Raw genomic sequence first — 288,358 nt, forward strand, 5'->3', positions numbered from 1 at the left:
TTGTTTTGTTGGTATTCTGGTTGGTTGGGTTTGGTTTTGATTTGGTTCAATGCTGCGTTCCTCTGGTGAGGTTCTTGCATGCTCACTCTACAAGTGAGGTGCATAGCTGGAGTGGGGACTTTGTCTTTGGGTCAGGTGGGGATTGGATAAGACTACCCATTTGGGTCCAGAAGAGAGGCACATTTCCAGTATATAAAAAAAAAACCAACAATGTGCTCATCTGCTTCACACATCATTCCTGTGATGACATCTAGTGCCTCATTTCTTCCCTGCTTTCCTTGTATAGGCAGATGGGCATTCCTACTGAGACAACCCCAAAACATGCAGTCTGCAACCAAAGTAAAGGAAATGATTGGGGTATCAGCATTTATCTATAAAAGGCAGAAAGAGCACTGCTGCAAAGCATTTGCCTGAGCTTTACATTGGCATCCTTAGTGTCCACCACTGGCTCAGCCGCAGCAAGTGCTACTGCAAAACTAGTGTGCTACATGGCTCTGTCAGGGCTGTGATTGTTGTTGCTAGGTCATGTTCCCACCGTGAGAGGCAGGATCAGGCACCTTTTCCCATTTCACCTTTGCCTGGACCACCTCCCAGTTGAAGACTCTCTCTAAAGGCTGACAGTGTCCAAGTGCCCTTTGCATAAGACCTGCCAAGAGACAAACAAATTTCTCTGGTTGTCAGTGCAATTGCTGAGGACCAGTCAAGAAGTGGCTGTGGATGCCAAGGTCCCAGTTCAAGTCTGCCCTCATGGGAGGGTTAGAGATTATGAATGCATTTTTTTTCCTCTTCTTACCCACCTCCCTCCCTCAGCTAAATCTGAAAAACAGGTTTGAGGGTCTGGTTAAGAAAGACCACTCAAATAAGGATATCACAATACATTAGAGGTTGGAAGGGACCTCTGGAGATCATCGAGTCCAACCCCCTTGCCAAAAGCAGGATCACCTAGGGTAGTCTGCACAGGAATGCATCCAGGCAGCTTTTGAAAGTCTCCAGATCAGGAGACTCCACAACCCCCCCAGGCAGCCTGTTTCAGTCCCTAATCACCCTCACTGTAAAGAAGTTTCTCCTCATGTTGAGGTGAAGTCTTCTATGTTCAAGTCTGAACCTGCGGTTTCCTGTCTTATTACTGCACACCACCAAAAAGAGCTTGGCCCCCTCCACTCGACACTCACGCCTCAGATATTTATAGACATTGATCAGATCCCCTCTCAGTCTTCTCTTCTCAAGACTGAACAGCCCCAGGTCTCTCAGTCTCTCTTCATAGGGGAGATGCTTGATTTCCCTAATCATCCTCATGGCTCTCTATTGGATTCTCTCCAGCAGGTCATCTTTCTTGCACTGGGGAGCCCAAAACTGGACAGAGTATTCCCAGTGTGGTCTCACCAGGACAGAGCAGAGGGGGAGAAAAACTTTTCTAGACCTGCTGGACACATTTCTCTTGATGCACCCCAGGATACCATTGTCTGTTTTGGCCAACAAGGGGACATTGCTGTCCCATGGAGAACTTGCTGTCCACCAGCACTTCAAGGTCTTTCTCTGTGGAGCTGCTTTCCAGCAGGGCAGCCCCTAACCTGCACTGGTGCCTGCTGTTATTCCTCCCCAGATGCAGGACCCTGCACTTGTCCTTATTGAACTTGATGAGGTTTGCCTGCACCCAGCTCTCCAGCCTGTCCAGATCTCATTGGATGGCTGCACAGCCTGACAGGGTGTCAGCCACCCCCCAGTTTGTATCATCAGTGAACTTGCTGAGGGTACTCTCAATCCCCTCATCCAGGTTGTTGATAAAGGTATTGAACAAAACTGGACTCAATAGCAATCCCTGAGGAACACCACTGGCCACAGGCCTCCAAGCTGATTCTGTGCCACTGATGACAACCCTCTGAACTGTTCTGTTGAGCCTGTTCTCAATCCACCTCACAGACCAGCTGTCTATGCCACATTTCCTGAGGATGTTATGGGAAACAGTATCCAAAGCCTTACTGAAATCAAGGTATATGACATCCACTGCTCTTCCCTCATCTACCCATTTGGTCATAGCTTCACAGAAGGCTATCAGATTGGTCAGGCAGGATCTCCCCTTGGTAAACCCATGTTGGCTACTCCTGATAACCTTCTGGTCTTCCATGTGGTTAGAGATGACCTCCAGGATGAGCTGCTCCATCATCGTTCCAGGGATGGAGGTGAGGCTGAGTGGTCTGTCCTTGCCTGGGTCCTCCTTCTCGCCTCCTTTTGAAGACTGGAGTGACATTTGCTTTCTTCCAGTCATCAGCACCTCTCCTGTTCTCCAAGACTTTTCAAAGATGATGGAGAGGCTCAACAACAGTATCAGCAGCACTCGTGGATGCACCCCATGGGGGCCCATGGATTTGTTTGTCTTTAGTTGGTATAAGAGATCTCTAACCTGGTCCTGACTGACCAGTGGAATGTCCTCATCTCTCTAGCTCTGAGAGATGAAGACTGAGGCAAAGGCGGCATTCAGCAACTCTGTCATCTCTGCATCATCAGTTACCATGTCTCCTATACATTCAGTAGAGGGCCCACCTTCTGCCTGCTTTTCCTTTTATCACTGATGTATTTGAAAAAATTCTTCTTGCTCTCTTTCATCCCCCGTCGAGGTTCAGTTCCAGGAGGGCCTTGGCCTTCCGTGCTGCATCTCTACATTCTCTGGCAATATTTCTATAATCCTCCCATCTGGCCAGACCCTTTTTCCACATATTGCAAACATCTTTTTATTTTTAATTTTTCCTAAGAGTTCCCTACTTATCCATGCAGGTCTCCTGCCTCCCTTACTTGGTTGTTTTTTTCAAGGCAATGCTTTTCTCTTGAGCTTGGAGGAAATAATGTTTGAAAATTAACCAGCTCTCTTGACTCCTCCTTCTTTCCATAGCCCTAGCCCACTGGATACTTGATTTTTTTTTCAAGGGAATACAATTTCTTGAGCATGTGTGGCAATGCATCCAAAACCCCTCCCCACCCATCATGTAGTCAGGATGGGGTGGAGATTAGAGAAGTAAGGAGGAAGGCATTGTCCCCCACTTTCAAGGCCATATCAGCTGACACCTGGGCCCTTCCCCAAGTCATCTGTCAGAGGCAGACCCCCAGGCCAGCACAAGCATGGACAATGCAGAAGCTGATGCAGATGTATGATGGGTCTGCTAGAGAGCCCTAGAGGCTCTTCCTGGGATTTTGTGCCTCGCACGTGTGGACAGCACATCGCACTCCAGAAGGATTCCTTGAGAAAGCAAGACACTAGGAGGACTACCCACAACCAGAACCAGGGCTGTGAGTGTATTTGGCACCTGCCTGAGTCTCCAGGCAATACTTTCTTTTGTTGGTAGGGAGCAATATACTGGTTTTGGGTCCTATCATTTTCTAAATACTGATCTTTAGCCATTTGTATTTGTTCCTGTGCTCTGGGACATATTGTGCAGTTGAGCAACAATCCTGTAAATGATATTTTTTTTCTACAGTTGTATATAAGTTACATGGGTGGCAGGATTTCTAAATCAATAAAATAATCTATATTTTTTTATTAATTCCTCACCTGCACCCCTTCATTGTTAACAGTTTGGAGGAGGTAATGTTTGAGTATTAACAAGCTCTCTTGGGCCCTCTTTCTCTCTAGAGCCCTAGCCCACTGGATATTTTTAAGTAGAGTTTTGAAAAAGGCAAAATTAGTCCAGGGTGGAAATCACCCTGCTTCTTTGTCTGTTGATATTAAACTCTGACAGGTCATGGTCACTACAGCCAAAACTGCCCCCAACTTTAACATCTACAAACAGTCCTTTGTTTGTTAATACAAGCTCCAGCATTGCACTTCTCCTTCTTGGTTCTTCAACTACTTGCAGGAGAAAGTTGTCATCAGTGCACTGCAGGACCCTTTTGGACTGTTTGTGCTTGGCTGTGTGATCTTTCCAATATATGAGTGGTTGAAATCGCCCAAGAGCACCAGGGCACTTGATCTTGAGCCTACTTCAAGTTGCCTGTAGGAGGCTTCATCAGTAGCTTCTCCCTGGTTTGGTGGCCTGTAGTAAACACCCACAACCATATCATTCATGTTTGCGTGTCTCTTCACACTTACCCTTACGCTTGCAATGCTTTCATCATCTCCACCTGGGTTAAGCTTAATGCATTCTAGTTACTTACTCACATAGAGAGCAACTCTACAACCTCACCTTGGCAGTCTGTCCTTCCTGAAGAGTACATAGTTGTCTATTACCACATTCCAGCCATGTGATCTGTCCCACCATGGCTTTGTAATCACAGTGAGACCACAACCCCACCACTCCACCCAGATCTCTAGTTCATTTTGCTTATTTCCCATACTTCTTGTGTTGGCATACAGACACTTCAGAGATTTAGTAGAGGAGCATCTGTTACCATTGTGGGTATCTGTGGTGGACTACACCCATCCTGAAAATGGGGGGAGGGCTTGTTAGAGTTTCTTGCCCTCCTTGGAGGGTGTTTTACCCCCGGGAAACTGACTTGGTCTGTCCACTCCGCCCCCCTCCTCCTCCCCCCCGGCCTTGTCTGGCAGGGGTATAAGAGGGAGGACATTGGAGCCCTTGCTCTCTTCCTTCTGCTTCACGGGGATGAAAGAGTTGCTGCTGGCTTGCTGCTCCCCTGCCACATGGCCCTCCCTGCTGCTTCCACACTTTGCAAAGGACTGGTTCTGTACCTCATATTTTTCTTTTCCTTTTCCCATCCATCCTTGTTCCTTACCCTTGTGAATGCTGCCTGTCATTGTTACATATGTGTGTGTGTATATATATATATATATATATATATATATATATATATATACACACATATTGTTTAAAGAAAAATTCTTTGCTTCTCTACTTCCAAGCCAAACCCAAATTATTTCTTGGTGGATTTGCTCCCCTACCTTTTTACCCCTCTCTCTAGTGGGGAAGAGGAGGGTGGGAAATGGGGAAGGGATTCTCAGCCTTGCCCCCATCTCAGCTTTTAAGCCCCAGGTAAGGCTCAAACCACCACAGTATCATATAATCCACCCTCCCCTACAGCCCCTGGGATAGCAGTGGAGCTGGTAGCCCGCTGCACAAATGCCCCAGGCTTGTCTTCAGCGATCCTGTTTTTTCCCCTCTTCCCCCTTTGATTAGTTTAATGACCTATCAACCAGCCCTGCTAGTTCTTGCCCAAGGATGACAAGCATTTCCTAGATTTCATAGCTGCTGTTGGTCGGTTTCCCTTGCAGAACATTGCTTTTGGTGAAAACAGGTTCACCAAGAATGGCAAGTCTATTCTTCAGGGGCACCTGGGACATTTAGTGGCTATTGGAGTGCCACACCTGCCACACATAGGAGGAATTTATCTCCACTAATCTCCAACTTCTGAGCCATCCTGTTTGGGAAGCTGTCAAGAGGGATGGAAGCCCTCAGTGTCCTGACTTTTGCATGGCTATTGGGACTGTGTGAGGGACATTAGAGTCTGACTCCACCAGCAGAACTCCTTTTTGCAATCCCTAGTAGTCTGCAGCCTTTCAACTTCCTCCTTTGGCTCAGCCACTAGGCTGAGCAGGTCATTCACCTCCTCACAGCGGACACAGATGTAGTCCCTGCAGTCTGCCATGAGAAGGGAGAGACTCTGGCACTCCCCAATGCCAAGAGTCTGGACACCTACATGTTTATGTTGGACCTCTCTCAGGGTTGACACAATTTTTTTGGAAACAGTTTTAGGCAGAGCTGCAATCATTGCTAATCCTGACAGTGTGACCTACCTGGGGAAAACTTCAGTGACAAACCCAGGTGACTCAGCACCTTCCTCTGTCAGCTCCACCTGCTGTGGAGACAGAGCAGCTCTAGAGGCTGAGATCACAGACACAGACCACCCTGGTTCAAATTGCAGATGTTTAAATCAGCTGCTGTGGCTCCGCCCACACTTCACCTGCCTGTCTAGCAAGAGATGCTGGCTCAAGGAAGGGCAAGGGAATGCTCTGCTGTCCATGTGCCACCCAGTTTCTGCTCTTTGGAAGCCACCAGTGAGAAGAGACTAACACACTGTAATGGTTTAACACAAGGGTTAATGCAGCCCCGCATAACCTGCCTGCTCCTCCAATGCAGAAGTGAGGGAAAAGTAATACACAAAGACTCAGGGTTGAGATAAAGATATAAGAGTTAACTGAACAGAAGAGATGATATAAATGAACTATTAACTTAGCTAATAATCTAATTAATCTAATTAATTACCTTAGCTTAGCCTATTAGCAGCAGAAACAAAAAATGGGGGAGGGGGGAACCAGCACAAAAGAAAACCAGCAGCTACCCCACTCTCACTCATCTTGCCACCATCCCTGTGGAAAACACAACACTCAAAAACCCAGAACCCAGAAGCAGCAACCAGAACAGGAAGACTCCTATGTTACAATCCAAACTTCAAGCCCTATAATACTTTGCTCCAGCTGGTACACTCATTTTTGAAGTTGGCATGACTGCAGCATGATATGAATAACAGCAGTAGATTCAACTCAACCTGTGACAACCCACCTTGCTCTAAGCCCACTTTAGGCAGCGAAAAGGTCTCTGAGGCTCTTTTTCTCCGTACTAAAACCCCACTGTTCCTTCAGCTGCTTTCCTGTTACATTGGAGTTTCTTGGCATAAGTGAGAGCAGACTATGGCCCATGGGATTGGTATGCAAGTGGCTGTAAGTCTCCTGAGACTTACAAACCCCAAAATCTGAAATAAATGCATTCACACCACTTTAGCTAACTAATCTGGAAATACGGCATTTAATATATGCATTATTAAAAGTGATTGTTAATATATTTTAAAAGGTCATTTTCATATACACTTACAAGGTCATATTCATATATATATATATATATATATATATATATATATATATATATATATATATATATATATATATACACACACACACACACATATATATGTGTCATTGTTATATGCTAATGTGCATATTCATTGCCAGTGTAACATGATTCTGCTGAATTAGGAATTACTTTTGATCCTGAAGTCTGTTTTCCTTTTCTGTGCTAGCTACATTACATTATCTTTCTCCACAGGCAAAATTGCTTTTACCTCAAACTTGATTTGATGCAATTATCTAGGAATAAATGATCTTGCTTTCCCTTGTTTCAACAAGTTGAGCCATTTGCACACAATTCCAGCAACGTCATTCTGTCTACAGAAATCTCTTGGCAGTTCTTCAATTCTGATCCAGAATTCAGTCTAAAAAGGAACATTATGTGTACTTAGTCTACAAAAACAATTGTTGGTGCCTTTTTTTTTTCCCCCTACAACATGTCAAAGTATTCTCTATGGGGGGAGGTACACAAAATATTGAAGAAAAGCATTTTGAGGGCACACAAAAATACACTGTCTCAAATGCTTTTTAAGAAAAAACTATGTCAGATCATACTTTGGATGCTTGTGAGAAACATACCTCTAGAAATCTATTGCAGATTTAGCTCCTAACTTCTTACAAGCTCTTACAGAGAAGTATTTCCAAGCCTTCAGTTGTGTGCTGTCATTCAGATCAACAGAGAACAATGCCACGCACCAAGTGCAAATGCAACAAGCAAACTTCCTCACTCATTAGCATCCTTATGAACAAATTCGATACACTTCTTTAGATAGTCTCATTTGTAACACTGCTAACGTTTGCCTATAATTTTCCTATGATAAATCAAGTTTTCTGGCCTTTTCTGACCAGTTGCACAGGTCTGTTTCAAACAGAAAATTCTATGCCAAGCTTATAAAAGTGAGTTTCATAAAAAAGGAAAAAAACAACAAAAAAAACCCCAACAAACCAACCAAGAATAAAAAAAACAAAACCAACAACAAAACCGACACAGACAAAACAACAAAAAGCCCACCAGCATCACTTTTGTGCCCTATTTTTTTATTAATATTCAATATCAGGTCATATTTGACTTTATTTACTGAGATGCAAGGGCTAGTTTCACAAACTGCAGTCTTAGAATTACACTGTCCTTGCAGTATATGTTTGCCTTCCCTTCTACAGTATCTCACATAAAAGTGATCACTTTTACAACATCTGCTGACTAAAATCACTGAGCATAATCATACTTACACAACACAAGAGGATTTACATTAGGTGCTAGAGCTTCCTGCTTGATGGCTTAGTTTTTCTGCATACTGTTCAGTAAAAAAAGTTGTTGTGTAAACATCAGGTTGTAAAATCCAAGACTAGATCTATGGATGTTCTAGGACACCAGACCTCTAAAGCTACAGACCTGTTCTTATTCTGGTCTATCAATGAAATAAAACTTTAAAAAACAGGGGTTATGCTTTTATCTGAGAAAACTGACTATGCATCTCAAAAAACACTACAGCTCGCAGAAGAAGACAATTTTTTTCTTCACTGTCAGGCAGTGGTTCAGGCATCTCAGTGAAAGAGCAAAAACATGGAGCTGGGCACCCTCCCCTTTAAGCAGGGAAGTGCTTTGTTGACTGAGATGTAGCTACATACTTTGTTGCCATCCTAGGTGGCTAGTGTTGACAAGAGGAGAGTTTTGGTTTTGACTGAACACTTTCAGGCACATCAAGAGCAGAGGCAGTTTGGCAGGTGTGACAGATACAGGCCTGTTCTTTGTCCTGGGACAGAGGTTGCTCCTTGAAGAAGCAAAGAAACCAATCAGGCCTTCTCATTTTTCTGGCTATGACCTGAAAGGCAACAGACTCCAACATAGCAGGTTTATGAGCCTGACTGGTGGCCAGGAAATTTTATAGCAGAGGATGCTCTAGCAACACATACATGTTATGGTCTAAGCACATACCAGACACAGGACATGTGAGTGGACAAACTTTTCTTCTGATCCCATATGGTTTCATGCTGATAGTCAGTATAACTTTCTTGCTTTCTAGACACTAACCTATTACATTTTCCTTCTAGTTCTTATCCTTCCACTTTTAGTGTACTTCTAGACAATGAAACATCTACTGAGGCTGAACATTCTTCTAGAGCAAACAAACAAACTGTTTGGCACCACAAAATACTGCTTCTTTCAGGCTGGGGAGATTGTAAAAGCCCTGTGCTGCTGCAGATGGGAGCCAGAGCAGCTCACACTTGTAACTACACCGAAGAGGACTACCATTACCCTGGGCACCAGGCACCAGAAACTGAGAGGCAGCTCATGAAAAGCAAGAGTGCAAGTGCTCATTTTACACTGTTTTACAGCTTGTAAAATGACTTGCGTTTGACTTAAGCAAGAAGAGCATCAGAACCGCATCAAAAGAGCTGACGCATGGTTTACACATTCTGCATTGCTTGATCAGTGCAAGCTGATGGAGGGCAGAGACTTGTGACAGCATGTGTGGCTACAACATATTTGAACTTTCCAAGGAGGACTGACTTAGTTCACCCTGCCTGCAAGTCTGGCAACACAGGCCTTATCACCAGTGGCCCAGAAGTATTGAGGTTGCTCAGCTGTGCTGCTGTCACTTTGCTGGTGACAGTACCAGGTTAGTGCTTCTCTGAGTCTAGTGCTTGGCCCCTTTTCATGGCTCAGTTTGACATTACACATCCCATAAAACCAGGAGGAAGGATGAGTGCAGGCAGAGACAATTTGTACGCGGGTATGAAACCAACTGAACAGACGGTCTTTCCTAGATAAGAACATTTTGTTTTCAAAAACAGAATTTTTGCATCACTTCACTGACCAATCCACACGGGACTATATTGTGGAATTAGGATAATTTATGGCATGATTTTTGTTATACAATTTTCTGATAAGTATATGTATGCAGTGGTTGGTAGAGGCCAGCTTTAAGTTCTTCAACAGCATAGATCTGCTCCTGGCAACGCTGGGAAAAAGCCATTGGTGTGATGTGCACAACAGTGAAAAGAGGAAATGGTATTAAGAAGACCAGCTACAACAACTCTCCTGAGTGTGCAGGTGCCTCACCATCTCACATTGTGCAATGCAAAAACCCCTTCCTTGACACTTCTTACCCAGGGCAAGAACCCCAACAGATGTAAATCAGCTTCCTGGTGCTGAGGTCACTGATCTCTAGCAGTAGACACTAGCTGAGAGTTTGGCTGTGGGTCCTTATTTTTGTGAAGGCACAGCAACACTCTCAGATTGCACCAGAAGATTTAAGCCCTGCTGCATTTCTTCTCCCATTCCTCCTGGCAGCAAAGTTATGTGCCAGAAATCTGTAAGAAAATGTGTGTCAGTTTCTAAAAGCACAACTGTAAAAAGGAAGGGAGAACTCCCTCATCTCATTCTGACACAGAGGCACCTTGCCGCCCGATGGAGGGAGAATGCTTGCTGAACCCAAGACACAGCCCCAGCTTGATGTTTCCACCCACCTAGCAAGTTGGAGCCGCCCCACTGGTGCTGCAGGGACAGAGTCAATGCACAATATTTTATGTAACTGGTTTTGTGGTGGGATCAAGTGGCTTTCTATGTGGGATATCTGCTGGAAGCAAGATACTCTTTGTGGGACTCTACACAACTCAGCTGGTGTCATGCTGCTGGTTGCTGGAGCCACAGCCTGGGAATGCTTTTCAGATTTCATTAAAGGCAGGAAAAAAAACCCTAGCTTGCTTCAAACTGCTATCAATCATGATTGACATTACCATGCTAGGTACACATCGTACAAAACCCAACAACCTGCAATATCCCCTCACATGCCTCCATAAATCCTGGTTTTGAATGAGGACCTAGAGGGAATTCATGGTTGTGGCAGGACCTCACCATCTGCAACTTCTAATTATAGGGGGTACTGGTCTGTATTAGCAGAAAAATACACCCCTCACACACACACACACACACACACACACACACACACACACATTCACACTCATTTTCTGTGAACACAACTGTTCAACCTCTAATTTCAGCCACTGGTTCCTTCGTGGCAACAAAATACAAATATGGGCCTTGGTGGCCACAAAGTTATTTGGGCTGTTTTTCTTGCCTAGTTGGTTTTTTCCTTCACTTTAACCCTTGTTTATTTCCATAGCTGATTCTTAAGGTCAGTTTTGTGGTATGAAATCCAATACTTAGGGCCATCTGCTGTCTTAAACTCAGGTACCTATACTGTTACACAAGTATCTTTCAGCATCAATGGGTGCTCCAGGCAGAAAGGTTAGGAAGCCAAGTAGTAGTTTTTTTAGACTGATCTACAGAATCTTTGCTGAGAGAAAAACCTTGTCACAGTCTAACTGATCTTCTGCTTGCAGGAAAGACACTTGTCACTTGTGCCTGCAGTGAGATAAAACACACAGAGGTTTTGTGCTCAGAAGTAATGCTGTTTGAGGCTACTAGAAGGTAGCATGAGGTCAAGATTTCTAAGTCCTCATAAGGCTTTCTTGGGTTTTGTGGCAAACATTCAAAATAAAGTCAGAGGACTACTTGAATAAAACCCACAGCACCCAGTCCTGGCTTGTGGGCTTACATACCTATGGGCATATTCCCACATACGCCTGCAAAACGTGGTGGGTTTTTATGTGTGTGTGTGTTTGCTTGTTGGGGGGTTTTGTGTTTGTGGTTTTTTGTATGTGGGTTTGTTTTCTTTTGTTGGTTTGTTTTTGTGGGTTTTGTTTGTTTGTTTGTTTGGGTTTTTTTGAGAACAAGCCTTACTTCATCACAGGGGAGCACAGGAGCACAGAGATCTCCTTGGCTTCCTGCCTCCACAGAAGCTTGGCTTCCTGGAACATGATTGATTGGCTGAGTGAAATATGTGGTTTACCTAACATGGAAAGAGGCAGTCTTCCATCTTTCCCCTTGCACATCTGCCAAGTGAAGATTTGCACAGCCTGAAAATCAGCCAGGGTGAGGTATGAAGGCCACCCCAGATGATCTCATGGTTAATACCCTCCCTATGATCCAGGTGATACACTTTGTGGCTGAGATGATGCCTCACTGGCTTTTGAATGGCCTTTGAGGACCTTAACCTCAAGCATACCATGTCTTTCACTGGCATGACAGTAGCATGAGATTGGGTTGTTCTTTGCCAAACTCCAAATCCAAAACTGCATCCTTTATTTCTGAACTACAGCTTACTGAAGCATGGTTTAACAAGGTCATATGCTATTTCAGATAAGTACCAATTAAAATATAGTTGGAAAATTGAAGAAAATTAAATCCAACTAACTACACTCAAATACTCAACAATTATATGTGACTCCTCCATAATACACACTTTAAAAAAATAGGAGAGGACTGGCAGTAACCTCAAGAATACATAAATCACAGGAAAATGAGAGGGGAGGATGGCAAGAATTTGCAAGAGACTTCAAGGGGCCATCTACTATTTTATTAGGGTAAAATCACTATCTCTGTCATTCCTTACAAATGCATGTCTTATCTTGGACACTGTGAGACAAACATCAAACACTAACAATAGGGATTCCAAAGCCTCTCCAGGGTATCTGTCCCAGCACTTCATTTTAAAAGCATTGTCCAAGTCTGTCTTTCTTTACTTAGTGTGGTGGGTTGAAAATCCACCCCTACCCCCCACCCCAACATTAAATTTGCCAGACCAGCTCAGCTGGAAGCAAATGAAAGCTGTATTTACAGGCAAAACTACAATCTACAATGGAATGCAATGAATATGTACAAAATACACAGTGTTTACAATAGTTACCAGTATTTACAATTAATGAACAGCACAAGGACCCGCCCTGGTCAAAGACCAGGGGAAGCTAATAGCTTCTCCCTCCCTGCCCCACCTTGCCTCCCTGTACATAAAAGAGACAAGAGAAAGGAGCAGAGAGATGTTAGCCAAAACAATGCAGCCAAGGTCAAGCAGAAGCCAGCTAGTATCTCCCAGCCTGAGGAAGCGAGGAGAGAAATTGCTTACATTACTAGCTTAAGTCCATTATCTTTCCAATGGCATTGTTTAGAACTATCATTATTTTCCTTTTTACACCCAGTAGTGATTTATTTACATTTTACTTCTTTCCCATTCAAGATCTGTGGAAAATTTTAAAGGCATAGCCTAAAACGAACACACTTAGACCCTGCTTCTTTGTGGTATATCCACCAGAGAAAAGAAAATAAGTAGGAATCAATTTAGAGAAATTGTACTGACTTGAAGAAGGGATGGCTACTTTTTTTTTCTTTTCCCCTCTTCTTTTTTTCCTTTACAAGTCCATCACAACTTTTTCTGGCTTACGACTATGTATTCTTTTTATTCTCTTTTTGTTATTTTACAGCCAAATTAATTTCCATGCACACAGTGATGGTAAAATGATCTGCAGCAGAAAAAACACCAGCAATGGTACTTCTCTGCAAAGATGTGGAGAGGAGCAGGAATACTGAAGTCTTTCCTGAACCTATTTAATAGTATCCCTCTTAGAGGTTAAACAAGGACCTGAAGAACTGACAGTCCTGACATCTAGAAAGGTAGGATTGGATTCCATAGTCTTACTTTTAAGAATATACGTTGCAGTTTTCAGATGTATCCTAGTTTGGCTAGATAGTTTCTCACAGGCAACAGGGATTTTACCACTGATGCCACTTGAGATCTTTCATTACCTGGCAAGAAACAGAGTCTTTCTGAGTGCAGGTTGCTGCATCATTATAATACATTTCCAGAAAGAAACCAGTTCCTATGCAGTATACAGCATGCAGAAAGCAATGTTTTTGAGGCTGGTATCCTATTCCTATAGAAGGACGTGGATGGCCACATCAGCCTGTCCCACATTACCCGCTCAAACACACCTTTGCAGAAGCCAAAGGGCAGATCAGCTGCAAGGAATGAGCTTCACTGACTTCTGTGATTACCACAAATTGCTTCTCTTTTGTGTTTACAGAAATACTCTTCACTGCCTGCATGGCCAAAGGAAGGTCAACCTTCTATATGCAAGCTGATTTTAGCTTCTTTTGGATTAATTCATGAACCTGTCAGGTTGTGAAAGTAGGCCTTCAGCTCAGATTATAAACATTTTAGCACTTGCTAGTAGGTACTAGCAGGTTTTTTTTAAAGTCAATGAAAAAACCTTGTTCTTTACCATCATTACAAGTGTTAGGGCGTGACATGAAAGTGGGTTTCATAACATAGCATGCAGGAGGTTTTCAGACTGCAATGTTAATACACACCCAACAAACAGTAGTAACGCCTATTATAAAGTTTGGCATTTGTCTTTTACTGAGATTCTACTCACAAGATTTAAACTACGGCATAGAGATAAGACTGCAGGCTGGTCTAATTATGCAGAAGACAAAATGTCATTTCCTAACATAAACTGATGGCAACAGCTTAAATTAAATAGGATCTCATAAACTGTTTTAAGCGTCTTCTGAAAAGACAAATAGCATCTCTCCAGGTATCTGTATTGACAGAGGAAACAACAATGCTTCTGTCATCAAGGGAATAACACACAGAATTTTAGCGTCAGAATTTCCAGATTTTGGTGAGAAAGAGCACGGGAAAGTACAAGCAGACATAGCCCATAAGCAAAACTGAACACTCCACATTTTGCAGATCAAAATTCTGGCTGTCACAAACATTCAGGCTGACGCTTCCAGACTCAGAGCAGCTGGGCACTCTACTTGCCAAAGCCTCCTGACAGAAACTGTCTCACACCACCTGACTCTACTAACAGCATAAGGGTTTAGTGGAGCAGGACGCAATCTGCTGCAAACTCCTGATCTATTAGAAACACCAAAGCTCATGTACAACTCCCCATTCATGATCAGATCATGTGCCGTGACAGGTTTGTTCTCTTACACAAGCTATCTTGATCTTGAGTTTTGCAAGAACTGACTTTTCATATTTTTCTAAACTTAGCACATCCACCACTTGCATTGCACAGTATTTTTCCTGGACTGAAAGTGGAGAGAACAGAGCTGTAATAGGCCACTTTTCAGAAGTTTGTGTCTTCCTTTCTCTTCTCCATAACTTAATGCTATTACTTTCCAGAAGAATAGGGGCACATATCCAACATCCCGCAGCCCTGAGTGACTTTGCTAACCAAACTGTTCTACTTTATTGTCCTTCAGCAGCTCTGCCTAGATGGAGCAGAACATGGCCTTGAATCTCTTAGTCATATTCCTTCTCTGTGTGTGATCACAGACGTTCCTCATCAGCATTGAAAGGTACTGTCAGCAGAGCTATGATTTCTTTTTCATTCATGGCCTCACATGATTACCATGGCAAAGGCTCTAGATGCAAGATGCATTTGATAAAAAAGTCACAATCACCAACATAGCCATAAGGAACTGCTTTACACAAAATGTTCCCTTTTTGTTTTAACAGAGGTCCTTTAGAAACCTGCACTAGCAAACTCTTTACAGTGTAGGTAAGAGGCCATCTTCATTTGTCCTTCCTTTCATTACAGGGCCCCTGTATGACTATTCAAGACATCTAGAAGCACATATACAGCCTCACAGTTATATGGAGAGTCACAGGGCCCTCTACACACCACCCTGCTCTGTCCCACAGTAGTGTGGAGTATTACACACCCAGAAGGCTCTGCCTCATCAGCCTGTGCTACCAGAACTCAGACCAGGTTTGGCAACTCAGGGGAAGAATGCAGCAAAAACTTCAGTGAAACTTTTCAGCACTGGCAAATTTTTGGAAAGCTCTGTCAGCCTCCCAGTTACTCTTAGCAATAAACTGTAGCAAGCCATATGTAATGGTGTATTTATTACACTAACATGCATGGTTTAATAAATGTGCTACATTCAGACAGCAGTCCCTAAGCTGTTCTAACCTTTGAGACAACTATCACAGCTCTGAGCATTAACAAAGATAAAGACTTCCTTTATATTGCCCATTTCCTTGGTGGTTTTATGTACCTGTACATACATCCCTAAGGACAATTTTTTAACTCCTGTAAGTGATTTTAACCCCAATAAGTGATTCAATCAGAATGGCAGCTATCTGCCTTACTAGTAAAATCCCATCTACCACCAGCTCAGCAGATTGCAGGAAAATGGACTTGAAATACATCTTCAGAAAGGGTAGGTGTAGGGGGGTGGTTGAAAGCAACATTAATTTTGTGTTCATGTAGGTCTATGTGCCTACTGTCTCTGACAAGAGCTATTTATTTATAAACCCACAGAGAGAACAAATAATGCAATCTTTAAACATAGGGCAAATACGTAATCTTTGAGAAATACTGTCTAAGGGAAGGTGATCTACAAACATAATTTGCCTAGTGAAAAATGTAGAACAACTGGTTAAGTTCTCTTTCATTGGGATATCCTCTTTTACTCCCTGAAATCACTAGGAACTCCTCCTTGGAGACCAGAACAAGGTGCTTTTTGGCTTTATGGATATTCTGTACTGCTCTCTTTCCCTAGGTCTTAGTCACTACCCTTACTTGAAAGTCAGCAAAATGTGCTGCTGCCATATGACTACAAACCTGAGTGGGTTTGTATCAAAATGCGCCTAATTTGCCATTGAGGTTGTCAGCTATTTTCCAGGTGTAATCAGGACTCTCTCCTGAAGTAATAAAATTAATCAGGTTCACCAATAACATGAGGAATTTTCTAAATGAGGAATTAGTATTTTATGATAATTAAATTGGAGATCTCTGACAAATGACATTAACTGCTGTGAGCTAGAGGAAAGCTAAATTTTGGGCCAGGGAATATTTCTTTCTGCTGAGCAGCAGGGGAAAGGGAAAGCCTTGCTTATAAGGAAGAGAGATCTGAAAAGAAGCCATCTAATATCTTCTCATTTGTCAGTATAAAAAACACACTAATATGCTGCTCCTCTGGATAGGTCAGAAATAAACAACAAAATTGCATGACCATTTAGGAAAAGCCAACTAATAGTGCCCTAGCACTGGATCCAGGTGGCTTGTGTCACCATGTCTCAATGACCATCAGGCTCAGGTGAACCATCACCTCTTTTTGATCCAGATGCTGTTTGGAAATCCTTAATTCAGATCTCTTCAAGGACAAGGAAAGACCCAGAATGGGGAGCACAGGCATACCCATGCTGGTAGGAAGCTGTTTTGAGATGTGAAGAAACTGCTAGCTCTATCGCTTGATGTGAAAGACCACAGTGGTTAAGAGACTAAAGACATCCAAATATGGCTGCTACACAGACGTTCCTGGTACATTTGCCATGCCAGTTTTGCCCAGGCATATGGATTCAGGCTAATACCCTCACATTTTGCATTACAGGAAAATATGATGTTACGTCTGTTCTCATTGGTCTTTGTATTCAGACAACTCTACTATGGGATATAGGACACCTTCCAAGACCCTTGCAGAAGACCTACATTACATTGTCTACATTAGACCCTATATGGGAAGCCCTGTAAGTAATACCAGACCCCAGCTAACAACTCTCCTTGAGTCATGTATGCTTGCATACAAGCACGGCCCAGCCTCAACACTACAACACCACCAAACTAAACTTGTCCAAGCTTAAAGTACCTCCAGCTTCTAAGAAAGGGCAGTTCCTGGAGCCTGTGCTCTAACAGCTGCGCAAATCTTCAGGTTAACATGAGAATGAAGGCAGGAAGTTTTTTTCCACCAAAGGTATTATCCAAAATTTTTCTCTGCCATGAGTCATTAATGCAGCAGCTGTAACCATAACTGTAGTATAAACTCATTTCTGAATTATTGTAAGAGCAAGTTTCCCTGTTACACCTTACCTGTCAGTTCAAAGTAAGCTAGCTTTTAAGAAATAATGTTAACACTCAGCTATAAAGAGAGGGACAAATATGCAAGCAAGTCATGGCAGTTTGTCCTGTAGTTGCATAAAAAGTGTTACTTGCCTAGGGAACAGCCTCAAAAAAACTGTGTAACATGTAAAGATGAAAAAAACTTTGTGTAAGATGCAGCTGTTCATTCAAACCCTTGCAGTTTCAATGATATTGCTTAGGGTGTGTCTGCTAATGCAAACTGTAAATAATTCATTTGAAGTAATTTATGGGGGAGCACCTTCCAAAGGTCTTTTTTGTTTTCCTCTCCTAGTCAGTCACACTAACCTAGAGCGGAACAGCTGTGCTTGAGGGTTATTGGGCTGAACAAGCTAAGCCCAGCAAAAGTAATACTCCTGAACTGAGCTAGTTAGTCTCAGGGGTTTTAAGGATGGGGTTATTGGTTCATTGCAATACATGAAACCTTTTTGTGTCCACAAGTCCTCTTGATATTAACTTTTTCATTTGCCCTTTTACTTTGTAGTAACAGTGCTGGAAGTCCAGACAGTTTTTGCCATATGTCAGCCAGCTGCCCCATACACGCACACATGCAGCACAGACATTCTCAATTCACCCACCTGTTTGCAGTGGCCTTAAAATCAAGCTCCAGTCCTCCCAGTACCTGGGATGGCCCTGGGTCCACACTCTGGTTGGTGTACAGTTGCTCTTGTTTAGAATTGCTCCTCCTTACTGTTATTTGCAAATACCTTTTTTACCTCCTCAATTCTTGCATTTATGGTTATACTTGCCCTTCCTCACCAACACAAGAAACAGTATGCTGGTTTTAGTACTCCTTCCTACTCTGGTATTTGTAACTGATGGCAATTAACACCTTTCTGGAACATGCTTTATTCTTATTCCTGTAACTGTAAATACCACCCAGCACAGGTGCAGGGCCACTCTCACCTCATCATTGCCTTTGGGATTATTAGGGTTTGCATTCTGTGGTAAAGAGAAGAAACAGAAGGTGGAATTATCTGTCAGTGCTATCATGGTTAGCCTAAACCTCCCTTGTGATGTCTATTAAAGCTCTATTCCTAAAACTGGAGGTTTCAACAGGAAAAAGTATGTTTCAAACAGATGTAGATATTTTAACTTCCTCTCTGCTTTTTCCCCCTCCCTTTTTAACCACCAGAAGTAAAATATAACCAAAATAAGCACACCTTTTTTATCTCCAACACTACCTTTTCATTATGGGAGATACCTCATTTTTTCTCAGTGCCTCAGTCTCCCCATAACAACTGTTCAGATTTCTCAAAGGCTCTCACAGAAAAGCACTCTCTGTGTGTTAAATGTTACAGTAGACTCTCCAGTTGTGTTCATTGGAGAGTGAGCTGAGCAGGCTCGTCTTGCAGACAGTGCTGTTGATGCACCTTGACCTTTGTCACTCTCCACCAGCTTCAGTTCTAAGCCTGGGCCCCTTTCCTTTCACTGAAGGCCTTGTTTCATATGCAGGCTTCATTTCTCAAGTGCTGTCATGACTAAATTCTCAAGCATCCCAATGGAAAAAATTACAATTAGAATGAAAAACACTGATTTCCACACACACCCCCTTCATGGTTTTAACACTCCTGCCTGCAAATAATGCACAGATTACTTTATTTTTTTTTTTTAAATATAGCACATGTGTATTTCACTACTTTTCAACATGGTGAAACTTCCCCCTCCCTAACCCAAAAGCCCAGATCTTCTCTGAAGGATCCCATCTGCCTCTTGAGATGACTTTTTTACAGTGTGCAAGTCTCTGCAGTGCGCTCCTTCCTTCTCTGCTACATCCTCCTGCTTCATTGGTCTCCCTCCCTGCCTCTGCCTGGAAAGTTGCTGCTCAGAGCCTGTGGGCTGGGAGCTCAGCTGGGACCCCATCTGCCCAGGCTGTGCAGCACCTCTGCAGTGGGAATGCAGGAGGCAGCTTGGGATTAACTTTATTTACTTGGTAAGTATGGCCACTTAGGAGCTGGAGACAGTGGATTGGGGCGGGGGGGGGAGGCAAAGGAGGGTAATTTAAAAAGTGTATGTCTAGTGTAAGAAAGAAAAGCATGAGCCCAGCTGAGCACTAGGTATGGAGAGGAAGGTTGTGAGCTGCCAGAAAGAAACAGAGGGAACCTCCATAGAGGCAGGAGTAAGGTCTTTTCCGTTTGCTGTTACAGGCATGCTCAATGTTTTTCTGTCTTTGTATGTCTTTATTTATAATGATAGAACTGTGGAAGAAATAACAATACACTCTGCCTGTCTGTTTACATGCAACTGTTTAAATTTTATCATTAATGTATGTAGGAGGTAAGTAAAAACAAAGTGGAATTCTGTGTACATAATCTCATATAATGAGACTCCAACCATCAATCTCATCTTCAAAATGTAAATACTTTTCAGTGTATCAACACTGCTGAGCTCTCTATGGACATATTTCCACAGGGAAAAATTAATCCTTTTAATAAGTTAGGGAGCACATCAAAAAAGCTTCAGCTATGGATTCCATGCATCTCAGCTTGTGTGAAATCTTTATGATGCCCAACCCCACAAAAAAACAGTCATAATTTGAACTGGTATTACCCTGCTATATTAGAATATTTGGACATACTGCATGTAGTACTAATACTACTGACAGAAAATAACTAGTGCAAGCTTGGTTGCAGAACTCCTTAACAGGCACCCTTCCTTTGCTTTTCAGCAGTTTTATAGCTATCACTCAGCTTACCTGAAGTGTTAATGAAGCTCAGTGCAAGAGACATTTTGAATAAAAATTACAAAGCATAATGTGAATTGCACTCAGAGAGGGACTACTGAACGCACAATGAGGAGAGGAATCAAAAATGAAGAGCTGGAGGAGGGTAGATGTGTACACCCTTCAAATGGTTTGCAAGGAGAAACAAATGCTCACCATATACCTGTCCATAAAGCTGCCAACAAGTGGTAAGAGGATGGGAAGACACAGCTGAATTCCAACAAGAGGTCTAGAACTAGACATCTTTCATAGTGTATGGCTCATTAACCACCATCAATAATGGCCTCACTAAGTTTATCTAATGCTGTTGTTCTGTTTCCTTCACAGAGGTCCCTGTTCCACGTTGCATTGGTATGGGGTTGCTTCTTTGCCACTATAGCTATCTCTCAAAACACAGGCACTCACTGGGCTGTGAGGGAGGATGGTTAAGGAACTGGAGCATGTGCCTTACAAGGAGGGGATGAGGGACCTGGGGATTTTCAGTCTGGAGAAGAGAAGACTGGGAGGGGATTTAATAAATGTTTATAAATACCTGAGGGCTGGGTGTCAAGAAGGAGGGGACAGGCTCTGCTCAGTTGTACACTGTGATAGGACAAGAGGCAATGGATATAAACTACAGCACAGGAAGTTCCACTTCAACAGAAGGAGGAACTTTACTGTGAGGGTCATGGAGAACAACCAAAGAGGTTGTGGAGTCTCCTTCTCTGGAGACTTTCAAGACCCATCTAGATGCATTCCTGTGCAACCTGTGCTAGATTCCATGGTCCTGCTCTAGCAGGGGGTTTGGACTCAATGATCTCTGGAGGTCCCTTCCAACCCCTAACATCCTGTGTAGTTCCGTATGTGTGATTGGGTCAGGAAGCTCAGTGAAGAATAGCAAAATCTAACTCTAGCACCCCACAGATCTGCAGAGACAGCAGAAATCAGAGCCCCAGCTGGGAGGTACAGCATTTATGAAGGAAAAAAACCCAACCAAACAACAGTGTACATCAAATGTAGACAAAGGACTAATTGCAAAGCTAAATAATTCAACATAAAAATTAATACTTAATTTATAACACTGGTGACAGTGATTAGCAACCTCTGTAAGACTAAATATTTAGAAACAGACTTTGATTCATATAGAGAAATATCTTTCTGCATAGGCAGCCCAATTAATTATTATCAATGAAACTGTCTCGGTAGCTTTCATGTGACTCCAATGGCCAAGGTCTAATTCGACTAACTGCTCTCTGGGATGGATATCAGTTGCAGACAGTCACCCACCAAACTGTTGTAATGAGCTCAAACCCTCAAGCATGCCCAGAATGAAGTAAAAAAAGAGAATGTTTTTTTTAACACAAATGCAGACATCTAACTTCCACCTCAGGAGGCCTATGAGACACCCTAGGAGGTATGGCCCTTACTGTGTGCTCCTGCACAGAGCCCATTGTGGCTGCATTGTCTGAAGGCCATGCAGTGAATCACAGAATCACAGTATCACTAAGGCTGGAAAAGACCTCAAAGATCATCAGGTCCAACCTGTCACCACAGACCTCATGAGTAAACCATGGCACCAAGTGCTATGTCCAATCCCCTCTTGACCACCTCCAGGGACAGTGACTCCACCACCTCCCTGGGCAGCCCATTACAATGGCGAACGACTCGCTCAGTGAAGAACTTTCTCCTCACCTCAAGCCTAAACTTCCCCTGGTCCAGTTTGAGACTGTGTCCCCTTGTTCTGGTGCTGGTTGCTTGATAGAAAAGACCAACTCCCTCCTGGCTACAACCTCCCTTCAGGTAGTTGTAGAGAGCAATAAGTTCTCCCCTGAGCTTCCTCTTCTCCAGGCTAAACAATCCCAGCTCCCTCAGCCTCTCCTCATAGGGCTTGTGCTCAAGGCCTCTCCCCAGCCTCATTGCCCTTCTCTGGACACGTTCAAGTGTCTCAACGTCCTTCTTAAACTGAGGGGCCCAGAACTGGACACAGGACTCAAGGTGTGGCCTAACCAGTGCAGAGTACAGGGGCACAATGACCTCCCTGCTCCTGCTGGCCACATTATTCCTAATACAGGCCAGGATGCCATTGGCCTTCTTGACCACCTGGGCACACTGCTGGCTCATGTTTAGGTGGCTGTCAATCAGCACCCCCAGGTCCCTCTCTGTTTGGCAGCTCTCCAGCCACTCTGACCCCAGCCTGTAGCACTGCATGGGGTTGTTGTGGCCAAAGTGCAGCACCCAGCACTTGGATTTGTTGAATGCCATCCTGTTGGACTCTGCCTATCTGTCCAGTCAGTGGAAGTCCCTCTGCAGAGCCCTTCTGCCCTCTAACAGATCAACATCTGCTCCCAACTTGGTGTCATCTGAAAATTTGCTGATGACTGACTGAATCCCCTCATCCAGATCATCAATGAAGATGTTAAAGAGGATGTGGCCCAGCACTGATCCCTGGGGGACGCCACTGGTGACTGGCTGCCAGCTGGATGTGGCACCATTCACCACCACTCTCTGGGCTCAGCCCTCCAGCCAGTTCCTAACCCAGCACAGAGTGTTGCTGTCCAAGCCACGAGCTGACAGCTTGGCCAGCAGTTTGAAGAAGCAACTGGATGTGAGGTTTGGGTAACTTCCTTCTTGGCCATAAACCTAACCCTTGTTATCAACAGACAAGCAAAACTCTTGGCTCTGTGAGCTGGCTTTGACTCTAGTACTGTTTTTTTCCCAATCAGGGGCAATACAGAAGCTACGAAGTGTGAACACAGTCCAGGGCTGTCTCTAGTCATAGCTTTGCATTGTCTTTTTTCTTGCACTTACTTAACCAGTAGTGGCACAGTGTAGAAACATAACTAAAGTGCACACCAAGACACTCACTGTCCCTAGTTTTGATTATCTGCATTGCTTAAAACACATATTGGTAAGATCCTTATTTTTCCAAGTACTGCTATTCAAACTAAATATTCATCTCCCTTAAAAAGCAATTACATTTTCCTGTCTAGTAATTTGCAAATCTAAACAGCAAATATAGAAAAATAATTAGCATAGTAAGAAATCAGTTATTTCTCTGATCAGCTCATAAACCCTTTTAATTAGAATGCTTTTAATTAGAACCCTTTTAATTAGAATCACCTCTTTATTTGCTAAAGGGAACGTTTTACTTATAAAAAGAAACATTTCTAAGTTTTAATTTAAGTTCCAGTCTAATATTGTGATAATTGAAAGATGGCCTCCAGAGGGCAACAGTATCCACCAAACTAAATAATGTGCATCTCAACACTACCAAAGGATTTTCTTACACGAAAATGCATGCCCTTGGGATACAGGAAGGGCAAAGTAGACTTTACAAACACTGACAAGCCTCCTGTAAGCACACACAGAGGGAAACAATGGTAATTCATCTTAAAACATGCTTATTTTAAAGGTTATTATTAATGGAGATAGAAAAGTATATTTCCAGTAACTGTAGGCATGCAAACTAGAATATGATCTCTAACCAAATGTATAAATATATGTGATTTGCCTTTTAATCTTTCAGACATGCAATTTTGAAAACATCTGAAATACCTTGGAACTTCCCCACTGTGTCACTTTTCCTGTCAACAACAACTTAATGACATGTGAAGCATTTACAAAAGTTAGAAGTTGACAGTCATGATGGCCTGATAGAAGTCAGGCTGCCACCACATCGTGTTCCCCACTCAAGCCAGTAGAGAGGCTGAGCAGAGGTACATGCCCATGTGGCCAGCCACACACAGAAGCATGCTCAGATAATCGCACAAGCAGTGTCAACAGTCTTGCCACCTTTTCTTGCTGGCTGGTCAGGACAGCAGTCCCTCAGTGGGAAATATGTATGCATATATGTACAATACAGATCCTTCCAGTTGCTGCCTCCTAGAGCAGCCCAGGGAAGGTGAAACAGGGACTTGCATCTCTCATGGGGTTGTTAGGGCTCTCCACTCTTCCAGTGGCATATTAGGCTCATACATTAGACACATACACTCACATAATTAATCACATAACCTAACAAGAAGCACATCCAAGCCATACACAACGGATGATAAAAAGCACGTGTCTTGGAGCTACACCATGAGCCTTCATCAACCTTAAAGATACCACTGAGTTTCTGCCTTTGGTACTTGTGAAACAGCCATCCCCAAGGTGTTACTGCCAGGCAGCTACTTACTGGTAGCTTACTGATGGCTGCCTAATAGTGATTTTGTGAAACATTGTTGTCCCTACTTCAAGTAGTTGTCAGCACTGAAATCTACCTTTGCTACCACAGAAAAATGAAACAAACAAAAAAAAAGCTATTCATTATTTATTGTGCCATAAAAAACCTAATCAAGACCTCATTGCCCAACTTCCTGGGAGAGGAATTATCTGTGAGAGCCTTTGGTCCACAAGTACAAGGACACACATAAGACTGAAGGAGAAGAAAGACAGAATCATAGAATTGTTAGGGTTGGAAGAGACCTCAAGGTCTAGTTCCAATCCCCCTGCCATGAGCAGGGACACCTCACACTAGATCACCTTGCTCAGAGCCACATCCAGCCTGGCCTTCAAAACCTCCAGGGATGAGGCTTCCACCAGCTCCCTGGGCAACCTGTTCCAGTGTCTCACCACCCTCATGGTGAAGAATTTCTTCCTAACATCCAATCTGAATCTACCCATTTCTATTTTTGTTCCATTCCCCCTAGTCCTATCATTACCTAACACCCTAAAAAGTCTCTCGCCAGCCTTCTTGTAGGCCCCCTTCAGATACTGGAATGCCACATTAGGTCACCTCAGAGCCTTCTCTTCTCCAGACTGAATAGTCCCAACTCTCTCAGTATGTCCTCATAAAAGAGGTGCTCCAGCCCTCTGATCATCCTCATGCCCCTTCTCTGGACACCTTCCATCACCTCTAGATCCCTCCTGTAATACGGGCTCCAGAACTGGGTGCTCCTGTTTCCTTTCTGAGGGGGCCCAAACTTTCCCTAATCTTCTTTTTACCACTGATACACCTACAGAAACTTTCACTGTTCCCCTTGACCTCCCTGGCTAGATTTAATTCTAACTGAGCTTTAGCTTTTCTAACCAGGTCTCTTGCTGCTCAGGCAGCTTCCTTATATGCCCCCCATTCCAGCTGTCCTTTCTTCCACTCCTTGTAGAGTTTCTTTTTGTGTGCCAGCATGTTCAGGAGCTCCTTGCTCATCCAGGCAGGTCTCCTAGCATTCTTTCCTGTTTTCCTCTTTGAGGGTATACTTTGCTCCTGGCCATGGAGAAGGTGATCCTTAAACACTGACCAGCTGTGTTCTTCCCTCTAGGGCTTTGTCCCATGATACTTTGGCCAGCAGATTCCTGAAGTGAACAAAGTCTGCATGCCTAAAATCCAGGGTTGCAAGCTTGGGATATGTCCTTGTAGTTGCCCTGAGGATCTTAAATTCAATTGCTTCATGTTCACTGCAGCCAGTGTTATCCCTGAGCCTCACATTGGTTGCCAGCCCTTCCCTATTGGTGAGAACAAGGTCCAGCACAGCACCTTTCTCTTTGGTTCCTCTACCATTTGGAGGAGGAACCTGTCATCTACAGCCAGATGAACATGAGCCAGCAGTGTGCCCAAGAGGGCCAATGGCATCCGGGCCTGCATTAGGAATAGTGTGGACAGCAGGAGCAGGGAGGTCATTGTGCCCCTGTACTCAGCACTGGCTAGGCTACAGCTTGAGTTCTGTGTCCAGTTCTGGGCCCCTCAGTTTAAGAAGGACATTGAGACACTTGGACACATCCAGAGAAGAGCAACAAGGCTGGGGAGAGGCCTTGAGCACAAGCCCTATGAGGAGAGGCTGAGGGAGCTGAGATTGTTTAGCCTGGAGAAGAGGAGGCTCAGGGGTGACCTCATTGCCCTCTACAACTACCTGAAAGGTAATTGTAGACAGGAGCGGGTTGGTCTCTTCTCCCAGGCAACCAGCACCAGAACAAGAGGACACAGTCTCAAGCTGCACCAGGGGAAGTTTAGGCTTGAGGCGAGGAGAAAGTTCTTCACTGAGCGAGTCGTTCGCCATTGGAATGGGCTGCCCAGGGAGGTGGTGGAGTCACTGTCCATGGAGGTGTTCAAAAACTTCTCCATTGGATGTGGCACTTGAAGCCATTGTTTAGTAGTCATGAGGTCTGTGGTGACAGGTTGGACCTGATGATCTTTGAGGTCTTTTCCAACCTTATTGATTCTATGAACTATGCCTTCCAGGAACATCCTGGAATGCTGGTACCTAGCTGTGCTGTCCCTTCAGCAGATGTTAGTGTGACTGAAATCCCCCATGCGGACCAGGGCTTTTGAATGTGAGGCCACTTCTATTTGCCTGTGGACTGCCTCATCTGCTTGGTTCTGCTGTTCAGGTGGCCTGTAGCAGACCCCTACAGTAACATCACCTTCCCCTGTCTTCCCTTTAATCTTCATCCATATGCTCTCAACAGCTCATCATCCTTCCCCAGGTGGAATTCCTCTGATTCCAGCTGGTGACTGATATAGAGAGCAATGCCTTCTCCCCTCCTACCCTGCTTGTCCTTCCTAAAGGTCTTGTACCCATCTATCCCTACATTCCAGTCATGGGAATCATCTCACCAAGTTTCAGTGACAGCCACTATGTCATAGCATTCCAGCAGCACAGTGGCCCTTAATTCATCCTGTTTGTTGCCCAAGCTGTGTGCATTTGCATAGAGGCTCTTCAGCTGGGCTGGCCGTGTCACTCTCTTAGGTGAATCCCCCTTGATTTCCTTCTCAGTGCTTCTCAGTGCTTTGTCCTTGGCTTGCCTCAGGGCAACAAGTGGAGAACCCTTGCAAGCATTCCATCCCTGTGCCTCTGGTGAGCTGCCCCAATGTTTGTCACAGGCAAGCAGGAGATTAATATCCTCTTCCCCCTTTGAATCTAGTTTGAAACCCTTATAGTGGATTATCTAAGTGTGGTCACTATAAACTGATCCCATTTCTACACACAAAGGAAGGTATTAATGAGATGCGAAGTTGTCAGCTGAAAAAAAACCCGAAAACATCTAAAGGAAGAAGAATACTGTCATATCTCTGGTGTCATTTCTTGAAAATTAAGGGAAAAGACAATTACATGAGCAGAAGACTGAAGATAGGAGGAAATCACACCAGTCAAGAACTCATCATTCAAGCCTACAGAACTCCCCTCCTCCTTCTGGACAGTTTCCCTGAACACCTGGAATGGAGCAGATAGGAAATCAAGTTAGTGCAGGAATGTGGTCAGACACTGTCATGTGTCTTTTGGTTTTCCAAGATGCTTGAGTACTGTTGATATCCAAAAGGCTCAGTTGCTGCTTAAGTGACACATTGTCCACTTGGTGATCACCTGGTTCCTTTACTTTTCTTCTCAATGTCTACATGGCACACAGTGTGTAACCTTAAAGTAAACTTTGCCATGTTTAACTCAGTATTTTCATCCTGGATTTGAGATCCCGGTGAAATATTTTCCTTTGTTTTGATTATATAGAGGGAACTATGTTTTGAAAGACATTTTACCTTCTATTCACTGTGTTGCTTTTGCAGTTTACCATGTCAAGGCTTGACTAAGCACTGATCAATCACCCATTGAGCAGATGACTCAGGGAACAGCACAATGAGAACACTGACTACCTGTGGGAAGAGGCTGTTTTTGGATGACTTTGGAAGGCTATAGGGAAGATTCGTCTTTGCTCGAATTAGAGAAAGCTATGTTTTGTCTTTGACTCTGAAGAGAATGTAAACACCTTGTAACTGAAGGAGAGAAATTAGGCAGAATTTGTTTGGATGTGTTCAAATATTGTGTTGTTATTTTAGCCTATTGTATGCCTTAATTACATGCATGCCAGTAGAAAATGATCCAATGGGATGTGACACATGTGCCTGCTGATAGACTGTATAACTTTGCTGTATAACGTAATAAACGTCTTTGCCTGCTTACATCTTGTCCTGGAAGCATTGCTTGAGATGAATCAACCATCTATATAAAATCTATATTATAATAATGACCAAAGATTTTAATAAAAGGAAACTGCTCTTTGAAGAATGTAATATTTTTCTCCCTACAATCAGATGGAGATCCTACCAACCTCAGAATAAAAAGAAGTCAAAATAAGTCACTTCCTACATGTGAACTAGTATTTCAGGGTTCATTCCAAGTGCTTCAAAATAAGTTGGATTAACTGTCAGTTAGCATGGTGTCAGTAAAGTGGTCCTCAAGCAAATAAACATTGTATGCAATTTTTTGGATGTTGTTCTAAGTTACAAAACCAATTTATTTTTTTTAAATTATTGGAGTAGGGAGACTCTATGCCATAGAACTATTTGAAATTAATTATGCATCATAAAAACATACTACTTACTTCTATATAAATCTACAAAGATACATAAAGGTATGATTGCATTAAGATGAACATGAAGAACAGAGTCATGATATCAAAATGTCTCTGTATAACTTAATCAAATTAAAACTAAAGTAACCATAGCTTGTTCCAGGATCAAAAATACACTGGCCATTTAATTTTGAGAAGTATTCCATGGCTTCCTACTCTGCTAAACTGTGCCAAGTGATCTGCATTTTGGTTAATTTACTTGTTTATAGATAACATTTCTTGTAGCAGGTTCTGATGAGTTGAAGATATCATACTAAGAAAAAAAACACAAAACCAACTTACTTGAGTATGAGCCATTAATTAACCAGTTTGTATCACTTCAGAGGTGATACAGCTCTCCTTGCGTCAAAGTAGACCATTACTGTGGGTTTTCCACCCGATGCTCATAAGTGCAACATGTACAGTCAGTTGTATAACTTCAGTGATTCTCCACCAGGACTATTAAAATGGAAGCTTTACTTGAAGTTCAGGCCCTGTGCAATGTTATTCCTCAGAAGAGCATCCCCGTTCATATTTATATTGATTATATTGTCTCCCAAAGCTCTTATTTCCTTATTATTTCATTATTTAGCAAACTGGTATAGTTGGCTAACAGAAGAATAGCTATCTGATTATTTCCTTTTGAAGATGATTAGTCTGGTTTTGCAGGTGTGACTTTTTTCTCATAAAATCTGGAAGCATCTGAAATTGTTTCTTAGCAACTCTTAACACTTTGCCATTTCCTTCTATTCAGCTCCCCGAAGAGTGCTTCCGAAGCTGTAGTAAGGTTGGCCATTTCAGAGAAGAGCTTTTTATTTTTCCTCTTGTAAGAATGGTGAGATCTTGCCAGATACCATAGCCTGATAGGAATACTCTCCAGTATATTAAAAACTGTCCTTGAAACAATGCAATAATTTTAAACTGAGATAACAGGTGAATTACTGGTGAGAACACTGATAACTGTATATATTGTACTTGGCAAGGGCACAAGAGGAAAAAGGACACTTACTTCCTTATTGTTCTGCGTAGAAGGTTAATTTTATGTAAACTAAACCTCAGATATTTATCTGAATCTACAAAGTTATTTCTCACCTGGCTTGTGTATATCTAGCACCTTGCCATACCTACCCATATGCAGAGGGCAGTTTAGTTACATACCACACTGCACAGTGGTGCTTAGAAAGATCCTCATGCTGGTAAATAATAAACTAATAGCATACAATTTACACACATGACCAAATGACTTGAGTATCAGCCCCTTTGGAAACTGTAAGTCCCACAAAATATACATCACTCTTACAAGAAGTACAAGTCCTTTCAAATAGCTCAAGGCCACTGTATTGGTTCCTGTTTCTGTACTTTCCAGTTCCACCCTTCATCATGCAAAGTAGAGTGACACCCTATTTCAAAAGTGCAGTTTTTCACAGCATACCCAGGCAGTGGTGAACCTGAGTATTTTAAGTTAATTTATAGTAAAACAGAGCAGGACAGAGAGCACTATAGTGGAAAGTTTGTGCCAGGGTAAGTTTGTTCAACTATTAACTCCTGTGGAAAGGCCCTGAGATATACAGTGGGCTACTGATTATACAGAGCATGTCTGCTGCTCACTCACTGTCCAGACTCCTTGCAATGTATGGTGCTCCCTTGTGTTCCCTGGCACTCTTCCAAGTTTAAAGGGTGCCATGTACCTCAGCACTGATCAGTTTCTTTACATACAAATACATTACAGTAAAAAATGCTACAATTCTGCATGCAGGTTTCAGCCTGTTTTGGACCTCAAACATTTCTGTCATCTCCAAGAAGTATATCACCAGACTCCTGCAATAAACCATCTCTTTGGCTAGGTTCTTGTCCTTGCCTCCTCTTCTGCTGCTTCACCAGCATAAAAGCCAAGGAGAGCATAATTTTCAATGAGAGGTAACTGGTTTGACACCTACCACAGTAAAAAATTTCCTGCATACTTTTTGTGTAGCTGCTTTATACATGGACTCTAGCAAAAGTGTGGAAAATCAGACAATGAAGTCCAGCATGACAAGGGGCAGTTATTATTGCATGCATCATAAATTTCAGTTTAGCATCAATTTTGCCCCAGCTTCCAGCACAAGGAACTGTGACTGGAGCTTTGGCATGCTCAGGCATTCATTGCTTGAATCATATGAATTTCAGCAAGTTACAAAACTAAAGACATACTAATAGAAATGTTCCTTCTTAAGTGACACTTGTGTTACGTACTGAAAATCTGAAGATCCATCAGAAGATTTTAATCTACAGGCAAGCTGGGATGAAACTGTCCTGGAAGACATCTGGCAATGTTCACCGTGTTTGTTGAAACTCTGCTGTTTATACATACACAAGTCTTGGCCTTTCCCACACTGCATTTATTGATAGACTTTGCACTGTGATCAACAGTAGCAGAAGGAGAGCCAGAATGAAGTTGCTAATTGTCAAATCTGTACTTGTATCACCTGTTAGGAAGCCTCATGACACATATCAGCCCTGCTAAAAAACATCAGGTATATTGTACCACCATCTGGCATAATGCATTACAGCCAAAGACAGTGCAGTGTCAATGTTGAGCAGCACTAGTCACAAAATGGAATGCATAGATGAACTTCATGGGTACCCAGGCTTATGTCTGTATTTCTGCCCCTACCAGAGACACATTGCCTTTATCAGATCTCTAGAGACTGCTGTTGTGCTTCAGTGTAACTCCGCCCACTGTAACACAATCTGCCATCTCCGTTACGGCCTTCTCCAAGTTACAAAACTGTTATGCAATGCTATGTTTCTCCTGCTTAAGACCTGGGCTTTGTTATACTGCAGGAAGACACTTGGTGGCACTCATTCAACATAGTTTTTTCTTCCTATTGCCCAGATTCTCTGGGTTAACTTAAACATGTGAAAAATTCCTCGTAATAAGATTATTACCCTATGAACTCTTGTCACTAAGACCAACTCCTGCAGTGACTAATCAGTTTTGACTTAACCACTAATGAAGTAAAAATAATTTGGTTTGTGTAAAGGAAAACTAAAGATCAGTATATAATAGTTAACCTATCATTACATTTGAGCTGAGATGTTTCTGCTTACCAAATGTGCAGATTCTTTGTCTCTGCACGTTACTGCTCACTACAGCTTGCATACAGCTGTTACAAAACAAATGAAAAATAAATTTAAAAAAAAAGAAAAAAAAAAAAAAGGAATAAAGCCTGACTGAACCATCTGGTAGTCGGGATAGCTACTGAGAAAGAGACAACTGCAAAGGAGGTAAGCAGTTGCACTTGGCTGTACACAGTAGTCCTAAACTGTAATTCTGGGTGACTGCCATCTGTAATCCAATATTCATACCGTGTTTTGAGAAAACACATGGGAAGCAGGAGCACCCTAACCTATAACCCCTCTACAAAATCCTTTCTTTCCAGGAATTACCCCTGTATCTCCAGGAGAGTACCCTCAAGTCCTGCCAAGAACCACAGCCTTATTGCTGACACTTGGCAGTTATTCCTATCAAAGCTGCTGGAAGTCAGTAGGAAATTTGTTTATTACCCATAACAGCAGGACTCTATTACATCAACTGAGTATAATCCAACACCATTAGATAGCCCAAAGCTTAACTGAAGGTGCCTCCTTTGAAGGAAGGGGAGGATCAAGCAGATGTCCCTGCAACTCTCAATCTACTGCACTCAAAACCTGTGTGAAACACAGGTTACAAATAGGTCAGTAGCCACGAGCAGCCAAGACACAGTGGGAAATGTCTTAGAACAATGGAGCACAGCCAGGCACACAAGACAGCCTGTTCTCTCAAAACATAGAAGCACCTGCCTTCCTCTGAAGCAGAAACAGGGCCCATGCCACTATTCTTCAACAACACAACAGCCAACAAAGTGAACCATGGCTGTTGCTCTCAGGTCACAGTGCCCACAGAGTTTCATTATACCATGGACACCCATTTGGCCCTGAACCTACAAAATTCATGTTGCTAGGAAACTGTTTTCCCAGTATTTTGCCTTTATTCCAGGTTTTACCAGAAGCTTTAACTTCCTTGGACATAGTGTCCATTTCATTATCTGCATGCACTTGCATATGCAGTAGTGTTTTACATACTTCAGAAAACGTTTTGCTGACAAGTTCTGTTCAGTTTTCCAACAAAACAAATAACCTTTATTACCAGTCTGCACTTTTCAAACCAGACAATATTGCTCTACTCTGAAGAGTGTGTACCCAAGCCAAATTTTCAATTTCCGACTGTTTGACTTCTGGCCTTTTTAGGAAGAGATTTGTGTTTTAAAATTGAGATTATCTTCTCCCTTTCCAAACTTTTTGTGCAATTAAAGCACTTTTCCTCTGAATTTCTTCTAAAATGATCCCACTACTTTAGCAGAAACATGGAAAGGCAAAGTGTGATACAAAAATTAGTTACAATTATCACCAAAAAGCATGCTGAGCACTCCGCAGTCTGCTACAAAACACCTTACATGTGTTCTTCACACGAAGCCACTATTCAGCGTATGCCCTGCCAGACGCCGCTTATCACAGTAATTGCACAGCCTTGCCTGGACAAAGCGCTGGAGCCTGAGACACAAAGGACACAGCCTTTTCAAATGGCTGCGGTGACCTGCCTGTCCCCGTGCAGGGCGGCGGGCGAGATGTGTTGTACAGCAGTGCCATGGACTGCTTTTCTGTGCACGCAGGGAATTTTGGTTAGTTCTTACTTTATGGTGGACCTGACTTGCTTTGTTAAAGATTAATTACTGGGAGACAATGACGGGGTCGGACATCATTCCCGGGAAGGTTAGGGCAATAACCAAACAAATACAAAGTGTGCTTCAGATCAAGGCGACTGGTACAGGGCTATAAACTCTCTCCCAGCAGACGATGCTGCGGAGATAGGCTGGGAACATGTTGGTTCACGGTCCAGCCTGAGCAGCCAGCGGGTTCCGTTCTCGCCTCTCCCCGCACCCTGCGCGGCCGCAACAGGGGCGTCCACCCCGTGGGACGAGCACTGGCTGCAGTTGCTGCCCCTCTCCAAAGGGTTAAAGGCTTTCGAGCCCCGTGGGTGGGGAGGAGTCCAGGCGGTGTGGGGGGAAATGCAGAAAAAGTAGGTCAGCTTCGCTCAGCCGCGCGGCGGAATGAGGCGGGGGGTTCTCCATGTCAGGGGGCTGCGGGCTCTCCGGCTCCGGCTCCCGGCGCCGGCTGCCAGCCGCCAGCCGATCGCAGGTACTCCGTCGTGTCAGATAGAACCCGATCGCGCTCCCGCCCGGGACACGTTTGCATTTTCGTAAACACACAGACACAGTCAAGGAACAGCGGAGGGGGAGGGGCGAGGGAAAGGCGCTTAAAATGAAAAGTGAAGCATAATTTGAAACCCTGCCTACACCACAGGTTTTGTAATCAGCTTGTGACATGCTTGGCACTAAGCACTGTTTATGTCCACAATTAATGCAGTTAATACTAGGTTAGTAACAGTGGCAGCCAGCCACGTGCATCGCCTGGCACATGGGTGCCAGCTTGTCACTGGGAAGGCACACATTCTTCCTTAGCACACACAGCAAGGCCAGTTCCAGCACAGCTGGAACCAGTTTAACTGGGGCCTCCCTCCAATACAACGCTTAGCATTGCCAGTGCATTCTTTCAATCAAAATGCTATAAAAAGGGGAGAAAGAATTAGGACCAAAACAGGAGTGGGAGAGGATTAAAAAAAAAAAAAAAAAGGAATACAAGGCTCATTCCAAAAGAAGCCATCCTGCTGCAGCAGGTTTCATAGCCTGCCTGATCAAGACCCAGCATAAAGGAGCCCCTAACTGGACCTCAGTTCTTGTTTCTCTTACCTCTACATGCAGTTGGACATTTCAGTGTGCATTACCCACCTGTGGCTGCTGCTCAGTGTCTGTTGTCCCCATCTGGTGAGGGACAATGGCAAAGCCGTTCTCAGTAGAAGGTGGTTCACCTAAGGGATACCCCATTGTACACCTACCAAGCATAAGCATGCAAGCCCAGATAACTCACTGGTGTCCTCCAAACAACAGTCTTTCTTAAGACAGAGGCACCATTTGCAATGGGAAGATGAGCTGTTTGTAAAACCTCATTTGTACTTTTGGGGCAGGAGGTGAATTTTGAGACTGCATTTTTACAAAGTTTAAAACCTGTAGAAAGACTTCCACAGACTTTCTTCTGTAGGAAATGCAGGATTTTCAAATATTGTGCCTCTGTCTATGCACATACCTGCATACCTGCTCACTAATGCACCAGGCATACAGGTGAAATAAAATGCTTTATTTTTCTTTTGTGGCTACTTAGAATTTCAGTAAGAGTGAATAAATATGCAAATCTTGCATTAAGTGACATCACTATCATCTGTCATGTGTTTGTTCTCTTATCCTGTCCTGCAGGAAAAGATCATTTTTTTGGGGATTTTACAGGACCCTAAACATTTATGCCAGAAATGTCAAGGTCAAAGAAAGGTGCTCTTCACTTGCAACAGGACTTGTGAAATCTGAGATAAGTTCCCTATTCCATGGTCATGGCTTGGCCTTCAAAAACAAATGCCTTCTGCACAGATATATGTCATCCTTCATCTGGAGGGCTACCTTGTGCCAGAAAAACATCCCTGTCAATTCTCATCCTTTAACCCGATTCTTCAGACAGTCTGAGATGATCTGTCATATCAATTCCTGCTTCCCTTGGCATGGTTACATTACAGGGAGACTCTGTATCTCATTCCTGTTCAAACCAGTCCACAAAGCACTGGAAGAGTAGCTGCTTCAATAATATTTTAATAAAAAATATTAGTATGCTCTTACTTTCTGATGACAAAATGAGAAAAATTGAGCCTGAGAGGGTTTTCTTGTTTGTTTTGGGATTTGTGTGTGTGTGTGTGTTTGGTGTTGTTGTTTTGTTTCATTTTAAAAATTTAATTATAAATTCATTAGAAGAAATTAACACTCCACAGGGAGTGTGTCTGCTGTCATTATTCTCCACATTTCCTTCTTAATTGCATTCTTGGTCACCCATTTTTCATGTTCTAAGGTATAAGAGGGTAGTAAATGCATAGCATCCTAAACCTGTTTCAAAGTTTTAGAAGTAACTTCAATCACAAGTCTCCAAAATGCATGAAACCAAAATAAGTGTGTGGTTTTTTTCATAAAAAATTATCTTCAGATAAGGCACATTTCATTTTGACATGCTTAAATACCACAAAATTAGCGCTGCATACAGATGACCAAAAACCCCCAACACATTCACCAAAAGTCACAGTATCACACAGTGTCACCAAGGTTGGAAGAGACCTCAAAGATCATCTAGCAATGGAGAAATACAAGTGGATGAAGAAGAACTGTCCAAAAGGATTATGAGGAAAGAAATTTCTACATCTTTAAAGGGAAAGGGTGCAGTCACTGGGTATATTAGGGAGATATTTTATCTCCTGAATAATGAAGAAAGGGGACTAAGTGGTGTTCCTGTTCAGTGACGAGTAATGATGCCCATCTTTTTTTTAATCATGGTGAACTCATATTTAGGAAGGCAGGATTGTATAAGACAGGTCCTTTCTCTTTTTGCTGTTGAGCTCTTCCCTGTATAAAATGATTTTCCTAACCATCTGTCCAAAAAGAATAATCAGAGTGCTTCTGCATGGTGCTCAGGCCACTGTTCCTGATTCCCTGGGACAAGGATGGGCTGACCAAAGCCAATGGAGGTACACATTATTTAGCAGGCTTATAAGCAGTATTCCTTGGACTCACCCCTATTGATTATACAGCATTTTACAACTTTAAAGATGAAAATGCACAAATATGAGAATGGGCATGGACTAGATATGATTTTATCATTCAAATAATCATGTGTCAATTATTGTCACTATAGTAATGTCAGTCAGCCACTCTCTTCTACATGTAGCTGGAGTGCACTGATTGCAGATGTAGTTCACATATATGAATCCTTGTAGGAAGAACTACATGGGAAGCCTTGATTTCAGTGCTGTGGTGAACATTATGGAAATCATTACAATCGACAGAGAGGTAATTTTAATTTATAATGAAACAAAAGTTTGGTGAAATATGTGTTCATGGGGAGCATTCCCCTCTGCTCAAATGGAAGCAGCATGCTTCATTTCTTAGCAGCATATTCAAGAAGAATCAGTGAATGGGAGAGTGAGCTGAAGGACATCTAGGTAATCATCAGTTGAGAATTGTAGAAAGTGAACAACACCAGCACTCACTGCCACATTAGCAGAGTTGTGACATGCCTCAGAGGAAGCAGTATCTGTGGTGGTCACCCAAGACCCAAACCATCTTGCCAGTTTCCTCAGATGAGCAGGACACATCAGCTGAGGATGATTATAAGATACTCTTTGACCCACAATACAGAATAATTGCCCTGATATCTACAGTTGTGCTAATTGGGTTCTGCTACACACAGTGTGGGGTAGAGCTGAATAAAATGCAGTCATTTGTTGACTAACACAGTCTTTGTGGCCAACTCATGCACGTTCCACTGCAAATGCTTTTGATAATGCTATTATAAACGCTTGTGAATGTCAGTGTAGGAGGGCAAAGTATTTTGGGCTGCTCAGCTTCATTTTATAAATATGTTTGGAAGCTACCAAAGTGAAATGCTTCATTCATATTCAGCACTGAAAAAAATAATGGCATCTTCTAAAACAAAGACACATCTGTCAGAGCAATAAAGTATATGAATTTACATGATCTGCAGCACAGAAAAAGTACTTTCTCAAAAAAAAAATTAAGCTGAAGCAGGTAAAGAACAGCATGAAGATCTCTATGCAATGTCAACAATAATTAACAGAGCACTCTATAGTCTGCCAGGACTTCCTGTGAGTAAGGTACCCTCAGACGTTTGGTATGAGGAGGCTGCCCTCCTGTTCCTCTGCTCTTGGAACCAAAGTGGTAAATGTTAGCTTTTAGCGGTTAGCCTATCATTAACTTTTTTAGTGTTGTGTGCTGCACATTTCCCCTTAGGAAAGAGGGCAGAGGGCAAGAAGAGACTGTTGCAACCACTGCAAGCATCCACAGGGTTTGCTTTGCCCTCTGTGTCATACTGGCAATTTTGGGGGATTTGCTTATTTCTCAGAAGCATCAAAATGAAATAAAAACCAAACAACAAACAGTTCCTTGCACCACACAGAGAGTGTAAATGTCTTTATTTCCAGGCTTCTCTGTTGAGTACTTAGGAGAAGGGAGCTGTCTTGTTTCCCTCACAGATGTGTTCTCCATTTGGAAGTTTTCTTCAACTCTACTGATTTTCCAGGGATGCAGGCTGCAGACATTTTGCCACATAGTCTCTTCTCTCAGGCTGCCTGTGTACAAAATGTATTACTGATGTAAGCCTACTTTTGCACACAGCATTGTATTGCTTCAGTAATTCTGATTTAGTCATGTTGCCTTTGTGTGTATTTATGGATTAAGTTTCTAGTATTGCCACAGATTGGGATATTCTGCCATCTTTCTCTCTTTACAGATAGTAAAACTGCAGCCTTGTCTCGAGCAAAGGGATATGCCTGCAAGTGTTTTCCTTCTAGATTGATTGTGACTAATTTCTTCCACATATAAGAGCACTCACACAGTTGTCAGGGAGACAATTGTTGGCACAGCTTTGCCCTGGTATTTGGAGGGCTTGGCCAGTTGATTGCTTTTCAGTGGATTGTGCATTCGTGCAGATGTAGCATACTGGCCGACTGACAGACTTGACTTCTGCATTTTCCAGTTTTAGCTCACGAGCAATACACTACCTCCAAACTAGAGCTGCAAAGAGGTAGCCAGAGTACCTCAGTTTGTGTTATTTGAACTAGTCTGAGCAGCAGCACAGTAAAAACCTGGTGACCAAAAGTCAAGGGCAGCCCATGTGAGACAAAGGGCTCATTTGGAAGGTTGGCTGGTGCTGTATATGTTGTGTTAATAGCTCAGATGGCTGTTTTAAAGTAATCCAGGCCAAGATAAAATGCTGTAATCATGCTTCTCTGATGCCCAAGTCCTTTGCATAGTAGAGCCCAGAGTCCAGAAACTCCCAGAAACTGTGACACTGCTTGCTTCTCTGCAGACCGCAGCACTTTCTTCCTTCCCCTTCTGCCAGCTGTGACCAGACCTAAATCAAAACCAGCCATCACATCCCCTGAACTGGTGTAAAGGTTGAAAACAGGGATAATAAACTTTGCACGGGCTGAGGCTAATTAGTGTGCTGGCAGTCATTTATGATTAAGCCATGCAAAATATTTGCTAGTAGCACATGAGCTGAATGCTATAGTACACAACAAAGGCCCAAGGCATGAAGAAGTGACTTATCCAGTCTGACACAGCAGTTCATTGACAGAGGTAGAAATAGGCTGTTCAGTTCTCTCTCTCAAAACAAGTGTAATCTCTAGATCATTCTTTAATCTCCCTTTAGCAGTAGAAAGTAAACCCCCCTCTGTTCATGCTATAAGTCATTACAGAAATTACTTTCAAGTTGCAGACTCACCATTATCACATCAGTGCAAGATCAAACAAAAAAGAGGGCAGTAGGAGAGGAAAAGAAGGGTTACTTTGTGTCATTTACTTCACAGTCTGCTCAACAAAGCCAAAGAGGAAAAACATTTTTCTTTTAGACAGATGCCTTATACAACACATCAAACACTTCTCATGGATGTATGTCAGAGATGTTTTACTACAAAAGCTTTGTCCTTTGCATTCACAGCAGCCCGGATGTTTATCAGGATTTTTCTATTCCCTAAATTCAAGATTAAATTGGGATCTGCATAAGATAGCAGCAGAAGTACATCAGCCAACTCCAGAATACAAAATCTTTAGTGAAAGAAAACATTAAGTCAACACTTTCCTGTGCTAAGAGTTTGATGAGAGAACCTCCAGCACCTTCAAAGGAATGTCTAGAGAAGGAAACAGCCTATTTACAGTGTGCTGGCTTTGGGGGAAGCCAATAAGAGGAAACAATTGTCTTTCCTAATGGATTTTACTGCTAGTAGATGTTTAAGTTCTCCATGCAAAGCATGGGTCCCTGGTATCACCGAGACAACATTATACTATTGACTATGTAACATCATGTGCCTATATTGTGCTCTCCTCATGCCTGCAGCAATGATCTGGTTTATTTATTCATAAATGCAGTTTGTAATTCTCTATATTACACACTGAGACAAGTTACATTTACCTTTGCTACTTACTCTTGCACTCTCAGACCAACACTCAACAGAATCTTCCATTTCCTCTCTCCTTTCCCTGCCCTCTGGAATGCACAGTCTCAGCCCCTGAAATACTATGAGGGCCTTCCCAAAGCTCTTGCATCCTTCCTTGGTGAGGCTTTCTACATTCTAGGAACAAATCAGGCCCACGGCTGTTGCGCTAAAACAATACTCCTGGCCTCTCTGTAGGCCAGAGGGGATGTTACAGGATGGTGTCTGCCCTCCCAGGAGGTTGATCTGCTCCATTCCCTGGGAATAACCAAGCCTGAGATTTTTCCAGTCTCCAAAACCCATCAGCAACAGTAGAGGCACCAAACAGCTGTCCTGAAACCCAACAGCTCCACTCTTTTCACTTAGAGTGACACTTGATCTCCCACAGGATATTCTGCCCCCTGGACTGCTGTGGATTTAGATGCTTCACTTGAGAAGAGATTTCATTGTGAGTCAGAATGCCAACATGCTCTTACATTTAGAGCAGAAAAAGAGGATACAAAGAAAAAGCAGAGATGTCTGAGGCTGTTTCTTTTGCTCGTCCCTATGCCAATTTTGTCACAGACTGGAGTAGCTGTTTTCCAGTTACAGTGGGTGATCCTGGTTTCTTAAGGTAAGTCACCAGGTAGTCCTACACTTACTGTTTGTCTCCTGCTCCCACTGCCATGGCTCCTACAGCTGCTGTTTATACTCATATAGCATTTTCCAAGCATCAGTACCTCAGGTTTGTGTGTTGTCCTTCCACCATGGAAGAAACAAACAGAACCATCAAGGCTCTGCCCAATGTGTGTAACTATTTCCATAAAGAACAGGACTCATGTTTGTCACTGGTAGCCACAAATTCTTCCCCAGTGAGTCTGAACAGTCTTTTCCTCTAGGTTAAATCAGAGGGCTCTGTCTCGCCCTCAAAAAGACAGTGGATGGATGTGCCACCCCAAAGCTCCCACTTCTCAGATCAGACACTGCTTACATGAAAATGGTGGGCAAGCTTTTGGCAGCTCTTCCAGTTCAACTCAGATCATATGCTGCTTACATGAAAATGGTGGGCAAGCTTTTGGCAGCTCTTCCAGTTCAACCCTGGGCTGGGAAAAAACCATGTAATTTTCTGACAACAACAGTGGAAATACAAAATTAATGAGTCTCTACAGCTATTCCCACCTGTTCTTAGAACAACATATGTAGTAGGTCTATATCCACCCATGAGTTTATCTGTGATGTTAACTCAAACTATAAAAAAAAACCCAAACAATCCAAACCAAACCCCAGCCTTTCCTGCAAAAGAAAAATAGTGTAAAAGAACAGCTGGGACTGTCATCTGTTTTCATCTGGTTTCACATCACAGTAAGTTAGGCCTAAACTCCTTCCATAGAAGGGAACTAAAACAGGACATATATATCAGCAGCAGCATCAACCCAAGGCTAATGCTAACCCAAGGTACTGTGATATATGAAGACAGAGCAAGTGAGTTAGCAGATATGTCTTCTATGGAGCGTCCTAAAATTTTGCAGTTAAAGGAAATCACACTAATATTGAATCACTGTACATATCATCATTCTGCAGAGACATTTTCCATGGTGAAGAAGCTGGTCTTACAATTTTACACTACACTTGTATTTTAAAACCTGTCCCAGAGCCATCCAGTTGACTCTGTGCGGAAAAGTATTTGAAGTACACAGGACTTCTATCCTTCCCAGTAAAAACTCTGCCCAAGGCACTCCATGGATACATGCAACAACCCTTCCATATTCCACCTGCAAAAGACACACAGTTGGCAACTATTCTCTAACAAAACATTACAGAAAAGGAGATAAAAAGTACTGGAAAGGATCAGTGGAACGCTCATTAAATGGAGATTTATGTCATGACAGATGCACCAAGATTGCCTGGAATTCTTCTGAGATATTTTTAATTTTTTTCCACATAATTTGTTGGTTACTGGACATATTTTCGGAAGGATTACTCTCATTTGGAAATGCTTACATTATGATTAGAATCCTAAGCCCGCTCTGCTCTGGAAACTTTAAAAAAAAGGTCCTGGCAAATTACTATTAAAAAGGTCTCCAGGATTTTAACGGCTGAGGGGGAGTTAATCCAAACTCATCTGTAGCAAAGCATGTTTAAAACTTATTTCTTTTAATGGCTATTAAATGTTGAAAATGCAGTAGAGGAGATATGCTGATAATAGAAAAATTCTCCCTTTTGCAAACAACAACAGTAATGAGGCATTATTGCACAAGAGGAAAAAGAAGATAAGCATTTCATCCTGGACAATGCGGCCTTTGGCAAACTGTGATGTTATCCAGGTCTTTAAATAGTGAAGTTTCCAAACAAAAGGTTGTGAAAAAAGATTTGAAGAGAATATGTTTATAATTAGCGATGGAGTTTGGAAGAAGCCCAACAATGAAAGCAATTCTTGTTTTCTAACTTGGAGAACAAGCTTTCTATAAACACTTAAAGTGAAGGAGATTACCACAGTAATGAAGCAATGCAATGAAGTGAAACAGGGTACACACACTATACTTGAAATGTTTCAGACTTTCAGCTATTCTCAGCCAAGACACAAGCTATCTAGCGCAGATAGATTTGAGGTGTAATGTCAGTGGAAGTCTGTGGAGACAGCCTCACTGTTACATCAATACACTCCCATGTTCCTGAAGCAATTCTGCCTCCTTCCATAGCTACTCCTGGGTGGAACCATTTCTATTATCTTTCTGGTATGCCATAATTCAGCACTGTGTAAAGTGAGGTAGCTGAATTGCTGTTGTTCTTTTTTAGTGTGCATTTGTTTTACACATTCACTGCAAGTTCTCTGATTACAGCTTTAGTGTAGCTATTAGGGAAAAAAAAAATTTTAAAAGTGATGGTTTGGGTTTTGTAAAAGCCAAACCGAGACTGTTTCAGTTCCAGGTCCCATTTTTTTGTGAACCCTGGAAGTTAAAGCCTGGGTGGTTTGGATAAGTGCTTCTAATTCTAGAATACCCCTATTTAAAATGAGAGGGAGGATTTGTTTTTAAAATTCTAAAACTCGGATGGTCTGGAATGAAGTCTCTGAAGACATTTAAGGGAGGATTCAGATAAACGGTTCCATTCCTCCCCCCCTTTCCTTACATATCTCATGAATTTTCATCCTATTCCTTCCTTGCTTTCTATATCTCAGATATTGGTTGCTTCCCTCCAATTTCCAGTGGAGCTTGAAATTGAATTTCTTTTACTTCCTTGTTCACAAAGTTCTGAACTACACACCTTGGCAGAAGTTAACTCCCATGCTGAGTCAATGAGTTACCTTCCACCTCCGTATCTGAACCTGCACCTGAAACTGTGTAATAGAAATCGCCATGTACGCCTTTTTTTTCACACCATCATTACTTGAGTTTTAGGAGGAAAAATCTGATCTTAGTAGAACCACCTAATTGTAATGGGTTTACTATCAATTTATGACAGCAGAAATTGGCCTACAGTGTGACTAAAGACAGAAACAGTATTCATTGTCACAATTTATAACTTCATCAAGAGTTAACTTGGAAACTGCAAGCTGACAGCAATAATTCATACATTTCTGCAAACTGTGTTTTCGTCATTTCTGTTGATACTGGCAAACCGCTTGTTTTGGCTTTCTGCATGTTGCAGTCATTAGTATAATACAGTATAGCCACTCAGATATATTTAGAGTAAGGTCATTTTTATTCAACTGAATATGACTGGGAAGTTAAATAAACAAGCAAATTAGAGACATCAGCAATCCCACTCCTTAACCTATGCCAAAGTGAATTCTAAAAAGCAGTTCAATTAGAGGAAAAGTTAAGCAGCGATTTGTCAGCGGGAGACAAGTGGACATTACATTTCCTTTTACTTGAAGATTACCGAGGATGCCACTCACCAATAATGGCTAAATCACAGAATCATAGAAGCAACACATCCATGAAGGTGGAGGTGCTCAAAGACAAGCTAGAACAGACTTGGTAACTATGACATTAAGAAGATTACTCATCCTGTTCATAACAACGACAATCTCCTATTGAGATTTCACTGAGCACAAAGTACAGAATCATGACTACTTATTTACAGCTGTTTGGAGTGGCTTTCCAAGGTATGAATGAAGGGATGACACCATCCCTGAAAATTACATGTGAGGGGAAGTAAATGTCCATGTTTTGCATTTTGCAAGTTTGTAACTGAAAGTTACAAAACAAGTCACTTTTGAGAAGTACTCATCTTTTATGCTCATTAGATTGCAATCCAGTGATGACTGAACATGGTATTTAAACAGTAGTGTTTTTGCCAATGAGTTACATGATCACCACGAACTGCTAATGTTTGCTATTCTAAACCTTCTCAAAATGTCAAGTGTTCTTGTCAGCTGAGTGGAAGTGGCAAAAAAGTAACTTTTGAAGTTGCTGTTGATGAGATACCCTTGGGGAACTTCGTTTATATACTGAAATCATAGTGACAATATGCTCTAAGATCTTCCGCTGCAAAAGGATTAGGCTCTTAACTCTCATTTCCATTAATGGCAATGCAGTACAGTCTGGGTCTTCCTTCAAAAAAAGACACTGGGTATTCTTAAATAACATCAGTCTTACTTCCTGAATTTTCTTGAGCTGTAGTAAAAAACCAAAACTTAACAACAACAACCACCTACATAAAAGTAACTAAGGAAATTGCTTTTGAAAAACTAGGCCAGGTAACTAATTGTGTTACAACCCTCATAAATACAGCGCTCTTAATTTCTGTTTGTTGTTGGGGGTTTTGTTGTTTTTTTCTTTTTCTTTTTTTTTTTATTATTATTTTTTATACAGCAAATCATCAAAACTGCAAAGACCTTCATAGTTGTTGGGCTGCAGGAGGCTCACTGTTTCCTCAGTGCCACTTTCCTCTGGGAGTTAAAACATCAGAAACAGCTAAGAAAGTCAGTGCATTACCGGAGGTCCTTTCCAAGGATGTGGAAGACGGTTTCATTCCCTGCTCACCATGGTCATCACTGACAAGTCATCTAGAGCTATTTCCAATAATGTACTCAGGGAAAAATTCAATGTGCAAGACCAGAGGTGTTGAAGTCTTGCTCAGATGCCTCCAGACCTCTGTTGGCACTCGCTGGACAGTTTGCCCTTGTTGATGCAGGCTTCCCAAAAGAATGCTGACGGTGGCTGTTACATGTGGCCCTTGTTGATATGGGCTTCCAGGGTTTTGCCCCAAAAGAATGCTGATGGTGGCTGTTACACTATTTGCAGAAAAAAAACCCATGAACTAGTTTTCCTCTAAAGTTTCAGCGAAGTAAGATCAACACCAACACTGTATTTCCAGTGACACAGGTCTTACTTGTTGACATGTCAAGGTACGGTATTTTTTTGAGTCTCTTTCTTGACTAAGAAGCATCGTTTTTTTAGTCAAAGTATTTTCAAAACATCTAGCTAGACAGGTGGGTCTTTATGGACTCCTAGGCATAGGGACAGAGCACTTGTGATCAGTGTTTGCTACTTTAGCAACATATACAAAATACCTTTTCCTCAGCACCAAAAATGCTGAGGAGTTTCTGTTCACTTGCTAAAAGGCAAAACTGTCCTTTCAAGCACAAATTTCTGATTGCAGAAGCAAATTGTAGTATTTTGGACAAGGAAAACTCAGCTTTCACTTTTAGCACTGTCAATCCAGAATTTCTACAGTGGCATGTAATTTGGCCCAAAGTGCAAATGTTTATGAAGATGAGCTTTCATGCAAGGCACTTCATACATAAAAGGCATAAGAATCAGAAGGCAGGGTACAATTCGGTATCTATTTTATTGTATCTGACTTTGTATCCTTTTTTCTTGCTTTGTCACTTGACCTGTAGCAAGCATTGGTTGGGATACTGGTTCCATTAAATCCATTAAATAAATATTTCAGAATTTCAGTGCTTTTAAATTGCTAACTCCTCATTTGTGATCATTTAGCAACATTCAGTGTTAACACCTCTAATAACAAGCAATCCCTGTCAAAACTGTTTTCCACACTAGTGAAAAGCAAAAGTTCAAAGATGCTGGAAGAACAAGTAGGCCTTGAAAAACATTTCAGGGTCATTCCACATGTTTGATTACATCTGCTCTTGTAACTATGCTAGATTTAGAAGCCTGTTTTCACACAGGTAGTATCATACTTTACAGCACTATAGCCTCATTTACATTACATTCACAAATATAGCAAGTGGGCTGAAAAACACACAGGGATATTCTGCAAGTAGGTTAACCCTCATCCAGAGATAGCCAGTATGTGGGTTAAGTACAGGTAGAAGAGCAGAGCTGCCACATCCAGGTCAATGAGATGCATCTGGGTTCCCAAGCCATCCTTGCTTCAGATGGCTTCCTCAGTAAACCAAGGAGCTGGGCCAGCTGGTGATGCTGCCTAGTAGCTCACCTTGCAGGCAGGGCACTTTCACTCCCACTATTCCTAACTACTTAATGAAGTCTTGACAGTAGTAAAGCCTGGTGTTTTGCATTAGTGACTCACTATTGTGAAGTATAACATTAATCTTTAGAATATCACATAAAGTAGGGGCTTCCTTCATTGGTGACAAGTATCACAAAACCCTTAATGAAGTACAGAGTCACAAATGCAGCAAAGCTCATCTCACCAGGATGCATTTTTAATCAAAACATCATAAACCAGAGGACTGACTGAAAGTGGTTTCTGATGATTGTACAAACCAATGATAACCATAATGCTCACAATTTTCAGGTGACTTGTTTAATCTTCACACATAGCCACAACAAAGGAAAGCAAAACAATACTGTGTGTGCTGCACAGGGACTACGAGGCAGCATGAATACAGAATCTGCCCAAGGCCAGCATAAGGAGTGTGGAATGCCTGGCTGCCAGCCTCATTCTCAAAATACATCACTCCATTCTAGAGACAGCAGCTGTTTGTTTGTTCTGTGACACATATAGAGCATCTAAGATTATTTCCATTGAAAATAATGATCTGTCCAGTCCAGTGGGAACAAAGTTGGGTCATAAATGTTTAAGTAGGTCCAGTTTCACTAAAGACTCCTGATAAGCACTTGGTTACACACGTGCTGTAATTATCAGGTCAAATTAGGGAGGCTAACTAGCACACCAGGAAGGCCAGGATGATAGCACAAGAGTTGTGGGTTCAGCATTTTGTGGATGATCACCCGGCTGGGGCAATTTCTGTAGCCTGAAATGCAGCTGCAGGTGGTACACACACTGCAAATCCTCCCAAGCCATTACTGGAAGTATGTACCTCATGCAAGGAAAAGGCAAACATTTCCTCAGACCATGACTGACTCATGCAGTGGAGGCATGTGAAAACGCAAGGTCTTGGTAATAAAGGCTTCCTCCAGGGTTTATGGGCATCCCTCTGTGTGATGGGCATATCTGTCCCATAAGAAAGGGGACATTATTTAGTCCTAGGGAAAGTGGCAAAGAAGGGAGTGCAGACAGAAGGAATTGTCCCAACACACAGGATCCATCTTTGATACCCCAGGTAAGATATCCTTATTAAGCTTTGGTATTTTTGTCAGACTTTGGGCAAAACATAAGCATTTAAAATTTTTCCAGAACAAAACTACTGAAATTATTATTTTTCAAAACTGGGATGTTCATCAAAATGTCCTAATTCAAAAGCAGTAGAACAGTGATGATGCTGGTGGACAGTATCTTGTGACTGCAAGAAAGACCCTCAGTGCTTTTGACTCTCAGCAAGTTCCTACATGAGACATGTGTCACTGACATTTTTATCTCAAGAATATTTAAAAGTTTATCCTCATTTTTGTTGAAGTAATTTGCTCTTATTATTGTTTTTCTGTTTGGTTTTAGCAGAGGTAGGCAGAGTGAAAATAGACATCAGTCTGACTGCTTGTTGAAAACATTTTCTTTCTCCTGCTTCTTTTATCAGATCTGTCCCTTTCAATATGCCTACAGGGCATAGTGAAATGCCTGTATTGCCTCAGTATAGACATTTCACTGAGGCAATCCTGAATTGCAGGCTATCCACTTTGGACACCCTTACTGTCACTGAAGAAATACAGATACAATGAAGGGATAATTAAGCCCACCTAAGTGTGTCAAACAGCCAACACTGGGTCTTGTGATAACCTGCAATAAGAATGTAAAGCACAAGGCATCTACATGTTGACAATATGTAATAATAAAGTAGGATACAATCATTATTATAACTATAATATTATTTTTAGCAGAAGTGAAACTATAGAAAAGAAGCTATACAAACATATTGATGTCAGCTGTGCCTCCCTGACATGCCTGCATGGATTTTGTTATTTATGGCCTATTTTTCCAAAAAGAGCCCAAGATTCAAGAATATAAAAATCTCTGGCCGGATGAAATGGGTGGATGTGCATCAAAATAGGGGATTTGCATGTTTAACTGTCCATATTTGTATCCTTCTACCCAGTTTGCATATGCAAAGATGGTTATATTTATCAGTGCATAAATGAAAGGAGCAGAGATAAATGACCTGGTTTGCAGAGGTGCTGAGTGCATGCAGTTCCTATTTATTTCAACTGGAGTGTGAAAAACAGGCCCTAAGTAACTGGCCCAAGCTCACACAATGCATGACTGTCAGTGCCAGGAAGAAAACCCAGCAATCCTTCCAGCCTAATCCTCCCAGTCCAAATCCTCCCCAGCCTAAACTCTCTCCCAGAGAAGAGAATGTTAAATTAAAAAAAAAAAAAAAAAGAAAAAAGGCTGCAGAACAGCCTGACCACTCTATTATTCCTATCTTAGGTTGCTAAGAAAATAACATAAAAATAGGGACATGAAAACCTCCTGCATAATCTTTAATGACTAGCAAATAACGCCAAGTAGGGCAAGTAAATATATGTGAGGCATTGCTCACACACCCAGCAACTTGCATGTGTGTCACAGATGGTTTAGTAAAAAGCCAAAAGGAGAAAGATAGAAAGGAAAAGGAAAACAAGTTACAGTCCAAATAAAGAATAAGACAGGGAGAGAAAGATATTCTCTAGTGTTTTTTAAAAAGAAATAAATTAGAAATCCTTAAAAATGCTACAAAAAACTAACGACCAAAAAAACCCAACCAACCAACAAAACCCCAACAAAAACACCCCATGCCTCCCCCCCAAAACCAAACAACCAAAACCAAACAGAAAACAAAACACCACGGAACCATTTCCTCTCCTTGATAACGTGTAGGCTAATCTCTACATAAATAGAAAAAACAGTCCTTTGAAATGGCAATGATTTGCTTGGAAAACATTCATTAAAAACGTCCTGCAATTATTGACTCTATCATTATTTCTTGGCAGCAGCTGAGTCTCACTACATCTTGTGTTGTTTTTCCAATGAAAAGCAAAGCATTGTTCAGAAAAAAAACCAACAACCAAACAACAAACCATCATCAAAAAACCCAAACAACAAACAAAAAAACCCACACAAGGACATTGTATTTGAAATATGTGCTTGGTGACATGGAGCTGATTGCTCAAAGGAATCAGGATACATATATTTGTATTATTGTACACGTGAGTAGCTTGAATCATGTACTGCTCGCTCTCTTTGTTTGGATTATGCAGCTTGGCTGGGCAGCCATCCAAAAGATTCACATTAAATTCTAGCTGTATTCAGCACAAAAGTCATCTAGCATCAGAGGATCAAAGTTACATCAACCAACAAGCACTAAAGAATTGATAAGCCACTAAAATTAGGTCATCTCCTAGCAGCTGCTTTTGATGGATGAAGTAGAATTTAGCCTCAGGTTTTCTATTTAAAGATCTGTTACAGAATCTTTTCCTGCAGCTACAATGAGAACACAACAAAGTATAATGCTACTGATTAAATGCTTAATCATTACTCTTTACTCTTCTGATTGTTTCTGCCCCGGCACAGATTTACTGTGCACACTATTTGAAGCTCTCCTGGTATTTTTTTAAGTAACATTAAAATAGTTAAGAATTTTAATTTCTAAATTGTAAAACCTAAGAGATTTTTTTTTTTTTAATGTGGTTAAAAATCTTGCTGTTTACTTATCATACTTAGAGAGACAGACTGTCACTTGCTGGAACTGAAAATGAATGCAGTTACCCCACTACTATGTCCACTGGAAGAATCACTGCATCGTTAGAATACAACAGTACACATTTGTGTAAGTACACATGGGGCTACAGAAATTTTTATGCATTTATGATATTATTTGTGGCTACTTTGGGGAAAACAATCTAATTCATGTAATTAACATACTTTTTAAAGTACTCTAGGCTATCTTAGTACACTAGGCTATCTTAGGTTATTAGCAACTGACATTATGATCACTAGACGGAGTACAATATCCACCTCACCAAGACACGCTTGTGGTATCAGAGTAACACAAATACACATCATTAGCAGCTTTAGAAGAGAGATCAAAAGGAAATACATTAAACACCCTGAACTAGTTTCACATGCACAGAACCTGCCCTTGACCTGCTCAGAATATGACCAATGTCTGCTAGCTGCAGGCTGTGCGCAACACAGTTGTGTCATCATCTATGTAAATGAAACTAATGCAGGGCTTTGTTGTCGGGGTTTTCAATATGACATTCCTCATGTCTGTTAAAACCACTAAAATCTAATTTAAATTATCGTGAGAAACATGGGAGAAGAAAAGGAAGATCATCTGCCCAGTGGAAAAGATTGTCAATAGTCTTCTACCTTTTTATGTCAAGAAATGACAGGGAAAAAAGACTGACAAATATAATACATGACAATGCCACATAGACAAATCTTTCTACTCATGATGGGCACGTGTATGCCACTCTATAGCAGTCATATTCTGTGCTCCCTTGTGCCTTAAGTGGGCTGTTGCTGGGTAAGGTTTGGAAGGCGTGGAAACTCCTTGTCCATTTCTGTTCCATAATTTGGTGTGCCCAGTCTTTATTACTTGAGAAAGCAGCACTATGTACTTCAAAGTCCAGATCTGTCTCTTTCCACTATGTACCTCTTTTTCAATTAAAAACCTACACTGAGGCAGCAGGGAGGGCAGACCACACATCTGAAAATTTTTCTTTTCAAGGAAAAATCTTTATGAGCAGAATGCAAATGAGTTTATCACTGGTCCTTAGTCCTACAGTCTGCTTGGATGTCAAACAAATCAGCTTTCTCTTTTGCTCAGGGCCTTGGAGAAAAAGCCAGCCAGGGAGCCAGCATGTAGGTGCCTATCTGGCTCATGGAGTAGGACATCTGGTGAAATGGGGAAGCTTTGATGCCACATAAATTTCTGACAACCTCAGCTGAAGGCTGTCTGTCATAACAGCTGCTGTCTTGCTGTGCTATGACCATGCTTTTTTCCTATGCATTGAGCATATCTAATATTACAACAGGTAAATCCTGGGATTTCAGTTTTCACTGGCCTGACAAGAAGTGGGACAAATGTTTCTTTTCTGCCCTCTACCCTCTTTCGCTCATCTTAGCACTAAAATCCTTTCTGTTCATTTATTTACTCTTATGTTACCTCATGACAGTGTGCTCAAGGCAAAATTAGCCAAAGACACCAGAACACAACAAGAGTTTGCTTACTTTGTGATGTTACATCTCTGCATCAGTCTAAAGAAACAAACACAAAACCCTTCAATGCTAACATCTGAACCCTTTTCAATGAGCAAGGCCACATATTTTCATTAGGGGCACAAAGTTCACTTAACTTCGAACAGAAAATAGGAATATTTGCAGGAGAAATTGTGTTATCCTAGCCTATTTTTCTCTCAGTGGCTCTGATTTAAAGTTGAAACTGTTACTGAATATTTCCTTCTTCACATCTATGCTTATTCTTTACATTGACAAACCCTCAGAAATGAGAGTGGGAGTTTAGTATACATACTATTCTGAGCCTGATATTAATCTCAGCACAACACAATATTCCTTAATCTCAATTGTGCAAGAGCTGATCTGAGGGACTTTTAAAAACAATCCAATTGGTCAATATATCTTTGATGATTGGACAATTTGAAGAATTACTTTCTTCCTCCTTTTTCTTATGCAATTTTTTTTTTTTCATTTCAGAAATCTGTTCTCCCCTCCTTCTTATGGTCATTTGATGCAACAAATTGTGAGATAATCAGAATTTGGGGACAATCTAATGACGGAAGAATATCCACCCTTCTCCTTCATGCTGCTATCAGCTGTATTAAATCCCTGAAAGGGGGAAAGAAGTAAAACACACACACACACACAGAAAGAAAAAAAATCACATAAGAAAGAGAATTCAGTGCAGTCATTTCTCATTTTATTCCATTTAGAGTTTAAAAGGGGAAGAGAAATAACCTCTCTACATATTTAGAACATTTTTTTAGAATATCTACAGTTTCTAGTTTTGCTAAGACACTGTGTTTGTCAATATGACAATTATCAGTTATTTGGAAAAAATAACACTTGGTACTAAAGTGAGGAATAATTTGAAACAGATCAAGTATTTTTTTATGTGCTCAAGTCCTGTTCACCAGGTGTGAAAGCACTGATACTTACATACTGCTTGCCCACACATGGTTGCTATGCATTATGTTCCATAACACAAATGCACAAACCTACTGGCAAGAGCTGGTAAGATGAGGAAAACTGTGGTTACTTGTCTTCTTAGATGAGAGTACCTACTTCTTTTAAGCCTCCTTGTCTATGTCAGAAGAGTTGTACCATCCTATCCCTGTCTTCTTGGAAGGGCAATGTGTCCTATTTCCACTTAAAGGTTGAGGGTTTGGCAAGGGCTGTTCTGATCTTCTAAGAGTGAACAAATGTGCAAGATCTCATTACAGAAATTCCTGCTTGCTTGCCTAAAATTCTTCACCAGGCAATCACTGTTTCTTGGGCATGCTTATGAAGCAAGAGGAGTTTGTTACTCATGCAGTATATAGTACACTGTCCAGATATAAAAATGAGTTCCAAGAGGGGAAAAGTGTTTATAGAAGAAAGGGTCATTATACACAGACACATTTTGTTGGGTCACTAATCTAAGAGAGCCATAGTGAAGATTAATGTAGGCTGACAGTATGAGGTTTGGTTTGTGGTCATGTGCTCTGAGGAATCAGTTGTGCCAGCTGTCTTTTAGAAAGTGCTGTCATCATTTTCCATACCCATGATCTGCACTGGAGAAGAAAACTGTGAAAAGAATAGTAAGACTCACAAAAATCAAGCCCTTGAACAAGGGCAAATTAAACAGCAGGATGAAGATTTTCCACTGCCTGTTAAGTGAGCCCCCCCCATGCTTCCCCAGCTCAAGTTCCTGTGGCTGTGCTCAGTTACACACCTCATACTCACAGATGGGTACATGATATAAAACATAGTCAGACATTATTCTTCATACTTGATCCTTATCTTCCTCCCACTCATTCAGCATGGGATCTCAGGTGTCCTTTGATGCATGCCTTTCAAACACTACAAGCAAAAGAGAATTTCCTTTTTCTGGAGCTTTTATCTTGCTTGTACAGTGTAGTATGTTCACATTGTTTTCTGTGTGGATCTTTTTTTTTTTTTTCTTTAAATAAACTTGACTATGTATATTGAAAGTGAGATGTCATTATTACCATTTCTAGATGCATAGGAAATTGTGTTTCAGTGAGAATAAAGTAAAATTTGTCTACACTGTGAGCTAATTTTGGGAGGGGGGCGCTGCAGTTTGAGAAGCCAGCTCCAATTCTCAGTACTTGATAGCACTCTATATTTGCTGAATATGGTTCTCACTACCACCAGTTTCTGCTGTGAGGGCTTAGCATTTCTGCAAATCAGATCAACACCTCTAAACATGGATATTCCTAAATCAAGAACCTACTGTGCTTCCCTGCCCATCCAGGATCCTTCTCTTCCCCTGCTATTTCTCACCATTTCAATGACTGCATCAGAGCAAAGATGACATCTTCCTCCTCCTGCTAGGGCAATAAGATTTTCATTGCAGGAAGGACAGCATCTCTATTTTTGGATCTAGTTTTCAGCTCCAGATATCTGCTGAGGGCAGCAATTTCAGGGCAAATTTGCAATAGAAAGGAGACTTAGTGTATGTGCATGAACATGTGAGACAGGTGAGTGGAGAACTGCAGTTTTCTCTTTTCTTTGCCTACTATCTTGTCTATAGTCCTCTGATCCTACCTTTTCTATCCTCCAGCCTATTGACAAAGATATAGAGGCCACCTTTGTGTGCTCTACCTTCTTTAACTTTTCTTTCACTGCTTCTGCAGAGATATGGGCTGAGCCCATATGGCCAAGATCCATAATTTTGACTGGTTTAGAAAGATACAGTGAGGCTAACATCAATGAAACCAAGAAAACACACAAACAAACAAACAAAACAAATTCCCTGAATAAAAAGGGGAAAAATTATCACTGTTAGGAATTAATTGAAAATCTGGACCAAATATTCAAGTACAGCAGTGGATGACCCACTTTTGAGATCCTTGAAAATCAAGTGGACAAAACATTGATTTTGCATGTCCTACTAGGGGATGATTTGAACACATTATACCAGACCATTTCCAGGTAAGATTTCAAGGATTAAAACTTACTCTTGCAATGCTGCCAGAAGCCTGTACATGCTTTGCCTGGGTGTACTGGTCAAGAAAAGTACATTCAAAATTACATTGAGATCCTTTCTGCTTACTTTCAATAGCAGTAATGAGGATATGAAATATTTTACATCTCTTCTCCTTGCCATATATAGCAATTATTCTGTCACTCATCAAATACACATTCCTTTTCATATGTAAATACACAGTTTGCTTCACAGCTCTAGCCAAACAGTTGTGCAGTTCTTTGTCAAGAAGATAGCACATTTAATCATGGAGTGCCTTGTTTCCATTGAATTGAACAGGTGTTGTTTAATGGCATAGCTATTGTAACATTATATTCATTTATTAATGTGAGTGTAGCGAACATACTGTAGAGACAAGGTAAGTGGTTTCTTATGATGTGGTATGTGTAGGACAGTGGGTTAGATTCAGACAGCAGAGAGGCAGGAGTTCATTACAGCAAGTCCCAGTGATGTGGCCAGTTTTGGCCCTTGTTCATTTCTGAAAACCAGAGAACACATGAAAGACTTCATTGAAAATGTGCAAGTTATTCATTGTGGTTAATTCTATGTTGGTTTCACTCCCATCTTCTTTTAAGACTGTGTATGTGACCATGCTTTCTGAAACAGCAAAACTAGTCTGCAATAGATTCATGTTGCTTTTGGATACATGCACAGTCCCTAGTATTCTATTTAATTTAGTGACCTATCTTCGATTATGACAGAGGAAGTCAGTAGGCGATCCACTAAATCTGTGAAACAGTACTTTCTTGGTTAGTGTAGCTACAGAAGCTCTGTGCCTTTGTTTTGCCATTGCTACAGCCACTGCCATATTTTTAAGAGTTGCTGTTCTGAGTGTTTCCTACCTAGAAGTGCAGCTCATCCAGCTGGCAAGGTAGCTACAGTTGCACAGGCAAATTGGTGGAATTTAAGTAACTGGAATAATTCAGGTACCCATTTTTCTTGCTACATGAAATCTTGACGCAGAATGATGCAGAATTCACAGATGCAAGTAAATGCCTGCAGTGCCCATTTGATTTAGAGAACTCAAATACTTGCTTCAGTTTAGACAGATCTTTTTTGAAGTTTCATATGCTAACTGTGATGCCCTATATAGTCATTATGCAGTGGATTAGAAATTTGGGGTTTTTTTTCCCTGTCTTTTAGAAACACTGCCTTTAAATTTCATGGTATGTTCTTAATGACTTACATTAGTGAAAAGATTAATAAATATAAAACTAAATCTTCACCTTTATACTGGACCTTGTTATTCTATTTTAGCTTTTGTGCTGTCCAGCAACTAAAGAATCTTAATCTTTTCAATCTCTATTTCACTTTCACCCATAATGCTAACTGATTGTTTCATAGCACTTTCTATTAGTCAGCCACAAACCCTTTCCTAGTAAAGCAAATGACAGCATCCCATGAGTGATTTTCAATGTTACTTTCTGGACCACATCAGTTCCCAGTATTTTACTTTCAGTGGAGGGCCAAGAATAGAAGAAAGTAGCTAGGAAATTGTAAAAAAAAAATAAATAAAAAAAATAGTTAATATTATTTTCTGCATGCTTCTCTCGATTCTTCTTCACATTTTTACAAGAGATTGAGCAAATGCCCTCATTAAGCTGGTCAGCTTACCAACATATTGGCCTCATTTTCTTCTAACACCAGCTTTGCAATCTTCCAACTCCAGTTTCAGCTGACTGACTTCACAGTTACAATTCAGAAAAGGAGTGAGTATCACAGTCTGGGTTGGAGGGGACCTTAAAGATCATCTAGTTTCAAGCCCTGTGCCATGGATAGGGATACCTTTCACTAGACCAGGTTGCTCAAAGGCTCATCCAGCCCAGTTTTAAAACGCTTCCAGGGATGAGGCGCCCACAACCTCTCTGGGCAACCTGTTCAGTGTCTCAACACTAATTCATTATCTGCTTTCCAATCTTCTCCCCTGTTGGAACTGAAGGCAGGGAGCATTCAGTTCCAACAGGAGGGGAAGTAACTTCTCATGGTTGGTCACAACTTGGATGGGTCACAAGGGTCCCATGGACAATGGTCCCTCAAACCTTAGCCTGGATAATACTTTGGCTTGCCAATGCTACAGAGGACAGGTGAAAGATTTGGACCCTTACTTGAGCCACTTCACTGACTAGCTGTCTCCTATTAGCTGCAGTCATTGTGCCTTTGCCTTCCAATCAGGCTCTGTTCTATACCCCAGACCTCATACTCTGCTTTATCCTCTTAACTCCGGCAACAGCATCAGTATGTTTGTCCCTCTCAACTCACTCTCTCTTCCATGGAGATCCAATTTCTTCCATGAATACTGATTTTACTGAACTGCCTTCCAAACCTACTGCAGTTTAGAGAGAGTGCAGAGGATTCATCATCCTGGACAAGGTCTGTCTGGACACTGCAAGCACATCCTGAAATACAGCCTCTTCCCACATGCAATTTGTTTGTCTAACAAGCAGGACTGTGGATTTATTCTGAGTAAGGGAGAGGGCAACATAAGACTGAGAAAGAGAGCATCTTCTGGCTTCCCAACACAGTACTGTGTCTTCTCTTTGTTATTAGGATAGAATAGAATAAACCAGGTTGGAAAAGACCTTTGAGATCATTGAGTCCAGCCTATCATCCAACACTATCTAATCAACTAAACCATAGCACAAAGTGCCTCATCCAGCCTCATCCAGCGTCTTCCTAAACACCTCCAGTGATGGGGACTCCACCACCTTCCTGGGCAGCCCATTCCAGTGGCCAATCACTCTATGAAAAACTTCTTCCTAACAACCAGCCTAAACCTTACCTCTGCTTCATCACTCACTGCCAAAGACCTTGGGACAGGTTTTGAAGTATGCCTGTCACGTAAATCTGATTTTAAAAGTCATCCTCTCCAGGGTGAAATGACAAGCACAGCCAGGTTTATCTCCAGGATCAGTCTGCAACATGGACTTCAAAAGGAGAGACACCAGGGCTGTCTAAATCCATGCATGGTCTCGAGTGGACTTCATTCAGGTATCTTTGTTACAGAGATGTGAAGGCTAAAACTTAATGGCTTTATACCTGAACTGGAACTGGAGAAGCAGAGAGATGAGAGATGACATATTGATCCATGGTACAGATAGTTTTATAAAACTTTTGACAGAATCCTCTAAACTAGAAGTTCTGTGACATACACACATAAGGCATAGCAGGGGGTGCTTTTTAATACATGCTTGTTAGGAAGATATATTCATTTTTTACAGTTCCCATCCACCACATCAGGAGATGACACCATTAACTACAGCTAGAGCTTTTCTTACTTGATAGAAAAATATTCTGATGTTAACCATGAGAAACAGTGTTTCACTACATATGGAAATGAAAAGAATGTACTCTTAAATGAACAAAAAAAATTCCTGGTCAATAGAAAAAAAGGCAAACAAACTGTTCACAGCTCTGTGTCTGTCAGTAATATTAGCCAGCTTACCCTTAATTGTCAGTGATACAGCTGAGAATCAGGTTTGGCCAGTGACTATGGTGCATCTTATCTTGCCACAAACAGAATTGCTAACATGAAGGCTGATACCTAATCACAGCTGCATGAAAACAGCAGAACCACTAGGTAGAAAAGACAGGTGATAGGAGGGTTTCCAGAAATAATTGCCCTTAAACAATCTAAGTTCTCTCTGGAATAGCTTTCTAATGGCAAGATCAATATCTTTCAACTATTCTATCAATAACACTATTTTTCATTAATAGAACAAACCTATTAATATTGTCCTGCGTCACTTAAGTTATAATAATGGCAATACAACATTTTAAGAAGAAATCTGTTGTCTCCAAATTAACATTTTTCACCCTGGAATGAATGATGCTATTGAAAAACTTTTCCTTTAGCGAACTTTTAACTTGATCCCCCCCTCCCCCAGAGATCTATGAAGACTAAAGAAAGCTCGAGTATCTCTATAGTAAACTGGAGCCTAGGCACCTGAGGAAGGTGCAGTGATGTCTGACAGTACAAATCCTTCTTTCTGTAGATTTGACTGTGCCTAAAGTGATGGGATATGGGTACAATGCAGCTGTTGTATGGTCTTGGGCAAAGTGCAAGGGAAAGTCATATGGGTGCTAAAATGATGTCACTAAACATAGCTATCAGTAATTTATTTTTAAAGTTTCAACATGGAAACATGATCATACTAGCCAACAGTTACCAGACAGACCAACTGGAAGGATCTACTAGCAGCATAGCTCAGGACACAGACATTCAACACTTTGCATATGAACCTTAAAATAAGCGGAAAGAGGGGCAGGATTCCAGAATTATTTTTAAAAGCAATTTCATAACAACTTTCTCTACCATGCCAGCTACTCAGTGCTCCAGGATACTTCCTGGTAACTGCTGTGGTCTTGTTATTATGATCTCATTGTGAATTCTCATTATATAATGAGCTAAAGAAAAAAAATAATAATCAGAGTGGAAAAAAACTTGCATTTTAGACAGAGTGTTCACAATTTATACATTTTAACTACTGTGTTTTCCTCCATCAACTCCATAAAAAAATACTTGTTGAGAAAACTACGGGATTCTATCATTTACTCTTTCTGCTTATTTTGTTTGCTGGATGGCATACAAAGGGCCAGAATGGAGCAAACAGCACAGCAGTGTTTTCTACAGCAATACCGTATCTGGCACATTGAGCAAGGAAACTTGGAGCAAAGGGTGTGCTGTGCCAACACATAGGATTAGAGTTCATAATTGACAGGACTCCATAGCAGAAACGTTCTTTTGCAACATCTAGCATTACCTGGAGCTACTATGATGTTGTACTGCGGGAGGAGTACTTCAGAAATAAATCATTTTTTGGTGGTTGTTTTTTGGTTTAAGAAGTGGTTATTAATAAGGTTTTGTTTACCCATCCTCACTCTACAGACTTCACCAAATCATACATTGGTTTGCATTAGAAGGGACCTTAAATATCATCTAGTACTAAGCCCCCTGTCATGGGCAGAGACACCTCCCACTACATCAGACTGCTCAAAGCCCCATTCAATTTGGCCTTGACCACTTCTAGGGATGGGCATCGACAACCTCTCTGGGCAACCCATTTCAGTGTCTCACGTACATGTGGTACTGAGGGACATGGTTTAGTGGTGAACTTGCAGTGCTGGGTTGGTGGTTGGACTCAGTGATCTTGAAGGAAGGTCTCTTCCAGCCAAGGCAATTCTGTAACTCTATGTCACCTGTCCTTATTTTCCTTTTAATCCTGACCCATAACCTCTTTGTCAGCTTCTCATACCCCATGCAGTGCTACAGGCTGGGGTCAGAGTGGCTGGAGAGTGGCCAGGCAGAAAGGAACCTGGGGGTACTGGTTGATAGTAGGCTGAACATAAGCCCAGGTGGCCAAGAAGGCCAATGGCATCCTGGCCTGGATCAGGAATAGTGTGGCCAGCAAGAGCAGGGAGTCATTCTGCCCCTGTACTCAGCACTGGTTAGGCCACACCTTGAGTCTTGTGTCCAGTTCTGGGCCCCTCAGTTTAGGAAAGATGTTGAGTTGCTGGAATGTGTCCAGAAAAGGGCAACAAAGCTGGTGAGGGGTTTGGAGCACAAGCCCTCTGAGGAGAGGCTGATAGAGCTGGGGTTGCTTAGCCTGGAGAAGAGGAGGCTCAGAGCAGATCTTACTGTTCTCTACAACTACCTGAAGGGAGGTTGTAGCCAGGTGGCAGCTGGTCTCTTTTCCTAGAACAAGAGGACACAGTCTCAAGCTGCCCTGGGGAGGTTTAGGCTGGATGTTAGGAAGAAGTTCTTCATGGAAAGAGTGATTTGCCATTGGAATGGGCTGCCCAGGGAGGTGGTGGAGTCACCATCACTGGAGGTGTTTTAGGAAGAGACTGGATGAGGCACTTGGTGCCATGGTTCAATTGATTGGAGAGTGTTGGCTTATAGGTTGGACTTGATGGTCTCGAAGGTCTTTTCCAACCCGGTTAATTCTATTTCTATTTCTATTTCTATTTCTATTTCTATTTCTATTTCTATTTCTATTTCTATTTCTATTTCTATTTCTATTTCTATATTTCTATTTCTATCCTATCCTATCCTATCCTATCCTATCCTATCCTATCCTATCCTATCCTATCCTATCCCATCCCATCCTATCCTATTCATCTATTCCCAGGCACAGCTCCATGTACTTCAGCTGGTCACTGACTGTACTGGGTTGAACTGAGCTGCAGTTAATTCTCCTCACAGCATCTTTCTAGTGCTGTTTTGCAGCAGTAGTTGATAACACAGCAGTGTTTTGGCTACTGTTGAATAAGTATCCAGGCTGTGTCCTTTCAACATTTCCCTGCCCCAAGAGTACATTGAGGGGTGGGCAAGATCTTGGGAGGCGACATGGCTGAGCCAGCTGACCCAAACTGGCCAAATAGGTATCCTATACCACATGATGTCAGCTCAGATACAAGAATGAAGTGAAAGAAGGAAGTGTGGGGATTCATCCATGGCATTTATCCTCCCAAGGAACCACCAACCTTAGAGAGCCCTGCTTCCTGAGACCGACCACTGTCCTGCTGATGGGAAGTAGAGACTAACCTCTCTCTCCTTGCTTTTTTGCTTCTGCCCAGTCTATTGCTGTTTGCTTATTATTGTTATTAAAATTGCTCCTATCCTATTACTGGCTTTTGTAGTATTTTTTCCTCTCTCCCCCTATCCATTTAAGAGGGGAGAGATAGAGCAGCTTTGTTGGGCATCTGGTCTCCAGGCCAGGGCCAAACCACCACACTGACAAAGAGAATGACACCCTTTCCTCATAACCCCTACCTGTCCTTCCTGAAAAGCCTGTATTCTTCTGTGGTGGTTTTAGGCTATGCCTTTAAAATTTGGTTACAGATTTTGAGCAGCAAAGTAGAAAAATATAAATAAATTACTATTGGGTGTAAAAAGGAAGACAAAAGATTATTCTAAACAAATTCATTGGATAAATATCTAGAATAAGAAAGGCTGTACCATAACAATTATTTTCTTCTTTCCTGATCTCTGCTGTTTTGCTTAGCTCAGGAGAGATTAAACTGCTTCTCGGCTGGCCTTGGCTGAGCCGTTAAGTCTAACCCACTGCTTTCTCTCTGCTCCTTTCTCTCTTGGGACAGGAAAAGCGGGGGGCAGTGGAACGGCTTCCCTGGTCTCTGACCAGGGGGATTCTCATGTTGTTTGCCAATTGTAAATATCTGTATAATATTGTAAATACTGTGTATTTTGTACATATTCATTGCATTCCATTGTGAAGTGTAGTTCTTGCTTGTAAACACATCTTCACTTGCCTCCTGAGTTGATCTGGCAATGTTAATATGGGGGGGGTGGGTTAATAAGTTAAAAAGTTAAAACGGGCATGGGTTGGGAAATCAGTTCCTCTGCAGAGGAAAGAGTAGGGCACAAATTAGGGTCAACTGAGAAGTTGGGAGCTCAGCTGAAGTGCATGTACACCAATGCACGCAGCCTGGGCAATAATCAAGAGGAGCTGGAAGTCCTGTTCCACCAGGGTGACTATGATATAGTCGCCATCTCAGAAACTTGGTGGGACAACAGGCACGATTGGAGTGCTGCACTGGGGGGTTACAGGCTCTTTAGGAGAGACAGATGAGGGAGAAGAGGAGGAGGGGTGGCTCGGTATATTAGGGAGTCACTCTCTGCCACAGAACTTGTGGTGGAAAATTAAGGGATTGAGAGCCTGTGGGTTAAAATCAGAGGGCAGCCTGACAAATCTGACATCTTGGTTGAAGTCTGTTATAGACCACCCAACCAGGATGAGGAGGCTGACAAATTATTCTATAAGCAACTGGAGGCTGTCTCAAGATCATCAGATCTTGTCCTTGTGGGCAACTTCAACCTACCTGATATCTGCTGGGAACTTAATTCAGCAGAGAGAAGGCAGTCCAGAAGATTCCTGGAGCGAATGGAGAACTGCTTCCTGATACAGCTGTTAAGCGAGCCTACCAGGGGACAGGCTCTGCTTGACCTGCTGTTCTGCAATAGGGAAGGGCTGGTGAGAGAGGTGATCGTGGGAGGCTGCCTAGGGTGCAGTGACCACGAGATAGTGAAGTTTTCAATATGCAGGGAGATAGGGAGGAGTACCAACAGAACCTTCACCTTGGACTTCCGGAGGGCAAACTTCAGCCTCTTTAAGAAACTTATTTGCAAAGTTCCCTGGGTACCAACCCTCATGAACCGAGGGGTCCAGGAGGGTTGGACCTACTTCAAACAGGAGCTCTTGAAGGCACAGGAACTGGCGGTTCCCACGTGCCGAAAGATGAGCCGGCGGGGAAGGCGACCGGCCTGGATGAGCAAGCAGCTCCTGGAGGATTTAAGGGGAAAAAAGAGGCTGTATCACCTTTGGAAGGAGGGGAAGGCTTCTCGAGGTATGTTCAAGGAAGTTGTTAGATTATGTAGGAATAAAATTAGAGAGGCAAAGGCCCAGCTGGAACTGAAGCTGAACATCTCTGATCGACAATAAAAAGCATTTTTACAAATATATCAACGCTAAAAAGCAGGGCAAGAAGAACCTCCACTCCTTACTGGACCTGGAGGGGAACACTGTGACTGAAGACGAGGAAAAGGCTGAGGTCCTGAACACCTTCTTTGCCTCGATGTTTAACAGCAAGGCAGGAGGAGTTCAGGATGAGTGGCCTCCTGAGCTGGGCAATAGGGTCAGGGAGCAGTGTAATGCCCCAGAAATCCATGAGGAATTAGTTTGGGAGCTGCTGAGCCACTTGGACACTGCACATATGAGGGATGGCCAAGGGATCAGGCCCAGCCAACATGGATTTAGGAAGGGCAGGTCCTGCCTGACCAACCTGATCTGCTTCTATGATCAGGTGACCCACCTGGTGGATGTGGGGAAGGCTGTGGATGTAGTCTACCTGGACTTCAGCAAGGCCTTTGACACTGTCCCCCACAGCAAACTGCTAGCCAAGCTGTCAGCCCATGGCCCGGATGGGAGCACACTGCGAAGGGTTAGGAACTGGCTGGAGGGCCGAGCCCAGAGAGTGGTGGTGAATGGTGCCACATCCAGCTGGCAGCCAGTCACCAGTGGCGTCCCCCAGGGATCAGTGCTGGGCCACATCCTCTTTAACATCTTCATTGATGATCTGGATGAGGGGGTTGAGTCAGTCATCAGCAAATTTGCAGATGACACCAAGCCAGGAGCAGATGTTAGTCAGTTAGAGGGTAGAAAGGCTCTGCAGAGGGACCTCGACCGACTGGACAGATGGGCAGAGTCCAATGGGATGGCATTTAATAAGTCCAAGTGCCGGGTGCTGCACTTTGGCCACGGCAACCCCATGCAGAGCTACAGGCTGGGGTCAGAGTGGCTGGAGAGCTGCCAAACAGAGAGGGACCTGGGGGTGCTGATTGACACCCGCCTAAACATGAGCCAGCAGTGTGCCCAGCTGGCCAAGGCGGCCAATGGCATCCTGGCCTGTATTAGGAATAGTGTGGTCAGCAGGAACAGGGAGGTCATTGTGCCCCTGTACTCTGCATTGGTTAGGCCACACCTTGAGTCCTGTGTCCAGTTCTGGGCCCCACAGTTTAAGAAGGACATCGAGACATTTGGGAAGGGCAACAAGGCTGGGGAGAGGCCTTGAGCACAAGCCCTATGAGGAGAGGCTGAGGGAGCTGGGATTGTTTAGCCTGGAGAAGAGGAGGCTCAGGGGTGACGTCATTGCTCTCTACAACTGCCTGAAGGGTGGTTGTAGCCAGGAAGGGGTTGGTCTCTTCGCCCAGGCAACCAGCACCAGAACAAGAGGACACAGGCTCAAGCTGAGCCAGGGGAAGTTTAGGCTTGAGGTGAGGAGAAAGTTCTTCACTGAGCGAGTCATTCGTTGTTGGAATGGGCTGCCCAAGGAGGTGGTGGAATCGCCCTCCCTGGAGGTGGTCAAGAGGGGATTGGACGTGGCACTTGGTGCCATGGTCTAGTCGTGAGGTTTGTGGTGACAGGTTGGACTCGATGATCTTTGAGGTCTCTTCCAACCTTAGTGATACTGTGATAATGTTGGGGGGGAAACTTCAACCCACCACATATTCCATTCCAACAGTCCAGTAACAGGAGACACACCACCACATCTCTGTGATACCAGTAAGACTGTGAGCCTGCAGGAGTGGGCATGCATTGGGCATCTATTGTTGACACCAGCATCTAATTGGTAAGAGTGGGATGGATTGAGTTTCTCTTTCCCCAGAAACTTCAGTATAAAGCCCTCTTCATGAGCTTGGCAAGACTAGGAACACAGATTCACCTCCCCTTCTCTGACAGATGAAATCCATCAACCTCCAGTAGACCAGGTTTCACAAAGTAAGTCCCAAGGTCTAAGCATTTGAAACCCTGGCTGTGGCATCAGTCTCATAACCATTTATTGATTCACCAGATTCAACTGGCCCTTTCAAATCCCTTCCCTTTGACCAAGAGTACAGATGGAAGAACTACCTGCACTACAGAGTTCTTTACTGCCACTCCTAGGGGCTCTGTAATCCTTCCTAATCCTCCCCAGACTGTACCACTGGTGCCCATGTGAAACAACTACAGGGGATATGGATAATAGGGGACTGTACAAGGCTTGGTAGTTTCTCCGTAACATTCCTGATATGAACGCCCTGGTAACCAGCACACATCTGAAGGCACCTCTCAGGCCAGCAGATGAGTTCCTGTGTACTTCTCAGAAAGAGCTGCCTACTACTATCACCCACTGCCTTTGCTAGTGTGCTGGTTGTCACACAAGGAGCAAACTGGGCTGCCTTACTCAGCTCCAGCATCTCTCCTAATGTGACAGGTCTTTTCAGTCTGCAGAGCTAGACTTCCAGCTAATGAGCTATTATGTTCCTCAAGTTATGCAACACTCCCATAAGGTCTTTCAGATTACAAGTGGTTGTTTTTTTCAGACATCCTATCACCCATGTGGCCCCAAATTATGAACTGACCTGCATTAATTCAGACCTTCAGAAGAGTCATTATGCAACACAGCCACACAGCCACAGGAGCAGAAGTTAGTCATTACCATGCCCCTAACTGAAGTTACAGTACTAAAAATCACATTAAGGAAGAATTTCAAAAGGCTACACCTACTGTGTCTAAGTAAAGAATGTAGATGAAGTGTTAATTGAAAGTCAGAGAAGTAACAAGTTATGAAAATAAGATTAGAAGACTTACAGAGGAAAGAGAGACTCAGCTGATTAGAGAGAAAATATTCATAAGACCAACTGCTGTAATTTGGAAAAAACTCCAGAAGCAGCCAATTTGATACCACCATATTTATGTTAAATTCAACACTGTGAGAGACAACTGCTGAAGATGCTAAATCCATACACTGGGAACTCACCAGGGGATGCTGACCATACCTGACATGTAGCATAAAATTCCATGAGGTTGCACTGTTCCTTTTGCTTGCTGTCTGTTCTCCTCCAGAAGAAATCCTGAGCTGCCCTGAGCATTAATGAAGTGCCACTGTGTTGTAAGGGCATGCTGAACTTACATGTTCCAATGCTATGTTTTGGCAGCCATGTGATAAAACCCAAAGACTCTGTGTGTGTGTGTGCACAAGTACATTACATTCAAGTCGCATGACCAGCATGGCATAATCCTGCCCAGAAATAAATGTACTATCAAGGCTTAAGTTTTCTAAGTTTTTCCCCATCTGATGCTCCTTTAAGCACAGGGAAATCAGCTTGTCTTACTGGAAGATGCAGCAGCACTTTGCAGTAGTGCACCCATCCTCTGGGGTTGTTTAGCCTGCACAAGAGAAGGCTCAGGGGAGACCTTACTGCTCTCTACAACTACCTGAAAGGAGGTTGCAGTAAAATGGGGGGCCATCTCTTCTTGTAGGAAGCAAGTATAGGTCAAGAGAAAATGGCCTCAAGTTGCACCAGAAGAAGTTTAGACTGGCTATTAGGAAAAAATTCTTCACCAAAAGGATTATCAAACAATGGAACAGGCTGCCCAGGGAAGTGGTTCAGTCATCATCCCTGGAAGTATTTAAAAAGTGATGCTTAGGGAAATGGTGTAGACTTCACAGGGTTAGGCATACAGTTGTGCCTTATGATCTTAAGGGCCTTTTCTAAGCTACCTAAACATGTCTTGCAAGCTGTACTTCGTTGCTACTGAGTCACTGGGTGTCTTTGAGCAATTCAACTCTCTGTGAAGAAAGTGTCTCGCTTTCTTCCCTTTGAAGGACGAGTAATATTTACTTAGTTGAGTAAATACCAAAAACTTGCCCTGTGCTTTGAAGCTCACATGTATCATTTTACTACACAGTCATTCTGTTTTCTTGTGCGGCTGCTTTCCATATGAAAAAGAGATCATTCCATGAAATAAATAAATGAAATGAAACTTGATTATTTCCAATGTCACATGTTTGTCCCATCAGCTTGCTTTCCCTGGTTACCTCTGATCAGCTTGTGCTGTATCCCTGATGCATGCATGCTTTGTGTGCACAAAACAGTGTGTGCTGTGCTGAGGAACTCCATGCTGACCACTTATCTGGCACGTGCTCTACCTACTTTCCCCTTCACAGAGGCACTGCCTCTGTCTTTTTTCCTCTAAACAGAAGAAATTTTCACAAATCAAGTCAAAAATAATTATCTGTAATCCCCCTCCAAATACAGTTGAGACTGAACCAGTTCAGAAGATGCTTGTGAGGGGGACTAGGAGACAGACAGACTGATGGTGAAGAAAGGTTCCAGAAGCTTTGTTTTCTTATGAAACCAAGCTATAAGATGTTCTGCAAAGACTATAGTGCATCCACCTTACACAACTTATTGTAGAGCAACATTACTCATTTTCTACAGAATCACAAAATGTTACACAGGAAAAACAAGGACTGATCCCTCATTATGGTTGATCCAGGGGTCATGAACCTCCTTATTGGTCTTACAAGATAATAAACATTTTACAATTAGCATTGCAGAATTTTTTTAGAGTTAAAACCTACAGAAAGTTGAATAAACAGACTCAGGATTTGGATTTATAATTGAGTCACTATAAAGCTAAGCTACACTATTTTAATTAATTAAAATACCCATTATCACAGAAACCTACTTTTATGTTACAGGAATACTGGTCACCCTTCTGAATTTCAGTAGATAAACCACAGTCTTCTAACAAACATTAATGTCTGCAGACCCTGAGCTCCATTCTGTGGCTGTGCTGCACCGATGTGCAAGCTTTATATGCTGGTAGTACAGACACTGTAGTTTATACATGTGTAAGCTTTCTGTTTAATGTAAGTTGCTCATTCCACTTGTGGTTGCCATCCAAGTACTTAACCTTGTTTAAAAGCTCTGTTTTACATATAACTGAAGAGTTACCTCAACAATATTGAAACTTATGTCTTTCTGATGACCTGCATCCAGCCATTTTAAGTCAACAAACATGTCTTTTCCCTGACCCTTTTGAGCTTTTGTTCAAAAGTTTGAAGGCTGCTTTCTGACAAGTGATTTGTTTCCATTAGAACATGCCTCATTCCAGCCATCCGTGACCATTTTGTACTTAGGGCTTTATAACCAGCACGTCTCAACATTCCTAAAATCCCAAAGAGGATCTGAAAATAGAATAAGAAATGAGCATTTAAATTAAAAGCAACAGCCCTTGCATGAAGCTGCCAGGTTTTTATGGTAGATAGTGTCTTTTTGCCCACCCCCACTCTCTCTACTCCCCCTTCTTCACAGGGTTGTAAGCTGCATTTTCCATAATATTTTGCAATGCCACCTAGGGTTACATTCACTCTATTTATAGGAGCCTGTTTTAAAGTGAAACAGGTGTCAGATTGAATGAGGCTGTTGTCAGCATACATGTCCTCTTGGGGCGGGGATGGGAAGTTTACTACTTTCTGTACTTGGGGGATTTACCATTTGATCACTAATCTCCTTTTGCAGGGCTCAGTGAGAGGAGGGGGAAGAGCAGAACAGTGGAAAGAAAGGTTAGTGGTTAGCTTTCTGCTGAAGCTATACAACATTGCCTCTCCTGCAGCTCCATGCAACCAGAACTTTTTTTTCACCTGCTGAAACTCATTTGAGTGTTTGTTAAAGGGGCCAGACAGCCTGTCCTAAGGAAGAAACCCTTCCAAAGGCCCTGAAATAGGCAAAGAGCTCAGCTGAAGTGGGGAGAATTGAAGACTTCCATTCCATCCACATCCCACCCACCCCTTTCCATCCATCACACCAGAGACCACTTCTGGGGAACAAAGATCAGCATAACACCTCCACACCCCTCCATCTTATGCCTCCTTTGCTGTTACTATGTGGTAAATAGGAAAGTACCAACACTGCATTCAGGAACTCTGGGAGGAGGCAAGATATGAACCACTGTGCTAAGTGGTGTAGCAATAAAGACCAGCATAGAAAGTCCCTGATCCACTGAGCTCAGTCAGACCAAGAAGGCAATGAGTATGTGAACAGATGAAGGTTGCTGGGTGACACAGGAAGATGAGGTAACACTTACAGATAACTTAGTGTAAAACAGAAGTTACACCTCTTTGCTTGCCTTTACTTTGACTTGCAGATTAGCCATGTTTACTGCCTAGGTAGTGATTCATAAGAATAAAATAGAGGTCACTAAGATATGTGACACAGACTAGTAAGAGTTCATGAATTGTTGTGACTACTAATCACTACCTCTATCAAAATAAATTTCTTAATACACTGAACTAGCACTCTAGTACGTGCTAGACGTGGTACTGTGGCAAGAAAAATAGTTGCTGCTTGTCCAGGAACAAATTCAAACCACAGAAGTTCACCGGACAAACACAGGGAAGACAAAGGTAATGTGATAAAAGGCAGACAGCTGGCGAGAGGAAGGAGAATGGAACCAAAGAAATGGTGACTGAAGCTGGCTTTCCTTGCCTAGGTATTTAATGCAGAGATGAGTGCCTTTTTGGCAAAGTATAGAAAGCACTTATTTGGGAAGTGCTGGAAATAGAAACTTACAAATGGCATCATCCTGTAAGTTGAAAGTGCCACACAGAATCAATGTCAAGGACACGGTGCACACCAAGACTGGAAGCAGAGCTTCAGTGTGAATACATAGTTGTGGTGATAGACATAACAAATTGGTAAGTAAGATGTTCCTAGGAAGGAAAAACACTTTTAGAGGTGTCTTGGACCTGTCTGGCATCATCAGCATACCAGACTGCCTATATGACGTGTATTTCAATTCGTATTCCCAGGTATGCATCAGGGACTAAAACCTAACAACTTCTGCAACACCTGACAGTGGGACTTTTTTTTTTTTTGAGAAATAAATCAGAATTAAAGAACAATCTGGAAGAGAGGAATATTTATGGTGAATTAGGACACCATACTGATTTCCACTGGAAAAAAGTAATCTGTAGTTCTTGGAAACGCGTAAGCCAAATAAAACTGTCATATTTATCTAAGGAGCAAGGTGTTAATGCAAATGGATTTACACGTGCAAAAATCCCAGTTCAGAATGTGTTTATAGATCTACTCTGATTCATCAGACATTCATGTTAATGGACTACACAAATAACAACTTACATTTTAAATTCAGTATTTGTACTTGGAGTCATCACTGCTGTATAACTCATCATGATACTTGGGGGTTTGTGCACATCGTTACGAACACGTGGGGTTTAAATATCAAGAAACTCCCAAAAATATGAAAAAATAATCACAAACCCATGAAAATCTAACTGCACAGCGATGTAGTGGAACTCTTGCAGAGCTGTTTAGTTTTGTTTTATTAAGCAAGGAAACAAACTCTGAAAACAATGATGGAAAATGATCACAGAACTTCAAAGAAAATGGGGCTGGGAGAAGACACAAATACTCAAGTATAAAAGGTTATATTTTCAGAAGTGGTCACCAGCTCCCATTCCTGCAAATGAACATGAGACCCACTGGATGTTGAGTGCTGACAAAAATCTAACCATTTCACTGGAGAGCCTAACTGTGAGACGAACTGTCATTGTAATCTGATCCCATTTGGGAGATGTGGCATGCCAAATTCTATGCAAGGAACCAGAGCTGGTCCCGAATTAGTAAAACACAGTTGAAAGAGTGCTTTGTGCAATATAAATGAATTTGTTAACAAATTTACATGCTGCAGAAACAAACTAAGAAGACCCTTGAATATACAGAAGTTTTTTAGCAGGTTGCTCTTTCATTTGGTAGAGGACTTCAAAATAGGCAGCTGAGTAAAACCCCACCTACTGAGAAACCCTGGACACAACTTCATCGGACTTTGCCCATCTCTAACCTCTGAAGCTTCTTTTTTTCCCTTGCACAACAGCATAGAGACTGAGCTGGAGACTATTACAACAAACATGGCTCTTTTGCCTGCTGCACTGTCTTTAAAAGGATGGTGCAACTGTCTCTTCCATTTTGCCATCCTCGAAGCTATCGTCCCCAAGTTCTTCCTTGTGTTAGCATTCAGGTGTGTACAATATTTATAGAGAGATATAGATGCAGATATATATAGAGAAAGATACAAAAGTTCAGAGTTTGCAAGCAGGTTATCTGCAGGGGATTACAAAGTGGTTGCTTCCAATGGGGAAGCCTGCATTAGCCTGCTTTCTGCAAAATGTTAGGGTCTTGAATTCAGCTATAACTATGAAAATGCTTTCCAGGCAAGGTCTGCTACATTTTTCAGATCTTATGTCCCCAGGAAAATGCCCATATCTTGAATTACAAGAAATACAGACAACAATAGCTGCAGTCTTTCTTGCAATTTTTAGATCCCTACACCTAATATTCTTGGCCAGTGATCACCCACTCCAAAATGGTCCTATCTCTACCAATCTAATTAAATCTGCTACCTGCTAGCTATAGCTCTTTGTTTTGTTCTACGCTCCTACAGATTCAGTTATCTTTGCATCTTTTCTTGGATCACAGTTCTTATCAATTACTTCTGCAAAATGTCCCCCGTTTTAAGTGTCACACAAATCTGCATTATATTTTCAGTGTGTCTGGCAGGCCTTGGTTCTTGAGGGTCACCAAATTGCATCTGCAAAGTTCTTGCTGGCTACAGCATAAGTCTGTACTGTGCTCTGTGCTGTAAAAGTAATGAAATAATAAAAGCATCCACCCTTATGGAGTTAATTTACATTAACATAAATATTCCATTAGTAGAAATGTTTATAACATACTTCTCTCTCAGGAGGCATTTTGCAACATAATTCTTCAACCACTTATGTTTGACTAATGTGTATCACATTTGAATAATACAAAAAGACAACTGAGTTAAGTGATTGAATGCCTGGAGAAAACCAATGTTAATTTCCACTAAAAGCGAAGCACATTCCCTTAATTTTGAAGCTTAATTACTGCAGTATTTGGCTGACAAATAAAAAATGGTTCAAGAAAAAGTTTCCAATAATAGGTTGATGAAGCTTATTTCCCCTCTTTCACATACTTCTGAAATGGATTTTTCATATGCATTATTTCAAGCCTATTCCTATGACCAAGGCTGGCAATGTTGAATAGTTGCTTCCCAAGAAATTTTTAGTGTAAACCGATACTCTTGCAGGAGCTGTGCATGGAGTAGCTTCTACATCCCAGGCTGATACCCATGATATCTGTTCTGATACTAAGCTAATTTGTTTGCCATCTTTTATTAATAGCTATGACTTGCTGAGGCAACTTGGTTAAGGTGAAGTATATGCTGTGTTTCATATAAATTTCAGCTCACTGATATCCAAAACATATAAAGTTATTTTTCCTGCCACACAGAAGGCAATCTTTTAAAATATTCCACTAAAATGAACTGGAGGCAATGGCAAGCCAGGAACAATATATAAAAATACAAAGCTTAACAAGCCTTCTAGTTTATGCATATCACTGACAGAGTTCTGACAAGCTCAGAACAAACTTGTAGCCATGGGCAGGATCACTCCTTTGACTTCAGTAGGAAGAGGTCAATTTACTTTATCTGCAATACAGCAGTGTCCTGATGCCTTACGTTATTGCTCAGTGGAGTAGTGACCCAGATTTCTACTCCAGGCAGCTGGAAATGTCTCATAAGGGTCACTTAGAGTGTAATTATCCCTGCTTTATCATGGTTATAGAAAGTTAACTTGCTTTGTGCTGAACTCCTATGAAATTTCTAAAACCCAGTTGCCAAAAATTTAGCTCTAGTGAGTAGTGCTCAAGCACTCAGATGAGGATGCAATAGAAAAACAGAGGAAGATTAATTTGAGCCTTGCAAGGCTTTTGTTCTTTCCTTTGATGCCCTGCCTGTTAATTACTTCTTTCTGTAAGTAATAAAACCTCTGATTGTGCACTGAACTACATGAAAACCAAAAAATCTGCAAAATAGCAATAGCAGGAAGAGAAACTTTCATTTCATCTCAAGCTTCAATGACTTTTAACAACGGAGGGTATATTTCTCTGACTAAACCATATGATCTTCTTTGTACTCAGTCCATTCCATTTCCCTAGACTCTTATCTCTGTGTCTGGTGTGCACACAAATGTACCATTACAGGGCCATTGCTTTATGCAAGTGGACATTCACCTCCTAGTGAGACTTCTAATATCGCTGATAGACGTACACTATGTGGTACACTGGCTTGTATTACTGATTTCTACAGACATTATATACAATAGTTGTCTGCAGCATGGGCATAAATGCTGGTTAGGGACAGAGAAATGATTAGAAGCAGGACTTCAAGGCCTCCCTTGAGGATCAGCAAATTTAAGTCATCATCTCTGAAGCATAAGAATGAATGTTAAAGTATCTGTTGTGTGATTCTATTGTTAAGAAGCTCCCATTTCTCACATCCCACATTCAAGGTGTAGGTAACTTAGTTATCTGCTCACACAGATACTACAGCATTGTCATATACTGTTGCATTGTCATGTAGCAATGGGACATTTAATACTCTTCAAGGGGATTAAATTTGAAGAGTTATTTTCATTTTAATTTGTAGGGGGTTTTGTGTATAAGAAATTTTATTTTATTCAGAGTTCCAGCAAGTTCAGAGATCATTCTTATCTTCAGATGCCATACCAGTTCATAACCTGCTGGGTGAAGGAGGTAACTTATTGTTAACAGCTGCTAGAGGAAACAGTTGCATCTATCTGACTTCTACTCAGCATTTTTATCTCTGAGTATGTTAATTGCATTTAGAGACCAAACCACTGGAACTGCTCTTCTGAGTATTGACCCAGCAAGGAACCTATGTGCATGACTCATTTTACACATGCAAGTACATTGATGACAATCGATCATAGTTTTGAAGCTAGACTAGTACTGCCATTCCTTATGAGAATCTAGTGTCCTAATGGTGAAGACTTACTCTCACTTCTAATATCCACTTGGAGTACACTACCACAGACAACTAAAAACAGCACCTGAGTGTTTCATGGCACTTCTCAAGACTCCCCAAACTGCTAATCAGGCAGTAGAATAACACTGCCTTATCTTGCAACTGCAAACATTGCTCCACATCAGACAGAAAACACAGTATCTCTGGTTTAGTAATAACCACTCTCTTATTATATTCCAAAAGTCATGGCAGTCCAGGGCAGTCCCCACTGACTGGAAAAGGGGAAACATAACCCCAAATTTCAAACAGGGAAAGAAGGATGATGCAGGGAACTAAGGGCCAGTCAGTCTCACCTCTGTGTCTGGTAAGATCATGGAGCAGATCCTCTTGGAGGGACTGCTGAGGCTGAAGAATAACAAAGAGGTGATTTGGTACAATCAACATGACTTCACCAAGGGCCAATCCTGCCTGACAAACCTGGTGGCCTTCTATGACAAAGTCACAACATTAACAGATGAAGACTGAGCAACTGACATAATTTACCTGGACCTGAGCAAAGCCTTTGACACTGTCCTGCACCACATCCTGGTCTCCAAGCTGGTGCAGTGTGGGTCTGATGGATGGACCATTCAGTGGGTAAAGAACTGGCTTGAGAGCCACACCCAAAGATTGGCTGTCAATGAGTCCATGTCCAAGTGGAGGCCAGTGACAAGTGGAGTTCCTCAGGGATCAGTACCAGTCCTGTTTAATATCTTTGTTGGTGACATGGACAGTGGCATTGAATGCACTCTCAGCAAGTTTGCTGACAACACTAAGCTCCAGCAGACATGCTGGAGAGAAGGGATGGCATCCAGAGGAACCTTGACAGGCTGGAGAGGTGAGCCATGACAACCTCATGAGGTTCAACAAGAACAAATGCAAGGTCCTGCATCTGGGTTGGGGCAATTCCAGGCACTGATATAAGCCAGGCAGTGAGTGGCTTGAGAGCAGCCCTGAAGAAAAGGACTTGGGGGTGCTGGTGGATGAGAAGCTCAAGATGAGTCATCAGCATGCACGTGCAGCCTAGAAAGCCAATCACATCCTGGGCTGCATTAAAAGAACTGTGGTCAGCAGGTCAAGAGAGGTCATTCTCCCCCTCTACACCACTCCCCCTCTACATGTGGAGTATTGTGTGCAGTTCTGCAACCCCTGCTACACAAAAGATATGGATGTGCTGGAACATGCCTCTAGAAGGGTCAAGAGGATGATTAGAGAGCTGGAGCACCTCTCCTATAAGAACAGGCTGAAAGGTTGTTCAGTTTGGAGAAGAGAAGGCTCCAAAGAGAACTTATTGTGGCCTTCCAATATCTGAAGGGGGTCTTCAAGAAAAATGATGAGGACTTTTTAGGGTGTTGGGTAGTGATAGGACTAGGGGAAATGGATCCAAGCTAGAGATGGGGAGATTTAGATTGAACATTAGGAAGAAGTTCTTCACTATCAAGAAGTGTGAGGGTGGTGAGACACCAGAACAGGATGACCAGGAAGGTGGTGGAAGCCCCATCCCTGGAAGATTTTAAGGCCAGGCTGGATGTGTCTCTGGGCCACCTGATCTAGTGGAAAGTGGCCCATGGCAGTGGGGTTGGAACCAGATGATCCTTGAGGTCCTTTCTAACCTTGACAATTCTGAGATTCTATAATTACATTAATACCAACTATCAGTTGTCAAGGAAAACACGTCTGAAGCATATAAATGTGAAATAAAACATCAATTTAGATCCTGAATTGTATTGACACTTAATAACTGTAACTGCATTCAAAACAATTAATTCCTCACAGCCAAACATTCATGGTACATGTGATCACACAGAGTTAAACAGTAGTGTCACAAGATATGTGGCCTTCCAAGCAACTTCTTTGTAGGTGTGCCAGATGGAGGATGCCTGCCACCTGTGCCTGACAGCTAGGTGAGGGATTTAAGCCCCAAATTTCTTCCAAAAATGCCTAGAAATACACTCCTTTCAAAGCTGTACCCTTCCCTAGATGCTCAGAAGCTACAGTATGCTGGAAGGACTACACACATTTGAGGCCTCGGTATGTACATAATTATCATGAGAAGCTACCTGTATCTCTGCCCACAATGGGAAAAGGATAATGGTGAAGAATTTCTTCCTAGCACCCAATCTGAATCCATCCATTTCTAGGTTTTCTTTTTCTCATTCCCCCTAGTCCTGTCATTACCTGACACCCTAAAATGTCCCTCACTGGCTTTCTTGTAGGCCCCCTTAAGATACTGGAAGGCCACAATAAAGTCTCGTTGGAGTCCTCTCTTCTGCAGACTGAACAGCCCCAAGTCCCTCAGTCTGTCCTCATAGCAGAGGTGCTCCAGTCCTCTAACCATCCTTGTGGCCCTTCTCTGGACATACTCCAGCATGTCCAGATCCTTCCTGTAACTGGGGCTCCAGAACTGGATGCAATATACCAGGTAGGGTCTCACCAGAGTGGAGTAGAGGGGGTGATTCTACCCACCTGCTGGATATGCTTCTCTATTTGACCGTACTGTTACTATGTCTTCAAATCAAAAGCTGGTCTTCATTCTCTTTCATCAGTGTCTGAGCTGGTCTGGAGAAGAGGAGGCTCAGGGGAGAACTTCACTGTTGTCTACAACTACCAGAAGGGAGGTTGTAGCTAGGTGGGGGTTGGTCTCTTCCAGGCAAACAGCACCAGAACAAGAGGACACAGTCTCAAGCTGCACCAGGGAAGGTTTAGGTTCGAGGTGAGAAGAATGTCCTTCACAGAGAGAGTAGTTAACCATTGGAATGGGCTGCCCAGGGTGGTGGTGGAGTCACTATCACTGGAGGTGTTTAGGAAGAGACTGGATGGGGTGCTTGGTGCCATGGTTTAGTTGATTAAATAATTTTGGATGATAGGTTGGACTCAATGATCTTGAAGGTCTCCTCCAACCTGGTTAATGCTATTCTATTCTATTTTATTATGTTACCTGGCCATCCCCTTACACCTTCACATACCAGCCTAAAGTTTGCCACAGAGAACCAGAGCCTCAAGAAGAATCACCAAAATGCCTTACTGGAGAAAAGCAGCTATGAGGAGACTTCACCAAGAAGCAGATATCTGCCTGATAGGCACAATTCTTTTTCATTTTTACAGGGAAAACATATTCCTAGCATTCACAGTAGCTCTTTTCAACAAAAGGTTATATAAAGTGATACAGCACACACAGAGACACACACTAAAAAGAAATGTGAATGACTCACTGCACTTATGCAAACTAAGTTGCGTAAGCCTGTTTTTCTCAGCTCTTAAAAAAACCCACAAAAGAGCATATACAAACCCCTAAAAAAACCCAAGTTTAAATTCTCAGTTATGAAAGATAAAATTGTTCAATAAAAGCGGAACTCCCTCAGCTTCTCAGAATCCTTCATGCCCACATCTGGTGTAGTGTTTACCAATGGATAAAAATAGAAAGTTGAAAATTAGTAAACCCTAATATTTATCACAGTATTTAAGAATCAAAACAGAAAACATCAGAGAAGTGGAATTCACTTCAGACAAAATAACCCTGAAAGCACAGAGGTCATCAGCTACATTTTGAAGGGAATTTAGTTAATCCTTACTGAAATACTACACTCTGGGTACTTAGCACGGGCAGGCTAGAAAGAAAATAACCAACTGTGTTTCTTCAGTTCAACAGGTAGGTAACCATAAAAAAGCAACCTGAAAATAATTTAATCCTTTTTAGAAATCCTGCAGAATTTCCTCTAAGCAATTATGTTCATGACATATTTTGTTGGCAGGTTACATCATAACAGTTGGTTTAGTTAGACATGCACAAAATCCATCTTTCTTGCTAAAGAGCAGGGGTATTTTCTATCTGCCATAGCCAGCATTTGACTGCTGTGGGACACAAGCATATGGGGAACTCCATACATCACCATTTAGAAGGTCAAGAACCATTATCTATCCGAGACACAAGGCATCACCAATCAGTCAGTCCATCAGCAGTATCTGTTCAAATCTGGATTTGGAAAAGACATCAACAGTTTGGCACACCAATCTTGGCAGCTGCCAAACCATTCATTTGAATGCATAGGCCACAAAATTTAGATAAATTAAGCCCCAAATTAAGGAAGGTGTACCATGAAATGAGCCTTCTAATGTTTTCTCAGAAGTGCGATCTACAATAATTTAGGAGAGCATTTCCAAATAATCCTTTTCTTAATTGCAACAGTGGCATTACTTTGGTGAGTTATTCATACCTAGCACTGATAACATCAGGCCAGAAAATTATACGAGTCAACTAACCTACTATCAGAGGATCTGGTTCTTCTCTCTCATCTACAGCACACAAGCAGCATGCAACTGATTCGCAATTGGATCCTGTGAGAACCAAAATGTCATGTCCAGGAGACTGCTCACAGGCCAAAGAACTACTCAGTGACAGCAAATGTGGTACACCTGCCCATGACTACCACTCTGATGTCAAGAAGAGTGGTAATACCAGGGCAGCCAGGAAGACCCAGGCATGGAGGGTTAGAGAAGAATATCAGAGAAAGAGTCGCTAGTAAAGGACAGTGAAGTGGGGAACAAACAAAGGAGGCTAGGAGATGGCTCAGAAAGAGCCTGAGGCAGGGCAACAAGACATTTGAAAGATGGTGTTTTACAGAGCACACCAAGTAAGCACTAGAATAGTACATATTAGTATATATTAGATGTAAAAACAAAACCCTGAGCATATTTCGAGTTGGAGGCTGCAACTTCATCTTGGAATTTTGGCTGCTCCGTTTCAGCTTTTTGACTGAAGGAGCACCTGATGGCATTCTAGCCTCACAAGTCTGTTTTGTTTTACATGATACATGGGACATGAGTCCTGGTCCTGTGCTGTTGCCTATTACTTATTCAATAGACAGGCACAGAGGAAACAGAACAGGGTCTATTCAGAGGAAATAAAAGCCAAGACTTTGGGGCCACAGCTCAATGGTTCTCTGAGATGTCTTCAGAAATACATAATTTTCTGTGTTGTTGCAAATTAGTATTTTCTAATTGAATAAAATACTGATTTTTGAGCTACAGTATTGGTGCTACAAATGCTAAATAATAAATTCTTGCTCCCTGTCACAGGAACAATTGAAGTGGCACTCATTTTTTGATAAGCCTTCAGTTTTTTAAACTGTTTCCACTATATTGCCTTGTAAGTATAGGTTTCAAGCACACTGATAACCCAAAAATCTGCCTGCAGTCCTGCTCACATACAGACAGACAGCATTCAGGAACCAGTTGTCCTCTGGCAGACAGTCCATGGCAGAATCAGCAGTCCCATCACCTCCACGTTAATCTCAGTTAACACTAATGATTGTAAGAAAACCAACATTCATAGAATCCAAGCAACAGTCTTCATTTTTCCTAAGGTGCTTCTGGTATTAAGGTGAAAAGTCTTTCAAACCTGAAAACCAGTCTAGGTTTGGTGTCAGAAAATACTCCAGGTATCATACACAGTCAGCTGCTGCATGACTGTCTCCTCCACTTTAGGATACTTTGGGTCAGTACAGGAGACAGATAGGAGCTGAGACCAAATATAAACTGGACAGCAGCAACATCATGGTAGTAGTATCAGTCAGCATTGGAAGGGACCACAAGGATCATCTAGTTCCAAACCCCTGCCATGGGCAGGGACACCCCACACTAGATCAGGCTGGCCAGAGCCTCATCCAGCCTGGGCTGAAACACTTCCAGTGACGGGGCCTCAACCACCTCCCTGGACAACCCATTCCAGGGCTTCACCACTCTCATGGTGAAGAACCTCCTTCTCACATCCAGCCTTAGTCTCAAAACATAAAGACAGTGTCTTTGCTAAGGTCTATCAGTAAAACATTGATGAAACAATAATTTCAGTAACAAAACCACAGCAGTGTCTTCATGGGAAACATTAAGAACAGATCGTACTGTTAGCTGCTTTAGAAACAAGTTGCCGTGGGTAGCAGTAACACCACACACCACAACACAGAGCTTTGTGGGGGTCATTTGTGCTTCACTGTGCGTGACCCTTTGAGGCTGTGCCTTTAAGAAAGGGACAGTGTTAGAACACTCTGGCTGAATGTTTTGGTTCCAGAATGAAAACACTCAGATATTCTAAATGAATTTCATTGGTAGATGGGCAGAATGCAACTTTAAGTTTTAGGGCAGTTGGAATTTTTCTGAGTTCCAGCCTGTTCTGCCTTTCCAGCCTGTCTGCTTCTCAGCAAACTAGCTGGAGCTGACCTTAAGATAAGCAAAACTAATTCCTGCATGTGCTTTTTGAAGCCTAATAACATCTCTTTTCCTTAATAACTGCCTTTCTTTCTCTCTCTAACCCCTTTTTGGGAACAAAGGGAGGTAGGGGGGAGAGAGGGGGTTACAGGGAGGGAAACCCTCCTCTTCTCGAGGAGGGAATTTTGTTATTTTTTTCTTTGCTGTATATTTCTGTATATATTTTGTAAATACTGTATATACTGTGTTATATATAACCTGCATTTCATATATGCTTGTAAATATAGCTTTGCTTCTCCGACTGAGTTTAGCTGTGGTTTCTTTCTCTGTGGGGGAGGGAGAGCTAGGCCCTCTCTCAATCCACCACACTGCGCAACACAGACTGGGTCCACAAATTATATAACCTTTTCATCTTAAAATCTCTGCATTAATGAAACTTAAGTGCATAATCACAGATACACTCAGGTTATTTGTACGAACAATACTATGGTTGAGAAATACACAAGAGGATGTGAAGGAAACTATGTGACACAAACCTAAGATCTACCCTTGAATCTGAACTCCATCAACTTCAAGATGTGAAGATTTTTTTTTTTTTTTCATTCTGAAGACTAAAATAACAAATAAAGTCCCAGACCTACTGAGTTTTATATAGGTAGTTAACTTTGTTTCCACGGTTAGTCACGTCACATAAAGTCAAAAAATGTGCAAGTCTTCAGATAATGTGAACTTTTGACGTTGGGCTTTTCAAAGAAGGAATAATTTTGAATCACTAATACAAGCCATTATTATGCAAGTACAATACATACTTTTTCACCGTATTTGGATGTCCATTTGACTTTTGCTAATTAATAATGCCACAATCAAGCAGTTTATTATATATGCAGTTTATTATATAATGCAATTTATTTCCTGCGTTATGTCCTAACAGCCTAACAGAGGACAAAGACAAAAAGCCCTGTGAGGATAACATTCAGTTTTACCACAATCTATTTTACTGAAAGCTGCCAAAATTATCTGCCTCATCCTGACCAACAACAAGGAGCTCTGAATTCCACTGAAGATGAAGAGGATTATAGGCTGGTACTTCATAGTGCTTACACTGATAAATCAACTTTATTTTTAGGAAGTACAGACTCTACTTTCAGAAAGTACCACTACCACACCCAGCTTCTATTTTAAGGACAGGCAAGAACCTACATATTCAAGCTGGATTAGTTACAATGCTTCCTCATCCTCCTTCCTTTTGAGCAGAAGAATAAAGAGTCGGAGAATCACTTATTAAACTTGTGCTGGGTTAACACAGCTTGCTCTCACAAGCCCCCTTCTTTTCTACACACAGATGGGAGGGAAAGTAACACCAAAAAAAATCCACCAACCCTCTGGGTTGAGATAATGAGAGATTAATGAGATGATAAGATTCACAATTACTTTGGCGTATTTGCAGAGAAGTACAGCAAAATGCAGAAGCAGCAGCAGAAGCCAGGGACCTCCCCCACGCCCAGACTCAGCACGCCCAGCGGAAAAGACCAACACCCCAAACCCAGGAACCAAAAGCAGCTACCAGGGTAGGAAGCCACTCATGTGATAACCTGAACTTCAAACCCCATAATGCTTTGCTCCATTCAACATTTTCATTTTGAAGCTGGCATGACAGCAGCACGGTACTGATTATCAGCAGCAGATTCAAATCAAACTTATTACAATATTATTGTAGTAAGTATCATTTATGTTCTTATACATTACTACTCACAAACCTATGGGGCTGGATGGGATTCACCTAAGAGTGCTGAGGGAGCTTGCCAGGCTGCTCTCCAACATCTAACAGCAATCATGGTTTAACAGGGTGGGTGTCAGACAATCGGAAGCTTGCCAACATGACACTAATCTACAAAAAGGCCTGAAAGGAGGATCCAGAGAACTACCAGCCTGACTTTGGCACCAGGGAACATTATGGAGTGGTTCATTTTGGGTGTGCTCACACAACAAATGCAGGGTAATGGTAGGATCGGGCCCAGCCAGCATGGGTTCATGAAAGGAAGGTCCTGTGTGACCAACCTGATCTTCTATGACCATGGGACCCACCTAGGGGATGAGGGAAATGCTGTGGATGCTGTAGTGACGCTGGTGTTGGTCTCTTCTTCCAGGTAACCTGGGACAGGATGACAGGAAATAGTCTTAAGTTGTGCCAGGGAATTAGATTAGACATTAGGAAACATTTCTTTACTGAAAGAGTGGTGAGGCATTGGAAGAGGCTGCCCAGGGAGGTGGTGGAGTCATCATCCCTCTAGGTGTTCAATAATTGTGCAGATGTGGTGCTTCAGAATATAGTTTCGTAGTCATGGTAGATGGGTTATGGTTAGACTCAATGATCCCGAAGATCTTTTCCAACCTTAATGATTCTACGATTCTATGACTTTACTTACTGTGAGACTATCTCAGTGCAAAGAAACGATGACTGATAAAGGAGACTGACTGGAACTCTTAAATTTTGTGTTGCAGATTTACAGTGGACAGAAGCATGCTTTCTCTGAAAATGACAGTCCAATTATCAGATTACATACTGGGATTTTACTGAGGCCATAATCTATAGACTGGCATCACTGTTAGAAGTGCTAAATGTTGGCTAGTTGGCCAAAGTCAGAAGATGAAATACCCTAGCCCTGCAAAATGCCAGTGTGACTGAGTGAAGGTGAACAGCTGCAATTTTGCAAGACACACACAAGATGTCTGAGGAAGAACCTGTGAGCTCACTATATGAAACACACATCTGTTCTAATCCTGTCAGATCAGGTAAGTCAATGCCTGACCAAAAGGCATCACTGATGGGCACTGTTCTCCAGCAGACAAGCCTGAGAGGATAATAATGGGAATTAAACTGTTTTTTCATCCCCAAAGGCAGCACTGTGCCACACTGGTAGAGCTGCTCAGGAAAGCCAGAATGACTGCTGCACTGCCAGCCTTGGCATTGACAGAAGATACTAGACTCTGTAATTATACTAGAGCAGTCACATGCGACATTCAAATTTACCTTTTGTTTTTGTCCTGAGAAGGTGGTTAAAAACCCTGAGACTGTTTTCTTTCCATAAAAATTGTTTGAAATCAGCTTCATGTATGATGGCACAATGAGCATGTATGTGACTACATTAATTGCATACTAATGAATATATTAGTGCCTACATTTAATAGAGACATGTTACAGATACATAAATACATGAAGTACATTAATAGGTATTTTACAGAATTGCATATTCCTTCCTGTAATCATCACTCCAGCTATGCAGACAGTTAATGCTCATCTGAAGAGCACTTGTGCTAGTTCTTCCAAATGTACTTCAAAAATAAGACTGGTAGATTTAAGTTATGTATTTAATGTTACTAATGCCATTCCAGACACTAAAGCCAGCAATAAAACTGCCTGTGTCACACACAATATTTTCTGTTCAATCACACCTTTTAACTAACAGGGTGTGAGGTGTAAACAAAGCTCAAACACTCTGTATAGGGTACTCTTCTTCAGAGTGTTGCTAACAGCTCAAGCAATGCTATGTCATCCAGAGTTGCTTCTGGTGGGGAGAAGCTGCATGCTGACTGATGATAACAGAGAACTGATCTGTAGTTTAATAAACTTTTCCATGGAACAGTGTTCTCATTTGTTTGGACTCTCAAGAATGAGCATTCATTAATTTCAGCATACAACATGGGCACAGAAGGTTCTACTTTTTGCTGTGTTAGCCTAAACCAGTAACAGAAATCTGGTAGCACACAGACACAAACTAGCACGTGAACAACTTGATCCATTTCGGCATCTTTGGATTTCATTTCAGCTGTGAGTTCCTTTAATAATTCCAGTATAAAATGACTTGAGGAATAAGAGGATGACCACAGTCTGTATAATTTTCTACTTTCAATACTTACTAAATAGACAAGGACATACATGTATTGATTCTGCAGATAGCTGGTGTATGCAGCTGTGGGACACATTTTAGTATATACAACTCTTTTATTGTCATTTTCAAGGATGAAAACTCTGATAATATAAATAGTAGCAGAAAATGTCATCTATTTGACTACTGAAATAATTGACAAATGCAACCCCAAAAGTGAGTTCAAAGAATACTCTAAGAGAAGCCTACTCAGAAAAAGGTTAAGGAAGGGGGATGTGCTGGCACATCACATGTGTGGTAAACGCAAGACCTTCCTTCAGATGCGGCGTCTCTAACTCCCTTTAGTCACTCACAAATTAAGTCCAGATGACTGTCAGCTGCAATTACAAGCCAGTTCTTCATAAAAGCTTCTCTATTAGTAGCTGTGGGTAACCTGACCAACCTTGGAGCTCGGCCTTCTTTCCTACATGCAGAGGTATGCTTGTGTTTAGGGGAAGAGGAGTCAGACACACAGACATACAGAAATAAATAAATGAAACAAAACCAACCAACCAACCAACAATCCCCCAAACCACAAAACAACAACAAAACCCCAACCAACCAAATACACAACCAACCAAACAAAAAAACCCAAAACCAAACAAGCACAAAACCAAACCAAAAACATGCTACACCAGGCCTGAAAAACAAACAGCTCAGGTATGATATACCAAGTTAACGCTTTGATCCACCACACAAAAATATGTCCTGCATGGTCAGACACCTAGAAGTAGTCAGACACCTTCTGAGTAGTCAGTCATATATTGTCTTATAGATAGCTGAGATATGGAGGTGCCTGGAAGGTACTGCAGGAATATGGGAGTGGGGACTCACAACCTGCAATGGTTGCACGATATAGATTAGAAACATGGAAAATGTTTGGATGGTGTTAGCTGCCACACAAATGAATGGGGACATTTCAGTTATGCACTTCTATAATAATGTATCTTCTGAAATATTTCACAAGAAGACTGTATTATATGGACACAGGTGAATGAGCACATATTTCTCAGAACTGGCCTACAAAAGCAGTGTTGCATTAGAAAGCCTCAAGATAATGTACAGGAATTAAACCCTATCATTCCCCTGGGTTAAGTATTAGCCTTCTTTACATATGCAACACAACAGTAAGATCAGAATCATCTTGTATAGCCTGATTGCAAGTGTCACTCACTAAGCTCCAGGCCACCTCTATGTATCATAAGGACTACATTCTCTACAGACATAGTTCAGCTAGAGGAGAAAGATGGCAGGAGAGCACAAATTCGCTGTCAAGCCCCGTTATTCTATCTGCCTAAGAAGGGAGTGGATTTCCTTCAACTAATGCCAAAGTTTCCACTCCACCAACCTAATACCTCCATTCCAACTCAGTGGGCCATAATTTAGGACAGCAAAACCATGAAACCATGGGAAACACATTACTGACAGTCTCCTCTCATCCATCGCCCAGACCGTTCTTTGTCTTCTGAGAACACTCACTCCTGGTGCTGCTGCACAAGTGCTGTGGTGCCATATACTGCTTGTAGGGATATTTTTTCATTTGTTTCAATGCATTAATCTAGAATTCCAAGAGATGAACAAAAAGCTTTGAAAAACTGTATTTCACACCAGAAGCACATTTCAACTTCAAAGTCTGGAGGGTCTATTGCCACAATATACAGTTTCCTACTGTTACACTAGACATCATCATCAATTCTAGCAGAGCTCCATGCACTTCGCAGACAGCCTTTCATATCTTGTATTTCATCACCCATTAGGATACTGACAAATAAACCTAATTCTATAAAAGAAGTAGGCCTAAGTACATACCAAACCCTTTTTCAGGCCCAAGCCCCAGTTATGCTTTTTAACCTTCATGTGGGACAATCAGAAGCCACCACCTCTTTTCCTGAAGAAATGCAACTCCCTGTTTCACAGGAAAGCATCCTGGGTGCCTCAGGCAACTTCAAAACTGCTAGAATTGCACTACTGATGTTGACAGGGGAATGCATCAATGCATGCAAAAAAGCATGAGCCTCCACAGGCAGAAAACTGGGGCACACATCTGAGGGTCAGGGGACCTTCATTTTGGTCACAAGATGAAGTACAGAAGCAAGTGTATGAACAGAAACAAGAACACAGGTCTTTTTCTTGCCAGTCATGAAAAACAAAACAAAACTTTACAGACTAACAGATACCTCTAACCCAGAAGAGTGCAGGCAGTTGCCCAGCAATTGTACTATTGCCTTGAAGCAAGAAACAAATGTGGATTAGTACAGAGAAGACAGGTAACTGAATTAATTTGTCTCAGAAGTCAGCAATTCACTTGCTGTCTAGAGAATGCAGAAATTTAATGTCAGTGTCTGGATTACACTGGGAGACTCAAACATCTGCTGTCTACAAAAGCCATCCTCTGGATGTGACCTGTCCTCTGATCAGGCCTACAACAGCCATTCACACAGCTGCTCCCCCTTCAAAAGAGATGTTTTTCCCCTCAAGTGGTCCACATCACCCCAATAAACTCATTATAATCAACCATGTTAGCATTTTCTGCTTAGCTTCTGACATTCTTGTCTGTTGAAACTCCTCTGACCTTGGGGCTGTATCCCACGGATTCTGCTTTAATCCACCCTTACATTTTTCCATAATGAGGCTCATATACCCCTATACACCATACACAAGCACACAGAGACAGTGTTCTAAATAATTAGTAATTTTCCCTTAAGGCTAAAAATGTTCTGTAATACTATTCTTTTTGTTATGAAATAATGTAAACAATCCTGGTGTGGTAATATTTTGTAATATGGCTGTGTTATGCAATTAAGGCTGTAGGGTTCAGATGGCTTACAGGCACCTGGAGATACTGACACATACTGGAGACAGGGTGCTGCTGAAAAACACTTACATGTCCCTATGCATCTACATATATATATATATAAAAATGCTCAAAAATGCACAAACAAAATTACATACATGCCAGTAGCCTACACCCTTTTACAAAAAAATACTAGGTATAGTAAAACTTGTTTAGTGTAACTTCTGCTAATATCCTGTTCTCTTCAAGTGACAATTTCCTTGTAAACCTTAAAAAAGAAAATTTGTGCATCTTTTCAGGGAGGTGGATCTGACCTCTTGCCTTCTAGTCTGCTAAGACATGTGAGCCCTGTTGAATTCAGCTAGTGTCTGTTTGGGTCAGTGTGACTCAATATCCTCAACTTTCATTTCAATTCTTTTCCCCAGTGCTCAATTAAGGATGAGCAAAATATGGAAACCTGCCAAAAGTTCGTGTTTGCAAAGCAAGATCTACTGCCAAAAACATAAGAATTTATTTGTTTAGTGACTTTTTTCCATCTCCTTTAAGGTGATCATTGGGTTAAAGTGATGTGAATGGAAAACAGTTTCTCAGTTCATATTCCTTTTTTAATTCCAGTAAAGACAGTGGCTGACTTTGCATAACCAAAAGTTTATCTCAAACCCACTGTGGACCATGTGCTTGTGCCTAGAGAAGCTAAACATCAGTGGCGTTGAGCATCCTATCCCTGTCCTGGCAGAAGCAGCCTTTTTTCCCACACTTTCCATTGTCTCACTGTTTTTTTAAACCTCAAGACTGTGGGATAGCAAAACTATTTAGCAAAGGCAGGTTTTTAATACCAAAAAGTTGGTGTGAGAAGGGAAGTAACCTGTTATTGCTGGAAAATAACAACAGAAAGACTGATGCTTGGGAGGTAATGAAAATTACTAGATAGTTCAGGACCAGTTTTACTTAGAAGACAATGCTAAGATAATGGGAATTGTGCTCAAAAAAAGTCAAGCTGTGCAAGGCTAAAAGTCAGAGAAGGGCAAGAGTTTTCCTGAGACAAAATTTTACTAGTTCACAAGTTATAAAATCTTTAAATTGTTTCAAAAATCAGACTGTTTCCATGTGGCTTCCCTTCCTCCCCTCCAACTCAGTCTGCCCTATCCAGTCCTGTGGTGCTGTACAGTGCTAGACCAGGGACAGGCCACAACGTGGTTCTGCTGCTTGAACAAACACACAGATGTTGCTTGCACTGATCAGTGCACATTTACACATTGGAAACAACAAAAGACAAACTGATGGCAAATACATGTATACCATACCAGATATGAGTCTGCAATCTACAGCACTTCCATGACCCTAGCACACTTTACCTATACCACACACATAGAATCTACCTGTCCTTGTAGTAAGCAACATGAGGGTCCTGTAGCAAACTTTGTACACTAGATTTGTTGTAGTCAGTGCTGGTCATCATGAGGTGGCTCTGACAGCTAGAGCTGCAGGCCTAGGCATTAAGTTTGGGGTCTTTAACACATGAGGTAAGCATACTCTTCAGAATACCACAACAGAATATATATCTCAGTTTAATCTCCCATGCTTCCTTCACATGACACCACCTTGTGTGCTCTAGAGCTCTTGACATACTTCAGTCAACTAGGTTTCAAACCCAACTGATACTACCTTGCAGAGTAATGGATGTCGCCATTACTGACAATGTATTTACAGAGAGACAGTTTTTCAAAGTGAACATTGCGTATGAAGTTCAGGGAATTTGAAGGTCTGCTCTGGAACATATGCTGAACTTTGTAACAAGTGTCACACTGCTTGTTCCAAGTGTGCAACTTACGGGTGAATTGAAAGACCAAACAGTGGAGCATAAGCTGCCTCTGCAGTCAGTGAAATAGGGTTGATGCAGCCAGCAGGCATGATTAGCACACTTAAATCTATCTGGGCACCTCCTGATAGGAAGTGAGTATTCATTCCACTAAATTGGTAAATCAAGGTCTTGATACAGGAAATTACTGATCTTGCCAATCTCTAACAAACAGCAAGGATTCTTAGTACTTCACAGGATTTAACTGTAAGGAGCTGTACTACAGATACACAGATGCTGCCAGATGAGATATTTTGTACCGAGATCAGTAAAACAAAATCCCTACCTTAGAGATCTGCTTTTGGTTCATTTTTCTGCATCTGTCCTTCTAGAACAGGTCTGTGTGCTATGGAGATAACAAATAACACTTTCTTTTACCTGAACTCTTTGATTTTATTATTTTGCCAACAGTTATGCCAAAATGAGCTGGTATGGAAAATACTGTACCATCGATCTGTTATCTTAATCACCTGCAGGTACACAGGGACTCCAAAAGACTTTTCCTTGCTCATTCAGTAACTCTCTCAAATCACACTTTTAATCCAAAATATTATTTTCAAGAAAACAAAAGAGCCCTATTTGACTAAGATGCATTACCAGTGCTTTTTTTTTTTTGCTTTTTTTTCTGCATGAATAACTCTAATTTTCATTTTCATAATTACAATGGGCTGGGTTTTAATGCCTATTTCAACAGTGAAGATGTTGATTTCAGACTCATACAGACTTCTGAGTCTAATTCGCGCAGTTGATCCACAACATTAACTGGAGTGCAGGTCTCATCAATTTGATTAAGTGTCTTTATAACAACAGATGATAATTTGTTGATACTTAAAGCTTTAAATGGACTCTGTTACAAAACCATTTAAAATGCTTTCTTTTAAAGAAAGCACAACAAAAACAATAAATCACACATGCACAAGTGTTCTTTTAACCCCAAGAAATTGCTGACAGATTTGTTTTCATCCCAGCAGAGTAAAGAGCTGACAATGTATTTTTGCTGGATATGGCAACTTGGGTCTATTTTTAGGATTTTATTTTTTTTAAAGCATACCAAAATAGCAGTGGGCTTAAAAATCACCATCTGCTCCTAGCAATGAAATAATTCTCTGAAGAATAGATAATATGCATTAAAAACCCACTCCCAACTTTTACATTCTCCACTGCAAGACTGACAGTCACAGTTACATGTTTCTTGTAAGCACTGTTTATTTCATAAAACAATACTGTAGGGTCTGAACTCCTCTAAGTATTCAATACACCTATTTATCAGCTATTAATTCAGCAGCATAAACTGTTCACATTTTAGTCAAGAATGACAGACTAGCAAGTGCTATTGCTGTCAAGACTTAGAAGCTGCATACATTTAGGACACAATGCAGTTTCTCCCTCTTCCTTACTTTAACTTGCATTCTGATTTGTAGGGTAAGAGTATTTCACAGCTATTCTGCAATTAGTATTTGCAAGTGCATGTAAAGAAACCTGATTTGGTTTGCATCCAGCTAGTTTGGATACTGGTAACAATGCATCACTGTGTCAGCTCCAGTCAGCCCAGGACCAGGATTCTTGCTTGTTGTCTGAAGCCTGTCACCACAGTTACTCAATCCTCAGCAGAGTCTGTGCTTCTGACAGATATAATGATTGACTGTGCAACAAGATAAAACCCAGCAGCACAGTTATCCCCTATGCCCTACCCATGCATCCATAGCCTTAGGAAACAAAGTAATGTTATTACTATCAGTCAGTCCTCACCCTTGTATCTTTCGAACCCTTACACGAGATAAACTGCCCTTGAAAGAGGTAGAGGAAGATGATCCATTAGTTTTCTGTGCTTGGCAGAAGACAAAGACTTAAGCTAGTGTCCCCTTCCCACCTGCATCCTGCAGAAAAACTCATATAACCTGGTCACCACATTTTCTCTTTGAGGGCTTCAGCCACAAAGAGCACATACACATACACCCTCCCCTCTACTCAGAGGGGGATGTCATGGGCAGTAGGATCATGGATTGCAGGGGAAAATGAGCAGAAGGTGGCAAAGGTCAAAGATGGGAAGAAAATAGATTTCACTAGTATGAGCATTGGTGGGACTGCATTTGCTGGTTCTGTGCATTCAGTAGAGATGATGAACTTTAAGGTGTAGTAATTTCAGTTAAAAACATGTCAGGGTTTTTAACCATAGAGCAGCATTACCTTTTTAGTATAATTTTCAAGAAAGGTGCTGTGGTTTTTTTTTTTTCCCCTGTGATACTCCATGAAAAAACAATGTTTTTTCAGACATTAAGATCAACTCTTCTAAAGACAGAAAATAAGATAAACCACAGGAAGATGCTTCAAACAATACATAAGACTTATAAATAACTGATTTTGCAAAACAAAGATGCTTTGAAAGTATCATTTCTAACAAATTAGTCATCATGGTATCTTAATTAAAATCAAAGCTCACAACTACAGCATTTTAAAAAAAGAGATTCCAGTAAATCATATCTATCCTTGGTGCATCAGAATTTTTGTGAAAATTAATTGTCTAACATTCAAAAGACTTCATGATGAATACTGCAGACACAGTACCTAGGATGGCTTTGAATGCTTTGACAAAAAGAGAACAGAAAAATCATAGGAGAAACAGCATTGTTGGTTTATCCTGTTTTGGCAAGGACAGGAATTCCCCATAGTGATGTGCAGGATTCATCTACCACTAGTAAACAATTATGAATTAATTTATTCATAAAGGGAAATTTTTATTTTTTCTGAGTCAGGAGTCAAGGAAGTCACTACCCTGAGAAAGGAAAAGAGAAAAGTGATTAATGCAAGTGGTAGCTTTGACAACTCTAGTGTCTTCTGGATCTTTTAAAAGGGACCCTCTTCACTGAAGCACACTTGCAGGGGGGGAAAGAAGAGATCAGACTATGAATAGGCAAGATCCCCAGTGATCTCACTGGGAATTACACATTTACTTGGAATGCATTTAAGTAACAAGGTTGCAGACGTAAGACCTGATCCAAATTCCATTATGCAAATGGAAAAAGAATATTTTGTTGTCTTAAAAGGAAATGGAATTTAGCTTTTAGTTCCCAGTTAATACCAATAAATGTGGAGGAAGTGATCAAGGAGAGATGCCAGTTTGGGTTGCTTGGGGTTTTTTTAACATTAAATACTTATCTAGGCTGCAACTTACTCAAATTTATTGTTTTAGGACTCGCTATCCTACCAACTGCATCCATCTCAACTGGCATGCCAATCCAGCAGAAAGGCAAGTTGTAACTGACTTAATGTCATCCTTAATAAATGAACAAAAATGGGTCATATCACAGATTCCAAAGTGTAATTAGTGTATAAGAATGATCAGAGCAAGCTATGTCACCTGGATGTGATCCGCTGGTTACGCCAGGCAATAAATTTCTTACCTTACAATAATATACAATTACTGCTGTTACTAAACATATTGATGATTTGAAACAAACACTTCGCAGATTCTTCTTTTGTTTAGAGTTTGGACACTTTTGTAAATTGTTTTATTGCACTAAAGTTGCACAGAATCACCTAAGTAGGTGCAAAATGATCCCACAAACAGGTTCTTCCAATGCTGCTAAGCAATACTTAGGGCAACTAGGCTTATACTGTGCACACATGTCCTAGCACCTGAACTAAACCCTAGGATAAAGGACTAACTTTTTATGCTGCAAGGTTCTGAGAACTTTCAGCTTTTCCTGGTCTCAGAATGAGTTCAAGGAACTCAACAACTGAGTTTGCAGATCAGGTTCTTTCTAGTAGCACAGCACAAACATGAGATTTTTGTTTCTTTCAAGTTATAGGTACACATAGGGGACTGACTATATATAATGTGAATTTCAAGAGAGGAGCAGATCCATTTTGATTAGCTAGTTTTATTTAAAAATAATGAATTCAGGCTGCATATAAACTATCCAGTCATATCCTGTAAAGGTTTAAACAGTGAAACCTCAAGGGTAAAGAAAACATCTCTTCTCTTTTTATCTTAAAAGTGTCTGAAATAAATTGGTTGCTAAAGAAATCCGATATAATTGTGACAGAGTGTTTTGAAACCCTTAGTGGAGTTCATCTGAAACCTCAACATAACAAGTGGCCTCTTATCTGCGTACTATTCCAGGAAGAAATGCATGGCATTTCGTCATCACAGCTGAAAGACTCACTGGCTCTGCACGTAGGCTAAGTGAGAATAAGAGCCCTCAGCTTCAATGAGGGCACACTGGCAGCTAATGCTTAGTCAGAGGCTGTTTCCTTTAGCTTTGCTACTGCTTGTAGGAGTTGGAATGCAGGAAAAGGCAAAAATTAGAGATCAGACTGAAGGTCAATGTTTACCTCCTCCAGTTGTTATCAATGAAACTTATTTCTGAAGAAATGGCACACCTGCCTGTCACGTGGTGACATCCTATACCATCTGCTCTGTTGAGAAGACTTTAAGTAACTTTGTTTAATGTGACTTTTTGTTACTTACAGGAGTGAGAAAAGCAGAAGTCATTTTTTTTTAGTCTGACATTTAAAGGCAAATTAGTAAGTTGAAGTTTAATATAGCTATTTCCTTGTGAAAACTGATCCAAACTACTTTCTCCTTAACAAAGCTATAGAAACATTGACAACAGGTAGCAATTGACATTACTTCAAAACCATGGCTTTTCGTATGTGAAGGAACATAGTGAGGAACATGGTGAAGGAACATTCTTTTTGTAGGATCTTCCCCTTTTGTACATCCTTAAGATGATAACATCCATGAAGCACTGTCAGTAGGCTTTCTAATATCAGAATCTGCAACATTCTAACATGGAACAGGAAAAAACTGTTAAGTGTTAATGTGTAGCAATGTTCAGAGTACTAGTTTGCAAGCCACTGCATTTGGGAACACAATTTGCTTTCCTACTCCATCTGCAGAAAAATCAGCAATTATTGGGAATTAACTACTATAACTACACTGATTTAAGTACACAGCTGTATGAACTATAATACTGAACACACTTAGCTGAGTCATTTTACACACATGCAATTGCTAGTCTAAATAAGGGCTAGATTTGACTTGTTCTGTTTAACTCACTGGCTGAAAACTGAAAATATTTGGCACAGATTTTTCTCAGGAAATTCAAACTTACAAAAGCAGAGGAAAAACACTGCAAATGAGATGCTGCTGTGTGCAAAAAATCATCTTGGGTAAAACTTTAAACACCAAAAATAAACCTTGTTTTCAGTTCTCATAAATAGGCTTTTCTGTTCAACTCTGAAGGTTTAAAGCAGTTGTTAATCATGAACTGTACGCAGTACTAAGCAGGAAAGTGTTATTTCTGAAACGCATTATTTTGAGGCTCTATTTGAACCTTCTGTATTTATGTGATGAGTTATGTCACAAAGTTAATCATTCCCAGGATGCTAGCATTCAGGGTAATGAAAAACTTGTGCAAGCAGTCATTAATCAGTGAGTATAAGATTGCATAATGCTTTCTGAAGCATGTGTTATGTGATCAGAGTACAAGGCTGCATAATACAGCAAAGTGTTTGTGCCATATGCTGACCTTTTCTAAAGCAGAAATGGAGCCATGTGATGCACTGCTCCTGCCAGCAGTTACTTATTGCCAATAATTAAGTTTGATGATATGAAGAAACACAAACTTGTATTACTTTAGAGTTCTAAAAGGAAGAAGCTTTGAAGTTTTTGGCATTGTAAAGCATGAAGATGGCCAACTTGGCTTGGATACACTACTGTTGTCCATTATAGGCACCACCCATCAAAACTAGAATCAAGTGCCCTGCTCAAGTGGTTACTGGCATTTGTGTAAAGGAAAACATGTGCATTGTTAGAGAACTGCTATATTATCCAAAAGAGCATAAAGGTCAAAGCAACAAAGCAGCCAAAAGCATGCTTGGTACCTCAAATCTCAGAACATCACAGTAACATTTGATGTTCTTGTGCAATAGTGCTAGTAAGCAGCTATTACTTAATCTTCTACCAGTATTACACAAAAGCCTACTTGCGAAATACTTCAGATAAATATGCTGTAATTATATGGAATATAAAAACATGTATAGGACAAAATGTTTTTATAACTCTAAACACACATACCTATGCAGATGTGGTTTTAATGAGCTATTTTAACAATGGAAACAATGCTTCAAAAGATTCTGTGATCAACCTTAAAACTATGTGCTGGAAGTAGAAGGGATAAATGGACATATATTTTAAATATTATGCATATACACATAAAAGTGTGAGCAAAAGTTCATGCTATATGCAGCTACTTTGTACTTCTCTGTTGGCAGAATGAAGCTGCAGAGCTGGAATAACCAGCTTCATACAACTGCTTTAGTACAGCCAACTATCCTGGCAGCAGAGCTATGCCACTGCCTCTCCTACACCACCTCCTGCCTTACTTGCTAGGGTTTCCTTCTGCCTCACTGATGACAGCCTGACTATTTTGGGAAGCTAGTACAGAAAGGGGTAGCCAGGCTTCATGAGTATCACTACCTACTAACAGCAACTTGGTTCCATCATGGGATCTACAATGTCATCAATGGCTAAAGTGATTTTTAATCTCCCTCCCTTATTTTAAGGAAGTATTTTCAAGCTTAACTAGTAATCCTAATGAGTAAAGCAGTCTATAAGGGCAATCACAAAATGCACACAATTCCGACTACATCTATACAGAGACTTAGGTGAGCAAGTCCAAAATTCAGATTCTCAGCATTGCTGCTGAGATTCAGGAAGCTACAGTCCTGATTATATTAGGCAATGGCAATTAAGCAGTGGTACATCTAAGGCCTTTCAGGATTTATGAATTACATCTTCTACACCTAAGGAGTCTGACTCACCAGGCATCTTCAGACCTGGCAGACAGGCCTTCACATAGTACAAAGGAGATACAGAATACAGAATTAACCAGGTTGGAAAAGACCTTCAAGATCATCAAGTTCAACCTATCACCCAACACCATCCAATCAACTAAACCATGGCACTAAGTGCCTCATCCAGTCTCTTCTTAAACACTTTAGCCTGCAGAAGAGGAGGCTCAGGGGTGACCTCATTGCCCTCTACAGCTACCTGAAAGGTGTTTGTAGCCAGGAGGGGGTTGGTCTCTTCTCCCAGGCAACCAGCACCAGAACAAGGGGACACAGTCTCAAGCTGCACCAGGGGAGGTTTAGAGTTGAGGTGAGGAGAAAGTTCTTCACCAAGCGAGTCGTTCGTCACTGTCCCTGGAGGTGTTCAAGAGGGGACTGGACGTGGCACTTGGTGCCATGGTCTAGTCATGAGGTCTGTGGAGACAGGTTGGACTCGATGATCCTCGAGGTCTCTTCCAACCTTGGTGATCCTGTGATACTTCCAGGGATAGTGACTCCACCACCTCCCTGGGCAGCACATTCCAATGACCAATCACTCTGGGAAGAACTTCTTCCTAACATCCAGCCTAAACCTCCCCTGGCGTAGCTTGAGACTGTGTCCTCTCATTCTGTCACAGGTGGCATGGGAGAAGAGACCCACCACCACTTGGCTACAACCACCCTTCAGGTAGTTGTAGACAGCAATAAGATCTCCTCTGAGCCTCCTCTTCTCCAGGCTAATCAACTCCAGCTCTCTCAGCCACTCCTCATAGGGCTTGTGCTCCAGACCCCTCACCAGTTTTGTTCCCCTTCTCTGGACACATTCCAGCAACTCAACATCTTTCCTAAACTGAGGGGCCTAGAACCGGACACAGGACTCAAGGTGTGGCCTAACCAGTACAGGGGCAGAATGACTTCCCTGCTCCTGCTGGCCACACTATTTCTGATGCAGGCCAGGATGCCATTGGCCTTCCTGGCCACCTGGGCACACTGCTGGCTCACACTGCTGGCCCATGTTCAGCCTACTATCAACCAGTACCCTCAGGTCCCTTTCTGCCTGGCTGCTCTCCAGCCACTCTGACCCCAGCCTGTAGAGCTGCATAGAGTTGTTGTGGCCAATGTGTGGAACCCAGCACTTGGATGTGTTAAACATCATGCCATTGGACTCTGCCCATTTGTCCAGCCTGTCAAGGTCCCTCTGCAGAGCCTTCCTGCCCTCTGACAGATCAACACCTGTCCCCAGCTTGGTGTCATCAGCAAATTTACTGATGATGAACTCAATCCCCTCATCCAGATCATCAATAAAGATACTGAACAGGATCAGATCCCTGGTGGACACCACTAGTGACTGGCTGATAACTGGGAGATGCTGCAGACATGAGGAAAGCAAGCAGGATTCTTAAAAATAAGATACACACTGCTCAAGGGACTGCAAGACAGGCCTTCCCTCTCTAAACTAATAGGTGAATGGTCCCTATCTCTACATCGCTACAAATTAACTTGTAGAATAAGTATCTGAAGTAGAGAAGTTCATGACTGAGAGCCTTCAGTGACCAGGTCACTCCTTTAGGAGGGTTTGGTTCAGGTCAATCAAGTGTAAAGACAGGGCAGAAACAGTTGGCTATGGTATTTCATGAGTCCTTCAACTACTGAGCAACTAGATTAGATTGAGGAGCAGCAGTATATTCTCTTCACATTTTCTAAAAGGTCTGATTTCAGCTAAGATTTGGAGAAAAGAGTAAAAAATCCAAAATGAAGAAAGGAATTTCATTCTACACAAAGTAGGAAAAAATCTTGTCTGTGTGGTCATTTACAAACTTGCAAATTAGACAGAACCCTTACCCTGCTATTTGTGTGGCTCCTACCTCCTTTTGTAGGTTATACAAACGCATAGGAATTCTGTTTGGATGTTATGATCTCTGCTAGTCACCGAAGTGTAGAGCTTGGGTACTGAAACCAATCTATATAGAAATATCCAGTTTGCAGAGCTGCCGCTGAAGATATTATAGATGACTGTGCTTAAGTGGACTGTGACTTAAACATGTAGCCTTAACACACTCCACAAACCATCTCTCCTACCCATGGTTCCCATATCCAATGTTTCTTAAATGTGTGCTTCCTGTGTCTCTCCTCCTTTCACCACTACTTGGAAGAAAAAGTTGTCTGAAACATGATAACTACAGGATAATATGACCCACAGACTGGACCTCAAGTGGTCACAAGCTGGGGCTATAAATATAGTATATACTTAGAAAAAAAGTTCAGCTACAGACCAGCTTTCAATACAATTGTCTCAGGACTGTCAGAAGTACAGACTGATTACACAAAAGATGTAGATTCAAATACCTTCTGCAGAAGCACACAGACTTATTACTAACATTCATGTACAATGAAAACACACCCTTCATAACTCTTACAATTAAAATTTTTAACTTTGTCTTTCTAGCTGCATAAAAGAGACATGTATTTTCAGTATGTGTACAACTGGCATAAGATTTTTTAACATGCTTGAAGAAATTGAGCCAAAGATGATATCACAAAGTCCCTTATGCTTGAGGGAAAATGTTAAATCAATTAGCAGTTGCTAGAATAAAGAAGCAACAATTTGATGTATAAGTTCCCTAAAAAAATAAACTTTTAATGTTCTTCTGAAAGTGATTATGCAACAAGAAAACTGCAACATATTCTTACGTCTTTAATGTTACAAAAGCTTTATTAGCATATGCTTCAGGAATTATAATCAGAGCAGCAGTCACTAGCCAGAACTTAAGAGTTTGTAAACATACATGTACAGTCTATGCCTTAGAGGGTTAATGCACTACTTTGAATTCAAGTATTGCAATAGGACTTGGCTTTGACACAGGATGTTCACACCCTCTGTAATAAATTCTTTTAACATACTTCATATTTCTTCCTGCATGAATGAGTGTCCTTGGAAGAATTATCTACTAGATAAAATTTGAAGATGAATTCTAAGTCTAGACTTATTTAAGGGGGGTGGGGACTGATCTTACAATCTACAACAGTTTTTGATTAATAAACCACTCATGATTGCTGCAGGCCTGTTCAAACTGCAGAAGCAAATGATACTATAGGACTGGGAGGTATGTGCTATCTGGATGCCACACCTTTGTTGAAACTTAGAACTCACTTCCATTTCTATTACATTTATTCTAGTCTTGAACCGCCAAACATGCACAATCAGATATATGGCAACATCCAGGTGTCCCCTCACTCCTTAAGCAGAAGAATTTGTGTTACAGAACATCCATGCTGTACAGACATTGATAACAGTCACAGTACATGACTTGTGAGATTCAAGGGTTTTGCTGTTTTTTAAATTCAAAACTTCCTGGAGTAGGATAGCACTATCATATCCTGGGGAGTTTGGCCTTGTCTGACAGCCTGAATAATTTTATTGTTATGTACACATACACATACATATGCATGCATATGACAATGCAGTATACACACTTAAATGTAATCAGGGGTAATAATGCATTCCATAACACACTGCTTTCTGTGCAAGGAAACTATAAAACAACAAGTGTGTTGAATAATCTTTGGTGACAACATGAACATTTCTGATTACATTTTTCAAAAATATTGTAGGAAAACTTTTTAAACTTTTGTAATTTTTCTTACAAAGCATACAAGTGAAAACAACCAAGAAAAATTCCTAGAAGTGTGTCCCTGAACCCTGGTGTCCAAGCTCAACTCAACAATCGACCAAAGAAAAGGCACAGTTTTTCTAATAACTCAAAAGATGTAAGTAATTTCATTACCTTAAGCTGAACACATCTCTCCGCTCAGTTTATCTGTTTGCAATTCTTCTCCTCATTTTTGGAGATAGTTGTCCTTCTAAAAGGCTGCAGAAAAAGAACATCTTAAAATAATGTCATCACAATCATTATTACACTTTGAGTACATTGACTGTATCAGCCTCACCAGACAAGGAAGATCTATGGCTTTTCAACAGAGTCATCAGGTGCAAGATCAAGGCTAACATCCTGCAAATGAGTCATGAAAGCACATCTCGTTCAGTGTAACCACACAAAGTACCAATGGTTTTCAATTACATTTAATTGTAAACAAATACTCTCTAATCTCAGTAGACACCTTTATCAGGGATTTGCTTGCATGGAAAATGATTGAAATAAAACTTAAGTTGGTGATTAAATTAATATGTTTCAATTACTCTTTTCACTTTGCATCTAGGATTATTGGTTTGGGTACGTAAAATGACACTAGGATCAATAGCCTTTCTCTACTCCCAAAGTCTCCCCCAAACAGACTCCCAATAACATTCTGCCCTCTCCTTTGGTGGACAGAACAGGGTTTGCCTGTTTTGAGTTTTTGTTTTTTTTTTGTTTGGTTGACTGTTTTGGGGTTTTTTTGTGATCAAATCTGGTTACAATTAAATGCATCAAAGAGCAGTAACTGAGGAAAATATAAAACAGCTGCAAATGATACATCCTGATGTTTACTATTCTGAATGTAGCGGGTTAAAAGTAGTTCTAGAAAAGCATTTGTATAAACTTTGATGTAGGACTATGAACTGCACATAGACTGACAGAATTTCAATAATTTGGCACAAATGGCTCTATAAATCTCACAGAACAATATTCTCCAAGTACACCTAACTGTATCATTACACAACTCTGGAATAAATAGAACACATTTCTTCATAGCAGGTAAGATACTCAAAAGCACTGAACTTACTTTAGCCATTCAGACAATTCTGAAAGCTTTGTCCAGAAATTGGTAAAACTAGTAAGCATGTGAATTACCTCAGAAATAATGAAAACCCAAATGCATTCATAGATTAAAAGCTAAAATGATATGTGTTATAGAAAGACACTATTTCTGCATGAAACACTTTCTAGGCATTTCAGTAAGCTGAACTTACTGTTGAGGGGTAATCAGCTAAAGGTAATGGACCTACCTGGTATTACAACTTTTCCATATCCAGCTCAGTGGAGAAGTGCAGAATACTGCAGAAGTGCAGTATTTGCTAGAGCTCAGCAGGAGCAAGATTTAAAAATTGCTTATGCCTAGGACCATGAGATAACCTTTCAAGAAGCCAGCACGGATCACAGCTCACTCACCCATGGGGTGTTGTGGAGAAAAGCATGGCATTAACAGGAATTGAAAGAGGTGAGCCCCTTCACTTGAATTCAGGAAGAGTTGCCAGATAATGATTTTTGTAAGGAACAGTCAGCCTTTATAAAAACATTTCTGTTACAAACCACCCTCTTACAGAAAGGGAATTAAACGATTACTATAATCACGAGTAGTGCAGCCATCACAACACGTCACTTAGTAACAGAAACAGTAAGTGATTAACACATCTTTTGCTAAAATTTTGTTCCTTTAGAGCAATTCTGCCATCACTATAAAGTATCTTTAAAAATCGTCCTACTGGTACTCACTTTGGAATAACATTCAAACTGTTGACTGCAAAGAAAGGACTCAAATTGATACCTTCTCCTGAGGAAAGGAATAGAGAGACCACTGTAACGGTAAAATTATTTTCTGAGATCAAATCTACTAGTTAAAGGTACGAATCCACACAGTCTTATGCCACAGCATTTACAGTTATTAGATTTTTTTAAACAGACATTCATAGAAGCTACTTAATCAGCACTTGTTAGAAAAACAGAGGCAGCCCTATAAACAGACTATTTCAAAGTTATGAAACAGAAATCCATCAGCATAGACTCAGTATTTTTTTCTCCTATTAACATAATTATTTCCTACTCAGTAAAAATGAAAATTACATGTTAGCATTTCAAAAACAGGAGAAAATGACCCTCTAGGCTTTATATGACTATCAAAACAAGCACTACTACTTTATTTGCAAATTATTGTGCATGAAATGATCGACTCAGCAAGTCTACCAGTCAACAAAGTGTGTGCTCCACCAGTTATAACCAATTTACATGTAATGATATGTCTAAATATGAATTTAAATGAGTTCTTGTCATTTCATGTTGATCAGCTGCTTTATCATTATAGATACAGACAGTGACCACAGTTAATGTTGCAGAAACAATAGAGCCTGCACAAGTTTTGCCAGCCAATGGTAACCAAGCATAAAGAAATTTGTTTTCATACAAAAAAAGACTGCCTCTGATTGCTAAGCCATGTTTATTTCCCAGTCAAGTTAACAAAAATACTTTCTACGAGGTTATTTTCAGGCATTTGCCGCATGTTCACAGTAAATATACAGTATGAGTCACAGCAGTTTTCTCACCTTATAACCTACTGATTTCTCATTCAATGTACGAAAAGAACCCTGAGGCCACCACAGAATAAAGAACAGTATCATCCCCGTTGTATATAAATATACACTAGTAGGACCTGCAAAAAGAATAGTCTGGAGATTAAGAGAATTCTAGTTTCTTTAACAGAGCATTAGTTGCATCCCTGTACAACAACCATCAAAAATTTAAAATTAATGGGGCAAGGGAAACACAGCTCCTTCATGGCAGATAGTGCTGATCAGAGGACATGTTGGAAGAATGCAAGACAAAGCCAGGTTCAACATATAAGAATGCATAATTAAAGGCTGGCCTCAAAAGCCTTTAATATGATTAAATTAATGCAATGGCAATGACTTCATCAAAAGAATGCCATCATTTGCTAAAGTTCACTTTACATAGAATAGTGTCAGACAAATAAAACTTAACATTTTCAAAACAGTAATCCTTTTCATTTCCCTTAGCTTTATTAATAATGTACATATGTGGGTAGAATACTTGGAATTTTTACTGATATACAGAATCATTTGAGCACGTACTTGGTACAATTTCTTATTTTTGGTGTTTAGTGGTCACTTTTATGTTGACAAGATGATACAGCAGATTTATACTTAGCATCACATATAAGTTTTGTCTGTATAAAGAACTTAACAGAGCCTTTTCAGGTGTGGAATAGTACGTTTCATGTGTATGGTGTGTGTCATATGCTGCATGACCCCGTGACCTTGCCAATACACAGATGAACCTTCAGAAAATGTAATGAGCATGAGTTGACACGCATTTCTATCTGGGCCCAGTACAACTATGGACACATTCAAAATGTTGTAACACCAGTATGATTTGTTTTTACTTTGGTGGTTGTGATATTCCAGGTGCAGACTGAAGGTACACCTTAATGGTCCTTATAGCAGTAATTTTATCCCCCTTGTATTTTGAAAGGCATCAGCTTCTTTTATTCTCCCTTGTAGCGAGGAGGTCTCTTCTCTTTAAATGCAAGAAGACCTTCAATTCTATCTTTTGTTGGAATAGTCTGCAATGAGCAGAGTAACAATTCATTACTGACACCAAAAAACAATACAAAGAAAAGTATTTTTATACAACTCTTAGCTCTTCAATGAATCCAAAGTGTCACATACAATACAACAGAAAAACAGAACTAAAATGCCTAGTAAGATACAGAAAAGTATCCAAGGCACAATGTACGACCGAGAAACAATTTGGAAGGAGTATCTGTTCTACAAACAGATGACTCTGCACTGTATATAGCAAATAAGGTATATGGCTGGTGCTGCTTCACCACCTTCACCCTAAGAGACTTGGAAGGTAGATGGTTTTCTCTTAAACTACAACTCCCTAAATTTCTTATAAAAACAAAGTAGAAGGAAGGTCTAAATACAATGCCAAAATATTTGTTAACAATATCAAAAATTGATTTCTACTTGAAATTCTGCATGTTTTGTAACCGACACCAACAACACTTTCTGTGGTATTTTGTTTCATTGTAGTTACATACCTGAGCATAGCAAGCTTCTTCAATTGCTAAGCCTGTTACTAAGTCGACCTGAGGAAAAGAATGCAATGTTTTTTAAAACCATGGTTTTGTATACTTATTACAGATTATTTCCTGGCATCTAACTTAAATAATGTATTTCTATAAGCCACATATTAAAACACTTTTGCAAAGTTTTTTTTAATGCTACTTTAACACAGAAATGCTACGCTGCTATGTGGTGACAGTGTTAGTGGTAAATATTTCTGGAACAGTTTCCTTATTTGGTGATATGATTAGCATGTAATACCTTGTCAAAACAATGTATGTTCTTCAGTACAAATCATCTGGACTGAAAACTATTAGATGCTTCCACATTCATAATCATTTCATTTACTACAGGGGAAAAGATTTAATTACTGAATGATTTTTAAAACTCTTCTCAAATAAATTACTTTTCAAAATGTTAAGTAGGAACATGATGTGATGCCACAAAACAAACCTAAACTCAAGTTTCAAGGGATTTGAAGTAAAAAAGAGGCCAATGGCCCATACTGCATCATCACCTAGTTTTAATAATGTGTTTTCCTTTGCAAGTTGTTCATAACATTTGAAAAGGGTATATTTTTCCCTCACTCCACCGGTCTTAAGCATGGTCTGTTGCAGAACTTACCAGCTCTCCATGTGGCTGTTGGAAGGATTGTGGCTATGCACCACAAGCAATTTGTCAAGGGGAGATAAACTACAGGATAGATTACCAGAGGAAGCTGTGAAATCTCTGGAAGGTTTTAAAATAGCTTGAATGAACATTTGGCTCAACTGGTTTTGATACAGCAGATCTTGTATTGGAGCCCTAATTCTATGATTTTGACCTTTCATTCCACTATACCTGGTGGCTAGCTAATTTACCTTGCAGCATTTTGAACCCTGGGCACCAATAAAACACTTCTTGAATTCTGTCATTACTTGCTGAGAAAACCTAACATACTCTTTGCATAACAGCATCTGAGTTTTGTTCTCAGACCAAAATTTACCCGTAATTTGCTTTGCTGAACTCAGTTACACCACTGTTTGCTTTTAAGACTTGAAGGAAAAAAGGGACATTCTTAAATTTGTCTTCTTAGATTCAGATGTTGCATGCAGTGTGATCCCCTTTCCCTTGTCCCAGGTGGAACTATAAGGCCTCTTGGTACAAAGATTATGCATGTGCTTAACTTTAAACATGAATTGTCCTGCTGAGCTCACCAAGATGATTCACAAGCCTAAAGTAAAACACAGGTCCAGGCATGTTCAGGGCTGGCTTTTAATGAGTTTTAGAGCTAGGTCAATGGTATCCAAGAAGGAGAGGCAATCAGAACCAAGTAGGAAATAAGACTCCAGATAACCTATATTAAATTATTAAAAATAAACAATGTGCCTTTTGGCCTTTAACTTTATTAGTTACTAAACACTGAGAGCATTGATAGCCTTGACAGTACATGACTTCAAGGTTTCTTTCTGCCCAGCATTTGAAATATGACTTGTTCCTAGTAGTTTATATTTACTGTCTAAGCTTAATAATTAACAGAGTGCAATACTCTTGGACAGGTTACCAAGCCTCACTACAGAATTCAGCATCAACTTCAGGCTCAGGAGTATGAGACATAAAACAATTGCATTTCATCTTCTTTAAAAGTTTTGACTAAACAGATTTTGAAAGACTATCAACTGAGAAACTAAAAACAGTTCTTTAACAAAAAAAATCACTGCAGTAGATCTGTTTCAAAGTTGACTTTTGCTTACTCTTCAGAAAGTACAGATCCTTACCTCCATTCCCTGATTGATGGCCAATTTTGCAACTCTCATTGCTACTGGTCCCTAAAAGGAAAGAAAAAACCAATTTAGGTATCATCAAAATTACATCAATATTATGTAGTGAAGAATAAGCACGTGAATACTCTTACACTGGGACCCTCTAGACTCTGGACTTCTGTTAAATTTACAGTAAATAGGTCAAATACCTCACTATAATAGGCATTTACTTCCAAACATAAATTTCAATATTGAGAAAAAGTGAAAGTATATTGTTTCTCAAAGAACTCAATTTAAGCAGTGGTTTTGGTTTATATTTCAAAGGTGCTGAGCTTGTCCACTTTTGTCAAGATGGCTAAATTCCCTTCAAAACAAGGCTCAGAACAGCCGCTACAACAAAATATTGTCGTAAGATTTTGCAAGTCAATCTTTTGTATGTATTAGCACAAAATGGAGACAGGAAAAGATGTAATAATGGAATAAAATGAACTGATGCATCTTCAAACCTAAAACATACTACTGCAAAGCCTGCACTACTCAAGTGATGACATTCTTCCATGAGTAACTGAGGTCCCCACAGAGAAGCCTTTCCACCCTCCTCCTTGCTGAACAGCAGGAGATGTTTGTCACCTCAGTCCTTTGCCTATAACTAAGTACCAGCTTCTGAATGTTCAGATATTGCTTTAAAGAAGTGGCCTGCTGCTTTGGAAAAGCCAGTGCTTTTGAGTGCATGGAGGAGATTTAACCATAAATCAACCTTCCAGAATCACTGTATATTAAAATTTTTACTGTAATTTTCATGTTTGGTTTTATGCAAGGGTGTTAAAAGCACAAATGACCAATGACCAATGTTAAGTGCCATATTTGATCTGTAAATTTTGCATTTTCAATTAAAAATATGAGGTGTTACACTTGTGAACCAGTAAAGTGATTCACTAATTATTCTTTTCCTCTGCTACCTGGGACTGTCCACTTGAAAAGCAGGTTTATCAAAAACTCCACATTCACGCTCCTAGTCTGAACAAACAGCTTGCAGTTTGTGGGAACAGGGGAACAGGTATCAATCAGCTAACAGAGAGTGTCCTGTAAGGGTCATAATTCAACTTTTTACAAACATTTTCATGTTCTAAACCACAGGAACTCAGCAAATCCCATTTTAATTCTTTTATGAAAGACAGAGATGGGATGTAACTTAGAATGCATGGTAATAAGTGCATGGCTTTTTCATCAAGTTTCTACATAACTGACAGAAAGAAAACACAGCACTAGTAAATCAGTTTTGCTTTAATACTGAAATGACATTTAGCTTTATGTTTTCAAGATAGAAGGTACAATGAGATATGGCCACTTTCATATAGAATCACAGAATTGTTAGGACTGGAAGGGACCTCAAGGATCATCTAGTTCCAAGCCCCCTGCCATGGGCAGGGACACGTCACACTAGATCAGGTTTCAAGAGTCACATCCAGCCTGACCTTAAAAACCTCCAGGGACGAGGCTTTCACCACTCCTCTGGGGAACCTGTTCCAGTGTCTCACCACCCTCATGGTGAAGAATTTCTTTCTAACATCCAATCTGAATCTACCCATTTCTATCTTTGCTCCATTCCCCCTAGTCCTATCATTACCTGACACCCAAAAAACTCCCTCACCAACTTTCTTGTAGGCCCTCTTAAGATACTGGAAGGCCACAATAAAGACTCCTCAAAGCCTTCTCTTCTTCAGACTGAACAGCCCCAACTCTCTCAGTCTGTCCTCATAAGAGAGGTGCTCAGCCCTCTGATCATCCTCATGGCCCTTCTTTCGACACCTTCCAGCACCTCCAGATCCTTCCTCTAATAGGGGATCCAGAACTGGACACAGTACTCCAGGTGGGGTCTCACCAGAGCAGAGTAGAGGGGGAGAATCACCGCCCTTCACCTGCTGGCTATGCTTCTCTTGATGCAGCCCAGGATGTGATTGGCTTTCTGGGCTACAAGTGCACATTGCTGGCTCATGTTGAGCTTCTCATTCACCAGCACCCCCAAGTCATTTTCTTCAAGGCTGGTCTCAAGCCACTCACTGCCCAGCCTGTATCAGTGCTTGGGATTGCCCTGACCCAGATGCAGGACCTTGCACTTGGTCTTGTTGAACCTCATGAGGCTGTCATGCGCTCACCTCCCCAGCCTGTCAAGCTCCCTCTGGATGCCATCCATTCCCTTCAGCATGTCTGGTGCACCACACAGCTTGGTGTCATCAGCAAACTTGCTGAGGGTGCACTCAATGCCACTGTCCACTGTCCGTGTCACCAACAAATATGTTAAACAAGACTGGTCCCAGTACTGATCCCTGAGGGACTCCACTTGTCACTGGTGTCCACCTGGACATGGACTCATTGACAGCCATTCTTTGTGTGTGGCTCTCAAGCCAGTTCTTTACCCACTGAATGGTCCATCCATCAGACCCATACTGCACCAGCTTGGAGACCAGGATGTGGTGTGGGATAGTGTCAAAGGCTTTGCTCAGGTCCAGGTAAATGATGTCAGTTGCTCAGCCTTAATCTATTAATATTGTGGCCTTGTCATAGAAGGCCACCAGGTCTGTCAGGCAGGATTTGCCTTTGGTGAAGTCATGTTGATTGTACTCAATCACTTCTTTATTGTTATTCAGCCTCAGCAGTCCCTCCAGGAGGATCTGCTCCATGATCTTACCAGGCACAGAGGTGAGACTGACTGGAATATAGTTCCCTGGGTCATCCTTCTTTCCCTGTTTGAAAATGGGAGTTATGTTTCCCCTTTTCCAGTCAGTGGCAACCTCCCCGGACTGCCATGACTTTTGGAATATAACAGAGGGCAGTTTAGCAACCTCATCTGCCAGTTCCCTCAGCACCTGGGGTTGTCTCCCATTGGGTCCCATGGATTTGAACACTTTCAGGTTCTTCATATGGTCAGGAACCTGCTCTTCACTCACAATGGGCAGCTCCTTCTTCCAGTCCCTGCCATTATCTTCCCTTATTCTGGGAATGTGGCTGGAGCCCTTGCCAGTGAAGGCTGAGTTAAAGAAATCATTGAGCCTTCTTCTCCATGTCACTCATCACCAGCTCACCTGTTTCCTTTCTAAGGGGGCCCACACCTTCCTTAGTCTTCTTTTTACCATTACAGAAACTTCCACTGTTCCCCTTGATCTCCCTGGCTAGATTTAATTCTAACTGAGCTTTAGCTTTTCTAACCAGGTCTCCTGCTGCTCAGACAGCTTCCTTATATGCCCCCCATTACAGCTGTCCTTGTGCAGTTTCTTTTTGTCCGACAGCATGTCCACTCTTCACCCATAAGCTCTCTACCAGCTCATCATTCTTCCCCAGGTGGAGCTCCACTGATTCCAGCTGGTCACCGATACAGTATCTGTATCACTAAGGTTGGAAGAGACCTCAAAGGTCATCGAGTCCTCATGACTAGAGTAGGGAGGACACTACTGCCCACTGCACGCTTGAACTCACAACCTTCCCATTAAGGGTCTTATGTGCTACCAACTGAGCCACATGGGATTAACAATATAGAGAGCAACACCTCCTCCCCCCCTACCTTGCCTGTCCTTCCTAAAGTGCTTGTACCATCTAACCCTACATTCCAGTCATGGGAATCATCTCACCAAGTTTCAGTGATAGCCACTATGTCATAGCATTCCAGCAGCACAGTGGCCCTTAATTCATCCTGTTTGTTGCCCAAGCTGTGTGCATTTGCACAGAGGCTCTTCAGCTGGGCTGGCCATGCCACCCTCTTAGGTGAAACCCCCTTGATTCCCTTGGGTTGTTCCAGTGAGTCATCCTTGGCTTGCCTCAGGGCAACAAGTGGAGAGCCCTTGCTAGCACTGCATCCCTCTGCATCTGGTGAGCTGCCCCAATGTTTGTCACAGGCAAGCAGGAGATTAACAACCCTTCCCTCTTCAAACCTAGTTTAAAGCCCTATCAATGAGCTCTGCTAACTCCTGCCCCAGAATCCTTCTGTCCCTCTGGGACAGGTGCATCCCTTTGGTTGCTTGCAGCTCTGGTGTCCTGTAAACTGAGCTGTGATCACAAAATTCAACCCCTTGTCAATGCCACCAGCCCCAGAGCCATGAATTGACCTCTTGGCTCTTCCTAAACGTTCCCTTGTCCATTGATGACATCAGAGGGATGGAGGACAACACGACTGGAGCTTCTGATCCCTTTAGCAGTTTCCCCAAGGTCCTGACTTTTTGCCTCTCTTCTGAAGTGCTCAGTGGATACAGAATAACCTATTAAGATAACTACTATACTGAAAAAAAACCAACTCACATACCTTTTTTTTTTTTTTTTAAACTTGAAAGCAAAAATACACAAGGACAGACTGTATCATGCCAACATAAGGACTGACAAGAGCTTATAGCTTCACTGTGAAATAATTACCAAATAACACCATTCAACACATGAGACAAAAATGACCAGATTGCTTTCCACGTAACTAGGATGGCTTTTTAATTCATAACTTCATGACTGTTTTTTCTTAGTACAATTGGTTCTTTTTCAGTTTTAATGTTTGGTAAAAGCTAAAAACCAAAATCAAAATAATTTGGTTTACCTGAGGCAAAAATTCTCTTGCCAGAGCTAATGCTCTTCTGTATGCAGCATCTCCTGTTTCATTCTGTTCTACCACATGGCTAATCAATCCTATTGATTTTGCTTCTTCTCCATCTACAACACGTGCAGAGAAAATCAGTTCTTTTGCCAAAGACACTCCAATTGTGCGAGGTAACCTCTGTGTCCCACCTAAGGTTTAGAAAAAGAGAAAATCTAAGGGTTAGTTTCCCATCCATTTATACCACAAATGTTAATGCCCTGAGTTAAGTATTTTGAATTTCTCAAACAATTATACGAACATACAGAAATTAAGCTTTCATATAATGGCCTTCCTAAATTCTTTACTCAGTTTTGAAACTACATCTAAAATGAAATCAATAGGTTTGTTTCTCAGTAAGACACATAGATAACTAAAAAGAGGTATTACTAATAAAGATTACAGCTACAGCCAAGTTACCACATTCGTATCAACCAAAAGCTGAAGGAAGATTACTTGGCAGTAATCACCACTTCCAAAACCTCTGCTTCTTTTTAACAATCTGTAGACTTCTATGATATTCATCACCATAAGACAAACACTTTTGAAGAGCTATACTCCAAAAACTTAAATACTCTAATTATTACTATTCCATGCTAAAACCACTAGACAAAGTCCCTAAAATGTCATGGTTTGTCTCTTCTGGCTTCCATATTATTGTTGAAATTTTAAAGATTGGTCACAAAAACTATGGAAGGACAATGGCAGGTGTGGAACAGCACAGGCTACTGCTAACCCTAGTTAGCTCTTATTACCACACTAAAAACTTCTTTGGCAGATAAGCAATTTAAGAAGGTCAGTAACCAGTAACTACATTAACCTGACATGAAGATTGCTTAGTCGGACCAACAACTTAACTACTTTTCAGTGAGAATGTGGAAATAAACATTATCAAAACTGAAGCAGACTCAAATCACAGAAGCAGATATTTGTGTGAACTAAAGCAGCCAAAATGACCCTCATCCAGGAGAAAGGATTTTGAAAATGTACAATGCTTACCATTTTGACATGGATTTGAGAGAAATATTCAATTGATATAGATAGTCTGTTAAGTAAAAATTTCTTTTGAAACAGCTATTTCTGCAAAAGTATGCCTGTATATTCATATATAAACATATGCAAATACACAAGAACAATATTTACAGGAGGTGTTCAAAGGGAGGTGGTACAGCACTGGATTAATGTGTGTTATACAAAATAGATTAATTTCTGCTAGAGAATGATGGACCAAGATAGTATTTTATTGAAGCCATTCGATTCTGAGACTGATGTTTCCAGAAAATATTTTAAATACATCTCAGAGAGGAAAAAAACTGACTGGAAACAAACAAAAAAATTTTGTGGTTCAGTTATTCAGCTTTCAAGTGTTGTTGGGGTTTTTTTATGAATAAGAAGTTTCAGTACTACTGTGTTCCCCATAAAACCAGATTTGCCTTTGAACAGGTCACCTCACACAAAAATGCAAAAGGTTTCAGGGATTTCTGCCCTATGCCTTTCTAGAATTATTACAAACGCATGATCTATAGTAAAACATGAGAAGTATCTTTCAGGCTGAAACTGGAGTAATTAAAAAATTGCTTAGAGTTACAACAGTTAAAATAAATTTTGTAGAACAACCTTCATAAACACAAATTACATTACATTCTCTACAGTCCAATCACTCTGAGAATATTTCAGCAAGACTGTCCTAACAGCAACAGGAACCCCTCTCCAATAAATTCTGCTAATTCTGCTAGTTGTACGACTAAGCTAGTGATGGTGCTAGGGGGAAAATTTTGCTAACAACATAAATCAGAGAAACTCTCTACTTAAGGCATTTTTATGAAAGGGGTGGGAACAAATAAAACAAATCCCCTTGTAGAACACTACAAACCCTGAAGTCTAAACCTTTCTATTAGCCTTGGCTGCCTCACCTGTGATATTCACAAAGAATAAATAAAGCTGTAGGTATCAACCTTGATATCAGAAGTACATGCCATAAAAATGTGAGCTGTTTTCTCTAGAAGCTTACTACTTCTGATACTGAGCTGTACTACCATCACCACAAATACTATGTTTTTTCATTTGTTTGTTTTAAATACTTAACATGTCTCTTAACTCCTGACCCAAACAAGTTGTCAAAACTTTATCTATGTCTATTGTAATACGTACTTTAAGTGTACATGGGAACATAGCAAATGAATAGCCTGATTCTCCATAGGAATAGTTTAGTCACAAATGATCCCTTTTATCATGGAATGTAATGGCATCCAGAAAAGTATCAGATTTGGCTTTTGATTAAAGAAAACCATTTGTCAAAATTGTAAGACCTGAAATCTTATGAGGCTGAATTTACTCACTCCACATCTTCTGCTTCTTCCTTGATTGCTATACTCAGTATTTTTTTCTACTTAGTACTCTCCACTTCCTTTTCTGTTTTATCTACTCTATTACTGCTTTTACCAGGAAACGTTGAAAACAAAATCTAATTGAGCAACAACATTTCATAACTTTGACCAAACAATGGATATGTTTAAGCATGAAATAGTGTTTATAGATTAAAAAAAATATTCTTGCCAATGACTTACACAATAATGATTAAAGAGCAAAAAAAGCAGACTATACTTTACGCTGTCTGTCTGCCTCCTACACTGCAAAGCCATTAAGCAGAGAAGCACAGTCTTTGATTAATATTCTCAGGACAGGAGCCAACAGTTCAGTGCATCAATCATATGTATTCAGTAGTAGGAATAAGATATATGCACATAGAAAAGTAGTAAGGTCCAATTAATCAAATGTAAAAAACACACTAAAATACATTCAACATACTAAAATTACATTCATTTATGAAGAAAAGGCAGAAGGTATACTGCAGATAGATGTTCTGTTTTGGTAATACGTGTATAATGCCTGCCAACTACAATCAGAGCTAAAGGAAGTAACACCCACTGTTCAAAGACATTACTTAACCAAGGCATTTCATCTAAATGTAGAGCAGAAATTGATTGAAGAATAGTTGTTTCATCTTTATAAATTTAATGACATGGTATTTCCAGGACGAGTGATCTGGTATTACTCAGTATGCTGATAAAGTATTTGACATACAGTTGCAATGTAAATGCCTTCTTATCTGAGGTGGTATATACTCAATGTTACAAAACTGTAAACAGCAATTTTACCTGATGCCCTTGCTCATGAGAAAAGACAGTAAATACAAGACTGCTACGATCTTGTACAAAAATTGTTAGGCACTTTTCTCTCTCTTTAACAAATAGTTGATTCTGTATGAATATTTATTTACTGTCAGCAATTCATCAATTACAAAATATGCATACAACTGCTTCGGATTAAGGGAATTACGTGATAAATTCCCAAGAGTATATCCAACAAGATGAAGCAACTAACTTACTGGAAATAGATTCATCATTCTGGCAGAGAATATCTACAGTCAGTACTTTCTCATAGCTGAGGGCTCTGTCAAAACACATTAGAAAAACAATCCTCTTCTGACAATAAATCCAAATTTTAATTCAGTAATAATCCTGTTTATTAAGTCAAGTAAAAATTAATTGTTCCATCTTATCCTTTCTACCATGAGCTTTGTTTGATTCACAGTAGAGTGATTTAACTGACAGGTTTCTAGATTTTTTTCTTTCTGTCTTTCAAGGCTACTGTGCCTTTGTAAATTTTACAAATAATCAGTGGTGAACCTAAAGTCTGTCAGACACAAACCACCTGATTATTCAAGTCAATCAAGAAATAGCTCAAATGTATCTTCACAATTCTTTTGCAGAAAGCTGTAAGAAGCAGATTTTTCCCCTTTCTGCTCAAACTCTCAGAAATACAGAGCACAGAAACCTGCTGACTGTAACACTGAATCCTTAACAATATGCACCTATAAATAAACTAGCATGGATACAATGATTATTTTTATTTAATAGTTTACATCATTAAATCACATTTTGAAAGTCCATGTAATAAACACCCTTTTCTCGTTTAAATTCCCTGCCATTCACTGCTAAGTTAAATAGTTTTCAAAATTTTAAACTTTCTAAAAGCCTAAATACTCTACCAAGACAGTATTTAATACCAGGTTTCCAGCAGACTGTTTTCCGTATTAGGCCTTGATCCTGCAAAGTTGTACATATTTCAATTACCTTAAGTCTTCAAGGGCTCAAACTTTGCTTCCATGGAGAAAATGAAGAGCCCTTCACCGGCAAAAATGGAATAACCAACTAACAATCACAACAAGCTTAGATTGGGAAAGACATCAACAAAGATGCAAGTGATGGGGTAAAAACTGGAATGGAGAAGAAAATACAACAGCATCTCTGTTAGGGGAGAAAAGCACTGAACTGATAAGAGCACGTGAGGCCACTCTCATGTCTGGTCTTGTAAATCGGTGTATGGAAGAAGACTGGACACCTGAGTGAAGCCTGAGACAGCAGCCTGAGGCTGACTCAAAGGCTGCTTTGAGGCCTGTGATGAACGAGTTGGTTGAGCAAAATTTCATAATAGGTTGTGAAAGGGCTCAGGGAAGTCTGTCTTGCCAGTCAGCCTGAAGAAAGGTCTGTCAGGAACATCAGACATAACTCTACCTAAGACCAAAGAGGCAGGATGACCTGCTACCTATTCCAGCCTGGCAGTGGCAAACCCCAGGTCCAAAACTCCCAACTTAATTTGCAAATCAGTTAATTTTCACAATCTGTTTTATTAATTTGCATCTGTGGACCGGTTTATTTTAAAGCTTAGAATATACCAAACTGCCATACGTGGGTGCCTTAAAGGTGTCAGCATGAATCAGAGGAATGTAGTACTTGGCTTGAAGATGTACCAGCATTTACGATGCATGGGAGACAGTGTAGATACACTTCCAGAATTCACTAGCAATTAATCACAGTTTTTGTACAGAAACATTAAATTGTCAGGTAATTTAGCAAAACTAATTTATTTCCAAAATAAGTAATCCTTTTGTAGATTGAGAAAGATAGATGATGGTTTCCCCACAGATAGCTGCATACATGAAATGCATGGAAACAAAAAATGCTTTTGGAACACACTTTTTATAAAATGGATTAAATTTCAAAAGGGATTTTATGTCTGGTGTAAGGATCTTATTGCAGATTTCCCTTGTAAGTGTGGTACAGCCAACTGCATGGACCCCACTGTCATCCTAAACACTGCTTAACACAGATCTACGTTACCCCCTGTGGACTCCCAGGACCCATAGTATCTGCCATGCAAACACTGACAATCAGTTTTTAAAACTGAAATTATTTGAGAAAGAGAAGAGAAATGCCTAACATTAACCTACTCATTAACTTTTACTTACATGTAAACAAATGCGACAAGCACGTGAACACACAGATATTAAGTAAGGTGACATTACTTGCTCTTGTCATTTGGGAATGCAGTGTCTGAACGTGAACATAAATGAAATTCAAAAGTACACACACATTAAAACAGAACACATCTTGCTGCACATAGAAATTAATGGATCAAGAGAAAGCATTTTTAAGTTTCACCAACAGATTTATGAAGGCATTACTCAGCTGTAACAACAGGTTGAAGGTTGAGACCAGTGCTGGTCTGTATGATCATACTTTATGTGGGCTTTATGAGCAATATTAGGTAAAAACTTCATTTCACTTGTATTTTAAATGAATAAAAAATTTCATAGTCCACATTCTCACAGTTTTGGATTGACTATGAAAATTAAAATTTTAATTCATGTAAAACTCATGAAAGTAAAAAGCAGACGTGAGAAAAACTATTTTCATTACGTAGAGCAAGTGAAATACAGAAAAATTAATTATCACAATAGCATCCTATTTTTATTTACATTTTTTAAGAGATCACAGTCCCAAATCAGGGCAATTACTTCAATTTTTAATGGACAGAACTGAAATAAAGAAACAACAAGCAAAGCAAAAAACATCCTATTATATCTGAATTCTTCACTGCTTAGGAGAAAATGACTTAAATGTTTTCCTCACTCCAGTGCTCTCCTTATAGAAATCTAACAATTTAGCCTTTCACATAGCAAATAAATCCATGACTGTGCTAACCCCCCCAAACCAGTTCCTTTTCCTAACCCAATTCTTTCTCCTATCCTGACTATTATGAAATTAATCTGCTTTCAACTGGTCCAAAGTAATGGGCTTTTAAGAATTTACCTCCGAATTTATTCACCCATGAAATTCCCTGACTTGAGCAGCACTAAAGGAGGATCAGCAGCTAACTGAATGGGAGCCCAGGGAAAACAGAAAAATCAGTGAGCCTGTAGGAGGACACAACCCTGTCTAGTTCAGCTGTCAAATCTGAAGAAAGCAGAGTGCTCTCTCTTCTGATATATATATGTAAAATGAACTCGTACATATGAAGCATCCCTGAGTAGGATGCCCTCCCAGATGAGGCAGCCATACACTACAGCCTCACTGCACCTAACCAACTCTATAGGCAATAACACAGTAACACTTTAAAGTGCTTTGAAACCACAGACTATAGCAAATCATTCAAAGTTGGCACACACTAATCTAAGAATCTGCAATGTAAAAAGCAAGCTCATTAGAAAAACAGAAATTAATTTTGAGATACCAAGTCTGATATGCAGAAATACTTCTAACTTTTTTAGGTTTATGTATTAGAGTTTTTAGCACTGTCTAAGAGTGCCAGAAAAGCATTCTGTTCTTTTTACTTTCTAGGCTGATCTGTTTCTTATTTTACAGTAATAGTTGACATGTGAAGAAATAATCACTGCTGTTACCAGAATTTCTGTAAGCCTCATGAATAACTGAAATGTTGGGGGGTTTGGTACATGCTAATTTATATTTGTAATGTTACATTACTTAGAATCACAGAATTGTTGGAAGGGACCTCAAGGATCATCTAGTTCAACTCCCCTGACATGGGCAGGCACACCTCATACTAGATCACCTAGGTCAGAGCCACATCCAGCCTGGCCTTAAAAACCTCAGGGGATGGGGCTTCCACCACCTCCCAGGGCAACCTGTTCCAGTGTCTCACCACCATCATGGTGAAAAACTTCCCCATGCATCCCTCCCCAGCTATCTTGTAGGCCCCCTGCATATACTGGAAGGCCACAATAAAGTCTCCTCAAAGCCTTCTCTTCTCCAGACTGAACAGCCCCAACTTTCTCAGTCTGTCCTCATAAGAGAGGTGCTCCAGCCTTCTGATCATCCTCATGGCCCTTCTCTGGACATCTTCCAGCACCTCCAGATCCTTCCTCTAATAGGGGATCCAGAACTGGACACAGTACTCCAGGTGGGGTCTCACCAGAGCAGAGTAGAGGGGGAGAATCACTGCCCTTGACCTGCTGGCTATGCTTCTCTTGATGCAGCCCAGGCTGTGATTGGCTTTCTGGGCTACAAGTGCACATTGCTGGCTCATGTTGAGCTTCTCATCCACCAGCACCCCCAAGTCATTTTCTTCAAGGCTGGTCTCAAGCCACTCACTGCCTGGCTTATATCAGTGCTTGGGATTGCCCTGACCCAGATGCAGGACCTTGCACTTGGTCTTGTTGAACCTCATGAGGTTGTCATGGGCTCACCTCCCCAGCCTGTCAAGCTCCCTCTGGATGCCATCCCTTCCCTCCAGTGTGTCTGGTGCACCACACAGCTTGGTGTTGTCAGCAAACTTGCTGAGGGTGCACTCAATGCCACTGTCCACTGTCCGTGTCGCCAACAAAGATGTTAAACAAGACTGGTCCCAGCACTTGTACATGGACCCATTGACAGCCACCCTTTGTGTGCGGCTCTCAAGCCAGTTCTTTACCCACTGAATGGTCCATCCATCAGACCCACACTGCACCAGCTTGGAGACCAGCATGTGGTGCAGGACAGTGTCAAAGGCTTTGCTCAGGTCCAGGTAAATGATGTGTGATGGTTTAACCCACCTATATCAACAAAAGCTCGGCTGAACTCAGTTGGCAAAGCAAAAATGGAAAAGTTGTATTTACAAACCTACAATGGAATGCAGTGAATATGTACAAAATATAAAGATTTACAATATTATACAAGTTTTTACAAAAAACAAATAGCACAGAAATCCCCTAGTCCAGAGGATGCTGCCTTGCTTCCCCCCCAACCTCTCCCCTTTTTCCTTCAGTTAATTAGAAGAAAAGAGAAAAGGAGAGATGTTAGGGAAAATTTCATGTAGTTCAAAAGTGCTGTTAAGAAGTTAGTAATGCTTATTTCAACTTCAGCTGATAACAGGTCTCTGTTCAACAAGAAAAACAGCCTGCAGGCCAGCAGAAAAACGGAACAGGAATAGAATGTAAGATCATAAAACTACATCCCACACATCTACCAATGAAAATTCATTTAGAACAATCTTTCACTTTCCTTTTCTTAAAGGCACATCCTGAAACTATCACAATCCACCTCTTCTAAACAATTTCATTGGCTGTTAGTACTGTTCATCTAATCTAAACCAATATCTGCCTTTTCTTAAAGGCTATCGCATGATGCCATTTCCTTGGCCTTCATCTATTAATGTTGTGACCTCATCATAGAAGGCCACCAGATTTGTCAGGTAGGAAGAAGTTCTTCATAGAAAGAGTGATTGGCCATTGGAAGGGCTGCCCAGGGAGGTGGTGGAGTTGTTTAGGAAGAGACTTGATGGGGTGCTTGGTGCCATGGTTTAGTTGATTAGGTGGTGTTGGATGATAGGTTGAACTTGATGATCTCAAAGGTCTTTTCCAACCTGGTTAATTCTGATCTATTTGCCCTCGGTAAAGCCATAATAATTGTGCCAAATCACCTCTTTGTTAATTCTTCTGCCATGACTTTTGGAATATGATGGAGAGAAGTTTAGCAACCTCATCTGCCAGTTCCCTCAGCACCTGGGGGTGTCTCCCGTTGGGTCCTATGGACTTTCAGGTTCTTCAGATGGTCATAATCCTCATCTTCACTCACAATGGGCAGTTCCTTCTTCCAGTCCCTGACATTATCTTCCATTATTCTGGGAGTGTGGCTGGAGCCCTTGCCAGTGAAGACTGAAGAAGTCATTGAGGACCTCATCCTTCTCCATGTCACTTGTCACCAGTTCACCTGTGTCCTTTTTGAGAGGGTCCATGCCTTCCTTAGTCCTCTTCTTACCATTAATATACCTACAGAAATTTTCACTGTTCCCCTTGATCTCCCTGGCTAGATTTAATTCTAACTGAGCTTCAGCTTTTCTAACCAGGTCTCTTGCTCTTCAGACAGCTTCCTTATATGCCCCCCATTACAGCTGTCCTCTCTTCCACTCCTTGTAGAGTTTCTTTTTATCCGACAGCATGCACAGGAGCTCCTTGCTCATCCAGGCAGGTCTCCTAGCATTCTTTCCTGCTTTCCTCTTTGTGGGTATACTTTGCTCCTGAACACAGAGAAGATGATCCTTGAACACTGACCAGTTGTCCTGGGTCCCTCTTCCCTCTAGGGCTTTGTCCCACCATACTTTGGCCAAAAGATCCCTGAAGTAATCCAAGTTCTTCATGTCTTAAGTCCAGAGTTGCAAGCTTGGGATATGTCTTCCTAGGTGCCCTGAGGATCTTAAATTCTATTGCTTCATGGTCACTGCAGTCAAGGCTATGCCTGAGCCTCACACTGCTTGCCAGCCCTTCCCTATTGGAAGGTCCAGCATAGCACCTTTCTCATTGGTTCCTCTTGCTATTCCTTATATTACCTATCTGCAAGAATAATTAAAATTTACATTAGAAATTAACAATTAAAATTAATTATCACAAGTGTAAACATAAACATGCATTCAGTATGTGTTACAGGATACTCTCCATGGGCTAATTTTGATCACATGGCTATTTCAAAACCTAGCTTTAAACCATCAAAGAGTTGTTTCCACAGACACAAGCACCCTTAGTAATTTCTGCTCAGTACCTCCAGACTGGCTATTAAAATATTAAAATCAAGAGATCTAAACACAGTGTCACCAAGGTTAGAAGAGACCTCAAAGATCATTGAATCCAACCTGTCACCACAGACCTCATGACTAGACCATGGCACCAAGTGCCATGTCCAATCCCCTCTTAAGACACATTAGGTTAGAAACCCATGAGAGATGCTGGGAGAGAACACATTTCCAAAGCCAGGATCACCTTTTACAGGATCTACAGGTATTTCTTTTTCTTTCAGTATACAAATATGAGTCAGTCACTACTCAGCTGTACTGAGAATAGCAGATACCCTCCAGGCGGTAATATGTGACATTCAAAGGCAGAAAGGTTACTAATACAACATAACTAAAGCAACTAGGAGATCCAAACTGCTTGTCTCTTTATCAGAAAGTCACATATCTTTACTATTTTTGACTGACCCCTTGTTCCATTTATTGCTGTTGAGGATCAAATTTTAGAGGTCAGGTAGGAATAGTGCAGTGTTTAGAGTTTATACTGCTATTAAAAAAAACAGACAAAAGACAGAGCATTTAAATTTACTTTTATTCCCTCACTGATAAATACTGTTTACTTAAATTCACATTGCTGTTTTGGGAATCAGGGCTTTCAAGGACATTACCCTCCAAATTTGGTAAAAAAAACCCAAACAACTCACTTTATATACATGTAAGCTTTCTAAGGATATATAACAACTTGAATATGTATGGAACAGATTTTCTACCAGGGTTTTTCCTGTGTAACGACGGACTTAACCTAATAAACCTGAACTGGTATTTTAATACCTTATTGTTTGGGATTACTCAGACATTTTTCCTTAATAGTCAAACCCCAAAAGCCAGTAACCAACAAGAAATCAGCAAAGGAAGAGAGTAAACAAGCAATTATTTCCAGATTGTAGCTATCAGACTGTTACAACACTAAGGAGAGGAATTATATTAAGAAAACTCCTGCTGCTATGGCATAGCAATACAGCAAAGCTGCTGTTTACAGCATGCAACACAAAATGGCGGTGTGCAGTAGCACATCTTTCCCAACAGGTGGAGAAGCTAGTGCTAGATTCATGTCACCTAATCACACACAGATGAGTTGGTCTCTTCATGGACCTTTACAGTTTTATGGATCAGAAAATTTTTTATTTGCCTTACATCTTACATCTAAATTCCAGGAAGAAGGACATTTGGGATACATAGGCAGAAGGTAATGGAGCAATTAATCTACATCAGCTGTAAGAGGCAGGATAGCTGAGAAAACATTGCCCTTATTTTTAAAACATTAATTAATTAATATAAGTCATGAAGAATAGTTTACAAAAACTGGTAAGAAGCAACAAGATATGGAGCACCAGGTACTTCTCACTAGCTGACCCCCTCCTGCTCTTCAGGTAGGACCATTCTGATGTGAGCCAACCTAAATGCCGAACTCCTCCTGCTTCGAGGTGTGGTTACAACCTGGTTGCTGCTCAAGGCACTCCTACATGTGGAGCCTTTGACCATTCTCTGGCAGCAATCCATCTAAGTAGATTAAAGAATCAGTATTGGAACACTTTAGTGGAGACTCCACAAGCTCTCTTTCTGTGTAAGTCCTTCAGAGAATACATGGTATATGAGCAAGAAACTAGAAAATAAGCATTTGTTTAATAAAGACACTTTACCCTTGAAATCCAAAGAGAATCATGGAATCTTCAGAAAAAAAGTGTAGACATGCTAAATGAAATCCCTTACAGACTTCATCTGCCTGCAAGGCTAGAAATTTGGTGAGCAAACATAAATCATCATGAGCTTCTTGGCCTCAGACTATTTTCTCTTTCTTTCTCAGAAAACAAACAAATGCTCTCCCTAAACACCTCCAGTGATGGTGACTCCACCACCTCCCTGGACAGCCCATTCCAATGGCAAATCATTCTTTCTGGAAAGAACTTCTTCTAACATCCAACTGAAACCTCCCTTGGCACAGCTTGAGACTGTGTCCTCTTGTTCTGGTTCTGGCTGCCTGGGAGAAGAGACCAACCCCCACCTGGCTACAACCTCCCTTCAGGCACTTGTAGACAGCAAGAAGGTCTCCTCTGAGCCTCCTCTTCTCCAGGCTAAGCAACCCCAGCTCCCTTAGCCTCTCCTCATAGGGCTTGTGCTCCAACCCCCCCACCAGCTTTGTTGCTCTTCTCTGGATATGTGCCAGCAACTCAAAATCTTTCCTAAACTGAGGGGGCAAAAAGTGGACACAGTACCCAAAGGTGTGGTCCACAAACGAACCAAACCCAAAACAGTATTTTTAAAGATAATTCCTATCTTTCATATATTTAAAGCCTGAGAGTGTTTTAGTATAAAAATGTGCAGCCTCAGTTGGAACAGTTATTCTTCTTGCAAATGGACTACTGAAACAGCTCAGAAACTGAAAGCTTATCTCACCAGTCCATTGACAACTCTAACCAAACAGGGCTGCATCTTACCATGCATGAATAATTTAAGGCAATGTCGCAAGCTGTATGTGTTCTATGGAGACATCCAATTGGACACCAAAAGCAGGATAAACTTACAATATGTTAGCATGGCCCTTATGCTTTTCCTGTTATAAAATCCAAATATGAGTTGAGACAGTCTAAACTGCTGTCTCAGTCTCTCTCATCTGGTTGCTTCTTCAGGCACTCTAGTTCCCTGGGTTTTTTTAAGTGCCTAAACCAGTAATTCTGGTGAAACAGACTATTGTATTTAATCTGAAATAAAACATTCCAGGTTTACCATTTGATTTTGACTGATAATTCAGTTTGGCCATACACTTGAGCCTTTATTTTTTTCAGCTGTCGTACCTACACTTAAAAATGTCTTATTAAATAATTTATCCCTTTTCTCCACTCTGCTGTGTGCACTTAAACCACATACTATTTTACACCAGAGAGAATCTGTGGCAGAGAAACTCGAGGTAGTTTGAACTGATAAAAATGAAACACACTCAATAAAAATGAGTCCATTAATGTGACAGTGATCTCATATGCTACTTGCACTGTACATGCAAAGTATCCTTGAGCAGCAGCCATTTTAATTGTTTTGCACTGATAATGTTCCACCCCTGTGTACATCCACTCCTTACTATTTTGTAACATTACAGAGGGCTAGGTCACACCTGTGATATAATATAGTAGGTTCAAATCCCACAGACAACCTCACATCCTTCCCCTGCTTTTTAGGCTAAACACAGTCACAATTCTCCACTATATTCTGTGTTAGATCATTTTACTTTCCTAAATATGAGACCAATCATGGTTTCATGCAAGCATGCTGGATGAAAGACAACCACTTCCCCCCACAAAGCATAAAGAAACATTTTCTTCAAGTATAATCTACATACAGCTCATGCTTATAGCACATATAAAGGGAAACAGGGCACAGAGAGAAAGAACTCTTTTAAGGAAAACCCACCAGGAAATGGAGTGTAGGGAACAAGTCTACAGTCACTGTGAGCTGAAACAGATGATTGTAATTGGAAGCAGAGTTCCCAGTGACCTTGTGCAAAGTTCTTGAATTTCTTCTTTTTGTGGCAAGACTATCACTTTATTTCTGAGAAATGGGGCATATGAGGGCTTCCTTTAGCTTGGTTCTTTTCTAGAAACCCTGTCAAACATTCTTAGGACCATCCAAATTTTGTCAGACAAATAAATACATTTCACCACTCTATGAAACAGGAAAGCCAGGAAGCTTATTATAAGGACCTCACAGTTCCAAGCTAGAATTTAACTTCATTCAGCATGAACTATCAAATACCCATTCCTTTTGGCATGTATTAACGATATTAGCATATTGAGCTAAACAGTAAAAAAGACACTAACTTCCCACATAGTCTTTCCTTTTTAATAATTTAAATTTCAGCACAGTCATTCATATTTCTTGGTGTCCACATGCAAAATAATGCACCAAGGCAGGCCTCTAGGAAACTGATTTCCACTTACGTCCATATACATTGCACCCTGTGTTCTTATTTTGTTTAAAATTTCACAAAACTTCTACAGTAAGTATTAGTTGCCAAGAGAAAACTCAAATTGACTGAGTCGTCCAATTAACACTTGCTTCTCAGATCTTAAATTCATATTAAAAAGTAAAGAACATTAATGCAGACTCAGTACAAAGCTACAAAGAATTAATAGTCTTGCAGGCAATTTTTCCTATAAGCCCATTTTCAGTTGTGTCTGACAACTGGGGGAAAAAAGTCATTCCTGGTCATAAACTGAAAATACGTAATCAAAAATGGCAGCAAAGAAGGAAGGATAGGAATCCACTATTTCTGACATTTAATGATTTGTGATAGTTGGCTCGAAGCACTCTCAAGAGCCAGCAAAGTTCTGTGAAACAACTGAAGAAACACTACTCATAAAGCACAGAATCACAGAATTGTTCTGGTTAGAAAAAACCTTTAAGTTCATCACGTCCAACCATTATCTAACTCTATCAAACCACTAGTTACCACATCTATGTGTCTTTGAAACACCTCCAGGGACAGGGATTCAGCCACCTACTTGAAGAGCCTATTGCAGTGTTTGATAATCTTTCAGTGAAGAATTTTCTTCTAATACTCAATTTAAACCTCCCCTGGTACAACTCAAGGCAATTCTCTCTCACTCTATTACTTCATACTACACAGAAGAGCCCAACATCCACCTTGCTATAGCATTCTTTCAGGTAGTTAGAGAGAGCAGTAAGGTCTCCCCTCAGCCTCCTCTGGACTAAACAACTTCAATTCACTCAGCCCCTCCTCAGAAAACTTGTTCTTTAGACTTTTCACCAGCTTTGCTGCCCATCACTCTGGCACATCAACGTCCTCCTTGTAGTGAAAGGCCCAATACTGAACATGGTACTCATGTATATCAGTGCTAAGTAGAGAGGCACATGCACTTCTCTACTTCTGCTGGTTACACTATTCCTGATACAGGCCAGGATGCTGTTGGCCTTCACGGCCAACTGAGCACACTTCTGGCTTATGTTAATACAGCTGCCAACCAGCACCTCTAGGTCCTTTTCTGCCAAGCAGCTTTCCAGCTACTCCATCCCAGTTCTGTAGAGATGCATGGGGTTGTCATAATCCAAGTGCAGGACCCAGCACTTGGCCTTGTTGAATCTCTTAGCCTAGAGAAGAGGAGGCTCAGGGGAGACCTTATTTCTGTCTACAACTACCTGAAGGGAGGTTGTAGCCAGGTGGGGGTTGGTCTCTTCTCCCAGGCAACCAGCACCAGAACAAGAGGACACAGTCTCAAGCTGCACCAGGGGAAGCTTAGGCTGGATGTTAGGAAGAAGTTCTACACAGAAAGAGTGATTGGCCATTGGAATGGGCTGCCCAGGGAGGTGGTGGAGTCACCATCACTGGAGGTGTTTAAAAAGAGCCTGGATGGGGCTTAAATCTTATCATTGGACTCTGCCCATCTGTCCAGCCTGTCAAGGTCCCTCTGCAGTGCCCTTCTACTCTCTGAGAGATCAACATCTGCTCCAAACTTGGTGTCATCTGCAAACTTACTAATGATGGACTCAATCCCTGAGTCCAGATCATAAAGATAATGATAAAAATAATAAAGATAATGAACAGGATGGGGCCCAGCACTGATCCCTCGGGCACACCACTAGTGACTGGCTGCCAGCTGGATGTGGGCTTGGCCCTCCAGCCAGTTCCTAACCCAGCCCAGAGCGCTGCTGTCCAAGCCATGAGCAGACAGCTTGGCCAGGAGTTTGCTGTGAGGAACCGTGTCAAAGGCCTTGCTGAAGTCCAGGTAAACTCCATCCACAGCCTATTGTCACTATCTTTAACCTTGATCCAAACAAAACACTCCCTGATGTACAGCACCCCGCCCCGCCCCCATAATTCCCCATCCCCACCCACCCCCGCACCCCTTCATTGCTTAGAGTAACAGGGGTTGAAAGGGACCTCTACATATAATCTAGTTCAACCTTCCTGCAAGAATGGGTTCACCAACAGTAGGTTGCACAGGATGGCATCCAGGCAGGTTTTGAATGACTTAAGAGATGGAGACTCCACCATCTCCCTGGGCAACTGTTACAGTGCTCCACCACCTTCAACATAAAGAGGTTCCTCCTTATGCTTAGATATAACTTGTTATATTCATGTTTGTGCCCGTTACCTCGTCTTCTGTCACTGGGAACCACTGAAAAAAAGTCTGGCTTCAACCAGACATCCACCCTTTAAGCATGTATGAGTATTGGTAAGATTCCCCCCTCAATGTTCTCTTCTCCAGGCTAAGGAGCTGCAAGTCCCTCAACCTTCATAACAGTCTGTTCCCTAATCATCCTTGTAGCCTTCTACTGTACTCTCTCAAGCAGTTTTCTGTCTCTCTTCATAGAATCACAGAATCATAGAATCAATAATGTTGGAAAAGACCTCAGAGATCATCAAGTCCAACCTACCACCCAACACCTCATGACTAACTAAAACATGGCTTCAAGTGCCACGTCTATTCCCCTCTTGAACACCTCCAGTGATGGTGACGCCACCACCTCCCTGGGCAGCTCATTCCAATGGCCAACAACTCTCTCTGTGAAGAACTTTCTCCTCACCTCGAGCCTAAACTTCCCCCAGCGCAGTTTGAGATTGGGTCCTCTTGTTCTGTCACAGGTTGCCTGGGAGAAGAGACCAACCCCTATCTGCCTACAACTTCCCTTCAGGTAGTTGTAAACAGCAATAAGGTCTTGCCTGAGCCTCTTCTCCAGGCTAAACAACCCCAGCTCCCTCAGCCTCTCCTCATAGGGCTTGTACTTGAGACCTCTCACCAGCCTCAGTGCCCTTCTCTGGACATGTTCAAGTGTTTCAATGTCCTTCTTAAACTGAGTGGCCCAAAACTGGACACAGTACTCCAGATGAGGCCTCACAAGGGCAGAGTAGAAGTGGAGGAGAACCTTCCTTGATCTGCTGGCCACACCATTATTGCTGCATCCCAGGATCTCATAGGTCTTCTTGGCCACAAGGGCATGTTGCCAGCTCACGGTCAGCCTGTTGTCCAACAGGATTCACAGGTCATTTTCCACAGAGCTACTTTGCAGCAGATCCACTCCTAACCTGTACTGATACATATGGTTTTTACTCCCTATGAGCAACACTGTATTCTTGCCCCTGCTGTATTTCTTAAACTCTCTGTGCAACTCCACAGCCTCTCCAGGTTATGCTGGATGGCAGCACAGCCTTCTGGCCTGTCAGCCATGCCTCTCAGTTTTGGGTTGTCAGCAACTTGCTGAAGGAACACTCTATCCCTTCATCCAGGTCATCTATGAATATATTAACAGGACTGGACCCAGTACTGACCCCTGAGAGACACCACTTGTTACAGACCTCCAGCTGGACTCTGTGCCACTGATCACAGGTCTCTGAGCTCTTTCAGCCAATTTTCAGTCCACTCTGTTGTCCATTCACCTAACCATGCCAAAAGAAAGCCTTGCTGAAGTCAAGGTAGAAAATGTCTATTGTCCTCCCCTCACCTATCCATCCCATCACACCCTTGCAGAATACTATCAGATTAGTCAGACGTGACTTGTCCTTGGTGAATCCACATTGTCTACTTCTCATAAATTTTATGTCTTCCACATTCTTTGAGATGACACCTGGAAAGAGCTGTTCCATCATCTTTGCAGAGATGGAGGTGAGGCTGAGTGGCCTGTAGTTTCCTGGGTCACACTTGTTGCCTTTCTTGAAGACTAGAGTGACACTGGCTTTCTTCCAGTCCTCAGGTACCTCCAGGACATTTCAAAGATGATGCAGATTCATCCAGCAATGAATTCTGCAACCTCCCTCAAGACTCACAGGTGCATCCCATGAACTTGTGTATATCCAGTTTATTTAGTTAACCTTTAACTTGATTCTTCTCAACCAAAGGAAGGACTTCTTTACTCCAGGTCCTGAGGGCTGACCCAGACAGTAAAGACCAAAGCAAAGAAGGGTCCCCCTTCTCTGCATCCTCCATCACCAACAGCACCTGCCTCACTCAACAGCAGGCTCACATTTTCTCTAGTTTTCCTTTTGCCTCCCACATACTTGAAGAAACCCTTTCTGTTGACCTTGGTATCACTAGCCAGGTTCAGTAGCAAGCAGGCCTTGGCTTTACCCATTTAATCCCTGCATACTTTTCACAACATTCTTGTAATCTTCCTAAGTGGTCAGTCCATTATTCCATGTACTGTAAACTTCCTTTTTCCAGGTAAGGGATTTCAGAAACTCCTTGCTCAACCGTGCAGATCTCCTCCTTCCCTTGGCTGATTTCTTGCTCTTAGGGACACAGTGATCCTAAGCTTGGGGGAAGTGGTTCTAGAGTATCATTCCACTCTCTTGAGTCCCTTCAACTTCCAGAGCCCTAGCCAATGGGATTTTCTCTAAACAGTTTCTTGAAGAGGACAAAGTTAGTGTTCCTGAAGTCCAAGGCTGCAATCCTAGTTGTTGTTTTGTGCCTACTGCTCGATTCTGAACTCTGTCTTCTCATGATCATTTCTGCCAAGGCTGCCCCCAGTCCAAATGTCATCTACCAGTTTCTCTGTCAGTAGGAGGTCCTGTAGTTCACCTCTCCTTCTTGGCTTTTACTGCTGGGCCATACTGGGGAAGGAAGCTTTCTCCTTACAGCATTAACCCAGGCCCCAGGAAGGCAGCAGATTTCTGTAAGAAATGGGTACAATCTGCGTATCTGGCTTCATGATGAGAGACAATGAACAATATTTTATTCTTTACTGAAGAGATTTTGATGTGGGGTGTAGATCAACTATACCTTGACAATACCTCTATGCTGGGCGAACCATCATCTTTATTGTCATTCACTTCCCCATGCAAAGCACTGTATCTGTTCTGCAAGGGGAAATGAATCTGTTGCACCAAATATAAAGTTTTTGCCATTGCCTGCTATCGTCTAAGTCACCATTTTTAGTCAGGTGGAGGGAGAATGGGGAGTTCTGCGTATCACAATCTCTGTCTGCCTGTGATTCAAGGTTTTGCATATGCTTATTCAAAGAAACAAGAGACTAATATTTTTAATCATCTGTGTCTGATGTTTTTGATCTATGGCTTGAAAGTCCTGAGTAAGTACTTCTTTAACACAGAAAGTGTCCACTTGTAATACTCAGAAGTGAGTAGTTTGGGATGGTTGCTGGTTTAGTTTACTTACTGACACAAAAAGGCAGGAACTTGTATGCACTAATAAAACAATTCCCTCTGTTTCCTCCCCCTTAGTAACAGCCAGCACTCTCAGAGCTTCCCACGTGCAAAGACAAGGATTTATTTGGAAGAAACATAAACATTTTCAAATTCACACCAGCTGCTCTAGCAGTAAGAAAGAGTTTCAGTCAGCTCTAACATGCGTATCTGAGAACAAGGGAAGTGAGATGTATCAGAAACTGTTTTGCAATTTCTGTGGTCATTACTTGTTCAGGACTGGTAACCACTATGTCACAGGCTAAACTGGCTTCTCTAATAGCAGAACAGCAGAACCTAAGTTGATTTGTTACAGCTGATATGGAAGTTTCTAAATTTACAAATCTGATTACACCTGTTACAATTTACAAACTGTGCATGAGGAGTGTGTCAGTGTATCACAACCGGGCTAATGTGGTTTTGTTTTAAAAAGGAAAAGGTGTAGCTTAGTATTTTTATTAAATGCTTAACCTTTATCTCTAAAAATGAAGGGCAATCAGGAGACAGAGGAAGCTGCTGTTTGCTGGATTTTTACCTTGCTGATAAAAAAAAGCTATTTATATTCCTTTGCCTCACAGGTGTTTTGGAAAAAAACAACATCACCACAGCACGGGTGTCTCATAGATATTACTGAAATGTATTCCTGTAACTCTTCTGTAAGATGAAGTATTATCATCTTCATGTACTTATACATGGAAAAATGAATAATCATGTCCCCAGAACAAGGCTGAAAAATGTACTGGAAACAGGGAATAGAAGTGAAATATTCAGTATAAAACCACTTGTTTCATTGATTGGAACACAGGTGAGTTCGAAAGCAGCCCTGTTTCCTGTTAGTTAGTATGTGTAACTCATTTAAGTCCACCAGAGTTTTCTCTATGAGAAACCCTAGACATGAATAGTGGCCAGTCCCACAGACTGCATTATTGGTGATCTCAGAGTTCTGTGGCAGACTGACCAAGCAAAGTATGCTATGTCTAAGACTTAAGAAGCACTAGGGTCCAGGGTACAGCTTGTTTCCCTCCTGAACTTACTGCCTCTCCACCCTGGTTCCATCATGAAATTAAGCTTCCCTTGTAGGTTCAGCAGTTTAGTTACTTTCCTGAGTTCTGGCACCTTATGAGGAACAGGCTGAGGCAGGATTTCACACCATACTGCTCAAACTCTAGAAGTCAGTACAAAACCTGTATACGGGGATCAGTTAACACTAAGGGAGTCTGCAAAAGAGTACATGTTAATTATTTCATGGCAGGAGGAGAAACAGCTAAATGCTACTTGGTTCAATTTTCTAGTACCCCCTGCAGGTTAATACAAAGAGGTAGCATTTGGCTTCAAAGTGAATGGCATATACATCCTGACTAATTAAAATGAAAGTAAGACCAAAGGTCTTTTATGTTGTTATTAATATTTAATAAAATATTTCTAAGCTTCTGTGTGCAGAAAATACCAAAGGGAGTTCTGACTGTATTTCACCCATCTCCTCAGTTTCAGGAAATGATAGTATCTTGTTCATATTACCACAGTACCTACTATTATTGTTGGGATTATACTTAATAGTCTTCTCTGGTTTCACACTTCCTCACATCTATATCAGGTTATTCTTACCACTCACACTCCTCCAGGTCAAGGAGATAAAATAGACTATTCATTCGGACTTAGCTCTAACTTCAAATACAAAGCAATATTTTTAATGTGAATTTGAGACTCAAAAACAAATAGCGAATTTCATTAATTCTCTCCATCATGGTGTTATCTTTTTCATTTTCTACTGCATCACCTAATAATCCTGTACTTTACACTTGTGTAAGTTTTCATTTCACATCCTTATTAATTTTTTTTCCCCATAAATTAAATGCTTAAACAGCTTAAAATTCACCAAAAAGAAAATTCTTAGCAGTATGATGCATTTAGATTTGTAGCTGCAGGCAGTGCTGTTAGTATCAGCTTTATTCATATCACACAAAATTTCCTGATACGAAGTGTAATTTAGTGTAACTGCTCACATTTTTTAATTACTCTTCCCTGTATAAATGTGACCCAGCAAGGAGTTTATATTGCAAGCCTGTTCATGTGGTGGTTTTTAAATTAGCCATAAAGTTCAGCTGTACCTAGGAATGAAGTTTGTGGTAAAACATGTGTGATTTTCTTTTTAATTTTTTTAAAGGATTTATTTTGAAGCCTTCTAACATCTTTGCTTTCAAATGCAAAGTTCGGTTTGGCTTGACAGTGGTAGCAATGTCTGCAGAAGTGTCATTTGCACATCACACAACATACCTGGCCAAGCTTCAGTCTTTAAGAAAAATCTCATTACAAAAAGCAGTAGTACACATGCCCATGAAATAGAAGAAAATGCAGAATAATGCCTAAAGAGCTGGCTTAAAACTTTGCAAGCTATATTCTGTGGGTTTCTGCAAGACTGCATATAATAGCAGCTGATTTTTGACTGCTTTGCTTTTCAATCACATTATTCCAGAATACATTTAACTCATCTCCTAAGGGTGACTTTACCTTTTGTTTGTTTGTTGCTGGTTTGTTTTGTTTGATTTTTGAGGATCCATGTAAGATATATTTTTTGAGGAATCATATAAAGTATATTACCTTCAGCTGCAAGCTCCTGTATTTCCCTGTTTGGGAAAGATAACAGTAACATTCCCCTGCAGTAACACCCAACACCATATGGAGTGCAGCTCATGCCAAAGCTAGGACTGCTGGCCACAGAAGAGCAATGAGACTTGTACCTAGTCCGCACGGGAGCACTGGGAGTACCAGATGGATTTATGCTGATGTAAGAAACTTCAGTTTCAAAATGTGTGCAAACAGAACAAGTCTATTTTCACTTAGAACTATTTGAGGCCACACAGGAATTAATGCAGCTTAACTAATACTTTAAATAAATATTACAATGACAATCCACACATACTTCTCCACTACAGATAAGCCTTTAAAGAATACTGGTTCTGTTCCCAATTTTGTAGGTTACTGTGTCTTAGTAGGCAGTCATTTCTGGCATGTCCCCCCCCCACATATATTTTTCATATAGCATCTGTCTATTTGGACTTTGAGGCTGTGCCCTGCCCTTTTTCCCATTTCAGTGTTTGGCTGGTCAGCCCCCGTTTCCGCTCCAATGTTGTGACTCTTTACCAGGCTTTTCTCACTTCCTCCTTAGCTACAGCTTCCTTAACACCTTGTCCTTTTAATTGAAGGACCACCCACCATTTTTTTCCACCTCAAACCACCTGCAACTCTTTCCAAATCCCCATTTCTTCTCCAGGTCTGGTTCTTTCTGAAGTTTAGTTTCCTGATAAGTAAGTCCTGAGCTGTGTCATCCTTCCTCATTCTGCCTATGAGCCATATGTCTTTGATGTGGTGGGCACTGCAGCAGAGTCACCCAGGCCACAGGAAAAGGCCTAACATTTCTGCCCTGAAGCCTGATTTCAGCCTCTCAATACAAAGGAAATGCTTCACAGATCTGAGCAGAAATAAATGAATGTCATTAGGAAGCTTGAGAAAAATCTATATACAGCATGTGAAAGACATTTAATGCTTTTTGCCTTGGTCTGCTCTGACAACCTTTCTTCCCACACCTTTCAAATGGTTGGATTGCAAGGCAGGGACTAGGGAAACAGTCTATCCCACAGTAGGAGAAGATCAGGTTAATGACCCCTTGGAGAACATGAACATACACAAGCCCATGGGACCTGACAAAACACATCCTGGAGTTCTGAGAGAACTGGTTGATGTAGCAGATGCTCTTATACTAAGGCACAGGGAGGACAGGCAGGTGATCTGAGAAAGCCAGCATGGCTTCACCAAGGGCAAGTCTTGCCTGAACAACTTGCCTGATGGGAGTGACTACATCAATGGACAAGGGAGAAGTTACAGACAGACTGGACTTCTGTAAGGTGCTTGACACAGTCCCCACAACACAGAATCACAGAATTGTCAGGGTTGGAAGGGACCTCAAGGATCATCTAGTTACAAGCCCCTCTGCCACGAGCAGGGACACTTCACACTAGATCAGGTTGCCCAAAGCCACACCCAGCCTGGCCTTAAAAACATCCAGGGATGAGGCTTCCCCTACCTCCCTGGGCAATGTGTTCCAGTGTCTCACCACCCTTATGGTGAAGAACTTCTTCCTAACATCTAATCTAAAGCTACCCTCCTCTAGCTTGGATCCATTCCCCCTAGTCCTATCACTACCAGACACCCTATAAAAGTCCTTCAGCAGCTTGTAGGCCCCCTTCAGATATTGGAAGGCCACAGGAAGGTGTCCTCAGAGCGTTCTCTTCTCCAAACTGAACAATCCCAACTCTCTCACAGCCTGTCCTCATAGAAGAGGTGATCCTGCCCACTGATCATCCTTGTGGCCCTTCTGTGGACACACCCCAGCACGCCCTTCTCCTTAAACTGCAGAGATACAGATGCAATGAATGGATTACTCATTGGATAAGGAATTAGTTGGATGGTCACTTTGAGTCAATGGCTTAATGTCCAAATGGAGATCAGTGAAAGCAGTGTTCCTCAGGGATCTGTATTGCAGCAAGTACTGTTTAATATTTTCATCAATGACAGAGAGTGGGATTGAATGTACCCTCAGTAAGTTTGTAGATGATACCAAGCTGAGATGATACCAAGCTGGTACAGCTGGCACATCTGAGGGACAGGATGTCACCCAAAGGGACCTGGACAAGCTGGAGAAGCAGACCCATGTGAACCCCATGAGGTTCAATAAGGCAAGTACAAGTTCCTGCACCTCAGTGAGGACAAACCTGCTGTGGGGGGAAGGCATTAAGAACAACCCTGAAGAGAAGCACTTGGGTGTGCTGGTTGACGAGAAGCTCAACATGACCCAGCACTCTGTGCTTCCAGCCTAGAAGGCCAATAATATCCAGGCTGCATCAAAAGAAGCATGGCCTGCTAGCAAGGCAAATGATATGATTCTCCCATTCTACTCCACTGTGGTGAGACCCCACCTAGAGTACTGTGTCCAGCTTGAGAGTCCTCAGCACAAGGACATGAATTGGTTGAAGTGGGTCCAGAGGAGAACCACAAAAATGATCAGAGGGATGGAACATGCCTCCTATGAGAAAAGGCTGGGAGAATTGAGGTTGCTCAGCTTGGAGAAGTAAAGGCTCTACAGAAGTCTTATTGCATCCTTTCAATACTTAAGGGAATTTATACAGGATACAGGGACAAACTTTTACAAAGGCCTGTTGCAATGCAAAGGGTAATGGTTTTAAACTAAAAGATGGTAGATTTAGACCAGATATAAGGAAGGAATGTTTTACCCTGAGAGTGGTGAGACACTGCCACAGGTTGCTCAGAGATGCTATCAATGACCCATCATTGAAAGTATTTAGTGTACTCTGACAAGGGTCTGAGCAACCTGATCTAGTTGAAGATATCCCTTGTTATTGCAGCATTAAAGGTTCCTTCCAATCTAAAATGTCCTATGTTTCCAAGGATAATGCTTAGTTACCTTTTGGATACTAAAAGTTATCTCCTTACACACAGGATCCTCTGTAAAGTCCAGAGTTGGTGGGTGGGTTTTGTTTTGTTTTTTAAATTGTGTACATTCGTTCTTGGAGTCCCACTAAAACTATCCTGAGAAAGTCATTTAGCATTAGAAATTTCAGCCTAAATGACTGGAACTTGTTAGCTATATAAACCCATTATGAGATCCTTGACTAAGGAATTCTTATGCAGCATGAGTTTTCTTGGGAAGCCTCAGACAAATAGAAACTCTTAGAAGCAGATACTGGCATTGTGCACCGATAGTTATTCATCATAGAAAGGCTTGAGTTGGAAGGGACCTTAAATATCAACTACTTCCAACCCCATGACCACAGGGAGGGAAACCTCCCACCAGGTTGCTCAAAGACTCATCCAGCCTGGTTTTAAACACTTCCAGGGATTAGTGTCCACAACTTCCCTGAGTAGCCTATTCAAGTATCTCACCACCCTCATAGTAAAGAACTTACATGTGTATGTATACAGCTGTACAAGCATGTATAGACACTCACAGCACTGAACCTCCATGTCTACTTAAAAGGAACACCAATCATAGTTTTTCTCTTAAAGTCGCCTACATCTTTCAAGGCCTCAACATATAACAGCCTGCACAACATACTCCACTTACATGTCTGAAAGTATGATTTAAGGCAAGATGACTAATTCAGTCTTTCCTTTAATACTGTTCATTGGATGTTATAAACAGGGCACACAGGTATAACCTCCAGAACAGGTAGGAGGAAATGAAGATCTAAGAACACATCATTTGTTAAGAATAAAAAGCAGTTTGGTAGGCAACATGAAACCTGTCTCACTGCAGAGGACTTGCTCCAGGGACTCTTTTCACAGTAAACTGCACACAATCCCTTAAACCGCTTTTTAAACACTGTAACATATAAATCCCTGCCTGATTTTAAATTATGAAATCTATTACAGTCCTGGTCAGATGAATCATGCATGTGTTCTGCACATGCACAACAAAGACAGTGCCTGTGCACTTTCACAGTACAGTTAGCTTAGTCATGTCCAGCAAATCCAGCACAGCTGGTGATGGACTGAATATAGGTAACTCAGTAGTCATTTTCTACAAGTTAAACAACCTGAGCTATCAACCTTCTGAAAACTATTCTAAAAGGAAAAGCTGTGCTTACACCTTTTGTGTAATACACTGCATTATCTACAGAAAACACTTGTTAGTCCCATCTACACTATCATATGGACACTCACTCCAGATGTATTTCACTATATTCATTAGTTAAAGAGGTACTTTGAAGTGCCCATTGTCTCACCAGGACTCGACTTTTGTTCCTCAAATCAGCTTACACATGCTAACCTGTACCTTCACAAGAGTGGTACAGAACTTAGACTGGCCACTGTTGTAAAGGAGAATAAAAAATGTTTCTATAAACTTATTAATGGCAAAAGAAGAGGCAAGCACAACCTCCACTCTTAACTGGATGCAGAGGGGAATATAATAACAAAATATGAGGAAAAGGCAGAGGTACTTAATACATTCTTTGTTTCAAACTTCAATACTGGGATAGGTTGTCTTCAGGACAACCGGCCTCCTGAACTTGCAGATGGAGCCAGGGAGCAGCATAGTTCCCCTGTGACCCAGAAGGAAGGGGTAAGGGACCTGTTGAGACACTTGGATCCTCACAAGTCCATAGGACCAAACAGGATCCATCCTAGGGTGCTGAGAAATCTGGCAGAGGAGCTGGCCAAGCCACTCTCCATCATTTTTCAATATTCCTGGCTCACTGGAGAGGTCCCAGATGACTGGAAGCTGGCCAACATGATGCCCATCCACAAGAAGAGCCGGAAGGAGGCACCAGGGAATTCCAGAGCTGTCAGCCTGATCTCAGTGCCAGGCAAGATTATGGAACAGGTCATCTTGAGTGCAATCACTCAACACTTACAGGATGGCCAAGGGATCAGGCCCAGCCAGCATGGATTCAGGAAGGGCAGGTCCTGCCTGACCAACCTCATCTCCTTCTATGACCAGGTGACTGCCCGGTAGATATAGGGAAGGCTGTGGATGTAGTCTACCTGGACTTCAGCAAGGCCTTTGACACTGCCACAACAAACTCCTGGAGAAGCTGGCAGCTCATGGCTTGGACAGATTCACTCTGAAATGGGTCAAGAACTGGCTGGAGGGCCAGGCCTAGAGAGTGGTGGTGAATGGTGCCACATCCAGATGTCAGCCAATCACTAGTGGTGTCCCCCAGGGATCAGTGCTGGGCCCCATCCTGTTCAGTATCTTTACTGATGAACTGGACGAGAGGATTGAGTCCATCATCAGTAAGTTTGCAGATGACACCAAGTTGGGAGCAGGTGTCAATCTGTTGGAGGGTAGTGGGCCCTGCAGAGTGACCTTGACAGGCTGGATGGGTGGGCAGAGGCCAATGGGATGAGATTTAATAAGGCTAAGTGCAGGATTCTGCACTTCGGCCACAACAACCCCAAGCAGCGCTATAGGCTGGGGACAGAGTGGCTGTAAAGCAGCCAGGCAGAGAGGGACCTGGGGGTGCTGGTAGATAGTAGGCTGAACATGAGCCAGCAGTGTGCCCAGGTGGCCAAGAAGGCCAGTGGCATCCAGGCCTGTATCAGGAATAGTGTGGCACAACACAGAAGAACTATGACATAAAATCAAAAGAGGATGTTTAAAAGTTAATGTCTTTACACTTACATCATTGATTCCTTTACAGTATGAACAACAATGCAAGTTTACCTTGAAAACCATGTTTTCTGATGGAGTTTTACCTAACCAAAACTTCCTGAACTGTCAAGATTACAAAACACAAACTGCATAAAGCAAATGGGATGTTTGCGTTAAATGGTGTGTGAAACATCATACAGATCCCCTTCTAACTCAGAATAGCTCCCAAATGTTTTTATTTCTAAATAGAATCACACTAGTTTTTAAACAATAACCAGTAAAACAATTCCCTTATCTCTTGTCTCTTGCAACTCAAGACAGCAAAAAAGAGACTTTATTTCAATGAAACCCCAACAGCGAAATCCAGATTAAATGAACTGAGGGTTTATTAACTCAGAGTGCTTTACTGAAACTTAAGAGATTCTTCTTAGTATTTCACTCTGGTTTGTTGGTTATTGCTTTTTTTGAACTACTGTATCATTTTTTCCCAGTGGGTTTTATTTTAGCTTCTTACTTGCTGCATGTTATGATGCAGAAGGATTTAATTTTGAGTAAGTCCTGCCTGAAGACTTTTTTTCAGGCTAACCACCTAAATTCTTAAAATTCTCTGTCTATCAGATTGCTGCTGTCTTCTGGAACTTTTTAATTAAGCTGATAAGTTTCACTGATCACAGATTTATAAGAAGATTGTTTCATATTTATTTGTAGTTAAAAAAAAATTAAAAGGCTAAGGCAGAAAACTCTGACCTCCAAATGTTTCGTTCATAGTGGGTGCTATAGTAAATATTTTAACAACGGCACTGATTCCCAACACATGGGATTGCACTGACTGAAAACCTCTACAGTGACATTAAGACCCCTGTTATCTGGCAGAAGTCTTGTCATCACCTCAATTACAACTTGGCACTTTCAAGGCAGAGTAAAGGAAATAAGAACTAATTATTTACTTATGCTATATTTTGATATAAAACCTTAACAACAATGTCCAGATCAGTTGCAGATGGGTTGTTTGTTGGTTGTTGGTTTTTTTTTTAACTAACTGATTTTCTCAGTATGCATTGGAAAAGCTTTTTGTCAAAAATGAAATCTGACAAGTATTCGATCCATACCGTGCTTGACCACTTTTATGATGCTTTTGGGAATAACTAACTGAGGCTTCTTCTGGAGAACAGAAAGTGACACAGACAGCTTTGAATGCCATTAATAAGTAGCTGAAGGAAAGGAAGTGCAGACCTTCCCAAGGAACCTCACATCCTTCTCTGAGTATCTTAAAGCACCCAGAGAGCTTTGTGGTTTTCCTTCCATCGATAATGGTCCTCAGTCATACTGTTACCCACAGTACTGCTTCTTGCAATAATCTGCCTTCAATTTTCATAACAGAGAAACTGAAACATATCATTCTCTCTTCATCACACACGGCACTGTAACCACAAGTGTCATGGCCTACACTAAAACATCTCAACTCATTTATAATTATTTTACTATATTAATACTTTCAGACAGAGAAAGTTAAAACAGAGTGAATGATAACTTAATTTATTAAAAGTGAAACAGGAGATTATTTCACTTGTGGTGCCCTTTTCAAAGTTATCTCAAAAAATATGAGTGCAATCCAAACATTCCCTGGGTACCAACCCTCATGAACCGAGGGGTCCAGGAGGGTTGGACCTACTTCAAACAGGAGCTCTTGAAGGCACAGGAACTGGCAGTTCCCATGTGCCGAAAGATGAGCCGGCGGGGAAGGCGACCGGCCTGGATGAGCAAGCAGCTCCTGGAGGATTTAAAGGGAAAAAAGAGGCTGTATCACCTTTGGAAGGAGGGGAAGGCTTCTCAAGGTATGTTCAAGGAAGTTGTTAGATTATGTAGGAATAAAACTAGAGAGGCAAAGGCCCAGCTGGAACTGAAGCTGGCCACCTCTGTGAAAGAAAATAAAAAGCATTTTAACCAATATATTAACACTAAAAAGAAGGGCAAGAAGAACCTCCACTCCTTATTGGACCTGGAGGGGAACACTGTGACTGAAGATGAGGAAAAGGCTGAGGTCCTGAACACCTTCTTTGCCTCAATGTTTAACAGCAAGACAGGAGGTATTCAGGACAAGTGGCCTCCTGAGCTGGGTAATAGGATCGGGGAGCAGTGTGATGCCCCAGAAATCCATGAGGAATTAGTTCAAGGCCTGCTGAGCCACTTGGACACCCACAAGTCCATGGGACTGGATGGGATCCATCCTAGGGTGCTGAGAGAGCTGGCAGATGAGCTGGCCAAGCCGCTCTCCATCACTTTCCTCCAGTCCTGGCTCACTGGAGAGGTCCCAGATGACTGGAAACTGGACAGTGTGGTCCCCATCCACAAGAAGGGTCGGATGGAGGAACCTGGAAACTAGAGGCCAGTCAGCCTGACCTCAGTGCCAGGGAAAGTGATGGAGCAGATTATCCTCTGCCTGACCAACTTGATCTCCTTCTATGATCAGGTGACCCGTCTGGTGGATGTGGGGAGGCCTGTGGATGTAGTCTACCTGGACTTCAGCAAGGCCTTTGACACCGTCCCCCACAGTAAACTGCTGGCTAAGCTGTCAGCTCATGGCTTGGACAGCAACACTTTGTGCTGGGTTAGGAACTGGCTGGAGGGCCGAGCCCAGAGAGTGGTGGTGAATGGTGCCACATCCGGCTGGCAGCCAGTCACCAGTGGCATCCCCCAGGGATCAGTATTGGGCCCCATCCTCTTTAACATCTTCGTTGATGATCTGGATGAGGGGGTTGAGTCAGTCATCAGCATGTTTGCAGATGACACCAAGTTGGGAACAGATGTTAGTCAGTTAGAGGGTAGAAAGGCTCTGCAGAGGGACCTTGACCGACTGGACAGATGGGCAGAGCCCAATGGGATGGCATTTAACAAGTCCAAGTGTCGGGTGCTGCATTTTGGCCACGGCAACCCCATGCAGAGCTACAGGCTGGGGTCAGAGTGGCTGGAGAGCTGCCAAACAGAGAGGGACCTGGGGGTGCTGATTGACAGCTGCCTAAACATGAGCCAGCAGTGTGCCCAGGTGGCCAAGAAGACCAATGGCATCCTGGCCTGCATTAAGAATAGTGTGGCCAGCAGGAGCAGGGAGGTCATTGTGACCCTGTACTCTGCATTGGTTAGGCCACACCTTGAGTACTGTGTCCAGTTCTGGGCCCCTCAGTTTAGGAAGGACATCAAGACACTTGAACGTGTCCAGAGAAGGGCAACAAGGCTGGGGAGAGGCCTTGAGCACAAGCCCTGTGAGGAAAGGCTGAGGGAGCTGGCATTGTTTAGCCTGGAGGAGGCTCAGGGGTGACCTCATTGCCCTCTACAGCTATCTGAAAGGTGGTTGTGGCCAGGAAGGGGTTGGTCTCTTCTGCCAGGCAACCAGCACCAGAACCAGGGGACACAATCTCAAGCTGCGCCAGCGGAGGTTTAGACTCAAGGTGAGGAGAAAGTTCTTCACTGAGCGAGCTGTTCGTCATTGGAATGTGCTGCCCAGGGAGGTGGTGGAGGTGTTCAAGAGGAGATTGTACGTGGCACTTGGTGCCATGGTCTAGTCATGAGGTCTGTGGAGACAGGTTGGACTCGATGATCCTCGAGGTCTCTTCCAACCTTGTTTATACTGTGATACTGTAATTAGAGCATCATCTCTGTTTTTCAAGTATGTGAAGTTGTATTTCCAAACTTTAAAAAACCATAGCTGCAACAAATATATACACATATTATGCATATATACAAACTTAAGCAACCTTAAAATAGCATCAACAATTCAGTTTGTAAAGATATCTTTCTGGCTTTCTGAAGTTCTTTGTTCCAGGAGCCTTATGTTTTAAGTGAATGACTGAACATTACACAGAGAAACATAACATCGTGTTTGTACATGTTAAGGACTACTACCCCTTGAATCTGCAAAGTACACCAGTGTACAACGTGAGATGTAAGAGGTGTATGGATCTATATCTCATGGAATTCAGTTCTCACTTTCTATTCAAAACACTTACTTGCCTTACCTACTTGATTAATTGAAGCTTTACAACAGTAAAGACCAAAATTTCATTATGTCCCCTCCTTGACAGCACCATGACCCTTATTCAAATAATACTGCTTCAAAAGATTAATTTTATAGATCACAAATAATATAAAACTCCTAAAATGCAAAAGAGGGAAATTCCAACTAGAAAGCTGAAACTATGTCACCGAATCCTGAGTGTAATAGCCAATCTCTTCTCCTGAGCACAGTTCCCCTCTCAGAGTTGTTCTCTCTCCCCTCTGAGAGTTTCCTAAAAAAATCCTTAATGTAAAAAGGTTTGCACTTTAACATACACGGATTACTGTCTACCATTTCACTTTCATTTCTGAAGTGGACGTAACAACATGCTCCAAAATTTTACACTCTGATTAAAGAAAAAGTAACATACATTAACGTCATACTCAAACATACCTGGCCACTAGTACAATATCTTTATTTTAAAAGTATGTACCTACTGGTTATGATGACATTTCATGCTTAAATTCTGTATGTGTAATGGAATTTGTCAGCAGTGGGGGATTTTCAGTTATTAAAATGAATGGAAACACTAAACTTCAAAGGGCAAGCTCAAGATAACTTTCGGTACAGCAATACGTGTTAGCAGGAGATACTAAGTGTCTTCCAGAACAAGGTACACAAAGTGTGTTTTCGTTTCACTACATTCTGCAGTAAGACAGCTTGATGGTAAAATGTCATCCATCTGCATGCTTCTAAATGCTCCAATACCCTCCTGCACGTCAACACCTCTTCAAACTCACTGCTTCTGTTGACAGTTCATTAGAGAACGTTTTGAAGATTCCTCTGTTTTGAAACACATGGATTTTGAAACACGGAGTCTCTGGAACACTTTTTACAATTCTCTCTTGGGTTTGGATATGAGGTTTATCTTCCACCTTCTATGTCTACAGTTTCATATACTCAAGTACTGTAAAAGCCCTCAGTGACAATTCAGTGAGAACCCTGGAGCCTTTCAAGTCTCCTATTAAGTCATATATTGATGTCAGGGCTGAACTAAGGACTTTAAGGCCTCAAAAACTCACTTCTTTGAAAAATATTGTCTGAGGGGCCAAATTCATCCAAACTCCCTGCTGCAAATGTAAGTAATCTTACAGGTTCTGCTAGACTTTAGAAGGAAAAGACTTAGCCAAATAGCTAGAAAACCTAAGCAAATAATGGTAGCTATTAGCCCTCACCAACATCCCACCTCTTCAGCATCAACAAAACCCAAACAATGAACAAACCAACAAGCAAACAACTAAAAAGGGCCAACCTCCCCCAACCCCTACATCTCAAGACCAGCATCCTTAATGGTATGCTACCTTTCAATCCAATTCTGTTTAGCAATTTGTTACTTTTACTCATGGTTGCTTAGCCTGGAGAAGAGGAGACTGAGGGGTGACCTTATTACTCTCTACAACTACCTGAAGGGAGGTTGTAGACAGACGGATGTTGGTCTCTTCTCCCAGGCAGCCAGTACCAGAACAAGAGGACACAGTCTCAGGCTGCACCAGGGGAGGTTCAGGCTAGATGTTAGGAAAAAGTTCTATACAGAAAGAGTGATTGCACATTGGAATGGGCTGCCTGGGGAGGTGGTGGAGTCGCCATCACTGGAGGTTTTCAGGAGGAGACTTGATGGGGTGCTTGGTGCCATGGTTTAGTTGTTTGGGTGGTGTTTGATTGGTTGATGGGTTGGACGTGGTGATCTTGAAGGTCTCTTCCAACCTGGTTTATTCTATGTATTCTATGTATTCTATGTATGTTATTGCTCATCCCAAAGCTCAGCATTGGTTGCACAGGAAAGAGTCCCATAAAGTGACAAATTAGGTCAGGATGTTCAAGCAACACAACCAAAAGCCTGTTTGGGCCAGTGTGTGGATCAGGAGCCTCTGAGATGCAGAACTCAAGAGCCCTGCTGAGCAGTTTAAAAACCTGATGCATCTGATCCAGTACTACTTTTCAACACTCCGATAAACGTGCTCCATTCTTTTCCATTCCCAATTTTAATTCTGCAATATTCCCACATTCACCCAGCTTTGAAATTGTTTCTGTAAAGAAATACCCTTTTAGCTTGTTTTCCTACTAGCCAGTTATATAGTGCTTCCTACTCATTAAAGAACTTGTAATAATGACTTCTTTTAAATACCAACAGCATCAATTACAGCAGAGATATCACACCTAACTCTTAAGATCTGTAATAGACATACTGCATATATTTATCTACTACACATGTAATAGTCGTTTCTATCAAAAATCCACAAGTGGAAGGATGTTTTACATGTGCATCCTCTTCCTTTTCTCCTGGTCATTACAATCCTCGCTGTAGTGTATTTTATCTCTTTGAATGGGACTTTGAAATTATTCTTGCAACTCACAGATAAAATCAAATTCAAAATGAATAGTTTGTTGTGGTTTTTTTTAATGACAAGACTGCCAATGCTGACATGCCAACTGGAATTTATAGAGGCACATGTCAGCATTTAAACATTAATTTACCTCCTAATTCAGAAGTCATTGACAGGGTAACTGAACAGTAAAAATTTGGCCATCAGCCTCTTCATTATTTCACCTCTAAAGTTAATTTGCCAAAAAGACATTGCTGCAGTACTAAAAAAAATAAATAAGGAAATAAATATCCAAAAACCACTAGGAAAATGATCCTGTGACATTTTAGGTTCAATCAGAGCCGCAGAATAAAAGTGGCTTCTTTTTTTCCTGCTACATGTCAAATGCAGTTTGCCATAATAATTACACCATGACCATGTTTACCACCTAGGGATCACTGATCATCAGGAAGGAATTTCAAATACTGGTGTAACACACATATGCTTTCACTAGATTACAGAAATAATGTGTCTTTTTAAAACCAAATATAATGCCATTACTTTTAATGTAAAAAAAAAAAATATAAATATACAGCATTTGTCAATTTGGGCTGATTATAAGGGCAGGGATAGTAATTAAAACATTAGTTACCTGAACTGCAGCTACAACACAGAAGTAATTTCACTCACTTGTACAGACTTCTTAACATGTAGCATCATCAAACAGCAAGTTACTAAAACCATTATACTCAAAACCACAAATGAATCATCGCACTCAAGTTGCATCTCTGAAGATCAAAGCTAAAATTTCACTTTGTTCAATATGACATCAGAGTTTAAAAATCATTTTACTTCATCACATAAAGCCTGAAAACTGCCACTTAACATCCCACATACAACATCATTTGAATGCCAGTATCTGTGCCTTCCAAACTGCTTTACACCAAGACAGCAATTTGCCTTTACAGACAAGTCACCACCTTGTAAGTCAGTATTAGGAAAATAGTTCTTTTTAGGAAGGGTTTGATTAAATGGCTGTGAATGAGGATACAACTTTTCATCTGAAAACCACTGGAGTTGCCTAATTTAAGACATTGTTAAAAAAAAAGTTCTGTTATAGTACATGTTAAGTGCTGCAAACACAGTAACCTTATGAGAAAATTTTGATCAGCTCATTAAGCTGGTTAGTGAGGCCTAAAATATGTTAACCACATATCCATTAGATCTACTGACTGCTGTAATTAAGCTTTCTGCATTTTATTGCCATAAAATAACTGTTATGAACAGGGCAGCATTTTGTAAATTTATTTCAATGAAATAAAATTAAGTGTATATTTGCTATAAAATCACTGTAACTAGGATATTAATGGAATCTTTTTATTTCTCTGAACTGCTTTTAGAAATAAATTTATCCATCACAGAAAGACTGGGTTGTATTTAGAGGAAAGTTAGCTATAAACCAGTTATTTAGAGTTCCTAGTTTTAATGAAGTATCTCAAATTCCAAAAAGATTGAAAAAAAGAAGGAAAAGTGCTTAAATACACACATGAAACAATTGAATGTCATTCATATTCTTTGAGCAATGACACTTGCCTTAACAATTGCCTTTGTGCATTTTATGAACAGACTAAATATAAATAATCACTCAAAAAAAAAAAAAAGGTTAATCTCATTTTACTGTACACTCTCCTATATATATAGATAATTATTTTAAGGTTTCAGACTGGACTCTAGCTCAAGTATTTTACAACGTAACAGGTAAAACATATTTCTAGTACCACACTTCTGTCTGAGACAGCAAGTTATGAAACATTAAACTGCTTTTTAATAGAGACTTCAGGTTACTGAACTATTTTGTTTGAAGCCTAAAATTTCTCTAACAGCAGTCATCAAGGGGGGAAAATGGGCATCCATAAAACCTCAAGGTAAATTTCCTCTGCAAATATAAAAGCAGTAGATACAATGTCTCAAAGGAAAATGAGGAAAAAAAACCCACAATATTAGAAACTCTATGTAAAATGGAAGTTGTGGCAGGCAACTTAAGAGGTAAGAAACACCATCAGCACAAGCACAGATGGAAGAGGGAAACAAGCATAGCTTCTGTAAGCATGTCAGCACTGAAAATTGACCAAGGCAAGCCTGTGGACCCTAGTGAACAAGGCTTGGGATCAAGCAACAGATTACTTGGTAGGATAAAGGACATAGAAAGGCTGAAATATTATTCACTGTCTTCTTTGCCATGTGTTTTTGTCATCAAGGTCTACTCTCAGACCCACAGGTGTTCCTGAGCCTCCTGGTACCATCTGTGCCACTGAAGTACTATCCAGATAAGCAAAGTGGACATGGCCAGTTCTTAAAGGACAAGATGGTATGCATCTCAGGGTACCACAAAAGCTGGCTAAAGGTCACTGCAACAGAGGTCTCTTCTTCAGAAGGTCACAGCAATCAACTAAAGTACGTGATCTGAAGACCAGAAAAAGGCAAATGTAATACTTGTATTTTTCAACAGAGAGGATAGAGGGAACTACTAGCCATCCAGCCCAATGGGAAGCATCCTAGCTATGGGAAGGCTACAGTGCACATTTTCCTGGAAGTCATTTGTATCCCCATGAGAGGAGATGCCTGGCCGTGATCTATTTGACTTGACAGATGAGGAGAAAGCAAAGACTACTACAAATTTTGGAAGTTTTTTAGAGTCTACCACAGTACCCTTGCTGTTATTCTCAAACAGTTAAAGGGTAGTTAGAAAAAGACAGACCAATTAATCTCAGAGATTCACAGCAAAAGGGTTGGAAGTAAAAGGCTCAAGCTGCAGCAAGCAGAATTCTAATAAAATAGAAGGAACAAATCTTCCAAGAGGAGTGTGGACAAACCACAGAACCATTTGGTCAGAGAGACTGAGGAATAAGGCATAAAAAACTTGACAGGACAAGGACAGATCAAGACCCTAAGCCACCTGACCTAATTTCATTCAGTGACTGGAACACAGAACCTCAAAAGCACTCATCCAACCTAAATTATTCTATTGTTCTAGAAGAAGTTCATATTGTATGACATTGCCTTTAGTCAATCATACTAGTTGTTCCAGTAAAAGAGGCTATTGCTTTTCTGTAAACACCAATGAGGTTGCTTCTACAACTGATCCCTGTACTAGAGAATCAGATGTGTCCAAGTCCACTTTATTCATAAGCTGCCTGGATGGCTTAAATTACAGGTCTTCACCAGCCCTTTTATTTATATAAACTGTTCTGCAAGCAGTGACACACTTCCAAGTAACTGTTTTAAGTTGTTTAACCATGTTAAGAAAAAGTGCATCATGGCTAGGTAATGAGAACTTGCATTCAGTAAAGCAAATGTTCTTTGTCAGGTAACAGACTCACATGAGCTATTCTGAGTAAGCAGAAAATCAAGAATATGCATGAGTTTAGTCAGCACTTCTACTTCTCCTACTGCTCAGAGACTCCAGTTACAGACCCTGGTAATGATGTAACAGTAATTTTTTCCAAATGGTACTTAGATCATGTAAGCATCACCTAACCATCAGGTCACTGTTAAATTACAATCTACAGATCCCTTTGTGCAAAATCAACTCAGTGGTACAAGTACTGAGCAAAGCTTTTAATGAAGCAGAGGCTTAAGGGGAGATCACACAAATTCATGGAAGGAAAATCCACTAAGAGTTATTAAAAATATGTAAAATACATCCAACTCAGAAATCATATGTGGAAAACTACAGCCCTATCTGCTCTTGTTCTTGAAAGTTGAAATTTGAGCTAACAGACTTCAACAAATTCCTAAACTCATCTGTGGTTCAATCAACTGTTGATGAATTTTAGACTATGCAAACATCAGGACATGTAATAATTAAAAAGCTTACAAAAGTGTAGCCTATTGCAGATTTGGTAACACTTTTTGTTTGGTAGCAAATTTTGTTCTTGTTTAAATATGAAGACAAAAAAAGACCAGCCCATAAGACTGTGGATCTAAGACAGTAACACAAACAAAAGAGTTCTAATAACACCCCGATCTGCGGCTTAAGGGAGTCATAAAGGGATCACACAGAAAAACACAGAGGCCATGTCATGGTTTGTACAATCATCTCACCCAATAGAAACTGTACATGACAGACTCACAATTCAAGCTGCAATTACTCCATTAAGTATACTATTATCTCCTCTCTAAGCTTCCTACAATTCCATTGCCAGTTCAAAACTTTCTGCAGCATCAATCACAGAATCACGCAGAATCACAGAAATATTCGGGTTGGAAAAGACACCAAGTGTCACCAAGTCCAACCTACAACCCTACTCTACAAGGTTCACCCCTAAACCATAACCCCAAGAACCACATCCAAATGACCTTTTAACACATCCAGGGATGGTGACTCAACCACCTCCTTGGGCAGCCCATTCTAATGCCTGGCCACTCTTTCCATCACATTTTTTTTTCCTAATATCCAGTCTAACCCTACCCAATCGCAGCTTGAGGCCACTCCCTCTTGTTCTGTCCATAAAAAGAAGAGACCAGCACCAGACTCTCTACAATATCCTTTCAGTTAGTTATAGAAAGCAATGAGGTCTTCCCTCAGCCTTCTCTTTTTCAAATTAAACAGCCCCAGCTCCTTCAGTTGCTCTTCATAAGATTTATTCTCCAGGTCCTTCACCAGCTTTGTTGCCCTCATCTGCACTCAACTATACTTCAAATAACGTTTGTTATAAAAATAGGATAGGGGTTTGCTTCTCCATCTAGAGTATATTTGGAATTCCAATGGCAGTCTTTATTACTCCTGATGAAAAATACAGTGTGTTGGTGTATACAATTAACCTCCATACCTTTGTCAATGGGAGTCTAAGAATGAAATTTCAGGTCTTCACTCTTCAAATGTCACAACATCATGACTGTATTTATGACCTTGCCATCCCTCTCTAAGGATCTTTTGTTGACTACACTCCACTTCCACTGCATAAAAATCTCAGTGTAACGCTTTTATTTTTTTTATTTCATTCTTTCCATGAATTCTGATTCAGTGCTGGAACTTGATTCTGGTCTTTGAACCATAAGCAGTAATGCCAGCCTCCACCACCCACCCCTCATGTTATGAAATAAGCATCTCCCCTGATACAGCTCACACTGGAAAGCAGTCTTCTGGAGACTTGCACTGTCCTCTTCAAATTCAGCCTTAAGTTTTCCTTCACTCTGATGTCTAACAGAAACTGAAAAGACTATACCATGATGTTGCAGTTTGAGCTGGGTGCTCCCTGGTGTGTTCACTTCCTGTGTCCAGAACTCCAGCCCAGAGGGATGGACACAGGAAATTGTGTGTATTTCCTACCATGATTCTTTGCACCACTATAAGATCCAGTGCAGGGTCTAGCACTCTCTCTTTCCTTCCTCCTCCGCCAGCCGGTAACTGGGGGAGATGTCTGCTGGCTTTGGTCCTGCTAGGCCCAAGGCCACGGGGGGATGGGCAGTCTCAGGCGTGGCCAGCTGAGACTAGCCCAGCAGAGGGGGGGGGAAGAAGGAGCCCTGAGAGTCTCGGGTGTACCCTCAGGTGGGAATGGGATGCCTCTGGGTTTGCTTTGGGATCTTTCTTTGTCACTGCGCTTTGGGTTTTCTGTAACATTTCACTGCTTTCTATTTAAACTTTCATCACTTTTGCAATCCGTTTGTCTGAGTGTTTTATTCCTGCTGGTGGTGGGGAGAGAGGGGGCTGCCTCACCCCAGCACACATGAGTATACTAAAACCATTCCAAATCACACCACATGATGTAGTCTCATGGTTTCCTTTTGAAAATATGTATTACATGTTTTCTAAATTTTTACTTATATTCTAAGTATTTTTCATCAGGGACAATCACTTCACTCCTATGTGAAACCTGCATTAAACAACATGCTTCTTGTCCATAGCAGAGTATTTATGTGTTACAACAGTACAAATGCATCGGACTGAATAGTTTAAAGAGAACCTTTTTCTGTTTTAAATTACAGATTCTATTAGATCCTTTCAATTACCTAGTTCTATTCTTGGAGCAGCAGCTTTGCAGTTATCAGAAGAAAGCCTCTTTTTTAAATTTTGAATTTAAAAACAACCTGAAACTTCCTTTAAAACACTTCTTTAAATATCACAGAGATAAAGTAGGACACACAAACCCATTTGGGCTTGGGACGGTTGTTTTTTTCTGAAAATCACATTCAAAATTGGAGTTAATGAACTTCAAAGCAAATGGCAAACGGCCATTCGTTACATCAGTGCGGACCAACTGCCCAGGTACAAATAGGCAATTTTCTTCCAACATGTAACAAAACAGCCTAATTCTGCTGCACTACCTTCCTGGTATGAATATCCAAACATTGCTTCATACGACTATAAAACAGAGGCTGATGTGGACCACAGGTCTAACAGTTTTTAATCCACTGAGACACCTTGTAAATGTCATCTGAGACACTGTTTTACATTAATTCCTCCACAGAAGAAGGACTGAGGTATGATACAAAGCCTTATCTGGCTAGAAGGTTTGACATACAGACTCGTTAGGGTCAAAGAATAAGTGGTCTAACACAAAATCTATTTAGCAGAAATTTAAACAGAATTCCTGAAATTACCTTATTTGTACACTTAAGTGCTGAAGTAGTTTCCTAAATGATGTGCTATTTTGATAAATTGGTATGATACATTGCAATTGCAATTGCTGACATCCTGGTTGGAGTCTGTTATAGACCACCCAACCAGGAAGAAGATGTTGATGAAGCATTCTATAAGCAGCTTAAGGCTGTCTCAGGATCGCCTGACATCTGCTGGGATCTCAACACAGCAGAGAGGAGGCAGTCTAGGAGGTTCTTAGAGTGCGTGGAGGACAGCTTCTTATCCCAGGTGCTGAGTGAGCCTACCAGGGGTAAGGCTATGCTTGACCTCCTCTTCACCAGCAGGGAAGGGCTGGTGGGTGATGTGGTGGTCGGAGGGTGTTCAGGGGCCAGTGACCACGAGATAATTGAATTCTCAGTATTTGGTCAAGCTAAGAGGGGCAGCAAGAAGACCTCCACTCTGGACTTCTGGAGGGCGGACTTCAGGTTGCTCAAGGAACTAACTCAGAAGGTTCCTTGGGAAACAGCCCTTAAAAACAAAGGGGTCCAGGAGAGCTGGGCCTACTTCAAGGAGGAACTCTTGAAGGTGCAGGAACAGGCTGTGCCAATGTGCCAGAAGATGAGCTGCCAGGGCAGACGGCCAGCCTGGATGGGTGATGAACTTCTAAAAGAACTAAGGGAAAAACAGAGGGTGTATCATCTTTGGAAGAAAGGTGAGGCACCCCATAGAATGTTTAAGGATGTTGCTAGGTCTTGTAGGAAGAACATTAGGGAGGCAAAAGCACATTTGGAGCTTAAGACTGACCTCTGCTGTGAAAGACAACAAAAAGTCCTTCTATAAATACATTAATAGCAAGAGGAAGGGCAAGGACAACCTCCACTCCTTGGTGGACACGGAGGGGAACGTTGTAACAAAGGATGAGGAGAAGGCAGAGTTACTTAACACCTTCTTTGCCTCAATTTTCTCTAGTGGGACAGAAAGTCTTCCAGACAGCTGGCCTGCAGAGCTGGCACAAGGAGTCAGGGAGCAGCATAGTCTTCCTCTGTTCCAGAATGGGGTAGTTGGTGATCTGCTTAACCACTTGGATCCCCACAAGTCCATGGGACCAGATGGGATCCATCGTAGGGTGCTGAGAGAGCTGGCAGATGTGCTGGCCAAGCCGCTCTCCATCATTTTTCATCAGTCCTGGCTCACTGGAGACATCCCAGATGACTGGAAGCTGGCCAACGTGGTGCCCATCCACAAGAAGGGCCGGTTGGATGAGCCAGGGAATTACAGGCCTGTCAGCCTGACCTCAGTGCCAGGAAAGATTATGGAACAGGTCATCTTGAGTGCAATCACACAGCACTTCCAGGATGGCCAAGGGATCAGGCCCAGCCAGAATAAATTTAGGAAGGGCAGGGCCTGCCTGACCAACCTGATCTCCTTCTATGATCAGGTGACCCACCTGGTGGATGTGGGGAGGCCTGTGGATGTAGTCTACCTGGACCTCAGCAAGGCCTTTGACACCTTACCCCACAGCAAACTCCTGGCCAAGCTGTCAGCCCATGGCTTGGATGGGAGCACACTGCATTGGGTTAGGAACTGACTGGAGGGCCAAGCCCAGAGAGTGGTGGTGAATGGTGCCACATCCAGCTGGCAGCCAGTCACTAATGGTGTGCCCCTGGGATCAGTGCTGGGCCCCATGCTCTTTAACTCATCTCATTGATGATCTGGATGAGGGCATTGAGTCCATCATCAGTAAGTTTGTAGATGACACCAAGCTGGGGGCAGGAGTTGATCTGCTGGAGGGTAGAGAGGCTCTGCAGAGGGACCTCGACAGGCTGGACAGATAGGCAGAGTCCAACGGCATGAGATTTAACACATCCAAGTGCCGGGTTCTGCACATTGGCCACAACAACCCCATGCAGTGCTACAGGCTGGGGTCAGAGTGGCTGGAGAGCAGCCAGGCAGAGAGGGACCTGGGGGTACTGGTCGATGGTAGGCTGAACATGAGGCTACAGTGTGCCCAGGCAGCCACTGGCATCCTGGCCTGCATCAGGAACAGTGTGGCCAGCAGGAGCAAGGAGGTCATTCTCCCCCTGTACACTGCACTGGGTAGGCTGCACCTCGTGTACTGTGTCCAGTTCTGGGCTCCTCAGTTTAGGAAGGATGCTGACTTGCTGGAGCATGTCCAGAGAAGGGCAACAAAGTTGGTGAGGGGCTTGGAACACAAGCCCTATGAGGAGAGGCTGAGGGAGCTGGGGTTGCTTAGCCTGGAGGAGACTCAGGGGTGACCTTATTGCTCTCCATAACTACCTGAAGGGGGGTTGTAGTCAGGCAGAGGTTGGTCTCTTCTGCCAGGCAACCAGTACCAGAACAAGAGGACACAGTCTCAGGCTGCGGCAGGGGAGGTTTAGGCTGGAGGTTAGGAGGAAGTTTTACACAGAGAGAGTGATTGCCCATTGGAATGGGCTGCCCGAGGACGTGGTGGGGTCGCCATCGCTGAGGATGTTCAGGACGAGGCTTGAAAGGATGCTTGGTTGCATGGTTTAGTTGATTAGGTGGTGTTGGATGATAGGTTGGGCATGATGATCTTGAAGGTCTCTTCCAACCTGGTTTATTCTATTCTATTCTATTCTATTCTATTCTATTCTATTCTATTCTATTCTATTCTATTCAGAGTTTATTTATTAATTCAGCTGTTTTCCAGCCACAGTGCATTTAATTTCTGTATTTCTGTTTAAATTCTGCATTTTATGGTGCAAAACTAGGCAAATTTGGCTATTTCTACCCTACTCCAGCTTTCTAAAACCTTCTATTGAACCATGGGAGTGTCACAATGCTCAGAATTAACACATCATCCCATTAAAACCTAAAAATTACTCATTGCTTTGTGTAATCCCCTCAGAGTGGATGGAAGACTGCCAGAATGGCTGCGTCCCAGATGGAGACACCGAACGCAAAAGAAGAAAGGTTGCTTTTACATTCATCTCTTCCCATGTGTCTGCACATGGCTTCTGACAATATAGCCTGGTATTACAATAACACTTAATCTTTCTCAATTTTCCAATGCTTGACAACTGCAAATAATCCAACATAATCCATGACCATTGTGGGCTTTTTTTCTTACCTTTCCTATGGCTCTTTACTTCTGCTTTAATAAACCAGATTAAATTGGCAAAACTAGATTGGCAGGATATCCCAACATGTTAATTAATCACATCTTCAAACTGCTTTAGTACATAAAATGTACTGAACATGAGCCTGCAGTGTGCCCAGGCAGCTAAGAGGGCCAATGGGCATCCTGGCCTGCATCAGGAACAGTGTGGCCAGCAGGAGCAGGGAGGTCATTCTGCCCCTGTACACTGCACTGGTTAGGCCGCACCTCGAGTACTGTGTCCAGTTCTGGGCCCCTCAGTTTAGGAAGGATGTTGACTTGCTGGAACGAGTCCAGAGAAGAGCAACAAAGTTGGTGAGGGGTTTGGAACATAAGCCCTACGAGGAGAGGCTGAGGGAGCTGGGGTTGCTTAGCCTGGAGAAGAGGAGACTCAGGGGTGACCTTATTACTCTCTACAACTACCTGAAGGGAGGTTGTAGACAGATGGATGTTGGTCTCTTCTCCCAGGCAAGCAGTACCAGAACAAGAGGACACAGTCTCAGGCTGCGCCAGGGGAGGTTCAGGCTGGATGTTAGAAAAAAGTTCTATACAGAAAGAGTGATTGCCCATTGGAATGGGCTGCCTGGGGAGGTGGTGGATTCGCCATCACTGGAGGTTTTTAGGAGAAGACTTGACAGGGTGCTTGGTGCCGTGGGTTAGTTGCTTGGGCGGTGTTGGATTGGTTGATGGGTTGGACGCGATGATCTTGAAGGTCTCTTCCAACCTGGTGTATTCTATGTATTCTATGTATTCTATGTCCAAGATCATCTTACTATCATATAAGAAGTTTCTCCCACCAACGCACTTTTATCTCTCATTCTTACACAGTCACTAAAAGACCTTTTGCCTTTTTTTGAATGTGGAAATAAAAAGGCTTGAGCTATTCAGGTTACACAATCACACTGGCTATGGTCCACTAGTGATCACGACAGTAATAATGCTTCATTTTTCAGAAGCTTTACTGCAATTTTTCAGCTCCTCCATTTCAATGAAAAAGGTTTCACTTGTTAGATCTTCTGCAATGTGACAAAACACTTTCTGTTGTTTCTCAGATTACCATAAATCCCTTTCAGCTTCTTCACTGATGATCTTCAAAAATTGGTATTTTATATTTTCAATGTGATAACTGTTGTGAACTAAGTGTGGTGCTATCCATTAAGAGTAGTCAACTACTTCTCCCTCATCTCCTTAAACACTGAATAAAATTTCTCAATCCTGAAGTTGGTGTGAACATCAACATTACAGGTTTAGAGTCATGAGCAGCATAGTGAACACTTATTACAACTCAAATTAAAACTAGGAAATGTCACCACTGGCATCATACATGCAGTGAGAGCAGATACTTTTACTATCATTGGTAGTCCTGAAAAGAGAAAATTAATAGAAGATAAAGAACAATGTTTAATAAATGCCAGACTGAAAGTAGAAGACTAAAAGTACACCTTGTAACACTTTAAGAAAATTATTTAGTATAAATTAGTACCTTGCTTAATTACGATTCATGTTTAGAAGTAAACCATGTTAAGGTGTTGCTTTTGACTTAGTTAGATTATAATAAATCAGCCACATATTTGACTGGAAGGCAGAGAACTGTGCAAACTAGGCCTTTTCATGATTAAAAGACCTTAATAAATCACAGTGAAACAAGCATAGAGATAGCTGACAGGCTGACCATTAAAATAACAGACAAACAAGACCTGAAAATATTTAACTAATCATCATTTAACAATAATATGGGTATTATCTTTATATCTCTGTGTAAAGAAATAAGTAAACAGGTGAATGTTCAAAAGACTAAATTACAGGCAACTTCTGAAAAATAATGTTAATGATTACTAAAAATGAAAATATCTGTCACGTTGAGGTGCTTTCTCTTTAGATGAAATTATATTCAAATGTAGTTAGTTCTTGGAAAACATTTTCCTCCTACACACATTCTTACAGCTGTCTTTTTCATTACGGAAATGATTACTACTATTTCACCACTTCCATATTTTTACATTGCCACCCCAGTGACTGATGCAATTTGCTTTAATCAGACATTCAAAAATCAATGAGCAGGATAGTTAATGTCCCAATATCCCACTTCTGCAGTCATACAGATTGGTCTGGAGTTATTTTAAATTTGCAAAACAGGAAAAAAAAGATATCACTACTCATACTACATGCATATCTGAAGGCTGAAACTGAATCAGTAACACCTTCTATGAAAAACAAATTTTTGAACTAACACCACAACTCACCTTTCTTAACATATAATTATTTCCAAATACACTTTTTATGTCACTGTACTTCACTAAAGCTGACTTCTCATGGATGGAATCTTCCAAAGGTGTTATGTTCACCTACTTAAATCCATAAATACCATGGAAGTACTAAGAAGTAAGACAAAAGTAATCTCAACTTTTCACCAGAAATTACTTCAATTATAATAAGCATCATTGTTTAGCTGACAAAAGGGGCAGTAAAGTCCATATGCAGCAAAGAGAACTGTCAGACCTCTCTTCTAATAAAAGTCAAAAGTCATGTTTGGTCATCTAGAGTCAGTGATCTCTTCTCTTGGTCTGATGATTCTTTTACCTACAAAGTCTATGGTTAGTAACAAAATTTATAAATTACTGAGATGTACATTGAAGACTCCCTGTAAAATATTATCTGTATTTACCCTTTCAGAAACTTCTGACAAAGATGCTACAAATACTAGAAATAATAACTGTAATAACAAACATTAATTTATCTCTGCAAGAAAAACCCACATAACCAAAGAGAAATGATGAATCTGTTTATATCAGAAACACGCTTCCCCTAAGCTAAGTGCTTATTGATTGTTTTTACATAAATCCCTAAGAGTAACACTGTCACTGACAGATTTAGACTATCACAGTATCACAGTATAACTAAGGTTGGAAGAGACCCCAAGGATCATCAAGTCCAACCTGTCTCCACAGACCTCATGACTAGACCATGGCACCAAGTGCCACATCCAATCTCCTCTTGAACACCTCCAGGGACGGTGACTCCACCACCTCCCTGGGCAGCCCATTCCAATGACGAATAACTCGCTCAGTGAAGAACTTTCTCCTCACTTCAAGTCTAAACCTCCCCTGGCACAGCTTGAGACTGTGTCCCCTGGTTCTGGTGCTGGTTGCCTACTATGCGTATATAAGTAAGAGAACACATTTCTTTTAAGCAAAGAAAATCTGACTTTGTGTCAGTAAGGTTTTCTTCATATCTGTTTATCTAGGCATTCTGATGGACTTCAGTTGTAACTGTTCAGCCAATGTAGAATCTTACCAGTGGCAATGGCTTCTTCAGAGAATTATCAAAACCTTGCCACAGGTAAACTATACCATTCACAAGAATAAACAAGTAAAACCAAAAAAGCCTCAGGTTTTTTAATGGGATCTCCAAACACAGAAATTCTCTCAGTAAATTTATCACTCAAGATCATTCCACACTGTGCATCTGTAGAGACACCAGCAACGTGCATAAGACTGTGAAAGTGAGATTCCTACTCGGTGTTAAGTCCTAGTTAGGAATAAAACCTAGAACAAACAGTCCAATGTGACCCAGCAAAACCTGGAAAAACCATCCCAGTGCAACCCAGTCACTGATGTCAGACATGCTATACTAATTTCTAGTTCAGCTAAACACTTCCTCAGGCTTATACATAAACTACAGAAATACACCACCAACTTCTGAATGCATTACCTTAGTTTGGTGGTACACTCTGAAATTAACTACTGGAACAATCTGGTCCTTAAATGTGTATCTTCACACATCCACAGATTAAAACTGGATATGTATTAGGGTATCTCTGCATTCCTTCTATGTTTTCTGTCATGCCACACTCTGAGCCAAGAATCACAGCACCTTGTGCATCTCTTGCTCCCTAAATACGACTGTTCATAATAATTCCATTTTCTGTAAAAAAAACCCACCACTTTAAAAATAATCTCAGAACATGATTTTGTTTTACAGCACATCAAAAACCTGTAATTAAACAGGAAAATTAACCTCAACCTTAACCATAGCAGTAATATAATTTCACTACACGCTACACCTATTTTTAAGGATAATGCCACCTTGCTTCAGTTAGTCCAGTTGTCTTCCTGACGTAAGGCAAACTTAATTTGGCACCAATCCAGTAACTGCACACTTATATTACATATCTGCTTGGTTAAGCAGAAACTCGAGTTCTGAACCCAGCCTACTTCCATCACTAAAAGAATATAAAAGTGAGTTTATTCCATGCCACGCAAAGAAGAAAGAAGGAAGAAATCACAAAACATCCCTTTTTAAAGACTAGACTGCCTTTCTTTAGAAGGCTAACTACAATTCATTCATACAATGAAAATTGCTAAGGAGAAGTTGTTAGAGGTCATGATCCGAAGTTTTACAGCATCATGAAATGAGAATGAAAATGATAAATTAGAAGAAGATAAATCAGAAAAATGGTATGAGACCGCAATAATATTTTGTTCTACAAACAGTGTTTTCGGGAAAAGTTGAAGATTTTTCCACTGACCCACTAGACTTCACCAGCTGCCATTTTGATGGTCTACTATGAAAGTACTACTTCCTTTTTCCTATGCAGGGGACAGAGGAGAAGGGAAAAACCCCCAAATTAGATTCAGAAACATGTGTACATTTACCACATTTCTTTACATTGTGCTAGTACTTGTGCTCACAATATACAAGCTCACTTTACCTGATTCTTAGAATTCAAAAGAAAGACCATGGTTTTCACTGTCTTTTGATACTTCATCCAACTACCAAAATTACAGAATCACTAAATGACTAGATGTCTGGAGATCATCTCGTCCAAGACCGCTTCAAAGGATGGGTCCCCTAGCAATGGCCCTGATCAAAGAAATCAGAAGACTAGATTTTTCTTATGCAGTAGCTGGCTCCTGAATAATAGCAATAGACATCTGCACGTACCTCCTAAAATGTTTGTGTAGATAAACCTCAAACAGATAAATCTAACAATTATTCTGCCCACCAGAAAATCTCTTCAATTGCAAAACATACTTTTCATTCACCTTTCCTTTTTCTTCCTTTCTTTGTCTTTCTTTTGCCTTCTCTTTCTTTCTCGTTTTCTCACTCCCTCTCTCTTTCTTTCTTTCTCGCATAGTAAAGGCCAAATTATAGTCATTCTCCTTCCAGGAATGAAGTAAACAGTCTTGTTTAGAGACATTATATGTGTATTGCACATGTATTACACGCAAATTCAAGAGAATCAGAATATCTGTAGTTATGATATGTTACACTCTGTGCCCTAATTTATGACACATCTTTTATAGTATGTGGAAAGAATTTACCTGGAGTTTGTTTACTCATTTAAAAATGAACAAGTGTGATGACCTCAACAGCCTTTCCCACTATTTTGACCTTCAACACTTTCAAGACTACAGTGAGTGCTTCTGAAGTTACAGCAGTTTATTTTTTCCACATGAACAATGTCTAAGAACAATAGTTGCTTCCTATGCTGCATGTACTATTACTACTGTAGTCTCAATCTTACTTTCTTCCTCTTTATTTGTCACTTCTATATTGAAGAAAGTAAAGTTTTTGCTCACCACAGATGCCATCCAGAAAGATAGCTGGCACCTCTAAGTGTCCAGCATGAAGACTTTTGATCACCTGCTGTAGTTATAAAGCCATGTAAGACAAAACATCCTTATGAATAACTGATATATCAATATTCAGTCATTCTATTTCTGCCTCTAATAGCAAATCTTGGAGAAGCGTTGAGAAATCTTTCACTAACATGCATATAGTCCTGTCAGAACTGACAGCCCAATATATCCAAGTTAAAACTGTTTATTAATTCACTCAGTTGAAAGAAATTTCACATACAAGCTTCTGACTTACAAAATAGTTTCTCCAATCTTTTATAACCTTACCTATATCTATTTCCTTTGCCATATTTACAATGGCTATGTACAGAGCTATGTTTTAGCTGTGTACTTCAGCTGCATTATCGGTTTGATATTGATAGTCACAGAACCACAGAATATAAGGGGCTGGAAGTGACCTCCAAAAATCATAGACTCCAAGCTCTCTGCCAAAGCAGGATCACCCAGGGCAGCCCACACAGGAACTCATCCAAGCAGGTTTTGAAAGTCTCCAGAGAAGAGGCCTCCACAGCCTCTCTGGGCAGTCTGTTCCAGTGCTCTGTCACCCTCACCATAAAGAAGACTCTCCTCATGTTGAAATGGGATCTCCTGTGGTCTAGCTTGTATCCATTGTTCCTTGTCCTGCCACTGGGCACCATCAAAAAGAGACTAGCACCTTCATCTTGACACCCACCCTTCAGGTATTTATAGACATTGACAAAATTTTTCATTTTCAAGAGTCAATAACGCAATAACATTAAGCTCAGCAAAATGAAAAAAATAGCATACTAATGAAAAAAATAGCAGAAAGCAACAACTGAACCCCTAGAATAGTGAAATTTCCAAGAATATTCACATGGATGTTTAGATAATTAAACTGCTCCTACAATATAGACGAACTAGTGATTCAGGCCAAGGGATGTTCCCAACATGTCAGTTCAATGTCCCAAAACAACTATGAGTTTATAAAGCCATCCAACAATAATGCTTTTCTATTTCATACTGAAACACAAAAATGGGACCAAAAGAACCCCCCAAAACCCAAGCCCCGAAGTCATGATCACACTAACAGAATGGCATAAGAATACTAGAAAATATTACTAGCACTTCCTTATAAGTACTTTAGAAATGAATACAATTAAAAAGACTTCAAGAGTATGCTTTAAAGGAGAACACTCATATGTGGGAAACACTGGATTATGTCTCCAAATAATTTTGTTTGTCTGGCATGAAAAACCAAGTATCTTCTGCCTTTATATAATTTGCTAGACCAGAATGTTGCTCTACATTGTTCATCCCAATTTCTGGTTTTCTGTTTTATCACAAACTAGAAAATTACTCACTAGGAATTTGGTTTTATTCTCTTTTTTTATTACAAAGACTTTGGTGGGCAGTCAGCAGATGCAGTGAATAGAGGACAGCTTAATTTACTGTGTCATTTGAAAGAATTTGAAAACAAAGGAGACATCAAAAGATTCAATAGCCCAAGTCATCAAAATTTGCTAGCATTCCATACTATAAAAAACTGGATATTATACAAAGCAACCAGACTCTTTCTTGTTTCTTACAGGGAAATCCTGTAGCTAACAGTCTGGTAAGATAAATATCACAAAACGGAAGTATGCAGTAGCTACAGCCCTTCATGCAAGTCTCCATTAGAAAACACTGGGTTTAGCAACAGTCAGTGAGAAAGCTTCTATTTTCTGTCTTATTTTGTCTGCTTTTTAACTCATAAAACACACTTTCCCATTATAACTGAAAGCAAAAGCAAAAAACCCAGCAAGCCTTAGAATTTAATTTCCTTAATTCTCTTCTAGCAGAAGAGATGTGTAGGATGATACTTCTACAGACATGACAGCTTCTCCCCAAAGTAAATGTTTGGTCCCTCTAAAGAGCTGTCCTCTAAACTAAAACTTAACACTACTGATTCTGAAACCTAGACAGAAAAAGTGGCAGTTCTTTCCATGGATTGCAATGGCAGTGATAGTTATCAGCACAAAGCTGTGCTGAAAGTTCTACCTGAAATTTTAGCACCGCTTGTACCACATGAAGTACCTACCTTAAGAAGCTCCTGAATGGCAGTAAAGTAGAACCCCCAAAAGCCCCAAATCAAAAAGAAAACCTTCTTATTACTTACCTTAATAGGTTTCCAAAGATTGGTTTTGTACAAGTCTAGGAAAGTATTTTCCCATATACATTCAAGAGTAGAGTTTGCTACATACAGTGGTGCCTGGTAATTTAATCAGAGCCAGCTTTCTGATATAGGCAAAAGTTAACTTTCCAGACAATGGATTAAGGGCTAGGGTGCTGTGCAGCTTGTACCACAGGGGATGGTAAATGAGGAAAAGATGAAACATTCATATCTAAAGGTGTTGCTGAGGGACAACATTTAGAAGTGACTTGGCAGTGCTAGGCTAACGATTGGGGTCGATGATCTTAAAGGTCTTCCAACCAAAACAATTCTGTGATACTAAAGTAAAGTAAAAGCCTCAGAGCTGAGATGCAGAACAGAAGAGAGATGTGTTTAGAACACGGTTTGCTGCTTACCTACAGCAGAAACAGAGACACTGAAAACAGAAGCAGCAATGCTAGGAACAGTCAGCCATGAAAATGCATGGTAAGAACTAACTGTTTTCTCACCTATGAATCCTTCTACCTCAAAGGCAGCAGCAAGCTTGACATTCCAGGGCTATGGCATATATGAAGTAGAAAAGGGTTAACAGCTATTTTGCTATGCAGAGCAATCTACTGCCCTGAGTGACTGCCATGCCTGTGGCAAAAGATAATCCTGATTTTAACAAAAACATTGGGTGGATGAGCTAAGAATAAATCTGGAACACCAATAAATTAAAAATACTATTTTTTTAATTACCAAGTACAATGGTAATCCCACAATGTACTTTTTCAAGCAATTATTAGCTACACATGGAATTTCTGTACTTTTTTCAAAAGTAACCAGAACATTTCTCTGATACATTATACCACAGTGTAAAACAACCACTTCAAGTAAACTCTCTTTCTCCAATATTCCAAAATTACAAGTATTTTCCTTTTGATTAAGTTGTTGGTTTGTTTTCATTAACAGTCACTCTTCCACATGATCAAAACAAAAACATGTTACATTGAACATATATCCTGTAACTAATCACCTGGTAGGGTGACCATGACTATTTCCAGACACTTCCTCTGCCTCTGTAAGCTAGTGACAGATTGCAGTTATTAACAGGTCAGTGAATAAATTAATTCCAGGGCACTGGAAATTATGTTCATGAAATGAAAAGTGGCCTTGCTGACACTGCATCACTATTTCTAGACAGTGTGCTTGAACACCAAATAAATCTCACAACTTGGATGAGCGCCAAAAACTAGTGACCTAGTTTCATTAGGGTGGGAAAAGACTAGCAATTGGTCCTATGACAGCAGACTACCAAAATAACTTTGCGTAAAAACATTCCATAAAGAATTTTCTTTAAATCAGACATTTTCCAATCTAACAGGTCACTGAAAACTCTCTACCCCAAAAATTTTGTAGTCTGAGATCCATTAATGCTAAAACGCACTCACATTACTCAAGCTGACATTCCCATAGAAGACTCTGCTTGAACAGAATAATTATTATCTTCTTTCCATCTCATTATCTCTTTCCATCTCATTCATAATAATTTAATACTGTTTTAAATCAAAACAACTTTTGCATTTTCAGTGAAAAATGTAACACTTCAGGCTTAAACAAAGAGTTTTTACTATTCAAAGTAGGTCTATTTTTAAGTATTCAGCACACAGTAGTCTGCTCAGTAATCTTCCTTGATTAAAAATTCCTTGGCTTCTCTTCAAAAAACACACTGAGTATGGATGAGCTCAACAGCTGTCGACGTAATTTTTAGGAACTTACCAAGCATCGTTGCGTCTATACTAGCCCCCATTTACACACTCCAGCTGGTACTCCAGAGCCCCACTCCCAATTCTTCGCCCCCAGTAACATCTATATTGAGATGGAGACATATTCATGAGAACAGTCTTAATATAACACACAGTTGAATATATTTCATCACCTTCATCTTTCCCTAAGACTTCTGCTTCCCGTAAATTGCTTTCTATTCACTAAGCAAATGAAGTGCAGAAGGTAATCTGAAATACTTTAAGAAAATTATTCCTGCACTGCAAAAAATCCCACAATGCTCTTTTATAAGCCATTTGGACATGACATAATTAATGCAATGCATTCATTCATTTCACCCAGTGATCCCTGCTTACACAAGGCTTTAGTTTAGTAACGCGTAACAGTGACTAAACTTAACTCTTCTTGTGTGCTAGGCACAGTAAGGGTCACTTGGGCAATGACTAATACAAAAGGTCTAGAATTCAAAAGGCAAAAACATTCTGTTCATTTAATCTTCTCCAAATTTGGGGTTTTCTTTTCCCTCTATGTTCATTACTAGTGAAACAAATCCTAAAGGATGATCACAGTTTTTGTAATCTTTACTGTGGCAAACACTGATGTCAATGGACATTTCAGCAAAGACTCACACAAAAACTTACAGCAAGTTTTGGAAGAACATACCCATAATTTAAATTTCACAAATGCAATGGCACTATCAGGGAAAAAAAATACAAAAAACACGCATGGATATATTTCTACAACTCACAGTGAGTATTTTCTTCTTAATAAACCATTTCTTTAAGATACTAAATAGGGAAGTTCTGGCACCTTATTTCTATTTCCTAAATTATTCAAAACAAAGTTCTTAAGGCCTCAGGTTTGTGCTTCCAACCTCTCTTGTTTCTCTGTCAGCAAACTCCTAATCAACTTGCACATCTTATCCCTTCTTTCTCTCCTTCGCTTTTCTGTCTTTGCTTCTTTGCACAGCCTCTTTTGTACAAATCTAAAGATTCTCGCAGATGCCATTCCGAGCATACATAGAGACTGTGGCAGTATCATAACTAGATCCGTCAAACCATAAATACAGTGCAGGGGTGGGGAGGAGGGATATGCCACAGAAGCTGAGTCACTTAAAACCACTTAAAGAGTGTCTTATGAGCTGTTTCATTCCTACGTACGAATGTTGCTTTTTCTGAATCATGCAAGTCTTCTACACACACTTTTTATCTCAGCTTCTGCAACTGAAAAACACATTTGGTCATCGCTTCTACAGAACTACTGAAAACTACCAAGTGATACATAATACAATCAGCTACGTGCGTTAGCATCCAATGTCTCATCTTTATCATCATGTATTAAACTGTCTATCACTACGCAGATTAGCAAGCTTTTTAACACTGCAAGGAGTATTTTCATCACCCTTTTTACACATCTTATTTAGGGACAAACCAAGGACTAAAATAAGAAGTTATGTTTCCTAGGCTGTCAATGCAGAGACAGGAGGGATGTGCAGTAACTAAGACTTCAAAAAAATGCCTGTGTGGTATGAATAATCTTCTTCACTCCTTTATTTTGCAGTCTTCCACTGTCCTGATATGTTTTTCATACACATACTGACAGCTGGTAATGACACATTTCTGCTTGATTCTGTCCCTAAAAGATAAAACTTGATTTTTCCTTTCACAACCTCAAGAAATTCCCAACCCAAACTGACTAGCCCATGCATTTTCATCATTTTTTATTTATGACTGATTCTTTAAAGTTTATAATTTCATGTACTAGACTTCTAATGTCACCTGCCTATTTTCTCTGCCTTTTCCTAACAGTCCCTAAGGAGTTTTTTGTCCTTACCACTTGTGCTACCATAGAGGTACAAGTACAGAAAATGTTCTATTAGTTTGCCAAATAGAAAGCTACAATAACACAGGACACTAACAAGACAATAACTAATCCCTGGCAATGAGCTGAAGTAGCAGCAAGTCTCCTCAATACAGGAACATGGAAAGGTAATCAGGTAAGAAGGTGAAGAACCTAAAGATTCAGAAACGCTGATTATAGAAGAAGCTAGGCCTAGAACTTTGAAGCTCAGGATTTTTTGTTTAGCTCCCAGTACAACAGAAAGACAAGTCAGTAGATACTAATTTGTCTAATATTTATTTCCAAAATGCAATTTTTTTTTGTAATTAAAAAAGATAAAAATTCAGTAAGCCAAGAAGATTCTATGCAACTGGATTTTCTGTATCAAGCAAATATTCATTTTCCTTATGCTCCACCTTTCTGCAGAAACACTGGTCATTACTACTTAGTATTCATTTCAGTATTGCATAAACTTAAAAATGAGAAGCTGACAGAAAATAAAACTTTACACCAAAGTGTGTGATTGGAAGTTTTTAATCACAGTTTTGAGTGGACAAGAGAGCTTGAGACAGACATTAAGTGCTGGCTACAGGAAGTGTTTGGGGATTAAAAGAGTCGTCTTCCACAGAGTTCTAAAATGAGACAACGTTAAATATTACAACTTTTAAAATTCATTCCAAACTTTGCACAAGGTGAAAATCATTTCATCAAAAACATTCATGAGCTCAGATGGATCCTTACGAGTGAATGCAAAACCCACTTACCTGACCAGTTGCCAATATGTATACAGATCATTTTAACTGGCTTTGAAAAAATAAAGGGGTTTTTACTTAGCAGTGTTTTAGATCATTCTTTTCTCCATTTAGTCTTTACATGCCCTTTTCAACTGAATAAACCAAGTGAATATATCCTACTTTGCACCTATGCTATGAAACTCACTGTGAATTCCATTCATACTGTTACTGCCTGCCTAAACTGTAGTTTCTATTCAGTGTCATAGTATTCCACATATATTCTGAGAAAATAAAATGTCAAAAGCAAAATTCTGGTTTGCTCTCTTTTCTAGATATCACCCTTTAATTACCAATGGCGCAGATGTGGTCCGGAAAGTATACAAATGGGATACTACAACCCTCGCTCACTGAAATAGTACTTGAACAGAGCTTAAATCTATGTGATTTAAGAAGGATGGAAGAAACCAAACCGTTTGTTATATTCCTTCATTCTTCTGGTTGTCAATCAAAAATGAGCAATCCCTCAATCTCATGAAAAAATTTTCAAACTGATGAAACCAAATATGTAACTACAAGAATAAGGAAACCAGTAAAATAAATTTCAATTAAAAAAAATACTCACAAATTCAATCTTGGTACAAAGAACAATGTTTTCATACCACCCCCAATTCCCACCCCCCCCCACCCCCGACATGACAACGAAAACCTCAATCATTACTTGTTACTAAGGTTTGATTTCTCCATAGGAACATTATAATGATCTCAGACCTTCCATGCTTTGATTCCAAGAATAAGAGAATTCCCTTCTGTCCTCTTAAACTTCATCTAATTCTCAGTTTGGCTTCTATGGCTTTTTCTTGTCCTTGTTTAACTTCCTCCTTACTTACTACAACACTCTGCAGCATCAAAGGACTAACTTTAACTAGACACAGTGCGCTGGGGATGCAGTGCTGCTCCTTATAATGCTGAAACTTCTCAAACACCTGATTGCTAACTCTGATTTGTAAACAAGACATCTTTAAATTTAGGTAAAGACAAAATGTTCTGCAGTCTCTGACAAGTGCCAGAAGTGTTCAATTTCTCAAATTGAATTTGACATTTCAAATAACATCCTATAAACTGTAGTCACGTGGGTGACTGATGATAGCCTTGATACCTTCTTTTCCTGTAGGAAGTACCAGTTGTGGTTTTACTAGGGTTTTGGAAAGTGAATAGAATCTAACAGAAGAATAGAATAGAATAAACCAGGTTTGAAGAGTCCTTCAAGATCATTGCGTCCAACCTATCCTATGATGGAGACTCCACCACCTCCCTGGTCAGCCCATTCCAATGAACAATCACTCACTGTGTAGAAATTCTTCCTAACCTCCAGCCTAAACCTCCCCTGGTGCAGCTTGAGACTGTGTCCTCTTGTTCTGGTTCTGCTTGCCTGGGAGAAGAGACCAACCTCCACCTGTCTACAACCTCCCTTAAGGTAGTTGTAGAGAGCAAGAAGGTCACCTCTGAGTCTCCTCCTCTCCAGGCTAAGCAACCCCAGCTCCCTCAGTCACTCCTCCATAGGGCTTGTGCTCCAAACCCCTCACCAGCTTTGGACACGCTCCAGCAAGTCAACATCCTTCCTAAACTGAGGGGCCCAGAACTGGACACAGGTCTCAAGGGGTGGCCTTGAGTAGTGCAGTGTACAGGGGCAGAATGACCTCCCTGCTCCTGCTGGCCACACTGTTCCTAATGCAGGCCAAGATGCCATTGGCCCTCTTGGCTGCCTGGGCACACTGCAGGCTTATGTTCAGCCTACCATCGACCAGTACCCCCAGGTCCCTTTCTGCCTGGCCACTCTCCAGCCACTCTGACCCCAGCCTGTAGCACTGCATGGGGTTGCTGTGGCCAGTGTGCAGAACCCGGCACTTGGATGTGTTAAATCTCATGCCGTTGGACTCTGCCCATCTGTCCAGCCTGTCGAGGTCCCTCTGCAGAGCCTCTCTACCCTCCAGCAGATCAACTCCTGCCCCCAGCTTGGTGTCATCCACAAATTTACTGATGATGGACTCAATGCCCTCATCCAGATCATCAATGAAGACGTTAAAGAGCATGGGGCTCAGCACTGAACACTGAAGTGTTCTATGGTTAGCATTTAAAGGAAAAAGCACAGGCTGCCCTGTGGATCACTGCAATGGCAAACACTGTATGGTTCATGTAGGTATAAGGGATAGTTCTGATGACATAAGAATTCTATCATCTTCTGCTGTATGTTGCCATTAGTTGCAAAGTATTCTGCTTATATAAAGAGAAATTAGATAAAATCCGCAAGACATTAGTTTTCTGTATGGAGCTTTTGCAGTGTAAAGTGTTAGATTTTCAAGTTTTGCCTCAGCATCACCACCATTACAACCGATCATAAAGCCAGGGAGAAAATGAGTCATTTGATGAAACCCTGCTTATTTTTGTTTTAAAAAAGGAAAACATAAACCCCACAATTCTCCTTAACTTACAGAAGCAGAATCAATTTACCTTGCTCTATAATATTACTTATACTGTGGTTTATTTGAGAAAATAGAGGATGTTCAAGCATTTGTTTTCTACATTATGAGCAATTTTTTACTTCAGGCCATTTATTTAACACGATGCAGAAAATAACCATTAAAAAATATTAAAATGCAAATAAAGCTATCTCAACTTCAGATGATTTCAGAAAATACAGATAAATGTTCTTAGAATACCTAATTCAGGGGTTTTACTGTATCATATCATAAAATTACTGTAAATACTCAGCAGTCACTATTACACCTCAGCTAAAAATAAATTAAATTTTTTAAAGTTTTTCTTAATTGTAAGGGAAGAAGAAGAAGAAAGTGCCTCTTACTGGTTGCTCCACGACAAATGAATTTTTAAGAACAATACTGATGAAATTTGATGTTAATTCAGGAGTTTATTTAAAATTGTATTTTACTAGTGTTTTCATTTGGGAACTTTAAAGTATTAAAAATTTGACACAAGACTGGTATAAACAAATGAGAAAAGTCATAGCAGAAAACAGAAACAAAAATCAGAGAGAGAAAAAGCCACAAAGCTAACTGGTTAGCTTTGGTTTTTTTTTTCCCTAATCAGCCAGTCAGCTGTCAGAAGACTAAGAGCTGAACTCTAAAAACATAAGAGCACTTACTTGGTGTCCTTATGTATTGCAAAAATATTGTACACTCAAGAACTAGCGAGACTTCACGGAAAAAGGAGATGACTAGAGTAGCCCAGTGAAGGCAGGAGTAGAGATGGAACAGAGAGATGTAATAAGATTTCTCAGCTAAGATGATAAAGTTACACAAAACAGGCAGATCTTTCATTTTAAATCTGTCATGATGCACTACATAGTAGCACATACATGCAGAAAAATTACACTAAATGTGCAGAGGCCATGAAATTCTACCTCAGACACTACCACAAGTGTTGACACTAATTCTTTTTTTGCCTTTGTCAAACGCAATTTTTGTACTTTAGTTTCAAAAGCAACAGAAATCTGAGAATATGCTAACAATATATCACAAGGTGCATTTCAACTTGAAATGTCTGACATTTTATTTAACCTTTACACTTGGCTGAATTGTATAACTACTGCTGTTAGCAAGATCATATTTTGTATGAGTTTTTCACATCTGGAAATTCCCTTGGCATTTTTATCATCTAAAATAGAATTTTTAATTTTATTTTTAGCTTTAAAATAAACCTTGCAGGAGAACCCTTCATGTTGTTTCTAAACCCAGACAATGAGTCCTTTAGGAGACAAGGAAAATGCACAATAATCACCTAAATCCAGTATACACTTTTATGCTTGTTGTCTTCCTATGCTGATTGTTCAGTGTGTTCTTCTCTTACCTTTTATGATCTTATTGTCTACAAGTATTACAAAACTTTCCCAAACACATTTTAAAGTTTAGGGAAAAAAAACAAACAAACTAACAAAAAAAACCCCAAACCCCCCAAAAAACACCACCCACCAAACCTTCAACTCAATACTGTCAACAAAGTGAAAATGTAAGAACGTACATGCTGCCATTGAATCTCTCCCTTGCTATATATCACAAAGACAAGAACCAGTTCAGTCTGCTGTGTAACAGAGCTTCAGTCACACCTTGGGCATAGAAGCTTCAAAGTAACTTTAAGATACATAAAGAAGATACAGCTTAGGTGTTCATTTAGTTTTCCTAAGGTATTTTTAAAATACGCTTGTAAACTGAATGCTCTTGAGGAAAGCATAATCCCAGGGATTATGGCCTGGGGTTTTATTTTACCTTTAAACAGTAGAGGACAGCTCTATAATGAAGTAGTGGGGACTTTGGGAGGAGTAAGGAAGAACAGAGGCAAATTTTGTTTTCATGAGTAGAATGAATGCCTTCATAAACCAAACCAACTAAACCAAGCCAAACCAAATGAAACAAAACAAAAAAAAGAGAGTTACAGACATAAGCACACAGGCCAACAGCTATGGTTTTACTCTAGCCAGGTCAAGTCATCTGCTGACACAAGCATATGAATTTCAATGAAGAACCATTTTTCTACAATTTTTTTTGGAAATACAATTGTTAGTGAATACCAATATCTCTGCTTTATACATGAAACTTTCATGGGAAAAAAATTGTGTTGCAAAAAAAAAATCTATTTTTATATATATATATACATATATTTCCTACTTCTTACTATCATAGACTATTTTCCCTTGTCCAACTAATTGTATTTCATTCTATTAACAAAGTAAGAAAGTTTATGTATGTTGTTTACAGGTATTTTTTATCTTCTCATAAAAGATCTGTTACTAAGTGGTATACAAATAAGATACTAAATAATAATAATAATAATAATAATGATAACAACAATAATAATAATAAACAAGGTTGGAAGAGACCTCCAAGATCATCGCGTCCAACCCATCAACCAATCCAACCCACCTAAACAACTAACCCATGGCACCAAGCACCCCATCAAGTCTCCTCCTGAACACCTCCAATGACGGCGACTCCACCACCTCCCCGGGCAGCCCATTCCAATGGGCAATCACTCTCTCTGTATAGAACTTCTTCCTAACATCTAACCTAAACATCCCCTGGTGCAGCCTGAGACTGTGTCCTCTTGTTCTGGTACTGGCTGCCTGGGAGAAGAGACCAACATCGGTCTGTCTACAACCTCCCTTCAGGCAGTTGTAGAGAGCAATAAGGTCACCCCTGAGTCTCCTCTTCTCCAGGCTAAGCAACCCCAGCTCCCTCAGTCTCTCCTCACAGGGCTTGTGCTCCAAACCCCTCACCAACTTTGTTGCCCTTCTCAGGACTCATTCCAGCAAGTCAACACGCCTCCTAAACTGAGGGGCCCAGAACTGGACACAGGACTTGAGGTGCGGCCTAACCAGTGCAGTGTACAGGGGCAGAATGACCTCCCTGCTCCTGATTCAGGCCAGGATGCCATTGGCGTGGGCACACTGCAGGCTCATGTTCAGCCTACCATCGACCAGCACCCCCAGGACTCTCTCCACCTGGCTGCTCTCCAGCCACTCTGACCCCAGCCTGTAGCTCTGCATGGGGTTGTTGTGGTCAATGTGCAGAACCCGGCACTTGGATGTGTTCAGTCTCATGCTGTTGGACTCTGCCCATCTGTCCAGCCTGTCAAGGTCCCTCTGCAAAGCCCTCTCTACCCTCCAGCAGATCAACACCTGCCCCCAGCTTGGTGTTGTCAGCAAATTTACTGATGATGGACTCAATGCCCTCATCCAGATCATCAATATAAAGATGTTAAAGAGCATGGGGCCCAGTACTGATCCCAGAAGCACACCACTAGTGACTGGCCACCAGCTGTATGTGGCACCATTCACCACCACTCTCTGGGCTCGGCCCTCCAGCCAGTTCCTAACCCATCGCAGTGTGCTCCCATCCAAGCCATGGGCTGACAGCTTGGCCAGGAGTTTGCTGTGGGGTAAGGTGTCAAAGGCCTTGCTGAGGTCCAGGTAGACTACATCCACAGCCTGCCCCACATCCACCAGGCAGTCACCTGATCATAGAAGGAGATCAGGTTGGTCAGGCAGGACCTGCCCTTCCTAAATTCATGCTGACTGGGCCTGATCCCTTGGCCATCCTGGAAGTGCTGTGTGATTGCACTTAAGATGACCAGTACAACAATTATTGTTGAAAATATAAACAATGGAAATAAATCATGGATGGAAATAGCTTTAAGGAGTTAGAAAGCAGAAAACTAGAAGACTTCAAATACAAACACTCAGAAAGAATTTCTGGCTAAGGAGAAACTTTTCACAGTGAAATTACTTCCTTTGCAAGCTGAGCAACACCAGAAACCAAATCAATTAAATAGGTGTCTTCTGTTTACTGAAGTTTGGGAAACAAAAACAAAGCAAAGGAATCTCATTTTTTGTGTGAAAAAGGCTGTATTATATTGACTTCTGTACAGACTACAGCACTACATAGAAGATCATCTGTTTAAACAGCTTTTTTGACTAGAAGATCCAAAAAAATCAACTCTTTTTAATAACAAACAGCTTTGAGAAAAGCTACTCCAGTTGGTAAGAAGCATCTCCTTATGCTGCACAGCTAATGAAGTCTGGTTTCCCATGAAATCCTGTCTCATATGAACTTACTGCTGTCCAGTGAGAGGAATATTCTGCCAAAAAAAGATTTTCCACAGCTAGAACATTCACAACACCTCCCTCCTGAGCCCCATTCCTTCATGCTCAAGGACAGGTTCATCTGTGCTGAAACTTTTTGTCTGAGGACAACAGAATTTCCCCTTCAGCTGGCCATCTTCTTTGAGTAACATTCTAGAGACCTGAGATTTTTTGCAGCCACTAGCCTGTAATCCAAGTAACCACAATCAGCCAACACACTCCAAGTTCATAGAGAGGAAGTGAGGAAGAAAAGGGCTGAACAGATGAAGAGATGTTTATTCTCATCTCTACATCAGCTGCAATGGTATACATTAAAATTTCAAAGAAAATTCCCCACAACTTCCAGAATGAAGGTGAGAGTCACAGGGATGCATTTATTTTCAAGTTACTGTCCTTTCCTCAGAAAGACAGGTATCTTATTTCAAGTGGGAATTAATTATCCATTAAATAAACCCGTAAGGTTTCATAACACAAAGACCTCCTCACATTATTCAGTAAATAACTTTCATTCTCCTTGAAGCCATGAAAACCCAGTCAACTGGCCCCGTAAATAGAAAAGAGGTTTCTGACCCCCAAAAATGGGGGGTGGGGGGAGAAGCCATTTAGGTAGGAGATCTATTCACTGCTATACTTCCCACTTTTAGTCTTTTCACAATCAGTTTACAGGCAGCATGAAAACAATTTTGAATTACAAGGACATTATGGAAAAGTGGACTATTATTTAAATTTTTAAGCAAATAAATTTTAGTTTTTCTGATCCTTAGCACAATTATTCAGCCTTCAGATCATGACATCAAACATCATTTACTGAATTACTCAATACTGGCTTAATGAAGACTTAGATTAAAAACATAATACAATATACAAGTGTCACTCTCTAAAAATAAGAAATACACTCTTCTGGTGTTTTTTGGAAGTAGTATGAGCAGCAAGATTGAAACCATGCCATGACCCTCAACAGAAATACAAAAATTGGTACAAATTCATAAACAGCAGTCCAAAATCATATGAAAAGAACAGGAGTTATTTACTTATCCATGGAAACAAAAGCAAAATATTCATACCTGCACCTGGAATGATTGCCAGCTTTGTTTCAACTAGGCCCATTTTAGCAGAAGAGGCTAAAAAACAGAATGCAATTGAATTCCTACTGTAATTTATATGGAAAAAAAAAAAGTTGCAAAATACTGTAATAATGGCCTAGCAGATTGCTAATTTATTACATTTCCTTCATAAACAATAAATCACTTTAAAAGCATTTTTTTTTCACAAAAACCTTTACATAAATTATATTGATCTGCCTTTAGTAAAAGATCCAACCACTCCCATCAAGGCAAGTTCCATACCTTTTTTACACAGCAACAAGCAATTACAAGTGAGTAACAGAGACTTACTTACAAAATGTAAAGTACTAAAAGGCTGTTATTACTCAACATCTTTAAATGGGGTAGAATTCTTCTCTGGCTATTACAAATTCTTTGGCTGATGGAATATTCTGTAAGGGTTAAACAGCTTCATATACTCTTAAGTTACTGGCAATTGTTCGGGACCAAGTTTCCATTTACTTTCCAACAAATGCCTTTACAGTATTAACAGCTGGATAGGTCAAGGTTCCTCTTTTCAAGTGATGTTTCACTTTTTTAACAGCTTAATTGCTTGTGTAATAAAGCAATTTTTATTTTTTTCTGCAACCTGTTTACACAAAATAAATTTTTCATTCAGAACACTTCAAACACAGAAGAGGAGAACACAGAAATAAAATATTTCAACAACTATATAACCCTTCTGGTAATACTGATAAAATGAAAGTCATAAGAATAAAACCCGTAACAATAACAAAAAAAATAGTTATCGGTGGAAATTGTTTGAAATTACACATTTAGCAAGCACTTTGGTTTCTGCTAAAGCCCTTTAAAATGACTGGTTACAACCAATATCCAATACAATGTATGTTTTGTAAGACTGCTGCCAAAAGAAAGATCAGTCTATCCATCTGTAACATTAATAATCCTATATTCCACAGATAGGATTCAGACCTACCTGCTACTCTTATATCACAGGCTAATGCAAGTTCTAGGCCACCACCTAATGCAGTCCCATCGATTGCAGCAATAGTAGGCACAGGCAGATTAGCTGAAAAAGAAAAGTACCAATTAACACTGGCTAAGTGAAGAACATCTCTCAAACACCATTTATTACATTTTGTTCCAAGTACAGTCAAGCTGTGGGAAAAAAAATTTCATATAAATTGATTCCTTAGGAACACTATGGCAAAAAGCCCTACCAACCCTCCTTCTAATTGCTCTGTGGCTGAACAGGTTTGCAGGCCTTTAGCTTCTGCTCACTTTTGACAAAAATTTGATCAAATTCCAAAAACGCAACAGCAGAGCTAGGCAAAAAAAAGAAACAGGAGTATTTCAAAAAAGGCTCCTACACAAGTAGTCTCGGGTGAAACATAGATGTCTTATCATAATCATCTGTGGTGCTAGCACACCTGGATGCATTCTGTGTCTTAACATTCCCACTACTGGCTCTTTTCTCCTGCAACACAGCAACAAACAGCGTACTGGAACATGGGAAAGTTCTCAGTCTGATACACAGATGCACATGCTGCCAGTAGACATAACAGGTAGCAGGGCTCCAGAAGCCTATGTGACCATGGCGCAATTTGTAGTTAATTTATCCTCAGTGTTCTGGTATGAGGAAGTAATTTAAACATTCAGCTTGAAATACTGCTTGTCACATCCACAAAGTTTAAATTCTTCTCTTCTCTCTTCACCATAAACTCAAAAAAGTTTGATGAAAAATGTAGTGAGGTAATGTTCTCTTCTTTCAAGATCTGGAAGGGTAATGGGACCAAAAATTATTTGTCTAGTGTACTAATTACAAGTAATACTTCCTTACTTTAGTGAACTAGTTTGTACTAAACTTTGAAGTTGTGCTGCCTAGTCTACCTACTGACAGATACATTTCAGATAACTTCTTAAAAAAAAAAAAAAAAGGAAAGACAAATTAAATGACAATGTTTATCATCAGTATTGGCAAATTTGCATACAAAGACAGTTTTTCAGGGTAACAAAATAAAAGATCAAATTAAATAAAAGGCTAGGTTTAGCTGCAAATCAGTATCCTTTCATGATTAACAACTAACAAAAATTGACTTCAAAAAAGAACAAAATATTACCAACGTTTTTCAAGATTGAAACAGATGCTTTGAATCAAAAGTCCCTTGGGTGCTGGTTTAGATCATGATCAAAAGTAACTGTCTGAATCAATAACCAATGTCAAAAGAGACTACAGATTACCATCTGCAAGATCACACACTTGCAGTCACTTAAAAGAGGCCAAGGTATCCACTATGTTTGCCATCTAACACAGAAACATAGCAGACAGAGTAAGAGCAAAATCTGCTCCTCTTCTATTTCACGTCCTTAGTTATACGGGAAGGCAGCTCTCATTTTCAGCAGAATCAAGTTACTGGCCCTGTCACCTTAACCAATTTCCCAAAACATCTTGCAATCCAAGCTCAAGGCTGATACAGCTAGCATTTCTCTTAAAGCTATATGCCTTTGCCACAGGTAAATAAAAAATAATTCACCTGAACATGATGGCATGGTCATTATTAACTGCGTTTTCCACCAGTTACTACCTATGTTCCAGTTCTCTGGGACTAGCAAACAGTATCTGGAGCACTGTTTACACTCCTTCTACTGTATTCCAAATTGGATCACTTTCCCAATGATAAGGAACTTCCAGATTTAGCTACTCAAGTAGACTACACATGGAAATGTAATTTACAGAAAGAGTATTATAAAACACCTTAGTCTCAAGAACTGCAGTCAGCTTTCCTATCAAAAATACTAAAATTTTTGATTCAAAAGAGAAAAAGCAGTTTGATACTCTATCTAGAATCATCAATTCCCAAGGATATTAGAGGATGACCTGACATGGAAGCTGACAATGAATGAAAGGCAAAACACAAATTCTTTACAATACCTCTGTGCATACCTATCAAAAGAACTGAATAAGTTAATCCTTTAAACATGTTCCTGTGAAGCATCAGAAAAAGCAATAGAGAAAAAAAATTCCAATTACTCTGGATTGTAAAATGAGTATCTAAGTTACCAGAACTTATTACCATGGGTAAAGCTTCTTGGAATATTCATATTTAGTATCACAAGAGGCACTTGTTCCTGTTTATCTGCGTAATTTTAACATGCAACTACCAATACTGTTCAGCTCATAATAAAAACAGAGATTATGTTTAACAAATCATGCCCCGTAGACTTAACTGAGTGTTATGCACTTGAATTTTGAGAACAATAAATTACGTAAATAGACAAGTCGTCCTCCACAATGAGTCTACTTGGCAAGGCTCATTTGCTCTGAGTGATAGAAAAAAATTACTTTTAATCTCTGCCAAGAAGCTCACTGGTTTTATTCTCTATCATCCCATATTTTTTGTCACAATGCAAGTAACAGATATACAGCGTGAGATTCACGTTTATCAATGTGCAATCATGACCTGCATAGAAAAGTCCATGAAAGGAATTAAAAATATATATGAAATAAACAAAATAATTGAACTATAGTATACAATGCACAGACAAAAAGAACATATATATGCAGGTAGAAACAGTTTTTAAAAGTACTAAGCAATGTTAAACAGTAATCAGAGAACGGCACTGAACTAGAAGTACATCAAAGTGTTGAGTATGAAGGATGCTAAATACTGAGCCAATTCATATCATGAATTCATAAAGGCTTACTTCAAAAGTATGTTGTATTATAAAAAAGTGCTGCATACCTGTTCCATTCTGCATATAAAAGAAATGTCCCAAGCAAATGGCAATACTGATGTTCTAATATAACACCAATGCTTAAAGATATTAGAAAAAAAGGGAAGTTCTAATTACAGCAAAGAAAAAGAAGGGCCCGTTTCAGTATACATTAGTCCTAAGTCAGCAACAGAGCCAGATATAAGACAAAAACACATTTCTGTATTTCAGATCACAGGTCTAGAAACAGAGTTTAAACTAGCTAAAAAGGAGACAAATATGAACAAGCAATGGGATTAAGTTAACTGATTACTAATCTGTTAGGAGAGAAGGCAATACAGCCTCTATAATAGGATGCTTATTTGCCATTCAAGGTATAACACAGCTGGAGTGACCAACAGGTAAACTGAAGAACCAAAAAAAAATAATAGCCTGCAAAAAACTCCAGTGAGAGAAACTAAACATAATAACATGATACAGCTAATTAAGTCAAATAAACCCAGAAAAAGGTCACACAGAAGTTAGAAAGCATGATATATAATAATATAAACAATTAGGCCTGTTTCTTTGGAACTCTTTAGAATTCTTTTTAGAATAGGGCATGGATTTCTATCTCAACTTCAAGACTGCTTCCCTGGTTAACTATTTATCTTATGTGTAGCTTTAGGTTAGCCTGACCAGCAGCATCTTGTAATCTAGGGATGCCTTCTGCTTCCCTGTGACTGTGTTATTGAAAGACATAGAGCAGAGTAAGCGAAACTCTCCCACAATTTTGTCACAAATACAGAATGTCACAGAAGGAGGACTTTGCATTTAAGCACATAACAACACATGTAATACGTGGGAAGCAATCTCAAAGGATTAAAAGTGTTTTGAAGCAGATAATTGTCGTTTCATCTTTATGTAACCTTCCACATGAAGTCCACTGCTAGTGACTAACATGGGATTTCCTTTCTGGTTACAGATGATGCCATGACGAATAGAAGACCAGCATATGAATACAGACACCAGTTCTGGAGGATTCAAACAAGAAATAGTTTCTCAGATGTGTGTTACAAGCCCACACAGCTGATTCATGTATTGCAGACACTGACATTCCCCAAATAGAAAGCAGAAGTTACCTCAATTCTATTGACTTCAATTGTATGAGACTATTTAAGACTTCTGATTGATTCATTAAAAACATTCTTATAAAATTACAGATAGGTGAGATAATATCTAAGAGGAAACTGGCTTGGTCTTGCTAATTGTTAACTATCAAGCAGTTGTTTTCTACTCCTGCACAGCCACACTTTCTCACTCTTGATAGACAATGAAATGGTCTCATCGATAAGGAAAGATCTACTTTACAGAGGTACTGAGGAAGAAGGAAAGAAGTATGAAGAAAGAACAAATACATACATTATAAGAATAATTAATAAGTATAGTAAAAATAAAATGAGAACAATTTACACAGGGGAGTAGCCTTGACTTTATGATTTACTTAAAATACATGATATGCAGAAAAAAATAAAGATTCAGAAAATATCAAATCCAAAGAGACCAACCTTGCACAAGTGCTTTCCATACTAAGTATACCTATAGTACTGTTCGCCCCTGCGCCACATATTCGTACAAAAAGAAGAGGCATTTTTGAGCAAGGCACACAACATTGAGATCCAGGCTGTTCATGTCAATGTGCTTTCTGTAAGAATTACACATTTGTAGCTTGACAGCAGTTTCACACTATCAACCTGAAGAACACCTGCAGCACTCCTTCCTACAACTAGGACATAGTAACCATCATTAAAAACATGCAAGTCCAGCAGACTTAAGAATTCAGTTTCTCTCAAAGGTCTGCAAGATTACTGCAGCCAAAGACGCAGTTCATAATTTCCATGAATCAGAAAATCCCATGATAAGCCCATTTGATTCCTAACAATGCATAATTAACATATGCTCACTTAGTTATAATTAGCTCCTAAGATTCTTTTACAGATTAGAACAAGTATTTTCAATTCAACCAACCACAGCATTTAGAATTTGGTATTTAGGAATGCTCAAATGAAGACAAATTCAAAGCATGCCTTTTTAAGTATTTGATATGAAATACTAAAATGAAAGACAGTCAACTTAATTCCCCTTGCTTTTCCTCTATTGTGCTCCAATACCTGGAGACTGTTCAGATAAGTCTGCACTGTTCATCTTCAGTAACCTCTGGCAATCAATCTTCAGAAAGAACAGTTATTCAGATGTAAATCAGAACCTAGTCACTATCTCTAGCACTTACTGAACCCGATTCACCAGCCTGACCTGTCTTTATTCACTAGATAGCCAATGGTCTAAGCAGAATTGTTTCCCACTACTGACTGAAAAAGAAGTAGTGAGAGTGCTCCTCTCAAAAACTTTTGAGTCTCCAACTAAGAATTCAGATTTACGTAACAGCACAACTGAGTTCCTACAGAATGGAGAAACAAAGCATTCATCCTATTTATTTTACATGTGAATTTCTGATTATTGGACAAATAAGGTTCATTAGTGAACAGCTCACCAGGACAAGCAACTTCATAGGGTATTTCTAGCAGCTAATTTTTCCTTTTGAATAATGGATTTCATAAAACATAAGGCAAGAAGAATGAATTGCCTAAAAAATATCCTTTGTACTGTATTACCTGAATTACTGAAGGAAAGTATGCTGTAAATTGAATGACATTCAAAAAGCTACATAATTCATTATCTAACTCAAGTAGATGTGGCAAGTATCTCCCTACATATACCTGCAGCACACGAGAAACCTTTAAATCACAGAATGGTTGAGGTTGGAAGAGACCTCGGGATGTCTCTAGCCACTCTGCTCAGGAAGTATCATCTGGAACATTCAAAATAATTCAAAACCATTAAACACATAGCTGTAGATTCCACAATTAATGAGTCATCCATTAGGAAAGCCAGAAAAAAATATGTCTAATAAATAATTCAGAATTTGGGGGTTATAGTTACAATTGTAGTTAATGACATCCTATTAATCTTCAGTTAATATTTCAAGTAACAATAGCTTAAAGCCACAGAATTCTGCAAGTGGGCTGATTTCTACACCAACAATGCTGAATGGAAGGATCAAGACTGTTTCTTTATCAGTAGACTGTGTTTCAGGCTCAAAAGTGATTAACTTTTTTTCTTCAATTCCCACACGAGACCTATTACTTTATAGAGATTTTTCATTAACCCAAAATCTGTGAGTTTTCTGGTTACAAGTTAGGAAAGAATTTCCAGAAGTGTAGGAGAAGGGCTGGTTTTGGACAGCTTTGGAAGGTTATGTTTAGTCTTTGACTCAGAAAAGAATGTAAACATCTTGTGACTGAGGAGAGAAATTGGACAGAATTTGGTTGGATGTGTTAAAATATTGTTTCATTATTTTAACCTATTGTATGCTTTAATTACACACATGCCAGTAGAAAAAAAAAACAATTAGGATGTGACATATGTGCCTTCTGATAGACTACATAGAATAGAATAAACCAGATTGGAAGAGACCTCCGAGATCATCGTGTCCAACCTATCATCCAACACTACCCAATCAACTAAACCATGGAACCAAGCATCCTGTCAAGCCTCGCCCTGAACACCCCCAGCGACGGCGACCCCAGCACCTCCCCAGGCAGCCCATTCCAGTGGGCAATCACTCTCTCTGTGTAAAACTTCCTCCTAACCTCCAGCCTAAACCTCCCCTGCCGCAGCCTGAGACTGTGTCCTCTTGTTCTGGTACTGGTTGCCTGGGAGAAGAGACCAACCTCCGCCTCACTACAATCCCCGTTCAGGTAGTTGTAGAGAGCAATAAGGTCACCCCTGAGTCTCCTCCTCTCCAGACTAAGCAACCCCAGCTCCCTCAATCTCTCCTCATAGGACTTGTGCTCCAAGCCCCTCACTTTGCTGTATAATGTAATAAACATCTTTGCCTGCTTACATCTTGTCCTGGAAGCTGTGCTCAGGGTGGTCGAATACCTATACAACAACCCTGTATTACAACACAAAAGGCCATAAATGCAAACAGAATTTTTAATCAGCATTAGTGATTATTTAAAACTAAACACTAGCTTTCTGTAATAAATGTGAATGGATTTTCAAGCTGTTTTAAAATAATTAGGTTTATACCTAAATATACCTAAATATTTATACCTATATTTTTTCTTGAAGGGAAAAGTCTTAAAAGAGCGTGTGTGAACTCTGCACCTGAAGGGCTAAGTAGAGGAAGTCTCTGGGCAATTATGATAACTGGAATATTCTTTATATTAGGAAGTTTTAATTACAAAATTACACCTTCACGTAAGTTTATTTATCTCATAGGAAACCCAAAAAGTAAGTGAAACACAACACCTTGATTTCATCTTTTGGGATCTTTTCCTGAAGAACAATAATAATGTTAACAAGGCATACAAGCTTTGCACTTAAGAGGACAATGTCAGCTTTGCTCAAGCATTTATTTACCTTGCCTTGTAAAATCTGTCACCCAGTCAGTGACTACAAGTTTGCTTGCACTTTCGGTTCCAAGCACCACCATCTAAATAGGCCTTTCTATGGGAAAAAAGGCAACAGAAACTAAATACTTCCACAAGAACTTTCGTCTGATTTGTAACGCTATGAAGAGCAACCAATGTGTTTAGTAACATACCAGAGTGGCAAGAGAGACTGTGAAATCTCCCTACATGAAGGCAAAGAATATTGGTTCAACCACTTTGTCAAAGGCAAGCCATTAAATGCTACTAAGCTTTATCTGTCATAATTGCAAGAAGAATGAAAAGGTGGTTACTCATAGTAACTCGTGTATTTATGTATGTTTTAAAAATATCTCCATCTGTGAGAATATGACCATGCTTTTAAGTCTGAATGGCTTATATGTGCACCTGGATAGATGGTTCTTTTTTCCATACACATGCCAGTTACAGTTGTGAAAATCTTTCAGCTAGCTTCTAATTCCTGCGCTTGGATAAGAAGCTTAATAGCCTGATACTGCTGATAGATTTATTTGAACATAATTATCTTTGCTTTAATACCCTTGAAGTTGAGACAGACAATAGGTAGCAAGAAAGAGCTGCATTAAGAAAGGTATTGTTTAGTATTTGCCAAGAGATTTTGCTTTTTAATGACAATGTTTCCTGCATATTGCCTACAGTTCATTATAAAGTAAAATACATTAGTGAAGTTAAACTTCCCTTTATTATGAGAATAGCTAAAGGGCTTTCTTAAGGCATCTCCCTCAGTACCATTAATTTTGTAGTTTCCTCCAATGATCACTCATTCTTAAAAATGGCCAAGGTTTTTTGGTTTTGACAAAAAAATAATTAACATAGGAATATTATGTTCTAAATTTTGTATTTGGTACTTTATTTTTGACAGGTAATAGAAGCAGCGTATTTTATATTCTTGGTAATGGGAGCAAAAGCTGGGAAACTAAGTGGAATTGAAGAGGTTCTTAAACTACAATAATTAAATAAACCCTAGATGACAGAATCTACTGTCTCTGCAAATGAAGAAAAGTTTTGCATAGAACAAAAATGAAAATTATTTCTTATCCTTACGAAGCACATTCAAGAACTCACTGTTCACACAAATAGCACAGCACTTATTCAAGCCCTGAATTTACAAAAGAAAGGGATAATTCAACGGATTAAGTATTTCAGTTACAGTTTTACATTCTACTTCTTAGCCAGTTTTTTCTTTTTTAGCACACAAAATTCAAACAACAGCACAACTACAATGTCAAATATCTAACAGAACCCAATGAAGCAAGTTTTGCATTTTTCACTGTCTACTTCTTTGATTTACAGATAAGACCAGCAGCTTTCTTAACACAATAGAAAGAAAATAGCTGACTATTTCTAGACTTTTTCTCCATTTTCATCACTGTTCCATACACCTAAATTCTCTGTCTAGTCCAAAAATATCTTTATTTTTAAACAAACTGAATATATCAAGTAATATTTTCAGTCAGCTCATTTACTGAACACTACAGAGGGAACAATCCTTAATGTTTCATGGGTAACCATAAAAATTGGGGTTTTTATAAACCAGCTCATTAATGTCATCAAAGCACTGCATACCAAGGCAAAAGCCATGCTCAAGGTAGTACTTGAACATGATATTCTCAACTCAAAGCCTAGTGATGGGCCAAAGAAAGGAGCTTAGTATTCCCTGGATAGAAGAGCATCATAAGACTTTCAGTGCCATGCCATGAGTCACTGCCCTTTGAATACCAATTGGTTCTAGGAACAAAGCCAGAGACTGTGACAAGCAAAGCTAAAGAGCTAACAAATTTTTCCTTCTCATTCAGGGATTGAAACATGCAACTTCAAACCTGAACAGTGCAAGAAAAGGGTAGAATTTCACATCATGTGACTCCCTAGAAAGAGAACAGAAGCCTTTGGCAGCAAGTCACACTGGAGGTCTGTTTTAACAGCCAATGTGTAAACTGGCTATATTGATTTCAATAACCACTTGAGCAAGCAGCGCCCTTTTCTGGTAAAGTTACTTTTTGTGGGAGGAAGATTTAAAAAACATGTCCAGAGCACAGCCTCCTTTCCTCAAAGAGCAACATTCAGAATTACTACCAAAAGAAAAACTAAACTATAACTGAGGCCATGTTTTTGTTGTACAGCAGTGCCAGACATAAAAACAATGAATGAGAAACACAAATCACCTTCTACCTTAATCTTCATATCTATGTGGAGGAACAATCAGCTCATCCCAATATCCAGGTCCTCTATTTCTGCATCATCTTTATCAGTTTTTAGAAAGTTATTATTATGGGGGGAAGTGCATTAGCAACTGTGGAAACAGTACTGTCATATAAATAGCTAATAAAAAACTCAGTAGAGAAGCTTAATGTTGCATTCATTGTCTCTAAAACAGTACAGAGTTTAGCATTCTGGTTTTTAATTAAAAACAATCCAATGAAATGTGACAAAGCACATCATTTCAGCTCTGCAAGGACAGTACTGTCTATTTAGGAAACAGACAATACTTACTCAAAAAGTATCTTTAATTAAGTCAGTGTTAAGAGAAGCAGCAATTTATTACTGTAAAACAACCAAGAGCTCAGCAATGCATCCAGAATGATAGCAGTCTTGGACTGTATTAGCTGTGCTCTACAATTAACCAAATAGGCAACAAAATAACACAGCAAGAGAAAAGCTGTGCCAAAATCTCCTTTTCACAGTGTCAGCAGCATAGGGAGACTACGACGCCTAAGGACAGTTGCAGAGCATGGCACTTCTAGCTGTATATTTGTTCTTATTCATATCTGGTAGCTACCTGCAATCTTCTGTTCAGACTCCCAGCTATAGCCTGTACCTGCTGTTCCCAAGAGAAATCCATAGTTCTCACTAGATTTTCCAACTCCACCTTTGCTGCCCAGATTTATCTCCAGCAAACACAGATGCATTTGGTCAATGTTATGTAAACAGTCACTTCCCAGAGTAGTAATCAGGTCTGGAGCGTTCCTTGATAAACCAGAATTTTCAATGTTAACCAAAGCTCCATAGAAGCCCCAGAAAATTCATGGTATGACCATTCTGGCCAATTTTTCAAACTTTAAAATGGAAGGGTGGAGAGGCAGTGAGCAGATCAGAAACCAAGTTAAAATTATATAATCCTGCCACTTCTGGAACCTCTGAAATCCAGTTTTGACAGCCTGCATAGAAAACCAAACTGTAGCATAAACTGTACCACAACCAAGATTTTCCAAGTATGTTTGACCTCCAGTAGCCAAAAATGAACTTTTTGCACAACAGGCTGTTCTGCTAAGGGATGAACATGAGCATTATTTTGGGAAATTGGAAGTCTCGTGATGACTGAGAGAAGCCAGAAAGACAGAAAATTGCTAAGAAGGGAAAATATAAATCTGTAAATAGAGAGTTGAATCTGCTTTGAATAAAACAAAAAGCACAGAATAAAAAAAAAGAAATTAAAAAAGGCAAGAAACAGACTGTAAGATGGTTTCCTTCAGGATGAGCTCTTTCAAATTGGACTGTGTCAAAACGAATCACATCTGTCAAAATTTGTCCAAAGTTACTAAACTTCACTACTTATTAAAGTTGTACCACAACACATGCATCCAAATTAATCAGATGTCTTAAAGCAGTATGAAGTTCAGCAGAATGAATCATGTCCACCATATAACGAGTAAATTAGCTTTTCATTAAAAATTTCTTCCTTAGTTCAGATCTATCTTCCATCAGGCCATGAGGAAGGTATTTTGCCTCTAAAGGCGATAAAGAAATCAAAGCTGACCACACTTCAATTAAAAAAAAGCATTCAATAAAATCACTCTCCATGTTCTTTTCCCCTATCTGTGGGATTTAGGTATTAAACCTAGTAAAAATTTAGGCCTGTGTTCATTGGAAAAGCTCTACTAACCAGCAATGTTTGTGACTTTGTAGAAGCTGGCACCAAAAGTCACTTCAAGTAACCAAAAGTATTTGCCAGGGTCAACTGCTTTCTGCAGTTTTTGCTGCTTCTTTCTCTTAAACTGCTTTTGAGTTCCCTACACAGGCCTCTGTTTGTTTTGCAACTGAAATGCCAATAGCTAACATATATGTCAAGGTAATACCACATTCCAGACCCAAAAGCCAGTATAAAGAACAACTCCCATGGACTTAGAAAATTTATGCTGAAGATCTGACCCACAGTGATGGCTTTCCCCCTCAAAAGCATCAAAAACAAGGTTTCTGTGAGTCAGAAAGATTTTATTTCATTTAGTGAGGCTTGGTTTTTGGGCATAATTGAAAGAGATCTATTAATGCCTTTCTAGGTTTTTTGAGGATAAAGCCAGCCGTACTTTAGTAAGGAGGAGCCTCAAAGCAGAATTCAGTGAAGGACAAGTACAATTCCTACTTATAATTTCTACTACTGGGTGGGGGAGGGGAGGAAACAAAACCAAAATTAAACTGCAGCAACAACAATGAAAAATTCCATCCACAAAAAAAAGAAAAAAAAAAAGCACCAACTACCACACACACACAAAAACACCACTGAAAAAACAAACCCCCACAACTGTGCTGTAATTTTAGCAAAAGCAACCACTGCTAAAAATAGAGGCTGTTTTGATTTTTTCACCTTAAAGCTCTAAGCACTGAAAGCAACAGCTCAGTACATTTTTTTTCAGCTTTTTTAAATGTTTATTTTTATACCAACTGGTACTTACTGCACTTTTAATACTTCACCCAAACTTAGCAAGAAGTTATAAATTAATCCCATAAAAACAGGCACAGTATGCTTTTAATTTCCAGAAAATTCTTTTCTGTAGCTGGATTCCAAAATGATACTACAGCTTTCTACAAAACCATTACTGTAAGGATTTTAAATGTAATGAAATTGACAGCAACTAAAGACAGCCAAAGCATGTCAGTTCTTAAAAGCTATGTTTATCCAGTTGTTCAAGATGTAATTAACCTTTTGTGCATTTTGTCTACAAGGATAACTCAATGGTCTTCTTTCTGAAAATACTGTTAAAAAGAAGAAACTCCTTACTAGGTCACACATCCGAACACAAACGCAATTATCAAAACGTGACCTATTTCTGAAAAGCAAAAAGTAGAACACAATTTAAAAGAGATTACAGCATTAAAGTTGGATAGAGAAAGAACAAAGTGGGAGATTAGAAATATTGTTCCTTGGCTACACAGCATTCTGCAGCAGCAAATAATAATTTGAAAATCCTTTCCCCTCTTTAACTGCCTCATGATATTCTGTCTGTTGCAGGAAAAATGTAATTATTTTCAATGTACAGATTTGCTGCAGAAACAAAATGCAAATAAAATGTCCCACTCATTTCCAAAAAATTTACATTCTTTAATGCCAGATGTCTTCTTTAGAAGAAGAAAAAACCTAGAAGCTCTGGCTTGCTACTAAATTAATGTTCGGTTCTATTCATACGGGCATCACACAACACGATGCTTGGTGTACCCATCTAATCTCATTCATAAAATTTGACCTGCTCCTGATGTAGAGAACCACATTTTAAATTGCTTTGTAAAGACCCTTCAGAAAAATGTTAGATCCATCTTATAAACACATCTACTGTTAGCACAGTGAGTTTAAAACCAACAACGCCTCAAATATGTATATAGTGGGAAAAGCTACTTATACCGCATGCATGTCCAAACATACATAATATGAAAACTGATGAATAACATTAGAAGCGGTATCTCCATATTCTTCTTTAATCTTGTAAAAAAAAGACTTTAAAAATTAACTGGGAGATAGCCAAGTAACATGTAACCATTAACAAATGTTCTACTTACTGTTTTGTATAGTGTTTTATGGGAGACACACCAAAAAAAGAGAAGGGAGGGATGACATAAGGAAAGAAGGAAGGAGAGAGGGAGAAGGGAGGGAAAGGAAGAAGCGGGGGCAACACTCACTGAACCCCAGCAAATGTTTTTGCATAATAGCAACCAAGTGCTGTGCTAAAATTCTTTCTCCTTACCAGCCTACAACATGTCCAATTGCTGTTACTATATCCCCTCACAAATCTTCCAAGTACCTAAGCATTTTCATGATACTCAAATACTGAATTCCACTTACTCACAATTCCATGGTTCTTTCTTGAGGAAAAAGACCAGAGATTAATGAATTAAAACACTCATACTGGTTTCCTAAACTTCAAGTAAGTTACTGTTAGCCTAATGATCCACTGTTAAAACACTGAAAATTTGCTTACATATTCAGTAGTTAAACACTCTCACAGCAATAAAATTGAAGACAATCAAACATTTGTTCTGAAGTCTTTTCAACTCTGAAGCAAATCAAAGCATCAAATAACTGCCTCAGTGAAGAATGCCAAATGCAAATAATTCTTTAGGAATTTTCTCACTTAAAAAAATAATTAAAATGTGATTTTAAAATACCTATTTCCTGATCATAGGAAAATCTTAAAATCAGTTGCCCCCAGGTGAGTAGCATCTCCGAAAGTGTTTCCAGTAACTTCAGTTCAAGAAAAGCTGAAAAAATTGTAACTTAGATCTAAGGAAGCCTCCCCAAAACCTTTAACAGTAAGTCAATTGAACAGCTTGTTGCCTCTTGGTCTGCATTCCAAGGACAGGACAAATTTCAGCATGAAATACAGTATGGGCTGCAAGAAATTACCAAGTTATTCACTTCTAGCTATTTTATTAATTGCATTGATTTTAAGAGTCTGGAGCATCTGCTTCACTTCAAATAGAAGACATTAACTCAAGGACATGAGTGTCTCTATGAATTACCTAATTAAAGACTCATTCTTCAGTAGTCTGTCATTTACCTGCAAATACATAATAGTTTCCATTTATAACACTCTGCCAAACCAAGACCTGATCCATATTATTAAGGAAGTAAATCTAAAAACATTACTTGAGAAATTACTTATTACTCAGAGTTTTGTGCCAAAATTTCATGTTACAAAATATGTTGCCTACACATGACTTCTCTTTTTGACAAAATTGATCAGTAATGCCATTGAAATACAATTGCATTAAAGCTGATCAGCAGAAACGTAGAAACATTAATGATTTGATAGCAAATTTGTAATACAGACTTTTTACAGAGCAATTACTATCCTTAAAAACCTGTGCAAGCCAATTGGAATCCTGAACTATTAACAAGTTTTAACACACTAGAACAACTAAATATTCAGTAATATTTTAGAAGGCTTAGTAGCTAACTTTCTATCAACATCTGATGTTTAACATGTTTCTAAAATGTATTAATTACACCAACCACAAGAATGCAATAGCTGAAGTTAAATTCTCGAGTACTTGGATGTCACTGAGCAATACATGCTTTATGAAAACAGCAGGACAAATCATCTCTGATTCTGTTGAGATTTAGCTTTTTCTAGCATTCTAAAAGAAAGTTCAAGTCAATTAGGAACATTTTTAAATGCCTGCCATGATTTGTATTTGCCAATATAAACAGCTCTGGATATCCTACTACTTGTCAAGAATTAACCACAAAATTTATGTCATTCCTCTGATATCAGCATCCCTTCACAGGCTACAGATAAAATAACATAACATTGTTCAAGGGAGAGGTTACGTACCCATTTCATGGATGGTTGCTCTTGCTTTTGAGACAAAAGAACTGACTTCACTTGAGTGCATTTTTGCCCTTTCTTTAAGGTCAGCACCTGTAAGTGACATTTCACATGCATGTTAGCAAGCAGTATACAGCACTGTAAATACATTTTCAAAAGAAAAATATTCTCTATTCCAAAAAAAGTTAAGTCTATTTTGAGACAATGATAATTTAAATTGGTCACATTAATTTTCCACAGATTTCAAGGAAAACATGGACTGTCAATGAAAACCAAAACCCCAGAAACATCCCCCCACCAAAAATCAAATTATCTACCACCAGATTTTCACTAAGTATACTCTTCCCAATGATCCTCCTTCTTCTCATATTAAAATAGCATATGAACAATAGCATTAATGTTAGCATTTCATCTGACATACACTTTTATTGTCCCAACTGTGTCACAAAGTCCAGTAAATTCATGGTTTACGTATTGTGCTCATTTTACTCTTTTATTGGTAGATCATGAAACACCTAGGATGAATGTTTTCACACTCTAAGACTATTTAAGTAGAAAATTCTGCAACAAACCTAGTACCGTTTTTCAGCTCACTGATACCTATTTGCTGATACCGATTCTTGACTAAGTTACATACCATATTTTTTGTTCTTCCAAAAATGTTACAATCTGATTTAGTTTGGGTTTTTTTTTCATGAGTATATGAAAGTAATTCTGCTTAGAAAGCACCCTGTAACTAGAGATGGTAACAAAAATGTGTTATTAACAATTCACTGATGTGACAAACTAATATTTTCTCTGATACGTGCGTACAAAACCAAAAAGAGACAGAAGTAATAATAGTAGCCAAATAAAAGGAAGAAAGGAAGTCCATTCCTTTATAGAGGAAAAATACACAGAAGGCAAAATCTGCATACATACTATTATTCTTCAAAGTGCAACATTTGCATTGCAACTTAGTGAATTTTTATTCCATTTGGTAAAAATGGAATAGTTAGTCTCTTGGCACAGATAAACAAGGCATATAACTATGTTTCTCAACCCCAAGAATTAACTATCCCCTCATGAAAATGCACTGGACTCTGATTAAGATTGTAACTGAATTTTAAATTCAGCAGTCTTCTACCTTTCCCAACTTATCTCCTGTATATCTGCTTGACCATCTTCAAACATATTTCTACACATACTTTTGTTGACAGCATCAGTTCAAATTCACAACTTTAGTCTAGCTCTGGGAAAATCAGTATCTCAATCTGACATTTTTCTGATAGATATCTGACTGCTTTTTTTAAGGTAATATGCCCAAAAAAAGCAGCTGTCTCTCTCCTCCTACTCCCAAGCACAGCAAAGATACTCATCTGACTAAGACTTTTTTTCTCCTTCTGTACATGCCAATATAAAAACAACGAACCATCATTGTTACACTGACTGCATTTGCATGTTTCCTGCTAAATAATGTCAAGTTTGAGTTGCACTATCAGACACCTTGCCAAAAGCTTCCAAACCACCTTCCAGGACATGTCCAAGACAATACGATAGCATGACTGAATGGGCAGTATAGAACGGGAAATACTCTAGTCAAGTCTGCACTGCAGCTGAACTCAAATTGGTACCTTAGTAATTCAAAATCAATGCACATACAAATCTTGCCATGAACATGCAAAGCAAACAAAACTTGCATCCATAAATCTGTACAGAAGTCTAAATCATATAAAACAGCAAGCGCTTTTCACAAACATGTTTTATATGTATAGGGGTCTGTAGCTAAAGCGAACTTTACAAAACATTGCAACAAGATTTGCTTTACAAGTTTTATCAGCAAGTATGCAAACGAAAAAATACTTCTCTGGTATCAGTTAATGTCTGCATCTACCTTCTGCAATTCTGTCCAAATCACTGACTACACAAAAACAATGAGGAACTGTGTGCTTTATGAACATGAACATTGTATAGCTATGCAATCTGGCTCAAAACTACCACACACCAAAATCCTGCTCACTGGGCACACCCTGGAAAAGTATGTAAAGAAAACTTCAAGAGAGGCACTGAAACTAAAAAACACACCTAATATTACTGTTAAGAAATTCTGCTATGAAGATATGACCAAGGCAATTTTAAAGTTTTGATTTATTCAAACTTTTTTTTGGGGGGGGGGGGCGAGGGGGGGGAGGATAAAATTAAAAAAAAAAAAAAACAACCCCTCTAAACCAAAAAAAGTACAGAAAATGCAGATTACTTCCTTCACTGAAAATACGTATTTCCTTGAGAATACTCACAGAAAACTATTAAATTTTCAACAAACTTCTGTTGGAATGGATTAGAAGGTAGCACCTTAACCACTTCTGTAATCTTACATTCCCCATTTAAGTATTTCAACCTTGTAACTGTGAAGAAAGTGGAAAACGTTCTTTTCCTAACCCCTTCCTATTTTAGCCTTCCAAAGCTTAATAATAGCAAGTGATACTTTTTTCAAGAGAAGACTTTTAGGCAGAAATGATTCACTGCACTCTAATAGAACATGTGCCTTGGCATCCTCTGGTTCAAAAGAAATGGAACTGCCATCGACTTAATACTTTTGCTCCTGTTCTAAGTTTCAATCACTGATCAAAGAACCCATGAAGAATTCCTTGACCCAGATAGCAGAGAACTATTCACGTATTTCTTCGAAATCTGTTCTGAAGTCAGAAGTAGGAAAGGTTAACTTTCTGAACACAGCCATGAAGGAGAATGAAGGTTCAACCAGAGACTTCTGCTGTCTCAGATACTGAAGAAAAAGATGCCTCCTTTCACCCCAAGATTCCTATTTTAAAGTATCTTAAAATAGTATTTGCTCAACTGTTGTGAGCAAGAAAGTAGTTAGGCTTTTGAAACCACAAAAACTCTCACAGAACTAACCTCTCTAACTTTCCCATCAGTCACTGCTGAAAACTGCAAGCCAATCTGCTTCCCCACATCCACTCCCCATGTGAGTTCAGGACTCCACACCATGCTGAAATAAGGGCTATCTAAGCTCTTCTACTCAGCAGCAAACTCTGTCTTGCAGATTTGATTGTACAATGTCATTATGACCATACAATGTCATTATGACCATACATCCATCTACTGGTCTGTAACTGAAGCATGAATCATGTTTTTTTCTGTATTAGTCTTTCTGGCATCTCAGTCTTTGTCTCACTAACTCTTTCTCATTTCTCAGAAGTGTTGCAAAAGTTAATAAAAACTGTGATTCTAGCAGTCATGCTCTCCAAATCTCACCTCTTTGCTCCATGCACTTTACAAACTCCCTTTTAAAGACTACAGAACACAATTTTCAAATTAGTAGCTGTTAGAACAAGACAGAGTGGTGCCACAGTGAAAGACTGCATTGAAAGTGCAATCAATTCATCCTATGGCTGTATTAGGATTTAAGACAGGTGCTCCCCACTTGTGAAGGTAATCATTTTGAATCAAATTAATTCACAGTATTTATGACCTTAACTGGTAGGAGAGAACATTCCTGTAGGCTTCCAATAGTTGGCACTTTCAGTCTAGAAAGTTCTTGCAGTATGTGCCTGAGATTTCACAATGCTGCCAGAGATGTTTTTATTATTTTTTCTTTTTTTTTAGAAAGCCAAAGGCAGTCCAGCTAGACAGGAATATTGCTGTTATTCACCAGAATTTTTCCACCTACACACGTATAGGACAAGGATGACTGCTTATCTTAGAGAACGCACCAAAAGAAACCAAGTTTTACAGTGATTACTCTGAACCTATGTTGCTTGCCTTATTTGGATATTTTCACACACTTCCTAAACAGAATTTATATACTGCTGAAAAGCTAAGTGATGTGCTTGAAAAATCTGTTCCAACATTTTTGTATAAGCCTCACTTTCCAAATACCATAAATGTCTAGAAATTTTCCTGTACAGTACTGTTCAACACTGTGCTTTAACACGTACTTCCAAAACACACCACAAAAACTATACACTAAAAAGGCACCAAACTTAATGGTTTATAAATCATCCTTAAAATTTGAACTTACTTGGATGTTTTTATTTAAAAATTAAGTGTTTCAGAAATCTGGCACACCAAAATCAAACACTGAAGTTATTCTAAGTGCCAAAATGCCTCTTCTCTGAGAACAGGAAAAAAACTGACACATGCACAGGTATTTGAAGTAGAATAAGGCACTGAATTCTCACTGTAGCAATGTGATTTTGAGCTTGCCCTTTTATCTTGCCAAGCAAAGACTGAGCAATTCTGTTAGCACATCAAAACTTGACTAATAAAGTGACATCTGAGTATGCAAAGATACTCTCTCGCATACTCTGTCCTGTACCTCTGTATCTTGTTGGCAAGAATTCGGAATACTGGAAACTGCAAAGCAAAGACATAATCTGAACATTTAACAACCCAACAAAACAGATTAAGGAATTTATGAAGGAAATTTACAATGCCTTCAAGTAGGAATACAAAACATGCACCAATTAAAAGGTTAAAACTGCTCCATACCCACAACTTACTCCCAAAGTAATTAAGAGTAGTATGAATTGATACCCCACCTTCTCCACACAGTAGAATAGGTAAGATACTGAACTAAAATACTGAGGCAAATGGCCAACTTGCACATACATTATATATCAACTTCTAATTACTACCCAAAACCCTCACCCATTAGGATACATGTAAATATTTTCCAGCAGGAATAGTGAGGTGATTGTCCCCCTGTACTCAGCCCTGGTGAGGCCAGCCACACCTCGAGTATTTTTGGGCACCTCAATACAAGAGAAAAGTCAAGGTACTGGAGTGAGTGCAGAGGAGGGCAATGAAGATGGTGAGGGGCCTGGAGAATCTTATGAAGAGCAACTGAAGGAGAGCTGGGGCTGTTTAGTTTGAAAAGAGGAGGCTGAGGGAAGACCTCATCACTCTCTATAACTACCTGAAAGGACATTGTAGAGAGGCTGCTGATGGTCTCTTCTCACAGGTAGTTAGAGACAGAACAAGAGGGAACAGCCTCAAGCTGTGATTGGGTAGGTTTAGACTGGACATTCATAAAGAGATTTTCACAGAAAGAGTAGTCAGACATTAAATGGGCTGCCCAAGAAGGTGGTTGAGTCACCATTCCTGGATGTGTTTAAAGTTAGTCATTTGAATTGGTGCTTGGGGATATGACTTAAGGGTGAACTTTGTAGAATAGGGCCAATGACTGGACTTGATGATTTCAGGGGTCTTTTCCAGACTGAATGATTCTATGATTCTGTGTCTCTCCTCAAAGGTAGTTGTGTGCCCCTCCTTGAATTTCTTGCAAGGGCTTCTTCTCAGTTAGCTAAAAATATTAGCAGAACCCCAGTCAACTCTTATGAGATTAGGAATGCCCTAAAAGGGAGCTGTACACGCATATTTGAGGGCAACACTATAGTAAACTTATGTTCAAACTCAGAAAAGTTTACCAATAATTTTTTCTCCAAATTTCCAATCATTTCAGAAATGCAACCTTTACATCCTGAAATCTGCTCAGGACAATTTAATTCCCAATTCTGGAATATCACAGGAAACAAATGTATTTATTTATAGAGTCAACTCCAAGGCAAGCAAAATTTTGTTTAAATAGAACTAGTATTTGTTAAATATATACACCACAGTAATAAATGTTATGCTGACAGTTATACACTTCAAGTTACTATCCTTAAATACCTTCTAAAAAACAAACAAAAAAACCCCATAATTTAAAATTTATGTTAACATCACCAAGTAGGTTAATTGTATTTATTTTGCTTTCAACTACCATTTTCCTGTGAGTAAAGCTACACACTTGAAATACCATAGTATAAGCCGAAGTCAACCACTACTGAAATCTCTTATCTGTGTAAAAGAAAAAAATGTTTTATGCTTTGCAGACAAAATATGCATGCATTCCAGTAAAAATTTCTTTACCCCTCCCCACCCAGCCAGACTCAGAACACTCTAGTCATCAGAGCTACTACTGATTGCATTCTTGAATAAAAATTATTCCAGTCTGATCAATTAAGGACAGATTGCTTCACAAATTGTAACTATTCTTGACTATCTTTCATAAAGTAACAAAAAGTATTATCATCTACTTGGTGGAAAAATAAGAAAGTCCAGGCTGGAAGAAAACTCTGAAGATCACCTGGTCCAACCTTCTGCCAAATGCACAGCCCTAGATTCAGTTATTCAGGGTCTTTTTAAGTCTTTAATGCTTCTGGCAAGGGAGATTCCACCACCTCTCCAGGAAAACCATTCCTACATCTAATTCTTTAATTAATCACAATGAAGAATTTATTTCACCTGGATGGAATTCTCCTGAAGTAACTTGGACCCACAACTTCCTGCTTTATCACCACAAACTACTGCTATTTTGTGTTAAGCTTACTGACCCCAGAACACCTGCATTCTCTGCAGCAGAGCTATAGAGAATCACAGAATCACTATGGTTGGAAAAAGACCTTCAAAATCCTCAGGTTCAACCATTACCTAGCACTACCTGGGCCACTACTACACTGTATCCTTGAGCACCATACCTAGATGACTTTTAAATTCATCCAGGGAATAATAAATACCCCAGCCAGTGAGTCCTCAGTCTGGGTCTGGTACTTAAGATTATTCAATTCTGGGTGCAGGACTTCATATCTATCTTTGTTAAACCTCATGCAATAGCATTACCAGACCCAGCATTGATTCCACTCATGACCAGCTAACAGCTTGACTTCAAGGTATTGACACTGCATCATCCTTTGATCTTGGCAGATGAGCCACTTCCCACAGTCTCTATGTCCAGATTGCATCTTACAAAATTTTCTACAGGGATGACAGAGAAAACCATGTCAAATGCCTTGATAAATTTAAGGTAGATTGCATTCATAACTCTTCTCTCATCCACTAAGCAAGTGGTTTCATGACACATGGCAACAAGGTTGGTCAAACATAATTTACCCTTGGTAAACCTGAAGGGTTTTTCCAGACACTCTTTTGGTTTTCATGTGCCTAGAAATACCTTCCACAAACACTGGTTCCATTATTTCCCCAAAGACTAAAGGGAGAGTGACTGGTTTGTAGTTTCCCAGATTTTCCTTTTTGCAGATGGGTGTACTATTTGCCCTTTTCCCATCACTTAGGTATGATATACGGTGTTTCCCCAGAGCACCAATTCAGATACATCCCACCAGATCCTGTTCATGTATATGCATCCAACTGGTACAGCTGTCTTCTACTGTCAGTGGCTTATTCTTACTTTGTTGTTGCTTCTTGACACAGAGACTTGAAAGCTGATCTTTCCCATGCAGACCAAGGCAAAGAGAAAATGGGAGTTTTTCCATATTTTGTGTATCACTCATAACTAAGCTGCCAGTCCCATGAACCAGTGGACTATAATTTTCCTTGAACTTCTGCTTGATACTAACGTACCTACAGGAGTTTTTCTTGCTTTTCTTGACACCTTGCAAGTTCAAGCTCCAGCTGAGCTGCTGTCATTCTAAGCATACTTATGCATAGCTAAGCAATATTTCTGTATTACATTCTGGGAGTCTGTTCCATTTTCCAATGATATGGTAAATTAAACAACTCCTCCAAAAATAGATTATGGATATTTGAGAGATTAAAAAAGAACAACAAAGCTCCTCTTTCTACTTAAAAAAATAAAAATTTAAAACTACAGAACACAAGATAAACTTGCAATGTACTGAATACTCTTAAATACTTGGAAGATTCTATAGTCAAACTGACTCTATCAATACTTGTAACTCAGCTACTAATTCAGAACATTCAAAAATGAAACGTAATTTCATCAAGAATCATAGTTTTTATTTGTGAGGAATGAAGGATCTGACAGTTAAAGAGACAGGGAAAGAGCCAGGGAGCAGCACAGTTCCCTCTGTTCCAGGATGGGGCAATAAGAGATCTACTCAGCCACTTGGATCCCCACAAGCCCATAGGACCAGATGGGATCCATCCTAGGGTGCTGAGAGAGCTGGCAGATCAGCTGGCCAAGCCACTCCATCATTTTTCAGCAGTCCTGGCTCACTGGAGATGTCCTAGATGACTGAAAGCTGGCCAACGTGGTGCCCATCCACAAGAAGGGCCGGTTGGATGAGCCAGGGAATTACAGGCCTGTCAGCCTGACCTCAGTGCTAGGCAAGATTATGGAACAGGTCATCTTGAGCGCAATCACAGAGCACTTACAGGATGGCCAAGGGATCAGGCCCAGCCAGCATGGATTTAGGAAGGGCAGGTCCTGCCTGACCAACCTGATCTCCTTCTATGATCAGGTGACCCACCTGGTGGATGTGGGGAGGCCTGTGGATGTAGTCTACCTGGACTTCAGCAAGGCCTTTGACACTGTTCCCCACAGCAAACTCCTGGCCAAGCTGTCAGCCCATGGCTTGGATGGGAGCACACTGCAATGAGTTAGGAACTGGCTGGAGGGCTGAGCCCAGAGAGTGGTGGTGAATGGTGCCACATCCAGCTGGCAGCCAGTCACTAGTGGTGTGCCCCAGGGATCAGTGCTGGGCCCCATGCTCTTTAACATCTTCATTGATGATCTGGATGAGGGCATTGAGTCCATCATCAGTAAATTTGTGGATGACACTAAGCTAGGGGCAGGAGTTGATCTGCTGGAGGGTAGAGAGGCTCTGCAGAGGGACCTCGACAGGCTGGACAGATGGGCAGAGTCCAACGGCATGAGATTTAACACATCCAAGTGCCGGGTTCTGCACATTGGCCACAACAACCCCATGCAGAGCTACAGGCTGGGGTCAGAGTGGCTGGAGAGCAGCCAGGCAGAGGGGGACCTGGGGGTACTGGTCGATGGTAGGCTGAACATGAGCCTGCAGTGTGCCCAGGCGGCCAAGAGGGCCAGTGGCATCCTGGCCTGCATCAGGAACAGTGTGGCCAGCAGGAGCAGGGAGGTCATTCTGCCCCTGTACGCTGCACTGGTTAGGCCGCACCTTGAGTACTGTGTCCAGTTCTGGGCTCCTCAGTTTAGGAAGGATGTTGACTTACTGGAACGAGTCCAGAGAAGGGCAACAAAGTTGGTGAGGGGCTTGGAACACAAGCCCTATGAGGAGAGGCTGAGGGAGCTGGGGTTGCTTAGCCTGGAGAAGAGGAGACTCAGGGGTGACCTTATTGCTGTCTACAACTACCTGAAGGGAGGTTGTAGACAGGCAGAGGTTGGTCTCTTCTCCCAGGCAGCCAGTACCAGAACAAGAGGACACAGTCTCAGGCTGCGCCAGGGGAGGTTTAGCCTGGAGGTTAGGAGGAAGTTCTATACAGAGGGAGTGATTGCCCATTGGAATGGGCTGCCCAAGGAGGTGGTGGAGTCACCGTCATTGGAGGTTTTCAGTAGGAGACTTGATGGGGTGCTTGGTGCCATGGTTTAGTTGTTCAGGTGGGTTGGATTGGTTGATGGGTTGGACACGATAATCTTGGAGGTCTCTTCCAACCAGGTTTTTTTTTATTATTATGGGAAACTTTCACATTGCAAATAGAATAAGTTGATTAGGTGGTGTTGGATGATAGGTTGGATATGATGATCTTGAGGGTTTCTTCCCACCTGGTCTATTCTGTTCTATTCTATTCTATAAAATATTTACTACCCAACAAAGAACTGCTGACCATTTGCTTATGAAGATCAGTTTCTTCTATGAGTACTACTGAAAAGATTTTACTCATAAAATATGCAATTTGCACTCTGCCTTTTCTATTCTCTGAGATTTCACATTTTAAACTTTAAATCAAACCTGTACATTTAACTGGTAAAACTGAAATTAAAGGACAATTGCCACAGAGGTTAACCTCTAAAAGAACAATTATTCTAAATTAATATAAGCTAGGGTACATATTCATTACCACTAGGAACAAATTTTAATATGCAATGAATAAGTAACCAAAAAAGTAAAATCAGTACATTACAACTGGACCATGCCTTAAGAGAGAGTAAATATACTTAAAAGCTAATTCTGAAGCCCCAAAGATCTATAAAAAACAGTCACTGGCTAAACACAGAGATCTTGGCCCTACACCTATCTAATTAGGTTCTCTCTCAGCCTTTGGTACCTCTAAACACAAGCACATTACAGAGGTTATAATACATTTTTCATAATTGCCTGTTAAATAACATTTTGTCTGATAAACTAGTTCATAACATAAGGTTATCACAAGGTTTTTAAAGCAGCAGACTTCATAATTTGCCTTTCATAACTTAAAAACAACCACCTACCTTCTCTAGTAATCATTTGCTTTATTGACAGCAACTATGAATCTTGTTCCTCATTGGTATAAACAAAATTTTATGCACACCACATTAATTGAGTCAAAAAATAAATAAATAAAAAAGGGGGGGGGGCATTTGCATGATTCTGGGCACAGTCAGTCAAGAGAGACACAGTTTGACATGAATGATGCTATGGATGTTTCCCACTTAAGGAAGTAATTTAAATGAACTTTAAAAAATATTAATGCTATATAATTTATATTCCTGAAGCTTCCTAAACGTGAATTTTTAAGTAAAAACCTAGTACTTAATATTCTTCCATACAAGACTTTCTGTCATAATTCATTTGCATGATCTGGATATCTGCACTTTTTGCACATATCCCCTCTGAGCCACAGAAACGTTCCTGAAAATCATCAAGCTGTGAAGAACAAACAAAATGTCTGTAATTCCTGTATATTTGTGCCCTTGGCAGGATGCCAGTCCTGAGTGTTCACTCTGGTAACACAGCAGTCTTGTAGCTCCACCGGCATAGGTTATGTCATATATTGCAATAATTTATACCCAAATCAGTGCATTTGAAGAACTAGCTGCTAAATCAGCTTCCATAAATGGGACATTTCAGAAAGTACAACTTCAGTGGGATTTTTTGTTGGTTTCTTCTGTTAATCTCAAGCCTTTCTTGAAGGCCGAAGTGGTAATTTAGACCCGTTTCCTCCTCAAATCCAGTAATTCTGAATACAAATGACCCTAGCCTTTTATACAGAATCCCTTTTAAATGCCTATGCAAATTCAGACCAAATATAGATTGAAGTCAACTGGCTCTTTTTCCATCCTGTCTGTTCAGTGTTCAGCTCTAAATTTAGAAGCACCCAACAGTATTCCTCCTTAGCCTTTTCTGCCACAAAAAAACACCCCAAAATCACCACAACAACAAAAAGGCAGCTAATGCACCTCGCATGCATTTTCTGAATTCATCTTCACTTGAGGAAGGGGGGGAAAAACAAAAAAGGGATCATTACAGGGATCCTGGTCTCACCTCCTGAAAACTAAGCAAATTTTTCCCCAAACACCAGTAAGTTTTCTTTGGGACACTTCCATCACCCAACAACTGCCTCAGCCACTCACTAGTCCCTAGTATCCTCTTAAAAATGGTCAGGGGTTGGAACACCTCTGCTACAAAGACAGGCTGAGGGATCCAGGGTTGTTCAGCCTGGAGAATGCTCTGAGGAGACCTAATAACAACCTTCCGGTACCTGACGGAGGCCCTACTGGAAGGACAGAGAGAAACTGTGAAACTAATAAATCAGGACTAAAAAAAGATAAGCATGGAGACTGCATCATCCTTGACTCTCAGATTGAGATAGAACCAATTAAGTAAAAGACAGTAGTGGCAGTAGGAAGGTCAACTAGAAAGTGGTTAGGAAACAAAACCACAGACTCTAAAGTATCAAATCTTTACAAATCTGTTTGTCCCAATCTTCAAATAATCCCTCATGGAATACAACAGCCCAGTGACATAAACATGGTAAAACCACGAGTTTACACTTCACATCAAGGTAACAATAAATATCACCATTTAATAAAAGGCAATGTATGTTGTAATTATTACTCAATAATGAGATGATTTTTTTTTAACCAATAGAAACAGTGCTACTTCCTACACCACTTGCACTTCTGTTATTTCCACAGTAAGTATTAGAGAAGTACTTCTTCAATACAGTCATACTAGCTGTCCAAACATTCAACTTCCCCAAAATACTTTTGATTTTCAAATTTGACTTCACTAAGAGTTTCTACATCGTGCCTACAACATGATGAACACTTGCCTTCTGGTAATTAAACATCATTAAATTTTCATACAGAATAGCATAGTTCAAACAAAGAAAACCATAAGAGCTGTATTTTGTTGCCCTACTAAATAGTAACTCCAAACTTAAAGTGGAATCATTAATTGTTATTTCTATTTACTACACATCTTCCCTGAGAAAATCCTCTGAAGAGATCAGCACCAGAGTTCTTGTTTTTTAAGCAAAGAACAAAAAGTAATTTACTCCACAGAATAAGAATGTATGGATATTTTAACACCACTACACTGGAAAAGACCAGATATGTCTCATTTGTATTAATTGCAATAGCTTTGCAGTTAGTCTGCTTGTAATCCCTCTAATGACAAGTCACACAGAGTCTTCTACCTTCTGATTAATAGGCAGGCATTCCTAAAACTTGCTAGAGGTATGATTCTTCATCTTTCTTCTTTATTCTTGAGTAATCAGGAAAAAATAGACATCCTTCATCACACTATTACAGATGACTGACTTAAATCTTTTGCATAGACCATTATTTGACTACTGCGTAAATGTTTTTGTAATGGTAGAAGAAATTATACTGCTGGTCTTGTCTACTTTGACTGGTAATTACTACAAAGATAGTTAACCAACAGCACACCCAGTTTCATAAGCTGTAAATAGAGGAGGAAGTATGTTAGGTGGTAAAAAAAAGGAGAAAGTCAGAATCTTTTTTAAAGAAGTCAATATTCAGGTATAAATCCTATTAAAGAAAGGGGGAGTTCTTCCAGAGAAAAACCACAATTTGAACTGCTGTATCACCTGACTGTAAATGAAGGCATGGGTGAAAGCCTTCTTTATTACCCTCCATTCCATCCTGCAATTTGAAATGCATTGCCAATATCTCTTTTTTTTTTTTTTTCAGTCTATTGTTATATCATCTGGAAACTTCCATCAGATCAAGATTTGATGACACTGGATTCTGTGCAGCTATGAAGCAAGTGATAGTTTCACTGGAATATCTAAAGAAGCAGGTAAATAATACATGTAGCATATGAAAACACATCCAAGTGCCGGGTTCTGCACATTGGCCACAACAACCCCATGCAGAGCTACAGGCTGGGGTCAGAGTGGCTGGAGAGCAGCCAGGTAGAGAGGGACCTGGGGGTGCTGGTTGATCGTAGGCTGAACATGAGCCTGCAGTGTGCCCGGGCAGCCAACAGGGCTAATGGCATCCTGGCCTGCATCAAGAACAGTGTGGCCAGCAGGAGCAGGGAGGTCATTCTCCCCCTGTACACTGCACTGGTTAGGCCGCACCTCGAGTACTGTGTGCAGTTCTGGGCCCCTCAGTTTAGGAAGGATGTTGACTTGCTCGAGCGTGTACTTTTGTAGGAATACTCAAACAGGAGAAGAAAACTCTTCAAGGTTGAATATACAGCGGTCAGCTTTGGCAATTTTACATCTATTCAAAAAGCTTACATTTTGAAGTCCAGAAGGAACCAACATCTCTGGCTCATATTAATATTAGGCCAGCAATCAAGGCCAAAGGCTACCCATTTCATATAGCAATGTGTGAAAGTAAGGGCTAGTAAGCATTTCAGGGATGAGCAGGAACATCTCTTAATTGTGCTTTGTTCACACAAAAATCAGACAGGAAAACAGCAGCTACATTTCTCATAAACACCAAGCTAAGCAGCTCACAAGCAGTACTTCCCCTTATTCCCAGTGTCCCCAAAGACTTCAAACTTATGCAGAAAAATAAACTAAATTGCTTGAAAACAGCAACATTTCCCATGCACTGAAAATATTTTCAGCACCACTGTTGCAAACTGAATCCTGGTTTCTAAGGACTTGTTGTTTTAAAATACTTCAGAGATATTTGATCTCTTCTGGATTTTTTTTTGGTGGTTGTTTTTTTGTGTGGTTTTTTTTTTTTTTGTTGGTTGGTTGGTTTTTTAATCCCTTCTATTTTTAAAAGGCTATCCAATAGACTTGTCAGCAAATTACTTCAGAGAAAGAAAGGAAAGGAAAGGAGATCCAACACTGGAATAAGCCATCTGGAGGGGCTTAACAAATTATACAGATTGGTGGTAATTGAGACGAGACTTCAATCACTTAAAAACCGTGTCCATCCACGTGTCAGTCAGTTCCAGCTGGTGACAGAAACACCACCAATAAATGTTGTAATATCAACAAAAGGTTATTTCTTATATCCTGCAAAACCCTACTGCTTCACTATAAATATGAACTACTTAAGTTGAAAAATACTGAGGGACATTGCAGACAACTGCACTTTTTTATTGTTAAACAGTTTTTTGGGGACTGTATATTGACTAAAATTAGCAGACTCCACGCAAGAGTCATGGCGTTTATTTATCTTTAAAATGTCTTTTGGTGTATGACACTACAAGAGTTGTTTGATTTGTGTAAACAGAAGCATATGTGGATTTCTGTTCATTACAAGACACATGTAACATTAACATTTAAATAAAGTAAAAGAATGTACAAGGAGAAAAACTTCAGAATGTCTTCATTTTCATATTACCTGTATTATTTTCACAAAGGAAAACATTTTGAAAGGTACACAACAAATAAACACTGACTCCATATAAAATACTTAAACTATATAAGACTCAAACCATTTTCACTGTTTCCAGGTGTCAATGTTTTCCTGCACAACTGCATGAACATATGACAATTGTGAACACAATATTCTGCTATATTTATGTGGATTCTTCTACATTGTTCTCCTCTCCCTTGAAGAGCTGCATATTCAATCTAAATGCTGGGAAAAAATAATCTTTTAAAACAGTACACTCTCAGCGTAGGTGTCCTTAAAGGAAACCAGTCTAAGTGGCAAGCAAAGACAAGAGAAAGTATGTATCTTCATTATTTAAAGATTTTCTTTATATCTGTGGCAATTAGAAGACATGTAAGTAGTTGTATTGTGTGTTATCTACACTTTTTATAGTAAGAAGCAGATACAAAACTAACTGTTGTAAATCACCTCAAGATGAAAATGTCATGATTCAAATAGGTCTAAATACCTCTGCTACATGACAATTTTACTATTTTCAAAGGCAAGTTGAAAAGAATTCTTTACCATGTAAGAGCTATTTTTGCCATGTGTTGTGCACATGTATTCTATTTCCAGCACACGTTACCAGCAAGCATATGAGACCAGATTATTTTTACCAGCAGGTTTCTCAGCTAAGGATATAAATGGCAAAGCAAGCTCACCAATAAAAAACAGGTACCATAGACACGTAGCACACTAGGGAACTGGGTCAGTTAGCTCATACAGCATATTGTGAAACCTGCCTCAGAGAAATGTTAAGAAAACCACCAGCCTTTATTCACCAATCAAGATGTCAAATATCCACAGACATGACATGAGCATTTCAAACAGAGGTAACTACTCAATTTGACTTAATATTTATGGAACAGATCAGGACCTCAGACATCATACTAGAAAGTCAAATGTCCTGAGGTGCATATGGGAGTTTAAAAAAAAAAACTCATCTTAGCAAAATGTATTTACCTTTGGCATCCAGGGTAGCAGGGTTATCCTTATCAATTTAGTACTACCAGGGACAAATCAATAATCCTTATCTTTCTGTTAAATTCATCTTCACCTGGTTTTAGACACTTTAATCAAAGTTTTTAACCATTTTCTGTGAGCGTGGACAAGTCAGCATAACTTCTGACAAAAAATGGATTTGTATGCATTCCCTGAAACTGTAGCAAGAGCCCTACTCAACAGCTGAAACTAAACTTGCAGCTTTTGAGAAGATGTAGGAGAGTATAAGACAATCACAGAATTTACACATACTGAAGATTTTATTGCTTTCTTTTAACTAGGATTTTAAGAAAATTAAATAAAAGAGAACTACACAAACTAAAATGAGCACTGAGACCACGTCAGAATCAACCAAGTGGCTTAACAGCCCTACTGACCTGCTATCATCACCAAACCATGAACAACTTGATTATCACCAAAAGACAAAATTCTGTCTTACGAAGTTATCTGCGTTTTCTCTGCAGTAAATAAAATTCCACTTCAAAATATGCAATGCTGTATTTAGAATCTAAAATGTATTTATTGGAGAGATGTACAAGCTGCATGGAAAGGCAGATGAATTTCCTGAACTGCCTTATTACAGGTTAGGATACTAACCCAGCTTTTAAGGGATTTGGGGAGGGTGGGGAAATGAAATATGCAAAATTAATCTGTAATGTAAAATAATGAAATCTGTAACGTAAAATGAAATCTGTAACATTTTTCCATCCCAAGATTCAAAATGAAAAATTTAAAGCCAAAGTGCATTGCTGATGCAGGCCTATAAATAAAACCAGTCAAACATTTTGTGATTTAGGAACACATCTCAAATTGGTCATCCAACACAGAATACTCTAAACCAGTGCCGGTCCAGACTCCAGGACAAACTGCAACTGTCCACAGCTACAGCAATGTGACTAACAACCCCCATAAGGCATGTCTCAAAGTTTGCACAAACTAGCAATTGTGAAGGGTTAGAAGTACAGAAAGAATCTTTTTTCAAAACCTGTGTTTCTACCCAAATAGAGCCAACGATAGGTTTGGATTAAAACCAGTGTCGTAGTTTGGGCTGGGTGCCCTCTGCTACAGGGGTGTTTCCTGTGTCCAGAAGTCCAGCCCAGTGGGTGGAGACAGGAAATTATGTATTTCTACCATAATCCCTGCGCCACTATAAATTTACAGCAGGGTCTGGGCACTTCCTCTTTTCCTTCCTCTCCAACACCCCAACACCCGGTAACTGGGGGAGATGTCTCCCGGCCATGGGCCTGGCTAGGCCCAAAGCCACGGCAGGATGGGCAGTCTCAGATCTGGCCAGCCGAGACTAGCCTAGCTGGGGGGGAGGAAGGAGCCGCCCAGGTTTTGGGTACACCCTCAGGTGGGGATGGGATCTTTCTAGGTCTGTTTTGGGGTTTCTCTTGTCACTGTGCTTCTGGCTTTATGCACACACTCACTGTTTTCTATTTAAACTTTCCATCACTTTTGCAATCCGTTTTGTCCGAGTCGTTATTTCTGCCCATGGTGGGGAGAGGATCTGCTCCAACCCATTACAACCAGTTAACAAGTACATCCTGAAATGCTAAGTTCTTGAGCTCACAACTGCATTCAGAATACAGAACAGGACAAAAAAAAGTAACTCTCTAGGGATGCAACATCTGTTGGAACAGCTTTTAAGCGGCTTTAAGTACCCTACTACCAAAGTTAAAAGGGAGTATAGTAGCATTATAGTTAAGGTGGTATTCATTACCATACAGGACATTTTTAGACCTACCCCAGCTAATGATTCAAGATTTCACTATCATACAAAAGTACTGTTTTTTCTGGGTTTGACTCTGGCTGGAAGGTAAGCCCCTACTCAGTTTCTTCCTCAGTCCCCACAAGCACAACAGAGGAGAGAAATGGAACAGTAAAAAGCAAGAGGAAGAGGGAGGGAAAACAGCTTGAGGACTGAAATAACAACAGTTTAACAGGTACAGGGAAATGAAAAAGACAAATGATGCAAAAGCAATCATCTGCCACCAGCAGACCAAGGTTCCAGCAGTCACAACCAAGGCCTACCCTGAAAAAAACCAACCCAGTTCTACTGCTAAACATGATGTCATATTTTATTAAATATTCCCTTGCTCAATTCAAAACAGTTGTGTCCACTATGCCCTCTCCCAGGTTCTTGCCCATCCTCAGCTGACTTGCTGGCAGAGTGAGAAACAAAGAAGGCCTTGATGTTGCACAAGATAGCTTCAGTGACAACTCAAACACTGGCGGTGTCTTATCAACACTGTTTTCATCATCAATCTAAAATATAGTACCATAAGGGCTGCCATAAAGAAACTTAACTCCATCCCAGCCATGCCTCGTTTTATCATACAACTTTTTAAGAAAAACCCACTAGTAGTCAAAGCATTTGCTAGCATACAGGTGAAACAACACAAACCCTTCAAAATACTTACAGGGACCTACAGAAACCTGATACATACAAGGATATTAGAGAATTTAACAGAACTACTTTGTGACTTCAAAGAACCTAAAGACACTACTGAAGCCTGCGAGGCATATTCCTGTAGCTATTAAATCAGAGCTATCTAGCTGTAATGCACCTGGAGGAATCTACACAGCCTACAGCTTGCTCAAAAATGACTACTTACACCACATAAAGGATTTTCCTGAAGAGTCGAATCTCAAACGTCCCTCTCCACTAATCCACTCTAGCAAATCAAAGACTGAATCTTGCAATTCTCAGACCATGACCCACAGAGACATCTGAAGTCATCTGGTGATGGTTATGCAAGTTTCTTAGTTACATCTTTTTTGCTAGAGCCAAGTTAATTTGTGAATCTCTATGTTACACACAGATAATTATAAAAATGTCATGTACATGAATAGTCATATAATTACAATCTTCAATGATACAGGATGGAAAGGGGGAAAGTGTGAAGCATTTAAGCAAGTGGTAGTACACAAAGTTCTGCAGAACTGCTAAGCAATGTCACACCAACTATATTCCAAAAGTCAAATCCAACTGCAGCAAGTATGGAATGCAGGAAGTCATCTACATGTAAACTTTGAAGAGTGCACTTGTGTAACCTGATAGAAACATTAACTAATACACTTTCAAAACCAAAATTAAGTGCACTGCAGTTGCAGCAGATACATAATATAGCTATTGAAGATGCATTTCCAACCGATATAGGCTCAAAGAAGCCAGCTACATCACTAAAGACATCTGTGAATCAAGCCTTAGTGTATGAACAAAAGATTAAAAATACAGACTGAACTGTTTCTGATTATTCTCTAAATATTTTAATAATAATAGAAAAAAAAATATTTGTTATATCTAGAAAGCAAAGTTCCTTTATAAGAAGAATGCCAGGAGAAAATTGTTTGACTACCTAAGGACGTAAGGATATCCACTGCAGAACACAGTTCTCCCTGTATACAATATTCTGTATCCACCTGGTAACTTTTTTAATTTTAAAGTCTATTCTGGTAAATTTCACTCCAGGAAAGACTTCACTATTTGAAAACTCATTGTAGCACTTGAAGAAAGTCCACATATCAATTCATTAAGCTATTTTTAAAAGAGTATTTTTTAAATATGATTAGGGGTTTTTTAAATCAGCAAAGCTTAGTTCAACTTTGCTATATTCTCCAATGACCAAAACCACACTTTAATTCTGCTTTTATACTTCCCAGCATTCATAAGCCGGATGAATGACATCAAGTACAGTATAGCCTTCCGGTGCTCAAAATTAGTTCTTCAGACAGATACTCATAACCCCACACTTCAAATAACTGAAAGGTGTTCTTTGTAGTTCCATGTGATTGTATTAGAGTTGTAATGGTCTAATGCAAGGGTTAACCTGCTTGCTTCCTGAAGCCAGAAGTGAGGGAAAAGTAACACACAAAAACTCAGGATTGAGATGAGGTAAGAGTTTACCAAATAAATGAGATAACAAAAATGCACAACTACCTTAGCTAATAATCTAATTAATCTGATAATACAACGCATGATTACCTCAACTTAGCCTATTTGCAGACATGGTGCAGCAAAATACAGAAAAAAACAGCACCAAACAAAACCAGCAGTTACTCCACTCCCAACTTGTCCTCATCCCTGTGGAAGAGCCAACACCCAAAAACCTGGAACCCAGAAGCAGCAGACAGAACAGGATGCCTCCCATGTTGCAATCTGAACTTCAAGCCCCATGATGTTTTGCTCCAGACAGTATTTTTGTTTTTGAAGCTGGCATGAGTGCAGCATGGTATGAGTAAGAGCAGCAGATTCAACTCAATCCATGCCAAGAATTCAGTTTTAGTTAAATCTTATGCTAGTAAAACACTAGGTTTGACCATTTCTGAAAGTCACTGTTCACAAATACATTGACTCTGCTTGGCAAGATGAACCCTATAACTAAAGGACCAAATCAAACAGATTTGCAATTTTAGCTAAATTTTAAGTAGCAGCATGAAGCAAGATGGCTTCAATTGTAATGGACAGTAAGAAACAAAACTGCTTACTGGTATAAGTGAACCTTCATTTCCACTTTTTTTATCAGATATCACACAAGATAAGGAGTGGTCAGATGTTCCATTTCCTCAGCTTGAAAAGGAAAATCTCAAAATTATATCAATCAAGGAAAAAGACTGATAGAAATATGGCTCTCTAGCTAGCTTTCATAATTTATCTTTCACCAATGGTCTGATCTTACTCATCACCTTTATGCTCACAAATCACAGTGTGCTATGGTCTACAGCTTATTCAAGACCAAAAAAGGAAGAAAAATTTCATGGAAATATCCACAACTAGCTTCTCAGCTGAAAACAAACAATTATCAGAAACTTTTTTTGCTACAGCAATGCTAGCTGAGAATAACACTGTCTCTATTTCCAACAGAGCAAATGAAAAACTACAATACAGGAGAAAAGCGCACTGTGGCTGGAAGTACTTTCAATTTGAAGAGTCTCCAATCAGCAGAAGGATGAAGCAGAAATCAAATGTCTTTATAAATTGTTCCTGGCACTAAAGGAGTAACTACAGTTGTAATTAAAGAGCCTAAAAACAAGAGGAGAGTGACACACTATCTCATAAGCAACTGTTTACAATGCACGAAAAGAAAGACATCTAAACAGATACCCTGCACAAGACTGATTAAAAGAATTTTGCATCTCAAGTAAGGGATGGAAGAAACAACCACGAAGTTACAGATCTAGTCTCTTGGGCTGAAGTTAATCCACTTTAGGTTTCTACAGCACTAATTACACAGTACCAGTCACTACTTCACTCAGCTGGAAAGTTTCCTGACTACCTTTATTTAGCTAGTTTTCTACACAAGTTTCTCTGACACTTTGTATGACCAGTCCATCCTTAGTTTCATAGTACATCAAGATACAGGTTTTGCCTCAGCCTTACTTTGAAAATCCATAGTAAGTGAATGTGGTGGATTAATTTTGGCTGGCAGCCAGGTGCCTTCCAAGTCACTCAGTGAGACGGGGAGAAAACATAATGAAAAAGCTCAAGACAAAGGAAGACCACTATGGACAAAACAGACTCAAGTTAAGAAATGATAAATCTAATTTGTTGGTAATTAAAAATAGAAGTCAGATAGTGAGAAACAAAAACAAAACTAAAACTAAAACCATCTTCCCTCACTCTTCCTTATTTCCTGATTCAACTTAATTACTAATTCTTCTACCTCTTTCACGGCTGGAGCAGTACATAAAAGGATGGGGAAGGGGAATGGGGGTTGCAGTAAGACCACTTCACCACTCCCTCCTTCTCACACTTTTCTGTTATTCCAGCACAGGGTCCCTCCCATGGGAGACTTGTTCACAAACTGCTCTAACATGGGTCCTTCCCAAGGTACAGTACAAGAACTGCCTCAGCATGGGTTCATTCCACAGAGTACAGTCCTTCCAAATCAGAAAAATTTGCTCCTGCATAGTCTACTCTTCACAGGCCCAGGTTTGGTCAGACCTTACGAATAGAATAGAATAGAATAGAATAGAATAGAATAGAATAGAATAGAATAGAATAGAATAGAATAGAATAGAATAGAATAGAATAGAATAGAATAGAATAGAAATTAACCAGGTTGGAAGAGACCTTCAAAATCGAGTCCAACCTATCATCCAACACTATCTAATCAACTAAACCATGGCACCAAGTGCCTCATCCAGTCTCTTCCTAAGCACCTCCAGTGATGGTGACTCCACCATCTCCCTGGGCAGCCCATTCCAATGGCCAGTCACTCTTCCCATGAAGAACTTCTTCCTAACATCCAGCCTAAATCTCCCCTGGTGCAGCTTGAGACTGTATCCTCTTGTTCTGGTTCTGGCTGCCTGGGAGAGGAGACCAACCCCCCACCTGGCTACAACCTCCCTTCAGGTTGTTGTAGACAGCAAGGTCTCCCCTGAGCCTCCTCAAGACTAAGCAACCCCAGCTCCCTCAGCCTCTCTTCATAGGACTCCTCATGAGCTGCAGCATTCCTCAGGACATGTCCACCTGTATCACCTCAGGGTTCTCCACGGGCTGCTGTGTGGATATCTTCTTCAGAGCTGTCCTCCATGAGCTGCAGGGGGACAATCTGCCTTGCTGTGGTCCACTCCTGGGGCTGCAAAGGAATCTCTACACCAGTTAGAGAACTTCACCTACCTCCTCCTTACTGACCCTGGTGTCTGCAGAGCTGGTTCTCTCTTATTTTTTTCTCACTCTCTCTTGCAGCTGCCACACATGGTATTTCACTGCTTCTTATATATGTTATCGTAGAGGTGCCACCAGAGTCACTGACAGGCTCAGCTTACCCTTGGCATATAAACCCAATACACTGGTTTAAGCATTGCAATCACCAATTGTGGTGGTTTAGGCTGGGTGCTGGCCCAGATGCCACTGCACAGGCCACACCTGGGAGGTCCCAAGGGGTGGGCCCAGCCCAGGGGGTGGTCACAGGAACCAGATATTCCATTCCCATAATGCCCTGCTCCCCTATAAAAGGTCCATGCGGGGTCTTCACTTCCTCTTTCATCCCCTGCTGCTGCCTAGGTAAAATGGCATGAGCTGCCTCCCTTGGGCCTGCCCAGGCCCAAGGCTGGGTTGGGGGGGGAGGAAAGAGGAAAGAGCCGGGGGGGGGGGGGGGGGGGGGGGTTGGGTGTACCCCCAGGTGGGGATGGGATGTTCTTGGGTATGTTCTGGGATCTCTCTCTTTGTCACGGTGCTTGTGGTTCTCTGTAAAACTTTCATTGTTGTTTATTGTTGTTTTCCTATTTAAACTTTCTATCACTTTTGCAATCAGTTTGCCTGAGTTGTTATTTCTGCCTGTGGTGGGGAGGGGATCTGCCCCAACCCATTACACCAATGAGAAAGCAGACAAGTGATTCACAGATGAAAGTTTTATAGCCAATTAGAGCTAACTTAAAGGACAGTACTTTTGTTGACAGTCCCACTCAACTTCTTATCCCATTCCTTGAGGCTACCTCCTCAAGAGGAATAGATCACTCTTTTGGAGACAAACAAAACTAACATATTGTTATTGAAAAACTTCATGGGGACTTCCCACTTTTATTTCTTCTGCAGCTGCAAAGTGAATGTACACTTATTCTTGCAGCGCAAATGAAGCATGCAGCTATTTACTGTGTCACCATGTGCTGCATTAACAAGCAATTTTTATGTGCTCATTTCCCAGGACCTTGTTCAACTTTAGCCACAAGGTTAAGGTAAACATGAACAGAACAACATGCATCAAATAACATGCTGAACTTATTTGAACTATATTTCAACACCATAGTAATTTAAGTGATCAATTAGGAACACAGCAGATCTGCCATATGTAAGACCAAGAAAAAACTTATTAAAGACAAATTTTTCTAGCCCTCAAATCCACAGGTATTTCTCCTGAAATCCAACATGCCACCTCACTGTAGAAGTTAGGGAAGGACTGAAGCTACCTGACTGAGGTACTTCCAAAGGAAAGACATATAAACCAGACTTTCTATTATTTATTTTCCTGAAAACTTAGAAGATCCAATTGCAATCCTAACTGCACTCGTTTTTTTGTCTCAGTTGTTCACACATACTCTAGAAAATTGGGACAACTATTATCTCTTTCAGGAAAACAGAATAAAAAAATACAATAACCAGTGCTGGAAAAATGCAAGCTGAAGACTTCAAATACTGATTATTATATAAGCACTCACAAAACAGAGCTGTAACACAGTCAAACAACCTTAACAAAATTCATATTGCTGTAATACAACTGCAACAGTCACTGGACCTAATGACCTACCAGAAGCTACCATCAGTCTGAAATCAAACCGTCATCAGCACCTGGAATGAAAAACAGTGGAAAGAACCTGGCTACATTTATCTTAGAAAATTAAATACATGTACAGAAACAAAGATATTCAAAGACAGAAAAATACTTTCACGTCTGATCTGAATCCTCAGAAGGAACAGTGGAGTAATACATGCATTCTTCTCAGTTCTTCTGCAGCAGCTGCAATCTAGAGGACCAAAATAAGCCCTAGGGAAATAAACTCTCCTTTTAAGAGAGCCTGGACAGAAAAAGGAGACTACATCCACAGGAATACTTCCCTACTGATTCTTGCTAGATCTACAAAAACAGGAGTAGGTCAAGTATTTAATCAAAAGCTTAAAAATGAAGAAGCCTTTAAGGATCTCCTCTACCAGGCTTGTCTACTTCACAAATTTCTGCCACAAAAACTATACCAGCTGGAAATGGCAGGCGGGAACTGCACACCATAGAGCGAATTCAGCTATGCTGGAAACAAAATTCTGATGTAGACAAGTTATGCCAACAGGAAAAGCATCTGTGTTGGTTTTACTCAAGCCACAGGCTCAAACAATGAATTTCTGCTGGCAGAAAGACTACTTCTGCTTTTCCAAGAGGCGGCTTTTTTGGCCAGGCTGCTGTGACTTTCAGGTCAAAGCCTTTTAGAGAGCTCTAATACCCCAACTTTTCAAATTGTCTTGAAAGCCAGCTACAACACAAAGCAAGTTATCTATTTATATTCTTACATGTCTTAAAGTCTTCTGAAGTAAGGTCATCAAAGAACAAGATTTCTCAGAATCTGTCAACTAAAAATTGCATCAATCCCCTCATTCATTGTGCACACATATACAAAGCAAATAATTCATCAGTTGCACAACCTTTACCTCAATTGCTGCAATTCAGTTTGGAGAAGCAATACTGAAAGAGTCCATTCTTCACAATTATACTCTATACACAGACATTGAAAAGAACCCTCAAGAAGTTAAGACTTTCCTGCCCTCAAAAGCCCTCTTTCTGATCCTCACATGCAATAAGAATTTCAGAACTGATCTGCTCCTTCAGGGAATCAGAGCATTTCATTCTCCCACATGAGATGGCAGAATATTTTTTGCTTATCAACAAAAGCTTAATGGATGCAGGGAAACTGACAACTTACGTGCAGACTTTCAGAAGAGAAATCATCTGACTGCACTGAGAGGTTTGGTCAGGTATGCTGGGTTACACCAATTCTGGGGAGAGAGAGTTGTGAGAGCCCTGCTTCCCCCAGGGGACAAAAGAATCCTGATCCAGGTGGACTTGGCTTCCCCCACCCAAGAGGAAGGGTTTCCCCAGTTTAAGTTGATCTGTTCCACTCCCACTTCCTGTGCAGCAAGACCATAAAGGGGAGGGCATGGTGGCCATCTTTTTCTTTGCTCCTGCCTCATCTGTTCGAAAAGACCCACAACTGCTGCTGGCCTCCTGGTTCTGCCTCATGGTTGGGCCTGATCTTCTCCCTGCCACATCCACTCTTCTCTAAAGGACTGAAATCCACATACATCAAGGGAGATACAAGGCCATCCAAATTTGGTCTTGTATATTTTCCTATTCATCCTTATTCCTTACGCTTGTAAACCCTCCGTGTTATTGATGTATATATATATATACATATAGTTAAAAAATTTACTTCTCCTACTTCCAAATCTTAGCCATTAAGGTAGGGTGGGTGATGGGAAGACAAACTTATGCCTAGTCACACATTTTGCGTAGCGTTTCAGTGCATGAAACCAGCAAATAAGATAAAAGTGGGTGCTGCCAGGATAAAGAACAAAAGGAATGAATTGGAGGTGCTTCTAAAACAATCTAACAAGCTCAGGTTGCATCCGTGTTCAGAGTGTGCAGATTATTTTTTGGTAGATTTACCTCCAGTCTCTTCAGGGGCAGGGGGAGGATTTCTCAGTTTCTTGCTACCATCTGAGCTCTTAAACACAAGTTAATGCTCACACCACTATATCAGGCACCAGAAGAAGGAAAATAAATTAGTAACTACTCTGAAGGGTACCATGGCTGTTTGCAGCAAGATTTTGCCTAAAACAGAAACAAATGAGGAATAGGTGTTTTGTAAAACACATACAAGTGCCTTCCTGATAGGACAGGAAAAGAGGGCTGGAGGAACATGAAGGTCCTGAGGGAAACTATAGCCCAAGGAACTGCACGTGGAAATGTGGAAAGAAAATAATAAAAAATGAGTCTATTTCTTGAGTTACTGTAATCATCAACAAAGAAAACTGTTTTAAAAGATTACTGGATCTTGAACATCCCCCCCATTTATAAATGCAAAATATAATCCTCATTTCACATCACACTTCAAAGTGGGGAAGGGGAAAAGGAGTAAGGGAGAAAAGGGAGAGGATGAAAAGAGGGAGGAGGAAAAGGAGGAGAGAGAAAAGGCTTGGAATCATGCAGCAGGCTTAAACCTGCCAAAACAACATTTCCAAATGCAAAATTCTGCAGCAATTGAAAGTTATTTATATGTTATTTTGCCTTTTCTACAATGCCTTAAGAAACTGAACAACAAAAGCATTAAGATGCAAAATTAGGTTGTTCAAATCTTTAGACCACAAAGATTATAAACTCTATGTGAAAACCACAACAGTAGCTCTTGGGCAATACATTCTATTTGTACTTTCTTTCAGACCTCAAGTAGTTAAGATCAAAAGAAGCTGCAAGATTGTATAAAGATACACTGCTACTCTAAAATAAGGTTCTGCAACAACTTGCACACAGTCCTTCCTCCCTTCCTCCCAGCACTGTATATCCCAACAGTCCAATGAACACAGCTGCACTTCCAGAAATTTTCTGAAGATGAAATATCCTGAAAAATCTGCTCACAAAACTACCTGGGCAACATCACTAATATATGTATGTTAAAATTACATTAATAATTAAGAATGAAGCTATTCAAACTGCCTATGTGAATGTAATTCAGTCCCTTATGCAAACACAGTACAGCTCTTAATTACTCCATCACAGACTTTTTTACCCATGGGACATATGCCTTAATCCAGGCACAGACTGTACCTTCCTAGGGGCTGGGACACTGCCAGGAAATACAAAGACTCCTACACAGACTCACCTGCCTTGGCTACAGAATTGGGCAGGCACACAGCATAGGCTTACATAGGTCAGGACTAGCCATACATGTTCACTCCAGGTCAGTATTTTATTTACCTGGTTTTAGACAGAGCAAGAAAAGGGCCAAGACATCACTCAGTGCCAAAGCACTTGTGATTGAAACAGAAGAACCCCTCATATACATAATGCACTCTTAACCTCAGCCAAGCTCTTCTCTGAATTCTAGATGTGTCTTTTCATCAGCGCTAGAGCATCAATAGGGAATTTTCTACACTCATGGATGTATAGAGCTTAAGAAGGAAGATACTAAGAAAACAGCAGTAAAAGATTCAAAGCTAGTACTTATGCAGAAATGAAAAGGATACAACTGCTGGCACTTCTTTTATAAAATTCCTTCATATTTTTCCTCCCATTTCACTGTGTGAAAATTCCAGAATTTATAATTATACTGAAACCCTTATCAATCAGCAACAGAGTTTAAATCACTTAATCACCCACACTGTCATTTTGTGAAAAACAGTTAGATCTCATGTTTTGTGGACTAGCCCTTAGAAGGAAACAAAACACTTGGCTTGTGGCTTTTACAGATTTTTGTTGATAGCTGAGGAATGGCAAGATTTAAGGATCTTGGATTTCATTCCACACATAAAAGGAAATTACATTCTCGGACAAAATTTCTCAATCTGCAGTCTGCAAAGTATCAGATGATGTTCCAAAAAAATCATAATAAAAGAAGTATTTTTAAAAGCATACATTCCCACACATGCAAGCAAGAAAACATAATTAAGGAAATACAAAAAAGAAACATTCAAAGTTCAGCCTAACTGAATTGTATTATAATGCACAAGAAAGTGTGACAACATTTCACAAGCTGATCCTGTTCTTTAAACAACACATTATCCTTTAATGTTTGAGAACACTTTCTTTTGGTCTACTGAATTTCATGAGTAAGTTCCCTCTGGAAAATGCCTTGCTACATCCAGCATTTTCCTCCCTTCATCTTACTTCCCTAGGTTGTTACCTTTTTTTCTCCATGTCCCACTGTATTTTCTCTAGTTTCATTCTCCTTACAGACATCCCTTAAAGTTATCTACAGACACCAGCCAGCCAGCCACTGAGTTCTTTCTGCTTATCACAGTATCACAGTATAACTAAGGTTGGAAGAGACCCCAAGGATCATCTAGTCCAACCTGTCTCGACAGACCCACGACTAGACCATGGCACCAAGTGCCACGACCAATCTCCTCTTGAACACCTATATGCATTGACAAACTCTGATCTGGTTCACCCTCAGTTACCACCATTGGTACATTCTTTATGTCACTGGTTCAGCTGCAGGAGTTTCTTTTCATAGAACCCTCCTTTTATTTGTCACCCTATTTTTTAATTACACCTGGTATGCATCCTAACTATACTCCTTGTCCTAAGCTGATACAGCTATCCAGGCCTCATCTCTCATACCCTGCTCTACAGGGCTAATTTCTCTTCCTATTAGCTCTGTATGCATACTCCGAGTTCATTTTTTTATTATCAGACAAATAAGACTACATTAAATCCTAGTACTAAAACAGCTCTGCACAGTCAGCTAACCAAGAACACAGAAGTAGTACTTGGAGTTCATAAATACAATATTAATAGCAAATCTGAGATACTACCCCTCAAAAGCAGTATTTATGCTCTCCTATTTCCTGTAGAACACTATTATGAAATTCATGAATGTTAAATAAAAAAATTAGTTAAGTAAAACACCACTAATCTCAATTAACAGCCATTGTGGTTTTTATGTCAACTATGTAACACCTAACTTGAAATCTCATTTGCACGCATGGCTCTGATGCTGCATTCTCTGTTAGCTTAAAACCCACAGCTTTTAAACTTTTCCTGACAATTCTTTTAGTAATTGATGTTTAAATCTTGTTTTAAAACAAGATACAATCTTTAGATTAAATACACATCTTTAACCTATTTATATGTATTGCTAAATGCTGAATTGGTCACTCCCTTTTTTCAAGACTTATTTTTTCTTAAGTCTTATGAACAACAAAATTTCTGGGTGAAAACAGACTTACTAGAAGGAAAAAAATAAAAAAAAGTAATTTTAAACTCAGCTAAAAGTATTTAGGTGCTGCAAATACAAAAATTGCAAAAAATATTTTGCATTTTAAATGGAATTAGCCATGCTGTATGTAGCCAGCAAGCTTAATGACTGCATAAATGATCACAAAGTATTTTAGAACAGATCTCTCTTCTTTTTGTATCAGAAAGAAGAAATGAACTTACTTCCATCTTCAGTTCCCAACAGATTTAAAATAAATTTGAATGAAGTAAGAACCGGACAGGAGATCTGAAAATTAGAGACTATTCACTTGACACGCACAAAAGACATAGATTCTTCAATTGATTTTCACATGCTTACAAATTATGTTTCCCAGTGTTTGGTAGTTGAGAGCTTTTGATTTCCTAAGTGCTTTGACAAATACATGTATTGCTTGATATGTGGGTTGAGGTGTGAGATTTTTGGTTTTGTTTTTTTTCAGTCACATTCATAACTAATTTTAAGATGTTTCTTATTAAAAGCAACTTTTAATTATGTCTAAAATACAATTTTTATCTAGCCTTCTATACAGCCTCTTCATATGGCCTCTAGCATTATTTGGTCCACACTCAGAAGTACATGAGAAGCACTCTAGAAGCTCAATTAAATAAATTTCCACTACCGTGAATAATCTATTACACATTTTGAAATACTTTATGACACAGAAAGAATAAAACAAGATGTTTGGTTCTTGTTAGAAATTGAGGAAAATCGCACCAAAATGTTTTGTCTGCCACTGAGATAAATACAAATAGAAGACATGTTTCCTTGGAATCTGGGCTTTTTTTATGCAGTATCAGATACAGATTTCCAGCTTCTCAGGAAAACTAAGTTTGCATACCAGCACAGAATATTCCTGGGACTTCACTCCGGAATATAACAGTTCGTACTTTCTTATCAGATTTCAAAGCATCCACAGCTTTTGACATCTACAGAGAAAAGGAGGAAGGGAAATAACCAAACACTTTGTAAAGTGCTTAACTCCAATATTTCACCTTTATGCTAAAAACTATTCTTTCCACTTACCATTTTTATGACATTTTTATTAAGTGCATTCTTGGCATGAGGTCTGTTTAATCCAAGCACCACAATTCCTGGAAGGGAAAAGAAGTTGTATCATTATTATGAAGTAGTAAAATACATATTATACACATGTACACACAAATATATATGTAAATTATTGTTCTGAAATAACAGCAAAAGAATGGAGCTCTGGAAAAAAAAAAATTTAAAAAAACCCACCACCAAACTAGAAAGCTAGTGTAATCACTGAGCTACTGAGTTCCTCAAAGAAACTGACTTGCATTTTCCAGCAATAAAAAATCCAGTGTTCAACAGAAATTATATTGATTTTAAGAATGAAAATATGGCCCTAACGCCTTCACATGGGTATAGTGGTTATAGTGGTTCCAAAAGGCAAACATGTAATTACACAATTGCATGCACAAATTGTATGACTGTAAGTGAAGCCCTGACATACAGTCAGGAATGGTACTCAATTTTAAAGCACATATTTCCATATTTAGATAGCCTGCCCTCAGAGGCTTTGTAAAGGAAGAAGTGCAATCACAGCTGATACTAGCAATTCTGATACAGGTAAAAAGGAAGTCACAAATGCAGTAAGAATGCTACCAATGGGAAATTGAACTTTTCTTTAAAAATAATAGAAGTCAAAGTAAAATTCTTCCCTGAACCGAAAAATCTGCACTCAGTGCCTGGTACAAAACTCAAATCATGTATTTACAGCTCCCTTTGTGCAGTTAGAGATCAATAGTCTCAATGCCTGATGACATGTGCATTGGTTTTAATGTCATGATTATCAAATAGGAAAATTCTGTAAAGTTTATCTTGGTGATGTCTAAGTTTACAAAGTCTACAGAAATCTTTCAGACAATTACTTCCTGAAAATAGTACAATTAACTGAAATCTATACAGCTGCACAGAGTCCTATTTGACAGGTCCAGCCCTGGTGTAGTCTTTTTTTTTTTTTTTTCTTTTTCTTTTCCCATTTGGAGAATGCAGGGGTAAGGGGTTAAAAACTAAAAACTAGGACAGGACGAGAAATGAAAAACAGAAAAGGAGTTTGCCATCCCAAAGGAAAATGCCAACAGTATTGCCATTAATCTACAAGACAGAAAAAGATATTTCAGAAACTCAGTATTTGCACAAGTATTTACTGCTTCACCACTCAGCTTTGCACAAATCTGGACCTCATAAACTCTCTCTTGTCATTTCAGCACATACTGATTCTCTTATTTCAGGCTTGCCAAAGGACTAAGCTATGTGCACTCTCCTTCCTTTTCTTCCTCCTGCAGGTATGGTCACATGCATGCACAAGAGATGAGATAGAATAGAATAGAATTAGAATAGAATAGACCAGGTTGGAAGAGACCTTCAAGATCATCGTGTCCAACCTATCATCCAACACCACCCAACCAACTAAACCATGCAACCAAGAACCCTATCAAGTTTCCTCCTGAACACTTCCAATGATGGTGACTCCACCACCTCCTTGGGCAGCCCATTCCAATGGGCAATCACTCTCTCTGTGCAAAATTTCCTCCTAACCTCCAGGCTAAACCTCCCCTGGTGCAGCCTGAGACTGTGTCCTCTTTTTCTGGTACTGGTTGCCTGGGAGAAGAGACAGATATATACAAAAGAGCTTCAAGATACCTCTAAACTCCCAGAAACATCCTCATTTTGTAATGTACAATAAATTTGGAACTTGGATAGAAATAGTTGATACTGAAATGTTCTTACATTTTAAAAGTGATAGGAAAAATATCATTATTTATCATTATGTATCACATATAAAACTGCTGAGAGCGAAGATAATTTCTTTCTATGCTGTACAAAACAGGGTGGACCCTCTTAAGTGAAGTGATTAGATCATCATTTAACAGTGGTTTATATCAGCACACAGGAAATCTTACTTTAAATAATGATTTTTTTTTTTATCTGTTTTACCTGGTAATTTTTAATTTTCAAAAAATACTGATCCTCAGTGTTTGGTGGAAATATATTTAAATGGTTACTCACAAATAAATCCTGTCTTTATGTTTGTATTAGTGTATATGTCAAGAGTTAAAATGATTCCTTACATCTGTATAAAAAGTACTTATGGAAATACATTTCTTTGTATACACATAAATATGAATTATGGACTGAAAAATGGAGGGAGGATCAAAGAAAGTTCAGTTAGTTTTAAACTTGTCTCACTTAACTATTCAGATAAACCATGGAATACAAGTTGACTTAGATGTTTATTATTCTAGAACAGCTTCTTAAGCAAAACAAGAATCTGTGGTGAGTCTGTTGATCTACTGATCATCTTATGAAGAACTATTTAAGTGCTAAATCATACAGATGTATACTAGGCAGCATTTTTCAAAAACAGCATGTTTTTATCTCTAAACATCACTTTAAAATCCTTCCTGCACTGCTTAATTTAGTGTATTTCATCTGCTCAACCTTGATTTATTTAACGAGAACAAAACAAAGCTTCCCCAACTTATCATCAAACAATCAGTCTTCAACCTCTAAACAGCCAGCTTCAACCAAGACCATGTTTGCTCTGCCCATTCTACATACACTGCTTTACGTACTCAGACTGAACTAGAACCAGCTGCAACTATCAACACAAAGACTCATTCTTGAGTAAAATCTAAATGTTGCAAATATTTGTATCACTTCGCTGCAAGTGATACTGTAACACTTGAGCCACGACAAGAGATATTTGTTCTAATTCCATCTATAACTTCAAGAGCAGAATCCCTAAATGCATTAAAATGTTGAATGGAATCATTAATGCAACTTGGCTAAAAGTTGCTAAATGTCCAATAGTTGCAATATATTTCAGCCTTAGTGATATCAATCAAAATGTCAAATAATGTTAATGATATGCATTTAATTAAAAAAATACTAATGCACTGACATTCACTTATATTCATAGGAAAATTATACTAAAAGCTTCACCAGTTGCCACACGTTCAGAATACACAGGCATTTCACAACTACAATGTTCACAAATCTCAGATCTTTTGTATTATAGTTCTGTTCAAATTTGGAAGCTGTGAAGTCTTGAGTTTAAATGTCAATAACTACCCTTTTTACTTCAGTTTAACAGCTTCCCACAAGCGTATCACATGAAAGTGTTATGACATAGAACAATTTGCAACTTTGCCTAAAGAAATATTTGCCTAAAGCCACAAGATATCTGCCCCTATGTGAGGCATTTACTGAAGATTTCCTACTTTCCCTGCATCCTCAGCTGTAAAAGTCCCTGGAAGATACATCCTTCTCCAAATAGCACATGAAGACTAGGCATGGACAAGAGCACAACCACAGTGTGAGTCTGTGTGTTCCATCAAAGGTAGTCAGAGAGACAGGGTCTATTCCTCCTTGAAGTCAAGAGCATGTAATGGAAGAATATGATGAGGCAACAGCACCAAGGTCCCACTTGGGTAACTCTCGAACATGAACTAGTGGAAAAAAGAGATGAGCAGTGAAGGCCACAGGGATTTAAACTGACTTTGTGTCCGAAAGCAGCAGGGGTAATTGGGTACTGTAAGCAGGTAAATACACAAGGTGAGAAGGGTGTGCAGTAGCACAGGGAGGAAGCAAAGACATGTTTCTTTCACCAAAACATGGTCATCTATTTGTGCTACTAAAGGAAGCATATGACACTTGTTTGCTTCTGGCTTATTTCTAGACACTTGCCTTTATCCTTTATTAATCAACACTATTTATTTCTGTGTCCTTCTGAAGGGCAATGCCAAAGAAAATACCTTTCCCTGAAGAAAATCCATGCATTAAAAATACATTAATTGAATCCTTCTTTATGATAGTCACAGCTAATTTAGCACTCCAAATGCTATCTCCATGTTTTGGGGGAATTTTAATGCCACATTTAGCAAAGATGTAAAGTCTGAGAAAGAAAAAAAAAAAAAAAGGTAAAATATACATTTTCAACAGGAAAAATAAAAACAGGTGGCATGTTGATATAAAACTTCATCTCTCTAAGCAATTTTTCTTTAACAAATTCTTCAGTTATCTGCACAATCAAACTTTAAAGTAGCCACATCATAAACACTGAGCAATATACTCTGTATTCTAGAGCAGATATAAAGCACAAAACATCTTCATAACATTGCAAAAGCAATGATTTCTAGCTGATGCAAAAGCTGTAATGCAGTACCTAATTCTATTTCTTCTTGTGTAATAGCAGAAATAAAAACAATGATCTTAGGTAGCACTCAAGTATCTTCTACCACTTGTTGAAAGGGTACAAAACAAAGCAGCAAAAAACACTCCTCCAACACTTCACAAGCTCTTCTTTGCTCCTACCAAGATCTTCCTCTATTTAAAATAACCTTAAAAGATCAAAATAGATGTTGAATTCTGAGTTCCACAGATGGGTAAGAAAATATGAAAAAGAATGTCTTGGATTTAATTGGGAAGAGTTAGAAGCAGAGCAATGACTAAACCATGAGTTTCACTGACCCTTAACAGAGTCAGAAAAGCCTGGCTTCAGATAAAAGCAGAACCTGTTATCCTTCAAAAATTAATAATCTTCTATGCAACACACTAAAATTCTATGGGTTTATGTATCTATCTATCTATATGAATCTAGACAGATGCATACTTAACTTACACATTTGCCTGAATTTGCAGCAAGTCTGAAATAACCAATCTAACATGATGAAAGACATAAAGTGAGTTGTACATCTCAATATACAAGTATTCCAAGACATACTAAGCCACATAACGAGATTCAAGTGATACAGATGAATAGATCTCCACCCTCACCAAGGCCCACTCCATAAAAGTAGGTGTAACGCCATGGCTCTAAATATAAATTCTCAGGAACAGGGCTTGCACTTACTGTTTCTCTACCATTCCTAACCCTGCCGTACCCAAATGCGACAGAAGTGACAAAATACCAAAAAAGGTGATACAACTACAATGGAAGAATGCTTCCAAAATCTGGTGAAAAGAAAACCAGAAAAAGTGGTACACAGTGTCTGTGTTGTGATAAATAGGCTCCAAATCAGTCTGGAGCATGCCTTTTCTTTAATTAGGTACGTTAAAACAAGACTGTTGGTACAACATAGAACACAGTCAGCATCAGCTGACAGCAAAAGGAAGAGGAAAGGTGAGCTAGTTACAAGGAAAGATGCAGAAAATGAGCAAGTGCTGAAGCCATGCTGCCCAGAACAGAGTCCATACAATTCCTGTGTCCCTGTCTGCCCCTGCATACAAGCACAGAACAGGCATGGGAAGCAGGAGGATTGCAGCAGTTTCCTGCTAAACTTATTTTTTTCCCATTAAAATAGCCGACAGACTCCAACTCTGAAAGGTGCACCTCGCACATACAGTATATGCTGCGTAGTACTATAAAACAAAATCCAAGAAAGACCAAGCTGACCCAGTTCTGCAGCATGCCATGCCCAGTTTCCAGAACCCTGCGACGAAGCCACCGGGTGAGGAGGAGGAGGAGCTGCAGTTCTCTTCCCGCCCCTCGTCGCTGGGCAGCTCCCCCCAAGACCTCCTTCTCCTCCCCCGTGTACAGCCGAGGCGGCGCGCAGGGGTCACCCTGGCCCAGTAGCCGGGCGCTGCCCCAGCCTAGGCAGCGGGAGAAGGCTGCCCGCTCGCTGGCCACCAGAGCCTCCTCCTCCTTACCTTTGTGTTCGTCGTCCAGGTACCGGACCCGCAGCTCCTCCTCTTCCTTCACATCGGAACCGTAGCTCCTCCCGGCCGAGGGGAGAGCGGCGGCGGCGGCGCCCCCCTGCACCGTCGCCCGGCGGCCAGTCCGGCCGAGGGAGGAGGTCGCGGCGGCTGCGGCTGCCAGCCTAACTCGGCCTTGCAGGAGGCCCAGGCCGCCCAGCGTCGCCGCCATGCTGCTGCCTGCGCCGCCTCAGCCTTTCGCGACCGTCGGCCCCGCCAGCCACGTGACTGGCGGCCGCACGCACGGGGCGCCGCGGGCCTCCTCCCTCCCCAGCTGCCGACGCCGAGGGGCGAGGTTGGGGGAGCCGCCAGGGTTGAGACGGCTGCGGGTTGAGCTGCGGGTAGTACCGCGCCTGGCATGTCGGTACCCACGGTGGCGGCAAAGGAGCAGACCCCAGCTGTGGCTGACGGCGGTGATGAGGAAAGGCTTGGTAACCATTGGAGTTCTGAGATTTCTCACACGCTGCTTGAAATACACTGGTGCAGGGAAAGGTTCCTCACCGGTAAAAACTACTGTTGCGTTTTACCGAGACTTCTTGATAGTGGTAGAAGTTGTACAGCACATTATTTTTGGCGAACTTCTCTAGACCCATCTTAAAGGCAACGTACTCAAGCTTTATTGTATTCAGTGAGGCTCCAAGATAAATGCACATGAACTTTTAGCTCATGCATCTTTTCAAGTGTCACAGCAGTGGCTGGGCCTGGTGCTGGCATCAGCGCTGATCAAAGCAACTAGGGGAAATAACAGAAACCAGGTAGGTAGCAGCTGGTAGGTAGCATACTGAGATGAAAGACTGCTTGCATTGGTTTCCTCTCTCACTCTACACTCACTCTTCTCTTTTAGGACACTCAGAATTGCCAATGCTTTGCAAAAGGTAAGGATAAAACTAGCCCTTCCTATTCAGAGCTGGGTTTAGTTGTGGAAGGAGCATCACAATGGGTGTCAGCTTGTTGCCCGTGCAGAGTCCTGGGCCCACTGGTGTGAAGTGAGTGGAATGACATAAGCAGTAAAGGGAGGAGGTAGGAGATTGTTGCCAACTTCAATTACAGATTCACAGGCTGCAAAACCACTTTGACCTGTGTCAAAATACACCAGAATTTCACTGTTTCATTTGTCAGTTTGGACAGAATATGTGTATATAAATTAGATAAAGAAACTCCTAAAGCGGTGAAGTTTGTCTTCAAGTTTATTTACTCCAAAGAGTTAGGCTTTGAGTACTGAAAACATGACCTTTAGCCACCTCCTGTAATTTTCAAAACTCAGCGTTACCTAATTAAATGGATAAAGCTTGCTTGACAGCTAAGGCTCAGATGGACTAATTTTTGTTATTTGGAAATACTAGCTACTGTATTCCTCCATGCAGTTGCTCACAGCTCTTCAACTGCCTGCCTTCTGGAGAAATTAAAAGTCTAGAAATGATGTTCTGTTTGTTCTTGAAGAGCACTGTGAAGGGAAATGTTGACATAGGGAAGAGGCAGACTATAGCCTTGCATTTATTATGTTTTACTATTTAAACAGGACTGTGATTAACAGCCTGTTCCTATAGTGCCTGCAGTATGCTGAAGACTTCCAGCAGAAAGAAATAAAGAATACCTGTCCTGGAAATTCTGTTCACAAAGAAGTTTATTTTATGAGAATTAATTTTGAAAGATCATACCCAGTTATGCCAACAGAAACTGGCAGCACTATTCTGAAAGGCAAAGGATAAGGTAAAAAGACAGTAAAACCAGAACTGTACACTACAGTACTATAATGTTGGCTTGAAGCTGAAGGCAGGCATGTTATTTGCAGTAGTTCCCAGATTCAAAAACTGGCGAAAACTTTCTTGAGCAGTGGTCAGCATATGAAACCAAGCGAAATAGCTTTATCTCTATTGTACAAGCACCCACAATCATGGTTAAAGCTGAAAGAATTTTAGAATCACATTTGCTTTTGCACCATCAGTGTTTGACTTTACTTTCTTAGTGTAAGAAGGGAAAATAAAAGTTAATGTCTATTCACTTTTTATGCCATTTCCCACATACATGTTACATAAGGCGTGCTTTACACCCAAGTAAAAAATTCTGCTTCTGCTGACCTCTTCAGTGTTTTTTTGAAAGCACAATCCTTGTGAAAAGTAGTGGCTATAGTTATCACTGTAATGCAACAAGTTAAAGCTTTTAAAGATGGTGGGTTTTTTCAGTCTACCGCATAAATGTGGGTGTTTTAAAATTTTTGGCATCAAGAGACATAAAGGTGCCTATTATTGTGGATCATTCTGGTTTTTGAACTGTGTTTGTCTATATTATTGCATAAATTTTCATGACACTTTTTCTCACTGTGGTTTAGTTCTAACAACACAGATTTAAAGGCAAAGTAGTACATGGAAAGCCCATTCAGTTATGGAGGGAAAATATATTGACATGCAGATTATTGTTTAAAAATACATCTTAATAAGAAAAGAAATGAGCAATTGGAACACAACCATTGACTACTTAAATAACATATGACATTGCTTGTTAACCTGATCACTGCTGCACACAGAAATCCAAATACTGATACTTGGTTGTGGGTAAAATAAATTGATTTAACACAACTGTATAAATCTGAGCAGCCTGCCCTAATTGCTGATGCCATGGAACCACAGAATGGTTTGGGTTGGAAGCAACCTTAAAGATCATCCAGTTCCAACCCCCTGCCATAGGCTCCTGCGAACTAGACTGGGTTGCTTGAAGCCTCATCCAGCCTAGTACTCAACAGCTCCAGAGAAGGGATGTCCACAGCTTCTCTGGACAACCCGTTGCAGTGTCTCACCACTCACTGAAATAACGTCTTTGGAATCTCCAGTCTAAATCTCCCCTCTTCCAGCTTAAATCCCCCTCTCTGGAGGCGTTCAAAGACAGGCTGGACTGGTCCTTGAACAATCTGGTGTAGTGGGAAGTGTCCCTGCCCATGGCAGGGGAGATGGAATTAGATGATCTTTAAGGTCCCTTCTAATCCAAACCGTTCTCTGTTTATATTATCTTGACTCAGCCTCCCTTATGCCCAGAGGAGCAATGTTAGCATGGATGGAAACAAAACCAGGATAACAATTCTCTGCATTCAGCTGTTACTTGTAATATGGTCACTCAATCATAATCTAATCCAAGGGGAAAAAAAACTTTGAAGGTCCTTCACACTAATTGATTCTACTTTCGGACTTGCCTTGGAAAGCCCCTTCACATCGGGTTGCAAGTACTCACAGTGTACAGTGCTGAGACTGTAATGAGAATTGTGCAGCCCCCTTTTTACCTTTGCTCACATCTTTTGTTTGAAAATACAGACTGAAGAGGGAGATTTTAGGGCTTGAAGTTGAGGTGGGTTTTTCTTCATTTCCTGTGTTTTCAGTGCAGTACTGTTGCAACTTAGGCAGCACAGTCTGTAGGAGCAGAATTGGGAAACTGCATACATGGTTACTGGAGATAGGTTCCTTCAGAACATTAACATCCTTCAGGGCACCAGCCATGGTTCACCTTCTAGAGGAATAATCTCTCTTAATGAAGTATAATGCAGGAGTGTGGCCTCTAAACATGAGATCCTATAATCAAGGAATATGAAAGTACTTCAAGGCATTCAACTAGGTATCCAGTATAGCTAAAAATACAAAATATTTTAAGTGAGACAAAAAATAATTATGTGTATATCAATATGCAGATTTATAGGTAACAATGAAAAAGTGCAGACAGTCTATAGGGTGAAGCAGGAATAAGTTTGAGAAGGACTCTCACCTAAATTGCTTTGACTTTATGACATTGTGCATGCCGATGAGGTGGAATTAATAGTTCCATTTTCCCTGAATGAGCACACCAGCTGCAGTGTGTAATTCAAATGAAAAGGCAACACTTTAGGGGAAAAATGGAACATGCTATTTTGGCTTTTCCATCTAAATTGTTTATCTTTCTTGCAAGATGGAAATTAAATGTGGCTGTTAATATTTGAGAGTGAGATCCATGAGCTACCTGTTCTCTAAGTTGGTTTACAGAAGTTGCTTCATTTTCAAACCATTCACCAGGAGCAGATGGTGTGAAACTTTTTCTTCTAATTTTCACATACTTGTTTTTTACTGATACATGGAGTTTACTGATTATCGTGTTATCCAGCTAGTACACTTGCGTCTCCAATCTTGATTGTAATTGTTTTAAGCTTTTTTGATTGTCTTTCAACCATTGGTATGTAAAACTCATTGTTGTGTATTATTAATGAGCATGTAACACACACGGCACGTTCCTGTTCTGGCAGCATGCCTATTCAATGTGTCTTGCAGGCAGCTGTTTCCTTAGATTGTCTATTTTATTTCTACTCAGTGCAGCTTGAGATTATAATGCTAAGATATATGATGTTTTTACAGCTTACTTTTTCTTCCTTCATTCTTACTAAACTCAGTCTGCTTGGTTGTGCTTCCAAGTTTGCTTAGATGGTACTTACAGAATACAGAATACAGAATTAAACAGATTGGGAAAGACCTTTGAGATCATCAAGTCCAAGCTATCACCCAACAACTTATCTAATCAAATAAACCATGGCACTAATTGCCTCATCCAGTCTCTTCTTAAACACTTCCGGTGATGGTGACTCCACCACCTCCCTGGGCAGCCCATTCCAATGGCCAATCACTCCTTCTGGGAAGAATTTCTTCCTAAAATCCAGCCTAAACCTCCCCTGGTGCAGCTTGAGACTGTGTCCTCTCATTCTGTCACAGGTTGCCTGGGAGAGGAGACCAACGCCCAGCTGGCTACAACCACCCTTCAGGTAGTTGTAGATGGCAATAAGGTCTCCCCTGAGTGTTGTCTTCTCCAGGCTAAACAACCCCAGTTCCCTCAGCCGCTCCTTATAAGGCTTGTGCTCCAGACCCCTCGCCAGCCTTGTTTTCCTTCTCTGGACACATTCGAGCAACTCAACATCTTTCCTAAACTGAGGGGCCCAGAATGGGACACAGGACTCAAGGTGTGGCCTAACCAGTGCTGAGTGCAGGGGCAGAATGACCTCCCTGCTCCTGCTGGCCACACTGTTCCTGATACAGGCCAGGATGCCATTGGCCTTCTTGGCCATCTGGGCACACTGCTGGCTCACGCTGCTGGCTCACACTACTCGCTCATGTTTGGCCTACTGTCAACCAGTACCCCCAGGTCCCTTTCTGCCTGGCTGCTCTCCAGTCGCTCTGTCCTCAGCCTGTAGCTCTGCATGGGGCTGTTGTGGCCAAAGTGTAGAACCCAGCTCTTGGATGTGTTAAATCTCATGCCATTGGACTCTGCCCATTTGTCCAGCCTGTCAAAGTCCCTCTGCAGAGATCTCCTACCTTCTAACAGATCAACATCTGCTCCCAATTTGGTGTCATCTGCAAACTCACTGATGATGGACTCAATCCCCTCATCCAGATCATCGATAAAGATACTGAACAGGATCAGATCCTATACTGATCCCTGGGGGACACCACTAGCGACTGGCTGATACCTGGGAGATGCTGCAGACAGGAGGAAAGCAAGCAGGATTCTTGTCTTTGCTACAGCAGCCATTAAAAAAAATGATACACACTGCACGCTTGTTACCTGGTTCCAACACATATTATTGGAAAAGGTACTTGTGTGTCACTCATGCCTTGGAGCACAGGACAGATTTTGTCCTTGTAATCATGTCACTCCCATTTATTTGTGCGTATGCTCTTGAATCTTGAATACGAAGATAACTGCATTGGACTGGTTTGGTGGACAGTCGTCCGGCATATGTGATCTGGTTACACAAGGGACTTTAAACTCCTGCTTCCCAGACGTGGAAGTTGTCTGCCCATTCTTTGCAGATCACAAACAAGGAAGAATGCTAAAACCATTACAGGAATATAAACGTGCTGAGCAGAGCCTCTTGCATGGGTAAATTGGCAGTAGTTGCTACAAAGCTACAAGAGTGGGGGACTTAGGTCATTATAAAAGGAATTGTCCTGATATTTAGTAAATAAAGTATTTAGAATGTTTTCTTTTTTGGGCAGGACACACAGTTTATCCCAAAATGGCATGAAATGGTATTTATTTCTGTGGGGTTATATGTAAGCAAATACAGTGGAAATAGAGTTGAATGACAATAGAGATTCTAAGAGATTTGTATCTAGTTGCAACTCCAAGTCTTTGAATGTTGACATATCTCCATTTGCCAAAGCCTTTAAAAAGCTTTCTTGTGTCTTTAAAGTAGCTCAACACGAGCACATATTCACCAACTCAGTTAAATATAACTGTTAATTCAGGCATCACTAAATACTTTACTTACGAGGAATGTACCAGGTTCAGCTATTTACAAATATTGTTAAAATAATTTATTTTCTTCATGATCAGGCTTCTAGACAGCATATGAAGAAGTACTCCCCTTCCATGTTTGTATCCTTTTGAAGAACTCCAGAGCCAATATTATTGTTAAGTGGAGGATCTTTGGCAACTGAGAAGGCAAGTTCTCACGTAGTATAGCAGGGTCAATCCACAAGAGGCACAGAAAACAGTAGAACATTAATGATGTAACTGGCATTTGATTTCAGATAGTTGATATAAAATTATGGTAGAAAACAGGTTTCCCAAATTTATATTCTTTATTTGTGGACTGCTACTAAAGAGGCAGTAAACCAATCCTGTCAAATCTATGCAAACTAGAAGAATGAAATTGAACTAGGTATTAACCCACAGAATAAAGCATTTTGGAACAAATTATTAATAACTTAATAAAAACAATATCTAAATACAGTAGGTGGAGCTTCCATCCAAATTAGCATTTGGCAAAAATAATAGGGTAATTCTCTGAATAAAATTTTGTTTAAAAGTTTTTGGATTAAAGTAATAAAGGACATTATTTTATAAAAATAACTGTCATTGTTACAATCAGAAGATGAAAAATACTGCAGTGCTTCTGTCCTGAAATACGTGGTTTCTAGTGGAAAGAACTTGCCAAGAAACTCCACACTGTTTAAAGGCAATACATTTGTCAGGAAATCCAGGTCCCTATCAGGAGCTAAGAGAAACCTGGTCTTTCATGTTCAAATTATGAAATGTTATAGAAAAATCTCATAGAAAAGAAAGAAAAGTAAAAGAAAAACAACAGTTCATAGACTGTTTATGTTTTGTCAGACATAATTCTTTATTACTGATCATGAGCAAGCTAGGAGTTAACATGCATATTACATTTCTGAATGGTATAATTGCATTTCCCTTCTGCTCAGCTAATTTATTTTTTTATATATATCTAAACACAATAACTGAGTTTACAGTAGCATATAAGTGAAATTTAAGATATTTAAATTTTTGCTACAAGATGCAGCTTTTTTAATGAAAATCGGTTGCATAGTTACTGCTTGAAAAATATGATGCATCATGCACGAATCACTAAGGATAAATACTAAGCTGTTATGATATAAAGCATTTATGTTCATGCACCTCCCCAGCAGGGAAGGGGGCGGGGAGGGAGAGAAGTTTGTGTATCTAAGCACCTCAATGAAGTGGAAGATTTAAAAAAATCATAAACCAAGCTTTCATGAATAAGCCAAAATGTTAGGCTAGTGTTGCCCACCATCTTCTAGATCAGAAATGGTCCATAACGTTCAGAAATGTTGTAGCATTTGTGAAATTTGACCCAATAGACATCCACATTTGTCTGTATCTCTGCATTATACTCAAGAAACTTCAAATTAACAAAATTCAGCTACAGAGAGTGCCATCTTTTTTCATTACATAAAACTGTTTTTAAAGGAATTCTTTTTATGGCTCTTTATATGCTAAACCTATGACATTTCTTAACATAAACAGACTAAGACAAATTAATGTACAGACATACTTCCCATTGGTTGCCTGCCTTTCAGCTTTTCAGAGTTCAACCTGAAATGTTTTAAGCATGATTTTTCAGAGGTGATGAGAACCCACTACCTCTACTGAGCTTATTTACAACTGCTAGTAGTCATGAAGACCCACTGTGTCTTACGTTAGATATGTAAGTACAAGACTCATGAATATGTCTGAAGCTTTTGGCAGCATCTGAGTGCCACAGATGTTACATCAAATATTGTGAACATCTGAAATAAATAACCACAATATGTGGACCCTCACACGAAACTGTAATGTTAAAAAGTGGAAGCGTATTCAATATTTATATTCCTTTCGCCACTTTTTCAGACACCATTCTGCTTTAATAAAATCTTGCTTGCTCATATTCTTGTTTTCCTCCTATTCAGTCCTGTGCTGAATTCATCATAATCCTATGTTTAAAGCATCGGTCTGTTGCTATGGAAATTACTGATATCACAAATTCAGCTAGAACTTCATGACAGAATTAAATACAAAAAACAAATGGGGCTAGAGAAGAAGAAAACTATTGTTCAAATAGCAAAGCTTAGGTAACAAGCTAAATGGGAAAAGTACACTGGGATATGTGAAGAGTGAGACAATTTATTATTTAAGACTTTGGAGGAAAATCCTTCTTTAAAATTTTCAGATACAGAGTAATATTTTTAGAGTTACATATGAAAATATACATGTGTGTCCTAAAACCAGGCTTTCTAAACTTTTGCACCTTGAACTATCACATACTCCAGAACAGAAGTGCACCAAATACCAATAATAACAAAGTAGAATTGAAGATGTGTAGGTTTTCTTAATGAAAAGAATAGGAAAATAATGGTTTTGTTAACAGCTGTTACATGTACTCTTTATTCATAACTGGAAAAAAATTAACAAGTACCGTTTAAAGATTTAATCAATTTTGGCATGTTTACAAAGGGATGCTTTTCTAAGATTAGATTTTTCATCTGTAGTAATATTTGCTGTATCTGAGACTTCAGTTTGATGGGCTGGCTGAAAAGTACTTACTGACTGTATTAGACTTGTCAATTATGGTATGTCTTGGAGAAAAAAATGGACTTCGAAGATGCTCGGTGACACTAAGTGAGCAACTTTTCCATTCCCAGTGTAGAATATAGCCAGCTGTTAGTGTTATTAGGAGAAAACTGGCCACAATGGTAAGAAACAGATTCATGATAATAATTTGAAAACAGGGAAAACAGGGCAATTTTTGGAAAAAGATATAAGCAGGTGCTGCAACCTTCCAAATGCATGTTTTGAAGTCCCATTAAGTGGCAAAGCAGTTTTAGCGTTAGGCCCTTTCTATTCTGCTTTCTGTCTAATAGAGTGACTAATATGCCCAGAACTTGCCTGAGGTTGGAGCCATGAGCTAGCTGGAAAGTGCAACTAGATCTGAATTTGTGGAAAACCACCATTTATGTATGACCTGTGAGATCTAAGAAAAAGGAGTAGACAGTCTGTTCTTCTCTGCTCTGTTTTCTCATTTATATTGTTGTGCAAGAAAAATTTATAAACCACTTGTTGCTATAAATTTTGTGCAGTATTTGAATACTTACCCTGTATTAGCAAAGCTGCACATCTAAGACCCCAGTCCAAAATCTAGTGAAATCAAGAGAGAGGTCACATTGCAAATTGACTTTTTAAAAAAAAAGGTTAGTTGAGCCAAGATGTTAAAAGGAAAAGCTTGTTCTGGAAACAAAACAAAACAGAGCTTGGCAGTGTTACAAAGTTGGGCACTCTTGATGTTGCTTATAGCTGGTATATTCCATCTTCATAATAAGAAAAAAATTATGCTACCTAAGGTTAACTTACGAATACCTAATTGCAATCCAGGCACAAACTATTTCCAGTCAACACTTCATTAAATTTACAAGGATTACCACACACAATTGGGGGGGGGTTGTTACTTGAAGCTGGTTTTGGCACAGAGCTGTTCATCCAGACCCATAGGGGGTTTTTATCCTCACATGACGGGCAAAAGCAGAAAACTAATATTATAGCAAGATGCAGCACACATTCACCTGCCCACATCATAACATGGTTTACAGTTGTAATAAATAGAGCCATTTGGACTAAGACCTGCTGTGCTGAAAGCCTGCCTTGGGCTTTGGCTAAGCTGGGCTAGAATGGCCCAGTCTTTTCTAAGACTAGCCCTCTTGAAAGGTAACCCAGCTAGCCTTATGTGTCATCTCATGTCTTGTTACAAAGAACTACGCTTTGTCAGTGACAGCACTGAAATGCCAAGGATGTGCCTTTTGCTGGCCTCACCTTTATGGCAAAAGTCATGCAAACTGGCTAAGTTGCAGCATTTCTGTCTTGAAGAGCCTACAGTTTAGAAATGAGCCATGTGAAGAGACAGGTATATTCTAGATAAAAGTAAATTCCATCTGATCTGAGTAACTCCTACACCCCTGCAAGACTGTTACTACAAAGGAGTGGATAGGTTTTCATCCTCTCGCAGGAAAACCCCCACTATTAAGTGCTAGAAATGCAGGAAAAGATTTTTTGTGGCAGTAAATTTTCACCTCTAACCTACATAATTATTTTTCTCTTCTTAATGACAAAATGCACAAACAAAACTGCATTCATTTGCTAATGCTTTTTTACCTTAAATGATTTTGTAGTATATTCAAATTCAGTAATTCCTTATCAGTGCTGACTATTTTTTGTTGTTCTCTAATACTGAATTATTTTATTTTATGCACAGGACTTTCCAAAGATTTCCAAAGAAGGTCACTCTTGGCAATGTCATGACAGGTGAACAAAAAGTTTGGAAAAAGGGGAAAAAAAGAAAAGCAAAAAAAAAAAGCTATCTGACAGAAAATAGATACTCATTTTTTACATACAACAGACATTCTTACTACAGAACAGTGTAAATTTGTTAATTTGAGGTTTAAAATTAATGTAGACAAATGAAATTATTGTCGGGCAATTCATACAAGATAGCATTTTCAGTCATTCAGCTCTGTGTCAAAAGTTGTAGAAGACTTCCTCTGTGTCATCAGGAATTCAACTTTAAAATGTTGAATACGTTTCAAGATAAACACAGTAAAATCACAATGCCTCTGAACTCAATGGCTGTTTTCCTTTCAACTACATTAGGGTCAGGACTTCATTTTATTTTATCCCACAAAAAGCTTCCTTAGATTTTTGTGTATTATTCGAATTGATATTCTGAATATTTCTAACTCCTCTGCCAATTGATTCATATAAAGAGAATTACTACAGTATGAACTGGACGTTTTTAAATTGGAAAATTAATTAATATGTTCTTTTACAGTGGTGGTAGAGGTAACTAGATTTTTCCAACTGTACTATCTATGATTCGTTGTCTGAAATCAAAGTAATTAAAAGGCTCAGGAAAACATAATGTATAGTCAAAGGAATTACAGAGTCCTTTTCTTAAGAATTTCATTTTCCAAAAGAAATTAAAATGTTCTTTGCTACTGCAGACTTGCTAATATTTTTTTTTAATATTTTTATTGGACTGTACAGCTTTTTCACATTATAAATGTTTTTTGTTTAACTGCTTTTTTTAACTAAATCCATTTCCTAGTTAGATCTGTATGTAAATTTTGATCTAATGAGCTAAGGTTTTTTTCAAGAAAGAATTGTGTCTTCCTAACAATATAATTCTTATTGCTATGCAATAAAATAATAGTACTAATAGTTTGACATTTCAAAAAGGAACTGATGGAATGATAAAATGTTTAATTATGTAGGAATCAAACACCGGACAAGATGTGAGAGCAACTCTAAAATAAAGATAATTTATAAGTGAAATAAGCCCTTCCAAAATGTGATTATAATAGACACATAGTTCTTAAATACAGCCATAATTCAAAAATCACTGAGGGAGCAAAGATATCTAAAGCTCTACCTGACATTTTCATGTACTATTAGGGAACAAGAATTTTTCACAGTATCACAGTATAACTAACTAAGGTTGGAAGAGACCCCAAGGATCATCAAGTCCAACCTGTCTCAACAGACCTCACGACTAGACCATGGCACCAAGTGCTATGTCCAATCTCCTCTTGAACACCTCCAGAGTCAGTGACTCCACCACCTCCCTGGGCAGCCCATTCCAATGACGAATGACTTGCTCAGTGAAGAACCTTCTCCTCACCTCGAGTCTAAACCTCCCCTGGCACAGCTTGAGACTGTGTCCCCTTGTTCTGGTGCTGGATGCCTGGGAGAAGAGACCAACCCCCTCCTGTCTACAACCACCTTTCAGGTAGTTGTGGAGGGCAATGAGGTCACCCCTGGTCCTTCTCTTCTCCAGGCTAAACAATCCCAGCTCCCTTAGCCTCTCCTCATAGGGCTTGTGCTCAAGGCCTCTCACCAGCCTTGTTGCCTGTGGTAGGTTGAGAGAGGGCTTAGCTCTCCCTCCTCCACAGAGTAAGAAACCACAACTAGCCCAATCGAAGAGCAAGCTATATATTTACAAGCATATATGGAAAGCAGGTTATATATAACCCAATACATACAGGTATTTACAATATATACACAGAAATACACAGCAAAGACAAATAACACAACAAAAATCCCTCCCCGAAGGAGGGATCCCCTCCTTGGAACCCCCTCTCTCCCCCCCTACCTCCCTTTTTCCCCAAAAAGGGGTTAGAGACAGAGAAAGGCAAGTTACTAAGGAAAGGAGTTGTTAGTAAGCTTCAAAAGCCCATGCAGGATTAGTGTTTGCTTATCTGAAGGCCAACTCCAGCAGTTTGCAGAAGCAGGAGGCAGGGAGAACAGGCTGAAACTCCAACTCCCCCAACTCCCAAACCAAACTGAACTGAGGAAAAGAAAAATTCCAACTGCTCCACAATCTAAAGCTGAATTTTTGTTTATCAACCAATGAAACTCGTTTAGAATATCAGAATGTTTGGGTTCTAGTACCAAAAACATTTAGCCAGTGTGTTCCAGCAGTGTTTGTTCTTAAAGGCACAGCCTCAAATGACCACATTGCCCTTCTCTGGACACGCTCAAGTGTCTCAATGTCCTTCTTAAACTGAGGGGCCCAGAACTGGACACAGGACTCAAGGTGCGGCCTAACCAATGCAGAGTACAGGGGCACAATGACCTCCCTGCTCCTGCTGGCCACACTATTCCTAATGCAGGCCAGGATGCCACTGGCTCTCTTGGCCACCTGGGCACACTGCTGGCTCATGTTTAGGCGGGTGTCAATCAGCACCCCCAGGTCCCTCTCTGTTTGGCAGCTCTCCAGCCACTCTGACCCCAGCCTGTAGCTCTGCATGGGGTTGCCGTGGCCAAAGTGCAGCACCCGGCACTTGGACTTGTTAAATGCCATCCCATTGGACTCTGCCCATCTGTCCAGTCGGTCAAGGTCCCTCTGCAGAGCCTTTCTACCCTCTAACTGACCAACATCTGTTCCTAACTTGGTGTCATCTGCAAACTTGCTGATGACTGACTCAACCCCCTCATCCAGATCATCAATGAAGATGTTAAAGAGGATGTGGCCCAGCACTGATCCCTGGGGGATGCCACTGGTGACTGGCCGCCAGCCGGATGTGGCACCATTCACCACCACTCTCTGGGCTCGGCCCTCCAGCCAGTTCCTAACCCAGCACAGAGTGTTGTGGTCCAAACCACGAGCTGACAGCTTAGCCAGCAGTTTACTGTGGGGGACGGTGTCAAAGGCCTTGCTGAAGTCCAGGTAGACTACATCCACAGCCTTCCCCACATCCACCAGACGGGTCACCTGATCATAGAAGGAGATCAGGTTGGAGAGGCAGGACCTGCCCTTCCTAAATCCATGCTGGCTGGACCTGAGCCCTTGGCCATCCTTCAGGTGCGCAGTTATTGCCGCCAGGATAATCTGCTCCATCACTTTCCCTGGCACTGAGGTCAGGCTGACTGGCCTGGAGTTTCCAGATTCCTCCATCCGTCCCTTCTTGTGGATGGGGACCACACTGGCCAGTTTCCAGTCATCTGGGACCTCTCCAGTGAGCCAGGACTGGAGGAAAGTGATGGAGAGTGGCTTGGCCAGCTCATCTGCCAGCTCTCTCAGCACCCTAGGATGGATCCCATCCGGTCCCATGGACTTGTGGGTGTCCAAGTGGCTCAGCAGGCCCTGAACTAATTCCTCATGGATTTCCAGGGCATCACACTGCTCCCCGACCCTATTGCCCAGCTCAGGAGGCCACTCATCCTGAACTCCTCCTGCCTTGCTGTTAAACATTGAGGCAAAGAAGGTGTTCAGGACCTCAGCCTTTTCCTCATCTTCAGTCACAGTGTTCCCCTCCAGGTCCAGTAAGGAGTGCAGGTTCTTCTTGCCCTTTTTTTTAGCGTTGATATATTTGTAAAATTGCTTTTTATTGTCTTTCACAGAGGTGTTCAGCTTCAGTTCCAGCTGGGCCTTTGCCTCTCTAATTTTATTCCTACATAGTCTAACAACTTTCTTGAACATACCTTGAGAAGCCTTCCCCTCCTTCCAAAGGTGATACAGCCTCTTTTTTCCCCTTAAATCCTCCAGGAGCTGCTTGCCCATCCAGGCCGGTCGCCTTCCCTGCCGGCTCATCTTTCAGCACATGGGAACTGCCAGTTCCTGTGCCTTCAAGAGCTCCTGTTTGAAGTAGGTCCAACCCTCCTGGACCCCTCAGTTCATGAGGGTTGGTAGCCAGGGAACTTTACAAATAAGTTTCTTAAAGAGGCTAAAGTTTGCCCTCTGGGTGTCCAAGGTGAAGGTTCTGTTGGTGCTCCTCCCTATCTCCCTGCATATTGAAAACTTCACTATCTCGTGGTCACTGCACCCTAGGCAGCCTCCCACGGTCACATCTCCCACCAGCCCTTCCCTACTGGAGAACAGCAGGTCAAGCAGAGCCTGTCCCCTGGTAGGCTCACTTAACAGCTGCATCAGGAAGCTGTCCTCCATTCGCTCCAGGAATCTTCTGGACTGCCTTCTCTCTGCTGAATTGAGTTCCCAGCAGATACCAGGCAGGTTGAAGTCACCCACAAGGACAAGATCTGATGACCTTGAGACAGCCTCCAGTTGTTTGTAGAATAATTCATCAACCTCCTCATCCTGGTTGGGTGGTCTATAACAGACTCCAACCAGGATGTCTGATTTCTTAGGCTGCGCTCTGATTTTAACCCACAGGCTCTCAATTCCCTCATCTTCCACCTCAAGTCCTGTGGTAGAGAGTGACTCCCTAATATACAGAGCCCCCCCTCCTCCTCTTCTCCCTCACCTATCCCTCCTAAAGAGCCTGTAACCCCCCAGTGTAGCACTCCAATCGTGCCTGTTGTCCCACCATGTTTCTGAGATGGTGACTATATCATAGTTGCCCTGGTGGATTAGGACCTCCAGCTCCTCTTGCTTATTGCCCAGGCTGCGTGCATTGGTGTACATGCACTGCAGCTGGGCTCCCGACCTCTCAACTGACCCTACCTTGTGCCCTACTCTTTCCTCTGCAGAGGGACCGATGTCCTCACCCACCCCCTTCAGACCTAGTTTAAATCCCTCCTAATGAGCCCTGCCAACTCTAGTGCTAGGACTCTCCTGCCCCTTCTAGATAAATGCACCCCATCAGGACCCAGCAGGTTGGGTGCAGTAAAAGTTGCCCCATGATCAAAGAAACCAAAGTTCCACTGCTGGCACCATCCCCTGAGCCAATTGTTGATGGTATGGGTTCTCCTGTTCCTCTCAGTGTACTCCCCTGCCACTGAGGGAACTGAGCAGAACACCACTTGTGCTCCTGCCCCATTGATCAATTGTCCAAGGGCCCTGAACTCCTTCTTAATTGCCCTGGTGCCCTTCTTGTCAATCTCATCACTCCTAGCCTGTATTACCAGCAGAGGGTAATAGTCAGAGGGATGGATCAGCTTGGGGATTCCCCTTGCAATGTCCTTTACCCGTGCCCCGGGTAGGGAGCAGACCTCCCTGTGGCTGGAGACAGATCCAAAGCAAAAGATAATGGCTATGTATGTGTTTTTACATGTTATAAAAAGAAAACATGGTAGCCAATTGTATTAAACTACATTCTGTAAGCTTTTGTTTGTAATAATAGTGATAAATAGAATAGAATAGAATAAACCAGGTTGGAAGAGACCTTCAAGATCATCACGTCCAACCCATCAACCAATCCAACACCATCTAAACAACTAACCCATGGCACCAAGCACCCCATCAAGTCTCCTCCTGAAAACCACCAATGATGATGACTCCACCACCTCCCCAGGCAGCCCATTCCAATGGGCAATCACTCTCTCTGTATAGAACTTTTTCCTAACATCCAACCTAAACATCCCCTGGCGCAGCCTGAGACTGTGTCCTCTTGTTCTGGTATTGGCTGCCTGGGAGAAGAGACCAACCTCTGCCTGTCTACAACCTCTCTTCAGGTAGTTGTAGAGAGTGATAAGGTCACCCCTGAGTCTAAGCAGGCTAAGCAATCCCAACTCCCTCAGCCTCTCCTCACAGGGCTTGTGTTCCAAACCCCTCACCAACTTTGTTGCCCTTCTCTGGACATGCTCCAGCAAGTCAGCATCCTTCCTAAACTGAGGGGCCCAGAACTGCACACAGTACTCGAGGTGCAGCCTAACCAGTGCAGGGTACAGGGGCAGAATGACCTCCCTGCTCCTGCTGGCCACACTGTTCCTAATGCAGGCCAGGATGCCATTGGCCCTCTTGGCTGCCTAGGCACACTGCAGCCTCATGTTCAGCCTACCATCGACCAGTACCCCCAGGTCCCTCTCCACCTGGCTGCTCTCCAGCCACTCTGACCCCAGCCTGTAGCTCTGCATGGGGTTGTTGTGGCCAATGTGCAGAACCTGGCACTTGGATGTGTTAAATCTCATGCCGTTGGATTCTGCCCATCTGTCCAGCCTGTTGAGGTCCCTCTGCAGAGCCTCTCTACCCTCCAGCAGATCAACTCCTGCCCCCAGCTTGGTGTCATCAGCAAATTTACTGATGATGGACTCAATGCCCTCATCCAGATCATCAATAAAGATGTTAAAGAGCATGGGGCCCAGCACTGATCCCAGGGGCACACCACTAGTGACTGGCCGCCAGCTGGATGTGGCACCAAACTGCATCAAATGCAAGATTTGATGAAATGGAGAAAGCCAGACTGAAAATACCATAACCATCTTGCCCTGTCTTAGCAATGTTAGTGTCATACTGGGAGCATGGTTCCTTACTCTGTGTACCAGTGACTCCTGCAGCATCTCCACTACTATACATATGTATTTCAGTTGTATGATTTAGTGGTAGGAGCAGGGATTTGCCTCGATTATCATTACAGGTTTCTATGGTACTGCTGGCAGTGGTAAATTCACATACAGCTGTGCCTGTGTTCCTAAGCAGGGACACATATGGTTTGTACAGCTATAGTTAAGTACATTAATTCCTTGGTGGTTATCTAAATGCGAATTCTTCCTTTGTAGTCATTAGACAGCAATACAATCAAAACTATTCCCAAGTACAGTGCAAATATTGATTCATTTTTTAATGTAATTATTTGTGAGGCAGAGAACGTTTAAGGAGATAAGCATCCGGGGACAAGACAGATTACAAAACTGCACAAATACAGGTCTAAAGGAGCTGCAAGGAATAGAGCTATTTACCCCCTTTCCCCCCCAAAAAAAATAACATCCTGACAAATCCTTATCTAAGGTGCTCTTAAAATTTTCCCACAAAGAGACTTCACAGCCTTCAAAAGTAATCTGGTCTAATGCCTCTGAATCCTTTCTGTGTTTTCCTCAATGTCCAGTTCCAATTGTTCATGCTGTTGTTGAAACCTGTTACTTCTCATCCCTCCTGAATAGACAATTCTTTACATTTAATGTACATGAAGATTCTTATTTCTTTTATTCTTTAGCCTTTTCTCTTGTTTTAGGTTAATTAACCTCAGTTTTCCCAGTCTTTCTTGTTGGTTATGCATTTGATGCATTCCTTGGCATAGACCTCTTTTGAGTTTACCACCATTGGTTGGATTTTGCTTCCTGTTCTTCTTGAGGGTAGTGTCCAAACCTGAAAACAGAATAACACAGAATTTCTATCTGAAATTCATAGGCTGTTCTCTTGCTTATCTGTCCCAATATGTTCTGTTTTTTTCCCAACATCATGATCTTCTTAACCCATGATAAACTGATAATCCATTACAAACCACAGGTCATCCCTATGGAGTCATGTCATGATGCAGTTGCTATTCATTGTGCAATTACACAGTTGCAAATATGTGTGAGTACAGTATTCTTTCACATCCTTTCTCCAATTTTGACAACATCATTTTGAGTCTTATACCTGTCTTTTGCATTACAGACATTCTCTTTCAGCTCCAAGTTGTCTGCTAATTTAATAAATGCATTGTTACTTTTTCATAATTTTAATGAAAATATGTAAAGGATTAAATTAGGTATGGGCTACTGCAAAATTGCACTTGTTCTAGGCTTTGTCAAATACTGAAAAACTGTCAGCTCACCATGAGCTATTGCAATGATATAGCTTTTGCATCCCTACTTCAGCAATTTCATCTTGATCACACTTCTGCAGCCTACTATGCATCTGTCATGTGAGACAGAAAACCTTTACTGTAGTCAAGATGTATTCTATGTATTCATTTCTCCCTGGTCCTCAGCCTATTCCCCGCATGGTAGATTAAGACAGCTTATTGTGTTTATGATGAACTCCTGCTTGTTCTCACCTCTTCCCTCACTGGCTGCAAGTGGTTACAATTCTGTTTGAGTTTGCCTCCCATTTTTTAAAGGAGCAATGCATTTCTTTTTTTTTCACAGAGTGTCACCTGGTTTCTCAAGAATGGCTGCTGCAATATTTGAGGTAGCTTCAGAGGTTTGTTTAAGCAAGAATGTCACAAATCTTTACTTCACGTTTGTAAGAATCCAAAGTCAAAATTCTTTGTTCTCTGAAAATGTGGAAGCATCCAGCTCACTCAAATATTCTTATGCTGTCCTGTACAGACAGTGTCTTGGTCACATGTTTGCATTAACCTTGTCAGGGAATAGCAATCGAAAATATAAAACCCCAAATGTTTCCTGCATTGTCTGTTATTAATTAGAATACATAGAATACATAGAATAAACCAGGTTGGAAGAGACTAATTCCTCCTTTGTGTCCTGTAGTAGAGCAGGAATTCCCTTCTCAATCTTACAGCACTGATGTGCTTATATGCTTCTTACTCCTGTTGATGTATCTAGTTCATTTTCTACCTCAGACTTTCATATGTGCTTACATAACTGAACCTAGTTTCCAGCTTATGTATGTTATGGTTACTCTTGATGCCATTGAAACTCATCATTAAGCAAACTGCTCTCTTCCTACATTCTCCATCTTCTACTTTGTGTCCTTAGTATCATTTGACATGAGGCTATGCAGAGAGAAAATTAGAAGGGCCAAAGCCCAATTAGAAATTCATTTTGTTTCAGCTGTTAAAGAGAACGGAAAATCCTTTAAAAATGAATTAGCAACAAAACAACGACTAAGGAGAATCTCTGTCCTGTGTTGGATGCTGTGGGGGAACATAGTGGTCAAGAATGAGGAAAAGGATGAGGTATTCAGTACTTCTTTTTGCCTCAGTCTTTGACCAGATGTATGCTGGATGCCAGGCCCCCTGAGCTGGAGGATAGGGATGTGGAGCAGAATGAAGTCCCCTGCTGCACCACTTACACAGCACTTACACTTACTCTTATGGCTTACATCCAAGGGTACCAAGGGAGCTGGTTGAAGTGCTCACCACACCACTTTCCATCATTTACCAGAAGTCCTGGCTAACTAGGTCACAGCTGACTGGAGATTGGCACATGTGCCACCCATCTACAAGAAGGGTTGGAAGGATAATCCAGGAAACTACAGACCTGTCAGTCTGACCTTTGTGTCAGGGAAGGTCATGGAGCTGATCATCTTGTGTGCCATTATACATCATCCACAGGGCCAGCAGGTGTTCGGGCCCAGTCAGCATGGGTCACAAAGGGCAGGTCCTGCTTCACAAACCTAACCTTTTACAGAAAGGTGACCCTCTTAGTAGATGAGGGAAAGGCTGTGGGTATTCTTTACTTGGACTTACTGAAGCATTTGACACTGTCTCCCACAGCATCCTCCTGGAGAAACTGGCTGCTACTGGCTTGGATGGGTGGATGCTTCACTGGGTTAAAAACAGTTGGGATGGCTGGGCTCAAAGAGTGGGGGTGAATGAAGTTAAATCCAATTGGCAGCTGATCACTAGTGGTGTTCCCCAGGGCTCAATTTGGGGGGCCAGTTCTTCTTAATATCTTTATCAGTGATCTGGAGGAGGGGATTGAGTGCACCCTTAGTAAGTTTTCAGTTGGCAATAAACTGGGAGAGTGTTGATCTGCTGAAAGGTAAGAAGACTCTGCAGAATCACAGAATTAGAGGTTGGAAGGGACCTCCAGAAATTGAGTCCAACTCCCCTGCCAAAAGCAGGATCACCTAGGGTAGTCCACACAGGAATGCATCCAGGCAGGTTTTCAAAGACTCCAGAGAAGGAGACTCCACAACTGCCCTGGGCAACCTGTTCCAGTGCTCCATCACCCTCACTGTAAAGAAGTTTCTCCTCATGTTGAGATGAAACCTTCTATGTTGAAGTTTGTATCCATTGTTCCTTGGTTTATTGCTGTGTACCACTGAAAAGACATTGTCCCCATCAGCTTGACCCCCACCCCTCAGATATTTATGGACATTGATCAGATCCTGTGGGAACTCAAAAAGGGAGTGATAATGAAATGTTTAGATGGCCTTCATGCCTGTTTGGGGCCCTGAAGTGTGTACCCTAAGCCATGTGAGAAAGGATGGGAGTAAAAGATAGCAAATTGAGCATCCTTGAAGCAGATGGGAAAGGAAATACATAGAATACATAGAATACATAGAATACATAGAATAAACCAGGTTGGAAGAGACCTTCAAGATCATCGCGTCCAACCCATCACCAATCCAACACCGCCCAAGCAACTAACCCACAGCACCAAGCACCCTGTCAAGTCTTCTCCTAAAAACCTCCAGTGATGGCGACTCCACCACCTCCCCAGGCAGCCCATTCCAATGTGCAATCACTCTTTCTGTATAGAACTTTTTTCTAACATCCAGCCTGAACCTCCCCTGGCGCAGCCTGAGACTGTGTCCTCTTGTTCTGGTACTGCTTGCCTGGGAGAAGAGACCAACATCCGTCTGTCTACAACCTCCCTTCAGGTAGTTGTAGAGAGTAATAAGGTCACCCCTGAGTCTCCTCTTCTCCAGGCTAAGCAACCCCAGCTCCCTCAGCCTCTCCTCGTAGGGCTTATGTTCCAAACCCCTCACCAACTTTGTTGCTCTTCTCTGGACTCGTTCCAGCAAGTCAACATCCTTCCTAAACTGAGGGGCCCAGAACTGGACACAGTACTCGAGGTGCGGCCTAACCAGTGCAGTGTACAGGGGCAGAATGACCTCCCTGCTCCTGCTGGCCACACTCTTCCTGATGCAGGCCAGGATGCCATTGGCCCTCTTAGCTGCCTGGGCACACTGCAGGCTCATGTTCAGTCTACCGTCGACCAGCACCCCCAGGTCCCTCTCAGCCTGACTGCTCTCCAGCCACTCTGACCCCAGCCTGTAGCTCTGCATGGGGTTGCTGTGGCCAATGTGCAGAACCCGGCACTTGGATGTGTTAAATCTCATGCCGTTGGACTCTGCCCAACTGCCCAGCCTGTCGAGGTCCCTCTGCAGAGCCTCTCTACCCTCCAGCAGAACAACTCCTGCCCCCAGCTTGGTGTCATCAGCAAATTTACTGATGATGGACTCGATGCCCTCGTCCAGATCATCAATAAAGATGTTAAAGAGCAAGGGGCCCAGCACTGATCCCTGGGGCACACCACTGGTGACTGGCTGCCAGCTGGATGTGGCACCATTCACTACCACTCTCTGGGCTCGGCCCTCCAGCCAGTTCCTAACCCATCGCAGTGTGCTCCCATCCAAGCCATGGGCTGACAGCTTGGCCAGGAGCTTGCTATGGGGAACGGTGTCAAAGGCCTTGCTGAGGTCCAGGTAGACTACATCCACAGGCCTCCCCGCATCCACCAGGCGGGTCACCTGATCATAGAAGGAGATCAGGTTGGTCAGGCAGGACCTGCCCTTCCTAAACCCATGCTGGCTGGGCCTGATCCCTTGGCCATCCTCTAAGTGTTGTGTGATTGCACTCAGGATGACCTGCTCCATAATCTTTCCTGGTACTGAGGTCAGGCTGACAGGCCTGTAATTCCCTGGCTCATCCAACCGGCCCTTCTTGTGGATGGGTACCACGTTGGCCAGCTTCCAGTCAGCTGGGATCTCTCCAGTGAGCCAGGACTGATGAAAAATAATGGAGAGTGGTTTGGCCAGCTCATCTGCCAGCTCTCTCAGCACCCTAGGATGGATCCCATCTGGTCCCATGGACTTGTGGGGGTCCAAGCTGCTGAGGAGAGCTCCTATCACTTGCTCATGGAACAAAGGGAAACCATGCAGCTCCCTGGCTCCCTCTGCCAGTTCTGCAGGCCAGCTGTCTGGTAGACGTTCTTTCCAGGTAGTAAAAACTGAGGTAAAGAAGGTGTTAAGTACCTCTGCCTTTTCCTCATCCTGTGTTACAACATTTCCTTCTATGTCAACCAAGGAGTGGAGGTTGTCCCTGCCCTTCCTCTTGCTATTAATATATTTATAGAAGGACTTTTTGTTGTCCTTCACATCAGAGGCCAGTTTAAGTTCCAAATATGCTTTTGCCTCCCTAATTTTCCTCCTACATGCCCTAGCAACCTCTTTAAACATTCCATGGGTTGCCTCACCTTTCTTCCAAAGATGATACACCCTCTTTTTTTCCCTTAGTTCAATTAAAAGTTCATTACACAGCCAGGCTGGCCGTCTGCCCCGGCGGCTCCTCTTCCGGCACATTGGCACAGCCTGCTCCTGAGCCTTCATCAGCTCTTTCTTGAAGCAGGTCCAGCCCTCCTGGACCCCTTTATTTTTAAGGGCTTTCTCCCAAGGAACCCTCTGAATTATTTCCTTGAGCAACCTGAAGTCCGCCCTCCGGAAGTCCAGAGTGGAGGTCTTCTTGCTGCCCCTCTTAGTTTGACCAAATACCGAAAATTCAATTATCTCGTGGTCACTGGCCCCTAAACAGCCTCCGACCACCACATCACCCACCAGCCCTTCCCTGTTGGTGAAGAGGAGGTCAAGCAAAGCCTTGCCCCTGGTAGGCTCACGCAGCACCTGGGATAAGAAGCTGTCCTCCATGCAGTCTAAGAACCTCCTAGACTGCCTCCTCTCTGCTGTGTTGAGATCCCAGCAGATGTCAGGCAGGTTGAAGTCGCCCATAAGGACAAGGTCAGGAGATCTTGAGACAGCCTTAAGCTGTCTATAGAATGCTTCATCGACATCATCCTCCTGGTTGGGTGGTCTATAACAGACTCCAACCAGGATGTCTGCCCTACCGGTCTTCCCTCTAATTCTTGCCCACAAGCATTCAACCTGATTGTCCCTAATCTCTAGCTCAATGGCATCTAGTGCCTCCCTGATGTACATGGCCACCCCTCCACCCCTTCTTCCTTGTCTATCTCTCCTGAAAAGCCTGTAGCCATCAATTGCAGCACTCCAGTCATGTGAGCTATCCCACCACGTCTCCGTGATGGCAACTACGTCATAACTTTCCTGCTGCAACAAGGCTTCCAGCTCCTCTTGTTTGTTTCCCATGCTTCGTGCATTAGTGTACATGCACCTCAGCTGGGCTGCTGGTTTGGCCTCTGACCCTAGCTTACTGCCCCCAGACTCTTGCCTGAGGGGACTCCCCCCTTCGAAACTAGTTTAAAGCCCTGTCGATGAGAGCTGCCAGTTCCCTCCCCAGAATCTTTTTACCTTTGGGGGACAGGCCATTCTCATATACTGTGACCTTTCCCCTTCTTTGGGACAGATGTACTCCATCTGTTGCCAGGTGGCCTGGTGCAGTAGAAATTTTACCAAGATCAAAAAACCCAAAATTCTTTTGTCTGCACCAGCCTCTAAGCCACTTGTTGATTATGGCTGCTGTCCTGTTCCTTGTGGTATTCCCTCCTGCAACTAAGGGTATTGAGGAAAAAATTATTTGAGCACCTGTCCCCTCAACCAGATCTCCCAGGGCCCTGAAATCATTTTTGATAGCCCTGGGAGTTCTGACTACAACATCATCATTCCCTATCTGCATAAGTAGCAAAGGATAATAGTCGGAAGGCTGTACCAGCCTGGGTAGCCTTCTGGTAACATCATTAATTTGGGCTCCAGGGAGACAACAGAGTTCCCTATGAGATGGGTCTGGCCGACAAATGGGGCCCTCCATTCCCCTCAGAAGTGAGTCACCAATAACAATTACCCTCCTCTTTTTTTTGAGGGAGCAGGTCCTGATGCCAGGCAACTGGGGAGAAGAGCACCTGCTAAAATAAAGATAAAACAGTGGACTTAGTGGGGATAGGGTGTGGGAAAGTGGAACTGTAACATTCATGTATGCCTTAATAGATAGCCACTGGCTCCATTGGTCTGGGCCACTTGGTCCACCTTGTGGCTGTGGTCTCTCCCCACAGACTGGTCTGTCAGCTTGCATTTGAGCGCACTATGGTGGAACTGACTGGATTGGGACTAATATATGGGCAATTTTAACCTGCCAGTTATCTGCTGGGAATTTAACATGGCAGAGAGGAGGTTCTTAGAGTGCGTGGAGGACGGCTTCTTATCCCAGCTGCTGTGTGAGCCTACCAGGGGTAAGGCTTTGCTTGACCTTCTTTTTACAAACCGAGAAGAGCTGGTGGGAGATGTGGTGGTTGGAGGCTGTCAGGTGTCCAGGGACCATGAAATAGTGGAGTTTTCAATATGCAGTCAAGCTAAGAGGGGCAGCAACAAAAACTCCACTCTGGACTTCCAGAGGGCAGACTTCAGGTTATTCAAGGAACTAACTCAGAAGGTACCTTGGGAAACAGCCCTTAAAAACAAAGGGGTCCAGGAGAACTGGACTTACTTCAAGGAAGAACTCTTGAAGGCACAGGAACAGGCTGTGCCAGTGTGCCAGAAGATGAGCCGTGGGGGCAGACGGCCAGCCTGGATGGGTGATGAACTTCTGAACGAATTAAGGGGAAAAAAAGAGGGTGTGTCATCTTTGGAAGGAAGGAGAGGTAACCCATGAAATGCTTAAGGATGTTGCTAGGTTATGTAGGAAATAAATTAGAGAGGCAAAAGCCCATTTAGAGCTTAGACTGGCCTCTGCTGTGAAGGACAACAAAAAATCCTTCTACAGATATATTAATGGCAAGAGGAGAGGCAAGGACAACCTCCACTCCTTGGTGGACACAGAGGGGAACAGAGTAACAAAAGATGAGGAAAAGGCAGAAGTACTTAACATCTTCTTTACCTCAATTTTCAGTAGCAGGATAGGTTGTCTTACAGACAACTGGCCTCCTGAGCTGGCAGATGGAGTCAGGGAGCAGTATAGTTCCCCTGTGATCCAGGAGGAAGTAGTTAGAGACTTGCTCAGCCGCTTGGATCCCCACAAGTCCATGGGACCAGATGGGATCCATCCTAGGGTACTGAGCAAGCTGGCAGATGAGCTGGCCAAGCCTCTCCATCATTTTTCAGCAGTGCTGGCTCACTGGAGAGGTCCCAAATGACTGGAAGCTGGACAATGTGATGCCCATCCACAAGAAGGGCTGGTTGGAGGAGCCAGGGAATTACAGACCTGTCAGCCTGACCTCAGTGCCAGGCAAGATTATGGAACAGGTCATCTTGAGTGCAGTCACACAGCACTTAGAGGATGGCCAAGGGATCAGGCCCAGCCAGCATGGATTTAGGAAGGGCAGGTCCTGCCTGACCAACCTGATCTCCAGGTTATGACTAGGTGACCTGCCTGGTGGATGTGGGGAAGGCTGTGGATGTAGTCTACCTGGACTTCAGCAAGGCCTTTGACACCGTTCCCCACAGCAAACTGCTGTCTAAGCTGGCAGCTTGTGGCTTGGACAGGAGTACTCTGCACTGGATTAGGAACTGGCTGAAGGGACAAGCCCAGAGAGTGGTGGTGCCACATCCAGCTGGCAGCCAGTCACTAGTGGTGACCTCAAGGACTCAGTGTTGGGCCCCATCCTGTTCATTATCTTTATTGATGATCTGGATGAGGGCATCGAATCAATCATCAGTAAGTTTGCAGATGACACCAAGCTGGGGGCAGGTGTTGATCTGTTAGAGGGTGGGAAGAGCTCTGCAGAGGGACCTTGACAGGCTGGACAGATGGGCAGAGTCCAACAGCATGAGTTTTAACACCTCTAAGTGCCAGGTTCTACACATTGGCCTCAACAGCCCCATGCAGAGCTACAGGCTGGGGTCAGAGTGGCTGGAGAGTGGCCAGGCAGAAAGGGACCTGAGGGTACTGGTTGATAGTAGGCTGAACATGAGCCAGCAGTATGGCTGGGTGGCCGAGAAGGCTAACAGCCTCCTGGCCTGTATCAGGAATAATGTGGCCAGCAAGAGTAGAGAAGTCCTGGTGCCCCTGTGCTCTGCACTGTGTTCAGTTTTGAACCTTTAGTATATGAGGGACACTGATGTGCTGGAGTATGTCCAGAGAAGGGCAACAAAACTGATGAAGGGTCTAGAGAGCAAGTCTTATGAGGAGCAGTTGAGGGAACTGATGTTTGAAGAAGAGAAGGCTAAGGAGAGACCTCATTGCTCTCTACCTGAAAGGAGGTTGTAATGAGGTGGGGGTTGGTCTCTTTTCCTTACTATCAAGTGATAAAAGGAGGGAAGATAGCCTGAAATTATGCCAGGGAGGGTTTAGATTGGATATTAGAAAATTTTCTTTATGGAAAGGTTGGTGAGGCATTAAAAGAGGTTTCCCAGGGAGGTGGTTTAGTCACCATCCTGGAATGTGTTCAGAAAACATATAAACATGGCACTTGAGACATGGTTCAATGGCTGTGGTAGTGTGGGGTTGACAGTCAGACTCTGTGACCATAGAGATCTTTTCCAACCAAAAGAATTCTATGATTCTGTGCCAGTATTCCTAAGCCTTCAAGTCCTTTGACGACTTGTGTTCCAGACTCTTTTTCTCTCTTTTTTTTTTTTTTTTTTTTTTAATCTGCTGATTTAATTTTACATTGCTTCATCTCTGTGAAAGTGATGAGCTCTCATGTCATGGTCATTGAAATCCATTTTATTTTGCACTCTCAGCCTTCACAAACTCATTGGTTAGAATCCAACTCTAAAGACTCTTCCACTATTTGCATCAAAACATTATTACTAACTCATTCCAAGAACTTGCTGAGCAGTCTGTGTGCTATCATGTGCCTTCCCAAAACTCACACCAGATTTTTGCAGGATTTAGTTGAGATTACCTCTGCTGACAACAGAACATCTTACTCTTGTGAAAACCCAAATAAAGATAATAAAGCGTTCTTTGATCTAACGCATACCACCCCGCACTGTGCAGTTTATTTGGAGAGTTAGAAGTATTCTTCCCATGCTTGGAACTATTTGTGTTTGTTCCATACTATCAACCTTTCAAGCTAGAGGGTAAAGGAACATAAATAAGAGAGCTTTTGCCGCAGCTGAAAGGCATAGAAGTTGTTTGGGCTTGTTTCCTTCCTGCAACATTTTGCATACAAAAGGGAGAGTCCAGTGCAAAGTTTACCAAACAAAACCCTTAGATCTCAGTGCATGTCATAGCCTTGGTAACAGCAGCATGAGGCAGAATATTTGGTCTGCATTTACAGGTTTGGTCCATGGGCACAGGAAATAATGGTGTAGGAAACTAGACCAGTTGTTTTTTCCAAGAGCTGTAATATGACCGTTCTTTGTAATACACTATGAAAATAAATAACCGATAGAACCAAGGATTATTTTCTTAGCCATATATGATGTTTTATTCAGTAAGGCATGACATTAACCTGGGGTCTGAAAAGGTCATCAGTGAGCAAACCCTCTAATTAAAATGGACTCTTACTTTTAATATACTCCTAATGTTCCCTAACTGTTTAGCTGATGGTTGAAATACTTTTTCTTTTTTTCCAGTAATATATGCTATTTTATCTAGTTTTCTTTTTTCTCTGGAAACATCTGTGAAACAGAAGGGATGAGACTTTGCCTTAAAAATTGTGGGAACACATAAAATATACAGTACACTTCCTGTTACAGAAGGATATTTATTAGTCTAAATACTTGTGCAACATTTGGCAAATGGTCAAAACTAGTTTCTCCTGATGTGTTTACAATGTTCTAAATTAAAAGCAAAGCCCATTTTCAAGTGACATTTGTCATACAAACTGAAATGTTTCTCTCATGCTGCATGTGGTTGTACTTTCTGCTTGACAGATAAGGTCCAAATGTTGAGTACAAAGTTTGCAACAAAGTTCTTATGAGAATTAGACTTGCCATCTAGCAGTTCTTCTTAGAAGAAAAACCAAAGGAGTCTTTCCCCCAGTGTAGGATTTTTTTTCTATGACTGTATGTTTACTTAACTTTCTGCCTGATGCTATACTTAATCAACTACACTGAGAGAAATTCTTTTGATTTCATTGCATATTCTGCTGCACTTTACCCCATTTTAATGTTCTTTCCCATAACCTTTGAGTGGTAAAATGGTCACAGACAAGGACAGAAGAGCTCCCATTTCTCTAGTGAATGCTTCAGAAATGTACTAGGGTATAAATTTAGCAGAAGTTTTGAACATAAAATGTTTTCTGCTTCAAACTGTGAAAAAATAGCTTGGAACACTGCAGAAAGGCACTTTCAATGTTAGAAAAATTACTCAGCACCATGTGTGAAACATTTTCTTTTCAGTTCAGGTTCCAAACCTGTTATATGGATCTGTTTGTTAATTATCCTTTTTTTTTTTTTCTTTCATACAAGTTTTTGACAAGTTTTGAGACCCCAAAACTGGGTCATTTCATAATAGCAGTGTTTGACTGCATTTCACCACTACATATGCATGCAATATTTAAAGTGTGGCATAGGAAAAATGTGCTTGGGTCATGTTTCATGTTATAAATAGACAAATACGCAAACGCATATATTGTGTGCTTTCCAAGAAAAACATTTCATATACCAGTAACCTGTCCCTCATTTCATATCTTGGATTTAGTAATCTTTTTGCTGAATTGCAGGCTGCCCTTGGATTTTTAGGCATCCTTGAATTAAAAGTCACTACACCACATTCTGCAAAGAAAGACTTGTGTAATAGAGAACAAATATGACCCAAGCTATCAAACCAGTTTACGTGACACTGTTGCTGCTTTGCCTTTTAACATTCTCCCTATTGCCTGCACCCCAATTGCATTGCACAAATAGATGATACCATAGCCAAATGAGATCCATGTTGAAGGCTGGATGCCATTCTGATGTAAATATTGAGTAGTACAATTTTGCTGGAAAATTTATGGCAAATTAAAGCCACAGTAAGGTGACAGAACTGAGATTCTCTTACTGTACAGGAGTGAGGGAAGAATTTAGGTGGAAAGCATTCTCTCTTGCTTATGTAGACTCAGATACCAGGAGGTATCAGGAGATAATAAAGATCCAGGCAACTGAAGAAAGACACATTTCTATCTGATCAAGGATGCCAAAGTCAGAACTGATGTTGGCTGATTTGAGATCTTTGTCAAGGCTTGCTCATGGAACTCAACTAATGACCCTGTGACTTCCTTGTTTTAGGAGTTATCTTCAGCAACTTATGCAAAATTTGAGCACCTGGAATCTGAACTCAGTGCAATGAAACACTCTGAACTAGATCACTACTGCTGCTGAGGAAAGCTTTCTGTGATCTACTCACAGGAATCAACAGGAGAGACAAAACTGTCTTAGTTAACAACTGGGGGGCATGCGGCAATCACTTTTCAGCAGCAGCAGTGTCGTTACCCAGATACATTTCAGCGCTCTTTTAGGAAAAACATCTGCTTCCAGCCACTTTATAAACACATGGCACAGAGAGAGGAGACTCTGGCATGGAGTCTCTGGAGTCCTTCTGTAATCTCTCGAGGCTACCTATGTACAGACCTCTTTACAAAGTACTGTTCTAAAAGCCAGCTGACTTCCTGCAATTTTCCATGCTACATAACTGTTTATCACATCAAATGCAATCATAACACATAAAAGAGAGGATTTTGTAGTGTGCTTTTTTTAAGATGGAGAAATCAGTTTCCTTCTCAACCATAATATGGGAAAATATAGGGTAACCCACACTTAATGAAGATGGTCTCCTGGCAAGTAGATGCAGAAGAGGCTGAGGTGTTCAGTGCTTTCTTTGCCTTGGTCTGTAATACTAATGACAGACCTTAAGCTGCCCAGTGTTCTAATTTGGAGGACCAAGATTGTGGGAACAGTGTCTTTCAATTTGTTGACAGTGAAATTTCTAGGCGCCCTCTGTATCAGCTGAATGTTCATAAGCTCAGATGCTCTGATAGGATTTATTCTGGAATACTGAAGGAGCTAGAAGTAGTTTATAGCAAGACTGTTCTCAATGATACAGCAAAGGTCTTGTGAGTCTGGGGAGGTACCTGCTGACTAGAAGCTGGTCAACCTTATTCCAGTTTAGAAGAAAGAAATCAAAGACCCATGGAACTAGAGACCTGTTACGCTAACCTTAGTACCTGAGAGAATTATGGAGAAGATGTTACTGGTTGCTCCCCACCAACTCTGCCCTGGTGAGAGTATTGTTTCCAGTTCTGGGCTCCCCAGTTCAAGAGGGACAAGGGATATACTAGAGTGTCCAACAAAGGGCCACAAGGATGATTAAAGGACTAAAACATCTGTCTTATAAGGAAAGGCTGAAAGACCTGGGGCAGTTTAGTAGGGAGAAGAGAAGACCAATAAGAGATATTATTATTGTTTATAACTATCTGAAGAGTGGATGTCAAGAAGAGGGTGCTAGTCTCTTTGCAATGTAGTATTGCAAAGACAATATTGCATACAGTATATCCTGTGGTAGGACTAGGGGCCATGGATGCAAACTGAAACACAGGAAATCAACCTCAGCATGAGGAAAATCTTCACTGTGAGGGTGGCAGAGCACTGGAACAGGATGCCCAGAGAAATTGTGGAGTCCCCTTCTCTAAAGACTTTTCAAGACCCACCTGGATACCTTCCTATGTGATCTGCCCTAGGTGATCCTGCTTTGGCAGGGGGGTTGGACCAGATGATCTCCAGAGGTCCCTTCCAACCTCTATAATTCTGTGATTTTATTGAGAGGCATTTCAAGGACAATGCCATCACCAGGCACAGTCAGTATAGGTTCACAAATGAAAATCCTGCCTTACTAATCAGATCTTTCTACAATAAGGTCACCCACCTAATGGAAGAGGGGAAATTGGTGGATGTGGGTTTACTGGATTTTAGTACAGGATTTCAATACTGTCTCTCACAGCGTCTTGTACAGGTTGTCCAACTATGATATGAACTGGTGCACACTGTGTTGGGTGAAGTACTGACATTAGGAAAATTTCTTTAGTGAGAAGATGATCAAACACTGGAAGGAATTTCCTAGGGTGGTAGTCCCATACCTGTCAGTGCCTTAAAAAGAGGCACTTGAATGATGGGTTTGGGTTTGATTCCTTATCTCCAGCCTAAGCCTCTCTAGTTTCAGACAGTGAGATGTCACAGTCTCTCACCAGACAGCACTAGGGAGTTCCTGTTCCCACACCCTGTATTCCTGCCCCATAGGCACTGGGGTGTGCTGTGAGGTGCTACAATGCCTTCCCTGCTCCATGCTCAAGCAGCTCCAGCCCCACAGATCCTGCTTGAGCTCCTCTGGTTTGTCAGCCTATCTCCAGGACCCCCAAAAATACGTAGTGCCCAAGTGAGGACTGAGGTGCTGAGCAGAGGAGATCACCCATCTGCCTTCTGGCTAGAGGAGAAAGACAGGAGAATGCCTTCCAGAGTTAGCCAAGGGCTGTCTTTGATGCCCTGAAGGAGGAAGCAAGGGGAGCCAACAGGGCAAACAATGACTATATGTCATGTGCTTGAAATGTGCTTGAAACAATGACATATGTCATGTGCTTGAAAAGGACTCATCTTTGGCAAATGCACAGCAGATAGATGGCAAGTGGCTGAGCACTCTGTCTAGTTTGGAGAAATAGAAACTGCAACCTCATCACTCTCTACAGCTTTCTGAGGAGACAAACTGGAGAGAGGGGTGCTGAACTCTTCATCCTAGGATCATGCAACAGGATACATAGGAATGGTCAAAAGCTGCATTAGGGGAGGTTCAGACTAGATATTAGGAGCCATTCCTTTACCAAGAGTGTGGTCAGACACCAAAACAGGCTTCCTAGAAAAGTGGTCACTGGACCACTTTCACTGGACCAGTTTCACTGGAAACAAACATGCCTGAAAGTGTCTTAAGAAGAGACATCTGAATCTCTGTTAGCTGAGTAGCTGGACTAGATGATCTCCAGAGGTCCCTTCCAATCCCTCCCATCCTGTGATTTGAACAATGTCCTTCGTAAGAGGCTGTAACTGTTAGCTGTGAAGTGATCAGGCAGTTGGACTGATGATTGTTAAAGTCCCTTCCAACTGGAACTATTCCATTCTATCACTTTTAACTACCATCAAATCAGCATTATTTGCCTTTCTCCAGCTTTTGTATTGTTCACTGCCGTAAATATTATCTGATGAAAGAAGCTCAAAATGTTCTTTTAAAGTAATCTCATTTTTCTTATAGAAAATGAGAAAATATAAACAACTCCTTCAAGCCTCATACAATATTTATAGGCCACGTATGTCGTCTAACTGTTATTGCCTCTTGTGCAATGTATTTTTGCTTGCATAAATAGTTTTGACATTTTCTTGTTTGCATATTTAACTACCAGACTTAAAAAAAAACCCCACAAACAAACAAACAAAAAAAAAACCCTGTTGCCAAAATGTTTTTTTTTGAGAATGGGAACTAAATACTTTGTGTGTATATATTAGCTGTTGATGTGTATTTTGGGGACTTACAGTTTAATGTGTACTTTTAATTCATGGATCGGCCCCTAAGAGTTTATTATTTTACTTTTGTTCTTCTCTAAACTCCCTCTAGTATTCCTAAATCCTTAATGGGAACAATGCCTAGAAAAAGGAACACAGTGTTCTGCTACAATGGCTTTCATTGCATTTTATCATCTTTTCAGCTATTTTGTATGATATAATGGTATGCCTTGGTGTTTTCTTATTGTAGTAAAGACCATTAATATCCTGGCATTCAGGGCTGCATAACACAAATCCCATGGAAATCAATGCAGTATGTCCTCAGTAAATTTATATATAAAACTTAAGAGGTTCATCTTGTAAGAAGGAAAGATGTTTAGTGTCATGCATGCCTCAGAAATATACACATAATGGATATCAACTCTAGCACATACATCTGTAGCACATACAGCTGGTAAAACTGATTGTTTCACACACGTTATTTACTTAGATGCCCATTTGGGCATCTGCACATCCAAGTATCTGAATAGCATGAAGAAGTGTGACAGCTGCCTGACATTTTAAGTTGTGCATCATCTGTTTGTAGGGGGAACAAAGGACAGTAAAGATTGACCATGTTATCTGAATGGGAATAGAATTAAATGGCCATTTAACTTCCTTGAAACATCTGAACTGATGCAGTCTCTCCCAGATGCTGTACAAGCAGCAAATATGCTTGCATGCAGAAGATTAAAACCAACATAACGTCATGGCAGAGTTGCAGGCACTGCACTTAGGTCTTCCCAAGTCCTCCCAAGGTTTTGATCCTGTGGAGCTCCACAGTGTTTAACAAGGAGGAATTACTGTAACTCATGACTATTGGGATGGGCACACGGGCTGGTAAACCCATAAAAAAACAGATGCACTCTTGCTATTTTTGTGAGTTCTCAAACCAAGTGTCTTCTGATGCTTTCTCCTTCAAGCAAATAAACATGCCTCTACTCCCAGCTTCTGCTCATAATTCACTGAGTCCTTTTATAGCTGTCATTGCATACATAACAGTGAGTATCTGGCTGCCTTCTCTTTTGTATGTGAGCAAGTTCCCTGTAACTCCAGTGACATGAATAAAGTGACTCATATATCACTGCTGTCACAAGGGAGTTAGCCTTAGAGACAGGAAAATCAGTAGGAGTTTGTGCCATGAGTGAACTGTAAAGATTGTGTCTTGGTAACGTTACTTAAATATGTTGCTTTTTACACACATAAAAACTGCTTCATTATGGAAAGTAGGCTCTAACACTGAGTTAAAAGCCTTAGGATTTGGTCTAGTATTTTTAACTTCTAATTTGGCACTGTAATGGAACAATATGTACTACTCATTCTTTTGCAATAAATACCAAAAATTGTTTTGTTGTATTCTTGCAGCTACCGGGCTCATCTTGTGCAATAAACTCCAAAAGTATTTTTACAATAATATGGTGGTTAAAAGGACATATTAACTGGATGCGAAGTTTCCTGCTAAAATCATTGTACGCTGCCTAGTTTCATCAGCATATTTATGTACCTAGCTACTAGAAAAGATCTTTATAACCTGAACATTCAATCTCTGTACCTATCAAAATACAGGTATTGATAGAAAATAAGGCTGTATTACTTTGCTTATACATAATTAAATGAGGCAGATTTAACAGAAGAGCTGATAATCATCAGTGTTGATTAGCCATCAGTTGATGTCACTAGAGAAAAGCTTAACCTTGTTTATTGACACTTACTTGTCATGGATTTTTCTCAAAACTTTTCATGAAGCCCTTCACAGTAGTTATCATCACAGGAAATTTTTGGACTAGCCACACTAACCTAGCATGGTAATTCTTGCGTTCCCATTAGAAAATGACAACATATATTGATAAGGCTCTGGAGTGCCCAGTTTCTGTATGTGGTCTTCCTTAACATCCTCCTTTGAGGACACACTTTAATTTCCCAGTTATTTTCTAATCATCCATGTTCCTTCACATGAGAAGGAGTCCACTTACGGCATGTTTTATGTTATTTGTCAGTTAATTACTGATCTTAATGAGAGTTTTTACAGCTTAAGGGAATGTGATAGCAGTTTATACCCACTTAGGTAAAGCCCATTTTGTGCTCAAACCAACCTTTTAGTAGACCAGCCAAGGATATTGGTTTCATGGAGGCTAATTATGTTTTCTACGACACAGGGAAGGCAGTCTGGGAGGGCACAGCTATCCAGATCCCCAGCTCCTCTGATCATCCACGTATGTAGCCATGTACCAGCTGAACGCTGGAGCAGGAAGGTAGTGCCACTGTGTTCTCCCTCCCCACAAGACTCTGTGATTCCCAATCTTTTCTGCTACCATTTCCTGAAGCAAAACAGGCTAAAGATGAGTGAGGCCGTCTACACCACTTTTACTGCAGCTGAGCAATCAAGAGATTAATCTGGCCAGTTTACAACTGTAGTAAAGAACGAGGCTTTGGATGTACCACCCATACTCCTGTATTAACATCTGTGGAAGATAATCCAAATATTAGCTGCGGAAGTGGTAACTTCAGCACATGAAGATTTGTCATTGACTATAGCTAATACCTCTATGTTATTGGACTAGGACAATGAATGTAATAGAAAATCATGTTGTAATTAGATCTGGTTTTGAACAAAAGACAAATTATTTATTTCTTTCTTCAAATGAAGCATAACACTAAGGTATAAAGGGAGTATAAATAACATCTGATTGTGCTCCTAAGCTCCATGCTATAACTTTCTTGCAATGACATCCTTCAACAAATTAACTACATCATTACTGTTAAGTATTAATTGCACAAAACAGATACACAAAATATATAATGAGCTAGAAAGAGGACAACATTCTTCCATTCTGACAAACAACTGTAACAAGAAATGGGGGGGGGGGGGGGAGAAAGAAAAACAAACCCAAACCAAAAACAATAGATCTAGGCTTACACAGATGGCAACACTGAGAGTTTTAAGTACTCTTCTTGAACATATTACATGTGATAAATAATATGCAAAATATTTAAAGAGTTTTATTGTTGCTTACAGAAGATACTTAGCAAGCAAAGAGACAGTAGCAATCACTGCCTCGTGTCTCATATCCCCATCATTCAATGCAAGTTTTTACATTTCATGCAATAATCCTGAGCTTATTTTCAGTAACATTGAAATGTCATCTATATTAATTAACCAAATACATACAGAGCCCGGTCAAGGGATCTATTGTATTATTAAGGCATGAAAAAAGAATACGTTTATTAACTCTGAATTCCACAAATACAGCACAGCAGTTAGAAGGCTCAAAAATCTCAGAAAGTACCAGTGATTTCTGTGCCGAGGTCCTCCCAGAGCATGAATGTGAAACGTCAGCTCCTGAAATCAAATCCTGGCCTTGCTGACATCAGGGAGTTATGCCATTGCCTTGACTGCTGGACCAAGTTTCAGAGCTATCAGGAGTAACTCAGACTCCTCTTCATATCCCCAAAAATTGTCAAAGTTCTTATCACTCAAGTCAAGTATGAATTTAAAAAAGCAATACCTTGAGAAATTGTGGTTGTTTTTTCAGTCAGTATTTTATGTCTATGGAAAGGTTCCATTAGTTATACAGTATGGCAATTAATAAAAAGCTTTTTCAGAAAAAGCTTGTTTGTTAGTCTGTTAGTATGTTGAAAGAAGAAGTAGTGTGAAAAGAACCTCTGCCCATGTCTATGCTTTATTTATAAATGATTTTTAATTTTAAAATGAAAGACTTTGGTAAGCTAAACCAAGGATGTGTGATGCAATTCTAGTCTCCATGGTTCAGTGACTTTTCTCAAAGACCAAGAGCAGCACAGTCCTGTCCAGTCATCAAGTGAAGAACGTATCTGCATAAATTGCAAAGGGCCAGTAGTATCTGGGTTGTGCAGTTCTTCACATAGTCTGACATTTTAAATTTTGGCAAAATGCCCTGTAGTGAGCCAAGGTATTCCAGTTCAGTTAATTAAGCCATTGAAACTAAGGCCAAATTGGTGATCTGACTTACTTCATACTTAAAATTGCATTTTGTCCTCCACTGGGAATTAAAATGGCAGATGTTCTCCTCTGCCACTACTATTGCCTGCCCCTTATGTAGGTATTTGCCTAGTTGAGCTCGAGTTTACAGATCCATAGCCTTATCCTTCATCTACAGGTGCCATGGAAAGGATCATGGTATGCAAGGACAGACATTCTTGTGCAGCCTTTGCACACGTCTTTCCACCCCTGCGCCCTCGCAAGCACAAGCCACCACTTGACAAAGATAGCATTGTCCAATTCTGTCACTGCAAGGCTCTGAAAACTTTGCAGATGCACAAATCCAACTTAACTAATTTCATCTAAACACCAATTTATAATATTGAAAATAAATGGTTCATCACAAGAAACCATTCAGGAAACTCATTGCTGTCTCATCTGAGATAGAAAACAAATGGTTGTTAACATTAGTTACTGGGTTAGAATTTATGTGGGTTTTGGTTAACTTCTACTAATAAATAAGTTAAAGAAAGCTAAGGCTATAAATTGGTTTAATTTATAAATATTCATTTCATTTCTAGTCTCTTCTAAAAAAATGTGTTAAGGAAAAAGGTGGCCAGAAGGATTACACATGTTGTAAATTGTAATTTGGTTGTTCGGCTGTAAAAACCAAAGATGTAAGAGAAGTTGAGCACAGTGTAAGAAAAAGCCAGGTTTTGATCAACAACTTATTTACAAGTTCATAAAATCAACTAAACTGGAGTAAATGTTCTGTGTTTGTCACCAACATTTTATTGTAACTGGCAACTTACACACCTTTATAGTAGAAGAATGAAAAGAAAATAAAGTTCACTATATACAGCCTTTGTACAGGCTACTTGACTATACACAAGGCATAGTGATCATAACACAACCTATCTTCATAACAATTTGTGCACAAAAAGACACCAATCAGACATTATGTGAACGTTACAGTGAAATGACATCACAAGTCCAGTGAAAATTCAGCATAATACAAAACATACTGATCTACTGCAAATGACATCCTTTAAAACGGTAAGCCTTTATTCAGTAGTAACTTAACCAGAGTCTGATGCAGAGATTTGTTGTGTAGTTATAAGTCTTTTAAGTGAAGCAACCTCTGCAGATAAGTTTGCTATGCCTTGCTTCAAATACAGGTTCTCCGACTCAGAGACATTGTAGATACTGTCTTTTATTTCAACAACTCCACTTTTGCAACCACTCTGAATTTTTACATTGAGTTCCTTCTGATGCCAGAGTTCTGGTTTAAGTGACCAGTCTTGGATGTTAGTCACTTGAACTGCAAAAGGAGTGTGAGAAGGATGCACCAAATTTTGTGCACCATGTTTTTCAAGCTCAAAATGTCTTTTTGAGGACATGTCTATGGGTGATGACAATTTCTGTGTTGCATCATAGTCATTATCCATCGCTTCCACTTTAACTTTCATGGCTTTGGCTTTAATTCTAAGCTTATGAGGCAAAGCTGAAGAATTCACTTCTGGAACTTTAACTGTTCCATGGACATTCTTATGTTCAACTGGGGAATGAATTGGACCCTTTGGAACCTGCTGTTCATCTTCTCCATCAGATGACTTTCCAACTACACCATCATCAGTTTCTGATGTTCTAGGGGAATTACTGGAGGATCTATTAACTTGCAAGAGAGGAGGAGAATGCGAGTATACGTTAAAGGTGGCTCCCATGTAGTTTGGATATATGGATGCTTTATATGAACCTCTGTCATCTCTTGGCTCTCGCTCTAATTCCACAGGCTCTTGTTTTATAATCTGGAACTTATTTTCAGGACTTCTGCAATTGCTTTGTATGCGGCTTGGTTGAGGATGCTCTGCGGATGATATTTCAGACACATCAGACATTGAGCTTTGAGGAGAATGTTTAATGACAGAAATACAACTGCTACCAACTATAGATGGTTCATGTTCATCTACAAATGAGCTAATATTTGATTTGGAACTCTGATAATCTTGGAAATACACAGTTGTTGAGCTACTGAGTTTCTGTATCTCTTGGGCATAGGCTGCAGAACTAATTAAACCAAACTTTAGCTTCAATGAAAGCAGTTCTGCCTTCAAAGTGGCATTCTCCTCTCCCAGTGCAATTAATTTGTTCTCTAAGACAAGGTCATTTAGCCGTCGTTTTTCACGAGATCTTTTGGCAGCTTCATTATTTTTCCGCCTTTTCTCCCAATACATAGCATCTTTCTTTTCATCTGGAATGAATTCTCTCTTTCTCCGGCAAGCTGAAGATTTGCTTTTTCCACTACTTGCTTCTGTAAGTAGTATATCTTCATTTGTAGACAATTCTTCAGACACTTCTGCTAGAGTAGACTTAAGTACCATGATTTTGTCGACGTTGCCACTTGTGTCAACAGGTCCGTGTTCCTTTTTAAGGGTCTGCATTTTTCTCAGCTGCATCAGAAACAACTTGTAGCAGATCTACAGTGAGCAACAGAGAAAGCTGTTTCCTCAGCACTTCTCAATCCACAGCTTGATAAATACAGTAATTCTAAATCCACATGCATTCTTCCTTTGCTTTCATGTTCTCAGACAGAAGTGTCTAGAACCAATGGGAATCTTCTTAAAAACCTGGAATAAATACAGAATTTGATTAGTATCCGGGAATTTCATACTTGGGAAATGCAGAAGTAGCTCTTGATAAAAGGCTTAGAATTGCTTTTGGTTCTTTAAACCTGCTGTAATATAAGGACAGCAACTGAACCAACTCATAGTCTAAGCATTACAATACCTATGTAGCAGATTTTCTTAAAAAAAACAACACAGTATAATCCAAGGAAAATATCAATTAAAAAAAAAAAAAGAAGTTTTCTTCTTGCAGTAATGTTGTCACACAACTTTCCACAATATCACTGACAAACATAAACCTCCAACACTTAACACTGCATGACACCAGGCATGTTGATGAGCAGCACTGGAAAGTATCTTGTTCATCCACATTAAAGTACCTCTTTAGACAACAGCTGTGCTGTGTGACTTAGAAATGCAATGTATTTGGGTGCTTCAGGGATTAAAAATAACAATCTGATGTAGACAAGCTGAAGTGCTTTCTATTGTCTCAAAATAACACCACTATCCATTAAAGCTAATAAAGGTTTAATAATTTTCTATATCCTATAAAAATACATATATACATATATGTATATATAAAATCATACACAGACGGAATTTGAAAATGCCTTTTTAATCAATTGTATCAAAGTATGTGTGTGCATTTACTAGTTTGGGTAAATATCTAAATATTTTTAAAATATTGGCAATAGAAAGAAATGTATTATATCACTTTTTTCTTGTCTCTTATAAAAGAAACTGTAAAATCGAGTATGGAAAAATACATTATAGGAGGAACATACTAGTAATTTGCATTTGCAAAATACACTCATTGCATCAAAGTGAAGTTTATTATCATCGAGGAATGTGCACCTTTAGAAAACAGTGTTTGCACTGAAGTTTAGACCTAAATGTGTTACTATTACCTAAGGAAAACTAACTTAAATCTTTAGCTTCTAACATTTTAATCACTAAATTTGAATGTAACATTTAAACTGGCCCTTGTTTTGTTTAGTACCTCAATTGTCATATCATCGTTTGATCTTGATATGAAATATAACTATTTAATATATAATTTTTCACAGTCAGTCATGTTCCTGGTGAAATAAATGTAGTATGCCAAGTGCTTTTATAGAACTGACTATTGAATCAGCAACAATTCTTGTCTGTAAAATAAACAAAACCAAAACAAAATATTTAAAAATCAGCTACTTCAGATTAGCATAACAATTCAGAGGATTATATTTACAATGACAAAAAAAAAAAAAGTTTAACATTATCAGTTGTGAAAGTTACAGAGAATTAATTAATTGTATTCTGCCAGTTTCTCTTGTCTGTTCCAGAAGGCAAAGAGAAATCAATGATGTAATAACAATTAAGCAGGATCATAAAAGGCTCAGGTTTCAGGATGGGTTCTGTTCCATCAAACCATGCCAACTCTTGTAATGAAAAATTAATGTATTTAATAGAACATCTAAGTAGAATGTCCTAAAATCCATTGTTAATTACTGATATGTAACTATTTGTCTTCAATAATAAAGCCTTAATGGAAAACAGAGTTAGATGGCAGCTATGCCAAAGCACCATCTAACATTTTTGTGCAAAAGCAGCACTACAAATTCCCACATTTTAAAGGAGAAATGTATCTCCAATATACAAGCAATTACATAGCTAGATTCTAGTCAGACTGGATAGATTCTAGTCAGACTGGATGCAAATGAACTTTTCTGTCAAGTTAAATAGGAGCTGGATCAGGTGAAAAAAAAAAACCAAAACAAAACAGAACAAAACCCCACAACAATAAAAGCCCCATGACAAAGCAACATCTCACTGGCCAAATATTCAGTATGACTTGATTTGCTGAAGAAGCTGCATAGCCATTTTGTCCATTCTACTGCTACATGTATCAATCAGTGGTTTAATTAATATGTATACCATTTTAAACCTAGTGAAACACAATGTTTCTTTTAAAAAAAAAAAAAATGTTGAACACAGAATCTTAAAATAAAATACCAACAGACAAAGCTGCCAGAATTTGTGGCATTGACTTTACACTAAAAGAAGGAAAATACTGGGATTCTTATTATCTGGTAACATTTGGAACCCACAGTTATTGAGCCTTAATTGTCTCAATATAAAACAACAATCTTCACTTGTGTCATTAACAACTTCTACATTTCCAAGAAAATGCATTCAACTTCCATGGTACCACAGCAGGAAGCAGTGTAACATGTACTGATTACCTACTGGATCATGTCTTGTCTCTTAGTATCCATCTCAGCCAACTCTCAAGTCAAAAGAATCCAGCTATTGGGAAATTTCAGGGCCTTATCTATACAGAGGTCTTACTGAATTTAACAGTACCTGAGATCTACAGTCAAACCCAAATATTTTTTTTCCTCTTAGAAAAAGGATACTTACATGCATATAGTTTTTTCTGTACATTAATCTGCCATTCCCTGGAACATCTACACTTGAAACAGTAACATCAAGGAACTACTTACAAACAAAGGATCTGTGGCCTTTTAGGAGATTGAAACAATACCTACACAGATTTAATACGACTTTTTTGTCACCTTATATTCCAGTCTTCCATTTCCACATGATATAGCAGCAATATATTTAGTTTTGAACAAGATTGTTTCAGGACAAGTATGTGACTATCTACCTGTAAGCTCTCTAGCTCAAAGTGATCCCATTTTGTTGTTTGTCCAACACTACAATCTAGGAGAAATACTACTAATGATGATAATAAAGCAAAAGAGTTGGTTTGGGTTTTTTTCCCTAAACGAATGTAGACTAAAGTCATACATAGTTCATAGTAAGTATGATCATCTGTGTATGAGTAAAAATTCAAGTGCAGGTCCAAACAATCTCCTGCAGCCAAACACTGGCACTAAGCTGCAACAACCCAACAACCTGGAGAGTTCATGTCCTTTGGTCAGCATGACTTCTGCAATTTGGGATGTTCTAGTGGACAATCAGCTCACTGTAGCACTGGTAACTCCTGTTTTGGCCAGATTCCCTCCTGTACACTTTGTTCCTGGCACAAATAGACAGGATGTAAGTAACATACAAGTCTACAGCAAATATTAGGTATGCATCAAATGACCATTTTTTTGTATCACAATTCAACTTTGCTCTCTGGTACAGCCCATCAGTAAAGCTGTTCAGGCAGATGTGTAACTCACTGACATAATCTTACTATATTGCTTTTTATGCAGTTAGTTCTAATACTGTTACTTTAGTGAATGAACAAAAAAAACACACAATAAATCTTTAGCTCTTTCTACATCTTCTATGAGCATCTTCTATCATGGTAACTGGAATTGCTGAATTACAAACAGGAGTCAAAGCCCTTGTTTATTAATACTTCTTCATGTGGATCAGCTCAATGCTGAGTCTGTAAACAAATTAATTTCTATCTGATGATAATGGCAAAATGCCTTCAATGAAACCAGCCATTTCACTTCACGTGCATTTTATAACTCCTCTTGAAAACAGTATTTATACATAAATTAATGAACTGTAATGATTCCTCTGACTATATTTCAAATTCCAATACTTTCCCTTATGATTAATTTTTTAGTTGCTCTGTCAGTCCCTCAAAGTGTTATAAAAAACAACATTTAACACTGCCTTATATTAGTCACTGGTAAAGATTTTTTTTTTTGTTGTTGTTGGTTGATGTTAATGGCATTATGTGCCAATTCAACAATGTAATAACACTCGACCCTATTAACTTAATTACAGACCCAGGCTTGCTCCCACAGCAATTTTGTCATTGGCTTCAACAGAAGAAAGATACAACCCCGAGATCCAAGTATTAATGAGACTGTTGTATAGAACTCATGCTACTGAATTAAGAAATTAAAAGCATGTAGAAATCATGAAAAGTTAATTTATCCACGGACTTATACTTAAGTGATCTGTGTCAAAATAGTATGTTAAGAATCTGATCCTGGGGATTTGTATATTCATACTGTAACAACTGAAAGGTTAAAGGACAGGGCCACAATCTTTCCTTTCTCTCTCCTGCTTTGGAGAATCCACGTGGACCTCCCCATGTACATAAGTTTTCCCAGAGAGTGATTATATAGTATTTGTATTTAGTAAAACAATTAATGCTGTCTTCAAGCACAATTTTCCAAACATAACCCAGAAAAAGGTTAACTGTTTAATTCAATTGCTCCTTGTATAAAACTAAATGAAATCCCATCTCTAGCAGTTGGATGCTCCAACACAATTCACTTTTGTATCAGCATGCATCCGTAAGATTTTTCTCTCAATCCTGTGAAAGGATACAAAAATAATCTCCAAGTATAACTTCTTGTTTCCAAAAAAAAACCACACCTCTATCAACATCATCACTATATGACAAACTGCAGAAAAACAACAAAACCTCAGTTGTTGTCCATATTCTGCATAGGTATCATCAATTATATTACTGCCATCATTCTATCACAGGTTATTTGATAATCTGTCTACATACCAGAAGAGCTGGTGTAGAATCTGCTCATTAAAAAAAAAAAAAAAAAATCAAAATTACCAGTTTGCATTTCTGATATTGAAAAACTGAAAAATACACTTTATCCTCAAAGTGTTTTGAAACCAGATGAAATCTAGGTCTCAAGACTACTAGGATGTACAGAGGAAAAAAAAATCCTCATTGTACACACAGGACAGGAATCTGAGTTTAAGCTTAGGTAGTCACACAGCCTGCTGAAATACTTTGGAGACACTTTACCTCTACTGCTTTTCACAGACAAAAATCATGCATTGAAATACTGCATCTGTCAGGTCTATCCCAATGCAGAAATCCTCTCCAAGAGAGGATGTAGCCCCATTCCAACCTCCACAGAAATCCTTCAATGTACTTCTTCTTGCCTTTTATGCGGCACCAGTAGCAAAATGATGCTCCTGATGAAGAAAACCTTTAATGTTGACTCCGCTGGAAGAGTGCTAGCGGGAAAGAGGGTCTAGGCAACGTAAACTAAATTCAAACTGTCTGAAAAAACTAAGTGCCTGCATCTCATGCTGTGATGGTCAGGTTATCCGTGGGGGGATATCCAAACACAAAAGACATTTACAGTACAAACATTAGCTACCACCAGTTATTGCTATTACAGAGTTGCACTCAAAGACCATGAATCCCTTATCACATCATGGTGCAATGGAGAACTATTGATCCTATACAAAGTTCCCATTTCTTACAACTTCATGGGCATCTTAAGTGCTTACAGTTTCAGGATCAACATGTAATTAGGTCAGTGGAACACTGATGATGATAGCTTTGTACAAGATGACCCATTTTTGCTAAAATGGTGATCATGTTATTTCAAGGGGAAAAAAAAGGAAGTTATCTACACAACATACTGGGAACATTAACTTATTACACAACTCTTCAATCAAATAGTTTAAAAAAACAAAAACAACCTTAAGAAGGTGGTCATGGAACTTGACTACTATTGCACCTTCATATTACCTACTTCGAAGCCATATCCAGAAAGTTGATATAATATGTAAGTTTTACAAAAGGCTTTCATTGTTAGAAAAATTACTTAAGTTGCTGTTTATCTTAATAACTACAAATTAACTCATTAAAGTGCAGCCTGCTTCCCAAAGGTAAATTACACAAATTATGCAAATAAAATTATTTGGAGCACATGAAACATATGCTAAAGTTAGCTGTTGCTCAGAAAGGTCAGTTAAGGTTAACAGGTACAAATTCGACCTATATATTCTTTCATTTCATTAGGAAGGCAATATGACTCTAGCAGATGTGTTCAGTTTTTCCAAAACAAGCTGTTTATTGCTCTGATTTAAGGGAAGGAAAACAATTCCAGGAATGTTACTCAATCTACCAGCAAGAAACTTTAATAAAACTGAGATGCAAAGGAAATGTAGATAAAACTTGCATATTTAATTACATACATATAATATGCATATGTATGCATATATAAATGATGCTATTTTGAATATCACACCACTTTCCAATATTTTCAATAAAACACCAACAGAAACAATAGTTACTGATGTTGCAGTACTATGACAGCATGCATCTCCTTATTTCAATAGCTACTTGACAGCAGGAAAAAATATGCAGCAAAATGCTTTAACATAATGGTAAAAATGTCCTGGAAATATGATCTCACCTTTCCCCTATTTAAGAACCATTTTAAAAAAATACACAAACGACAAAAATATTATGTGGGTTATTCTGACAACAAATGGCTTTCTATTATTGAACTGTGTTCTTAAAATGCTAAGATTAGACCAGACCTTCAGCTGACCTAAATTTATATAGCACTACTTAAAGGCAGAATTATGTCAATTAATCCCAGCTGATGCTTTAAACATGCATCTTGTTATATAACAACTGAAATACAAATATGTGTGACAAACACCGCCTCTAAAATGTTGGTGTCTACCCTCAATGCAAACAGAACAGAAAACCCAGCCATCTTTACATCTCCCATTCTGTGAGACAGTCCTGGCAGAAAGAGCACTGCCTATGGTGAGCATAATTTTCATTACTGGGTTGTGTTCCACTTTCAAGTGGGTCTAGCAGCACTGACACTTATGCTGCATAGCCACCTCTGTGGCAAAAACTGGTTAGTTATTCAAATACTTCAGCACAAAATGAAAATTATACCAAGAAGGAACAACTCAAGAAAGAAACTAAATAACAACCCTATCTTTTTGATTGAAGATAGATGTCACCCTATTCACTTATAGTATGCTAATTCAACATGTGAACTAGGGAAAATAGGATGTCTAAGAAGGTCTTAATAATTAATTTCATGTATTTTAATACAAATTTTTAAGAACAATACTTCATGACATTTTAAGTCAAGTATGCCCTTGCTTACACAATCTTATTTTTGACAGTCATGAATAGTCTCAGTATTAGAGAGTTACATATACCTTGGTTAAAGAAAAAAATAATCTGATTTTTAAAAATTATTATCAAGGACTATCACATAACACAAAATCAATTGTCATTTTCTTTTAGAATGACTGCAGGAATTGGCCATCTATTTGCATTTTTTTTTTCCTATTACATATCCTAAGCACATTTATATCTCGTAACTGGCTGTAATGATCACAGCAAGGTCACCTAGAAGAGTCAATTAAGCCGATGAGTCAGATACATTGCTTAACCATGTGTAATAAGACTCAAACAGAGGGTTTTATTGTTCATATTATTGCATCATAGTGATGTTATAACAGCAGCAAGATTGCTGTCTGGAAAAAAGTATTGCATAAGGATAGTTTGCATAACTATTTGTTAAAATAAGTCAATTTAAAATGAGCTAAAGGCTTATTTTATTTATGAGTTTTATTTCAAGATAAAGGACTGAAAAAAAAGCAGCAAGGTACTGATATCTTTCACAGACCTATTTAGACTTTATTACATTGAAAAACAAAAAGTGTATGTTCTACACCTTTCAGCCAAAGCATGGCAATACTGTTCCTTCTTAGGATAATGTAAAATCTAAGATCATGTAAATGCATAGTGCTCATGGGAAGATCCTAAGGTTTTTTTTTTTGGACAGTTTTCAGATCAGTTCCTTTAGGTAATGAAAATAATTTCAAAAACAAACAAAAAATACCCACAACCCACAAACAAACAAAAACCAACACGACAGAAACCTGAGATTTTGAAGACTAGTTCAGGAAGCTGGATACATTAAAAGCTAGTTAAAGGTCTTCTGGAGACTATTAGTTAAAAAATATTAAATAAATAAAAATGGAAAGTAGAAACAGACCATTCCAAAGAGTGTTAGCACTTCCACAGTCAAAGACAGCGGTAATGCAAGAACTTTCATAACAGTACCTGTTAATGTCAATGATATTAAGGATCTTTATTCAGTAATCCTTGAACCTGTTTGTTTAAATCAGATCTTTGAACCAAAACCTGAATCCTTATTCATTCAAGTTTCCTATCAAAGTCAGCATGTTGACTGAATATGGATAGATGCACATAGCAATATTTTAAAGGGCATCTGCATTGACTTAATTACTGAAACGGGCAAATGTGACTCAAAGTAGGTTTCATACACAGGAGTAAGCACAATGAAACCAAGTACAATCATTCAAATTACACCCCGTGGGGGTGGGGGAGAAGGCCGGGTTTAACACAACAGTAACTCCAAGACAGCTTTCAACAGTCACAGCTGTACTTGACCCCCAACAATCAAGTAGCAGAAAAGTTTATGCATGTTATCAAGAACATGACAATTTTAAAATACTTTGCTGCTACTACTTACAGCAGGTATACCAAGCACATATGAAGTGGCTGGCGTACTGTCTGGACCCAGGAGTTTTGATCACAGTCATGTTGGTTTCATCTGCTTAAAGGACCGTTTTAGTCACACATAAAAACTAACTCATCTTGAGAGCAAAGTTATCAATCACCAGCAACTTCCAAGCTATGGTCCCATCGAAGACAGAACACAATCTGACCTCAGAGTACAGGACGTCCAGCCACGGGTTTTGCTACTGCAATACCGAAGTGACTTAGCAAAAAAATAGAATTAGGCAATGGCCATTTTTGTTGTTGTCGTTCGTTACGTAAGGAGAAAGCCCCAAATACCCGTGCAGCGCGAGCGGGGGGCGTGTTAGGCTATGTCATACCTACCTGCTGGCCGTACCCCTCCAGAGGGGCGAGGAGGCAGGCAGAGGGTGGGGGCAGGGTGTGTGTGTGTGCCTTTTGTCTGGCACTCCCTGCCCGCAGGCGACGGTGGGACGTGGGGGAAGACGGGTAGGAGGTGTGGAGACCCTGCGCTGGGCACGGGACTGCTGCGGCTGCTTCTCCGCAGTTCAGCCTTGCACAGCGCCCTCAACAAAGGCTGCCCGGCCGGGCCCGGAGGCCCTCTACGTGACCGCCGGCGCATGGCGCCCGACCCGCTCCCCCCCTTCAGCGCGGCCCCGCGCTATCAGCCTGCCGCTCCCCCACCACTCGCCCGCCGCCGCCGCCCCAGCCCAGAACAAAGGGCTGAGGGGGAGCGCCAGCGCCCCCAGCCCTCGCTCGCCCGCCGCCGCGCCCCAACGGCCACCAACGGCTCCCAGCGGCCGTTGGGAACACGGCGAGCCCCGCGCGCGGCGAAATCCTGAGGAGGTGGTGGGCACGGGATCGGGCTCCGCGTACCGGCTCCGCTTCCCGCCGGCTGTCATACTGATCGGTGGTGCTGGCGGCTGCCCCTGGGGGACGGCGGCACCTGGCCTCCCCATTCCCCCCATCCTCCCCGCCGCGGCCGTCAGGACACGGGTGGGACGGCTCTACCTCTCCTCTGGCGCGGCTGACATCACCTAAACGCCTTCCTCACTTAAAGTAGACGTGTGTCGTCCGTCGTCGTCCGTCCCCCCCTACCCCCCACCCCTTCCCCCCCAAGAAACGGCCAGTGGAAGCCCGTATCGGAGAGATGCCTCAGTGTCTGGGCGAAATGCCTGCCTAAAAATACAACCTTATCAAAACGCCTCTGAAGGCGTGGAGTTAAAAATCCGAGCAAATGGCCTCGAATGTCTACACGCACAGCTCTGGAGAAAAGACCAGAAATAGCACATGAAGCCACAATTGCTAAAATGCGATGTGGCTAAATATAGACCAACACAAATCTCGTTTTAAGGCACTCGGCACGCAGCCGGCGCCTTCCCTGCCCATTTACCCAGTTGTCTACTTCCCTTATTAAAAGCACTTTAACAAAATCTGTTACAGTTACGGGGTTTAGAGGCTTTTTTTTTCCAGGGCAAGATTGTCCTAGTTTCTTTGTAGCGAGATTATAAAAATCGCATAATTAGCTCCCTCTTCCCAGCCCGGTTGCCAGCATATTCTGTGGTTACATAATGCAACATTTCCAGGAACTATTATGCGATCGGTCCCGCAGCGCCTGAAAAACAGCGACGAAAGTGACGAAAAGAGCTGAGGCAAGCACAGCCCTGCACGGCGCGGGGAGCAGAGCCGAGCCGTTGACATGAATCCTGATTGCCCGCAGGCAACATCCACCAGCGCCACCCGAAGAGGGTCTCGCCGGCAGACTGCGGCGGCACACAACTTCTAGTGTCTTGGGTTCCAAAGCGAGGCTGGTGGCCGAGACGCAGCCCTCCGCCCCTCACGGCAGCCGCGGCGGCAGTCCGCTCTCTGCCGACACACTATCCAATGTAGGAGAGCGGCTCCGGCGGCGCTGCCCCCAGGCTCGCCGTAGGGAGAAGCCGAAGGGCAACGCGGCAAGCCATGAGCGAGAACCACCCGCGATGGAAAGCCTTCGGCGGGCATCTCCTGTTCTGCCTGCTGCGCCGCCAACCTTCTCCGAGGCGCCCGCCAGAGCCCAGAACCGGCCGCCCCGGCGGACCCCTCCCCGCCCGGCGGCAGCCAGAGCCAGTTGGGCTCGCATTATGTAACCGCTGACTCCCGCTGAGGCGAAGCGGGCGCCACAGCCCGGGCGGACACCCCAACCTCAGCCCCGCGCAGTGCTCCGCGACCGTACGCGCACTCTTCCTACCTGCAGCGCACCACAAGGAGCCGAGCATCGCCCGCCACGCGCCGGGCCGGGCCGCGGGCGAGGCAAGATGACACGGGCAGTGGCGTGATCCGGTGCCGCGCCGCGCTGTACAGGCAGCAGCAGAGCGGCTGGACGAGAGCGTGCGGCGCGGAGGGATGTGTGTTAGTAGGTCAGGGCTGCGCGGCGCGGGGCTCATAGCCCGCATGCCAGCCGCGCCGAGCCGTGACTGGCGGCGACACCGCCCCAATCGGCGCCGGGAGCTGCCGGACGACTACCAATGGGAGCTGCCAGGGGCGGGGCGGGGGCGGGGTGTGGTACAGTAGGTCTGTGTGCTGGCGATTGCATAACCGCCGGCGGGTGGGGGTGGCGCGGGGGGGAGCGGGAGGGGCGGGGTGGGAGAGCGGCTCGGGGGGCGACGGTATTTACGTAACCGCCGCGACGCCCCGCAGCAGCGTGTAGGGGGTGTTTGTTCCGAGTAGCCTCCGCAGGGGTGTAGTGCCGCTGCCCCGGCAGACGCGGATCGCGGCGGGGTCTGAGCGCCTCCGCCCGGGCTATCGCGGGGGGACAGATCGCGGCGGGGCTCCCGCAGCCTTAACGCTGCCGTGGTGCGTCGCGTCACCAAGTTGTATCTGCACGGCCTGTCAGAATTAAACCCTCGGCCCTGCGGGAACATTGTCGTCTCAGAGCAATTGCACAAGACTGGGGAGCCTTGCTCCTGAGGCACGTACCTGCCACCTAGCCACGCGTATGGGTAATCCGCCCGGGCATCGCTCTTCGGCTTTGGCGCGCGGAAGGAGAAACAATAATTGTAAAAGGCAGAAAAAAAATAAAACACTGGGGGAAGCAGCCCGGTGACGGCGGCTGGGCCCGGCGCCGGGCACGCTTCCTGCCACACCACGCTGCTCGACACTGCCTAACGAGGGCTGCCAGGCTTGCTTCCACTGACCGTCAAGGTTGAAGGGCTTTGACAGCATTTCTTCAGCCGGCCTCATCTCTGCCCTCATATCTGAGGTGAGGGCACTGAAATTCTCCTCAAAAGCGGAGACACGATTTGAAGAAAACCGCCCACGCTGCACCTCGCCCTCTCGGGGCGATGCCTTCGGCACAGCCTGCAGTCCCACCTCTCCGCGTCCTCAGCCCCATTTCCCTCTGCATAGCACTGCAAAAAGTGGAGATTCACTAAGGAAGTTGTGCTGGTTTTGACCCTGGTTTTAGAAAATTACTCCACATGGCAACACAAAATCCAATTCTCATCTCAGAATGTGTTTGTATGTACACACATTTGATTAAGCATGTGATGAGTCGGTTTATTTTGAGTTTTTTTTTAAGGTTTGTCACTCTCCTTCACAAGTAAGATTTGTGGAGGCAAGAGAACAGAACAGAACAGAAATTATTCCTGATTTTTTTCTGTTAAACACTCTTACTAAAACAGCGCAGTCCTCACTTAACGTAGCCCTGTTAGATTACTCTCTCATCTCATATTTATAGGTTAACAGAGAAAGCCTTCTGGAGCAAAGCGAACCTAACAGCAAATTTGAACGCCAGAAGAATACCATTCAGTTTATCTCAGGTCCTCATCTTTTATCTCATGTACACAGTAAGTGTATGTGCTTTATAGTAATTTGTATATATGTCTTCAGGTAATTTATTGTGCAGGCCTAATAACCTCAGCTCACATTGATATTGCCCTCTTCCCTCCCTGCTCCTAGTAACTAAGATATGGGGCCTTGTTAATGGTAACAGACTATGAAGCCTGTCATGACTGGAAAAGAGACTCAAAAGTAGCACAAGTCCAAAAGATTGACCACTGCCTCTGTCTGGAGGCTGCACGTGATTTTTTTTTCTGCCATGACCCCATTTGTCAGTGATGCACATACATACAAAGACAGTCAGCATGCTAATGTCAGGCATGAGCTGTAGCAATGAGCTTGAAGACTTGCCAGTTCATAAATATTGGTGGTCTACTTAAGGATTCAGGCACAATGGAGAACCAGTGTGAGGAAACTTGGTGCAGCATATGTTATCTCCCACACCAAGCACGTTTTACTAACAATGCAATGAGAGTCCCTAGGACTCTCAAAAACTAAACTAAAGCCCAAAACTTTAGTGTTGTTGTGTTTTGGTTTTTTAATGGAGAAGTACACTCCATTTTCTCCATGGAAAATACCTGTTTGGTCACCTATTTGCATCTATGTTGGTCACTATTTATAATCCACCATAAAACCAGACCTAATCTTTCTCCCAAATTCATAACAAAGATAACTTCTCTATTTCACATTGCTTCTACTCTGTGGAGGTCAGGAGACACAAAATCCTTTGCTGCAGAATTCATTCTTCCTCCAAACCTTGCATGAGGAAGTTGGCAAATTCAAGAACAAGGTGAGATAGAGGGCTGAATGCTGATGCAGCTGAAGGAAAAAACAGTGTGGACGAAAGCCACAGATAGCATTCTACACAAGGGGAGCCTAAGGCGTTTGGGAAAACTCTACAAAGTGACTCTGTGATTATCTATTTCCGCTGATTTTCCTACCGAAGGGATGAAGTAGATCATGAAGATCTCAACTGACTCTAGCATAGTAGAATTTATCCTTACTGGCACAATGTTAACCTCAACTCCTTTATGCTCACCAAGGTTTTTTACTACATGGCTTAAACCTTCTTAATGCAATTTCTGATTTTGGCATAATGACTACTGCTGAGCCTATATTGAGTCATAGTACTACATGGAGGGTCTAGGAAAGGAGCATCTGAGAAGTAATTAACAGAAATACAACAGAAGGTTATGCCTGTTATCTCTAACATTGACTGACTTTTTGCATTCGTGTCCATGCCTCTTTGGCTTTCTCTACTACAAACTCTCAATATGACCCAGCCTGAAATTCAGAATTGGTTGAAGTAAACCGTAAAAGTCCCAGTGCTTCCAAAGACAAAACGTTATAACTCCTCACCTTTCTTGTAGTCCACATATAATACAAAATAATAATTGAAATAACATGTAGTTTGGAGGAAAATAGAAATAAAATACATTTCAAGATTATGCTCTATTAAATATATTTGAATGACTTATAAATAAATGCATACAGATGAATTAATTGAAGACACGGTAAAATCTGCTACAATCTTTCATTTCCTTGTATCGCATTCTTTATAGCTGTAGGAGTTTTATTACATAGCAATGCAATCACAGCAAACTATATTCACCAATCTTATTATATATTTAATGTGATCAGTACTCAAAAATGTTTAATACTAAGCAAGTCCTCCAGGGCATCCTTCACAAGATGAGTAGTAGTGAAAGTTTCACAGAATAGATGATACTGTGATTTTATAAAGATCAAAGAGAGGGGGAAATATACATTAAAGAAAAAGGAAAGTCATTTGACTACAGTTCAAAGTATTAATCAAAACATTTCCATGCACCTGGGAACATTTGTGGAAACTGTACTGGGAACATATTTGTGCTCTAATACACTCTTGCTAAAATCAAACCAAGGAGAAATAGATCTTCACATTGTAACTTAGTAAGACATAAGTGAAACAATGCTTACTGGAATTGTTAAATGTGAAGAAACACCCAAAATTGCACAATAAGTACACAAGCTAAATAAAGAAAATTTACATGATACTTTTGTACTGCACCAGCCAACTGAAGATTGATGGGTCATTTATAAGCATCAGATGACATGAAAATGCAAAAGCAATGACTGTGACTGGCTTTCGTATTCTTATATTCTCAGGCAGAGCTACAATGTAAGCAAAAAGCTTATGATGCTCAAATATTTTGCATGAGTATAGAAGCAAGCAAAAACGTCTTGTTGCTTAGGACATAGCAATTCTGCCCACTGAACTACTAGTGTTACCTTACTTAGATTCAGAGACAAGCTGGAGAACAGTATCTTGAGGACTGAAGGAACTATTTTCAAAAAGACTTTTAAAATTAATGAGCACACATACTGCTACGGTGTATAACATTGCTGTTCCTGAAGCTCAGGGATAGTGCTACTAATACTGTGGAAAGTAGAAACATGTATTGCCACTCATTTTCAAGAAGAGCCTGCAAAAAATCACTAGAAAGCCCTCAAGAACATGAAAATGTGCCATTTTTTGAAGTGTATAATATGTAGAAAGTGGGAAATGCTATGAATATTATAAAAATAAATAAATATTTGAGTTCTAGCTTCCCTCTACATATGACTGAGCAGTTGATACGATGAGTAGGGAATTTGGAGCACACCATATAAAAGTATTAGAGAAGGAAAGCAGAGGCACTCTGCATTGACTGAGAAGGCAAGGCACAACTTAAACACAGTTACGTTTGAAAAGAATGGGGAGATGACACACTGCTAAGCAGACCAGTAATTTCTCTTGGGCAACAGCACAAGAGGGTAAAAAATGATGCTGCGATGCCATCGAGAGCAGGTGTTCTCAGCCTGAAATGAAATGAACTCACCAAGCAGCACATTGTTCCAGCTTCATGTCACCTTGCTCAGAGGTTGCCAAGGACCAGGGAGGTTTGAACTGTGTAGTTACTCAGAGCTGCCTCACTGCTGACATTTGAATCATTCCAATTACATGAGCCAGGGCTATTATTTGCAGGATTTCTGATATGAAGTGATAATTTCTTGAGAAGTGATAATTTCTTGAGAAGTAATACCCAGATTTCTGTTAGAGAGGTCTCAAAAATTCCTTATGTCCAGAGGGTGTCCTAGTCTACAGCACCTGAAGCTATTGTGGACAGGTTCTAGTGTAAAGCCCCAGTAAATGAAGCTTTCTGACACAGAGGAAAAAAACAAAACACAAAAAAACCCAACCCACAACCAACAAATCAGTGCCACACAAACAAACGAACAGAAAAAACCCACATTTTCACTTTTTCCCTTTAAGACAGCTTTCTGTCCACGTGAATATGAGCAATCTTATTTCCAAAACAAAACAGAATTGTCTTGCATAAAACTTACCCAATTGACAGTCCGTACAAGCCTGATTCTGTCAGTCATTTAAATGAGATTACTCAAAAATGATGATACAATTAAAAACCTCCACTAGCTGGTCTCCAGGAGAGCCAAGACAAGGGAAAGTCATAACTTAGAGTTTTTTAGATATGAACTAACACTACTTACCACTACTTTTCCAGTAATCTACTGTGATGCTTCGTTTGTCATAATACAAGGTGAGAGGCATGTAAAGAAACCAACGAGATGGAGGGGTTACAGTAATTTCTTACATACATTTGAGACTTGGACTTGCCATTTATTCTTTCTTTGTTCATATTATTCATCCCACTGACTTTGATGATCTACATTTGTGAGTAATCCTTACTTAAATAAAGCACTACATCTGTAAGAAATGTACCTCATTTGATTTTCATCAAGACATTTGAAAGTCTAGTGTGCTTGACCACTGAAGGTGGACAAACACTAAGGAAAGGCATTTTTCTGTGATGTTGTGCTTTGAGGAATGATGCTGACAGCAAACATTGCTTGATGGATTTTTACAGCCACAATAGTAACTAAGAATTAGTAGAATGTGTATTAAAGTACTGAGCAGTTGGCTCTCCTATGACAGTAATTATCAGTGAGTCATTTGTGAAGCCACTATGCTTTTCAAAATAGTTGGAAATTTGTTCTATTGAAGTGAAAATCGAGTAGCAAACTTGAAGACATCAAGAGCTATAAAAAGTTTGTCACACAGCAATGATTAGCAGAGACAAGAAGAAGCCGCCTTTGTTCTGTGCAGGGGATGTCTATTCTACTGGTTTATGGCTATTGTAAGTTAAAACTGTGCAAGCACTGGGCAGACTAATTATAGCCTTGTAAGAGAATGAAGTATAAGTCTTAGTCTTAGTCCCTTGCTCTCAAGGACTGTAGAGAGTCTGGAAAACACCCTTAGCAGGGATCTCTGAAAAGTGTGCTCCTGGTTGTTCAACAGCTGTTGCATGGACATCATAATTCAAAGTCAGGTGGATGGCTTAATTCAGACTTTTGCTTCTGAAATTCTCTGCTGAGCTACTTGATAATCTTGGAAGACTGTAAATAGCATTGGCATCATTCATTTTCACCCTTAACATTCTCAGATGACTAGAGGTTTTCTTTCTATGCATGCAGAAGGGAGGTGCCCTTCTTGCAAAGTAATCCATCTGGGACCTAGAGATATGGGAAACTGGGGCTTCTTCTACACAAGTCTGGAAGAGGATTTCATCTAATAGCCATTTGGAAAAATCTCTACCAAACACTGCTGGTATAAACTCCTGTTGCACTGGTGGCTTCCTAGCTCTTGCATTACAGAGTTATAGAGCTGGCATCCAAGAGTATGGGTAGAAAGTCAGCCAATATGCAGAAAAAAATGTTATGAGAGCAGGCACAAAAAGCCAAAGTAAGCTTGCCTTTTTGTATTACATTTGTATAATGCCATTGAGACCTCCTCATAGAGCACCACATGTGAGAAACTAGTTATTAGCTAGCTTAAAAATAGTTATCTAAAAATAAGTATGATGGAGACTTACACAGTAATATATACATAGTTTTCGTCATTGTGTTTCATGCAAGAAACAGATGGCAAATGAAAAAAAAATAAAAATAAAAAGAGATGAACATATTAAGAGACTGTGTTGGGGAATATGTAGTCCACCGAAGCCAGTAAGGCTCAGCAGCCTATAAACAAAGCTATTTCAGAGGTATCTTATCTGTTAACACCTGTGCCCCTGTGCCCTTCCTTCAGATAGGAGATGGAAATCTAGTACATTAATCTGTTTCAACTATCATACTATTGTTCTTCATGCATAAGCACCAATCTCTCAACAATACTTAGTACACAGCTCTTATGTAAGAACAGGTAGACATGGATAAAATCTACTGTGAAATTAAACTGGAACTAGAGAAAAGAAAATCCTGATTTAGTGTTCCAGATAAGAATTATGAGTATCTTCTCTCCAGAAAATTTAATTCATTTATGTGTTCAGAGCTGCTGCTAGCACAAGTCATAGCAACAAAGGAAAACATTAAGCTTAACTGTAATCCTGCTTTTACACTGAGCTCTGTGAAATACAGGGCAAAGGCTTTAAATAATGCAGTAAGTCAAGTAATAGTTTGTAAAACTTGCAATGTTAGTGGAAAATTAAATTTACCTAGTTTTGCTAGCCATCCAGTACCTATGTTTGAGCAACTGGAGAAATTATTTGAATTAACTTTAAGAGGTGAGCTGTGTTAGGCCAAGAAGGAGTGAGGCAATAAACTGAGGGTTTGTATCTTTCCCTGGCATCTCATTATTATTGCCTGCACATGGCACACACTCTTGCAAGTCACCCAACCTTCCTTCTGAACAGGGCAGAATCTGTCCCTTATGTCTGCTAGTGATGACACATCCTATAGGAAAACTTTCTCAGGATTTGTTAAGTTAGTTTTTGAGGGGCCTTACCTCATAGTAAAAGATGAAAGAACAGGGCTGAGGGGCAAAATGTGGCATAACTCCACGATTTTGTGTTTGAAGTGTGAAACATAAGCTGTGAATTTCTTGCTGAGTAGTAAGAGAACAGTGGTCCATAATTAGGTCAAAGGGACCAGGCTTCCACTGCAGGTGATGAAGAGTACAGAAAGGTCTGGAAAGGAAATATTCTTTTAAATGTCCCCAGAAAAAAATCTGAGGAAAATAAGAGAACAGTGAGGCAAGACTTCCTAAGGGTGTTTAACAGTGAGTAAACCTGGAAAGATTAGCAGATTGTTCCTTTTTCTAGGCCGAATCCCAAATGATCTCCATGCAATTAGTGAAAATAAGTCCAGAATTTGTCTCCATAGTCTCTGTAAGTTCTCAGGACTAGGCCATGTTCTTAATTTAACTTCACATGTGTTTGGCTCAAAAAATGTTTGAAAAGGAAAATGAAAGAAAAATTCCTTGGTACAAGCAGTCTTCTCAGACATGAGCCTTTTTCCTCTTAAACTGAGTACATGTTTAGACAGCACAATACGTACCATCTTGAGCTCTATGAGCTCAGGAAGACGTTGGTGATAGAAAAGTCAGCTAAGTGCAGATACACTCCTGCTTAGAGTACCTAGGCTAAGCTCTGCTTTGGATAATTAACCATAAATGAGTGTTATGGTGTGGAAGAATAACCATGGACAATTCCTTCCAGATTGATCTATTACTTTCTGATAAAAAGCTGTTTTTGTTTTTTGTCAACAGTTTTTATGGAGATGAACTGGTGTCTGTCTCATTGGTCAGTACTGAGAATGCAGTAAGATGATCAAGAATATTTCTCATCCAAATACCCAGCTTCCCTTTTTTGTTTATTGTTCCTTAGATGCTGTTCTTAGAAGGAGCTCTGTTCAGTCACATAATAGAAATAAAATCTATTAGAAATCAAAGTTAAGAGAACTGTTCATCAAGACCATCTTCTCAGCCACAAATTCTCAGCCCTCACTCCTACCCCAGGGCAGGGATGAATCCTGCTTGCGAAATTTGTGAGCAGTTTTCATGCAGAAACCTTGGGATCAATCAGGCAGGTGATAGGGAGCTCAGCAGTTTAAGAGCTGACAGAAGCCCACTATTACCCACCAGCCTTTGCAGAGATCATTCATGTTCTCTTCTATTACATGGCAACAGGACATCCTTTAAAGAATAAAGGCAATGGTAAGAGGCCCTGAAGTTGCAATATGTATCATATTTCTTTTATGTTCATGAGTTGTTCTTGAGGAAAAATAGGCTGGTAAGGAAAATGCCACTGATATATGGAATGTTCTCAGGGTAGTCACAAACCTGTGCAGCACAGCACGTGCACAGGGAGTCTGTTGCTGGGAAGAACTTGGTCTATCATCCACATGCAATGCTACCACTGTGCAGTACACAGCAGCAAACTGGTGCTTGTACAAACCCACCATATGTCCAAAAAAACCCCCAAAAACCCAACACAACAGAAAAAAAGGAGCCTATGGCTCTGTCCTTCTCAGCTCAGAAGGAAGTTAAATGGAAGCTTGAATAGTAAAAAGTCAAAACACTTCTTTGCATATACACATATTTTGTTAGAAGTCTTCAGGTAATTAAGCCAAGTCAGCTCTTCTTTCCTTAGTAGGTATCAGATGTAGAACAGGATCCCACAAAAATATCCACAGAACTAACCAAGGCAAAAGGAAACAGGTATTTTGCTGTCCTTGTAGCCTTACTCCTGCTCACCATTTATTGCTCCCACTACAGAAGTCCCAGGCAAGCATCTTTCTTGTCCTTTTCAGGGCAGGCAGCCCTGGTCTTGACAGCTTTTAAGGCCATTAACCAGTCTAGTTTTGTCATGACAGCCTAGAAGCTCATGATACCCCAGTGCTGAGATTCTGTTCAACAGGCTGTCCTAGCACTGGGATGTCTGAAGGCAGCAGACTGCTGGGCAGACTGTTAAGGAGCTGGTTGGCAAGCTGGTGTGAAACCAGGCAGGCTTTTGACTGAAACCTGCCTAGCAGGCAAATTTGGAAACCTGACTGTTTTGCTAGAAGATCTGTTAAAACAGACACATTCCCACAATGTTCTGATTTTGATTAATCAGCCTTTCAGGGTGGGTATCATGTTCCTTTGGAATATTTCTGACCGTCTTCACTGACAATAAACTGCACAAGTCATTGCAACGATCTTTCAGTGCTTCCCACTCAAAATGCTCTTGCTGACAAGAGGCTGAGTGCTACTCTGCAGGAATGCTAAACTCCACCATACTATCATGAGTAAGGGCAGGGTATGACATGGACAAAAACTCCAAGCCTGTGCCATTTGACATTAGAGGAATATGCTGCAGGCAGATACAGAGAAAAAGCCCTTCCCATGCATTAAAGTACCTCACAAATATTTGTAATTATGAGTTGCATTGCTCAAGTTAGTTCATCACATACAAACCTGCTCTTGGTTTGCAATCTAATGTTAGGAATTGTGGGAACTAAAACTGCTGAATTAGGAAAAGAAGGATATGGACAACATTATGCAGAAATAGAAACTTCTATCATTCTCTGCTTTGCTTTCTCTGCTCTTGCTTCTCATTACTGTTACATGTGTTTGTCCACATACATTTTAAACCCCAATATTATATGGTTTTGTCCTTGTCTTTTGAGAACAACTGAAAAGTTGTTCTGACAAAATAAGCTTATTCTTAGGCCCTGTACTTCAAAGCAGGATTTGACACACAGGAAACCCAGAAAAGAATGAGCTTGTCACCCTTATTTTTCTTTTTGGTTTAACTGATTCATTTATTTTCTCTTAAGATGTTGCAAGGTATCTAATGATTTGCCTGCACTTTCTTGCATCAGTGACTCATGAGGTAGGCTAGGTCTAAGAGAGAAGCCAAACCACAAAGTTCACATATAGATTCTTGTTTTTCCAAGGTCTGAGGAAGTTCAAATTTGAGGTTTTGGGTTTGGACCATCTCAAGAATGCTCAAGGCTTCAGTTCCTAGCTAAGTAATTTGATACAGTTCTCTCTCCTTTCCCTCCCACTCTTACCACTTTGAATTTTATTTCACTGATTCTGTTAGCAATGCCTAGAAAATATGAATGCAAAAACTATCATTATTAAATTGTTTTTCTTCTGGGGAATGGAAGGGAAAAGGAATAGGGATCTTCCACTGGTGATAATAATATTTCCCACACTTGAAGTCATCTATGGCTAACTAGTTGTTGATATTATTATTTATCAATAGTATCTAAGTGCGTCGCAGGTAATACAAGTGGTAATGAATAGCCTATCTCTCAAAGGTAAAAAGATTCTAGGAAGGGAATTGGCAGGTCTCATTGATAGGCCTTTAAACTAGACTTGAAGGGGGAAGGGGCTGAAACCAGTCCCCCCCAGGCAGGAGTCTGGGGGTGATAAGCTGAAGCCAGGGGTGAAACCAGCAGCCCAGCTGAAGTGCATGTACACTAATACATGAAGTATGGGTAACAAACAAGAGGAGCTGGAAGCCTTGCTGCAGCAGGAAAGTTATGATGTAGTTGCCATCACAGAGATGTGGTGGGACAACTCACGTGACTGGAGCACTGCAATTGACGGCTACAGGCTCTTCAGGACAGACAGGCAAGGAAGAAGGGGTGGAGGGGTGGCCCTGTACATCAGGAAGGCACTTGATGCCATTGAGGTGGAGATCAGGGACAATTGGTTTGAGTGCTTGTGGGTGAAAATTAGAGGGAAGACCAGCAGGGCACACATCCTGGTTGGAGTCTGTTATAGACCACCCAACCAGGAAGAAGATGTTGATGAGTCATTCTATAGGCAGCTTAAGGCTGTCTCAAGATCACCTGACCTTGTTCTCATGGGCAACTTCAACCTGCCTGATATCTGCTGGGATCTCAACACAGCAGAGAGGAGACAGTCTAGGAGGTTCTTAGAGTGCATGGAGGACAGCTTCTTATCCCAGGTGCTGAGTGAGCCTACCAGGGGTAAGGCTCTGCTTGACCTCCTCTTCACCAACAGGGAAGGGCTGGTGGGTGATGTGGTGGTCAGAGGGTGTTTAGGGGCCAGTGACCATGAGATAATTGAATTTTCAGTATTCAGTTAATCTAAGAGGGGCAGCAAGAAGACCTCCACTCTGGAATTCTGGAGGGCAGACTTCAGGTTACTCAAGGAACTAACTCAGAAGGTTCCTTGGGCAACAGCACTTAGAAACAAAGGGGTCCAGGAGAGCTGGACCCACTTCAAGAAAGAACTGTTGAAGGTGCAGGAACAGGCTGTGCCAATGTGCTGGAAGATGAGCTGCCGGGGCAGACGGCCAGCCTGGATGGGTAATGAACTTCTAAAAGAACTAAGGGGAAAAAAGAGGGTGTATCATCTTTGGAAGAAAGGAGAGGCAACCCATAGAATGTTTAAGGATGTTGCTAGGTCATGTAGGAAGAAAATTAGGGAAGCAAAAGCACATTTAGAGCTTAGACTGGCCTCTGCTGTGAAGGACAACAAAAAATCCTGTAAGTATATTAATAGCAAGAGGAGGGAGGGGCAAGGACAACCTCCACTCCTTGGTGGACACGGAGGGGAATGGAGTAAGAAAAGATGAGGAAAAGGCAGAGGTTCTTTGCCTCAATTTTTAATAGCAGCTCTCTTCCTGACAGCTAGCCTGCAGAGCTGGCAGATGGAGCCAGGGAGCAGCATAGCTTCCCTCTGTTCCAGGAGGAGGTAATTAGACATCTCCTCAGCCACTTGGATCCCCACAAGTCCATGGGACCAGATGGGATCCATCCTAGGGTGCTGAGAGAGTTGGCAGATCAACTGGCCAAGCCAATCTTCATCATTTTCCAGCAATCCTGGCTCACTGGAGAAGTCCCAGAAGACTGGAAGCTGACCAATGTGATGCCCATTCACAAGAAGGGCCAGTTGGATGAGCCAGGGAATTATAAGCCTGTCAGCCTGACCTCAGTGCCAGGCAAGATTATGGAACAGGGAGACTCAGGGGTGACCTTATCACTCTCTACAACTACCTGAAGGGAGGCTGTAGACAGACGGATGATGGTCTCTTCTCCCAGGCAGCCAGTACCAGAACAAGAGGACACAGTCTCAGGCTGCGCCAGGGGATGTTTAGGTTGGATGTTAGGAAAAAGTTCTATACAGAGAGAGTGATTGCCCATTGGAATGGGCTGCCTGGGGAGGTGGTGGAGTCGTCATCATTGGAGGTTTTCAGGAGAAGACTTTGATGGGGTGCTTGGTGCCATGGGTTAGTTGTTTAGGTGGTGTTGGATTGGTTGATGGGTTGGACGCGATGACCTTGAAGGTCTCTTCCAACCTGGTTTATTCTATGTATTCTATGTCTTCTTGCCATCTCTCTTACTCAGGCCAGCATAATCAAATTCATCTAGCATTCAAGTTTGTTTGTTCCTTTGTTTGTTTTCCTATGGTTTCCATTCAACTTTTAATGCCAATTTAAGCATTTGGTTAACTTGTGGATCAGGCTTCAACTTTATGAAATACTGATTTTTGATGAAGGCCTAACTTTACTCTGGTTGTCTTTATTTTTGATGGTTTTCTGCAGCAAAGGGTTAGAATCCTAACGCCCCATAAAACATGCAAGTGCTGCTAGCTCTTCACCATTTTTATTTAATTTTTTGCATGTTACTATTTAATACTCTCTCCAGTACTTTCTATCAAAAATCACACATCTGCATGTATACTTTCAAAATATGTAATGACTTTTTTCAGTCATACTTATTTATTTCAAAGGCTGGTAGGGAAAAAAGCATTTTTCTGGTGAAATAAATCTTGTTTCTAGTACATAAGAAGGGAAACAGCAATATCTGGAAGTTAAAGAAGAAATAAGTGGAGCTGTGTGGTACTGACATCTTAAAAGCCACCTTGGATGCTAAAATCTAGCGACACTGATAACTCAAATAAAACAAGTTAACTTTAGGAAAGGGCTAATGACCATATTGTGTTTGCCATTTAACATTAATGGACAAGCACTAGCTTTTTTTTTTTTTTTGGTACAGGTAGTAAGATGTCTAGGGTGATGAGATAATTATAAAGATTGTAAAGATTAATGTCTCTAGTAACTGCACAATGTAGATTTACAGATTGTGATTCAAATAGAAACATAACCTCTTTGAAGTAAAAGATCACACTGTGGACTATTATGGTGCTGCTCACATCAGCAGAAATATCTTACTGGGAAAAGGAGGCAGGAAATGCTGCATGCAGATCACATGACCAAGAGGTAAACCAAGGAATATGAGTAAACAGAGGTTACAGGGGTTACAGAAGTCGATAAAGATACCAGAAGGAAATGGGATGTGCAGATTAACAGGGCTGGACTTAGTGAGACTAACACCACTACTTGGGGCAAGTTGCAGAAAACAGAGAACTGGTGACTCTGAGAACCAGTCCAGTATCTGGGGTGCAGGAAGAGTCTGGAGTAAAAATATCAAAAACGTGGTGTAAGAAAATCGCATGCCACCAACTAGTGGGCAAGCAAGTATGGAGGGTGTTTACTGTACAATCTGATCTCAATATGGAACTGGGATATTCTTCTATTGTTCACTTTTTACACCTGCAATTTGTGACTCAAATTCACTCAGTTTATTCCAGTCATAAATCTTGCCCATATTCTTCTGTAATTTAAAAAGAATTAGCCATAGGCATTCTAAAAAAATTCCTGCACTAGTAATAAAATATATCACTTGGATACAGAAATAGCATTTGTTCTATTATTCTATTGTAACTTACATATGAACAACACCATAAAAGGGTTTTCCCTCCCATTATGTTACATCTCCTTTCTTCTTTCAATATTTGCCACAAATAGAAATAAATCTATCTTAATCAATAAAACCTAAGTCTTTGCCACAGAATAGTTTCCTGCAACAAAATAAACAAATCCTCAATGTAAAAAAAAACCATCTATGTCAACAATTTTTTTTTTTTTTTTGTGACTCAGGATTACATAAGTTAGAGAAAATCCCTTATTAAAGCAGGTACAAATAATTTGAGAAGTCTGTGCCCTGTTACTCCAGTGACTGACTCATCCTCTGTTATCCAGGAACATGCACAACG

At 40.7% G+C, this 288,358-nt stretch overlaps 2 protein-coding genes across 3 annotated transcripts; both read right to left on the bottom strand.

Annotated features, from left to right (window-relative positions):
* Positions 1 to 102,050: 102,050 nt before the first annotated feature.
* AUH (AU RNA binding methylglutaconyl-CoA hydratase) lies at positions 102,051 to 224,213 on the bottom strand (the record flags this gene model as incomplete). The annotated part of the gene is made up of 10 exons (XM_054177758.1): positions 102,051 to 102,538; positions 103,022 to 103,069; positions 104,804 to 104,854; positions 109,362 to 109,549; positions 172,500 to 172,556; positions 173,476 to 173,568; positions 188,266 to 188,352; positions 218,139 to 218,226; positions 218,324 to 218,391; positions 223,979 to 224,213. Coding segments are annotated over 10 exons (993 nt in total), but the record flags the coding sequence as incomplete, so codon positions are not given.
* Positions 224,214 to 260,854: 36,641 nt separating this feature from the next.
* NFIL3 (nuclear factor, interleukin 3 regulated) lies at positions 260,855 to 274,068 on the bottom strand. 2 transcript variants are annotated; one of them, XM_054179035.1, is made up of 2 exons: positions 273,872 to 274,068; positions 260,855 to 263,387 (listed from the first exon to the last, which is right to left on the bottom strand). In XM_054179035.1, exon 2 carries the CDS (start codon positions 263,214 to 263,216, stop codon positions 261,840 to 261,842), a length of 1,377 nt encoding a protein of 458 aa, XP_054035010.1. In that variant the 5' UTR covers positions 263,217 to 263,387; positions 273,872 to 274,068; the 3' UTR covers positions 260,855 to 261,839. The 2 variants fall into 2 exon arrangements, with proteins under 2 accessions (XP_054035010.1, XP_054035011.1); XM_054179036.1 differs by lacking the exon at positions 273,872 to 274,068 and adding an exon at positions 272,011 to 272,114.
* Between the last annotated feature and the right edge of the window lie 14,290 nt (positions 274,069 to 288,358).

The sequence above is a fragment of the Dryobates pubescens genome, chromosome Z (genome assembly GCF_014839835.1).
Source record: "Dryobates pubescens isolate bDryPub1 chromosome Z, bDryPub1.pri, whole genome shotgun sequence".
Classification (NCBI taxonomy): Eukaryota; Metazoa; Chordata; class Aves; order Piciformes; family Picidae; genus Dryobates; species Dryobates pubescens.

What these genes read in the sequence shown, in the direction of transcription:
- NFIL3 (XM_054179035.1), bottom strand. Translation starts at nt 263,216, where the DNA reads ATGCAGCTGAGAAAAATGCAGACCCTTAAAAAGGAACACGGACCTGTT.